At 36.6% G+C, this 246,493-nt stretch overlaps 4 protein-coding genes across 5 annotated transcripts; 2 read left to right on the plus strand and 2 right to left on the minus strand.

Annotated features, from left to right (window-relative positions):
* Positions 1 to 5,885: 5,885 nt before the first annotated feature.
* Positions 5,886 to 192,699, minus strand: LOC117415557 (staphylococcal nuclease domain-containing protein 1). The gene is made up of 24 exons (XM_034026068.3): positions 192,407 to 192,699; positions 188,978 to 189,127; positions 187,602 to 187,722; positions 186,903 to 186,984; positions 186,073 to 186,233; positions 183,000 to 183,091; positions 182,687 to 182,845; positions 181,542 to 181,648; positions 179,987 to 180,077; positions 176,313 to 176,426; positions 154,113 to 154,214; positions 150,770 to 150,876; positions 149,665 to 149,775; positions 144,748 to 144,820; positions 137,154 to 137,295; positions 127,317 to 127,426; positions 58,907 to 59,095; positions 34,942 to 35,083; positions 25,768 to 25,891; positions 24,745 to 24,814; positions 23,674 to 23,787; positions 22,892 to 23,095; positions 8,938 to 8,982; positions 5,886 to 6,501 (listed from the first exon to the last, which is right to left on the minus strand). Exons 1-24 carry the CDS (start codon positions 192,482 to 192,484, stop codon positions 6,436 to 6,438), a joined length of 2,754 nt encoding a protein of 917 aa, XP_033881959.1. The 5' UTR covers positions 192,485 to 192,699; the 3' UTR covers positions 5,886 to 6,435.
* On the plus strand, positions 97,261 to 100,964 carry LOC117415559 (leucine-rich repeat-containing protein 4-like). Its single transcript, XM_034026069.3, has one exon. It carries the CDS (start codon positions 98,568 to 98,570, stop codon positions 100,500 to 100,502), a length of 1,935 nt encoding a protein of 644 aa, XP_033881960.1. The 5' UTR covers positions 97,261 to 98,567; the 3' UTR covers positions 100,503 to 100,964.
* Positions 192,700 to 201,725: 9,026 nt separating the features above from the next.
* On the plus strand, positions 201,726 to 208,092 carry LOC117414615 (paired box protein Pax-4). Of its 2 annotated transcripts, none has more exons than XM_059027340.1 (11): positions 201,726 to 201,801; positions 202,341 to 202,384; positions 202,936 to 203,066; positions 203,643 to 203,858; positions 204,057 to 204,147; positions 204,692 to 204,844; positions 205,016 to 205,098; positions 205,540 to 205,612; positions 205,737 to 205,834; positions 206,475 to 206,616; positions 206,977 to 208,092. In XM_059027340.1, exons 2-11 carry the CDS (start codon positions 202,372 to 202,374, stop codon positions 207,273 to 207,275), a joined length of 1,299 nt encoding a protein of 432 aa, XP_058883323.1. In that variant the 5' UTR covers positions 201,726 to 201,801; positions 202,341 to 202,371; the 3' UTR covers positions 207,276 to 208,092. The 2 variants fall into 2 exon arrangements, with proteins under 2 accessions (XP_058883323.1, XP_058883324.1); XM_059027341.1 differs by having other exon boundaries at positions 204,695 to 204,844.
* Positions 208,093 to 211,714: 3,622 nt separating this feature from the next.
* On the minus strand, positions 211,715 to 238,600 carry LOC117415028 (hepatocyte growth factor-like). Its single transcript, XM_034024937.3, has 18 exons — positions 238,351 to 238,600; positions 235,830 to 235,992; positions 233,885 to 233,997; positions 233,459 to 233,573; positions 229,345 to 229,487; positions 227,692 to 227,812; positions 226,833 to 226,951; positions 224,881 to 225,046; positions 224,485 to 224,618; positions 220,558 to 220,660; positions 218,624 to 218,757; positions 217,634 to 217,666; positions 217,144 to 217,246; positions 216,887 to 216,961; positions 216,353 to 216,502; positions 215,996 to 216,102; positions 215,693 to 215,835; positions 211,715 to 213,722 (listed from the first exon to the last, which is right to left on the minus strand). The coding sequence occupies exons 1-18, from the start codon at positions 238,397 to 238,399 to the stop codon at positions 213,561 to 213,563; spliced, it is 2,133 nt and encodes a 710-aa protein (XP_033880828.1). The 5' UTR covers positions 238,400 to 238,600; the 3' UTR covers positions 211,715 to 213,560.
* Between the last annotated feature and the right edge of the window lie 7,893 nt (positions 238,601 to 246,493).

Here is a 246,493-nt window from a genome sequence, read left to right on the forward strand (position 1 = left end):
ATATTTAAATAATGAAAACCTTTTTGCTGCACCAAAGGATGCTATGACTATTAAATATATATTTGGGGACATTTTCTCAATGGGCATTGTGATATTGTGGCTCTACAATCTGACCCTGAAAGCTTAATAAAAAAGAAATTGCTTTTAAAATGATTATAACCAGTTGATCAGTTGAAAATAGATTTTACAAATATGAAGTAGCCCAAAGCTATCAGTGTACTTAGTGTGATCCTAGTGGCAAAATGTGTGCTGTAATCAATCAAAGTTTGTTTTTTGCACGGGTTGATTACTGAGTGGAGTTATCTGTAAAATAATCAATTCCAGCAAATTCCAGCAGTTTTCTGCACAAGTTCAAATTAATAGTATTAGTCTGAGATTGATATTGGTTATTTAAATTAATCCCTTCAAATTGATGTTTCGGTCACTTCCTTCCATCCTATACTGCCTGACAGCAGGTCACAGGTATTTTCATAAAGCAAATCTGTGTGGTGACAATAGTTCCAAAATTGCCACATCACTGCCAGTTTTGAAGAGCCAGTCTCGTACCCATATACATTATGACAATACCTGTAAGCCATATTGGAGCTTGCTCTGCTTTTTTCTACCTTCCCAGATCACTTGAAATAACGTAGTTGTTTTTCTTGAACTGATCTACGAAGCATGGTGGCATGTTTACTTTTTTGCCTAAACTCCCAGAATATGCGTCACCATTCTTTCTGACATGGTGCAGCACAACACAAGTCTCTAACTCAAGAGTTCCTCCGATCCAGCTTTTAAAGATGCCGTTCAGATTGCTGGGATATGGTTTGCTTGGCATCCCATGCAGCAGTGTCATCAGGAAGCTGTGTGGTCCAGTGGTTAAAGAAAAGGGCTTGTAACCAGGAGGTCCCCGGATCAAATACCACCTCAGCCACTGACTCTTTGTGTGACCCTGAGCAAGTCACTTAACCTCCTTGTGCTCTGTCTTTCGGGTGACACGTAGTTGTAAGTGACTCTGCAGCTGATGCATAGTTCACACACCCTAGTCTCTGTAAGTAGCTTTGGATAAAGGCGTCTGCTAAATAAACTAATTATAATAATAATAGGATGAATTAATTCAATGGCCTATCAGTTATAGACAGGCAGGATTAATATATTTAAAAGGACAAAGCTGCAGTATCAATATAACTAATTCCTGTATCATTAATACTATATTTGAAACTGTATTTTCATGTTATACTAACCTTAAATGTAAGCCTAATTGTATTGTATACATTTAAAAAAAAAAAAAAAAGTAAAAACATATCAATACTTTAGATAAGTATTTTGTAAAACACACTAGAATCACTAGTGACAATCACATTGAAAAAAACCAAAAAAAAAAACACACACACGAAGAAACAGGATACCGGTCTCCCAAAGAAGTGATGTAGACAAACGGTTTGCAATCTGTTACAGTAACATTTGATTATATATTTTTTTTTTAATCAATCAACCGCCCTCCTGTCTGTCACCAACTCACTTAAGTGTGCCCGAGCTGCCTCTCTCTCCTCTGTCCTAATTCTCCTCGACCTCTCTGCTGCCTTTGACACTGTTGATCACTCTATTCTACTATCATCTCTTGCTGACCTGGGGATCTCTGGCACTGCTCTGGCCTGGTTCTCCTCCTACCTCTCCAACCGCACTTACCAGGTAATCTGGCGTGGAGCAACCTCCACACCTCACCCTCTCTTAACTGGAGTCCCCCAAGGGTCAGTCTTGGGTCCTCTCCTGTTCTCTCTCTACACCCGCTCCCTGGGCCCCCTCATCGCATCCTATGGTTTCTCATACCATTTCTATGCTGATGATGCTCAGATTTTCCTCTCCTTCCCCACCTCTGACTCCAACATCTCCTCCCGTATCTCTACCTGTCTGTCTGCTATTTCCTCCTGGATGCACTCGCATCACCTCAAACTCAACCTCTCTAAATCTGACCTCCTTTTCTTTCCCTCCTCCTCCCCCTCCTCTGATCTCTCTATCTCTGTTCCTCTGGAATCTACCACACTCTCTCCCTCTTCCTCAGCTAAGAACCTTGGAGTCACCCTGGACCCCTTCCTTTCTTATTCCCAGCACATCTCCACTCTGGCACGCACTTGCCGATTCTTCCTGAGCAACATCTGAAGAATCTGACCCTTCCTCACCAACTATGCTACCCAGCTCCTGGTCCTCTCCCGCCTAGACTACTGCAACTCCCTCCTGGCTGGCCTCCCTGCGTCCGCCACCCGTCCGCTCCAGCTCATCCAGAACTCTGCTGCCCGTCTGGTGTTCTCTCTGCCTCGCTTCGCCCACGCTACTCCACTGGCTCCCGATCACCGCTCGCATCCAGTTCAAGACTCTTGTACTAGCCTACAGATGCCTTGACCAGACTGCACCCAGCTATCTCCAGACCCTCATCTCTCCCTACACCCCCACTCGACCTCTCCGCTCCGCCTGCACTAGAAGACTAGCTCTACCTCCGCTACGCTCCCCTGCCTCCAGAGCCCGCTCCTTCTCCACCCTTGCTCTGCAGTGGTGGAATGACCTTCCTACAGATGTCAGGACTGCCCAGTCCCTGACCACATTCCGGCGCCAAACAGCACCTGTAGAACTCCTCTGTTTGTATCCTGGGACACTATCACCCTTCATTTAAATGTGCTTTATTTTGCTCTTATCTGCCCCCTATTTTACTGCATTTAATCCTGTACTTCAGAATACTGTAATCTGCCAAGTGTTTAACCTGTAGTACTTTGTATTTAATCACATCCTGATGTAACTATCACTATTTAATCATATCCTGATGTAACTATCACTATTATCTGATGTATTATTGAATTTTGGTTTGTCACACTTGTACTTTGCTTGAACAAAAGTTATTGCATTTCTTGCTCTTATTGTATTACTTGTATTGTAACACTTGAAATGTATTTGCTTACGATTGTAAGTCGCCCTGGATAAGGGCGTCTGCTAAGAAATAAATAATAATAATAATAAACATGAAAAACTGCACCGCCAAAGCAAAAATAATTGGGAACAATATCAGTATGGAGGATATACAAGTGTACGGACGTATTCTTACAGACCAACACATAGACTTGATTAATGCTGACTATCATATGTTTAGCCATATGAAGTAGTCGCTAGAGGATATCAATTTGGAATTCCGTGGTGGAACAGACAGTCTGGAAAATACTGCAACATATGTCTATAAACTTGTATTTTGCTGTAATACAGACAATGGTTGCAAGATAGTACTCACAGACATAACAATCTTGGAAGGAATCACAGATGGATGATGTTTTCAAAGATGTGAGATTCTATTAGCAAGGAACCTACTGAGACAAATCCATACACTTTAGCATACACCTTCTAATGGCAAGTGTTTTGCCACTTCATATTATGCCGTTTTCACATGTTTACTTTGAAAAGTGAATTTGCATTATAAATAAAAAGACTGAGTATATATGGGTAGTGGGGGGTGGGATGACAAAAAACACTAACTTGAAAGCAAAAGCCAAATTTAAAAAAAATTAAGACTATTTAAGGTTCAGGCTACTCGTTGAATACTTTTGTGTATACATGGTTGTCGTATATGAACGCCATGGCAGTTGGAACAGAACTTCTTGCTTGAAAGAGATGGGTGCAGCCAGGATTACATTGCCACTATCCATTGATCCACAGGCATGAAGAGTACAGCATGCACAAGTCAGTTGCCAAACCGAGATCCAAGCAGATCTCTAGCTCATTGTCCTTTTCTCCATCAATTAGACCAGACTGCTTCTTAATTTTTGCTTGATTTTTAATGATTTTGTGATTTCAGTAATTAAACTAAATTATTAAAGTAATGATTAATGTGGAAAGTCACTGGTTATAAAAAGTGGTAATCTGTACAGTCCTAATTATTAAATAAAAAGTATCTTAACTAATTGTTTTCTGGTACGACTTAGACATTGCTCTGTCATAAGCCTGTGTGAGTCAGAGCCTGTATCCCAGTTGGCTATTGGGTAAAAAGATGAAGTAAAATATGGAAATGCATCTCTGAATAATTTTGATATACTGAAGACCTTCTGCAAAGCCTTTCACAAAAAATCAAGATAAAAATAAATGCATAAAATAAATCATACTTTATAAATTGTCTGAATCATCTTTCTATTCAATTTAAAGCTATTAGGTCCCCATTCTGAAACACTGGCATCACTGAAGAAACAAAACAATCAGCCAGCTTTGGGTCGCTGTTTTGCCCGTCGGCTGTATTTATTATGAGGTGGACTGTTTTCTGTCAAAACTGTCTGGTTTGTACCCTCTTGGAAGACACCGCTGGCGCCAAAGGATTTATTCAGCGATGGTGAAGATAAACCCCTTGTCCAGTATTTAGTTTACGACTCTTTAAAAGCATTCTTTGTCAGTGGGGGAGGTTTGTGACAAGAAACCAATCAGACACAGAGAATGGCTTAGGACCCACCTTCCCTGTATATTCCATTTGTGTTAATATCATAAACAGAATGATATTATGACCCAACCTCACGCTACACACACAATTTATTTTTTATTTTATTTTTTAAAATATGGAGTGGAGAGGAGGGCTATAGTGCAAAATTATTGACCCGAGGGAAGACTATTGTTACCGATAGGGGGCTATAGTGCCCGAAGCTGGAGGTAACAATAGTCTTCCCCAGGGGCATTTAATTATACACCAATTGCTGAGTCCGCAGTACATAATTAATATATGACTCAGTGAAAATAATGAGTGGCAATGTTGGATAGTAATTATGACTTTATATACTGTAAAGCTATAAATATTTGCGAGCATGAGTTTTTCACATATGAATAAAAGAAACGTAAACATTGTTGGCGCGAATATCTTAGTATTGTACATATAATGAAGTAATATACCACTACCAGTGTAACAGGTCGCCAACATTTCTGGAGCAAAATAGGGTTTATGGTGTGATTCGCCAAATATTGATGTCGCAAATAATTATGGCTTTATAGTATTTTATTTAAATATAACTGATACAACAAGTAAATAACTAAATAAATAACAGAAAAAGCTGTTCTCTCGTAGTACTTTCATCATCTTCAAGAGTGGAGGTGGAGGGCATTCCTTTGAAAAGGGACAGGACTGACAGTGATATGAACCAATCACATGACAAAACTTAGGATGTCTGCACCGGTTGTGTAAGGTCAGTATGAGGTAAATGCTCAGGGAAAGTGGAGAAGCGTGTATTGTGTGTAGACTATACAGGTTAGAAAGCTGCCAGGTATGTAGGCTAAATAAATATGTTTTATATATAGTTTATTGTTATAGTAATTTATGTTTTGAAGTAGTGCACTATATACTATTTTTGAAAAAAAGACCCTTTGGTATTTTTACAAACAAATAAAATGTTGATACAATTTTGTATGTACAGAGACCTGTTACAAAATAGTTACTAGTGAAATGTTTATTTTATTTGTTTTATTTAAGTTTCTTGTTTTGTACTGCTCCTTTTTTTTAAAAAAAGAATAAATAAATAAATAAAAATTGAGTTTTATACGATCATTTGTCTTTCATTATATTACAGCTGTTTAAAAAGCTACCGGTAAAAATGACTGGTTTGGCGCTTCTAGGTAGTTCGAAATTCCAGCGCTTCTAATGTTAACCAAATCACAGGCCAGAATTTCCAAGCACTGACTCATTCACATTCATGAGAGAGAGAGAGAGAGAGAGAGAGAGAGAGAGAGAGCGAGAGAGCGAGAGAGCGAGAGAGCGAGAGAGCGAGAGAGAGAAGGTTTATCCCATTGGGAGGGGGATACTTACATCTCTTACAAACAGATGAAGACTATGCTGTACTAGTATTTTCTGCTGAATAGGTGTAGAATTTGGCTTTAAAATGAAAGGGACACCAGTCTTTCAGTTTTTGCTACATTTTATTGAGCTGTGAAAGACTTAAATACATGACAACGTTACAATCTTGGAAAACAAAACCAAATACTGTTTGCTACAGCATACAGGATTTACTGTTAACTGTGAGACACGAGCAAGAACAAAAATATTAAAAATGTAATTTCAAGGCTTCTGCAGATTCCTACCACACAGAAAACAAAACCCTGCATACACACTGTACCCTTAATTATTTCAGTTAAAGTTAATGTAATCCTTTAAAAAACAGATTAAATTCCTGCTTGTTTGTGTTTAATGACATAGTTAATTTCTTTCATAGGAAGCATTCTCTCACAGGAAAGCAAGCTGATAAATGTCCAGTTCTCTCCCTCCTTCATCTCATTATAATCACAATCATCTCATAATCACAAATACAGAGCTGTCCAAGTAAAGGAGGGGAGTGCAGGGGGCCATTAAGTCACTGGACATGTGAGAGAGAAATAAAATAATAATAAAAAAAAAAGATAATTTTGTTTTAGGATGTCTTCAGGACGTTCTCTTTGGAATGTTTTGCGTGTTTAGCGTTTGTAGCCAAATTCATCAGCATCGTCGGCACGGAAGTCTCCATAGCGCCACAGGTTCAGCTAAAGAAAATTAAAATATACAAATAAATTAACATCCTATGCTTTTTGTGAGTGGTTATTTTCAGCAATAAAAAAATGAGCTTTGTGAATCACTGTATTGAAAGTAAATATTAGCAAATATTGCCTTTAAACCCCTTTCTTATTAAGTTTGCCTCACAAGCTGAAATAGCTAACGCCGCCCAATAATTGGCTGCGTTATTCTGTTTATAAATCCAAGCTTTGTCAGAAATCTTTCTTAACAAATACACACCATGCCCATTGGTCTTTAACACAAAGTGTACCAGGATAAAAAAAAAAAAAAAAGTTTAGACTTGACTATAATCAAACTAATTACTTTAGGGCATTTTCACACCTAGTTCATTTGACCGTTTGATGTGGATTGAAGTGCGGTTCGGGTTGCTTGGAGTGATCACTTAATGGTGGTCTCAGTTCTCTTGGAAGTGGACTCGTACGTTTGCCAGTTTGGTCCATTTCAACATTTTGTAATGTGAAACCAAACTTATTCCAGTTCACTTGATAACAAACCGCTCCAAACAGTAAAGCAAATCGTGGAAGCGACTTACTACTTCAGCAAGCACCAAGGAAAGTCAGGAAAAATATGAAATGACAATTGAATTTAGTACAGGTATTGCATCTGGCTTTATTATAATTGTGTCATATACACTCGCAGGGAAAACAAAGCGGTACTGTCTGTACAGACAGTGGTAACTGTTGCATTTGTGATACTCCGCCTAAGTTTAGTAAACCAGCTCCTGTTGCATCTGTACCTCACCACACATACAACATTCACAACAAGCTATTGCTATTATTATTATTATTATTATTATTATTATTATTATTATTATTCATAAACAGTTAAATTGCAATTGGTCGAATGTGCAATATGTAAATCTTTTTCATAATCATGATCAGTGGTCCAGATAAGCTGCGTACCTGATGTTTTTACACATTAAAAAATACAAAATACACACTAAATTTTAGTTTAAATGCGTAAAAATACGCATAGCAATTGTTGCACAGCTTGTCTGCCTCCCCTAAAATTTCCACCAACAACTACATAACCCAGAATACAATGTCTTCAGTTACTAGGAAACTGTACACAAGAAAAACCAGCCCAACAAACATTATCCAATCACTGGCTAGCCCTGTTGTTTCTGCAGCCAATCAAAGTAAGAAGAAACTCGAAGCTACACAGGTTGAAGCGTAAACACCCCAGTCCAGCTACGAATCCAAAACGGAACCATTGCCGGAGGCAACCGCTAAAAAAAGGTGCCTATAAAATAAACAAACTGTTTTAGAACTTAATGTATTTCCTTATTATATTTATCTAAAGTTTTAACATGTTCACAGAGTTTAAAATAACATTAAATTTGCAGTGTGTACAGTATTTAAGTCAAGATTACTCATGACTCAAGGTAATATTGCATTTTACCCCCTGAAAATACATTTTATTCTCTCAGTGTTAAATTAGAGGGTAAGTTACTCCCAGACCCCAAAGTATATCTGGAGCGCTGATCATAATTGTCTCTGACATTTCCTCTAAAAGAACAGTGTTTTTCTGACAAATACTCTCTTTTGGAATGTTACGTTTCTTTGGCAATGATTTGATGTTGTGAGCATCAAATAAGCTAAAAGAACACGGACAACAGCACAGCCACATGATGTAAAGTATTCCCATGTTGGGCATGACGGAAAGTTTTTCCAGAGAGCATATCCGCACTGGTAAATCGGCAAAAGAGCCGAATGCGTTTGGAAAAGTGAAATGTGAAACCAACAGAACTCTAGTCTGGATGAAGCTGCAAGTGAACCAAACAAACATTTTAATACACTTTAAAATAACTCAAATTTGCTTGAATTTTTCTGATGTGAAACGAACCGAAGCAAACCTGAAAAAAATGAGTTTGTTGGCTAGTGAACCACAATTCAAATCACTTGCAAGTGAACTAGGTGTGAAAATCTCCTTACTGTTGCTGTAAAAAGACTACTGTACACGACAGCAACAGTAAGTAAAGAGTTTGTTTTAGGCATGAGACAGTGTTCTGTACTACTTGAATACTGACACTCATCTACCAGAGTCTCACAAGGGCTTGGGAACTAGGATTAGTGGAAACAGCAGGTTACACATTATGGAAACTGGTCAGTTCAAGACTAGTGTAGATAGTGCCTAAAGCTCTTGCATATTAAGTGACCTGACTCAAAAGGGCCAATTATAAATACATTATAAAATTATAGACATTACAGATTTTCAGGATTACATAATTTTCACTCTTAACCTAGAACTGGAAAAAAATAGCAACATTTAAAATGAACAGAGACAAAAGCCTCATAATCAACTTTGTTCTCACGCATTTAATAGTTTCAGACCAGTAATATTCTCTCATCCAGACCTTTTGAATGGTCTTATACTACTGAGAAACAGATCTGTAGAGAACTTACCCTGGCAGCCTTTGCAGATTCCTGTGCAATCAGGTACTCTTTGACCTGTGGGAGAGAGACAGCAGAATAGATGGTTTACAGCCAGAAGCAACAACACATGACCATGAGCTTTAGCATCTTAAGTTACAGCAAGAACAAAACAACTTTTATTAAAACGATTTAAATAAATAAGCACTTGATTAAAAACAGTTGCTGGTTTATTCTCAGTCAGCAAATTGCTGCACTTGCAGAGTAGGTTTTATGTGCCTGTAGAGCAATTATATTCCTCTGCTCTCTTATCAAAACTTGAAATTTCCACATTTATAAATTGTTAATTCATCAACACCAGAAATAAATGGACTAAAACTTCATGCAGGCCAATAGCCAGACTGAGTCAGTTATCACAACTACTGTACTCTGCATTGTATTCTACATACTGTCTTAGCCAAAAACAGAACAGTATCACACTAAACTACCTACAAAAACTAAACAAAGTTGATGTCTGTGTTCATAGAGCAATGAATCTCGACAGGTAGCAATAGTATATCGTGGATACAGATGGCACAGCATGTTTTTAGGTGCTCAATGTGACCACAATTTTTTCCACAATGGCAAGCATCCTTGGGATGATGACACCCCATCATTCTACATAACTTTCTGTAGAGACTCACCCATAAATATCAAAGCACACAATGATGCTACATTTATAAATACTAAAAGTCTGCCTCAACTGAAATCGAAAATGTTTGTAATTTAATGTATTTATTACGTTTCTTTTAGTATGTCTAAATTTCTGTAGAAACTGTCAAGTGCAACAACAAAGAAAAGCATATATTCAGCCAGAGGCCACTGGCATTTCATTGGGAAGACTGTCTCTATTTACAAATATTTACAAGGGATATCTTGGTAGCAGAGAGAAGTTACAGTGCATATATACCAATGCAAATGCAATAAACCAACCACATTTACAGAAATGTCAACAAACCCTTACAAAGGTTCATACGGCCTGTAAAATTTGGAAATACACGGCTAAAGCATGTAGATCTCAGACAGCATGCATTAGTATACACGTCCACTGTTTTCAAAAGACATCCATTTTAACACCATACTTTCGGTATATTCACACAACAGGTTTCAAAGCTCTTTTCAAGTGCTCTGGCTTTTCTGTTCCGTACTACATCATGGATCGTTATAGCTGTGTTACCTGTTTGACAATGTGGGCAATAATCCTTACACTATCAGTGCACTAGAGCAGACATTTTGAAAAGAGCTTTGAAACAGATTTTAAAGTTAAGTGTAAAAAGTTGTCAGGATGTTCACAATGAAAAGAAAAATTGCAGGTATGTTATTTAAATAGTTAATTCTTGTAAGCTTGCAGAGACATACTTTGAAATACAAACACAGTATGAATCATGTTTATTTTAAATTAAGATACAATAAACCCTATACATAACAATCATTGTCAGTCTCATAGGCAAAGAAACACCACACACACAAGTTATTTAACCATTTTATTCTATTGATTGGCATTTAGGTACCAAACGCTATTTGTATGCCGCATTAAGTTTGCCACTATTGGTCGTCCGTAAAGTAAATATATGCCAGGTGCTCAATTGTCTGTTATATTGTCATGGCTTAAATTCAAGGAAATCAAACAGCCGCTGGTACAACATTTGGATTATACCCCATTACATTTTTTAATGAATAAATTGCTCACATATTTGTGTGTTTTCCCTAGTACAAAGAAAGCCTATAACATCACTATATATTCAGGTAAGATTATAATTGCTAGCAACCACTAATGCTGAAAATGTTTGTAAACATTGCCAAAGGGTACCTTCTTTCCAATCTCAAAGCTACAGCAGTTTAACTACAAAAATAACTGGGAGTATAGACCTCTGCCCTGCGCCCCCCGCCCCCGCCCTGCCCCCGCCTGCCAAAAAAGACACTCAAATATCATTTAACATTCAAGACCCCACCCCCACAAAAAAGTGAATTCAGCTACCTTCAAATGACAAGTTTTGATTTAATCAGAGATTCTCTCCATTAGGTATGCATTGAAATGGAGCACAATCAGTTTAATCTTTTCGACTTTCAGTAGGAAAGATAGGTTGACAATATGATAAATGGATTTTAGGAGGCAGAATCCATATTAAAAGCAGTACATGTCTCATAACTCCTATTGAGAACAAATGACAGCACAGACAAGAAATTAACACTTATTTATTAAGAGAGCGCTGTTTTTCTAAAATGCAACTGCTGAAATAAGAGTTTGCAAGATGTGGTACATATACTAAATCTTACAAGAAAAAAATAGTAATAAGCTGAAGAACCTGTGAATTATAATTCACATTCAAGCACATTAACATGGCATAATCAAACCCAATTCAGAACAAAAGCCTTGCAGCAGTACCTACCGTATATATATATTATATATATATATATATATATATATATATATATATATATTATATATATATATACATACATACATATACATACATACATACATACATACATACATACAGTACTGTGCAGAAGTTTTAGGCAGGTGTGAAAAAATGCTGTAAAGTAAGAATGCTTTCAAAAATAGACATGTTAATAGTTTATATTTATCAATTAACAAAATGCAAAGTGAGTGAACAGGAGGAAAATCTACATCAAATCAATATTTGGTGTGACCACCCTTTGCCTTCAACAGCATCAATTCTTCTAGGTACACTTGCACACAGTTTTTGAAGGAACTCGGCAGGTAGGTTGGCCCAAACATCTTGGAGAACTAGCCACAGTTCTTCTGTGGATTTAGGCAGCCTCAGTTGCTTCTCTCTCTTCATGTAATCCCAGACAGAATCGATGATGTTGAGATCAGGGCTCTGTGGGGGCCATACCATCACTTCCAGGACTCCTTGTTCTTCTTTACGCTGAAGATAGTTCTTAATGACTTTCGCTGTATGTTTGGGGTCGTTGTCATGCTGCAGAATAAATTTGGGGCCAATCAGATGCCTCCCTGATGGTATTGCATGATGGATAAGTATCTGCCTATACTTCTCAGCATTGAGGAGACCATTAATTCTGACCAAATCTCCAACTCCATTTGCAGAAATGCAGCCCCAAACTTGCAAGGAACCTCCACCATGCTTCACTGTTGCCTGCAGACACTCATTTGTGTACCGCTCTCCAGCCCTTCAGCGAACAAACTGCCTTCTGATACAGCCAAATATTTCAAATTTTGACTCATCAGTCCAGAGCACCTGCTGCCATTTTTCTGCACCCCAGTTCCTGTGTTTTCGTGCATAGTTGAGTCGCTTGGCCTTGTTTCCACATCGGAGGTATGGCTTTTTGGCCGCAAGTCTTCCATGAAGGCCACTTCTGACCAGACTTCTCCGGACAGTAGATGGGTGTACCAGGGTCCCACTGTTTTCTGCCAATTCTGAGCTGATGGCACTGCTGGACATCTTCCGATTGCGAAGGGAAGTAAGCATGATGTGTCTTTCATCTGCTACAGTAAGTTTCCTTGGCCGACCACTGCGTCTACGGTCCTCAACGTCCCCAACAATGATAATAAAACTGTGATAGCTAACCCAGGTTAAATACCTGTGAAATCGAAAAGGCATTACTGGAAAAGAAAGAATATATCACTGCACTAGAGCAAAGGCTTTAATACCATCTATAATAATAATAATAATAATAATAATAATAATAATTTCCCCATTGCGCTAAAAAAGTTTAACTCTTCAGGATATCAACACTGCGAGTACACTGTGCATGTTAATTTTATACAATACATGCTCTTTTTATGAAACCTCACATTTACAGTACACAACACAGAATAAAAGGTGGAGGGCAAATTACCTCTCACACACCAGTCTCATCCGAATTCAAGTGAATTGTACTTTAAACCCTTTAATGTTGTGAAACCATCTTCACAAGAATAATCCATTGCGATAGAACCTTTTCAAAGCATTCCTGCAGAAGTCAGCATTGCTCATTTGCTCCATTAGCAAATGAAGCCAGCAGCTTATAACTGGATGCCTATTTAATTTATAGTGTGTTAAAAATTCTTTCATACTCACCCAACAGGACTGCATGCTGCCGACCAGCAATAGGTTTGTTTTATGTACCATATACTACGGATATGATCTAAAAAAGGACTGTGACCTGATGCACTACCAGTGTACTGGCACGTCAAGGCTAAAGCAAGCGGTTTTCTGACAGTGTAAATATTTTTGTCTTAAGCTCATTATAAAAATCAATGAATGAACAGTATTTCCTAAAATGGAACTTAATCTGCCAAACAAAATGTATATTTGGCTACAAGGATGGCATTAGGTCTGAAGCGGTGTTCTTGGTGGGGATTAATCATTGTTTGATGTGTACTCTGATGATTCAATATTCATATGACTGCTTCAGCTTTTGTTAGAAGGATTAATGGACCACCTTTTACTTGCATTTGTGAATTCACACTATTCAGTATTTAAAAGGACTGGGATATACATTTGATTCACTTCCTTTATATCAGCACCCACAAGCTGCTTGACAGCACCCATGTTTGCTTCACTTCAGTCCAGTAAGTCCTTCACTGCAGTACCCATTTGCTACATCCCTACATACTTAATCCTATGCCTCAGCCCATCAAATTCCTTTATTGTACTGCAATGCTTTACTGCAAACATTATCTATCACAGCAGGGCCCAGCTACTTAATTACTTATCGTCGCTCAGATCAGAAATGACTACATCTGTACCCCTGAAAGCATCCCCAAAACGAAAAGAAAAACACATTGTCAATGAAAATGCTGCTTTTACCTATTTAACATGTACTGAAGGTCAATATCTTCATATACCAAAACAAAAATAGCATTCTGAATGACTAATTACATGAATTTATATAACTGAAGAATACAGTTTGAACATAGTGCAATAGGACTGTTTTTACATGCTGTGTGGATTTATCCAAGTTAACATTTTTTTGCATCCTGACTAATGAGAGCAAACGTGATCAGTTTTCCGTTTATATTAAAGAAGGTCAGAGCTCTAAAATCATAGCAAGAAGAGAGTAGGAAAGTATATTGGACAATCAAAAGCAAGAGGCTGAATTATACAGGCTGACCTGGATGTTAAATTAAACCTCGTCACAGCTGATAATGTTCAGAACTACTTGCACAAAATGGTACAAACAGCAGTTCTTAACAGTTGTCGGTATATAATTTAAATAGATTGTTCAAAATGAGCTCTGCAAGAACCCCCTGAGGCCCATCTTACCAAATACCTTTTAAATATAAGTTCTAAGAAATAGGAAATGCATAAAAGCTTGTTTGATTAGACCAGTTTGCTTGAATAAGGGCATCATTCTGTCACTAAAAGCTTAATGCATATGCTTTTAGACTGCTTTTTAGTCTCTTATTGGCTTAGAAAATGTTTTGGATTAGGTAACAATCTAGGAAAAACAAGTAGAGTGGCTTTTTTTTCTTCCATGGGTAAACTTGACTTACAGAAGTAATGTTAGCCCTGTATCTACCGACAGATGGAATTTGTTTACACAGATATTTATACCAATGCCAGGTCTGTTGTGAACAGGAACACCCAGTATGAGTCACAATATAAGATACTGCCCCACTTACAACTCACACAGACACATATGCTCAAGAGAATACTCTCATTTGGAATAACCTCATCAATAATGTATATTCCATTTGCCCTTAGAGATCCAGAGTAATAATCTGAATTTCCATAACAGAGAGGGGGTCAAACAACAAACGACTGAATTGTCTGCCTGATTTTTACCCAATGGACCTCAGAGGACCTAGATGACTTGTCAACAAACTGAACGTTGGAATGACACGTGCCAGTCAGAACATTTTACTGGCCTAAATAGCCTTCCTACGGTTAATACTAAGAATCGGAACCTGGCTTGTTAATTAGGTTTTGAGCCATCACCAAAGAGAAACGGTAACATTTTAGAGAGCTGTGGGCAGCATGATTGGACTTGACAGGAGCCATTGAAAAGTAGTGATAAGGACCAAAGGCACACAGACTGTTTGTGTGAATGGTGCAAAGCCACAGCCATCCATCCATCCATCCATCTATCCACACACACACACACAAATGCCCTTTAGCTGTGTAGAAAGAAAAGTAAGCACAGTGAAGAAAATTCTGTGGATGATTGTCAAAAAATAAATGTTTATTACAAGATTACGGGATCACAGCAAAGTAGCCAAGATGGAAAATGTATGGTGCCGATTGAAGCAAGGCGAACATTTTTAGCAGTTTATATTTTAACAGTAGTTGCACGTAGCTTATACACTACAAATACAAAGCAAATATGCGTGTACAACCTACAGAAACAAACGCACTGTGCACAACAATTGCACAAACCGCTTCATTTTACAAAACAAAGTGCAAACAGAAACTAAAAAAAAACCTAAGTCACCGTGCATAAGGGCGTCTGTCAAGCAAATACAAACAAAACAAGCTATGATCCTGCTGCCTTCAAAACAAAACTTAAAGCTTATTACTGTCCTGAGAATACCTTGTTTCCAGCTAAATATGGCTACTCGTTTTCACTGCATTCTCTCAGGTACAGCTAACCAAATTTTGAAAACCAGATACCTTCAAATTATTAGTAAATTGTAACATCATGTATGCCACTGACCTGCTAGGTCAATGTACATACTAGTACAAGTATAACTCTGACATCAATCATGAAGTCGGTATTTGTTTGATCCCATTGCCATAGTAACCAAATGCACGGCTCTGATAAAAGTATGACTTTACAGTGTAAAATGCTATAAGGAAAATAAAATGCATATTTTTCATGGTAAATTGCAAGCTGAAAAGAACTTTTTTTTTGCTTACAAAACCAGCTCTCAGCTCACCAACAACCGCCATTGCTACAGTACCCATTCCAAACATTGATTTTTCACAGTTCCCAAAATATTTAAGATGGAAAACCATCTATAGACGGAACACTCCCACACTTGCAGACAGTTAATTTATTTGTTAATGTAGATAAACCAAAAAAAGAATTTTACTCATCATTTTACATGTATGACTGTTCAGATACAAGATGCTTGAAAGCTAAATTAAGATTTAGCCTATTTTGCAGAACACGTGTTACTGTTGACTACTGTAAGCACCCACATCACTACAATATCCATAAACAAAATAAACGTGTTTTTTTAAATTCAGTCGTCGCCAACGGTTTTCTCCCCAATTTGGAATGACCAATTATCATTGACCAGACCTATAGTGCCGGAGGACAACACAGATCTGAATGGCTCCACTGCAGACCCGCAGGCGCCCTATCAGCCACAGGGGTCGCTGGAGCACGGTGAACCGTGGATTGCCCTGCCGATCTAAGCCCTCCCTCGGCCAATTGTGCACCGCTCCCTAGGAACTCCCGGTCACGGTCAGCAGTGACATAGCCTGGATTCCAACCTGCGATCTCCAGGCTGTAGGGCGCATCCTGCACTCCACGCAGAGCGCCTTTACTGGATGTGCCACTCGGGAGCCCGAGTGTGTCTTTTAAATACACATTTTAACAGCGGCAAGTTCTGGTACATAATGTACTTTATTTAATAACTAGGGCTTGTGTTTGTACTTTTCAAGGCAATGAAAATCAAGTAAACTTAAGGCAAAAATCCTAAAATGCTCGTGTTCGGCAGTTGTGTGAGTCTGTTCTCTGAAATACTGTAGGTCAGCGACAGATTCCTACAGTGTTTGCTGACCCAAGCAAGAAAAGCAGAAAGAACAAAGCTGTTTGTCAACTACTGTACAAAAGACCACAATTGCTCCTTATGGGGGAAAAACAGGCCGAAGCAAAATCTGTTTGAGGGTTATCATCTGGAAGGGATATAGTATATTTCATAATTATACCATACATACAGATAACCGACTTGCAAAAGCACCGCCTGGAGACTTAAACTCTGGGATGATGCACTTAACCAGCGTTATCAAGAAACACTTAAAACAAAATAAAAAAAAAAATACAGGTCTACTTCAAGGTAGCAGCTTCCATCAAATATCTGAAACCATCTGGAGAAATGCTGTTTCAACATTTTCTCATTTTCCCCACTTAAAAATGTTTCTCCCAGGGCTGGAGACATTCACCGTTTATTCACAACAAAAAACACTTAACTGTTTTTGGATACAACATTTTGAAGCTATGGCACACATGTCCACAAATGTACAGTTTTCCATTCATACAGAAGCTTAACTGAAAAATAATTAAAATGTCTCTGAAACTCAAAGGACCTGGATAAAACCGGGTCCCCATCACCAGAAACTAGAAAGAATATCCAACACAACTTCAGTTCTAGTTTGTTATTGACTAACCTAAATCTCTCGTAATTTTAACTTATCACGTATTACTTAAAATAAGGCAGTTGAGACCCGACCACCCCCACCCAGTGTAACAGTGTTACATTATATCGATTATATTCTAAATGGGAAATAGTAAAATGGTTTTCATATATTCATAGGAAGTTACTTATTTATTTTGACATTGCATCCCCACTTATGTGGAGTAGAAATGCATTGCAAAAAGGACAAAGGCTGAGAAACTAATTTCTGTTCAAAGAGTCAACAATTGTTTGCAGTGTAATGTCTTTAGACATCAGTAGCCAACATCTTGCAGATGAATCGATCCTGTGCTGGCCTTGGTTTTCTAGGGCTTCATTCTATCTGTCACAGGGCCTTTATCAAAATAAACAAGACAACACCTATAAAACCACAAGTACTTAAATAGAAAGCGCTACATTTTGAAATGGATCATTTCATGAATAGCAGTAAATAATCTGTGGCTAGAAAAATGAGAATGTTTACACACATTTTATAAAAATGAATATATATATATATATATATTATATATATACATATATACACACACACTTAAAAAAAAAATCCTTAATATAAAAACTCTTTGCCAAATAAAAATGTCATCTTGGCATCACGGGATTCTTGCAAGAGCAAATAATGGTTTAAAGAATGTCACAGTTTAATGGGAGTAATTATTGTACAAATAGCCCATCTTTCCTTATCTCTAGAATTTATAACATTGCTTTTGAGTTCCCAGTTAAATTTGCATAATGTGAAAGCAAGCAAGCTGCTTTGTAATATTATACATTTCAGGCCTCCCAAAACACTAAACTGAGTTTTATATGCACAATACCACTGGGACTGACAAGTAGTATTAATATATTTTCTGTATGCATAACTAGTATGGTTAACATCGTAATTAAAAAAAAAAAAAAAAAAAAAAAAAAGAAAAAAACACAACATTAGGCAGATACAAACCATGTTTCCCATTTAAGTACTAATAATATGATGTCATGCTGGACTGACCAACATATGTTCATATTAATTTAAATGGAAGTATTAATGCTCTACTTTCAATTACACAGTTACAAGCCAGCATTATCATTTTTGGGAGACACTGTCTTTTGGGAGTTCTAAGCTTTTAAAAATCCCAGAATCCTCAGTATGGTGGATCCGGCATTGGATGTCCCTATTTGTGCACAGGCTAGCAGAAACCAAATGCCCTTCTATAAACAGCAACAAGCCACATTCTGTTAAAACATTTACTATATTAAGGTGTCACGTAAGGCATTTTCTGAATACATATGTTGATGCATTTTCCACAGCACATTCCCAAGAATTGAGAAAATACTTCAGACAGGTGTTTTTTTTCACTTCAACAGAACCCAACAATGTCAGCATTAACATAATTTACCAAAAAGGGATACAGTACTGTGGTGCTTAACAGTATAGGTCTTTGGTAAACGATTAAATTACTGTTCTGTTTCTGTGTAATTGCCCTTGAGGGGACCTCAATAGCCAATGCCTGACTTGTGGTGACCCCACACTTTCTGAACTTACAGAACAACATTTCCTAGTGTCAGATATCAATGAATACCCAACAGCATCATATATTACCCCATCTTCATGGCAGCACATGGAAAGGCCATCCATCTTCCATTAGGAAAAATACTTTTCACCTATTCATTAAATCAAGCTTGGAACATACCTGGGTGTTCCCAATATGTCTTTGCTTTTGAAATAGTAACAATTGTGACCAATTAGAGAAGCTCTTCTCTCTCTCTCTCTCTCTCTCTCTCTCTCTGTGTTAGATTAGAAGTAGAAGTACATGCTTCAGCAATGATGCATTGCTTTTTTGAATGACACTTATTTTTGGGAGCTGATATAATCAGTTTTACTCCAAGGAAACATTTAGGACTGGTATATCAAACATTTTTTTTAATGTGTTTATTTAATAAAAACTACAGACACACCTGAGGGCATTTTTTTCACATCTGACTGATACTGAAGAGAAATGGAATTCACTTGGCTCCAATTCAACCAGTCCAGTTATGCTGCTGATAAATCAGTCCATTTTCATATGGCCAGAATACTTGTTACTACTACATGTACTGCCACTTTAAACTATACAATTAGTGAAATGCCAGTAAAGTGAAAGCAAGGTAACCAGTTAAATGTACAATTGTGTTTTTCTGCATTGACTTGCAACCTCCATATACAACAAGGGTGAAACTATTCATTGTGTAAAAATAAGTACAGTGAAACTGATACAATAACTGATGTAATAACCGAGGTATGCAATAACCAGATACATGCACATACCTGCCAAATCAGCACAAAAATCAAAACCTAGTACAGTACTAATTGATTAATGTACATATAATGTACATGTATGTAGTATAAAGGTTTATTACAGAAGAAATAGAAAACAATGCAACATTACTATATAATATGTAACATTCTATATTTGAATTATTTAATACAGTAATTCTATGTTGTCTTGGATAAAGATGGTCAGCTAAATTAATTATAAAAACACAACATGTAATTAATGTATTGAATAATACTGTACTGTAATTAGTAAAAAACAAATTAATAAAAAAAAAACAGTACAGTAATAATAAATTATAGAATAAATAAAACTGATAATAAAAATAATATAAAAGTCAATAAACTCAGTTCAGGTACAGCAGAGTAATCATTGCCTGTACGCTATTTTATGAAGTCTTTTAGGCCCTGGCCACATTAGCGTTTTATAACCGAGTTAAGGGTTCAAAACCTGTTTAACAGTGCTTAAATCGATTTGCATCCACACTAAACATGGTTCATAATGGAGTTCAACAACCGAGTTTGAAACCTACTCAGGAGGTAGTCTCGAACTCTGTTGTTGGCATAAATGGGTTAGATAAACTGGTTTAACTGTAATCTGGAAGTGAACTGTTTTTGAGTCTGGTTACACAGTATCCTCCGATATCTCCTAGTGCTTTGCGGTAGTATGTTGCCATAATCTCCCTGTTTACATGAGATGAGAATAAAGAAAAGACAAGCCCGAATTAAAATACAGGAGGATTTATTCTTGTCATATTCCATGTACTGTAGTACACAAAACCTAGTGTCCAAAACGCGTTTTAAATTATCTTAGATCACATCACATATTAGCAAGTTAAAAGGTCTTTCTTTTGACTTTTAAATTGAAGAACGTCTTATACGCCCAGAATTTCCGTTGTGCGAAATGCCCATCTAATTTATTTACTATGGCATGAGCATTCCCCCCCCCCCATACGAATTATTCCACTTTTGATTACTTAAGCACTTTCTCGTAGCTCCTCCGTTCTGCTCCCGTATTCAATGAAAATAAACAACAACATTTACTGGGGGGGAGAAAGAACGTGTATAAATTACAGTGGTTTCTGGGATACAGTCATCCAGGGAAGTGTTTTTTCAACAATAGCTGGGTTAAACTAATCCTGTTTTATTATGGCAATCTGGACGCTCTAACACTGATGGGCTAGGGTTCAGGTAAATTGGTTTTGAACTTGGTTGTCGATTTTTTTTGTTCCAATGTGGACAGGGCCTTAGGAGATGACTGCTGCTTTTTAAACTTGAGCTCTTTGACAACATAATTCTGACTGCTTTCGTCCCTTTAAGATTTCGCCAATAATGTACAGTTTGTCCTTAAGTGAAATTGACGATCGTTTAGCATTGGCCATGATAATACTGCATAAATTACAGTAAGAGAACAAGGTCAAATTCAAAACAGTAAGAAGTTGGCCTATGAATACACAATATGCGCAGCACAGACCACTGCGTGCCATTGCGGTGCGTGCGTAATAACAGGAAGTATGCACCATCAGAGTATGTACTAAAAGGAGAATTCAAACAGGATTTAATACGATTTTATTCGGTTCCATGATAATGGTTCTTTATATCAGTGTGTACGTTAAATCCCAGATACGTTGCAAATGGGTTGGACTTATATAATCAACTGAATATGTGTGATTTATACTTAATATATGCTGCTCCATTTCATATAGGTTTTTCCTTATCAAAACAGCCATCACAATATATTATATAAATATACGGCATATCATCATATTTTGACTTGCATAGAAGTATTGTCTAGAGCAGTGGTGCACAACTCAGGTCATGGAGGGCTGGTGTCCCTCCTGGTTTTTGTTCTAACCATACCCTAAAATAGTTAATTGGACCAATTAAGCTTCTAATAAGATCCAATAAAGTACTTTAGGGTGCAGCTGGAATAAAAACCTCCAGGGACACCGACCCTCCAGGACTGAGCTGTGCACCACTGGTCCAGAGGCTTGTGAATCTATAGACCACACATGCTTCATATTAGAAGTTCTTTCTGCCATTTTGGTGCAATTGTGTCCATAAAATAATATTACACAAGACAGAATATTTTACGTTACTATAGTCATTTGGTTGTAATCCATTTTTTCCTTTGTGACTTTGACCTTTACTATGGATCCAATGTGGCAATCCAAGAGGTTATGGTGATCCACATTTTCACAGTTGACACAAAAGTTTGAGAGTGTTCAGCATGTCAATTGCTTTCCCTTGCTCACCTACTGGCTTTGAATTACTTTATTTATTGCATGCCCATAGTATATATTTTAAGAAGTTATATACAGTGTAGTCTGATATTCATGCAAGCATTATTACAAAAGATTTGACAGAAAGACAACAGTTAGGTTAGGGCTTTTCTCTTAACCTTCTTAATAGATGCAGGGTATGTTCTAGCTGTTGGGCTGGGGGAGGGGAGTGACTGTACATATACATGGTTCATTACATAAGCCAGCAGGATTGCAGATTTAAAACTATTACAAATAAAACATTTCAGGAAGACTAAGATTGACGCTTTGTTTTACTTTGTACTATACCAAGGATAATGCAGTTATTCTGGGGGTGGGGGAAAGCTTCAGTCATATAAACTGTTTATAAACAACACTTCCGGAGTGTTGCTGCAGTTGATTTTCTTGCCTCCAGCAAGGCTAAAATTGTGCTTTTATCTTTAGTGTGTGTGGGGATGGTACTTGCTTCTTATATTGATGCATACAACTTCTGTTACTAATGTTCTTTGTAATGTTTTGCTTGGTAGAAGAAGATATTGTTTAATTGTAGTAGAATGTGATTTCACATTATAATTGGTATTGATTCCTTCCAATAACCTTAACATTCTGTTTATACAACTTCCTTTTAATGCTATTCTTTGTATTCCTAGTAAATGATCTGGAGGTTAGTGCAGAATCTGTATTTGCTATTTATAGGATTAAAAACTGAAATACATAGTCATCATTTTATTACCTGTAGTACATTATATTTACTACTACAGTAGTTCTAAAACACAGCTTGGTAAAGTCAACTTTATATTATAAATAAACACAATCCATTAAATCTACAGCCTATCAGCAGTTCCCACTTTATTTTCCAGCAGTTCAGTTAAATCAATACTTTGCTCTACCTGTGCAGTACCCAGGGACACATTTTGTTTAATTACTGGCTCTGAAATTTCGATTAAAACCCACACAAATCTGAGACATGCAGACCAGCTTGGGTAAGAATTTGGCACATACTGTAGAATGGAAGTGTGGAATACAGAGCACTCTTGAATCCAAGCAAATCACCAAAGCAAAGTCACCTACCACTTTTTGGAGATGTTTCTCCTTCCGCACATCTACCATGACCATTCCCTGCTTGACAAGTCCAAGTCCAACATCGTCCTTGGAGTCAGTGAACTGCAAAGTGACATGCGGGCAGCTTCCCCCCATATACTCCACATTCAGCAGACACTGAGTGTTTTGGATATCTCTCACAATACTGTCAACTACATCTGCACGGGCATCCTCCTGAGGAAGCAGAGCAGGTATGGTTATCAGAAAGACTGCATTTCTTTTATTTTGCTTTCAATCTGATTAGACATTCAAAAGTTAAGCATTTTTGGTTTTGGCACTTCATTCTGATTTGTGTAGGAAAACACACAAACATTTAGAAACCATTTGAAACTTCAGCACATTGTGAAACATGGTAAGTCACAGCCATTTTGACTGCAAGGCGAGTTAACCAGTCATGTTTGGAGTTTATCATGCTAGAGACTTGTGTGCACATCAGAGGCAGTCTCTATGACAATTTAATGAGCAGGCATCCATGGGAAGATGGGGAAACCTAATGCTTGCAGGATCCTTCTTTGAAAAACTGTTTCATGTTCAGCAAAAAGTGATGACCGCAAGGCACCCTGAGGCTAGACCAATCAAGCATTTTCCATTAACTGGGGAAACATGGTTCATATAAAAGATCAATAAAAAACAAATTAAACACTTTGTAGCTTATTTCAATTTTGACACAATATCTAGTTCTAAAAAGTCCTGAAATACTAAGACAGAAGACACTTTTTAATCTTGATAACTTTTTAAATCAAATCACTTACATCTTGAGGGACCTGGATGTAGGCAAACCCATACTCCGTTGCTTGTGCAGAAAGGGTTCGTATGTTGAAGGCTGGAGGGAGTGCTCCAAGGCGGGTGGAAGGTACCAGCTCTCTCTGAAGAAACACAAAGGGGCTGATGTAAAGATAGACGCAGTGTAGAGCCCAGTGAAAACCTTTTTTTTTTTTTTTTTACAATTTTTCGTTTTAATTTTTTCACAAATTACATTTTAATTTTGTTTTATCCGCTAAAAATGTTGTTATTTGTTATTAGATATGCATTAATAAAATAACATTTGAGTAAGTGCTGACTGAGCTTCTGTTTCCCTTCAGACCACATCTATGGTAATGGCTGATCCTTGTATTTATTGAATGTATGTATTGTATAAACCTCCCAATTTAAAAATGTCATTTTATGTTGGCTTTATAATGACTTTTTGCTTTTTAATGTTGCATTTAGTTTTATTTTGTGTTATTTCGTATTTACGAAAAACAAGGGGCTCTAGTGCAGTGCAAACAATTGCACCAAATCCAAATTACCTAGCAGCCAGGCAATTATTTTGCACTGCGGCCTATGTAAGCTTAAGAGCAATGCAAATTACTCAACACGCACAAATAATGAGCCGCAATCATGATAGCCGCAATCATGACCCAATGTAAAAATGTGCTTTCAGCTGCCAGTTGAGATGCAAGTTTAACTAACTCAACATGCTACATGCCTGAGGGAAAGTAGTTGGTCTACTTCTGCAATGTTTTTTCAAAAATATCACTGCTGTGGATGCAGAATAAAGGGCACTACGTGCTGCACAAAAGTTCATTAACACTCACTGTTGACAGATCTGTATAAGATGCTTAGTTGTGCACAACCCTCACCACCTACTGTGTATAATGCTTGTGTTTTCTTTTTTTTTTTTTTGACCTGGTGCGTACCTTCTCTTTAATCTGTTTTGGAAATCTGATACATAATCTCAAAATACTAATAAATGTCAAACAGAATGTCTGAAATCCAGAATCCGATAGTGTTATGGATACTTCCTTTACAAGTGAGAGAAAAAAAAAATATTAACTACTTACGTTGCCATAGTCGATGTAAAAGACATGCACTTTAGCAGGTGATTCTATCTTCTCTACTCGTGCTCTGTACCTTTATTGGGGGTAGACACAAAAAGAACAGCTGTAAATCATTACATGCTTATTTCCCAGCAGGCTGGGTGTCTCAATAGATTGGAAATGGAATTTGGAGTCTGTCACCTTTGAGTTTTCAAATCGATTTCAAACCATATATATATATATATATATATATATATATATATATATATATATATATATATATATATTATAATGGGGATTGATTTTATTCTTATTACAAGGGCGGTAAAACGCGACTGACGTGTATCTGGGTAACGGATATCCGAGTGCTGACTGTATTGCATTAATATTTTTTAGCCATGAATTTGGTGGTCTTTACCAGGAAGTTTAAATGATGTTATCAATATATACATGAAAATGCATCTGTCAATACAAAGTATCCCTTTAAAACAGTGATTTTATAACAGACTGAAAAAAATAATAATAAAGTTGAAGCTGTTCAGGAGTAGTACCTGCTGCCTTCACTTTTCAGTTTAAATGATTCATGGGGTGAGGTAACTAATAATTTGTTTTATATAATTGAATGTTCCTATCTGAAATTTAAGATACTTCTGTAATAGAAATGAGGTAAAAAAAATAAAAGCACAACACTGGTATTCGGTCTAAGTGTTCTCAATCAGGTTCTAAAACAGATTTTTATTATTAACTATGACGTACTTTAACCTATTTTTTGTATGGCTTTGGGAAGGAGGGGGTCCCAATAATGCTCTCCTTCCCTTTTCCTTTACCCTATTTACAATATGTGCACACTTTTTTAAAACCTCTAAAATGCACATGAGAATTTTTAGGAAATAGAGATACCTTCAGTTGCTTGTGAACATTTTGAAGGGTGAATTGCACCATGTATGTCATTTTAATGGTTGGCAGTTTCATCAATTCAAATACACTCCAACATTTTAAAAGGGACTTAATTTTCATTCTCTGGTCCCTCATAGGCTAGCTCCTTACCATTCCCCATCCGCAAATTTAGAGATGCAATAGTCCCCACGGCGCGGCAAGTAGGAACCCTCAACAGGCGGATGAGCAGCAATCTCACTCCTCATGGTTTCCATCAGTGTCTCCAGCTGGGTGCCTATGAAAGACACAAGGCCAAAAGTATAATGGGGTCTGCATTGTCACACTGCTATCTTAATTAGTATCCTGTCGACACATATGGCAACAATACAACAGCAAGGAGAGGATAACGAAAGCAGATAACCTTCAAACAGACTTCACACTATTTGAGTTCATTATACAGGTTTATCATAGGTCCATTATTACACAAAATGCACATCCATTTTTATATCTACATATTTAAAGCTTGTTTGACACCTGGGAAATGACAAAATTATGTATAATTACATACTGTAATTTGAGTGCCCTGTATTTTTATTTCGCTTGGAGAATAAATTCCTTAGATATGTCAATGTAAATGAACAAACCAACCAAGGTGGTTTGCTTTTTGTAAATATGCTTTTCTGTTTGTAAAGGTCACAACAGTGTATAACAGCAGTATAAATCTTTCCTGTCAATCCACAGGAGATAACATTCTGTAGCTTTTCCAAAACAAACAAAAAAAAGCTTGTAGGTGATTTGAGTTGAATTACATTTCACCTTAAAAAGCTGGTGTGCTTTGGACATGCTCATATGTAAAAAGAGAACACTATTAGAAATGTATATGATGTGAACAATGTAAGCCAATGGCATTTTATTTAAGTTGCTACCTTAATTAGCATCATGTCAACGCTAAATAAAATGTTCTATGGAAAGGCCTGTAGGGAAACTAAATCTGGAACACTTTTTGGGACAACTGCAGGATACAGAATAACAGATTAAATATTAAGAGGCAAGTACCCACAGGACTGTGGAGTGATTTAAGCCTTATGCTCTTATTTCAAAAGGTCACATGCCAAGATCATGAAGGCAGATAACCGTTATTAACACACTTGGGAGACAGCGGTTACCTTAAGTTTAAAGCCATCATATAAAAGTTCACAGTATTTTTACGTACACTTGAAATGAAAATGTGAAAAACAATTTGATTAGACCATCACTGTTAACTTGATATTAATCTAAATATATATATATATATATAAAGTTTTGAGACAGCTATGCATGACAAGTGCCGTGTACTGATCTACTTTTACTCCTCAGAGATCTTATTAAATGAAAGTGGTAAATGAGTCCTCTGAATGCTCTGATTTTACGAGCTGAATAGAAACACTTCATTTAACCCAATTAATATCCAAACTCCTCATTATACACTACGAAAGAACAAAACACAGACATACAATTAAATTCCAACTTTCTGGATTTCACCTATTTCTAGAAAAAAAAACAAAAAAAAAAAAACACACACTTAAAACAATTAAAAGTTCCCAAGTAGATTTGAAATGCAGAACCATGATTTAAAATTGGGGTAACTGGAGGATTGTCTTGCAAATCAAACTTAAATATAAAAAAAGGTTTTAGTAAGATACTAAACTTACAACAGGAGTTTCTATCTGGATAGCTGATGCAAATAAATATGATAAACCCTTGTTCTATTCATTACCATAGCCTGAAAACTTTCAGGTAAAAATTCAGTTTTGAATATTATTGAGGATATTTTAAGGCTGGATGTTTGCTTGTTCAGGAAAATGTTTATCAGGCTTAAGAAGTCAGCATCTACCAATGAAGTGAACTGTGAGCATTTTAAAAGAATGAAATGAATGTATTGTACTGGCGTCGACTGCCAGCCCTTCATAAAAATTCCCCTTCAAGTCAACTACTGAGGTACTGTACCAACCTGTTTAATGGTTGATGGGCATTTTTTCCAACTCCTGTCTAAAATAATACTATCATGGTCATTACCCTATGCTGCAACTCCCAAGCACATTAGATTTATTTGCTTGTTTCTCTCTCTAGACAGGAGCCATCAGTAGGGGTGTCTCTACTAGAGGCACTAATGGGACGCCCATTATATAAATACAGTCTCCTCATTCCAAGCATAGGGCAGTCAAATCAGCGGAGCTAAAGATTTATAAATCCGCTACAGTCATCCAGGCTAGGTTTTATTTATTTATTTATTTATTTATTTGTAAGTTCGATATTGAGCATTGAACTATACAGGTTAATCCGCATTTCAATAATTTGTGTTTCGATATACAGTACATTACCAAAATGTATTGATGCAAAAATCATGTGATCTATGCGTAAGCAGCTATTCGTGTGCTTTATTAGTACCAAAATGACCATATCTGTGGAAGCGCATGGTCAGAATTAAATTAAAATGAGTACAGTATAGTGCAAGCCAACGGACAGCACTGTATTGGTTACTGAAACCAGTGACAAGCGAGCACAAAGCACACAAGACTCTTAGCCTGGCAGTATGAATATGAACAGCATTTATGACAATTAAAGACTTGGAGCAAGATCAGTGACTTTTTTAAACCAGCTCTGCCTCTGAACAACGCTGATTATGTACAGTATATATTTTGACCATTGTTGGGACATATTTTATTTTTATTACTGTATTGAATTTTTCGAATTCTCGAATAGCACAGGGATTTCCCAAACAGTAACTCAATTTCAGCTAAACCGTGTTTTTCACTAATTCGGGTCCCAATCTGCACAGATTAGCTGGGGTCTACTGTATCTTCAACTGTCAGGAACTACAGTTAACAATTACAGTTAGCAATGAAACAGTTAGCAAATTCTGACAGTTCTAGATTCTTGTGAGTGTGCAGTCCTACAGACAACATTGAGATTCACTTTTGCCAAAACCCTTTAGGCTACAAATGTTTTTTTGGCATACATACTGTGTAAAGACTGTTTGATGCACTTGTTTTTGTTGTAGGCTTCCTCAACGATTTAAATGTTTGATCATTTTAAAAGAACAAACAATACTGATGTTAAAACAGAACATAAATACAAACAATTAAACCACTTCACATGTAGAATACAGCTAAAGCTACTTGAGATTACTACATTTAGTGTTGAACAGTGGTGACTAATATGTTGATACTCAAATCTATTACAGCTGTTTAACCTCTCCGCTATGTCTGATTCCCCTCCTGGTCTTTGGGTACCCGCCATGGGCCATGTTCGATTTCACGCTATGCATCCCTTCTTAGCTGTGTAACTATGGAATTCTGTCATTAAACTACACCAAACTTAGTATAGAGACTGTCAAGCCCTTTGCGAACTTGCCAGAATTGTCCGTTTACTTAGCTTGATTGACAGGCTGTTCATTTTGAAGATAGCTTGGCTTTGATTGTTGTTGAAGTGGTCTGTCTCACACACCCACATTCCAAGATCGTCTGCACAGAGGTTTTTATTCAGCCCAACAAAAAAACGTTGTATTTCTATTTAGCAAACTTTCCTGTTTACCACAGCAGCAGCGCAGCTGAAGCAGAGACAGGGTACTCCCTGTCACAAAGCGGCATTAGCTTCCTGAGGAATTTGAAGAGAACCTTTTATAATTTCAGCATTTCATTATTAGGCTCAGTTCTAGTCAGACCCCCGTATTTTTCTACTTGCCAAGCAATACCATAGTTCACAAAATGGGAGAAAAACATGTGCGAGTATTCACAACTGGAAATGAGAAGCAGTAATGCTCTGTGTGACAGCAGACGGCTGCAAACTACCTCCATATGTCATTCTTATATGAGTAAATGCATCTTTTTGATTTTTGATTTTTTCCTCAATTTGAGGGTGATGCAAAGTGATATCTGGCAAGTGATATTTTCAGAATCACATCGTTCTGAATTAACACTTCTGTTGAAAATATAGTATTGTACCGACAAAACCAATACAGTACATCTAAATGGAAGACTACTTATTTTAAAAATACAGTCCTTCCAGATATGTATTTTTGATATTGTATCTTTTTGTGTTCCCTGAAAAACAGACAAGGATTGGAACGGGCCAAAATGAAATCATATATACATCACATGCGCTTAACCACCACTGAAGTCAAACATTTTATAGGGTGGGATATGCGAGTGCTGACTGTATTTCTACTGGAGATGACCTAATGTATATTGGCTCTTTGAAAGAATTATACAATACAGCTTGTAAAAGACACTGTCTGAAAGCGAAGTGTCTATCATTAATATGGTCAGAGATTAAAATGTGTGGCACTGATATTGATGTTTATTGAACACCATCTGTAATGGAACTTTATTGACAATCATGGAATACAATGTGTACCAACTATCAAGACTGTCTGTCAAAGCATATGGTCTGTGTCACTGATATGGCAGCGGTGAAAACAACGTGGCAGTGGAAGGGTTACGGTGCAATGGAAAACACAGGTACTGGAAGAAAATCAAAGCTCGTACAGTATGTGAACATCATCAAATATGCTCTCGTCAGATTCTCAAAATGCCACTATAGTTTTTACTTCCCGATGGCACTTTAGTATTATGAGAGATGCAGGCAAACAATCAAATCCCTCTGGTCCATTGAGAGATACAAGGCAAAACAGAGTGTTTTCAACCACACAGGAACTGCACACTCTGGAGTGGCTCACTATATTTCAAATGTGACAATTCCAGCAACTGCCGGTGACTAGCATCTATTAGGAACATATATTTACTGGTTTCTTTTCCTAGCAGATATATAAAAAGGGATATGAATTGTGGAATATAAATACAATACTGGCTTAAATGTAAAAGAATACATTACAAAACAGCCAAAATGTGCAGAAGTAACAACCATTCTGTAGTTTAAACTCCAAAATGGGCATGTATTTATTCTTTCCAAGGTCATTTTACAAGAATCAGGCTTTCACTTGCCACTCACCAACAATCTATCACCTTCCACTTCCAAGCACAGCCTTCAGAACACTGCTTTGAGAGTTGAAATAGGATGTGTTATTTTGAAGGTCCAACACTTAATCATAATTATCCAAAACATGAGACAACTCATTCTTAACTGACATCACTCACACCCAGCTTCCCCATAAAAGTGACTGTAGCAAACCAACAAAAAGCATCCCACATAGCATAATCTAAGTGGCATGGCATATCAGATCGAATGGTTTGTAAACATGAAATAAAAAGGAAATGTGAACAAGATTGTATTTGTATCACGAGGTGGCAGCCTCGTGTGGAGTAGTGGTTAGGGCTCTGGACTCTTGACCGGAGGGTTGTAGGTTCAATCCCAGATGGGGGACACTGCTGCTGTACCCTTGAGCAAGGTACTTTACCTAGATTGCTCCAGTAAAAACCCAACTGTATAAATGGGTAATTGTATGTAAAAAATAATGTGATATCTTGTAACAATTGTAAGTCGCCCTGGATAAGGGCGTCTGCTAAGAAATAAATAACAAAAGAAATAAATAATAAATAAATAATAATGTGGCACTGAAATGGTTGTTTACTTGGCACCGCCTGTAATGGAACTGTATTGATAAAATCATTGAATACAACAAACTCTAATGACCCTATATCAAAGCACATGGTCTGTATAATTGATATGGCCACATTTTAAAGCAATGCAACAGTGAAAGGCTTAATTTACTGGACATCGCTGGTCATGGAACTTAACCCTTCGTCAGTGGCGATAATATGGCTCACGATGAAAGCAGAATATGCACCCCTCATACAAACTACAAAAATAATATTATATTGTACATGGAAACTCAACATGAAATAAATCGAATATATAACCAAACAATTTGTCAACACACACCCGTGCTTCAATAGGACATCACATAAAGCATAAAAAAGCAGCTTTGGTCTTTGAGAAAAAAAAAAAGTGCACAAAAGGTAACTTTCATACATATGCATCAGATGTGTACCCCCTGACAGCAAAGGGGTTGAGTAAGAATATAGCATTGTACTCAATATGGCAATTTCGTAGTCACATTTAGCAGGAAGGGTTCCTACGACCCTGCAAATATGAAGTCTACCATAAATAATTTGAGATACAAGGTTTTTACACTTTGGTGGTGGCAGCATTGCAAAAAAAAAAAAATGCTGGGAAAGGGTTCATTTTTCATGTACGATACCAATTGAACTTTACCTAGTACATAAAAAAATACCTATATACTGAGTATGAAAGCAATATCTTGAAGTGTTGAAGTCACTTTACCCCAATATGGCAGCCATCACAGGTCAAAATGAATGGTGCCATTAGATTAGGGTGTCCAGATAGCAAGAGTGAAAATTCAGGACACATTCAGTTTGGGGGTGGGGGGGTGGGGTTATAATATAAGTGCGTATATATAAAAAAAATAAATAAATAAATAAAATAATAATAGAGCGTGCACATGCCACGTACTGTAGATTGCATGCCCTCTAATTGTCAGGAACAGCGGACTCGTACTTCTTGGATGACTTGGCCATGCGCATAACATTCTTTCTGCCGATTACATAACTGTAGAACTCCTTGCAGCTCATGTTAAAATTAATTTGTACTTGCATTTCGCACCTCACCAGCTCAATACTGCTTCGATTCCTCAGTTCAATTCATAGTCACAAGACAGACAGGAGTGTTGGTGCACTGCTGTGTGATACACATGGGTAAGCTCTATAGCAACAACTTGGGTATCCAACGTTTCATTGGGCTTTCAAACAAGGGTATTTTGTTTTGCACATGTTGCTCTGTTTCTGACCACCTTCCGGCACCTCATCAAGACACACCTGTTCAGACAGCATCTGTAAACCCTCGACTATGGCACTATGGCACTAAAGGCACCCAATTGTATCAATACTTGCATCACCTTGTACCTGCACTTAACTGCTCCACACTTTGCTGTATTCTACTACTGCGCTCAATTATAACTATTTTCTGTATCTTGTACTTGATTTTACTCTTAAAGGTAACCGTATTCACTTTTTTTTTTAATTGCTCTTATTTGAAATCGTTGTTATCCATGTATTGTATTCACCACTTGCTCTTAAATGGAACTTACTCTTATAAGCACATGTTACTATAAGTGCAACTGCTCTTAGTCGGAATCACTCTCAAACATAATTTACTGTATTCATTTTCTCTTATTTGAATCTGCTCATATGTATTAGTGACTATTGTATTTTATAACTGCTCTCATCTGTAATGTGATATTTTGTAGCAACTGTAAGTCACCCTGGAGAAGGGCGTCTGCTAAGAAATAAATAAATAAATAAATAAATAAATAAATAAATAAATAAATAATAATAATAATAATAATAATAATGTTGTTGTATCCCACTGGTGTGATGCTTGACATCGCCGCAGTGCCTTTGTAACAGTCATATGATTTCTCCCCCATCCTGTTCGGTCTTTTTTGTTTTTTAGTGAGGTTCTCTCTCTCTCTCTATATCTATCTATATATATATAAAATATTGCACTGGCATAAAATTCCCTTATGTTGATTTTTATTTATTTATTTATTTATTTATTTACTCATTTCCTTAAAATGAATGTCCATATTTTTTTTCTTAAACCAGTCTTTAAGTACATTAACAGCTCATGCTGTATTTTTATTTTTTTGTTTTTTAAATCTTTTTTTCTTCTATTTCATTTAGCTGTTCACCATCTACTGTTGCATATATATATATATATATATATATATATATATATATATACATATACATATATACACACACACCGGATTCTGTCAAGTTATGTAAAATGTTAAGGTAAATGTGCGCAAATTAAACTAATAAGAAATCTGATCCTGCGGTAGCACACCACTTTGGGAATTCAAGCACCTCATTCATACAAAGAGGCTCTGCTACATTAGTCTTTAAAAAAGGAGTACTTTCCTTCATCATTATCAAAGTGCAGTCATGCAGCAGAACCAGCATGCACAATGAAAGAGAAGAAAACTACTACATTGCAGTAATACCCACCCAGCTGATGAAGATCTGATCAAAACCAATTGCTTTCAGAAAGACAGAAAGAACTTTAAAAAGTAGTCAGATAACCAATTTCTTTCCTGAGCAACAAGGGCCCATTTTATAATTGGGATAATTTAAGCTTTTTCTACACAGTTATTTAAATATGTTCAACATCGAATATTACAGACAATGCCCCATACAGAAATGCCCCAACTTCACAAAGTGTATATTTTAAGTAATGGGGGCTTCTGTACAATAAGCTTTTAAGGCTAGTATTAAGCTCTATTAAAAAGGAAGAGTGTTTCATGATTTTCATGACACTAAGAGCACTTCACAGCTCAGATGCTTTTGGGCAAAGTATCTCATTACACGTTACTGAACCATCCACTTTAAATAGGAAAAAAAAAAAAAAAAACACTTCTGCCGATTTTCAGTATATCCACACTTACAGACTGTCAAGTACGGCAACAGTGAAATGAAAGAATATTAGGAGCTTTGCAGGTTTAGGTTTGACAATGAAACTCATGAGATTTAATCATTTAATAAAATCACTATTAAACCATTTTTAAAGCTATATTCTTTATATTATTTAAATACTTTTACTGTGGAGCTACAGTGGCTAAATGTTAGAGGTGCTTCAGCATTATGGTTCCATATAATACGATAGATCACACTAGGTAGTCAATACAGTCTTGCTACATATGTTCTGATCTCCAAAAAGAAATCATGGGAGCAGTGTCAAGGGAATTCTGGGTCACTGTCGTTTAGGAAACAAAAGGTCACAAACTGAGAAACTGACAGAAATGCAATCGTCTGAGGCAATGGGAATCCTTACATAATTTGGCTCTATAGGCTGTAATTTCAGTCTTCAAAAACTGCAAGCAAAGCCTTCATTTGATTGGCCTTAAAGGCCAAAATTGGAAGATAAAAAAATAAAAAATCTGTTAAAACAAAAACCACCCAAGAAGAATATATTGCTTATTCTGATTCAAGCAGAATTTCTCTGTTTAACAAATATTCTTGATCTTGTTCTATTTTTAAATTCCCTTCTAAATCACAGGGGTTTTCAGCATCAAGATTTGATCCCTTATTTTGATGAAAATGGAAACATAAAACATCTTTTGGATAACTAAACTACTATACTATGCAATGTGGGGGATCAAAGGAGGAGTCCCCACATGCAGTGGATGTCTTCAGGTTGCTCTATACTACAGCACCACTTTCCTGTGAATTACAGGAAGAGTCTACCTGTCAGGTGTAGTTTGTAAGAGGGTAAAGGGCTCCTGTCTGTTTGAATTTCCAACCTGCAAAAAAAAAAAAGGGAACTCACCAGTCTCAACATCCTGCACGTAGAAGTGGAGCTCATCTGTAATTTCTGTCACAAACACAGGTTTGTAGTTGGCAATCCTCTCCTTCTCCTCTGTCACCTGGACTACCTCTTCAGTGGGCTGTTCCTCATAATTGGACCAGATCTGTCATGTAATTATACAACAAAGAAAACAACCATTAAAGTTCCTTGTTGGTCAGGTGGTGGGTGTTAACTGAAGCTTTTCCAACTACCAAGTTAGCCCAGATAAACCAAAACACAGTTTAACAACAAGTATAGTTAAGTAGGAATTGTGTACAATATTGTACATATTTATGTTCAGGCTAGAATACACTCCTGCTGGAAGTACTGGAAGTACTGTATTCCTTTAGAATACTTGTTTTAGAATTGATGTTGTGTTAAGTCTGATGTGATTCATTTCTGGACATTAGCCAAGACAAACCTGCCATGATGTTGGCTAATGGCAAAATTAATTCTATACATCACACATTCCATTATTCAGCCATTCCAAAGCTTTGCTCTGCAAATTATTTGTCAAGCCGTGAAACTTACATTGCATTTTTAATTTGAGGCAAATTACCGGCTTAATTGTTTTTTACAATCATGTTTTTAAAATTAATAGAGATTTTTTTGAAGAAAACAAATGAGCAGGAGTTAAATGAATCCTTTTGAAGCAAAATGACGAGAGTGCAACCATGAATGTCTCTATGGAAACTTTTTTCGTAAGCCATCTAAACAGAGTTTGGCTGAAAGAATTTAGAACTTTTGCATTGCCGTAGAGACTCTACCTTCATTACATTTAATTACTTTATACTGGTCAGCACCTTGTTAATATCAAGCATTCTAGTGCACAAATGACTTTTTTGTTTATATATATACAGACGTGCTCAAATTTGTTGGTACCCTTACAACTCATTGAAATAATGCTTCAATCCTCCTGAAAAGTGATGAAATTAAAAGCTATTTTATCATGTATACTTGCATGCCTTTGGTATGTCATAGAATAAAGCAAAGAAGCTGTGAAAAGAGATGAATTATTGCTTATTCTACAAAGATATTCTAAAATGGCCTGGACACATTTGTTGGTACCCCTTAGAAAAGATAATAAATAATTGGATTATAGTGATATTTCAAACTAATTAGTTTCTTTAATTAGTATCACACATGTCTCCAATCTTGTAATCAGTCATTCAGCCTATTTAAATGGAGAAAAGTAGTCACTGTGCTGGTATCATTGTGTGCACCACACTGAACATAGACCAGAGAAAGCAAAGGAGAGAGTTGTCTGAGGAGATCAGAAAGAAAATAATAGACAAGCATGGTAAAGGTAAAGGCTACAAGACCATCTCCAAGCAGCTTGATGTTCCTGTGACAACAGTTGCAAATATTATTAAGAAGTTTAAGGTCCATGGAACTGTAGCCAACCTCCCTGGGCGCGGCCGCAAGAGGAAAATCGACCCCAGATTGAACAGAAGGATAGTGCGAATTGTAGAAAAAGAACCAAGGATAACTGCCAAAGAGATACAAGCTAAACTCCAAGGTGAAGGTACGTCAGTTTCTGATCGCACCATCCGTCGCTATTTGAGCAAAAGTGAGCTCCACGGAAGAAGACCCAGGAGGACTCCACTTTTGACAGAAAAACATAAAAAAGCCAGAGTGGAATTTGCTAAAATGCATATTGACAAGCCACAATCCTTTTGGAGAATGTCCTTTGGACAGATGAGTCAAAACTGGAGCTTTTTGGCAAGTCACATCAGCTCTATGTTCACAGACGAAAAAATGAAGCTTTCAAAGAAAAGAACACCATACCTACAGTGAAACATGGAGGAGGCTCGGTTATGTTTTGGGGCTGCTTTGCTGCGCCTGGCACAGGGTGCCTTGAATCTGTGCAGGGCACAATGAAATCTCAAGACTATCAAGGCATTCCGGAGCGAAACATACTGCCCAGTGTCAGAAAGCTCTGTCTCAGTCGCAGGTCATGGGTCCTCCAACAGGATAATGACCTAAAACACACAGCTAAAAGCACCCAAGAATGGATAAGAACAAAACATTGGACTATTCTGAAGTGGTCTTCTATGAGTCCTGATCTGAATCCTATCGAACATCTATGGAAAGAGCTGAAACTTGCAGTCTGGAGAAGGTACCCATCAAACCTGAGACAGCTGGAGCAGTTTGCTCAGGAAGAGTGGGCCAAACTACCTGTTAACAGGTGCAGAAGTCTCATTGAGAGCTACAGAAAACATTTGATTGCAGTGATTGCCTCTAAAGGTTGTGCAACAAAATATTAGGTTAGCGGTCCCATCATTTTTGTCCATGCAATTTTCATTTGTTTTATTATTTACAATATGTTGAATAAAAAATCAAAAGCAAAGTCTGATTTCTATTAAATATGGAATAAAATGGTGGATGCCAATTACTTTTGTCAGTTTCAAGTTATTTTAGAGAAAATTGTGCATTCTTTGTTTTTTGTGGAGGGGTACCAACAAATTTGAGCACGTCTGTAAAAGTTTTAGGCAGGTGTGAAAAAATGCTGTAAAGTAAGAATGCTTTCAAAAATAGACATGTTAATAGATTATATTTATCAATTAACTAAATGCAAAGTGAGTGAACAGAAGAAAAATCTAAATCAAATCCATATTTGGTGTGACCACCCTTTGCCTTCAAAACAACATCAATTCTTCTAGGTACACTTGCACAAAGTCAGGGATTTTGTAGGCTTATAGTCAGGTGTATGATTAAACAATTATACCAAACAGGTGCTAATGATCATCAATTCAATATGTAGGTTGAAACAATCATTAACTGAAACAGAAACAGCTGTGTAGGAGGAATAAAACTGGGTGAGGAACAGCCAAAGCTAACAAGGTGAGGCTGCTGAAGACAGTTTACTGTCAAAAGTCATACACCATGGCAAGACTGAGCACAGCAACAAGACACAAGGTAGTTATACTGCATCAGCAAGGTCTCTCCCAGGCAGAAATTTCAAGGCAGACAGGGGTTTCCAGATGTGCTGTCCAAGCTCTTTTGAAGAAGCACAAAGAAACGGGCAACGTTGAGGAACGTAGACGCAGTGGTCGGCCAAGGAAACTTACTGCAGCAGATGAAAGACACATCATGCTTACTTCCCTTCGCAATCGGAAGATGTCCAGCAGTGCCATCAGCTCAGAATTGGCAGAAAACAGTGGGACCCTGCTACACCCATCTACTGTCCGGAGAAGTCTGGTCAGAAGTGGCCTTCATGGAAGACTTGCAGCCAAAAAGCCATACCTCCGATGTGGAAACAAGGCCAAGCGACTCAACTATGCACGAAAACACAGGAACTGGGGTGCAGAAAAATGGCAGCAGGTGCTCTGGACTGATGAGTCAAAATGTGAAATATTTGGCTGTAGCAGAAGGCAGTTTGTTCGCCGAAGGGCTGGAGAGCGGTACACGAATGAGTGTCTGCAGGCAACAGTGAAGCATGGTGGAGGTTCCTTGCAAGTTTGGGGCTGCATTTCTGCAAATGGAGTTGGGGATTTGGTCAGAATTAATGGTCTCCTCAAAGCTGAGAAGTACAGGCAGATACTTATCCATCATGCAATACCATCAGGGAGGCATCTGATTGGCCCCAAATTTATTCTGCAGCATGACAACGACCCCAAAAATACAGCGAAAGTCATTAAGAACTATCTTCAGCGTAAAGAAGAACAAGGAGTCCTGGAAGTGATGGTATGGCCCCCACAGAGCCCTGATCTCAACATCATCGAAGAACTGTGGTTAGTTCTCTAAGATGTTTGGGCCAACCTACCTGCCGAGTTCCTTCAAAAACTGTGTGCAAGTGTACCGAAGAATTGATGCTGTTTTGAAGGCAAAGGGTGGTCACACCAAATATTGATTTGATGTAGATTTTTCTTCTGTTCACTCACTTTGCATTTTGTTAATTGATAAATATAAACTATTAACATGTCTATTTTTGAAAGCATTCTTACTTTACAGCATTTTTTTACACCTGCCTAAACCTTTTGCACAGTACTGTGTATATATATATATATATATATATATATATATATATATATATATATATATATATATATATATATATAGACACACACACACACAGATACATACAGATTTTTTTTTTTCAGGACAGCTGTTGATGCAAGAAATTCATAAAACAATCTAAAACATTATGTGCAGTAAATATTATGCAATCTATAGTGTGAATTAATTTATATGCTGCTGCATCCAGCTGATGGAATAAGTTTCCTGGGATCTGCTAACTTAAAGGCAAAAGTCCTTTGCAGTCAACAGAAGCCATTTTCTTTTTTTTTTTTTGTTTAACAGCTTGATTTTGTTTGATGGACAGCCTCCATTGATATAGCTCCTGGGACAAACCCCATCTGTTGTTATAGCAGTGAAATGGTCAAAATAGAAAATTATTCTGCAACTGTGCTATGCAGATCACAGCGCCTAAATGCTGTGGTTCAGTGTGCTTCTTACTAAGTTCATTTTGCAGTTACAGTGGTTTAGTGCCTGACGAGCTCCAAAAACTGCATTAATTCATTACAAAACACACACAAACCACATTTCTGATACCAAAAAAACCCCCAAAAACAGGATCAATTAAAAATAAAATACGGCAGCTGTACACTACTGTTAATTTAAAATTAGCATTTCATTCAGCACAAAATGTAGGTCCATTAGGCTCCAATGTACACTAATGTATGTGTGTGTGTATATACAGAAAAATGCCAAACCCTATTATAGTGAACACCCTGATAAAACAAACATTTCTCCAGGTCCCATGGGGGTTCGTTATAGTGAAGGTAGCCTGTAAAATCATTTATTTATATATATATATATATATATATATATATATTATATACACAGAGAGAGAGAGAGAGAGAGAGAGAGAGAGAGAGAGAGAGAGAGAGAGAGAGAGAGAGAGAGAGACCAACACAATTACATACACAAAGTGTGACACTAAAACTTAGATCTGGCAAGTGTAATACACACATGTTCTGCCATCCAATTGATTCAGTTCAGTTATGTACAATCAGCTTGTCTAGTAATTTTGGAAGTTAGAAGATGTTATATTCAAGCCCTGACCTTCACTTGAAAGACTGCTGCTGCTGCACTACATTCATAAAATCTCCAGAGCTACTTCGTCACCAACACACAATGCCCCTGCGCAAAAGATGTCAGACACACTCCTAAACATTGATTAAACGTGACAGCGTGTCAATTCCAATACAAACCCCAGGAAGCTTAACAAGTAGAGACCGCTGGTCGGCACCCAGAACACAATACCGCTTTTCCGTGGAGTTAGGGAAAGGGAAAACATGTATAAACAAATGCAATAAAATAAATATATATTAAAAAAAAGACAGAAAAACTAAAAATCACCTTTCTAGAGCAGGCCGCTTGTCACGTTAATTTGAATCGAATACTTTTTGGGGTCAGAGAGGGTACTGTAATAGATGAATTGCAATTATACCTTCGAGCAAGTACACCTATGATGTTTATCGATGGAAACATTTGCGGTATGACTTTTAGATTGCTGGTGGAACACCAAGTTCTGAGGCTTCTGATCTACTGTCAAATCTGCTTAATATCACTCCTGTTAATGTCACTTTCTGCTTATTATCACAATATTATAATATCCTGGTCAGAATATATTGGGAGGGAACTGGGACAAGCTCCTGATAATATAACTTTGGTTACTGTCACACTCCACTTAATATCAACCATATTTGACTGAGTGTCATACAACTGACTGCTATCCCACTTAATATCACTTTGGGAAACAAAAGCATAATAAGGTTTACATGCAAATAATTTGCTTAACAGTATTGACATTTTCCGAATCTAAAAGTATGATCGCACAATAGATAGAAATATGTCTATAGCTTTGTTTTAACTGTTGCACTGTGCAGTACATCAACTTAGCACTACAGTAACATTTTGAATCATAGTTCAAAAGAGAGACAAAGTTACCGACAAAATCCATATACAGTTGAAGTAGGAACTGTAAATGCAATGAAACTATAGGTGATTAGATAGACAACTCCATGAATACGAATTACATGAGACTGTCAAATGCCCACACAGAATTACTATCAATGAGTTTAGTTAGGGTTGTGTTGGAACTCCAGGTCCCAGAGAAGAAAGAGAACTGTATTAATACATTAGCCCGTGGTCCAAGAGTAAACTCCAGGTAGTCCGCAATTCTACTAAGCAACGCAACAAACAGCTTTAACCACGTGATATATCATTATAAGATATGTATGTAGTCTGCATTTTCCCCTTTATTCGTTTTAAAAAATTTATATACAGTATTACAACTCCCTTTAATGCAATACCAAGCATCGCCTTCAAAGCCGCCATTAACTGAAACAGCTTTCTAATGTGAAACAAATACTAACTAAATAACTTACACATTATGAAGAAACATTTGTCTGGTCAATTACAGACTTCTTTTTTTAGTCAGCATTATTTAAAACAAACAAATCTACATCTAGCATTCACGTAAACGCACTGCTTTCAAATCTGAATTAATACAATACATTAAAAAAATAAATACATTAAAACCACAGTTTTAGTACTGTTCATTTTCAACAATGTGTGTTGCCAGGGGTATAGGAATATACCATTACTTCAATACATTTTTGGAGAGGTTAGCTGCATATAGTAACAGAAGTTAATGTGAAACAAAGAGGCTATATTTATAGCTTGACTTGTGAACTGTAACGTAGTGTGAATGATCAATTTCAGCTTCATGTTATTATCTGGGTTTATTCAGCCAGGTTTAATATCTCACAAGACTAAATACCAAAAGTAAATTCTATTAAAACTACTTCTGGAAATAATGTGTAGTCTGTTCTTGAGGCTGTCATATTTAATCAAAATACCACCAATCCCGTTTAATTTACACATCACAGCCCACCAGAAGTGGCAAGTAACATCCTGTACGCGCCAATCATTTAATTTGTCAAATTGCTTCCCATCCATCTCGTCTTCCGTTTTTTTTTTTTTTTAATATGTACATCGAGTGAAGTTGGCGACAGGGACAGCAATAAGTTGTGTTAGAAATGGGCAGCAGTGTGGAGTAGTGGTTAGGGCTCCGGACTCTTGACCGGAGGGTTGTGGGTTCAATCCCCAGTGGGGGACACTGCTGTTGTACCCTTGAGCAAGGTACTTTACCTAGATTGCTCCAGTAAAAACTCAACTGTGTAAATGGGTAATTGTATGTAAAAATAATGCGATATCATTCCATTATTATAAATAATAATAATAATAATAATAATAAATAATAGAAATGGACAGATTCATTTGCTACACAAGATAACGTTTGTGGATACCAGCACGTATTTACACTTACTGGATCCGAGGACGACCCAAGCCCCAGGCATTGTGTGTTGTGTACAAAACTGAGACACCATTTATCTACAAAGCATTCAGAATCTGAAAAAATAAAATAAAAAAAAACTTAAACAAAAAGAAACTTTGCCATCAGCAACTTCCAATGCACAAAATGACAACATTCATTGCTGACCCTGTAGTGAAGATGCCAGCCCAGGAATCTCATTAAGTTAGATAAGTTATATAAATACTTTACTTTCTGCATGTACTTCTACATATACAAATTAGTTTGAAAATGCTGTTATGAAAAAAATGAATGGCAAGTGGTCTGTGGGAAACATCCAAGCACCAAGGTGGTCGCTACATTGAAAAAGGTTGGGAACCACTGCATTAGAGTATCCAAAGATCCTTTGCAGCAGGCATATCAAAGCTATCTTGGGAACAATATTGACAAAAAGATCCTTTGATAAAGAAATTAACTTCACATACACACACATCTGGACGATTAGTCTTTTTTTCATATATCGCTCACCATACGACAGTGTGCGTGTGTATAGCTATTCTCTTTACTTATAGATTCTTCCTGCCATGGACAGCAGTAATTTCATTGCCCACTACTCATACCACTTGTGGAATACATTAATTTGCTATATGCTGTGGAACAGAAAAAACGTAAAAGTATTTCACATTTGCCATCAAGGGTAGAAATAGCAGAATATTTGAACTCCATGTCTCCCCATCTCTCACTAGCTCTAATGTAATTTGGCTGCAACAATGAGGTGATTGAAACTGCAGAGATTTCCACTGAGACAGGAGATCCTACAGTGTTTATAATGATTCTACTAATCAATAGACCAAGGGAATCATTTTGTAAGATGCAGGCACACTCACAAGCACACACACGATACATATTATACCTGCAGAGATCTGAGTGTTTGGACGGAGAACCAATACCCATGCGCTTTTAGAAAAAGAAAGGGTGGCATACCCTAGAGACAGCTTCAGATTAACTTGCTCCAACAGTGGCTGCAATAACTAGTAGGGAGCATCTTAATGTAGAAAAGGAAGAAAGCAACAACAAGAGTGTGTGAAAGCACTGGAATACTACGAATAGATTCGAAAGGGTAGCAGTTTGAGACATGTGACAATTCTATACGAACGATGGAGGAATAGCTGATCAGTCAGTTCACTTAAACAGGACTTGAACTAGAATGTTATTAACTTAGTGCAGTCTGTATTTTATTAACAGCTAGAATAGGGCATATTGTAAAGATGACCTGAACACTTTGAGCAGCTACAAATGTGGAACCTAAACAAAAAACACAATGGTGACAGAATAAATGGCAGGGGGTGTTCAGGTCAGGATTAAGGTACTGTACCTGGAGGAGACTGGAAAATCAATTATTCTAGGCAAGTGTGAAAGTGTGTTTTTCTAATATGTGTCAATTTTATATGTTGCTATGCTTTGTCTGTGTATTTCCATAAACTCAATTTTAAGGTGAGTTGGTGGAAAGTTACCGATAGAGACACATTCCTTATCTGGGTATGAAGGTTTGTGCCTGGTACTCTTCTGTTGTAATCTCTATATTCTTCTTTTGTAATATACAGCATATTATTAGCAGGGTGTGTGTGTCAAATGCATGAATTGTGCTTGTTTATTAGATGGACCAAGGGGATACCACAGCTGTAATGGAGAAATGAATACTGGGTAGGTATAAAAAGGATTGTTTAGACATCTTTTGTTAGCCCAGAGGAATGACGACTCACTAAAAAGGTGATTATAAACATAGCTACTTTTTTGTATTGTGTGCTGATTTTGATATGTTTTATAAAGTATTAGTACTAAGCTGACACATTGTATTGAGCAAATCACTCTGGGTTAATCCACAAAATAAGACTCAACCCAGTGAGCCAGTAACAAGAGGCTCTATAAAAGGATGGGAATACTGTATCCTGTTCACAGGTAATCTCCAAATACAGTACCACTCACTGGGGTTCCAGCTGGATAAACACCACCCTATTGATCCCTATGTTGCTACTGCTGATCACGGTTTTAAGAAAAGGTGATGCTGCAGGCAAGCAGGGCTAAGTCTGGTTTATTGACTCCCATTAGAAATGCATTGCAGAGATTTGGCTGAATGGCTGGTGGAGTCGCAGGTCTTCATAAATGATGTCTGGTCTGTTGATGTCTGTTATAAAAAGGTTTTTCCCTCTGGGAGTGTCATGTCTTTAAAGCAAAGACGATGGTCATCGTTGGGATTTTGGCAATATTTGGATCATACATTAGTATTGCAATCCAGTGCCTTCTGCTCTTTTGTGGACACCCCATGGTTCCTGGGTGACTATTAACACATTGATCTGGGTGAGGGAAATCTGCAGAACAATAAAACTAGGATTGGTGGCAGCAACAAAATGATGGGCAACAATATTTTTAGGACCTCTATTACAGGTCAGATGCTACTGTACTGTAACAAAGTCCTTGGAGGATCGTAGCCTACAGTGCTAACATGGCCACCTTTTGTTTTGAAGATGGCGTCCACGGTCAAGACATTTCAGAAACAGTAGAATGTAGTATTTCCATAGGGACATGGTGCCCTTCAAATATGATCCAAAATATGTTTTCCTCTGTAGCGCTGCAAAATGGCTTTACAAAAAAGTGGCTTTACAAATGACCAGGTCACACAAAAGCATAGAAAAACACCTTATGCACATCTAATATAGGTTTGACAGATTAGAGAAACCCAGCAATTCTGATATTTTTCAGAATGTTAGCATTGAAGAAAGCAAGCCATTAATTCCCCACATTATAAAAACACAAGCCACAATGATCCCTTCTTTAAACACTCTAGCCTTGTTTTTAAATGCAGTCTATTATAAAACAAAATATTTATAGGAGGGAGCAAAATAGAAAGCGTAAAACAATGCAGCAATATCAAATCATGATTAATGCGATACCTATCCATGGAAATAGATGATTGATAAAATATTGAATAGACGTGATAATTGGAACGAGAATAGAAATTAATGTGTAGATATATCCACTTATCCTTTCTGCACAACAGTATTGTATGCAATATCACTATAGTCAGTCAACGAACAGGCAATTTACAGTATGTTGTAAAAAAAAATAACATTCAATGTAAATATACTGCCTTGGTACATTAACAAAATCCTTTTAACAGAAGATTAAATGGATTAAGACCAAGTAGTTATTTGTAACTGTTTTGAAAATGATTTAAAACCTAGCACTCATGATCCCCTATTTTAAAAGCAAGGAAGCAAATAAAGTGATTAAGCTGGCTACATTCAATGCTGAATGATGATAATGAATGACATGGCAAGCATGTAAAGATTCCACTGCAATGGCCATATGATCCATTTTTAAAGTGCATTCGTCCAGTTTTAAAGAAGGCTGAAATCAGAGAATCAAACAGTTCCCATACAGCAGTAACTGCAATGTCTGCATCATTTTTTTTTTTTTATCCATAACTCTTGAGGAACAAGTCTGTGTAGTGACAAATGGCAACAGCTGCAAATATAAATTACACAACCAGAATTAAATTCTCTTCATACAAAGTATTGCCCATCTAAAAAAAACAACAAAAAAAAGAGCACAAACATACGCACTGAAATTTAGGCTCTTGCATTTCTCTACAGCCAATAAGAGAATACTAGATATCTGCAGCATTTAAATATAAATAAATAAATTGTAGTAATGTTACGTAAGGTTGCATTGTAAATGAGATAGTGACAATTGTTCTAATCAAATGACACGTACACAACAAAAAATGGTAACACAGCTTTTTTCATTTTGGTATACAGTAGGCTGTTACAAAAACTAAATGCAGATGACCGAGGTCAAAAAGCCTGACCTTAAAAAGGAAAGAACCTTAGACCTAATGGGTATTATAAAAGAGCTGCTAGCCCCTAGAAATTAAAAGGTTCTTGGTCTCTGGCAAGCCAATGACCTCATTGTTGCTGTGCAATCTATAATTCTGGAAATTGGAAACACATGGCATTTAGAAATGAACAACCCCAATAAAAATACTTCAACACTAATTTTTTTTTTTTTTTTTATTTTAAATTATATTTATTCTGAATTTAAATATTAGAAATGAAGAGTAAGTGCAATCAAACCTTGACTGAAATATTCAACCTCAAAAATAACACCTCAGGAAAGATTTAACATAGTTTATTTACATTTTTACTACTCTGCAACTATCAAAACATAAAATGCTGTGTAGTATCCAAAATCCATTAATTACTTAAAGAGAGTTAAACCTCAAAACCCATTTGCACAAACACAGTAATGGGGAGTGTCAGATTTTGCTTATTGTTAGTGTTTCTTCATACCTATGTGAGTGATACAGTCATGACGCCCATCATGTTGTTTCACTGTCCGGCCAGCAAGAGATTCAGACACTTGACTTCTTTTAATGAATGGATCATTCTGTAGTACATTTCTCTCGATATTTCTGACAAGCCAACCTTGATATTTTAGATGGAGGAGAATGACATCGCTTGATTTGCGATTCCTACTCTAATAACGGATAAGTAAGGCTCGGATTTTGTTACTAAAAATCACAGAGCAGCCACTGTAAATTTGTTCAAAATCACAAAGGAAGGGGGAAATGGTGTGTGAAGTCACAGGGATGAAAATTCTTTTTTTTTATTTTTTAAATGCAATATACAGTACCTACTTCAACATAAAATTGGTCTGTAGAAGTTGGAAAAGGGGAAAATGAATCTAAATATTTATTGTTTGTTTTTCACAATATCAGGTTCAAGTTTTAATCCTGTAAAGGTAAGCTTCACAGCACACACAACTATAAACACAAATGTTCGTTTTACATAAAATTTGGTGGGGTTTCTACAGGACAGCAAACAAACTGTAGGTTTTACATACCATTAAAAAATAAACGGTTGAAGTTTGTTTGTTTTTAGTTAGTTTGAAGTATTTTACGTTTTGGTTTGTTTGTTTGCATATTATTCTGATACAACATGTCGTACATGTTTGATGTCTTTCTGGAGCACCGGTCATCCCAAAGTACATTTTTGGATGCAGAAAATGATTACAGCAAGAGTTGGGAATCTCATTTCCATGTTTTTCCAGAACTGGTAAACGTTGCATTTCATTTCACTGACGATTTCATAGTAAGCAAGGTATTCATGTTGTGCTACACAGTTGTCTTCAAATAGTAGAATGGCCTCAAAAACACTGTTTTCTCAGCTATGTTGAGATACTTCGCTTGATTTGGGTCAAAGACCCGACAGGCATTGAAAAATGCAGCTGCACGTTAACAAATCGGCCAGTAGAGTTGCACCTGCATGTATGTTTTAATCAACTGACAGCGCTGAAAAAAATCAAAAGTGTGAACGGCCGTTTGCATTTCACCTACTTGCTTAGCTGTGGTGATTGCTAATAGGAAAACCGCCTTCAAAAGACAAATTTCAGCTCTGCTGAATGCTGGGGCTCGAATGGAGGTTTTGTAAGCACGTTAAGCACCACATTCAAACCGCCAGCAAGGGACAAGGTCGTTCCTGGGTAGATGCAACCTCCGAGCTCCCTTCAAAAACTGTCCCACCAGGAAGTGAGCTCTTGGGGAGACAGTGTTGTAATATGGCAAGCTGAAATAGCTGTCGGGTAGATCTTAAGGAGTTGAGCATGGATGTCAATTCTCAAGGTTTACCCGTAAAACTCACAGTTTTTCACTATTTTGAGAGTCTCACAGCCGTGCAATGGATTCTCACGTTTGTGCATACGTTTGATATTGTTTGCGAGGCTGCAAAACCCTTTATACATGATACAGCGGTAAATCCAATACAACTGTCCAAGCATATTATTTCATTTTGGGGAGGGGGGGGGGGGGGGGGGGAGTCACCATGAAGAGGTGTATATTACCATTCTATATTCCTGTACCAGCTACGCAAACTCCCCCCTTACTCCGAAGATAAAATTGCCTCGTCTCAAACTGACTTCTATGTTTCTGTACACAACACGTTATTACTTGGGCAGAGTCAAAGTTCACTGTCTCGTTCACGCAGAAATTAACACAGAAATAAGAGAAATGCACATCAATGAGAATTTAATTATTAAAGTCGAAAAATATAATGTTCTTTATGATGCCAGTGTCAGTGGTTATAAAGACAATACAAAGAAAGACACCATATGGTAAGAAATAACAGAACAATTGGAAATTGATGGTATGTATCTCTTTATTTCACCTTAATTTTAGTCAAAGTGACGAGGAGCGCCACCCACGATTCGTATTTCTGTAAAATTACGCTTCTTTGTTTTAATAATGTTGACCAATAATAATAATAATATTAATAACAACAACAACACTACAGTAACTGAAGATTTTATTAAAACTGAATCAATAAAAAAGTACATTAAACTAATTCAGTAATTACAAAGAAATGTGTAGACGTATTTTTTGAATGATTTACATGTTAAACCAGACCACATATAAACAATCACTATTAAATAGCTACAGTTGCGTTTTTTTTTTTTTTTTTTATGTACTCTTGCTGTATTCATGTTGTTTGCTTCGCTCCTGGTGTGCATAACCCTTAAGTCTAGGTCAGTGGCATAGCTGTCAGCCATGTGTAAAAATCTTGATCCGTCACCAGCAAAACAAAATATAGTGGTCTAGGTTAAGGTTTTTCATCACTCCCATGGTTTTTCAGCAGGGGTCTCACTGGTATGAACACTTAGGGGTTGACATGTATGGTAGAGAGAGATTTCCCCTTGTTAAAAAGGTCCTGCAAAAATTGCCATGGGGCAAGTGATGGGGTCCAGCCCGTGGTGCACAAGGCTGCGGTAGAAAGTAACCAGACCGAGGGCTTAAAGTGCAGAAAACATGCAAACCAACATCTAAACTGGCCTATTGTTATTAATGAACACCATGTGTACATAGAACCACTGCTAAAAACCCACAAAAACAACCCCCCCCCCCCCCTCCCCTCCTCAACATTAAAGGGTCTAGAGGTCTAATAGTCCAAACTGATGCACACCCTGGGAATACAATTAGGGAACTATATGTATAATCTCCTAGTGCTTCTTTAGGGAAATAGTGGTTAGAATTGTACATTCCTGCCTAATAAAATGCATAGTAATCACCTTCAATCATATCATGCACAGAGTTAATGGGAACTCCAGAAGAAATACTGTTGACTGACAGGACATATATGCAGATTTTACTGTCAAAACCCTCACTGTGCTCACAAATAAATGTGCTGCAGCATTTAGCTTCTGGCAAGCAGGCATTAACTGAGCCGAGACAACTAACAGTACACATGCTGATTCTTGATTGTTTACTGCCCATATCATCAATACCTCTTAATTGAACAGAGCATTAGCACAGCATCCAGATGAACTAAGATGAAATGTTATCTGCAATTGAAATGCTAAACCTACGACATATGAACCATGCCTAAGTGCTACACTGCAGCTATTCTGCAGGTAAAATGCCTAAATCTACAGTATACATAAAAAAAAAAAAAAAAAACGGAGCTGTCCCTGTCTTGACATCCTAATCCACATCCAAGCCAACTCTTTGGATCAAAATGATTTACAATAAGGAGATAAAACTAAAATCACGTCCTCATCGGTCAGTAGCAACCAAGAGTGATGGGTTTTTAAAAATTCTAAAGCCTCACAAGATTGATGAACTGAATACCTACCTCAATAGCCTTTATAAAGCCCAAAAAGAGAATTGTGTGTATAAACAGACATTAAAACAATAAAAGGAAGTTGACAATAAATTAACACTTTATCCACAGCTAGCTGCACTTCTAGGATTAATACAGTGTCAGAGAGAGAGAGAGAGAGGGGACTGAAGAGAAGGGCTACAGTGGAATATTGACACGAGGCAAGACTATTGGTTACCGACAGGGGGCTATAATGCCCGAAGCCGCAGGAGGTAACAATAGTCTTCCCGAGGGGCATTTAATTATACAACATTAGCTGTGTCTGCAGTACATATTCATACGAGTCAGTCAAAATAATGAGGCATGGTTGGATAGTAAATACTTATCATCAAAATGTGCAGACATGAACAGTTTATAGACCGCCAAACTGCTAACCAACTCAGGGGTGTGCAATTTGTATCGCCCGACACCCGGGACAACAAGATTTGTGTGACAAGAAGCTTTGCCGTTATATTTTGCCCGTCGGACAAGTTTTTGTTTATTTCTTCTATGTTTGTTCTGTTGCTAGAAAAACACTCCGGGTATATTTCAGGGAGCCACACAAGTTTCTGAAAACTGAATTGCGGAAGTCTAGTGGTACCTACACACAAATATTTAAAAAGGTGTTTATGTCTCACCCCTATCACTTCTGATTGGCTAGCTGTGGAAGAAGCTGACCTTTTACTGGTTACAAAGAAACCTAGAAATGGGTGCTTGAGAGCCTCTGACAAGGCAGACAATTATTATTATTTTTTTTTAACTTAGGGTATTACATTGTTTATAAATTGCACTTGACATTTAAATGCTCTTATCTGTATTATGCTATTCTGTAATGTGATATTTTATAATGCAATACTTTGTACTGTGATATTTTGTAACAACTGTAAGTCACCCTGTATAAGTGTGTCTGCTAAGAAATAATAAAATTATAGAACCTGCCATTTAAATGCAGCAATTAAGTTTCCAAAAAAAAAAAATACACATTACACCAGTCGCTACGGTATTAGATTAGAAAAAATTGTTGTGTAATTTCTAACACTTCGTGGTCAAGCAACTTGTTGGGATGTTTAAAAAAAAACAAAGCAAATAAATAAATAAATATGTTTACTGTTTAGAAGCATTTCAAGACAAACTTTCCTTGGCAAAAAATGTGATTATTTTTTTTTCTTTCGATTTTAGTGTTGATTTAAAACGCTATATTAATTTTTTTAATTTATTTACTAAATTTTACAGAAGTGATATTAGTTATTGGACATGCAAAATCCATAGGTTTGTGACACTATTAAAACATGAAGACTGACACATATGTTTATACTGACAGAAATAATGCTTATATATGAGATTTGTACAATGTTTTATTATTTTAAATAAAACTGTAAATCTCATGTATTTATTTTTCAGTGAGAGTAGTGCAGGGAAAGAATGTTGCACCCCCCCCCCCCAAAAAAAAAAAAAAATTCCATCAAGGTTTGAAACCAGGAACACCCGGCTTCAGCAGTGTTCCAGTTAGCCATCATGGGACAAGATGTTGGATGAGGAAAAATAGCTCTACACTTTATATAAAAAAAAAAAAAATAAAAAATAAAAAAAATATATATATATATACACAAAACACATATTTTGTCTTTGCAGAATGTAATCAGCCTACTGTAAATATTGCGTGCATTTTGGTAGAAAGTTAAAAATGCAGAGAAACGCTGGGCTCCTGAGTGGCGCATCCAGTAAAAGCACTCAGAGTGCAGGATGCGCTCTATAGCCTGGACGTCACGAGTTCGAGTCCAGGCTATTCCACAGCTGACCGTGGACGGGAGCTTCAAGGGGGCGCGCGCAATTGGCCGAGCGTCGCCCGGGGGGAGGGAGGGTTAGGTCGGCCAGGGTGTCCTTGGCTCACCGCACACCAGCGACCCCTGTAGTCTGGCCGGGCGCCTGCGGGCTTGCCTGTAAGCTGCCCAGAGCTGCGTTGTCCTCCGACGCTGTAGCTCTGAGGCGGCTGCACGGTGAGTTCCCAGTGTGTAAAGCAGCGGGCGGCTGACGGCACACGCTTCGGAGGACAGTGTGTGTTCATCTTCGCCCCTCCCGAGTCAGCGCAGGGGTGGTAGCGGTGAGCTGAGCATAATAAAATAATTGGGCATTTCAAATTGGGGAGAAAATAATAATAATAAAAAAAAACACTAATTGGCAACGACTAAATTAAAAAAAAAAAAAAAAAAAATGCACAAGTTCTTAAAATCTGGGCTTTGTGCTAATTATGATAATACATTAATAAAATGATCCACATTTAGTGGTAATAAATGTAATCTATTACTTAATGTCCATTGATATAGATACAGTATATTACAATGACACACATTTTCATCAGGTTAGATTGTGAATGCTCACTATGCTACAAGTAAAACAAATAATAATAATAATAATAATAATAATAATAATAATAATAATAATAATAATAATAATAATAATAAAGCATTCTACAGCCATTACATTTTAAAATATGTTCCTAATTATTGATAACTGTAGCTCTGACATTTTCATTTAACAGTGCTTTGTTACTCACTATCTTAAAATAATGCTGCTGCTGCAGAGGTGCAGGGAGTGAGGGCATGATCCTATCATTTCATTATAATTATCTCTTACTGTTTGATGAAAATATGTATAAAGTGACGCGATTATATAGCCAACAACCTCCCATGTACATTATTAATTATTAAACATTATTACATTATTAAAAACCCTGTCATGTGCTACTGTACCATCAACAGACTACAACAAACCATTGTTGTAGTCTGTTGAGGGTACAGTAGCACGACACATTGTGAAACCAATATAAATATACATTTCTGATCTGTTTGATCGAATGTGAATGAAACTTTCTGGACATGTATAGAAAGTTTAGCTGCACTCAACAATGCCTTATGTCATTGCATCTCACCTTTAATGGCTCTAAGTTTTGGCACAGTGTGTGGGTGTTAAAAGCGACTAGAGACTACATGGTAGGAATTACAGATCAGACCAGCTTAAAGTGTCAAAAGATGTGGCATGCTTTTTCTGGAGAAACTCCAATTTGAACCATGTAAATGGATGTTTTAACATTCAATCATAGCTTGGGGCCATGGGGAATGGTAAATTGAGTTACAGGGCAAACAGAACCCACACATATTTAGAATGCTCATTCTAACCTAATTAACACTGTCCTTGGGACAACAAACATTTTGCATGTTCTAATGAGGTTCCCATTATAACAAGGACAATTTGAATAGGATTTAATGAAAATGGGAGCGAAGGCATAGTCAGCATCGAATCCTTTAGCGATGTGGGCAACATTTTATAGTTCATTAGCAATTCCTAAACATGTTTTTAAGGAAGATCTGTCCTATGCAGAAAAAAAAGGCAGGGAGTTCCTTGGAGAATAAAATCTACATTGAGAAATGCAAAACGTCATTGTGAAATGCCATCACTGTGTTCCTAATCAACTGAAGTGCTATAGGACTCCAATATTGATCAGAAGCTGTAAAATAGGCAATTAACCAGCCACATTTCCTGGTCTAACCTGACATCTTGGTGAACCAAAGATGTATTATCTTGGAGAAATTATTGATAAAACCAATATATCAATTTCTAGCCATTTGCTTTTACAGCACTCCTCTCTTTTGAAAAAAAGTTATCCTACAATTGCAAGACTCGCATTTAAAAGACAATTACCATAGCACTCGGCCATATTCCCAAATAACCTTAACACTGAACCTTGGAGAGGCAAAGAGAAAAAACTGAAGCATTTTTAGTTGGGATGAATTTGAGGGGTAAACCTTCAAAATGGTATGTCCATGTTTTCAAGCGAATGCTTTGTTTGTCAGTCTTCTATTCTCCGTCTAACACCTTTGGCACACAATAGGCCTAAACCAATCAGGTTGATAGCATGTAATGCCTTTTGCATATGGGTAGTTGGTTTGGTGCTCTAGATGCCCATTGGTTCTAGGGGCAAAATCCCATCTCACTGTTTAACCTATGTACTTGGATATCTATAGCAGTGCAGTTTGACATGTCATAATCCTGATATATATATATATATATATATATATATATATATATATAGCAAAACCGCAATCATTTTGGTGTAAAACTAGCTTGTCAAGATAGCCGGATATACATATTTGACTGCCAAAAACTTGTTTTATAGGGATTACAACAATAATTTGCAAATGGACACCATTTAAAAGCTAAGCCGTTGTCTTGTAAACTCTGTATAGTATATTCTACAAAACTGAAATTAGACTATTGACAATTTTTGGAAGACAGATTTGTGCTACATGTGTGGAAAGTCAAATAAAGTGAATGAATAAAGAACAAATATTATTATTATTATACTCAAGCAAATGGTGTGGAAAAATGTTTTTTAAAACCTCACCATGGGAAAGGCTGAATATAACACTGCAGAAGAAGGGAAATGCATGCAATTCCCCCTACCTGCATTAATCCAAATCCCTTGAAAGAAGAGGAAACAAATCCTAAGAGCTGGCAGCAGTCATTTGTGTTCTCGTTACAGCATGCATACTGAAGCATGCATTAATTAGCAGTAATGCAATTCACAATGCCACATCTCATTACCATCTCTGCTGCTATCGCCCCCCAGAAAAGCACCAGTGCAGTAGTGGAATCATGTATAAACATACAATACCAGCAGAATAAGGGGAATTGTAAACTCAACCTTAAGGGGTTCAAGGCAGATTCTAATGGAAACCTATAGATGATGCAGTTCTAAATGCCTGGTGGAGGGTGGCCCCAGGCAAGTTACTGACAGAGTCCTTGAGCAATACAACAGTTCAATTCCAGAGAGAATGTTGGGAACACACTTCATGGCCAAGGTCATACTGTTTATCTGACTTTTTTATTTTTCTTAAAAATATTTCCCAACATAAAACCAATGTCACCTTACAATAATTGATTTTGAGTTTCAGTGTTTTAAAATAAAATATCAAACAGAACGAAATTTCAATGTACCACTTGTAATTCAGTCATATGAGAGAATTGGTCAGGGGTCTGAATACTTTTGCAAGGCACTGTATATATATTATTTTCTTTTCTAGCTAGTTCTGATCTGTGAAAGTAAGAATGCAACACAAAATAAACAAAGTTACTTGCTAAAATTAAACAGTGTAACACTGGAACTGGTATTGTCTGTACATTATCCTTGAGTACAGTAGCAACATCCATGTGATCCTTGCGACACATGGTCACGCATCATCCTACTGGGATATAGTATTCTGGGTCTGCTGCAGGAAGGGCACTGCTACAGTCAGTAGGGCATTAATGGGCTGTCATGTTGTCTTCAACAAGGGGTATTTGGATACCACACATCATGCCAGTCGTTGGTCCAGAATAACATTGCCTGACCAAGTCTAGATTGTCTGTACTATATCCCCATCAGAGGATTAAACACGATACACAATATCTTATTGATGTAAACAGGAACCGGGATAAAAACAGTGTCACAGTGTATTGCTTAAGGAGTTAATCATCCCAGTAAGATTTCCAGGTTTATATTGGCATACTTGTTTCACACATTAATATTACTAAAAATCCTTTAAACTTTATACCTCATTAAACAAGCACTTCCTATTTGTATTTCTATACAGGACTACAAACCCATGCAGAACATTTGCAAATTTAATCTGTTTCAGCAGTAGTAACTGTCAGCATTTTATTCCAAATGCATCAATCTTCTATTAATGTTTTATTCTTTATAGGCTTTATAAAAAAAGTTAACAAAAACATATTGTGCGAAAAAACACTGGTTTTCAAGTTACACATTTACAGTTCATGCCGAATGCATTTATTATTTTTTTAATACCCCGAAAACAAAGTAAAACTGCAATGGAAAGACCCGTTTTTATATGATGGTACTATGGCAAAATGCATATGTTTTATTTTAATAAAATATTATAATAAAAAATTGCCACATTATCTAAATTGGGCAAACTACAGAGTTCCACACCATTTTTCCCCCCATTTCATTTTGTACAGTACCTTAGGATATGTCTAACAGACTCATCTATCAACACTGTCTTGGGTTCATTCTTTGCAGGATGCTAAACATACTCTACCTGGTCTACAACCAACAAAATACATTTCTTACACACTAAAACAGGAAGTTGTATTCTATTCCTAGAATAGTTTATCCACTTAACTTGATAGCATTTGCTTCAGTTACTTTCGAGTCATAAAGTAGTTAATATTAGATATGTTGAATACTTAATCAATTTCCATATAAATAAGTCAATCTGTGTTGATGAACACTGCAGCTTTTTGGATCTGAAGTCCCAATGAAAGAAGATGCTTGAAGTACGCATTGTTGTGTAGGCTCGCAAAAAACAAATAGTTCTTTTCAAATGGAGATCAGCTTGTTGATCTCCAAGTCTTGCAACATTATCGTTGCTGTTGGTAGTTTTCCAACTGGAAATAGTTCCATTGATCAAACGTAACTCAGCTCAGATAACGCTTTGCAATTGAAGAGCTATGTAGTTCGTAGAACTTTGGTTCTTCCTTGCCTTCTGTGAATTCGAGCCCTAATGCTACCATGATTCAGAAACTTTCTTCAGAGCAGTTTAGCTTCCCATTTCGTTCCTCCGAACTCCAAGCCACTTTCTAGCGGGTGGAGCTCACTTCTTTCTCTTGCCTGGAGCGCTGTTCCTTCTGTGGGGCACACTTCTAGTGTTGGGAGCTCATGGGAAGCTCTCTCATGGGGCAAACTCAAGCTCTCTCATGGGCAAACTCCAGCGTTTCTGAAAGTCGCGCGGCTGGTTTTGTTGTCCTGACTTCCACCCTGTGATTGGTTAGTTTGGTTAGCTTGGTTATTTTGGGCTGTGGGGTGTTTCTCATTGGTTGTTCTCGTTCAGAGACAGCCCATTGATCTCAATTGGTCCGTTGCATCGCCCCCTGTCGGCTGGATTTATGAGATGGACTGGTTCCTGTCTTGGGTGTCAAAGCACCCAGAACTGTCTGGCTTGCGGTGCCGAAATTGTCATTCAGTGATCGTGAAGATAAGCCATTTGTTCAGCAGTTAGTTTATGACTCTATAAAAGCATTCTTTGTCAGTGGGGGAGTTTGTGACAAGAAACCAAGAAGAGACAGAGAATGGTTTAAGATTCCCCTCTGTATATTTCAATTCTGTTTCTTTAATACACAGAATGATATTATGACCCCCTCAGAAGCTACAACCTTGTCTTCTTTAATATTAGCATCACAAGGGTATCCATGTATTACAAAAAATAGATGGGCCTCTTCAGTAAGTTACAGGAAAACAATTCCATCTTGGGTTTCTGTGACAGTTTATAAATTATTCTACCTTCGGTCTCGTAATTTATGACGTCACAGAAACCCTGGATCAAATTATTTTCCTGTAACTCACTGAAGCATATAATATAATATATATATATATATATATATTATATATATATATATATATATATATTATATATTATATATATATATATATATATATATATATATATATATATATATATATATATATATATATATATATATATATATATATTATATGCACCAATGTTGTAAAATATATATATATATATTTTATTTTTATTTTTATTTATTTCTTAGCAGACGCCCTTATCCAGGGCGACTTACAATTGTTACAAGATATCACATTATTTTTACATACAATTACCCATTTATACAGTAGGGTTTTTACTGGAGCAATCTAGGTAAAAGTACCTTGCTCAAGGGTACAGCAGCAGAGTTCCCAACCAGGGATTGAACCCACGACCCACCGGTCAAGAGTCCAGAGCCCTAACCACTACTCCACACTGCCGCCCCACCTACTCCAAACTTTATATAATATATGGCAGTCTTTAATATAGCAAATTGCTCCTCAAAAAAAAAAAAAAAAAAAAAAAAAATCCAAACTACTATATTTATCTAGATATCTGCTTTCAAAAGTCTCAGCATGAGACTGATAGCACACCAATCCGAATCTCATCAAATCGCATGGATGATTTAGTGCAATGTGATTTATGCAGCAAAACAAAAGACAAGCCAATCTTTCAGAAGAAACAAAAAATTTACATTGTGAAACAATAAAATACTTAAGGAACATTACCTAGACTTTACACTGACAACCCTCCTGGGCCAACGACCTGCTGTCTAAAAGGCCAAATTAACACAGGCCTATTATCTTTATCCCACCTCGACATCATTATTATCCAATAACATTACTGGGCAGCACTGATACAGGAGGCCCATTATCTTAAAACAACTCTCTGCAACTAATGGAGATTGTGACAATATGAATAGAAATATCAAGCATCCTTCTCCTTTAAATTGTTGAGGCTTGCCAAACTGCAGAGCTAAGCAGTTATTTTGTTTTGAACAAATGTCTACAGTAGAACCAGCTCCCTAAGTAAATTTTAATGAGTCCAGTATATTACTTTTGAACTCTGTGTAATGAAAAGCCTGACACTGCAACTTGTGTGTTTGTATACACACTGCCGAGGGGGCAATTAAAACAAAAACAAAAACACACGTGTTGAAAATGAGGGCTGATACTTCAAAAGAAAAGCAAGGCTCTCAGCTTTTAGATCCCAATGGGTTAATTATGCTTGCAACCCCACGGCTGTAAGATGTACAAAACTGCTAGCAGGCTTAGTGGGTCAACCCCCACTTTACCAGGTAATGCTGATTCGATACATCCCTATTCAGCCTTAGATTCAATGGCTTAAAATGTTTTTAACATGACTTGCTTTTCTTTTGGGGGGGGGGGGGGGGGGTAGTATTTATACAGCCAGCTGAAAAACAAAAAAGGAGGATTTGCTTGGATGGCACACAAGGGAATGGGCAGGTTTCCATGAAGTGCTTAGTGCTAATACAGGTCAGCCTAAAAAGAAAAATAACGAACGAACGAACGAACAAACAACCACCTTACCTTTTCTTTCTTCAGCCGGGCAGGCTCTTCGGCAGACAGCAGGGTTTTGTAGTAGGAGCTCCTCTCAGCAGTAAAGTGCACTTTGGAAAGGGCATGCTCCACCAGGGCCACAGACAGATTCAGCCCATCAATGTGAAGCCAGCCAATGAAGTTGCCAGCCTTGTCCATGCTTTCCACCTCAACTTCAACCTAGACAAAAAACAGATACTCTACTTAACAGATTTTTTGGGGGACAATACATTAACCTACTGTTCAAAATCTAACAAGAACAAATATAAAACAAAATATAATGCACTGTATACAAGGGTCTACAATACAAAAAAAAATGCTTACTGTCTAAACACAACGAATGATAATAAATGCACATTACCACAAGGTATATTGCAAGATACTCAACTTTCAAATTGGACAATTACTTGTAGATTTTATATATATATATATATATATATATATATATATATATATATATATATATATATATATATATATATATATATATAATTTTTTTTAAAACTCTGTCTCTCATAGATGAGCCTTTTTGATTTACCTCTAAGTCATCAGGGGAGTTTACTCCCTGTATTAGTCCCCAAGCACTCTCAAATCAATAAGCACCTATTTAAAATAAATCACTCTAAAAAGGCTCAGCTCAAGACCATTTAACTGGTTCAAATTTCTATTAGCCATGGACGTGAGGAGTCTGGAGCAGGGACATGGAGGCTGCGGGAAATGCAGAAATGCAGTGTGCAGTGATAGTTAAAAGGAATGATGCAGCTCTGCAAGGACATCACATGGACACGGTATTACAATCTAGGAACATGACTGAAAAGTACTAAAAGCATAACCGATTGTTTCATTAACCAAGAGAAAAAACAGATTCATATCTTATTCCAACCATTAGATTCATAGCCTTACTTAACTTCATTGCTGGGAGCTTGGAGGCTCTAGTCTAGGGTTTGTCAATTCTGTTCTGGGAGGATCATTCCACTCCAAATCTAATGAAAAAATGAACTACACTATCTATTGAGCATGTGAATTTGAATTTACAGTGCTGGTGGGGATATATGTTACTGATATACTGGTTTTACTTTACTGCTCTGCTGCAGGGATGGAAAATAAGACAGACATACTGCATAGCAGTTTCACTCATCACAGGTTTTAAGACAAATTTAAGGAGCCACAGTGTATAGTTAACAAGCTCAAATGTGTTGTTAATCTCTTAGTAAAACCAGGAATGAATGAAACTGATATGCAACTGGAAAGAAAAGGGTATTCACCACTAATACTATTCTATGCATTTAATAATTTTTCATAGTAAGTGCCAACGACCAATACACTGTAGCAGTAGAACAAGAATGATCCAACGATATGCAACCGTTATCCTCCAAGAAAGCCTTCTTTTAACAAATACTCTTCACATATCCTCCTATGACCTTTCCTGTGCTTTTCTATGGACTGCTAGAAGACTGCATTGCTCTGAGTTACACAAGCAAACCCTAATGCTACTGCTGGCTTTTATTGCAAGGAGTAGAATGCACTTGTAATTAATTAAATTAAATCTGCTGACATCAGAACTGTTAAAATACCCAGCTCACTTCAGGGCTTTGCAACACAGAAACTGCTAACACTAACCAATTATTTTCCCATTACAAGATTTTGTTTCGTAAACAAAAATGACAGTAAATATTGATTTTTTTTTCTATTATGATTTATTTTTAATGGCGAGGGGCTAGGCAGGTGTGTAGCAATTCTGAAAAATTCTAAATACCTACCAAATGTTTTTAAATAAAATCCTAGCTGCCATGTGCCAATATTCATCATCGTCTAGGATATGAGCAGAGAGTGGCATCTCATTTCACATTCTCTAAAGCAGCAAGTTTAAAAAAATTAAATAAATAAATAAAAAAAACTGTACATACCAGTATTAAACTTGTTAAACTGAAATAGCAATTATAAAAATCAGTCTAGCTGGTGACTGTTGGATAGCATAGCTCTATGTTTCTACTTACAACAGACAAGGTAACTGCTGCCTGCCCTGATGAGACAACTGTCACTGCATATTCCATCCGATTAAAAAGCACCACTTTAAAGCAACACAATTTTGCAAAATTATATTTAATTTCTGCCGACACGCTTAAGGGTTGATTTTTGTTTCTATGCCACAGCTTGGTGTTCCAACTTTGAAAAAGAGAATATCAGTATTTTATCAGGATTCTGACAAAGCCATAGATACCCTGTATTCTGAATGCTTCTGGCGTTTCTTCTCTCTCTCTCTCTCCAAGTGCCCCTGAAGTTATATAGCCCAGCAATCCAAGTTACTCAGAAATGTCAACCAAGGAACAGGAAAAGGAAAAAAACTTAACAGCATCAGAGCTGGATACAATGATCTCAGTACTGACTGACACTGAACTTTCTCCAGTATGTTATTCTCTCAGTGAAAACAAAGACCATGGTTGACTAATTCAAAGATGACGCGAATTCAAAAGGTGACCTACTGTAGTACGAATCATGCATGACGAATGCAATCGTTGCCTGTCCGTCATCTTCATGCAAACTGCAACCTGGCAACGGGAGTGAGGAGCAATCTATGCTGGATAGCTTTTTCAAGAGAAAGGACATGTAATTACTCTATTCAGCATGTAAGTGTATATTCTTTCCTTTTTCATTTCTTTTATATATATATATATATATATATATATATATATAAAAAATCTCACCTATGATTTGCTGACAACTTCCTCATATTTACAACAGGTCCAGAAGAATTACAAATGGCTAGCATCAAAGCAGGTTTGAAAATGAACCTGAAGAAGACTCAAGTCATGTTCAATAAATATACCACTCCACAGGCAATTGAAGTCAATGGGATCATGCTTGAACAGGTCAATAACTATGTATACTTAGGACAGTTAGTTTCGGCAACAGAGAACCAAAAGTGCAATATCAACAGAAGAGCAAAAATGGGCTTGAGTGCCTTTGGAAGATTAAGCATGGTTCTGAAAGGGAAACTACCCTTATGCCTCAAGAGGAAAGTCTTCGACCAATGCGTGCTGCCAGTGCTACCTTACGAGACCTGGACCCTCAATGCAAAAATGACTCAAAAATGAGAAATTACCAGGGTTAGAAACTCACGCTCGCCCGAGGCAAATTAAATCTTATGAGGACTAGTTGATGTCTGTGTCTCAGTAGTCCTCTGGGCGAGTACTTAAAACAAATGTACATATATACTCTCACATTTAGACTTGCGTTAAAAAATGCAGGGAAGTCAATTTTCTAACAAGGTGTAGCAGTGGTGAATAAGCATTCACAAATAATGGCTTAGAAAACAGGTCACTCGGAACTGAAACCTCCCTTTATCTCCCCTACAATGCCAACCCCACTTAATGGCGTTTTACGTTTGTGTTCTCCCTCTGTGCGGGATGCAAAGTTTATCGTTTGAATATACTGAAATGCGTTGCATCTTTTGAAGGAAGTGTAAAGTCATTATACAAAAACGTGGAGATTTCTACTGGGTTTACCACCCTGACTGACAATGTCATTAGCAAAGGGGGCCAGTTGTACCAACGAGGTCAAACAATCTGTCACGTTTTACTAAATATTTTAAAACTAACATAACAATCAATTACCATAATGAACATTACTGTAGTATGTTGCTTAACATAACACAATAGTCATAATAAAAGTTGAGTTCTTATCTATAAACAGTAATGCATTTAAAGCTTGGGTGTTGTTTACATTGTCGTCAGCATATTTTAAGTGATTGGAAGCTGAAATTACTTTAAAAACACACTTTTCTTATACCAATACAGTACTGGTGAGCGATAATCATTCGTTTGAAAAACAGGCTTTAAATCACTGATAATAGGTGGACTGGCGGTGATTCTGTGAGTGCTCCAGGGCTGAAGCACCAATGAGGGACAATAAGGTCCCGCACAATGCAAATACATCACCTGTTCTGTCAAATTATAGTGTGGATGCTTCACAAGCAGAACTGTTATTGCAGCATTTTACAAAGTCACCCAGCATTGTTGAAAAGATCTGCGTTTTCCTCGTTTTTCTTTTGTATTTGTTATGCTCTCATTAGTATCTAAGCCTAGTAGATGCAGCATCCATCAGTTCTGGCAGTTTTTACTGTACTTGCTGAAGGGGTTTTCTCCCACTGCTAAATTAAAAAATAAATAAATAAATAAATAAAAATAAATAGCCACCTAGCTAACAATTTCATCCTGAGGGCTATAGTGAAATGTACTTTAAATGGGGACTTTAGTGAAGACCGCATGTGTACACAAGTACATTAATTATTGTAGATAGTAATTCATTGCCAGCCAGTATTTTTGTAAATAGCAACACATGTAATGTACAATAAAATAAACATTTTATTTGTGTCATCGGTGTCAATTTCAGATGGAGCTTCATGGGTCAGCAAGGTAACACAGCTGAGAGAATTCTTTCCTCTGTCATCCTGTCTGGTGCGATCAGTGTCAGTTTTTCAGCACACAGTACAGTAGTCGCTCAGTAACGAGATGCAAACAGGTGATTGGTCGATCTGTATGAGCGTTTATGAAGGTGCTTTGTTAAAAAAAAAAAAAATAATTAAATTGTAAATCTAAATTTATAACAGTGTTTATTTAGCACAATAAATCTAAGCCTATGTTTAGGGACCACAACTGTTGTTGATTCCAACTTAGGCACTTCACATCAGGACTAGCAAGTTTCAAAAGGTACTAGTCCTTTGGACTAGTAGCACAATATTGTTAGTTTCTAACCCTGCAAACGACAACGGAGCACGGAAAGATGCATGCTGGGAACAAAGAGACAGGAAAGGGAAGGAATGGATAAGAGCGCAAACAAAATATGCTATGTTATTATAAGAGCGGAAAAACTGAAACGGCAGTGGGCCGGACATGTAGCAAGAACAGGCCATCGCTGGACCAAGGAGATACTAGTCTGGATCCCAGGAGATTAAACCACCAAGAAGAAAATCTCCAGGAAGATGGCAAGATGAAATTAGGAAACACACTGGAGCAATGTGATGGGGGGACACAGCAGACAGGCTTTTGTGGAAGAATTTTGGGGAGGCCTTCATCCAGCAGGGGATTGAAAAAGGCTTAAAATGATGAGGTGATGATAGATAGATTATATATTTTATATTACATATTTTATATTTATATATATATATATTTATATATATATATATATATATATATATATATATATATATATATATATTATATACACACACACACACACACATATATACAAGTCCAGGTTTTTTTTTTTTTAATTTTGCATTATTAAATTTGCTACTGGGATACTATCAACTAACTATTACTGGTACTTACAAGCCTGCTGTGTCCACCAACCCCATCCCCACAGAAAAAAAAAAAAAAATTATATTTATATATATATTTATATATATATATATATTATATATATATATATATATATATATATATATATATATATATATATATATATATATATATATATATATATATAATGGTTGACTGTTTCTCACTGACTTAAGCTCCAGTGAGAGGGGTAAAGACAGAACAGCAGCAGTGAAAGCACACTGCCCGTATATGAAAAGCATTAGCCACATGATCATTGACTTTACCTCCCCCACAAACACCTACACTCTCTTAGGAATAAACCTTAGGAATAAACCGATTTCTAATGTGCTTCATCAGCCTCCCTCTGTCCCTACAAAAGATCAAGAATTGACTTATTCATGCTGTTTTAACTTATTTGCTTATACATATGTTGGCATAAAAAAGCCTCTCCACAACAGAAAAGCATCTCATAAAATTGATTAGGAAATAGAAAACACCAAGCATTTTGTTGCAATTATAGCTGTGTTTTAACGTTGTAATTTATGTAGTCTGTGGCAGGATTTATCAGACTGTTGAAAGCATCTGAACACATTTTATGCCTGTTAGAATTTACTATCCTTTTGTAGCAAAAGGATTTAGTACTCATTTCAAGTTCCCTTAGAACAAAACAAATGTGTGTTCAATTACAGCATTCTGATTAGTCAAAAAAAAAAAAAAAAACACCTTTGACAACTTCAATTGGTGGTAAATACTTTTGACTTCGTTAAGCCGCCTCCAGGTAAAAAAAAATAATAATAATAATAAAAAAAAAGCCAGTGTAAGAAATCAACCAAAACATAGCACAAGCAGCTTCTGTATGTAAGGCCAACGCAAGAGGAGGAGGACACCAACATTTTAAAAGAGAAGGGACTAACACTTAGAAAACACAAGCTAGGGTGACAGAAAAACTAAAGCTAAAACGGGGAACGCATACAACATCGATGTTATCCCACTGACGGACAGTTTTTCATTGCTTTGGCCTTGGTGGAACAAATAAATGCCCTGCAGCTTCAGAAGAAGGGTTGTAAAAGGTATCCATCTTGGTTTGTGAGGAAAGATAAAACTGTCGCCCCAGGGTTTATCTGGTTTAATATTGCTCTCTAGTAACACTGCTGTTATTTTTCAATCAAAGAATGAATGCTTCAGGGAGGAAAAGCAAGTTACAGGATTCCAAGCTTTTCTTTTAGTAATCATGTGTCGGGGGTTTACAAATGCATGCATTCACCTTCTGCAGATGAAGTTTAGAAAAAAAAAGAAACACACACACACACACACACACACACTTTTCACTATGGTATGATATGGCATTCAACACCATTTTTGTTCTTCTCTGAAGATATAATTAAATCAATAAAACAATCCATTTGTCAAAAATAAACACCATTTTTCTATACGGTTTACTCCTACACCCCAAACCCTGAAACAGAGGTTTATATGGAATTACTAAACTATGTGCTGCCGATTAGTGTACTTAGAAAGTAAAGCCAACATTAAATTAGGTTCTGTGAAGAATGATGAAGATATACTATCTATAGTATGTGTTTATTCAATAGAAACAGTGCATTTCTCCCTGAAGAGATACTTATTGACTGTTTATCTATCCTGAAAGATCTCAGGTAAACCAGAAATGCTCGAACAGCACATTACAATTAAATTAACTTCTAATTTGATTTAGATTTCACTAAATAAATAAATAAATAAATAAATAAATACATACATCTACTTGTTATCCAGCATTAAGTCTAATAGCCACAGAGGTGTCTATTACCATCCCTATAACAGGATTTTATACACAATCCGAGGATTTGTGATCCTTGCACACAATGAACACTTGCATTTGTCATATTTTGAGTTTAAACCACATTTAGAATTACATGTAATGGCAAGATCAAATATCAAATCTAAATTTTGGCTGTAGTTTCAGGTAGTTTTGCAAACCTTAAAAATGGGAAAAAAAAAATCACACAGCTCTCCATTTTGAAACAAGTAAATAACATCATAGGTGCGCACTGTAAGCTCTTGAATACGAATTGCAATTGTTAAAACAGACATTTTTCTAAACACCAACAGAAGACCATTTATATTTTCTCCCCTAAAAACAAATTAAGAAGCACTTAATGAAGTTGTTACGGCTTCTTTCCAAAATTAATACCAATATAACAGTTTGTTAATTTTTTTTCTTCCAATTACCGAGGACGAATTATTGCAAGCCTGTGAAGTGAAACCACAAGATTGTCTTAATCATGTCCCCCCGACAACCTGCCCTTGGGATTGAAGCAATACTGAAAGACAGCACTTAGCAAAACAGTTCGATTTTAGTGAAATATTTTAAAAAAGGGAGGGGGTTCTATTACAGTAACTCACTAAAGGAACCCTGAGAGGCAAATGCAACTCATATTTCATAACTAAACAAAAGGCCGTTATATAAAACCTGTACACTAATGATATTTTGTCAGAATTAATCAATTTTAGCAAGGTTTACATGAATTTGAACAGCAAATAACCAATGGCTTGTAATACATTATTTTCAAGTAAACCATGTGCAGTATTGTATATATACTGTTTGGCAATATGTATTTGTATGTGTGTCTTGAGGAGACTGGTCTGGCATTTTATTACAAATATAATAAAATAATCACGTGCTAGCAATGTGAGCAATCACCTGTTAAATCTGCTCTTAACTGTTCAGTCTTATGATAGTTATCCAAATTAAGGGAAAGTAGTTTACCTTAAGCAGTTTGCAGTATATATATATTATTCCATCAATTAGTTTCTGTCAAGAAGCATACAAAACCTTGCTAAACTGATTCATACTATCAAAAAACCAATGTACATAAACTACCATTAAGTTGAAGGACACGTTTTCCCAAGAGCTGAGTTATGGTGTGCAGAGGGGATGCCATTTTTGGTCTGACGTCCACTTTGGATGCTCATAACTAAATAATTGTGTTACAGTAATACTTACCCTGTGGCACTGACATAGCATATAGAGACTATTTGTTGTTCAAAAACCAGGAGAAACTGTAGAGAAGGTAACTACAGTGGTTCGGGAGTTCTTGCAAGTACAACATGGCACTTTTTTCTACATTTGGCTCCATCATATTAACATTCATGGTCACCAATAGGCAATATGTTGATACATTATTAACTAGAAGATACCCAATACTTTGAACAATCCCAGTTCTCAAACATGGTCGCTTTTTAGAGTTCATTTTAATCCCTCATGAGCACCCACCCATTACAGGCACATTCTTCTTTTTTTTTTTTTTTCTAAAAATTTAGTCGTCGCCAATTATTTTTACCCCGGTTTTCACCCCAATTTAGCATGCCCAATTATTATCTGTATCCCCGGCTCACCGCTCGCAACCCCCCCGCTGACTCAGGAAACGGAGGCTGAAACACGCGTCCTCCGAAACGTACTCCTTCCAAGCCGTCATTTTTCGCACTGCAGATCCACAGCAATGCTACCAGACCTATAGTGCCGGAGGACAACACAGATCTGGCGGCTCTGCTGCAGAGCCACAGGCGCCCTATCGGCCACAGGGGTCGCTGATGCGCGGTGAGCCGTGGATTCCCCTGCCGACCTAAGCCCTCCCTACCCGGGCAGCGCTCAGCCAATTGTGCGCCGCCCCCTAGGAACTCTCGGTCACGGTCAGCTGTGACATAGCCTGGATTCGAACCAGCGATCTCCAGGCTATAGGGCACATCCTGCGAGGAGCGCCTTTACTGGATGCGCCACTCGGGAGCCCCCAGGCACATACATTTTAAAAGTAATGACAGCTTAAATTTAATGATGAGGGCCACTGGTCCATTTGATGTGGAATGCCCCTAAAGTATTGGAAAACAACATATGGCTAACATAAAGACAACATTCTTGCCCAACTTTTGCAGGAGTTAAAGCACAGTCGGAAGTATTGGGGAAGAATTGTTGAGCCACCAACATACACAAGCATTTTGACAGTTTCAAAAGGGAGCATAAGATGACAGTTACTTAATCATTCCTTCATTCGAACAGTTATGTTGAAATTTAACAGATATTGCTCTGACAAGGTGCTGATACCATTTCTGTTCTGTTTTTAAAACCTCTATGTTCAAATAACTTCTCAAAATAACTTAAGGCTATAATGTCTTGTAGGGTGTATTTTATAATAACAGATTAATATAGAAAATACGGAGGCTGTTTTGTCATCTACGTCCTTCCTGCTCATGGTTTTACTTTCGCATAGCAATCATACATGCCTGAATGTTACTGTTCCTTTTAAGAACAATGTGCTGAACATAATAAAATACCTCATTTTAGTATGGAACAACCAAAGTTTTTGTTGGAATTTTGTTCCCTCAAAAGAAGATTGCTGGATTATATTGTTGTATACAATGAAATGTTTCATACTGGCATGTCTAAGTTACATTAAGCTAGTTGAAATATTTCAACAGTTACATTTCAGTACATAATTTAAAAAAAAAAGCAAATACACTAAAAGCAAATGTTGTTTTATTAATTGTTCGTGATACGTATTGTAAACCATGTACTGTATCGTTGTGAACCCAGATACACAGCCCTACCCCCTTTTTTGCAGTTTCTTTATTTTATAGCTTTTTTATATTTTATGTGTAAAATAAGGTCATTTGTTTATCAAATGTAAAATAAGGATGAAAAAGTCAAAACAAGGTCAATGAATTATTCAACACAAATCAGTCACTAACTAAATAATAAGCAGGCCCATGGAGTCAAAACCAGAAGGCGGCCACAAGTCCTTATCAATTTTTTATGAGAAAGTAGACATATGTATTACTTAAAGAAAGTCTGCCTTCCACTGAGGAAGAAAAGTAATGTATGTGTTTCCTAACTGTTCAGCAAACAGAATGCAAGAATCTTGCATTCTCAGAGAAAAGCAGTCCCTTGAGTCCTGAAAAAGGCTGATTCTCTTTTTGTGGCTGTGGGGACTATGCGCGCACACACACACACACAAATTCCATAGGTATAGACAGGGTACTGCTATGTAACATCACCATTAGTAGCAACTACCCTTTAAAATCTGCCAGCAGTGTTGTTGCATGCACAAAGATGTTGATTCAGTTATAAACACACTACAATTCTACACCTTATTGGTAAGAAACCAACAGGACATTGTAAACATATTTTAAAAGACTCATATTGTGCCTCCAGCAATGTAGGCCTTTCACACCAAGAACAAATGACAGTACTCTTACAAGGATAAGAGGTAGCCCTGTGATATACAAAATCATAACCAATATGAATGTAAAATCCCTTTCAGTTATTTGGCTGAATTAAAAAATCAAACCAAAAAAAAAAAATCACCGAAATCCAATTCAGAAACTAAGCACATGGTTTCATCTGTCAAGAGATGACAAATTGTTCGACCAAGAAAGAGGTAACTACCAGGATTCACCAGTGGTTCTTGCTGACAATCTGTCTGAAGAGCAGGCATGTCCAAATGAAGTCTTGCCCTAAGCTCATCTTGTGGAATTGGCCATTTATCAAGCTAATAGATTGAGATCAAAAGGGGCAAAAACTACCTGGAAACTGAGGCATGGCAACCCATGCTCTGAGGCTCCTAGCCATGATTGATCTCAATTGACCCAATTAAGCACGGACAGTGTAATGCTTTGCTGTCTAGCTTACCCAACGTGATGAATGGAAGGCATGGTTGATTTTGCTGTTGGTAGCAAAGATAAACCTCTTGCTGTAAAACACATTTATGATAACTTAACACTATCTAAGGCAATGCTATGGGTAAAGCCTAAAATCAGACATTTGAACAACAACATTTTTAACACCCTCCAGTCACTTCATTAACTTTGAGGTTCAGTACACGAAGAGACACATTATAGATAACCTTTTACATTTATCTGTACACAGTACTGTATGTTGTGAGTATTAAAAGCAGGCCTTAGGAAATAGAACCAAAATAAAATCATTATCTCCGCCCTTACTTTTAAATAATGTGTTGCAGTTATGAGTTACAACTCAACTAGTTCCACCCATTTGTCTTCTTGAGCTGCATGGTTGGAGACACAGGCTGTTTTATTAAATTTCCCAATTTCTTCCCTCCACTCCGAGGGCAGTCACTGACCCAATAAATGACAAAAAAGTGAGCCTTGAAATTGACAACAGCTTAAGTATCAATTGAAACTTATAGAAATGTAGTAAATCACATGGAATAAATTTCACAGCTGACATGACACTGCCAACACAGTAGTCCATCGCTAATACAGACACTGCTATGCAGGCACATTCGTATGTGCCAAACAACACGTATGTCCCACAATAATAACCAATTAGGTGTGACGCTAGGTCACTGAATTGCAGGATCCAAAGAGACACTTTTTTTGGGGGGTGGGGGGGGGGGGGCGACTGTTATACCGACACCAACAAAAATAAACAGAATAGATACAAAGTGTCCTACTAAAATCACTAAAATGAACTACATGATTAAAAGAGGGCAAATAAAAAAATACACAATCTACAGTGTTTAAAGTAACTAGGAAAAGGGCAAGTATCTTTCAGAAATACTCCTGTAGTTCAAAACAGAAGATGGACTACAATGATTAAAATTCTGAATTTGAAGTCTACAATTGCTTTTTGCGAGGAAAAGAAAGTCTAACACCAACAGAAAATGATATGTATTGTAGCATTAAGCAGCATAGGTAGTGGTCGTTCTGCACATACTTTGTTTGCCCAAGTTAAATGCTGCAGGTCAAGGAACATTCAATAGGAAATCAACATGTGTAAAATTGAAACTAGGATATTGCACAAGTCAACATTTTACTCTTTGTAAGCAATGCAGTGTAACTGGAGTTGAAGGTGAATTCATTTTTTTCTTTGCTGTGTCTGATCAATTTAAGTTAATATAATTTAGTAGGGTTTTTTTTTTGCTTTTTTGTTTTTTGTTTTGTTTAAGAGAAAGTGTGCCTCAATACATTTGGAGCCTGCATCTAGCCAAGCCAAACAGCTGCCACTTCTGACCACCCTCACCACACCTGCTGGGAAATGGAGCAGCACTGACCCTTGTCAGATACAGGCAGATAGAGCTCGCCAGCCTCGCGGCCGGGAAGCCTGTGTCACTCGCACTCGAACAGCTCCCTCTTCTATGCCTTCATGCAAGAAACTCGACCAGCCTCAACATCCCCAGCCCACACGCACTTTGTCCATTCACTAATACACAAGCAGTACAACCTTCTGCACAATAAGCTGCAAGAACTTGTCGAGTCGGCCCAGATTGTTTACCCTCACTATTGATTTATAGTCTTGTATGCAGATGTGTTCTTACATGGGTGTCACTGGCCACATGATCACCAACGACGCCCTAAAGACAGTGGTGTTTGCCTGCAAATGTGTCAAGGGGAAAACACACACCGGACAACACTCCAGTACTACGAGCAACAACGCTTCTAACATGGGTCGCCGCCATTGGTCTGCCAGGGTTCCAGCCACAAGCCCAAGCTTCTCAGGACTCCACAGTGAAAATGACAGTGTGTCCGATAACAATCCCATGGAAGATCTGCATTATTTCTGACAACCTGTCTGCCTCCAGACATGTTTGGTTGAGCAAGGGACTACTGTACAGGTCTGTTTCAGTGAAATAGCAATGTTGCAGTTATTGCTTGCAGTTCAAATTGCCCTTCCTGCTGGACATAACTTTTTTAGGCATAACTGTCATATATAAAAAATGTAATATTGTTTAATGGCACATGTACCAGTCTCCGCTTGGTTCTTTATCGTTGCTTCGGTCAATTATTTGATACAGTAGTGAGTATCAGTGTTTATTTTTATCACAACAAATGCAGCTAAAAACCTTTGACCCTTCGAGCCAAAATTGCACATTTGTTTATCTCTAATACATATGAGAAAGAACCAGCAGTTTCACTCAGAGGGTCGATACACTAGTTTAAAAAACAGACTTCTGCCCTAACATTCCAAAAAAGTTACTGTTGAGTAAAAATAAATTAGGTTTTAAAGAAATTGACAAATAGTTCCTGAGAATACACATGTGCTGGTTTAGCCTGCAGTTCAGTGTTTCAGTGTGCATTTTCTACCTATAGACAGTTTTGAAAAAGAAAATTATGTAGCAAGCTAAAGCATAATAAATATGCACACACAAAATGTGCTGGGCTACCACGGATGAAGGTACTACTGCATTTAACCTATTAAATAAACAAAACAAGTAAGAATTAAACTGTGTGCTTCAGGACATACAATGGACTGTCAGACACCATCCTAGGTTCAGGTAGCCCAAATGATTGTAAAATGTTTGGCGCCTTATTACTCCCCCTTTCATGGCCTACAGCCACGATTTGATCTTGCCGTTTAGCTGCAGCATCTGTTTTCCCTTATTCCTGCCTTCTCTCAGTGAGCCGGAAAAACAGCGCGCTCTTAGACAAGTTGGTGCACGTTCAGGCAGATCAGCAACGGCTGCTGGGACTTCAAATCGTGCCGATGATGCGGTTTACAGTGGTAATGGAGTTTACAAACTGAAACAATCTGTTCTTCGAAAGAGAAAAAAGGAAACCTGACAGATGACTGACTGTATTCTTTTTACAGAGGTTTTTTTTTTTTTTTTGCTGAAAATCAAACACACACATATCTGTGTGCCTGTATGCATACCTGTGCACACAGCAAAACATAAATCAGAATATATTGATTCTTAAATATGCAGAACACATTATCTGTAAATCATGCAAAAGTGAATGTTATATATATATATATATATATATATATATATAAAGCCAAATGTATAGATTTTCTACCGATGTTACCTAAAGTAAAATAATGACTTTCATTTCCATTTGGACTCTTGGCATTTGAATAAAAATGCTTACTCCTATCTACTGTGAACTGTATTGAGGTACTTAAATAAACAAACAAACAAATAAACAAATAAATAAATAAATAAATAAATAAATAAATAAATAAATAAAAATAAATGAACTACACTGCATTAACTACTCCGTTTTCTAATCTCAAATAACCCAAAATGATAAAAATCACTGAAAGGTTTGGAACTAGTACTACACATTACAAAAAAGAAGATATGTAATAAGGATATTAAAATGTGCACTGCTAATCTGTACAAAGTTCTGAAGGATTTGCACTTAAGTTAATAGCAATGCACCAGTTAACTTTAAAAGAAATGCAGCATTTTACAAACTCTTTTGCCCAGTGGGTAAAGTAGGTAACAGCTAAAAATGTACAAGGTGCAATGGGAAAGAAAATGCCATTGGAGAAGCTGAAAATAGTGCAATATAGGTCTTTTGTCAGTAAAATCCTCGAGATGGCTGGAAACAGAGGGCATGCGGTCACCTACTAAATCCATATTATAGATTACTCAGGAAAAATATGCAATCCTCTGGCCCTGCTTAATGCACTTAATATCTACCATCATAGAAACTACAAGACCACAAAGAGACATCACACAACATTTGTAAATTAGGTTTCAAATTTGAAGCAAGGGTGGTAAGAGGAGATAATGGTGTTGCAACACCCACATAAAAAGGTTGGTAGGTCAGTAACAACTATAAAATTCCATTAGCCTCTTAATTATTATAGTAAATTGATTGTGGATCTGTTCTGTACCACAAGTCTTTTAAAATAAAACTTTTCTTTAAAAAGAAGCATTTCTAAAAGAATTGAAAAAAAATCTCCTTTTACGTACTATTTTATTAATTAATTTATTGTTAACAAAACAGAGAATATTGGTGGCACTCAAAAACTACACACTACACAAAAAAGTACACACACTATTCAGGTTTAGCCTACTAAACTGTTAATGTCTCCCACTAGCTCTGTCGAGCACAACTCGCACGAGAATACACTTGAGTGACAAGGCAGTGAGCCAATCAAAGCACAAAAAATGCAAAATTTTTATAGTAACTTCGTGGAACATTGTTCTGTAAAATGCACTTCATTCTGAGAAAAAACTTCATTGTACACAATTTCGAAATTTGTAAACTAAATCACCATCAATTATAATCTTTACAGTCCGGATCGCTCTTTTGCATACAGCACTGCCGGGTGATGTATGGTGTGTCACTAAATATTAACCATTTGGCTGGTATTTGTTCATTTTCTCAATTATCCGCCTCAGTACCAACACTTCTAGAGCATCTTTTGCCCACCTTTTCTTAATTACTCTACAGTAATTGAAATGCCTTCTGCCATGTTTTGATAAATGTTAATGTATGATGTATTAAAAAGGTAGTGTAAACAAAAGGGATAACCAATTGTTTTGAGTAATCATCTGCATTTTAACAAGTTATTGTTGACTGCTGTAAATAATGCCCTTTTTAAATAAGCTTGTCTAAATCTTGCCCTTTTAATACTTAAATTGTACGCAAGACATGGTCTTTTACAGAATGCCTTTTGCTATGAAATTGTACAGTATATAAATCATGTCAAAAAAGCTTATTGAACAGTGTGCTATGTTCATTACAAATAACTACTTAAGGGGGATACTAACGTAGGTTAAATGGGAAACACTGCCAAAGGTTACAACCATGACAGAAATATCCCAATTCCAACGGTTAAAAAGAGCCATCACCGCACATCCCACAAATGTAAGCCTGTGTGTACTTGTGTGCTGCTTCCCACAGTTCATCTAAATTAATATTTAATACCAACAAATGCTTACAAAGTTGCTGACATTCATCACAAAGGCATACCACGTTTCTCCTTACTGACGTGTGCAAACCAGGCTCCAATTAATTAATGTCAAACTAGCAAAATATTTATCTGTGTACCAAACACATCTCATGTCCTATACTTAAAGTTAAGCTTTTCGGTTCCTATAAAAGGTTGTAACAGCGTGCAACCTACAAAATAATAAATGCCTCTAGGCCTTTAGATACAGGCTTGTATATATACAAGCCTTGGATTTGGATTTCATAGCACTGTTTCTGAAACTGACAACACACGGACGTGCTACAGATCTCATGTCCGAATCTATAAGTTGTCATTGCAACAGAGTGCTCAAATATTTTATGCATACAGTAGCTGATATGTACATTTTTACACTGGATGTACTGTAGGAAACAATAACTTCCCCTGTGATGGTTTTAGAGATGCTGCATCAAATATTGCAGGTTTTCTGTGTCCAGGGCATTTGATTTCTTTCTGGAGCAGCAACTAGAAACACATCCTCATCAAAATGCTGCATATTTACATTTTTTACATTAATATATATATATATATATATATATATATATATATATATATATATATATATATGAATGAAAAGTTAGTGTGCTTGTTGGCCACAGCATCTACAGTATAGGTCAGCTCTAGAAGTCTTTCCAGGGATCAAATCGAGGTTGCTGTCTTTGACAGCAGTATTTTAATACCCAGTCACCTTTAATGGGGCTAATAAAACGTTCACTCATAATATGCTCTTCAGTGGGCTTCTCCATTATATGTTTGTAAGATATTTAGCTTCAACCTAAATTATCTTGTTAAAAACATTTCAACTGCATTCAGATTTATGAAAAATATGTACAAAAACTTGTGGTGTAAATCATATTTGGGTTCCAAGGGGGGGGAAAGAAAAAAAAAAAAAAAAAATAAATAAATAAATAAATAAATAAATAAATAAATAAAAATCTCAAGGACAAAACAATTATTCATACAGGTCAGACAAGGGGATATTGCCAATGTGCAGGGTGTAACATTAACCCTTTGCTGCCCAGTGTCCAATATATTTGGCTTTGAGAAAATGAGCATTAAAATAGGAATGGGACATATCCAGGGCAGTACTGGGTTAACAGGAGTGACATTCGGCAGGTTTCACTGTAGACTTATACAATCACTCTATACATTTGGAATTGAGTTGTTCAACACATGCATCAGTAGGGTTAAGCCATAACTTGATTTAAGGAAGATTGTCATATACTGTAGACCAGGGGTCTCCAACCCTGGTCCTGGAGAGCCCCAAACCTGCAGGTTTTATAGGTGTCTTTACATCAATGGCTAAAGATCTGGAACACCTGTAAATCTTGCAATTAAATAACTGAGAGCTCAGTTGAAAGAAAACCAGAAGACCTTGTAGCTCTCCAGGACCAGGGTTGGAGCCCCTGCTGTAAACACACTGTTTTCACAGCAAGCCTTTATTTTGGGTGCAATAGTCCACTGAGGATAGACTTGTCACTCTGTTTTCACAGCAGAAAAAAATAAATAAAATAAAATCAGGGAGAGAATTTGCCCACCTCCCAAATTAAAACTATTCTTAACTCCAGAAATAAAGTTAAAGTTAATGCACTGTCAAATACAGTCTGTGTGTAAGAAAATGAAAACCGAGGGAGCAAAATGATGACATTAGACTTGTGTAACCTTACCCCCTCCAAAATCAAATTAAAAAACAGTTATTAAGCATGAAAGGCCTTTTATTCTTACTATGGAGTGAAGCTCTTCATTGATTCCACATCGTCTAAATGAAAATTTCACTGACCATTCAGCTGTCGAACAACTGACAATTCATCGCAGTCATTTATTGCATTTCTGCAGCAAGATATTGGGGCATGAATTAGTTGCATGCCCCCTTGATAGAACACAAAAAAGGGGCTTCACATCCACTCTCAATTTTGCCACTTTTGCTTTACAAGATCAGCTTAGTGAGTAAAGCAAAAAAATATTGTCATCTGTAAGGGAGCTCATCTGGTTAAATGCCAGTGGTTTCCGAGAAGATTAGCTTACGCACTGTATGTTTTGAATTGAACTGTCAAAATCGAAACAGGTCAACATCTGCTCCACTGACTAGTGTATGATGTGCTTGTCGGGAGCTGGCCATTCATTTATGGAAAGTAAATTTTGCTTTTGTAACGTCTACTCAGTACATTTCAAATATTTTTATTTTTTTCTCAGGAGTCCACTTACTAATTACAGCCCCAAATATTTATATGCGTTCTGCTGTCACCATTCTTAAAAAGGTCAATGAGAAACTGCAGCTGACCCCGCTTTAGTTCAAAACCCATTATAGCAACGTCTTAAATTACCGTGCCTGCTTCTTTGGCTGAAGTCAAGAGATATTATCAACTCGTCGTGTAACTAAGTAAACTGCTGCACAATTAAACCATCCTTACTCGAATAAAACTTGGGATAGATGCGGCTGTTAAAAGAATATGCAACAAATGATAAAGCTATTCACATTCAAAACTTTGACACACACTACGATTTCAGTGGCGAGAGACAACATTGGTTTCCTGGAGTTCAAATAAAAAATTAGCCGATGTTTGTTTTTTAAATAATTATTTAAAATTATTAACATTATTGTTCTAAAATTTCTTGAATGCAGGGTTTCATTTTAAGCAACATTTTTACAAAACAGTACTCACACACGTTTGGTCATCACAGCTGCTGCATGAACCTGGGTTACTGTATTCTGCTGGTGTTAATAGAGCACCTCTGGACTCCCAGGCATTTGTATTCGATCAGATTGTTATTGTCCCTCTTGCGCTTCAGTTAAAAACATACGATATGCCATCTTTTTTTTCCCCCCTTTATATATTGACGTCATAGTGCATTCATAAATATAGATAAGTGTATGGAATTGGTGCGACTTAACCACGCAAATCAACTTCCTAATACAGGCACCACTCTAGTTGCTGAAACTAAAAGGGCACTTCGGCCATAATGGCCGTGAATAGACATACATTTTCAGGGGTATTGTGGCAACTGAGAAGGGCAGCTACGGTTAATTGGGCCCTGTATATATAGTTATCAAAACAGTAAACTGACCAAGCAAAATTTTTAAAGACAAACACAAATGCTGCCTACATAACTCAATATCATTGCACAGCCATCAAGTTCATCAACAAACAGTAACCAGGTGTTTTTCGATTTATAGAAATTAATTCCTAACAGAGCAATTCTCACCACTAAAGATTAGACCTGGAAGCTGTTAAACAGATGTGAACATTGTATCTAAATATTTCAAGACAAAGGGTCCCAGCAGTATTGCTCACTTTTGCTCTGCTCCTCAGCATGAACTAGCACAGTGCAGAACTAACTTGACCTTGACCAGGCACATCATAAAAATAAATACACAAATAAATAAATAAATACAGTATAATACAAATAACCTCATCTCAGAAAGAGCAAGTGTTGACAGAGAATTAGGGAAGGATAGCGGGGAAGCGAGGCTATTTGATGTTAAAAGGAGGCTGTGTGGTCCAGTGGTTAAAGAAAAGGGCTTGTAACCAGGAGGTCCCCGGTTCAAATCCCACCTCAGCCACTGACTCATCGTGTGACCCTGAGCAAGTCACTTCACCTCCTTGTGCTCTGTCTTTCGGGTGAAATGTAATTGTAAGTGACTCTGCAGCTGATGCATAGTTCACACACCCTAGTCTCTGAAGTCGCCTTGGATAAAGGCGTCTGCTAAATAAACAAATAATAATAATAATAATAATAATAATTGTATTGAATAAGGTTTACATAGAAGCTAAGGGGGAAGCTGTATAACAAGATAATATGTGAAACCCATGCAAAACAATAACTAAAATGTATGCTGTTTCACCAATGCATTATGCAGTACTGTATAGCCAAAGCCATATGCATCCATAACTTCAAAAAACAATCCAAATTCTAAGGTAGAACTTAAATAAGTAAAACACTTATATGTGTCTACTTGATTTAATTTATTATTGATTAACTATAAACAGGAGCCTTGCAAAGAACATAAATTAATACATAGATGTTCTTATATATTATTATTATTATTATTTATTTCTTAGCAGACGCCCTTATCCAGGGCGACTTACAATTGTTACAAGATATCACATTATTTTTACATGCAATTACCCATTTATACAGTTGGGTTTTTTACTGGAGCAATTTAAGTAAAGTACCTTGCTCAAGGGTACAGCAGCAGTGTCCCCCACAAGGGATTGAACCCACGACCCTCCGGTCAAGAGTCCGGAGCCCTAACCACTACTCCACACTGCTGCCCTATATTTCGACTTAACATTTAACGCAAATAATTAATTCACCTTTCAAGAGTTGACTGCCATCCTGTGGCATGGGGACGGCGTATGTACCGTAAAAACACATTTCAGAATCCCTGGAATTTGCCACTTGAGAATATAAAGTGCTCACATTTTGCATTTATTGGTAGCAAAGTAATGATGTATTGAAATGTTCATTTCTGTGTACTTTAGAGTCGAGTGTGCAGTGAATGAGCTGTAACAGCCTAGTTATTAAAATCAATAGAAAAAACTAAAATTCCTTTTTTTCAGCAATAAATAAATAAATAAATAAATAAATAAATAAAAAATAATAAGTGGACATCAAATTACAAATATTTCACATACTCTTGTCCAGGTTGGAGATGTGACTTTCAAAAGAAATACAAACCACCTACAAAAAACTCACCTTTTGAAAAATTTGATTTTACACACATGCACACAGTATACTGTAGAAGTAAAACCAAAATTTAACAATACATATCAAACGGTAGTTAATGTTTTAGTTATAGCAACCTAATGAAGGCTTTATCTGAATACTCCTGAACAAATAATAGATCCTGATTTTACTTTCAATTCTGAAACTGGTTTACCAACTTAATTCAACAGTGGAAAAACAGATTTTAAAGCAGTGTTTGACGATCAAGTGGGCTCTGGAAAGCTTAAACTGTTCACCACATCCAACGGATTTGTCACTATATATATAATTTATTTTATTTATTTTAAGATGTTCTATCCAGAGGTAAGCTTAACCTAATCAGTTTAATTAGAAATGCCAGGTCCCTCCGGCTGCCAGTGGTGGCTGCAATTACATTGAAAAGTCTCTCAAGATTTGGGGTTGGGGTTGTTCAGATGACACTGGCAAAATGTGATTAATGTGGAAGAAAAGAAATAGAAGTCTCTGAAGAAGCTGCCTGCTGAATATACTGAACATTTACAAACTCATAAGTGTGTATGAATTTGAAGCAATACTAGCCTCTAAATACACCAAATGATGAACCGAATTACATTTGTAAACTCCTTGAATATGTAGGTCACTGTGAATCCATCAACAGTATGTGGAAGATCATCTCTTAGCATACATGTTCGTGCAAAGTTGAATTCAATTTGTATGATTTATTTTGAAGACACTGCTTTAAACTTGCCTTGCCAATCAGAGGCTAACATTTATACACAAGTACTGGTAGTTCACCTGACCTAGTTTGATATCGACAACAGATTTGACACCTTGACTAGCCCAGTCATTGATTAATATGCATCCCCAGTGGGGAGAATTGCAGATTATTAATGCATCTGATTATGCATACATATTTGCATCTCCAAAATAAATGCATGTATTTTTTTTTTAAAGAAAAAAAAAAGTTACATCCCCCAAATCCAGTGTACATTGCAAATTCCACACGGCTGCATCTGCTCAATGGGATTAAGAAAAATGCAACTGGAAGCTTTTTACATTAAACATTTTAAAACATCAGCAAGCTTTTACATGCTGGCTTGTAAGGCAAACCTATCTGGAATACATTTCATGACTTGTTTTATATTTCTGCAGCATCATCAAAAAAAGATTTTAAAAAAATTGAGGTCAGGCTATGAAAGCAACAAACAGGGGGAATGGAAAAAGATATTGGGATGAGGGGTGGGGTTTGAGGCTGTGAGATTCACAGATGCTGCTAATCGTCCAAAGAAACGCAGGATGGGTGTATAATAATGCACAGTGCAACTTGAGAAAAAAAATAAAGAAAGGAAGGCATACAGAAACTACCAAGCTGCAATCTCAGCAAAGGCAAGATGATGGGTGCAACGATGGATGATGCAGAAAATGGAAACCAACTTCAGCAGTCTTACTGAAAAATGTTCACTGGTGACAATACACCGAGCACCATATCTGCAGAAATGCATACTCATTTTTACCCTAGTAAAAGGTTATAGCTGGACACTAGACAATATAAGAATGCAGCTACTTATAGGCCAGTGGGACATGTTTATAACATATATTCTTTCATGAAGGATCAACATTAAATAACTAGTTCAAGACCTATTGTTAATGTACACCAGTTTCACTTTATCTACAGTACTACAATTAACCCAAAAATCTTAACCATATACACAGTACAAATACAACACCTACTGTACTACTTTCTTTTTCTATATTGGCTACAGGCTGGGAATTATGCAGATAACACTGATCAGGTCAACTTTCATATCAAACAGTTCCCTCACTGACATACCAATTAATTTTAAGTAAGATGGCTTTATTAACATTGCCTTTTAATGGGAAACTGAAATTAAACAGTGAAGTGTGCCAGTGAGGAATGTCAGTGGTACTTAGAAAACGTGGCATTTATAGATAAGATGGCTTTTTATATTGGGTTCTCTATTGAATCCAAAATTTGAACTAGAAAATGAATAATATTTTATATATATATATATATATATATATATATATATATATATATATATATATATATATATATATATATATATATATATATATATATATATATATATATTACACACACACACAGTTGGGTTTTTACTGGAGCAATCTAGGTAAATCAGGTCAGCACAGCAGGATGAAAAGGAGGCAACTTAAATCAGCATTTAAATCAGTTGACATGTGTACATCCATCTAGGCTTTAAAAGGTGCATTCATTTTAAATACAATACACACATCTGACATTACCATCATGCTCATCTGTCATTCGTCCTCGTAGATAAGTCTGATATATGCTACAGATCTTAACATAATTGCTGTCACTGGCTTGCTGTCTAAATGGATCAAAGCATTACCCCTCGAAAGACAATGAGGCAGGGAACCTCTCTTCCCTACTCAATATTTTAAAATGATTTCTGCATTCGCTTTTTCTGGAAACACTAAAAAAGGACAATTGAACACGATTTGATTAAAAAAAAAAAGTTACAGAAAAAGAAAGCACTGACTATCTTTTGTGTCCTGCTACACAGAGTTTCCAGGAGGCACTGCTGCTGACCAATTTGAAAAGTCATTGGGTTGCTACCAGTCTGTACCAAAAGTTATCAAAATCAGAGGGAACTGACCGAAATGAATGCCAAAAAAAAAGTGGGAAGCTTAAAGCTTTCTCCAATAATTGTGAGAAAGGTCCTGCCTGTCAGCATTCTGTTCTTGCTTCAGGTTTCCCTCAGGAAGAGGGAAGGAGATGGAGTACATTTGAGAGCAACTGCGCTCAGAAAGTTGCAAACAAGAAACAGACCTGTGGTGCTACAACAGATTAAGGGTTGTATGATGTATCCTGAGGTTCACATGAAGAATCCCAGAGGATGTTTAAAAATGGTGATTGGGCACTTCTAGACTCTCGAACATGAAGACAAACATCCTTCTAAACACATTCTTTTGCAGACAAAAGATCAAATGTAGTTACCATGGACGACTGAGTCCAAGTAGCAGTCTTAATACCACTGAATCACTTTTTATAATAATGGTATGTAAATCATTATGCCAAACAAAATTGCTAACACACAAATGTCAATGCTTCATTATTTTAAATGAAAACATTCAGAATTACTGAATGCAGTAAAAAAGCAAAACATTCATAATAAAACAGAACACTCTAGATGGTAACTGTGAAAATGCATAATATGGATGTTAAAAGGCCTTTTTTTAATTCCAATATTAAATTCAGAGAACGCATAAATGTAAATTAATTATGTATAGGCTTTAATTTACCAGTACACCTTTATGCAAACCATTTGTTTAAAAAAAAAAAAAAAAAAAAAAAAAAAAAAAGGTCATTGAGATCTATGTAATTTGTCAACGGGGATATTAAAAAAATAAACCAACAAAAAATGGCTTTCCTGTTTGTGTATTGGAACAACAATGTATTGGAATCTTTTATTATTTATTATCATTGGTTTTGTTGTGTTCTTTGAATACAATATAATGTATAAAAAAAAAAAAAAAAAAAGTTTAGTTTATTCACTTTGTGCCCACAGGGCCAGGTACATCTCAATAGCGCAGTACAAATACAAAGAGACATTTACTAAGAAAAATAAAACAAATGCTTTTAAAAAGACCAAATTCCAATTTTTTTTTTTTTATTCTATTGATTTTTTAGTATTACATGCAGGACAGTTGCTATAAGATCGTTACCTTTATTAAAAATGTGCACGGATGAATCTACCGATTTACTCTACAGGTTATTCAACTAATACCCATAAATTAACTGATCAAAAACTTGAATCGAGTGACAGCACTAATTTCAATATATACTTTGGTGTGTACGTTTTTTTTTTTTTTACTGTAGTTCAGTCTTTGCGATGTTAAAAACTTTACTTGCTTAAATGAGGACTTCTTTGCATGGAAAACACTAACCAGGGCTGTCAGTATCCATCAGAATGCAATATAAAAAGTGTGTGTGTGTGCGCATGTAGATCTGGTTTAAACACCGACACCTGCATAACATTTAAAACATTCATAAAAATGTACCAAAAGCACATCCCTAATACAGTACTATACAAACTTGGTACAACTTGTATAGTTCAATTAAAATAAGCATTAATGACTACAGCGTTATTTTTACTAAAACAATCCAACCACAAACTGTTGACTATACTGGCCTAGCTATACATGCCTTTAAAATGGTCCACCCAAGAAATACTATTAAAAACAGGTGTGTATACATAAACAAAACTAAATTAAGAGTTGCAACACCAGCCAGTACACAAATAGGCAATAGAAAGTAGAGAAGAGAAAGATGAAAACAGCAATGACAAACGTATGTTCGTAATCAGTTGGATTTCTGTATAGATGCAGAGGTTAATGCAGCCACCTCAAGCTTGTGTATTTCCTTTGTGCAATAGAGAAATCAAACAACCCTTTGCAGTCCATTTATTAATTGCGCGTCAGGCACGCCAGGTCTAATTAATTTTCACACGCGCAGTTAATTTTATACGCGCTGTTTAAAAGTATTTTTTTTCACAGTCAAACGGGTTTAAATGGCCCTGCATATCAACAAAGCACTCACTAGGCATCTCCAGCCCCGCCCCACCCTTTCGTTTGCTATAGCGTTCACCTATGTAAGAAATAAAAATAATAATAATAATAATAATAAATAAATAATAATAATAGTCGTACATACCGGTCGATCATCTCCGGATCACTCGTTTTATCACCAAACTCCTCAATAATGCGATCCAAGTCATTATTTTATTACTATAACATCTGAAAAAAGCTCTGCAAATGTCCATGATAGTTTCTGTGCCCTGACGCACTCAGCCAGCTTGTTTACTATGACCGCCCCGTTATCTGATACCTGATACCATGTATGACTATTCATGAGATACGCTCCCCCCCCCCCCCCCCCCGACTTGTCTCGGCTCCTGTCGCTCCCACTCGGCAATTGAAGCGTTATCTCGGCTTTTTCCGGAGAAAAAACGACTAAACACCCGTTTATTGCGTTGCTATAATGATGTCGGACCCAGTCCGACAAAGGACCTGTGAGGAATAATTGCAATGTCGGACCCAGTCCGACAATGGACCGCAAAGGGTTCATATTATTGCTTAGATGAAAATGCCTATTATATGCCTATATATGCCTCTAGCAACAGCCTCTACATGACTTCTCTGCATATCATCATGTTACTTATTTAATTGGTTTCCTTCTTGGTCCATTTTAAATGCCTCACAACCCATTGCATACTGTTTGCCACTAGTTTGAAGCACTTGTTTGAAGAACAAGGAATGAATCTGTTTTGACTATTTAAAAAAAAAAAAAAAATTGCACGATCCAATTAAGATACTGTATAGGCTGGCTCAATTTTTCAGTCTCCCACCAGAAGATGGTTGTGCTAAAGGCTGTTGAGAAAAGATCAACTTGGCATAAAAAAGTTAAATACATAAACATTTTATATTGTATACTTAGTGTTCTGCGTTTCTAGTTTATTCCGAATTACCGAAAAACAACAGGAATAACTGGACATCGTTTTTTACTGATTTATACCAAATTTTTGTCCATTAGTCAATATTATCCCAGTACTGTTTTCTAGGCTTATTTTGACTCTGGCATTGTAATAAGCAGTACACTGTATCCTAGGATACAGCAGATGTTTAGACATCAGAGGATCAAATAACGTTCAACTGTGGTTCTCTATCACTATACAAACACACTAACACCTGAATAACGTTGGCCAATCAAAGTCTGATTATCGTGGCAATTGCTGGGCGTAGTAACTACTAGCTTGATCAAAAACTAAATTGAAATATACTTGCATGAAAATATAATATTTATGAGCAATGGGGAGAAAATGTAAATAAGTTTATGAATAGTCGAAAGAAAACTAATGTTTTGAAGCATACAAAAAGCAAAAATAGCAGAAGTGGGTCAGATGAGGCAGAGAATGCACAGCGCTGCATTGAGGTACACGTTCACGCTGACAATAAAAGAACATACTGAAAAATAATCGACACATTAAACTAAAACAAGAAAAATAACTGAGACAAAGCTATGTTTACTAATGCCTAATCTATTTGTGGATGTTTAGAGTTTCAAATTAAACCCTTAGAATTGTTCCTAAACTTTTTAAAATCAAATCTAGGTTTCCGCCTCAGTGTTTATGGAGTAGTATGTGTACCAGTGCAATTTGACGTTTACTCCATTATTTTTATTTTTTAAAGCAATGACCACATTCCTTGTTTCCACTCGAACTGACCAGGTCTGCCAGGCCAGCATGTTAGGGTTGCCGACATTCTAGCCTACCTCTCATTCTTCTGGCACTGCAGGCTGCAGGGGAAACCACGCTCATTAATCAATGCAAATTCGTTGTAATGAAAGTAAGGAGAGTTTTATTAGGTAGTAATTGTGTTAAGAAGTTGCTCAGTAACACTTGTGTTGGTGTAAAGGGCAATGCATGACAGGGACAGTGTCCTGTCAAATCCAATCTATTTCACTAAATAGTGCTGAAAAAGGGCAGGCCATGTGGCAACTGGACATTCATCATCCAGATGTAAGGACACACAGGTCTGTCTCACTAATTACTCAAAACGCAAAAGCATCTCAAAGCTTTAAGGCCAAAATTTCACTGTTCTTAAAATGAACAAAAGCTACACTATTCAAAACACCTCCTGCATGGGCATGGCTTGCTATCCTTTCCAACTCCCTTGCAAACTGTTAGTGCCAATTCTGATATGCTTGCATTGGACTATTTTATATATCAGTTTTGCCTTGCAGGCACAGTACAGTAGGGTCTACAATGCATATACTTAAGGCTAGGACCACAACAACCAATTTTACAAATCATAAACTTTCATTAATTCAGAATTCTGCAAAGGCATACACTGTTTGATCCATTATGTTATTTTCACCTGCTTCTGGTTACTGGATTATAGCGAGACTGCAATATTCACAGAAAAAAGAATGACTAACTGTACTCTGACACTCATGTCCAGACATTAACAGCCAAAAAGCACTGGTGATTTTGCTGTCCAACATTTGCAATTGATGTATCTCATGGTCATAATGGAATATCTGCAGTAGACTAATCAACTTGCCCATAAAATATTGCTCAGGGTATTTCAGTACAATTTTGCTTGAGCCAGCAGAATTGTGTGCAATTATCTTCCTATTTTATGCCGTTTGTCCTTCATTCTGAAAATAAGCATACAAACATACACCATTCAGACGTTAAAGAAAACATTTAAGAAAACTAAAAACATTGTAAAAAAAAAATAATAATAAAAAAACACACCCCATGTATGGATCAGACCACCCCAGCGTATATTCTCTTGCAACTTCCAATATCGCAATATTTTGCATTGTACATTACACTGTACGACATGTGGGGTGCGAGGGCTGCAGGAGGATAGTCACCATGACTAATACCACTCCAGTAACCTCACCAGATCTATTCATGGCATGGTAATTGTTATAAACCATTTCCTCTGAAATGGTGGATGGAGAACTCCGGTGAGCCTTCTTAAACCATGTATTTCACAAAACAGACATTAAATGTTGAGTGAACTCTACTGTCAGTCTCAATTATTCAGCCCTGCATGTGTCAATTCTACCTTGGGAGACAACCTCCTGTTAAAAGGGGAAGTGGCAGTCTTACTCCTCAGCAGAACAGACTTCAAGGTGGTGTCTGAATATGTGCAAGGTACACTAGCTGCATCCTGTTAAAGTACAAGCAATATTACCTTTACCTTTCTTAATTGGTCTACAATAGGACATAAAACTAACATCAATCAAGTGTAAACTTTTACAGCCACGCACAAAGCACCAAAATGCTCGGTTTACTTCAAAACACAGAAATTGGCAATTCACGGTTATTTTGCATTCAATTCCTTAGACCTGGAATAAGGATTTTGCCAGTCCAAATGATTCCATGGGTGAGAATTGTATTTTGCTTAATTCATATAAAATTTGAAAGGTGCCTTCCCTGTCTTCCTAAATACTGAATGTTAAATTTTAAATTTCAAATCTAGTATACCCAAAAATCAACCAAGGTATTTCAAAGTCTCCTAAAACAAGTGGCATAGCAAGAGATTGCTCAAAAGAGGTTCACTGCTGTGTCAACCTTCTTGTCCATGTATTCCAGAAAGGACCCATGCAGCGCATGCAATCTGTTTTAATCCTGAAATCCAAGCAAAAATAGGAAAATTGGGTTTGTAACAAATCTGTTTGTATTAGAAGGGTTTAGAAGTAGGAATTGTATCAATGCTGTTATAAACTGATTACATATACCAACCACTTTTTTTTTTTGCTAAAGCCATGCTAACTCTCACCATCACATACATGTTACAGCAATATAAATATCTACTCTTGCATGGTCCATGATTTTTCTATACAAGTTTAGCCAATACAAAAGAAAACAAATTTCAAATATATTCTTTGCTTCTGATCAGCAGCTGACCAAGTAAACACTTGAGGTTGGTTAATGTGCCTAGAACTACACAGAAACAAAAATTCAAATTGTGCAAGCATTCAATCTGAAAATTCTAATGTACTTTTACTGTATAAAACCTCCCGCCCCAATTAGCAGTTCTTTTCCCTAATAATTTACATGTTATTCTGTACCGTGACACAAGCTAAATTAGATTCCACAAGCAGCAATATAACTCTTACTGCTGTGCCCAATTAATATGTCACACACAGGGCATTTACCGGTTCTTCTACAGCTGATCAATGATTCTTACATTTTTTTTTTTTTGAAAATATATCGATGAAAGTACACACAGTAACACAATGGGTGAAAAAGGTGTATACTAAGCAACATTATATGCATTGTAATTCATCTAAAATTAAAGAAAAATAATTTACCAAATGTGATTAAGAAAGAAACCAGTCAGTCAGTAGTAGGCAGTGCTCCAGATAAGCCGAGTAATGGGTGTTTTACGCATTGAAAAAAAAAAATCATTGTAGCCTGCCTGAATCTGGAATTTCAATTTAAAAAAAGAAACTGTTTACTTGCAATGTGTGTTTTGTGACTGGTGAATAAGCGACTGGATTCTTGATTTCTCTGTGCCGTCTTAGTGCCCCTCAGCATAACCTACCAATTTACTTACCTGTCAACCACATTTTTGGATGGTAAATCTATATAATATATGCAATATTCTGCGTTTGGAGAAAGTCGGGATGCTTTATATTGTTATAGCAAGGCGATCAATAAGGAATACAATATTATCGTTTCTTTATAAATATATTGTACAGTGTGTGCATGCAGGCCTTGAAGTATAATCCATCTGCAAAAAAAATGCTGTTTGTGTTTATTTGCTTTACAGTCACTGTTTGTGGTTAATAAAGCAAAGAATGCATTTTACATAGTGTCTAAATTGAACAGTAAATTGCTCAACCCATGCTAATGCACATACTAATAATAAATCAGAATTCATATGAACAACAAATATAAATAACAACAAAGTTGATCTTACATTTTCATAGGATACTTCCCTAGATTAGATTACTCTACCAAAATAGCCACCTCAAGTATGATCTTTTTGCAACCATTACAGTGAGGCCAATGTGCAATCAATCATGCACTACCATTGACAGACCTATGGAAACAAATCCCTTATAAAAGCTTTCTTCTTATTTAGCTCATTATGCTTGATTTACTTGTCATCGATTAGTGAACAGGTTGTACAAGGGTAGCAGCTTAAAAGTTCAGTGCTTTCTAAAGATTACTGTGCTTGTCTTCCAAGATAATTTAGCCATGTCCCAGACCTGGAGGTCCATGGAAGCCTGACCAATCACATTTCTACATCAGTTAAAGTCAAGGACATTCAGCGTCTCTTAGAGCCTGATTCTGCAGCCTTTTTCAAAACAAACATTCACAATGTGCCTTTATAGAGCGGTCTGTTAGCACAGCGACAGCTATAATGAAAACACACGTTTACTGAATGTTAAATCGCATTGTAATAAAGCCACTGAATAAACAAGACACAAGACACATCTGCATGGGAGGGAAACTACCACATATAAAATGTGGGGCCTGCTTGGTAGAACAGAATTGTCCTCAAATATTAACCTACCTTTGGGAATGCAATTTACAGCTCTAGCCGCAGTTAAACACTACAATAGTCCATTGAAAATCAACCGAATTACCAAAGAAAAACAGGGAGGTAGCTCACACTGCTAATGATGTGTCACATAGCTTGTCCAGTACTACATTTCTATAATTATTGGTTTACATTCATGGGGTTTCCATGCGGGGCAATTTATACGTGAAATGGCGATGCGTGTGCACGTTTGGGAGAATTACTTGTGTAAATGAGATTTGTAGCCAAAAAATAAATAAATAAAGGCCAAAGAGAGGGACAGGGTAAATCTCATTTACTCGTGTAAGTGACGAAAAACCACGGGAAAATCCACGCCCAGTTTCGCATGGAAACCCGCATTTCACATGTAAATGTGAATGAGCTTGTTTACCCTTAGTGATATCACTATAAATATTGCAAGGGAGCAGGTCAGTTGTTACTGTGGATTCCATGACAGCAGAAAGTAAGTGGCTGATGGGCGGTTAGCAGTGGTGTAGTTCACCTTAATGATAATGTAGGTGCCTTTTTTTATTATTGTTTTTTGCTGTGTATGGCCTGTCATGTTGTATATCACTTGTGGGTAACCACTTACCATGAACTGCGTTATGCCCTTGTTATAGTATTAAAGCAGATGTCTGAGAATACCCTTGCTATAAAAACTAAAGTTAAAACATGAAGAATAAGTGAGCTGCTTGAATGGCTAATTGAATTGAATCCTGTCCTTTTGATCCCAGCTATGTTCGAAGACGTGTGTCCGCCCTCCACATTAATAAATATAGTTGGTGAATTGGATGTCATTAGCCAGCACGATCGCCCAAAACAGCTGAACATATATACCAAAAAGTTGTTGATGCCCTCTCAGAACTTACCAAATAAAATTACAAATGAATGTATTGATTGTGTTATTTGTTTGCATCATTAATATTTAACACAAAAGTAAATCCAACAAAATGTAAAAGAAAGGAGAGAATCTGACAGCACGAGCCTAAGTCAGCTTTTAATAAGCGGGATTGGGCTTGTTTTTTGAGAGCCGCAGGTTGAAATTTGCATACCAATACGGTTGCGCTTGTTTCGGGCTTGTTTTAAAAGGATGTGCGTTTCTTTTTTCTCATGAGACTTGGCAACACTGGGAACCTTCCCCATCTGTCTCACAGGCAGCCACTGATTCCTGAACACCTTATTTTGCTGTTGACAAGAGTTTGTGCAGGATACAGCAGGCAGTGGCAATTTTGGGAATGAACTACTGCTGCACTTCAGTACGTTTCATCAGTATCCGCCACCTCCCTTTCAAGTGCCCACAACCCGTATTTGCGCAAGCGTGGTGTTGAATGCTTCCTCAGCAGCTGTCCGCCATCTGGATGGGTAGGGTTTCTAAGCCAGGGTAGTATACGCAGCATCACCTGATACCCTATATGCTGTATTGCCTGAATGAAAGGGAAATTTATTTATTTTATTTATATATTTATATATATATATATATATATATATATATATATATATATATATATATATATATATATATATATATATATACACACACACACACACACACACACACACACACATATATATATATATATATATTAGGGCTGGACGATAATGACATTTTCAGCTGTGTCTGTAAATTATCACGATAATCGTTATTTATTGACCAAATAATTACATAAAAAAATTGTAATTTATCAAATTTATACTTGAGCAGCATAACAACAGCCTTTCTAAGTCAGTATAAGAATACACCTATTGTAATTTGTATATTAATAAAGTATGTACTTTTCCTATAAATCTCTCTCTCTCACACACACACACACACACACACACACACACAAAGCTTATTCTTCCCAGTGCAGTGCATAGGCTGCAGTATAGTACTCCTGTCTTTACTGTGGTTTAAAATAAAGAAGCAACAGAAGCAACAAAGTTGTTTAGGTTATATTAAGCATTTGCCATATGGTTGTGTTTTTTTTTGTTTGTTTTGTCATTTTCTTTTTGCAGTTACATTCAATTTACATAAAAAAAATAAATCCTGTGTCAAAATGTTTAACAGTCAAAAGGTCCACCTTTATGAATTCATTTTAAAGTGAGCTAGCGTTTCTTCAATTTTACAAACAATATTTGTGTTATGATAGAAAACCAGTCATGCTTTGCCAGTGTACAACTTATTAATACGAAACCCTGACGTAAAGTTAAAAGTCTCAGCACATTGTTTAAACTAAAAACTAAACTTCCCAATGTACGCAGTGCTCACACAGATCATGTTGTACGCCTCATGCAGACAGTTCAGTGCCGCTTCCTGCTTCATTGGGTCACAGACGATAATTACGATTATCGATAATTTTTCAACACGATGAATTTATCGCTGCAAAAAATTATCGATATTTTCGATTGTTCCAACCCTTATATATATATATATTATATATATATATATATTATATATATATACATATATACATATATATATATATATACATATATATATATATACATATATATATATATATATATATATATATATATATATATATATATATAATATACATACATACATACATACATATATATATAAATATATAAATATATATATATATATATATATATATATATATAAAACCGTCTCCGCCGGTTTTCAGCCATGGTGATCTCCAATACCTGTTGGTCAGTTTAATTTTATACCTCAGAGTTCATTTTTAATTAATGTGTTGCAAGATAAATTAGTTGAAACAGTATTCACTAGTAACGACATGACACCCCACTAATGACATTTGAAAAACAATGTGGGCAAGAGCAGTAAAACACATTAACCAACCAGGCACAATTTATTTTGCTTTATTACAGCAGCTAAGATTCACTTGTGTACCAGTTCTCTGCGCATGGAAACCACATTCACAAAATTTCACTAGTAATCTTCAAACTTCACACATAGCTAATTTACATATCAACCCCCACCTTTCCCATTCATTTGCATGACGTTGGGTGAAAAGCCCAGTTTACTCGAGTAAAATAAACAGAGCGAATGGAAACCTAAAAAAGCATTTTACACAAGACATTTTTTGAGCAAATGTGGCATGGAAACGCCACCATTCTGTACCAATCTCATCTATTTATTTATTTATTTAGTTATTCATTGTGTGCCTTTGAGATTAAAATATGACTTCACAACTTAATGAGTAAAACACGGCATCATTAAGTGGGATTTGTAAATGTTTCAATTTCAGTCATGTAGCTTTGTTTAAATTACTAGCAGGATGTTCCCAATTATAGATTTTATTTCCTTTTAATGCAGTTTATTTTCAATACTTTGCTTTCAAACTTTTTTTCATATTGTATGGTGCCACACACAAAATCGAAACGTCAATAAGCCTGCCATTGGGAGATAAGAATGTCCTTTAGTAAGGAATAAACTTAATTTGTGGACAATATATTAAATGTAGTTAAAATATCTCTCTACTCTAGATCTTCTTGCCTCATCTGCCTAACAGTAATGTTTGTTTAATATTTGGTACATCGGTATGTACTGATGTACCATGAAATAAAACGGCTAAACAGATATCCAAAATGAATATGTAATGCATATTTTTAAATGTTGGCATTAATAATAATAATAAAAAAAAAAGTTAAAATTACAAAAGAAACTGATCCCAATGGCATAATTTTCTCAGAGACAAACCGTGTATATCAAGGGCCATCCAAATGTATCTGAGGACTTGGCGTGCATCCAGAAACTCCCCTTGGACAGCAAGACACAAATTGGATGCATTTCTGCTTTGATTGCATTGAAAATACTGAAGATTTGCCACAGATACAGATCTCTTTGCACAATGCTTTGGGGACGTGCTCTGTTTTCAATTACAATTCAGCATATGTGAGTATTTCTTCTGCAGCCAACTCTACTATCAACTGCCTCTGACATTATCTTAAAGGAAACACATTTATAGACTTCTTAACCGTACACAAAGTGAAATTTATTTGAAACCTCAGGCAATGTATTCGTTTTTGTGACTGTGAAAACAAGTTAGAACTTAACCCATTGATTCAAAAGGAGTAGCCGGTTAAAGCATTGGCTTCACCCGAGGTTATGATAGAGCCTACCTGGGCCTAACATCTTTTCAAAGAAATATAGTATTCATTAAGATACCATTGCTAGTCTCTTAATAGTTTGTGGTCTTTTCAAACAACATGTACTGGTAATTTGATAACTGTCTGTTCATCTTGAATGAATGAATGAATGAATGAATGAATGAATGAATGAATGAATGAATGAATGAATGAATGAATGAATGAATGAATGAATGAATGAATGAATGAATGAATGAATGAATGAATGAATGAATGAATGAATGAATGAATGAATGAATGAATGAATGAATGAATGAATGAATGAATGAATGAATGAATGAATGAATGAATGAATGAATGAATGAATGGTCCAGTGGTTAAAGAAAAGGGCTTGTAACCAGGAGGTCCCCGGTTCAAATCCCACCTCAGCCACTGTGTGACGCTGAGCAAATCACTTAACCTCTTTGTGCTCCGTCTTTCGGGTGAGACGTAATTGTAAGTTACTCTGCATAGTTCACACACCCTAGTCTCCAAGTCGCCTTTGATAAAGGCGTCTGCTAAATAAACAAATAATAATGAAAGAATGAATGTCTGACCTTCCCTGGATAAACACTTACATTATACAAAACTTCTAACATGTCACTTGATAGTTAAATAAATAAAGATATTATTATTATGTCATCAAATGTCAAACTGTAGTTTTTGTAGTATAACATACATCCATTTGCATATTACTGAGGTTGAGGAAGAGGGATGCGAGGAATGTGGGAATGAGTGCACATGCCGCACACATAGCCCACGTGTGTTGCAGAGCACAGCTGAGATGAAAGCAGAAGACACCACTAACATTTTTTAAATACTGAAATATACAGGCTTCCTGAAACATGTGTAAAAGCTGCTGGCAGTGGAACACAGTATTTAAATCAGTGAGACCGTATAAACTACTGCAAGCAATGACAGAATAAACAAATGTATTTTTGTGTAATATTTTATTTATGCTAATAAATGCCATATTTATAACCAATTTGGTTTGATGTGGTTTACAGTATAGGTTTATTTTTTAGCAGACCGCTTTTTTCACACTGCGCACTCACCATGCAGCTACCCAAGAGCTACAGCGTCGGAGGACAACGCAGCTCTCGGGCAGCTTACAGGCAAGCCCGCAGGCGCCCGGCCAGACTACAGGGGTCGCTGGTGCACGGTGAGCCGAGGACACCCTGGCCGACCTAACCCTACCTCCCCCTGGGAGACGCTCGGCCAATTGTGCCCTGCCGTCTGGGAGCTCCCGTCCACGGTCGGTTCTGGAATAGCCTGGACTCAAACTCAAAGTCCAGACTATAGTGCGCATCCTGATCTTTAAAAACGCAGGACATAGATATATTATATAAACCAGAAGTCACATTTAATGTTAATTTTCCCAAAGCTTGCAAGGAGAGAAAATGACAAAATGGAGGTAGCCATTACTGTTAATTTCAAACAAAATCTAAAAATCTAGTGCTCCGCAGTGTGTTGCAGGCATTTTCTTATGCTAAGGCAGAGTTAGTAGCCTGCTTGTTGCTATGTGAAGTATGCAGAGGAATGTAATGTTATGTTAAGAACCAATATCGGGGCAGCAAAAACAGTGTGCGTTATCAATAGGAACTTGTAATACAACAAACTCATTACAGGGATGACAAAGTGCATAGGATGCATCACAGCACGTTTTGCACTGCTGTGTGGCTTTCCAGAAACTACGGTACAATAAAGAGCTACATATTCTTTAGACAAGGATCTAAAGAAATCTTCCATGTGAAACAAGCAAAAAATATTAATGGAAAAATCACATGAAAGGGACTTTAATTGCCAAGACTTTAAAATAGTCTTTTGGGGCACTCCCTATAGTGATGCTACTCATAGCTGTACTACTGAAACCCTGCTTTTACAATCTAAATATGTGAAGGTTCCAAGTACAAGTCCAACCTGAGGGAAATGTCACCACTCACTAGTGCTTGGAACACGGATACAAAACCAGCACCCCAACATCACACATCATTCAAAGGTAGAGAAAGGTTACAGTTGCTATTTTATATTGGTGTTCTTTGTCCCTGTGCACAATGTCATATTCATAAACTTCCTTAGGTAGAGTTCCTTATGCAGTGGTACTTCAATGAAACATTACATCGGTGGTTTGAATTCAAATTTAATAAATAAACTAATTAAAACAAGAGACCCCCAAACACACACAGATCTTACACTAGGGGCTTGTTCAACATTTGGGATCGTTTAATAGAAGTCTTATCTACAGAACATGAAGGGATTGGAAATGTATGCCAGATCTTAATCATTCAGACCCAACTGCCACTGTTTCAAAAGACTCAAACTGTAGCAGGTGCATTTAACTACTTAAGACAAAGACAGGGAATATCTTGCCATTAATAAATAAAGTGTTCAAATAAACTTTCACACACTTAATTTAAATTTAGCTAAGTGGATATTGCAGAAACAGAACAGTACTCTTCCTCAAAGAAATAGAACAGACATTAAGATTAACTGTATTTAAAAAAAAAAAGCAGTAAAAGTTTAAATATAATTAATAGAATGTAGAAAGCCAATTGCAATTAGTTTGAGAATAATAAAAGGATATCTGCATCCTGACAGAAAACTGAGGAAGTCTGGGCTAACCACTGCACTATTCATTCCCAAGGTACAAGGGATCCATTTTACAAAGCTAGAAAGTAAAATGACCTTCTAACAGTGCTAAATGGATATATAAGGGCATACAGCCCATACTCCACTGAAATGAACAGCTCTTCACACTACCCCATGACAAGTAGCACATTTTAATCCTGCGGAAGTAACTGAAAAGGTAGCTGTTAACAAAATGCAAAAATATGAAAGGAACTCCGGCTTTTGCATTTTAATGATGCTTAATCTGTTAAAATGAGCACCACATTTTTACCCCCTCTATTTTTCTTTTACAAGGTGCATTTCTGTGCATGGGCCTTTTCATCCCAGTCTCCCAAAAGACTGCCCAGTTGTCAAAGAGAAGCCAAGTCAGCACTCAAAAGTTAATGACGTCACACTGGCAGCCATCTGACCAATCCCTGCTCTTCTGCCTCTGGCAGCTGAAACATCAATTTGTGCTTATCCCAATTGTGGAGAAAAAAAAAAAATTATATATATTATATATATATATATATATATATATATATATGAATCTATCAGTGAGACAGTACACATCACTTAAATCACCGCAACCCACTCCCAGAGTGGCCTATCTACTGCCACCTTGCATCTTCTTCAACAGGGGACCAAAATAGTTTTAAACGCTCCAAGGTTTTGGACTTGACAGACTGCTCTGAGCCTGCCTCCTCCTTCAGGAAAAAGCAAAAAAAAAAAAATCTTGAGTAAATCAACGCAACCTACCCTAGCTGGAAGCATTCTGCATTAACCCCTAGAGGGGATAGAGGGGAGGAGGAGGGGGGGTGGATGTGTTAATACACAAGAACACTGCATCAAACCAATGTACTGCTCAGCACGGCATGCGTCAGCAGTACATTCACGTTTCAACTGAAGGACAAAAGGAGGAGAGAGAGCAGCCTGTCTTGGCTGCCTGCAACACCAACACAAAGAAAAAGGAGACAGAAGGATAACAAAACAAGGGGGGGGGGGTTAAAAAAAAAAAAAAAAAATGTTGCCGTAGACGGGTTTTTCCCATGCCTCTCCCATTCTTGCTTCTGTTGCTGTTCAGGCTACTACTGCAGTCCAAGAGCCAGAAAGACATTAACCGCAACAAAAGGCTAACGCTTCAACTCACTACGTCAAAACAAAAGGGGATGCAGCAGGAGCTACAGGGGGTAAAGCAAAGGAGCTCTGTGTGTGTTGTCTTTAGCGGATTGTCAAACCGGGGCTCGTCACTGAAGATCTTTTTTTCTCTTCTTTTTATTCCAAGGGAACAAGAGAGCACACTAGAAAACCTCCTCAACATTGCTGCGCTCCCCCCGCCCCCCCCCCTTCCCACCAACCTTTAAAGAAATTGACGGATTATTGCTAACTGTGCAGGAGGCAGGCTGCAGCTGCTGCATCTACTGGATGGAGAGCTAGTTAAAAAGAAATCTAATGACTGCAATGTGCAGCTTTACGATTCAGTACGGCAAACAAACTGGAAGACAGTGGGACTGCCCAACAGCAAATTTAAGTTAAAAAGAAAATTAAGGACTGTACAATTTTCTTTTTTTTCCTGGTTTAAAATTTAGAGTTGAGCAATGGAATATTGCAAAAGGAATTCTACAGCATCCCACGTCAGCTTCCAAGGGCAATCACTGGGAGTACTGCTGGCACTGCTCTTTGGAGCAGAGAGGATCCTTGCACCTGCGTAGCCCACTGGGCCTTACCTCTATACCAAGATTGTTTAATGCTGCTGTTTCTGGATTTACTAGGAGCCATTTTGCCAGATTGTTTGAATATTCATTTTTTACTGCACAGTAAAATGAGGCTACATAATGCTTGGGGGGAAATATAATTAACACTAGAGCTGTTTAACTGTAAAGGACTTCACAGAACTACAGAGGTAGGTGTCTAAAAAAAGTGTTCCCACCGCCACCCACCCCCCATTCCTTTTCATCAATTCAATCCTTTCTTTCGCTCACTCTGTTGCTCAGATCAGCACCTCCCTGTACTGTAGATGGAAAAAAGAATCAGAGTCTTGCTTAAACCGGGATAGGGCCAGATCTCCATTCCGTGCCAAATCCCAGACGATGTTGAATTATGAACGTGCCACATCATGAGTCTCTTGTGGCAGGTAACTGTGCACCGTACCTGGAATGCCTCCCTGCTTTTTGTAGTCTACCTCATGGTACGAACGTGGAGTCTGTGTGCAGCTTCTGCCGGACCCCAGAGTTGCCCCTCAGTCTGTTCGTGCAGTAACCAGTTTAGTAAAGTGGTCTGCACACGCCGCAGTCTCAGGGAGGTCCCTCAAGGGATCCCCTCAAATACTCGGTACCTCAACCTGATGGAGAACAACATTCAAATGATCCAGGCAGACACTTTCCGGAATCTCCACCACCTGGAAGTGCTGCAGTTGGGGAGGAACTCCATTCGCCAGATAGAGGTTGGTGCTTTTAATGGTTTGACCAGTTTGAACACGTTGGAGCTGTTTGATAACCGCTTAACAGTTATTCCAAGTGGAGCATTTGAGTATTTGTCCAAACTGCGGGAATTATGGCTCAGGAATAACCCCATTGAGAGCATACCCTCTTACGCTTTCAATAGGGTGCCATCTTTGATGCGTTTGGATTTGGGAGAGTTAAGAAAACTGGAGTATATATCAGAAGGTGCTTTTGAGGGATTATACAACTTGAAATACCTTAATCTTGGAATGTGTAACATTAGAGAAATGCCAAACCTCAACCCATTAGTTGGGCTGGAGGAACTAGAGATGTCTGAAAATCATTTTCCTGAAATAAAACCTGGATCCTTTCAGGGTCTTAAATCTCTGAAAAAACTCTGGATTATGAACTCACAAATCAACCTGATTGAACGGAATGCTTTTGATGACCTCACAGCACTGGTGGAATTGAACCTTGCCCATAACAACCTGACCTCTTTGCCCCATGACCTTTTTTCACCCCTGAGATACCTTGTAGAATTACATCTGCACCACAATCCGTGGAACTGTGACTGTGACATTGTTTGGCTTTCGTGGTGGCTGCGTGAATACATCCCCACAAACTCGACATGCTGCGGCCGCTGCCACTCTCCACCCTACATGAGGGGCAAATACTTAGTGGAGGTTGAACGGAGCACTTTCCAGTGTTCAGCCCCCTTTATTGTGGACGCTCCTCGGGATGTAAACATCTCAGAAGAACGAGTGGCCGAGCTCAAGTGTCGCACGGCCTCCATGTCTTCTGTTAGGTGGTTGCTGCCAAATGGCACAATATTAAGTCATGGGTCAAATCACCCACGAATATCAGTTCTAAATGATGGAACACTAAACTTCTCGCGTGTTTTATTAACGGATACTGGGATCTACACATGCATGGTCACCAATGTGGCGGGAAATTCAAATGCCTCAGCCTATCTCAACGTCAGCACGGCTGAGCTGAATACGTCCAATTTGAGCTACTTCACGACTGTCACGGTGGAAATTGTAGATCCAACATCAGAGGACATTCCGCCGAAGATAAAGGCAGTTACAACGCCTTCTACGGAATACAAACCAGCATTTATATCCACTCCTACTGTCCTGCTCCACAACACCAAGACGCCAAAACAGGTGTCAGTCCTCACTTCGAACGGCACAGAAAGACCGCCTGCTAGCTTGGATGAGGTCATGAAGACCACCAAAATCATAATTGGCTGCTTTGTGGCGGTCACACTTCTGGCCGCTGTTATGTTAATAGTATTTTACAAACTGCGCAAGCGACACCAGCTGAGGAGCACAGTCACCGCTGCCAGGACTATAGAGATTATCCAAGTGGACGAGGATGTTCCCACAGCAGCATCGGCCACCGGTATACCGGGAGAAGGGGCGGTTGTATTACCCACCATCCAGGACCACATGAACTACAACACCTACAAACCAGCACATGGGGTTCACTGGACAGAGAACAGCATTGGCAACTCTCTTCACACCACGGCCAGCACCATCACCACTATTCATGAGCCCTATATAATACAAACTCACACCAAGGAGAAGGTACAGGAGACACAGATTTAACATTCCCCCCACCCTTTCCTCATTATAAAATGCAATAGAGTGCACAAAAAAGACAGCAACTTTTTTTGTACAGAGTGCAAAATTAAGACTGTTTTTCTTGTATATGCTTATATATATATATATATAAAAAAAAAAAAAAATCTACTATGAGCTGGTAAGAGAAGCAGATTATATAATAAATTTCAACTATTTTCTAACTTGTAACTTCTATTTAAAAACAAACAAAGAACAAGCTGTTAAGATACTGTTATGACAGAAATGTGGGTGGACCTGTTTAAAAGGGCATTCTGTAATTTTTAGTTGAAGCTATATAGGATGCAGTAAATACCCATTTATACCGAGAAGTCTTTCTAAAAAGCCCAGAATCAATATTTACAGGTTTATCTTGTAAAAGCACCAAGAATTTGTACTGTGCCAAATGTTATAAATGCAATAAAAGGATTTTTTTTTTTGTTGAAAAAACAACAATTTAAAAAATGCATTTTTAGATCCATTTTTGTAGTGTAAAAAATAAGCAATCAAAGTCCAGACAGATTGGCGTAGCTATCAGCCAAATAGTTTCAGACTGCACCATATTTCTGCAGCTATGACTTAACTCTCCAATTGCTGGGTATGTTTGTTTTTTTAACACTAAAGAGGCAAGGTCAGTTTTACTTTGGTCCAAAAGCTAAACAAAACTATCATTTTCTAATTAAATTAAGCACTGCAGTAAAAGTGTTGTTTCTAAAGCAAATTAATTGTGGTTTAGCTTCATGATTTGGGATTGACAGTAACAAGAAAAGAAAAAAAAGTCTCTACTATGGCATGCTGGTATTCATTGAATTAGGACCATACAGAACCTTTTTAAAACTAAAATAAAATAAACTGGAGCTATTTAATTATTGGGTGAAAATAACTGCATTGGAAATGTGATGTCAAACAAAGGAAAGTACAGTATATCATTCTAGCAGCTTGTTTCATAAAAATAATAATTGTTCTGCAGGATAACTTGGTATTACTGATATGTCAGTTCATGAAGATGATCATGTTTCTAATTGTTTAAGGCTGTGAAAAATCCGTCGATAACATTTTAAAAGATGGCTGGCTGGTCAGCATTATTGGGATATGATCTCTGAATGATTCACTGTAAATAACTACAGTCCTTTAATTTCAGGCAAGGAAAGCAATTTAAAATGAGAACAAACTAAAGAATGATCAAATTGTACTAAATAAAATAAAATGTTCAAACTGACTGCAGTTTTACTCAAGGCAATAACATTAAATAAGAATTTTTATTTTATTATTTTCACGGCAGTATGCTCACATACAGAAAAAATGTGAAATAATAAATTAGCAGTGGCATTTTTGAGATATGAATGCAAGTGTTAAATATTACTACTGTTCTGTTTTTGGTATTTTATATTCCATTTATAAATACCTTTATACAATTATAAAATGACACTCAATACAAATAAGCATTTTCAACCAAAGCAGAATTAGATTTATATAACATAGCAATTATTAGGCTAAATTAAATCTAGCCTAATAATAGCCCGACCCCACCCTCCCACAATTATGGTAGTTATGACAAAAGACAATTAAACACAATAATTTTGTAATCCTTGTTAATTCCATGTGATCTTTTTCATATTTTTTCTATTTCTATAGTGCCTCAGACAGGGATTAAAGAATAATGGTCACTGAGTTATCTAACTTGCGGCAGATCAACATTGTTGTCTGCTAAAATCATGTTTTGATGGATTCATTTTAGCTAGGGGCGCTTAAAACATGTATTCATTAGAGGCTTTTTTTTATTGTAATACCTTCCTAAGAGGCATACATAAAAAACAGAACATGTTGTTATATTGAAAAACTGTTTCTTCACATTTGAGACAAATGTACTTGAATAGACTATGAAGCAGAACTATCGGCTCTGTTTAATTTGGAAGTTTTTCCATTGTGTGGTCATAATGCTGTTCTACGGGAATCAGTCAAAGAACAAATCCAGTCATCTATGGCACTTAGCAATTGTTTTTTTGGAGGGGGGGGGGGGGGGGAGTTCTATGCATGAAGCATCAAAAAAGCAAAGCCAAAAGACAAGTCAACCTTCCTCAAAGCTGAAAGGCATCCATTTGCAACTCCCAGTAGCCAAAGCAACTCAAAAGGGGTAACACAGTGAAGATATTCTATTGTAATCTCCTTTATGTGTTTCATTAACTGTTACATAAAACTCTTTGAACCTCAAGGTAAAGCAAGTTATGCGTTATATTCAAAGATGAGGATTCAAAACTCAGGGATTGTATAGGATTAAGAAAAAAACAATTAAAAAGGGAGGTAAGGTTAAGCAAAGGGCATTTTTAATTAAAAAAAAAAAAAATAAAAACACCCAAGGAAACCAGGAGATGGCATTTAGGATCCAGATAGATATATAGATATTTATCTGCAGCCAATATGAGAACACTACATATCTGCAGAGTATTATTTGTGTGTGTGTGTGTGTATATATATATATATATATATACATATATACACACACACACACACATACTCAAAAATAAAATCACAGCTGCAGATATACACATTTAAAAGACCCTTTAAAAAAGTATCCATGAAACATTCCTCATGCTGTGTTTATTTATGATTTATACAGGCCAATATGTCCAACATTTTACAGTATCACAAATTCCACATTTTCTTGACACAGTTGTGAGGGGTTCAAAATTTGCAGTCTTTGCCAATTGATATACACAAAGCAAATAAAAGCCTGACAGTGCCCTAGCCAGACATTCAAGATTTGTATCAATTAATGAAGTTTTCACAGTGTTTTGCAGTGCTCCTCAGTTTCTCCCTGCCGATAGCAGGCTTTGTGCTCCGACACCTATTGTAAAATATGATCCATGGGCCTCTATTCTACGCAATGGTCCGTTGCTGACGCATCTTATTTTTGCTGATATTTCCCATGCCAGGTCTCAGACACATTTATATTATACTATTATATACACCTCTCCTTTAGTGAGGCTTTCTACATTCTACTTTCAGACTAAGGGCCCATCAACAAAAAAATAGTTTGGCAATGTTCATCCTCCTAATTCTAATACCATAAAGAAAAAGACAAGTACAAAAGGGCTTTATGAACAGCCATATTCTATAAACAGCTGGTTTGTAGGTGATCTAGCAAATTGTATAGGCTAATAATTTAATTAGACGAATGTTTCGGCTAGTGCCTTCTTCAGAGTACTGGATTTGGATAATGCACACATTATTTACAGATCCAAAGCAGGTTTCCTAAAACCCATTTGTATTTCATTGTTTTTCTTTTAAATTAAATCTGCAATGGTACAGGGCAAAATGAATGCCACTGTAAAAAGAGACTAACCAGATCATCCTCTAGATGGTGCATTCATTTTATTAATCATCCTTAAAACAAGTGCAAGAATGTAGGTCTAATATTTTTATAAAAAATATATTGCATGTTGTGAAAGTTATTAAAAGCAAAAAACACATTACTTTGCCACATTTCTGCAATTGATCTAAACTGTTTATCAAATCGTGGGTCTTCATTTTAAGATATATCTGAAAAACATAAATAAGCTTTAGTTCTAGACCTATGGTAAGCCTTGACTAATCAATATGAATCCACGAATGTGGAAGTAGGAATTAATATTGCAATACTTTTTCATTTTTAGCCTTAATTGTAAAATAGATATGGATGTCACCATATATCTACTGTGCACAGGAGAGAAGCTACTAGGACCTTTTGAACATTAAATTTATCTTTTGTTCACTGTCTAATTATGAAAGATTTCTAAGACGATTTTATTTACTCTGATCCTTTGCATTAATATTTCATGATGGGAATTTGCTATTTTTTTAAAAGCACTATGTTAAGTACATAAAAATATGACAATGCAAGACTGACAGGGATGCAGCAAGCTATAATGTGGAATAGCAGGGGCCCCAGGCTAGTTACCCCCTTGTGCCTCAGTTTTATCAACTGAACCTGTATACAAAAGACACACTAACAATTGTTAAGTTGTATTAAACAATATACACAAAAAAAAAAAAGATGAGTTTGAACATCTTGGTGACAAATCTTTGCTTTAAATTTACTAACTTAGTTTAAATTCACAATCAAATAGCTCAGATATGCATGCATGAATAATGCAGCTTTCAGCAGGCCTGATGAACACAAAGTTCTAATAGAAACAATTTGCTCTCCATTTTAATAATGAAAATTACTAGAATTTAGAAGTGTGCCGAACGACAGCCACGGTGGAATGTAGCACTGCTCATGGTGAAGAACGTTAAAACCGAATGAAGAGTCTGATTAATATTAAATCTGTAACAGTTCACCAATACTCAAGCACTAAAAGGGTATCCTTGAATGAGATTGTCCAATGAAAACAAAAGATTACAATATATATTAGTTGCAAATGACTAAAATTAACACAATTACATTGCTACATTTAAAGTAAAATCTTAGTATTTCACATGAAATGCTCATGTTTGTCAAAACAGTCATTGATTTTAAAAGATGTATACAAACTATGATCAAGATATGCTTGGAAAGAAATCAAAAAAAAAAAATTGGGGGATTTAGGGGAGATTACATTTAAAGTTTATTTTTATTTTTTTATTTTTTTATTTAAGGAGAATGTTTATGGAAGGAAAATGGTCAAGGTTTACAAATAAGTGTAGTTCTTCCCAGCCACCCTATTACAATAAAATGTCCCTTGGGATCCTGCCCTGCATTGCTTCAAATCGTATCAACATTTACTGCACGTTTAATTAGAACAGGCCTCCTTTAGTCCCAAAAGGCACATTTTTGTGAATGTGCATCTGCAAAGCAAGTTAATTTAGCAGAAATCTGCAGTTTTGGATGGGTGGCCAAACAATTTATTTCGCTAAACTTAAAATGGGTGGGTGGGGGGGGGAGAGTAAATTAGGCAATTTCTTAAGGCGCCAAATGCAATATGTCTCAATAATGTACTACAAGCACATTGCTTCATATTATAGAATTGCAGAGTAATTTCCGTTGGTGTGTAATAAATGTGTTTTAGTGTTGCAATTATTAGGAGGCCCATCTTAGAATTTCGTAATTAAGGAATGACATTCTAAGAAAAACTTAAGTATTAAGCTTATAAATGTAACCTAGAACTATATAGTAAGCATAAAGGTCCTTTCACACTAAGTGCGTCACGTCAAAGCATCAGGGTAACATTCTCTTTTTAGAATACTGTACATCTTATGGAATGTTTCAGGTACTATGCGATTATGAGGATCCTCTGTGTATGTGCTCTGGTTTAACCTGAAATGACGCTTTTTTTAATTTATTCTTCAGTCTGAAATTCTACAAGCTCTAAACACTCCATAATAAATATGACTTTACGGAAACTTGTTTTCACAAAAAACATTCTGGATTTTTGAAAACATTTATTGAACAAAAGCAGATATAATAATGGTAGGTGTCATGCAGTGAAAATTGCTATCCTGCAGGTTTTCCTTAGTGAGCTTCAATTCAACACACAACACATAAAATTTGCCAAGTATACAAATATTCCTACAACAGGTTCTCTCATTTTACAACTGGTTCTCTCATTTAACTATATTAGTAATTAACCCATTTCCTCTACATAAACAATAATAAATAAATAAATAAATAAATAAATAAATAAATAAATAAATAAATAAATATACATAAATAAATCTAACAGCATAAAAAAATTAATCTAACAGAGAAAGGAATAACTACTGCGGACTCAGTTATACAACGGTACTTAACTAGGGACTGTAATATAGCTCAACAGAATCCCAATTTGGTTATACATCTAAATACTGCATATGGTAGACTGATCAAATTTGGTTTCCTCCTTCAAACCAAGAACAGATATTTCCTAAGATAATGGATTACATTCCAATTCTAATGATTCTAAATAGTTAAGGAGACATACATCCATTTAACCTCCAAATTAAACTGTAAATTAGTTTAATGGCTTACGTTGACTTAGACCCAATTAAAATGAAGATTAATTTAATGTGTTTGTGGTTCAGTGAAGACACCGGACCCTAAGCCAGATGGCCAATTTTTTTTTTTTTTTTTTTTAATTCACACACGGATAACCTAGAAATAAATGTTACACCAAATCACCTTGCATTATGTGTGAGGTGCTGTCCTATTGAAGGCATGCTCTTTCAAATAAGAAATAGACATTGGTCAATTAAAATGGTTTTCCATGGTTTATCTACAGACATGTTTAATAATACTCCATCTATAGCAATTACAATAAAAAATAAATAAAATAAAATTACAAAAAAACACTAACACAGCAGATGACAAACAAAATATGCTTCATGGTTTAGGATTTCTTTTACTTGTTTTTAAGAACTTGCTTATCAACCAGTCTCCGACAAAGTCGCATAAAGAATGTATGCTACACAGAAGCTTGTTATGTTTAAAAATTAAATAAAAGCACATAAGTCAGTGCTGGGAATCAATGTACTTCATATCTCAATCTCTCCGGCTTAGTGGTAAAAACCGAGGGGGGTCATTCCATACACAAATAAAGCTGTAACGGACGACTTTTTCACCTTGGGACAGGAGTAGCTTATCCCTCAAGGACAACACTTTGCTAAAAAAAGCATGTGACTGCTATTGCTATATTACCTTACGAGAAACACTATTCTGATCCTCTGGGGTACAACAGAGACATTTTCAGGAGCTCAAGTCTGCTAACACTGCTAAAAGAAAACTGCCAGGCACCACAAGGAGTGCCAGGTAAGCACTGCTAGCTGTTACCCTAGAGGACTCAAGACAGGTACAAATTCCAAGTCTGTTCACACATGTGCAATTCCAAGACCATGCTTGAAAGGATGCTACAGGAGGTGCAACAGAAAATCGCCAGTTAATGTAGAAATGTCAGCTGCATGGTTTTACACCAGAAAATTTATTATAGGACGTATAGTTCAAATGCATATCAAATGCACTGCTAGAATCTCAAAGTAAATGTTGCAGCTGAGCCCCTTAACATTTTCATCAGTGTTGCGAGAAAAGGAAAATTCAAAAACACACCCACTCCTAGGTTTTTCATTCTGTCCTTATTAACATATTTTCTGCACAGTAACAAGCAATGCTCTGAACAGAGCAGGATTTCAAAGGGATAGCAAGGCATCCAGGCAAGGTCTCATTACTGAACTCGGATGTTGAACTGAATTGATCCAAAGTGTAATGCATAAAATGTTTGGAGCTCATAGGAGTACTGGTGAAACAAGGGAACACAACAAGGTTAACAGATTATTAAAATAGCAATGTCAACTGACATTTCTTCTGCAATACTACATTTTTGATGCATCTATTTTATTTATAAATGTGTTTTTAATTTTTCTTTGTAACTATGTAACAAAGTAAATCTTGGGTAGAACTAGTTATACAAGATAAATTATGTGGATCATTCTTAGTAACAGGGTGGACAATATGCATTAATACAGCTCTACAGAATTACAGAAATGCAATGATGTTGGAATCCGTTTTTGGAGAAGGGGGTGTCACTCAAAACACTCACACTTAAGGGTGTGCCGATTCATCGATTTCACATGGTGAACTGTGATTTTTCTTGACGATGTGATTAAATCGAAAGTGACCCATGTAATCGATACTTTTTTTTTTTTTTAATTAAAATTTGGTCGGTTAACATGAGTATGCACTATTTCGCGTCTGCATCGATAATTCGAGAATAGTATTTCTTGGCATGTACTCTAGCAGCCTTAACTACCACTCACTGTGTTCAGGGTGTTTTTTTCAAGTCCGCCGGCAGCTGAGCGAAACGGAAGCAGGTTATTAATGTTGATAATCTTATCAGGGTGGCGGCGAAATTCGAAACAGCTCCAAACAGTTTAAAATCCAGTGGATTTTTATGAACCAGAATATGAACATCACTTAGTGTTCCTCGACAAAAAACTATAAATATTAAATTCTATTTGTTTTAAAAATAAATCTGCAGAGAACATTTCTTTGTCAGATTCAGAACTTTTGTTTCCAAGAACTGTGCACATTTATTTTAGTAATTATTATTTTTTCTTCTTCTTCTTATTATTATTATTATTATTATTATTATTATTATTATTATTATTATTATTATTATTATTATTATTATTATTATTATTATTATTAACAATAACAACAATAATATTATTGCTCCAGACTGCAAATGGTTGCAAATGCGACAAAACATTTGTAAACCGTTTTTTCGGGGTTAGGCGCATGTAACTCAGAAAATGCTGCCTCTCCCTTTAAAAAGCATGCGTCAATATTTAAGAATGCGCTATGACGTCTGTCTGTAAAAGGGAAAAAAACGCATATCACATATTTTAATAAACTGAAGCGTGAGAAGGACGGTAATAAAACAACAATTTCGTCAAATACAAATGCTTGTAAGTGCAGATAGGTGCTGTATTAACACCAGTAGAATACGGTAACCCCAGTTTCATGCCACAGTTGTGACGGTGACCAAAACGTGACCGAGTGTTGTGTAAAAATGTAGTAATTAATATCGTAAATAGCAGAACCAACTCGCAGCAATCTAAACTTGTTTACTGAAAAATAAAATGGTAACATGTAATCTTAAGAGCTGTCTGTGTTACATTCTGTCAGACTCCACTAACACTGAGCATGGGAGCTGCAGCATGCTATTTCCCATGTTACAGCTGTACACAAAATCAGGAGGTGCTGTCACCAATTCCAGGCATAACACTTGCAAAATATTAAATATAAAGCATGCTGACTTCACTGCAGTCATCACCTGCATAGATTAACCACTTCAGCAGAATGTGGCAACAAACAAGTGAGTACAGACATTAAGTTACTGTTTTAGTATCTTAACAAGTTGTTGTATTTTAAGCAGTTGAATATAGCAACCAACTTGCTCCTGAAGTGGCACCCACCCAGAAATTGGATTTGGTGACTTTTTTTTGTCCTATGAGCCATTGGCTCCTAAGTCAAAAACTTTGTTTGGGAGCCCTGATTTGTAATTTTGTTTTAAATAAATGTATTTTAAAGAATAAAAAGTACTTTCCCTTTTAGTTTAAAATAGAATATTCTTCATTTACTTTTTACACAACTGTAGAATAATTATCAGGAGCAGAAGTGAACGGACCACGGCTGAAAGCGTTCAAGCGTGACGAGCATCGATATAACCCACACACAGATGTTCACCATCCTATAAGTCTAATACAGTTTACTGCTTTATTATTGAGACAAGAGACTACTGTTAAGTGGCTGAAGAATACACCCGTTTGTGATGTCACTGTTTTCAACAGACTTTGCATTTGAATGGAATTCCTCAGGTTTTTTTTTTTTTTTTTTTTTTAAGGAGGTGACATCAGCCGTGCTGATATGGAGAATACAGCACGGTGAAAAAGAAAGTGGCACGAATGATATGAATATGTTTTTTCTGTCATATAATACAGAAGATGAAACATGTGCTCCGATTGACTGAAAGGGCAGTCTAATGTAACTTATCTTGCATCGATAGTGTTTAGAAAAAGGTCAGAATCCTCTAACACCACAAAATTAGACAACACGGAACAAAAAGAAAGGCAAGAACTGTATATACGTCAAACCAGCAGCAACAACACATGGAATAAGACTGCAATCTCTAAGAGTAACAACTTATCATTCACATACATATAATGAAACCACCTTCCTTAATGATGAAGCAATTAGCATTCTACTGAAAAACTGTTGATCTAAAAATCTTCACAGCTACAAAATGTGTTAAAGTGCTTAAGAACGAAAAACGTCACACCCACCAACCAAACAACAAATATTTCAATTGATAACATTAACTAATTAATTTACTATTTGTTTTTATTTCTTAAAATACAGTGAAGAGATGGGTATACAAGACAATTTGTATCCTTAGACCAAGTATAATTGTGGAACATATGTCCTCAAACCACAGTTTAGTGAAGCACCCTACAGTAGCTGGTACCCAGTGAAGGCTTCAATTATTAGATATTTAAGTTTGCGGAAAAAACAAACAAACAAATAAATAAATAAATAAAACAAGGTGGGCTAAAAAGTATTTCAGTCCAATTACAAGTCTCTATTTTTAAATCAGGTCTATGCTTGAACTGTGGATGAGAGGTCTGTGAAATAATGAAGGAAAGGAAGATTTTGGATAAAAAAAAAAAAACCATGACCCATATGTATTGATTTTAGACGAGTAAACTATTTTCCAATAATTAAGCCTCTTGAAGAAAACAGAATCTCTGCATTCAATGACCACCACTCCCCCTCCCAAAGCCAACAGGAAACTCACTCAACATCCAACCACCTGGATCACTTACACCAACACAACTGCTGCTCACTGCCTCAGCCGGGGAAACAAACAATCCCCATACCACAAACGCTAAACCATTGCCAGAAGCTGTCAAACTCAAACCCCAGTTCCAGAATGAGAAACTGACTCGGAGAACAAAGTAAACTTCACTACTGTAGAGCAATTCCTTATTTGTTTTCACAATTTAACAAAATCAAGTCAAATCATAGGAGGAGCTAATGTCCTCAACTTCACCGCTTGATACTTAACATTGGGAACTGCTTTGCTTTACTTGGGTTTGTTTTAAATCATCAGGCTACTCAGTTGTCAGTACTGGATTTGGTTTTCCACGTAAGAACGTGCCAGCTGACCTGAAGGAAAACAAGGTTAGAAAGCCGGTGGCATTATCCCATAGGTCAAAGAAAAAAAAAAAAGCAGCAAATATTTTAGTATTATTAATAAAACCACAGACCGACGCACCCTTTCTAATTCACACTCTGAGTTTGATGTAGGGTAGGTTCCTGTAGCTGTAACACAAGATCTTTAATAAACCTGCCTAATGCCTTTGTACCCAGCTACAAGCTATTTGAACACAGCAGGGAGCAGAAACCTTCTGAAAGAACACCACAGCAAATCCATGGAATGAGAATTTTATTTTGTCATCTTATTAAGATAAAATATAATCCGGTCACAGCTCGGGGCACTCAGGTAGGTCCTCATACAGTCCTCCATTTTTAATTTTAAACCATCAAGGGCACCTTTCTACCTTTTGTCTTCGCTGAATCTGCATAATCTCTTTCTTTTTTTTTTTTAACCAGAGAAATAATCCATCCCTTGACACCCCCTTGCTTAAAGGCAAAACTCTATTTTCAATTATTATGCTCAGGGCTATAGAATCTAGATGAAGGAAATTAATCCTACACTGCTTTCTCATCAATTAAGAGATTTTGTCGGTATATTATAAAAAGTAATTAATTAGTCACAACACAGCATGAAGGTGCATTATAAAAATTACCATCTAATTTATGCTGGCATAAAAAGCATTACCAAAAAAAAAATAAAAAAAAAAAATAAAAAATCAGGGGCTTGCACTGGTGCAAATCATTTCTAAACAAGTTCTAGAATGTCAGTGAAGAGGTTTTCACTTACAAGGTGATTTTCTTTCTGCAGAAGACCACATAATCCCTACAGAAATCTATGGTTGCTAGAGGCATAACACAGGAGAAAAATGGTTTAGCACAACAAATCTTTAAATGGACAGAGAACAGTAGCTATGCATGGGGTGTGCAGGGCACCGGAAACACGTTCCTGTAGTTACTGAGCATTCTGAAACTGTGGTCATTTATAAAAAGGTGACTGCATCACTCCGAGATTCATATCCTAGACCTGACATCCTAGACCTGAAGAGTTGAGAATGAGGGAGTCAGTACAGAAACCAGCAGTAATAGGTTCTAGAATTGCAACAAATACTGTATTTTATGATAAATGGCAATCCCTGGCTTATTTTTCTCCCAGTCACTTCAAATCAATAAAAGGGAAAAGGTGGATTGCTATTGATCTTGCTAACACCTCACTCTACAACACTAGACAAATTACACAGCTCAGAACAACCAGAACAATGAGTGTGTCTGAAGAGGGAAAAACAGGTTAGCAAACTTGAACCTTGAAGAAACTGGCAATTCCTTAAGATATGCGTGCTCTTAATTTTGCTGCTCCTTGTAAATTCCAGATAGTGTTAAATTACTTCAGAAATGTAACAAGTTACTGACCTTGCATAAGCTGTAACACTTAGATTACAAAACGTTCAACATATATTAAAAAGGCAGCTCACTTTAAAAAGTGCTATAAGATACCAAAAGGATTATGCACGACATGCTTAAATTGAGCTAATCTAAAACTGCCTGAATTACAAAATGTATATGATGGGGCTGCAACGAAAGGTACATTTTGACCTTCGAAGGTTCGAAACACATTACCAAAGGAAGGTTCAAACCTTCGATGGTACTCATTTGCATAATTTACTGGTGACGTCCCCATAGCTACTTGTTTATATTTGATTCAAAATCCTACTTTACAGGTAAGCCATATACATGGAATAAAACATGTATATGTAGAACAGTAATCATGTTTTTATAATTTCAATAAAAATACATGTTTAATTTACACGTAATTAATGCTGCTGGCGCATAAGCTTGCATTACAGCTGCACTAACTGCACCGGACTTAGGCAAATCAAACTTAATTTAACAGTCACCATTCCAAGCAGGTTATCAGTCACATTATACTACTAAAAATATTATTATTTTTATTATTATTAATTATTATTTTTATTATTTTTATTATTTTTATTATTTTTATTATTATTAATAATAATAATAATAATAATAATAATACGAACTCACGATTGTAAAGTGACCCCGGTGAATGGTTGTGCATCCATGATACATCAACAGTCGCTTGCACAGTTTGCATTCAACTTTTTTTTTTTTTTGGTCATCTGGGCATTTAACAAAAAAACACAAAACAGCTTACGCTACCGCTTTGCTGTCGAGATGGTGAATGAAGAAATTTGCCTCAGGTTAACACGGGCTGGAGAGGGGAGGGGGGGCAGTGCTCAGTTTATTAGTGTTTGTGTATATTGAGTATGTTTCAAACATTCTACCATAGCACTTCTCTTGCACTCTGTCTTGTACACTAGGTATTCAGTCCATATTTTACTGAAGCACTGCAACGGCTATAGGTACCCCCCCAGCGCTTTGGATAATATGCCCTGCTCCATACACGGCAGCGGCACAGAATTGCTACGTATAAAGATTTGGTTGGATTTTAATACAATAACTTTTGTTTAAGTAATATGCATTATACAAATAAAAAGATCGAATTTTGCATGCGAGTGACATTTAATTTGCGATTTATAGTATTCACACATTGTCAAATGTGTGAATACGGGGGGGGGGGGGGGGGGGGACGACAACACAGTGCGTGAATGGCGTCTAACGAACCTTCGAAGGTTTAAAACAATCTTCGAATTCCTGGCTAGCAAATGAACCTTCCAATACAGCCCTAATACACACACAGGCTAACTTCACTATAAGAAACCCTTCTTATAATGAACACCCAATTAACAACAGCAAGAACCAATTTTTTCAGTGCAAATTAGCCCTATTAGAACGATCGCGTACAGGATCGATCCGGATACAACGATCTCAGTACTGACTGACACTGAACTTTCTCCAGTGTGTTATTGTCTCAGTGAAAACAAAGACCATGGTTGACTAATTCAAAGATAACGCTAATTCAAAGATTACCTATTGTAGTACGAATCATGCATGACGAATGCAATCGTTGCCTGTCAGTCATCTTCACACAAACTGCTACCAGGCAACAGTGTGAGGAGCAATCTATGCTGGATAGCTTTTTTGAAGAGAAAGGACATGTAATTACTGTACATGCTTTCCTTTTTCATTTTTTACTGTTTTCTTTCAAACATACCACGGGGGGGGGGGGGGGGGGGTTGGGACGACTAGTGTTGCGGCAATTTATATGTGGAAACGGGTTTTTTTGTGTGCTTTCTGGAGTCATGTTTGATCAAATGATTGTTTACAGACAGGCACTCAAATGAGACTTGCTGCCTGCCTGTCTTGTATGTGTCCTCTGTGTGTTACCATCGTTGGTAGCATCACATGACCCGTTTTACTTTCTGTTTTGTGTTTAATAAATTCTGCGCACCTGTGCCGGCGTTTCAACTCCAACTCCTGTCTTGCAATACGGTTACCCACACATGTGACACGAGTCCTTGTCACAATACCGTTTAAATGTTCACAAAAATACTATATATTGATGTTCAATTTAAATTTGCCGTTTTGTCATTATTCTGATACAGAAAGCCAAACCCTACTATAGTGAACACCCTGATATAAAGAACATTTCTCCAGGTTCCAGGGGGGTTCATTATAAAAGGTGGGGACTTTCATATTGAAGTCCAAAGTATACACCTCAAAACTGAGTGTGTTTTAATCCTTTATCCATCTCAACCTTACCCCAGTCTACAACATCTAAAAATCCACATTCTTGGAATTCTTTTGAATTAAACAAATACAAATCTGACAGTAAAATTCTAATGCAATTCACAATTTATTTTGGAACTTTAGGGAACTAAAATTAAACATCTATACTGTATTTAAATTTCAGTTAGCATATACAAATTATGCTTTGGCTACTGGGAATGCATTACTTCTGTAATCTTATTTAAAAGGCTATAAGAATGCATCAACATGAAGAGGCTTGAATAGATGCCTATTTGGCAAGAAAGTGCCTTCCTTCCAGACCAAACCTCCTCTGCACTATTGGGTGGTCTAACACTCACAAAGCAGTGTATTGGAATGCCTGCAATAATCCTCACACAAAGCCGGTTTTCAAATCAGACCGTTATAGGGGATAGGGTGTATGTTTCTGCAGAAAGCCAATAATGGGGCAACCATAAACGTATCTTTCCAGAGGACAGGAGAGAAAACCAAAAAGGGGAAGAGTGCTTTGAAAAATCTGTTAACGAAGCAGGAGCATCTGGAGACAAGCAACACCAGGAGCAATCACACGACAGCAACGAATATCCATCATCCTTGTGCACAGGGAGGACCTACTGATCGCCTAAATGTACAGCTGGTTAAGGAGTTTCAAATAACAGTGCAGTGCATTTACAGCTTTCTATTTGAGTCCCAGTTTACAGCATGTGTGTACAAACATCATCCAATTTCAACACTGTTCCCATACAGTGCTATTACTTTGATGAATCACAAGTTTATGATTACATGTGTATGGATTTAAAAGGGAACACTACTGCAAGTCAAACAGAGGCCATCATTTATATAATCTGATAATGTTTTAATACTTGCCGAAAATGTAACTCCCATCTTTTAATACCCCTATAAAGAATTGGCTGAAACATACAGTATAGACAAAAAAAAAAAGACTAGCATTCAAAATAACAAATACAATAATAAAATATCATAAATTGTTTGGTTAATTCAATTCCGGTCATGCCGACAGTAAATTGTACACAATAAGCTCCCAACCTACATCACCCCCTTGTCTGTCCCTTGCACAAAACCATATCTGAATGAACCAAGTGGTCCAGCAGGCTAGGAAAAGGATGTACGCCTCAGGAGCATTAGCATCACGTTTTACCACCACTGAAGCAACCTCCAAACAACCTTTCAATCTCACATGCCTACCGGTGACATGTCCTTTCACATACTTTTGTTTAACAAATAAGAACACATGTCAAAACAGCAGTGTATGATTTGGTTGTACAAATGCAAAATTAGAATGCTGATTCAGCAGTGAAGATGTTTAATACAGCAGGCATGATCCTTCCAGCAATACCAGTGAATGACCTCCAGGCAGTAAGAGATATAGATTAGTTACAGTTGCCTTAATTAAGTTGAGATTCCTTCAATATTGTGGTCTCCATCTCCTCGTGGGAACTCATTCAGGAGAGGAATGTGGCTGATACAGTAGACCCAAAGTTAAATGCAATTATTGAATAAAATCGTTCCCACAGTTATCTCCAGTAAATTACTACATGACCCACGTAATACACCCTGGAACTAAATATTTGCTCATTTTGAGACCTCATCTGAAGTCTTAACAGGTGTTGGTCCAAGCCCACAGTCAACAAGTACACCTTGGAAGGGATGCCTCTGAGCACCTTTCCTGAGACAATAGGAGCAATTATATAGAAAATAGAAAAAGGACTGGGAAGCTATAGTACATGGCCTGACAAAGTACTACTGTACATCTTAAGAGGATAATTACACATGCAAAGTTAGTCAGAAACCAGAATCATTCTGCAGCATTTCACCTTGTGTGTTTTCACTCTAAACCACTTGATGTACTTGTTGAGAGGGGTGATTCAATAGGATATTGTCTTAACCTTATTTACATGCATTCATTCTACCAGTTCTAGAGCGCGGGTGGCTCACGTCAGTTAAAACAGCAGAGGCTCAAGAAGTTGCACCTGTGCTTCAGTGTTTCCTTCCTCACCCAGTTACTGAATGACCCAAAACTGTAACTAATTCATATTTGGTGAATGACAAATTCAGTATAAAAACAGAAGACTTTTTTTTTTTTTGAAGACTAAAAAGTCACATCTCCCAGACCGTTGACTTGACTACTGTAATTCTCGACACTAGATACAGTTCATAGTTTAAAGTCTAAGCCTACAGCTGAAGGCTACTAATAAAGCAAAACCTGGTAAATTGATCCACAGCAACCCTCCTCACTTTTCTGAAAAAGTTAACCATGGACAGTATGAAAATAATTAAGGGAGCTAGGTTTCTAGTATCAAGAAAGGTATTTATCCATTTTTTTTTTACACAACTTATCTGATGCAGGGGGGTCTCAGTGGATCATAATGTACTATAGTTCATTGGGAAAATCAAAAGGCCTTTATTTGCAAACATTCACATTTAAAATTCATGATGCAAGCATATGGCCTTATCAACTAAAGAGCAAAAATCTATAATTATTGATTTTGATGACAGAAGATATAATTAAGAACATAAGAAAGTTTACAAACGAGAGGAGGCCATTCAGCCCATCTTGCTCGTTTTGTTGTTAGTAGCTTATTGATCCCAGAATCTCATTAAGCAGCTTATTGAAGGATTCCAGGGTGGCAGTTTCAACAACATTACTGGGGAGTTGGTTCCATACCCTCACAATTCTCTGTGTAAAAAAGTGCCTCCTATTTTCTGTTCTGAATGTGCCCCTTTATTTAATCTCCATTTGTGACCACTGGTCCTTGTAAGTTACTTTGCTACACAAACTCGGCTGAGTTTTGATCACTTGCAACTGCCGAGTAAAGAAAGACACACAAGGTGTTAATGGTCAGTTATAAACGTAATTTATTTTGAGTGAAAAAAAAATTCTACGGGTGTGTGAGGTAATTGAGCCTGTCCAGAAAAGCAGTTTAGATCACTATCTAAAATGATTGTGAATTTTGAAAGACTACAGAATACAAGCTCCTGTCACCTGCTCTCACCAGTTAGGAAACCATATGAAGTTCGATGTTACTGTATTAATGAGTTCAATAACACAATGGTGGCATACCCCAGAAAAACTTTCCATGGTTTATTGCATTTCCTTATCACTGTTATAGAGATTGAGCTGCATCCAATTATATAGGGCATACAAACCATCCAGCAGCATTGTGCCTGTAGCAAACAGGATATTTTTCAATATGGAGGTCAATTACTCAGTCATGTGCAGAGAGGTCACAATTCTCTACCTATGCTTAATGTGGTTTACATGTGATATCATCACTGATAAATGTTGGACAAGAAAAGAAAGGGATCACTGGGAGTTGTAATCTGGCCTCTTTCGACATCAAATTCCCAGCTTCTTATTTCAAATTAAATATTTCTACACCATTCAAGCACAGAGATCAATTCATTTAAAATATTGCATTCTAGCACTGGGATGTCACGAGCAAAAAGGACAGTGGGTCAAAACGCAACGCATGATTTTTAGATTAGGATGCTTCAGGCAAAAAGCCGAATATGTACTGGAGCTCAGCAGACTGCACTTCTATGTGGTGCTTCATCTCATCTTTCAGCAACACAACATACAAGAAACACACTTTACAGTATATTGCTGCTCACGTAGCCTTCATTAAATTTTAAAACATAATAAAAACTAAATAAAAAAAGAAAGAAAACTGACCAGGAGATGCAGGAGAATCCAATTTCCTATCTGTGAATATCTGAGATGCTTTTACAAGCAATTCATCACCAGAGAATCAGGATGGATTCTCCTAGGGACAGTTAGAGAATTAACTTGTAGATGCAAGTTCAAACTATGCAAGTAGGTGTTATACATGGTAATGCTTAAACAGAACGGTAACTACTTGTACAAATTGTACCGCTTCAATTGTCACTTATTTTTTTTTATTTTTTTGGATATTTTTTTACAAATTTTGGATTTAATTATAAAATAGATAGTGGTCTCAGAATGTGCCATTAAAACCATACCTCTCTGAACCGAGTCACAGGGAATGTTCAGAAGGGAAGAACAATCAATAATGGTTTCAAAACACTTAATGTTTTCAATTAAAGCTAATGAAAAGGTATGCCAACAGCCAGTAATACACAGCCAGTAAAACACGAGAACAGGACACTTGAAAAAAGGGCAAGATTGTCAAGCTATATACAGTTTTTTGCTCAAAACAGCAAATAATAATAATAATAATAATACAAATCTACAACAGTATGACAGCAGGTGTAAGAGTAGCAATCTAAGCAACAGCAGTGGAGAAGGCACTCATGGAAGTGATGATCAGACGGCTAGTCCAATGCAATAGTCTTGCAAGTCAGTACATCCAATGTTCTTGCCGAGGTAGCAGTGTGGAGTAGTGGTTAGGGCTCTGGACTCTTGACCAGAGGGTTATGGGTTCAATCCCAGGTGGAGGACACTGCTGCTGTACCCTTGAGCAGGTACTTTACCTAGATTGCTCCAGTAAAACTCAACTGTATAAATGGATAATTGTATATAAAAATAATGTGATATCTTGTAACAATTGTAAGTCGCCATGGTTAAGGGCGTCTGCTAAGAAATTAATAATAATACAAAGACGGAAGGGGATCTCCTGGGTAAAACACCACCACAGATGAAAAATAAAACTTTGCACACAGAGCCTCACTGAACCGCCATTTATTAAACAATGCAAATGCTTTTGCTTACGCTGGGTTCAAGGTATGATTAGATACAGGTTCATTTTTTTTTTTTTTTTTTTCAGGCACTAAGCCATTAGCTGTCTGATACACTAATAACCAAACAAGGTTGGTTTCCACCTGCTGACTTCAGCACAGTATCGCTATTTAACAGTACTAGTCTTTGTTTAGACAGATTTATTTGATTCATTTACCAAAATATTTTTACAGATATATTTACAAAAAAAAAAAAATCATTTGTCAATGTATGGGGGATTTCATAAATTCAGAAATAGATTTTTTACGCTCCCCACTTATCCTGGTTTCTTGTTGCACTTCATTTGAGGATGCCTTTTAATAAAAAGGGGTCCCCTGGGGACTGAAAAAAGAATGCACTAAAATTGTGTTTGGTTTGTTGCACCAAAAGGTCTCCTGCTGGAAGACATATCTTTAAAATTACAGCAAATCGTTTCAACATAAAGGTCATTTGTAGTCTATAATCTATCAGAAGTGCAGCATCTGTAATCGGGAATGTGTGTGATTCATGGCTCAGCTGATTATACTGAGCAACACAGCACAAAGGATGTGACAGAGAGCTAGCACAATACAACTGCCCCCCAAACATTTTACAGCATGGCTTGCGTGTTCCAGGTTTTAAGATTCACCATTACTGGTACTCCAGAGAGCACAGACTGATTTCTAAAACAAACAAAAAAAAAAAAATTGTTTTAGAAATTCCCTCAACAGAATAAAGCTTGTGGTTGCATACAAGTAATATATTATGCAGCACAGTATATTTAGGTTTTGTAGTTACTGTAGTAGCCAATAGACATTGAAACATGAAATTTAACAAATGCTTCCCCACAAAAAAATGACTACAGTAGTATTCATTTTGCTGGATATAATGTTATAGAAAGTGAGCAACAAATTTATATATATATATATTATATATATATATATATATATATATATATATATATATATATACACACACAAACACACACACACATGCTCAAATTTGTTGGTACCCTTACAGCTCATTGAAATAATGCTTCATTCCTCCTGAAAAGTGATGAAATTAAAAGCTATTTTATCATGTATACTTGCATGCCTTTGGTATGTCATAGAATAAAGCAAAGAAGCTGTGTAAAGAGATGAATTATTGCTTATTCTACAAAGATATTCTAAAATGGCCTGGACACATTTGTTGGTACCCCTTAGAAAAGATAATAAATAATTGGATTATAGTGATATTTCAAACTAATTAGTTTCTTTAATTAGTATCACACATGTCTCCAATCTTGTAATCAGTCATTCAGCCTATTTAAATGGAGAAAAGTAGTCACTGTGCTGTTTGGTATCATTGTGTGCACCACACTGAACATGGACCAGAGAAAGCAAAGGAGAGAGTTGTCTGAGGAGATCAGAAAGAAAATAATAGACAAGCATGGTAAAGGTAAAGGCTACAAGACCATCTCCAAGCAGCTTGATGTTCCTGTGACAACAGTTGCAAATATTATTAAGAAGTTTAAGGTCCATGGAACTGTAGCCAACCTCCCTGGGTGCGGCCGCAAGAGGAAATTCGACCCCAGAGTGAACAGAAGGATAGTGCGAATGGTAGAAAAAGAACCAAGGATAACTGACAAAGAGATACAAGCTGAACTCCAAGGTGAAGGTACGTCAGTTTCTGATCGCACCATCCGTCGCTTTTTGAGCGAAAGTGGGCTCCATGGAAGAAGACCCAGGAGGACTCCACTTTTGAAAGAAACATAAAAAAGCCAGACTGGAATTTGCTAAAATGCATATTGACAAGCCACAATGCTTCTGGGAGAATGTCCTTTGGACAGATGAGTCAAAACTGGAGCTTTTTGGCAAGTCACATCAGCTCTATGTTCACAGATGAAAAAATGAAGCTTTCAAAGAAAAGAACACCATACCTACAGTGAAACATGGAGGAGGCTCGGTTATGTTTTGGGGCTGCTTTGCTGCGCCTGGCACAGGGTGCCTTGAATCTGTGCAGGGCACAATGAAATCTCAAGACTATCAAGGCATTCTGGAGCGAAACGTACTGCCCAGTGTCAGAAAGCTCTGTCTCAGTCGCAGGTCATGGGTCCTCCAACAGGATAATGACCCAAAACACACAGCTAAAAGCACCCAAGAATGGATAAGAACAAAACATTGGACTATTCTGAAGTGGCCTTCTAGGAGTCCTGATCTGAATCCTATCGAACATCTATGGAAAGAGCTGAAACTTGCAGTCTGGAGAAGGCACCCATCAAACCTGAGACAGCTGGAGCAATTTGCTCAGGAAGAGTGGGCCAAACTACCTGTTAACAGGTGCAGAAGTCTCATTGAGAGCTACAGAAAACGTTTGATTGCAGCGATTGCCTCTAAAGGTTGTGCAACAAAATATTAGGTTAGCGGTCCCATCATTTTTGTCCATGCCATTTTCATTTGTTTTATTATTTACAATATTATTATGTTGAATAAAAAATCAAAAGCGAAGTCTGATTTCTATTAAATATGGAATAAACAATGGTGGATGCCAATTACTTTTGTCAGTTTCAAGTTATTTCAGAGAAAATTGTGCATTCTTCGTTTTTTGTGGAGGGGTACCAACAAATTTGAGCACATCTGTATACACACACACACACACACACACACAGTGCCTTGCAAAAGTATTCAGACCCCTGACCAATTCTCTCATATTACTGAATTACAAATGGTACATTGAAATTTCGTTCTGTTTGATATTTTATTTTAAAACGTTGAAACTCAAAATCAATTATTGTAAGGTGACATTGGTTTTATGTTGGGAAACATTAAGAAAAATAAAAAAATACTGAAATATCTTGCTTGCATAAGTATTCAACCCCCACACATTAATATTTGGTAGAGCCACCTTTCGCAGCAATAACAGCTTTAAGTCTTTTGGGGTAAGTATGTACCAGCTTTGCACACAGTGTCAGAGTGATTTTGGCCCATTCTTCTTGGCAGATTATCCAGAAAATGTGACAGCAACTTTAATGGTTCACAGGTGGAGGCCAATGGTAAGGTAATTGTGTCCTCGTTAGGGCAATTTCTTTCATTGGTGTGAACTGGGAGCTTCCACAGCACAGGGGTTGAATACTTATGCAAGCAAGATATTTCCGTTTTTTATTTTTCTTAAAAATATTTCCCAACATAAAACCAATGTAACCTTACAATAATTGATTTTGAGTTTCAGTGTTTTAAAATAAAATATCAAACAGAACGAAATTTCAATGTACCATTTGTAATTCAGTAATATGAGAGAATTGGTCAGGGGTCTAAATACTTTTGCAAGGCACTGTATATATATATATAGATATAGATATATATAGATATAGATATATCACACATAAATCAATAAAAAAAAATAAGATACAAAAAATGAACACCTCACTAAAGTCAACCACACATGTGCCTTTAACCCTGTTTTAAAAAAATAAAAAAATAAATAAATAAATAAATAAATAAATAAAACCTTCAACAAACCAAACTATTTTTAGTAGCTTATCCATCAGTTCAGCTGCCTCATATTTTTACACAACTAGCTGCAAGAGGTCTACGGTTGATTGAAGGAGACCTCTGGCCCTCTTCTGTTATTGCAATTCATAGCACCGCTCCTGCAGTCATCATACGCTCCCTCAGACGACTACTCTACCTCCTACAGCGCTGGGAAACCCTACATCTTACACAATAATTACACAAGGTGCAGTGAAAGAATTCTGCATACATACAAGTTTCTTATGCCATTAAAATTCTGGGGCAGTAGTCGACACACCCAAGGGAAAATGTGTGGATTTAATTCAACTGCTATTTATGGATTTGCCAGTTTTACTATTACTATTAACACAAACAAGCTTTAGTAACCAAAAACTGCACTGACATAAGCCAAAATTTGCATTTTAATTATTTGTATTTATCTAGTGTACAGTGATAGTTGAAAGGAACATGGGACCGTTTCCATGGCATCACATATTCAGGCAGGCTCTGTCTCTAGTGCTCTCCAGCTACCATAGCTTTTCATTTAAATTCTACTGCAGAGCTACATGGAACAGGTTATATATATAAAAAAAAAAAAAAAACATCCCACCCACCCACCCACACACACACACCACCTCAATTGCTCATTCTTCTACAGCAGCAGAGCACCCTTGGGTTACTGTAAAAGTATTATGAACCAGTGTCTGCATTGCACATGCTTGTTCCTTACTGCTGACAATCACCCACTCCAATCTAATTGGGATTCTTTCATAGTGTACTGAATGACGACTGCAAGTTGTGACACGATCTCAAGTATGAAGTGTGTACTGAAAACTGCACAGGACTTTAGCATTTAACATGTTTTACTACTTCCAGTATACCCATCCTGCCCATGCTTTTGGTTTTTGGCATTTGTACTCACTGATCACATAAAAGGTGCTGCTAAATAAAATAGGTCAGTTTGGAAGGACATTTTTGGACTAGTTTCTTATGAGGCATAAAGGAGCAATTGCACATTAACTAAATCAAGATCTAAAATACAAAATTCAATTTTAGGAGTTTAAAGGTATTGTGCATGAACATTGTATGAGGCATTAATACCCAGAGACCAGACTGAATGCCAAAAAATGCTCATGAATTGAATCTTCTATATTGGTCCTGTGTATTTTAGTGTCACGATCACTAAAAGCGAAAATGTTCATTGTATTACTTCTTTTCTTCTGGGGAGTAAACCACTAACTACTTTCATTTTGCTGATGTATCACTCAATAAATTAAGATTACATCTAGCAGTTGGCAAAAGACACTACTTTGACACTTACATTTATTATATTCCCTTATAGTAAATGTGCTCTGTGACATTTGACCAGGGTTATTCATTTTGTGCAGACAATTAGAGCTTAGGCACTCATCTACATACTGAGTTCTATATTCAAGAATTTTTGTATATCATTTGAAAACGAAGGGCCATGATAAGAATAGGTGAAACATAATACATGGCTATGCATTAGAATTTAGGGTTTAGGGATAGAGATACATAATCAATAAAAAAATACTAACCTATGGTGCATTTGTATGACGATACAAAGGAAAACTGACATTTCTTAAAGCCACCCCTGCAACCACCTGCTGTGATTCTCAAAACTGTTCACCGATATTGATGCCAGCTACATTCTAAAAGGGCAGCTAAATGGAGAAAAGAAAAGCCGTAGGGCTGTCATTCACTGCAGATAACGTTAGCGCCTGCCTCTCAAGAGGGGGGAACAGCTGGAGTTAGCTGCATTTGAAATGATAGATTTGCACTGTCCCAGGAGTAGACAATGCCATTGGGAAACAAGGCCAGGTATTCTAAAACTAATCACTCCCAGCAGGGATCCCTCCAGATGAGCAGGCTAAATGGTTTTAAAATAAAATCGAACAGAAAGGTAAATTCCAGTCTACTGCAAAATTACAACAAAAATAAATACATAAGAGTAGAACATCACTTTTCAAACCTAACTACTCCAGCAGTAATGACCGTTGTAGATGAAAACAACGCTGTGAAAACCAAATTGTACAGAAAAGAAATAACCGATTTAATAATCATCCATCTATTCATTCATTGCAGCCTTTATACATTCATTCTAATTTCTCAAAAGCCATTCTAAACGTATGTGTTGTATTACTGTGCTCGCCACCAACCTCCCTCCCTGAGCCTGTCTGAGAGGAGGTCTGACATTATGCAGGGACAGCAGGGGCTCTGGTTTTCACTTCTAATGTGTAATTGTGTGTGCTTGATCAAGAATGGCAGTGGAATAATTCTTCCTTTTTTCTGCACAACTCAAATAGCAGATTCACTGCTATACCCAATTTTGCCTTGTAGAACTTTAGGCCATTGCATTGGACTTGACACTTCATGCATTCATACATCACTGCCAAGCTACTGTATACACCTCCATTGCACGCTATTCGATAAATGCATATAATTTTAAATATACAATATATTTCTGTATTTTATGTTTTATTATTGCCTACTTTCATTAGATAGTGAGAAGCTTTATAGTGTTTCTGAAGAAGGTTGTACCATTTGCAAAAATATAACATTTGGGAGAGTTTGCAAAACATATCCAATTCTAGCATATTCATTAAACATATATATGACAGCTGTTCTAAATACAAGTTATTACAAATGGGGGGGGGGGGGATGGATGAATAGAATAGTTCATAAAAAAAAAAAACATTAAAAATGTTCCCAGAGAAATCAGCCCCCATGAAAGGTTAAAGTGTGGTTGATAACATTGTTCTCAGTGTGTGGCTAAACAGCTCATTAAGCAGACAGAGGCATCACAACCCCCCCCCCCCCCCTCCCTCCCTCCCTACTCCCTCCCTCCCTCCCTACTCCATCCCTTCAAGTAGTTGAAGCCAATTTTCATCTTCCAAAGAAGAACACTGTAGCACTGCAGTGCTGCCTAAGGGGCTTTATTTTCTCTAACTGAATCATACTAAACCCCATCTCATGAGCCTGAGTTTTAGTACATGCTTTTTCAGAACAGCACCTGCCTTGACTGTTACATTGCAGTATCTGTCATGCTAAAATATGAGTACAGATCATGTGAAATTAATGCAAAAAAAAAAAAATTGCCACATCACAGAAACGAATGTAGCACACAGAACCGAGATCATGCATCCTTAGTTCTTACAGGATTAAAATTTACAGTAGTGTAGCCACAATGAACCCCTTACCCTCCTACCCTCTCACAACTTCATGCTGTATATTAGCATGAGTGGTGCGAAACACTGGTTACTGCTAGGGTTTATAGAACATTGTGGGGGAAGCTAGCACTGACATGCCAAGAGTTTGAATGTATGCCCTGTAATTAAATCCTGTTAGTCCAGGACTGGAGCATGTTCTAATCTTTCAATGCAAAGTGAAGCACTAAACATCTGTACAATATCAGCAAGTTAAAGGATTAGGGAGGCGGTCTAATATTCCAAAGCAAAGATGTGATGCTTTAGAAACTTGCCAATATAAAAAATAGACACTATAAAATGTTATATTGGACAGGGTATTTTTCCACATAATCTAGAACTAGGCCTACCTAGAAGTCATTTTTTAAATGCCTCCTCACTACTGAGTGGTTCTTCAAAATAAGCATTACCCTGTACTTCTACTTTACAATAAATGTCTGGACAAATAAGACCTATACATTTTCATCCCCCTAAAATCGGTATGTACAGTGTATTAAATTGGACAGTATGAAGCATTAAGTTCACTGTCCATGTAAATGGAAAATTCACACAAAATATGTTTGAAGCAGCAATATGTTAGTTCATATATACAATATTTTCAATAGAGGAGAGAGATTCTTTTATTTAAAAAGCAACACTGTCAAGGTCAGTTCAAGTTGAAAAGTTCTGCTTTAAAAGCAGTTATTTTATTAAATCTATATTGAAAGCAAATAACTCAGGAAGGCAAATACAGAATTGCTGACATTGACTTTGTATAAGAGCAAATGCATAGACGGGTCTTACAACATCCTAACGGAATGGACTGGCAGCTGCTAATGCTTTTCACTACTGCAATATCATTTCAAGTGCTTTTCAGACAACCTGCCACAAGCTTCCCCTATAGCTAGCTTTTAGCTGACATTCACCTGAACCCCTGACTGAACCCATCATTTAAATGAATATTAGGTCAAAGAGCAACACAAATATTCTGCAAGAGAGACTGCCCTTGAATCCATGAATTTGTTATGCTTTTCCATGAGGGAATTGTGAAAACTACTCCAAATTTCTCAACTTACACAAATGGCTGGAAGTTTGTCTTACCTCACGCTGAAGCACCAGTTCCTTAGTAAAAAGACAAGCCTCATCACTGAATGGCTCGGCATCCTGAATTCCACCTGCAGTATTCCTAGACCCACGAGGACAGTCAATACCTAAAAACAAAAAAACAGAATAGTTTTTTTTTTCAGGATCTGGGGGTGGGGATAGGTTGTCCTTCGAGGAAGTTCATCATCAACATGCTCTTTTTAAAAAACGTCTGAAACAAAACACCCCAAAGCAATTCCAATTGAAAACATAATGCAGCCAATTCTTTAAGATAGTTAGATTTTTTTTTCTTGGAGTTTATTGGGTGCCTACACCATATTAAATCAACATTACTTGTTCATAATTATGATATATATATTTTTAAAACATTTCAGAAGAGAAGCAGAAACTTTCTACATCCTAATTTCAAATACTGTTAAATAATTAACAGATTTAAAAAGATAGAGTTATAAAATCAGTCTACTTTAAACATTTATTAATTCAATTTTAATAATGCAAAGGCAGTATACTTGGCTTACCTGGTTACAATAATGTGATATGATATCTACTAAGAAAAGGCGTAACACTGTTTTAAACCAATTGGATGTCACCACTGTGTCAACACATTAACTGTAAAAGCTGAAACTTAGTTTGTCTTGATATAGATGTTTATTTTTTTATTTGATTATATGTTTATTTTTAAGAAGTTTATAATGTTGAAGAATGAGCAAAGATCATGTTGTAAACTGCTTAAAAGAAGCATGAAGTACAGTACTTTGCTTTACCTTTAGGTTTTCATCTATCACTAATGCTTTAACTGATGCTAATATTTAGCCCTCTGGTCAAAGATAGACAGAATAAAAAGGCTGATTCTAGGGTTCTGGTTTCAATGGTGGCGACACTTTGCCATACGTATGTTTAAACTAGCAAATCTCAGACCAAAGGTGGGCAACTTGAGGTACGGACACCACTAGTCTACATTTTGACAGAACATGTAGAATTAAACCTGTTGCTTCTACAATGTTTGCCAGTATCATTATTCTGGCAGACATGTTTTACTCAGTAAGGTACCTGAAATTAGTATATTGCACTACAGGTACAGTATTTGTTAAAAAAAAAAAAAAAGGGGAGCCAACATACCAAATGCTTCTGTTGACATTTGTTATTGTGCACCTTTAACCCCTGACCATGCAGTAAGAAACAGTCAAACTACCACTACTGCCCAACTACACTTTTTGGTTCTTCAAGTAAAATTGCTGATGTGTGTCAGAAATATATATAATTTAACTACACTGCCAGAAACCCTCTTAAAATCACTAAAACCACTATTTAAAATAATAAATATACCAACATTGCATGTAAATAGTATCTACATTTACCCACACACACCCCTAATATAGGATACACAAAATACATGCACCAAATCTGAACACATTTCTAGCAGGTTAATTTAATCTTTAGTAACACATTTAAATGTTTCTAAAGGGTGAGAGCTCATTAGCAAAACATGTAATCCTTAGGTTGACAAATAAACCCAGGATACTGCCAAGCGTCACACTATTCAATTGTGGGTCTCATTGCCGACAGTGGGGCAAGCCTCAAAACCCATACCCAATAAATGCAAGGCATCTTTTGAGGAATACTTCCTACTGCTCAGTTAATACCTGGTTTAGCGGGGTTTTACAATGTGCTTTCACATACAAACAGGGACTTCACAGAAAACAGCTCCAAGTCATTCCAGCTGAGACCTGCACAGCTGCAAGTAGACAATTATTTCTGGCCATCAATCTCTGGCAGACAAAGTAAATGTAATGCTCCATAAAAGGATTCATGCACACCCCTGAAGCAATTTAACGACTATTAAATAAATATTGGTAGGAATTTGTGTATAAAATATAAAAAAAAAATATTCAAGAAATAGTAAATACTAATAGTAATACTAAATTAGGGCTACCGATGCTCAAGGACTAAATTCACAGCAGTTCTCTCTAGAGACAGAATACAGATAAAAAAAGACCAAGTGCCAATATTGCCCCTGTATATTGTGCCAATTTGTCTAAATCTCAATCTTGCTGAACTTGAAGACAGGAGGGCAAGTTAGTCATTGTACGTTCTAAAAGAACAAATCTTTAGCCAACACAGATCCCCATGAACAAAAGACAGCTAAGGACAAGTGCGTTACTACACAGTATTCATTTGAAGGATAAGTAAAAAATATATTACAGATGAAGCCGTTTTATATCACCTCGCTTAATATTATGCCCGGTTTATTATCACCCGGCATGCACGATAGGTTCTTTGATAAATTATCTCTCTTAATATCATCTTACACAACCGCTTATCGTCACATTTTGTGCAGCCTGTCAAATGCTGCGTGGCTGTGCTTTACTAAGGCCTTGTACACACACACACACACACACACTGTGGTTAGCGTGACAACCGTATAAACTGCACACCGTATTAAAGACTGCATTCGTTTTCTTTCTTTTTATTCCTCGCACTCGTAATGTGCTGTCATAGGCAAACGTGAAACCAGTTTTATATCGTGAGCCACTTTATCAAGTATTATGCCTGCACGGCAATCATGATATAAAAGTGGATTCATCTACAATTTGATTTAACAGGGTATGTTTATTCAAAACTCAGATAGAGAGGAGAAATGGAAATTCAGCACATTAAACCACAAAGCCAACAATCTTGGACAAGTCATTTTAAGGACACTAGTGAGGAACAACCCAAAAGTACAATTTCCTGCGAACCTAAAAAGGACCAAGCAACTAAAAATGGCTAAAATCACTACTTACAGTACTATTATTCCCCCCCACCTCAAAGATAACGGTATTAAGTCCATAACTTAACAGTTTGTTGGGGTTTACTTTTTGTTCAGTCAGATTTGGTGTAAAAATTCAAGTAACTAACTATTTTGGGCAGTTAGAATCACTCCCTCTGTTTCATTCCTGTTCTGAGTGACTGGCAGACTTTCGGAGATTGCCAGCGGCTCAACCTGCCCCGCACCGGAGCACGGGGAGGGAGCAGCGCAGCCATTTGCCGAGACGCCTCACATTCTCAATGAGAGCGTTGCAGGATCTCCTCTACTTCTGGCCCAAAAGTAGGGGATATCGGCGGATCCAACAGCACTGTTATCGGCATTGGGGACCCTCGCCTGTGACAGCCATAGCTTGCCCTTGAAGGCCGGAGATCTGGAGCAGCATGCCTGAAAAGAGGCGTAACTCAGAAGCCACCAGCTCAGGGAGCGGGGCTTCCCGTAATATGCCATCCATATTGTCCGTGCCTTCTAAAGAAGCGAGCGGGGCTGCTTGCTTCAGCACACTGGGCGTTGAGGCCGGACAATCCCTGGAGGAGCATACCTCCTCCAGAAAATTTGGGAACGCTGGGAAGGGCTGAGGGTGAGGAGCCACAGCCTGGGTCCTGAACACAGACCGGCGTGGCTCAGCTGCTGTCACCCACAGGAACTGCAAAAAGTGTAGCTCGAAAACTGAGGCGCGCTAGTGAGTCGGTAGAGAGTGTAGGCTCCTCGCCATCTCACTGGGGAAGGAGTCCTTGTTCCAGGAGGCCACTATAGAGAGCGCGTCCTCTGCCATCCGTGCCAACGATTCCAGCTCACTCTGAACTCCCTTGGGGGAGACAGGGGCTGGTACTGGGACAGGCACTGGCGGAACTGCCAAGCCTTCTGTGAAGCACCTGGGGCTGGAAAGCCACATATATGGTCGCAGAACATCTCGTCCCCTAGGGCTGAAGTGGTGTGCTGGACACCCAAGCATGGGTGGACAGAACGCTTTGCATTTAGGCCAAATAGTTCAATTTTTGTTTCACCGGACCACAGAATCTTTTGCCACATCTTTTCAGAGTCTCCCATATGCCTTTTTGCAAATTCCATGCAGGATTTTACATGGGCTTTTTTCAGAAATGGCTTCCTTCTTGCCATTCTTCCATACAGGCCAGATTTGTGGAGTACCCGAGCTATTGTTGACACATAGACAGTTTCTTCCATCTCAGCCATGGAACGCTGTAGGTCTGTAGTTGTCATTGGCCTCTTGCTGGCTTCTCTGACCAATGCCCTTCTTACCTGGCTGCTCAGTTTGGAAGGACGACCTGCTCTAAGCAGATTCTGAGTGGTGCCGTACCCCTTCCACTTCTTAATGATCAACTTGACTGTGGTCCAAGCGATATTCAATGCCTTTGAAATCTTTTTATACCCCTCCCCTGATCTGTGCCTTTCCACAACTTTATCCCGGAGTTGTTTTGAAAGCTCCTTGGTCTTCATGGTAGTATCTTTGCTTTGAATGGCACTACCCAACTGTGGGACCTTACCAAGACAGGTGTATTTAATCTGAAATCATGTGAACCACTTTTATTGCACACAGATGGACTCCATTTAACTTACTGTGTGAATTCTGAAGGCAATTGGTTGTACCTGAGCTTATTTAGGAGTGTTGTAGCAAAGGGGGGTGAATATTTATTTAATGAAGGCTTCAGGTTTTTATTTAATTGATTTGTTTTTTAGGCACTGTACATATTAAACACTGTTCACAATATTCACGTTACGCACAGCAATAATCCCCACACAGTTAGTCCCCAATATTACTAGAGTAAAGATTAGTTGACACTAAATTAAAGCTAAAGCATACCATTGCAATGAATTGCAGGACATTGCATTTAAGGATTAATATATAAAAACACCAACTCAACGCATTGCAACAACAAATTCAGTTAATATGAATAGCCATTAGGTGATTTAACACGTACAGCTGTGCACACAGCACATTCCAAAAACAGCTGGCACAAGGATAAGAAAAGGAGAACTGTTGGTATGCAGTAAATCATTTTATCTGGCAAGTGACACACTAAAGTTGATAACTACAGCCTCTAGCCAAGATCCATCCCAATGAAAGTTTAGTCTGCACTGTATGGCCAAATAGCTCAGTTTATATTGTAATATTGAAACAGACATTGAGGTCCCCACTTGTTTTATAAATAGTAAGAACTGCATCATTTATAATAATTGTATGAACAATTGTTCTCTTCGAAAGCTTTTCATCATTTCTTAGAATTTCATAACCTGAAGCCTTACCATCAACTAAGGTGATTTAAAACTGCCACATCAGAAAACAGGGTTATTTCCCTTATTAAAGAAATTGAAATGATATTAGTTATCACAGTAATAGGGATATTAATATTGCTTCTGGGTTTGTATTGAACACAATGGTAGAAACAATAATAATAATAATAATAATAATAATAATAATAATAATAATAATAATAATAATAATAATAAATAAATTGCAAACTTTTAACTGCAGGAAATTCACCTGAATAAAACAGGAAGCAAAATCCTTAAAAAATAAATAAATAAATTCCCACACATTTTAGTTTTAGTATTCTGTTTAAAGCTCTTAGTGCTTCTGCATACCTCAAGGCTAACATAAGTTACTTACCTGAAATAAAATCTGGCTTCTTCATTACAATGCATGATAACAAATCACCTCAAGGACAAAATGCTTTCAAAATAGTGGAAACCATAATGTATGTTAGAAGTCAGTATTTTAAAACCATTTGTTAGTAACAATTAAAAATATTTTGGCGTGCAGTCAAAAGGTACCCAAATGTCAAATATAATATTGCTGCAGCTTTAAAACAGAAGCCTTTGTGTCAATGGAATACAAGTACCTTTTTCTGTCAACCATTATTATTTGGGATTCTGTTTTTTGGTTTTTATTAATTAAATTTTTCGGCGCTTATTTTTAGCTATTTGAGTTGTATGTATGTAGTTGTACGAAAGTAACCGAAAACAATAATTTCGTACAGTATATAAAAAGCGAAAGCCCTATATACTGTACGAAATTATTGTTTTCGGTTACTTTCGTTTTTTTCTGTCACAATATGTATAGTAACGTGACAGTACTTGCACACTTCAATTTTACTTTCTTCCCTTATGGTCACAGGCATATTCTTCTGGGGTTTCATGCGTTTAGATATTTTTTTACATTTTGTCAATTTGAACTTCTGTTTTAAGTTCCACGAGCGTGTAAATACTATGTACTGTAATATATTATTATTATTATTATTATTATTATTATTTATTTCTTAGCAGACGCCCTTATCCAGGGCGACTTACAATCGCAAGCAAATACAAATACATTCAAGTGTTACAATATAAGTCATACAATAAGAACAAGAAATACAATAATTCTCAAGTGTGACAAACCACAATTCAATAATACAGCAGATAATAGTGAAAGTTACATCAGGATATGATTAAGTAGTGATAGTTACATCAGGATATGATTAAGTACAAAATACTACAGATTAAACACTTGGCAGATTACAATATTCTGAGGTACAGGATTAAATGCAGTAAAATAGGGGGCAGATAAGAGCAAAATAAAGCATATTTAAATGAAGGGTGATAGTGTCCCAGGATACAACAGAGGAGTTCTACAGGTGCTGTTTGAAGAGGTGAGTCTTAAGGAGGCGCCGGAATGTGGTCAGGGACTTGCCAGTCCTGACATCTGTAGGAAGGTCGTTCCACCACTGCGGAGCAAGGGTGGAGAAGGAGCGGGCTCGGGAGGCAGGGGAGCGTAGCGGAGGTAGAGCCAGTCTTCTAGTGCAGGCGGAGCGGAGAGGTCGAGTGGGGGTGTAGGGAGAGATGAGGGTCTGGAGGTAGCTGGGTGCAGTCTGATCAAGGCATCTGTAGGCTAGTACAAGAGTCTTGAACTGGATGCGAGCGGTGATCGGGAGCCAGTGGAGCGAGCGGAGTAGTGGAGTAGCGTGGGCGAAGCGAGGTAGAGAGAACACCAGGCGAGCAGCAGAGTTCTGGATGAGCTGGAGCGGACGGGTGGCGGACGCAGGGAGGCCAGCCAGGAGGGAGTTGCAGTAGTCTAGGCGGGAGAGTACCAGGGCCTGGACCAGGAATATAGCTTTAAATCTCGCAAGCAAGAACATTTCGTTTTAAATCTCGCAAGTGTGTTACAATCCTCCAGTAGAAAAGTAGGAATTTGCTGCCTCTCAGTAGTTGGGGTGGGTTTAAAGTATTCAGAACGAATCAATGCAAGACACAAGTCAGGAAGGAGGGACATTGCCCAACTGCACTGGTAAAAATTATACATATTTAAAAAGGTATTAAAAAGTCAACGTGAATTGCGTAACCATTTCCAGTGTTTTTGGACATACACCAAATTATATTTATTTGTAATCAGGGTGTTTTTTCGGATAAAACCAAAAATCAAAAGCCCCAATTATTATATATTATGATCACACCATGGTGCAATGTTTGGTATGGACAGCTGGTGAAAGGATAGAAAAGACACCTGTTGTATAATATGTGCTAAGCCAGTCTTCAATGGACAATTGATATTGGTTATTTTATTATTTTTACAGTATTTAACCACTCCTGTTAAAAGTACAACTGATTAAGGCTTTCAGACTTGTCAAATCTTAAATGCACATCAAAATGCTAAATTATCTAAACAGCTAAATCAATTTGGCACCCAAGCACAAGAACAGAACAAATTATTTGTCTAAAATATATTGCAGACAAGCACAGTACTCATTTCAACCTGAATTGTTATTTGGAAACACTTGTCACATCAACTGCCAAAAGTGGCACTATAAAATTAATAAGTGATAAAAACCATTTTAAAGAAATGTTCATAATAAATCTAAGAATCACATAAAGAAACAATGCTCTTTCTTTCAAAGAAAACATCCTGTCAGACTCAAATCTTGTTAAATCTACAAAGCCATCTTGTTCAGAACTAGGTTCAGGCAGTAGCATGCTCATCCCCCAAAGATTTGTTATTTGAATACAATACTTCAATAGCTTCAGATTCAAGTTCACTAAATTTCATTTATTTTATTATTTTCTCTTCCCCTCACATTTTACTCCAAGTTGCATCCATTTTAAAAAAATGTTGTAATTCCACTGCACCAGAATGAAACAGATTGTTTCCATTCCGAAAAAATAAATCAACCACCACCTCCACCAGCAAACCTTTCAAATCTGCTGGTGGAGCCAGAGTTGAAAGATCAGTGTTGCATTTATCAAATTGGGTGAATTTATAAAACTCAATATTGTAGCATTATAGGCTCCATGGTTAAAGCTACTTATTCCAAGTGCAGCATATTTTAATTAAATATGACATACATTCCACAGTTTCTCTGAATTTGTCATTCTAATGCCCAAGTCGTGGTACAGAATATTAAAAAACGACTCACCCCCACTCACCATAAAGTATGCAACAGAAACGTCACCATCTGACAGCAGTCAGCAATCTACTCCAGCCAACTACCCTCTTCTGTTTAAGCTCACCGATTGAAACGGGACAAGCCAAATGTGATTTAAATATATACTAACAAAGTTTTTGCTCAAAAAGAGCCAATTTCCCCAATATTCCGGTATGTTTAACACACCTGTGTCAAGGGAAAGTGGAGGTACTTACAGGCTGTTCATGCCATGGCACTGACATTTAAATTTAAACCTATTAAATGTGTTTGTGATGCAATTTACTACAATCTAATATTCCTTTCTATTTAAACCTTCAGGCATAATGGTATTGAGTACATTTATTTTCCTTTGTTCTTCTACAGCTATGGCCAAAAGTTTTATATCACCTAGGCTTGAGACTACATTTTAAAAAGTAAATAAACTATATATGAACACAATTTAGAAATTTTATTTCACATCATGCAAGTCAAAAGAGAACTACACAATTATATTGCACAAAGTCTACCGGAAGCCATAATAGTAATACAATATTTCATATTAGATTCTGAAAATGTCAGTTTTCAGTTTGCCAGTTTTTCATTTATATGGAAAACTACAAAGCAGTATGTCGTTTAATATGTTAATATAACATTATTCAGCCGGTTTAATTTGACTTTACGAAGCAAAATGTGTTAATTACATAGGATGATGCAAAACTTTTGGCCATAGCTATATATTGTAAATTAGCTTTACACATATACGCAGGAGTTAAACACAGGTGAACTTCTCACATTTAAAATATACAGTCCCATGTACACAAATACGGTGCCTAGAATTTACCAATGTGTAATTTGCATATATATATATTTTTTTTTTAACTACAGAGAAACATAATAAAAAGGTCTATAATCTTTACATTAGATATAAAATTGCATTTCAACTAGTGACTTTTCACCCCCAATAAACTCCTTGATTGAAATCCAAAAGACAAAATGCAAAAGGAAATCAATTTGGAATAAACAACAATAAAAAATAACAGCAGCAGATAACATCTTAATTCACATGCTGTTCAGTCATTTCCTATTAAAGTATAATCAAACATCTAGTTATCTACAGTGCTGTAGTTTAATTTGACTAGTGAGAAGTTACTTCTAATGGAATGAGACTGTTTGCATACAGGGACGGGGCAGCGGCCTGAAAACCCTCTATGTATGTAATAAACCGCTCGATTCTAGTAATTTGTTAATTTAATTTAGTGGGGCACTAAACCATGGATATTCTTCTAAAGCTAGATATTACAATGCTACCCATGCACTGCAACCCTATGCATTAAACAATGTAACATGTTCTTTAACAATTTAGCATACCATTAGGAACATTTGGAACAACTGTATAGAAGCAAAATTCACAGAAAAAAAACATTAAGCAAACAAACATACATAGCAACTTGTAGAATGGTAAAATTCCAAAAGGCATGTAAAAAAGCAGTACATACACAGCAAGGACAAAGCAAGGACAAAATGACCAGCAAGAGGTTGACGGTAAAAAAAAAATAAGACAGAACCGAAGTTTCTTCCAGGGATTTTTCTTACACAATAATTACAGCATACAACTACCAGCATATAACTTACCAGCTAACAAAAAAGTGATCAAACAGGTCTCCTTTGGCATGTAAAGTTTTAGACGGGAGCCACTGAACACATATTCAACCACTGCTTCTGACCGTCCAGCACGCTGCAAGAATGGAAGGAACTGTTTTGCTTTCTGAGTGTCCTTTAAAAACAAACAAAAACAAAAATTTAGCTTGTCATCAGTACCTCAGAACACTAAACTGAATTGTGACACGCAAGTGAGAGAGTGGTTTAGTGCATATTTACATAGAGCTCAGAATGATGTGGCCATAACTACAGACATTTACTATTTGAAATTGACAACGGTACTAAACTGTGTATAGATTTATATTTTGAAAAATGCAAATCAGAAAACGGGGGCAGGGGTGTTAAATGACATCATTGATGAAAACAAGCTGTGTCACCTCAACCTTACCTGCAGTCACATGAACTGTCCCAAAGGGAGTCTGCTGTGCAGTCAAACAAAGCAGATAGCAGAGCAAACATGGGCTGCAGGCCGCATGTTAGTTTTACCTTTTTTTTTCATTTAGCATTACTTTGTCAGTACATTGTGCTGCAGTGCTAGACTAAAATCACAGTAAATACAAATATAGGGTACATTTAATTATATAGTGAACATTAAATGGAAAGGGGTTGGTTACAGATTTTGCCTTAATTCTTTAATAGTTATAAATGCTGCACTGCAAAAAAAAACTAATAAATAAAAAAGAATCAAGTCAAATACATCCTTGGTCAGCAGTATTAAAATTACAACAACTGAAATCAATCATGCACACTCAAAATACAAAATTAAAAAAGAAAGGCAATAAATGTATGCCACCCCAATAAAGATTATGGAAAGATTATAGAAAAAACGATATGTAGCTCTCCTTTCAGACTAAACTAAGTGTTTAAGACTTGAACGTAAATCTACAGCATCAGATGTTCATTTTAGAAACTGTTCCATAGAATTTATGTAAAACACTTGCATTTCAGACATTGGTCTGTTCTTGAACCACATTGAAAGACCATAAAAAACTTACTCAATACTTTATATTTAACTTGTGTAATGGCATCTTCTATTCTAAATTTAAAACAAAACTAGCTTAATGCAGTACACACCAAAAAGAAAATAAATGTACAATTGGTTCTCCCCCCTTGTGTTGAATTTGACCCTGGATAAGGGCATCATTCAGAACCCCCTTGTGTGAAGGACATGAGTATTCATTGTTTACATGTACAATGGAGTTTGAGCACAAACATGATTATCGTGGGAGCAAGTGTCACCACACAGATCAGGAACCAAGGACATATAGATTTTTCAGCTACAAATAGGGATAAGAGCGAGCATCGCCAAAACACAGTTAATCCATACATAATCACATTCTGTAGACCCTGTCAAAAGGCCTTTTCATCTGTTCTTCCATCACCAAGCAATTAGAGTCACCACACAACTGGGGTAAACAAACACACTACACAGGACACAGATGATTAATAGCAATATAATGTTAGGTTATACGTCAGAACCCTGGTTCTCTGAAATAGAAATGTTATCCATTACCAATTGGAATATACCTTTGTGTTGCTTGAATTACCCGAGCCATGTGTCAAAGCTGCTTGTATGAGCCCCCTCTGCATAAGGCATGAAGACCCCACTCCCGAGGGGATAAGGTGCCACACAAAGGAGGAATCTGTGCCAAATTTTCTATTGAAGCCCGCTGTGTTGGAGTAACACCGCGACCTTGAACGTGCTAAAAAGGCAATAACCTCATCCGAGAAACCGAGCTAGCTTAGTTGCAGCCAGTCAGGAGGCCAAAATGGCAGCTGCAGGCAAACTGGGTATGGATGCCACAGGGTCCCCTGTGCCTGACTGAGCAGGTCGCGACGTGCAGACAGCTCTCAAGGTTGGCTACCAGGAACACCTGAGCCTGTTCTTGTCAGATTTTCTCCAGGCACAGCAGTAGAAACGGCAGTGGTGGGAAGACATAAAGCAGAGCCATGGGCCAGGCATCTATGCACAGCAGGGGCTGTCCTCCAGCAAGGAGAACCAGAGTGGGCAGTGAGTGGATTCCTGTGTTGCAAATAGGTCTACTTCTACGGAGACCATCTTAGTGATTTATATAGGCCACCACTGCCCTTTTGACTGTGCAAACTAGCATGTGTCGTTTGTAGGTCCCTGGAGAAATTATGCAGGGCCAGCTGAACTGCTGGCAATTCTAAAAGACTGATGTGGAGATCCTCCCATGGAAGTTTCCACACTCCCCGCCTGTTACATACAGCGCCTCAGCCCAGGTTGGATGGGGCTGTAGTAATGACCTTGTGGTGCTGCCCATAGCTGCGCCCAAGCGCAGGTGAGCTGGATGTTTGTCATAGTGATGAGACTGATCAGGCTGTACTGTTCCACAGCAGGCTGAAAAACCTGCGATTGAACCAGGCCTGGAGAGGGTGCATGTGGAGGAGCCCCAAGGGAAGGAATTTGGAAGCTGCTGCCATCAGGCCCAGTTTTTTGAAGATGACAACATTCATTGCCACGTTGGCCTGGAAAAGTTCCCAGCAGACAATCATAGACCTGGAATCCAAATTCACTATCTTAAATTAAAATGTCAGCATCTTAATTTGTCGCCCCAGGACCAGGTAGAGCACTCTAAAGTAGAGGATCGGCCTGAAGCTGCCATTCCGTTTGGGCACCAGGGAAGACCTGGGGTACCTGTACTTGGACAGCTGGTTCGGGAGACAGCAGGGACGGTTGTCAGGTGGCCCCAGTAAGACTGCACCTCCTGCAAAAAGTCTGCCAGTAACGGGGGAAGCGAGCACTGTCGCGTGGCAGTCGTGACCCTATCGAGGCAACGTCTGGACTCCATTTCCAGCTGCCCTCTTAACCACAGCATTGAGCTCCTCTGACATGGAGGGGGTCATCGCAACAGACATGGCATCAGATTCCACAACCTCAGAAGGGGGGCAAGCACTAGATTTCCAAGCCCACAGAAGCTGCAAGGGACAAGAAGTCCTCATGAGCCAACTCAAATCCATGCGCAGCTACCTGCACCCTTGGAGGTGGGGCAGTACAGCAGTGGTGCCCCACAGGGCCACCGGCAAGAGGGTCTGCTGGTGATGCAAGCAAATTTCTACTTGGTTTGATTGAATGAGCAGAACACAACAAGCTTCAATATGAAAGCTGAATATGTATTTCAATAAAAAACTACATGTTTTTAAATGAACAAAATAAAACATTCTAGACTACTTAACTAAAGTAAAACTGGGTTTGTGATTTAAAACTACCACTGCTTCAAATTAATACTAGTGCTTAATAACAGTAACAACATTTTATTTAAAAGTTGGTGTTGAACCGTTCATGGCCCTGCAGCAACATGAAACTAGCACTAACTTCCTTATTTAAAAAAAATTATAATAACCGTCTGGTTTTCTCCTGCCTTTATTTCAATGCATATCATTTAATTAAGAGAATAAAAACTAAACTAAACTACCTACCTAGCCAATACTTTATTAATCATTTTTGTAGTCTCCACAAACTGCCAAGCATCTTTAACACACCGCTGCCAACGCTGGCTGTAAATAGTACAGTGCAGACGATGGGTCAAACAATTGTTTGTGTAGGGTGTGGTTTTATTGTGTGGTTTTTTTTTTTGTTTGTTTTTTAAATCAATTGTCAGACTTCTGCCGTCTTCAGTATGACTTTCTTTTTTTTTTGTATTGCATTTAAAAACCATTAAAAACATAGAATAGTGTGTTTACACAGAGCAAAAAAAGTACAGGGGCAAAATATATAGTTTGCTCTTAAGGAGAGGAAGAGAAGTAGAAAAATGTGACTTCTCACGAAAACAACCGTGATGGTCAGACGCAGTTGCTCCTTCTCAGGTAAGACTGAAGAGAAAACGGCACAGATCCTTTCGGTTCACAGAACTTTATTCCCTCAGGGGCAGGGTATTCATGCCTTACGCAGAGGGGGCTCATACAAGGAGATTTAACATATGACTCGGGTAATTTGCTACACAGAGGTATATCCCAATCGGTAATGCTTTTCTTCAGTTCAGATACTGTATCAAAAGGGAGAGCTTTAGACTGATAAGTTGTTTACAGTTTGAACACTGGTACTGTATTTACTGTAGAAATATTGCATGAATCACTAGTATAGGGTATTGGGTGAGGAGCGTTATATCCGAGGCGCGTCATAAAAATCGAGAGCCTTATTGCAAGGAAGCACTGTAGAATGTAAAACAACAATTAAAAATAAAAATGGCTATTGGAAATAGGATAACTTGAGTTTAACATGCCTTTTGATATGCTTGTTTTATAAGGGTTATTTTGTTCAAAGCCTTGTGCAAAATTGATGTTGTAATAGCAGTATATTTTGGTGACTTGTACAGATTTATTCCATAATTATTCATTGTAAAAATAATCTCCTACTTACCACACAAATTACAGCGGTTCTCTAGATACAAGTAAAAAAAGGGAAGCTAAAGCCCCACTCGGACTGGATTTAAAACTCACCACATACTCCAACCCTCAGGAGGGCCAAAACAGCAAAGGAAACCTGGTGGAACCCCAAATATGGATTTATCTTTTTAATCTGCATTGGATTTAATTTCTCAGGTGGTTGCATGTGATGCAAGGGACATTTTCATATGTGGAGTTTTATAAATTTGTGCGTGTCTTTCCAAATAGTATACCTACATGTACTGTAGCTCCTTATTTTTCCTAGTCTAATATATTACCAGTTTTTTTGGTAATTTTTCTATCGTATCAATCCTCCTTTGCCCCTTCACAATACCAATCAGAAGGATGGAATAGAGGCAGAAGTATGGTATGCTGATTAATCGTATACACTAAATTACAGGCTTATGTGATTACTCAATTGAGTGGTCTGCATAATAAATCTATTCTTCCTGCATAGTAGCACTTCATGGTGCAGAAAAGGCCGGATTCTATTTTAAGCCTTATAATGGTTATTACATTAAGCTATCCTTGACCAGATTTAGAACAGACTTGATCCTCTGTAAGAAAAAGTAATCTTCCAATAGAACTGTATAGAAAACAATAGGTTACAAATACTGTAGATGCCCCCCCTCTCCATCACAATCCACTGGCTTGATCTGCTCTAAGAGGGATATGAAAAAGCATAATGTATCAAAAGAAGTGGCGCCTCCCCTCCCAGAGACCTGATATGCCTGTAGTGGGTGGATATATCTTATTAAAATGTTAATTCAATACTCTGAATAAAACTGCTTTTCAGATTGGACTACTGCCATCCCAACAAGGTTTATAGACTGGAGTAAAATTTAACCACCATTTGGTAACAGCCTGTGGCGGAGTGTCCCGCCCCTAATTAATATTAATATATTATATATATATATATATATATATATATATATATATATATATATATATATATATATATATATATATATATATATATATATATATATATTATATATTATATATATATATATATATATATATATATACACACACACATATACATACATATATATATATACACATATACATACACACACACACACACAGTGTCTTGCAAAAGTATTCAGACCCCTGACCAAATCTCTTATATTACTGAATTACAAATGCTACATTGAAATTTCGTTCTCTTTGATATTTTATTTTAAAACACTGAAACTCAAAATCAATTATTGTAAGGCGACATTGGTTTTATGTTGAGAAATATTTAAGAAAAATAAAAAACTGAAATATCTTGCTTGCATAAGTATTCAACCCCCACACATTAATATTTGGTAGAGCCACCTTTCGCTGCAATAACAGCTTTAAGTCTTTTGGGGTAAGTATGTACCAGCTTTGCACACAGTGTCAGAGTGATTTTGGCCCATTCTTCTTGCCAGATTTGCTCCAGGTTGTTCAGGTTGGTTGGACGACGCTTGTGGACCGCAACTTTCAAATAGTGCCACAGATTCTTCACCTTTTTGTTCTTGAGCCACTCCAATGTTGCTTTGGCCTTGTGCTTGGGATCATTGTCCTGCTGAAAGGTGAATTTCCTCCCAAGCTTGTTTTTTAGCGGACTGAAGCAGGTTCTCTTGCAGTATTTCCCTGTATATTGCTCCATCCATTCTTCCTTCAATTTTAACAAGATGCCCAGTCCCTGCTGATGAGAAGCATCCCCACAGCATGATGCTGCCACCACCATACTTCACTGTAGGGATGGTGTGTCTTGAGGCATGGGCAGTGTTAGGTTTGTACCACACGTAGCGCTTGGAGTTTTGGCCAAAAAGCTCTATCTTGGTCTCATCTGACCACAAAAGCATTTCCCACATCGCAGCTGGGTCACTCTCATGCTTTCTGGCAAACTCCAGGACGTGCTTTCAGATGGTACTTTTTGAGTAACGGCTTCTTTCTTGCCACCCTCCCATACAGGCCAGTGTTATGCAGAGCTCTTGATATGGTTGACTGGTGCACCATTACTCCACTCCCAGCCACTGAACTCTGTAGCTTCTTCAACGTGATTGTTGGCCTCTCTGTGGCTTCTCTCACAAGTCTCCTTCTTGTTTGAGCGCTGAGTTTTGAGGGACGGCCTTTTCTTGGCAGTGCCTGGGTGGTGCGATGAAGCTTCCACTTCCTGATTATTGATCCAACTGTGCTCACTGGGCTATCCAAACACTTGGATATTATTTTGTACCCTTTCCCTAATCTATGCATTTGTATTAATTTATCTCTTAACTTCTGTAAAATGCTCCTTGGTCTTCATTTTCCTTCAGATTCACAGCCTGACCAATGATCCTTCAACAGTGGGGTTTTTATCCAGAAAATGTGACAGCAACTTTAATGGTTCACAGATGGAGGCCAATAGTAAGGTAATTGTGTCCTCGTTAAGGCAATTTCTTTCATCGGTGTAAACTGGGAGCTTCCACAGCACAGGGGTTGAATACTTATGCAAGCAAGGTATTTCAGTTTTTTATTTTTCTTAAATATTTCCCAACATAAAACCAATATCACCTTACAATAATTGATTTTGAGTTTCAGTGTTTTAAAATAAAATATCAAACAGAACAAAATTTCAATGTACCATTTGTAATTCAGTAATATGAGAGAATTGGTCAGGGGTCTGAATACTTTTGCAAGGCACTGTATATAATTTATATATATATATATATATATATATATATATATATATATATATATATATATATATATATATATATATATATATATATATATACACACACACACACACACACACACACACACACACACACATATATATACACTGCTCAATCAAATTGATTATTTTAGACATTGTGTTTTCCTTTGTAATTGCACCAGGTTAAAATACACACACACTGAACACACTGAATGCTGAACAGACCATATGATACTACAGTAACTGTTTTTCTATGCTGTAGCTTAGAAAAGTTCTATGTGCTCTAATCCAGGGGATGGATAGTTTTGTAAAGCCATGCCAATCTCTGCTGTAGATCAAAGCTTCCACAGGGGCATGATCAAAAGAAGAATGGCACCCAATTTAATTATTTGTAAACAAAATAAAATGGATATGTGAAACTTAGAAACAAAATGGCCCAACTATTCATTTTCAATGAACTATAGGGTGGATTATTACAGTATTACTTACCCCAGATATATCAGCAACACGGTGAATGGGTACCTCTTTCTTACTGTGAAGACCTTTTCCATTCTTTATAGCTCTGTTGAGAAAAATATTACTGTATTATTTTATATATATATATATATATATATATATATATATAAACACACACTAAAAACCAGGCCTAAATCATTAAAACATTCTATTTTTTTTTTAATGATTAAAAAAGGAAATGTTGAAGGACGCATCGAGTCATCAGTATTTCAATTTAGTAGAATCAGGTATGACCTTTTAACAGGTGACCACTCCCAACTTCTACTTCTATAATGCAGTTCTCAAACAATCAATACAATGCCATTCCACAGAATGTAGTTAAACCCTATGTCTGACTTGCATGGTTGTCCTACATTTTTGCCAATTAATGAAGCAATATGCAATTTGCCCTGTTCAATGACTGTGAAATTTAGATTGCCCAGGGGTCTTAAAGTGATATGACATCTGAAGGGTATGTGGCAACACTCTTGAGAGCGAGCTTACTCAGAACAATCATATACAGTATTTTTAAAGCCATTAGCAAGATGTGTGGGCAAACAATATTTATTATTAATAAAGTGGCTTGCATGCAGTATCCCATTTTCCTACAATTGCAGATAGAGAATACTGCCATTTACTGGCCACTGTAGAGTACTGACTGAATGTAAGCCCCACTAAATGTCCCTCAGCAAGAGGAGCTGTGTTTATGGCATTTCATTATTACATTTTATTTTGGCGGTGAGTTTAGCACTTCTGTTCCAATCCGATTTACAGTAGCATTTTAAACTCAGAATTAAATCTTAAATCAAACTTTGTAATTTAGCCGACTAAAAGCTATCTTTAGTTGGAGATATGACTTGTTTCAAGTCTGTCGCTGCTTAAATTATAAATAGAAGATGCATTTAAAAGTAAATTGAGTACCTATGCAAGTGTCAATTGCAAATATTGTTATTCATTCAAACCAGTAAAAAGGATCTCTCGAGATGGGAAGCTGGGATTGAGGGGAGGAAGAGTTTGATTTCAATATTATTCATGGTTGTTAATATCTCTCTATCACCCCCTTGTTTCTAATTTAAATTTTCAGTTCAGTGTAAGAGTTGGCACAAGAGATTTTAATGGAACACAATTAGCAGATGGCAGTTTGAACAGCACAATTTAAACCATGTACTTCTAATCTGTTCAAGACCTCAAAAAGGGAACAAGAACAGTAGCCCCTGACAAAGATACCCCCAGGCAAGGGTCCAGAAGTGATAAAGGGCAATAAAACTGTGGGTGGATACATACCTTTGAAAAGAGTAATCAATACAATATAAAGTAATCTTATTCAATGTAATTTTAGACAATCTTGAATCCACAATTTCCATTGAAAAAAGGAACACAAAAAATGGGACTAACTATTATTTGAGAAAAATAAAAAAAAGGAACATACAATTAGCGGAAATGAAATGCATACAAACTGTCGGAATGTTTGTTCCCACTACCCCTGATTAATTGTGTACGATTGACTTGACTTGTCTGGGATGAGGCCACTTTGGACCTTTAATATATTGGGGGTTCTGAAAACAAAGCATCCAAGAATGGAAAATGAGGAGCCCTAATTCAGATTCAGTATGATTCTTTGCTTAGTATTGTTCATTTTTGATATTTACATATCGGGCTAGCCTTAGAACCTTGGTACCAATTTCCTGGAAGGCTATTGTCTCAAATCTATGGCATCCTTTCATACTGTTAAATATTGTTTGCACATTTATTCCATAGTAGCAGAATAAATAGCCAACTGATGTGTGCTGTGGTAATTCAGACCTATACAACCATAAAACACTGTTTAACTGTGTTCTCAAAATAAACCCAAATAAAAAAAGAAGGTGGTTTCTGCTCACTTCCTCTTTGACAATTGGGCTTCTCATTGGTACTGACAAGTGTTACATCAGTTTATGATGAAAACAAAATTAGACGAATAACTAAAATGGCCATTTTAGGTCATGGTATACATAAGCTCTGGCTAAAAAAAAAAAAAAAAAAAAAAAAAAAAATAGGATTAGATTTAAAGTTGGTATGCAATAAGTCAGAGTTTCTAAAGGACATTAAAGTAGTCTTCAACTGAACTGTTATGTTAAAATATGTTACTGCCTATTAAATGTTAAGTGGAATTAACTATATTTGGAGTAATATACTACTTGTGCACCAACATTTATCCACCAGACTATTTAGCAACAATAACACGCAACTGGAAATAACACTGAAAACAGCAATTGTTCACTAAAGTACTTTCAGGGTTATGTAATGATCATTGTAGTCTATATACATTAACAGTAGTGGGATAATCTGCCAAAAATAGTTAATTATACATCTATATGTACTGTTTTGGGAATGTACTGACAGGGACGGAAATAAGGCTCAGTTTTGCCCATTCCAGGTTTTACTACGAGCTTGATTAGCCCCAGTGGGTGTCTTGGCCAACTCACAGTAGTGCTATGCAATGGGTCTTATTTCCATTGCAGACTAAAACCAATAGTAGTTTGCAGCAAAAAATGTATAAAATGCATTGGATTTAAATTACACACACACGTGCTCACACAAGTGAAGTTGTCAGTATCATGAAAACTACATTTAAAAAGACTCAATTAACTAGTGTTACTACTAGGGCTGCTCCGACTAACAAATTAAATCGAACCGATTAATCAACTAAAAGAGTTGATCGTAGATTTTTTTTTTTTTGTACAGAATTTCGTTTTTGTATATAAAATAAAACCAACCAATAGAAGATCTGCATTTTCTCCACGGCAGTCCAACCATAAGTGAGCACAGGCGGGACATACCGTTGAAGGTATTCTCTGCCTCAGCTGACGGTCTTGAGCAAGTTTAACCAATGGGATTGTGGTGGGCAGTTAGATTCTTTTTACTGACTCGATTCATTTGATTCAGTTCAGTTTAGTGAGTCGATTCAAAAGATTTGTTCATTTGATTCACTGATTCAATGAAAAGAAACTAATCAATCAATGTAGACCGAATCACTTGGTTACTAAGGTTTATTTGAACAGAACAAAATCGTTTACAAACTGCACATCACTTACAGGAAATAGCTAGCTAGAATCTACAGTTGGTTGTCTGCGTTCTTAAAACATTAAAATGAAATACAGTTTGACAACAATATTACATTTTAGTAAGAATCCTGGAGAAAAAAACATGAGTATGAACTGTTTAACATTGTTTAGCCAACAGTATAACTGCAGTCAATTTAATAGCCTGCAACCTTAGAAAAACTGATCTGCTGTATTTTATTATAAATAAACTAAATAAATAATAAAAAGTCAATTGAATTACGTATGTCTTCTTTATACAGGGTTGTAAGTGAGAGGCTCTATTTGATTTAACAGATCCATCCCTCCCTACCATACAACACTGCTATGAGAAGTTAAATGTTGCCAAAGCACAACGCTGCCATCGATTATCCTGATTTGCAACAAACCCATTATAGGCACTCAAATTTAATTTCAGTCACCACCAGAATGGAAAAACGTGACAAATCACAATAGTCACACGACATATCAGATTTTGAATTTATTTTTTATAAATACAACACAAAACAATTCCCATGATTCACCGTAATGCGTCGTTCAAAAAAGAACAAATCGTACAAACTGCACATCACTGCAATGGGAGAGTCAAAGATCTGTCCTGGGTTTGGTGAGCAGAGGTAGGACAAATATGCTAGGTCCTAAGCGGTGTAACAATAGCTGAATTTTGCACGATACTGCTTATTAGTGAGAAAGTCCAAGTAATATTTCAATTTTTTTTTTTTTTTTTTTTTTTGTAAAAAGTAAGGTCAGACAACGGAGGCATCGTAGTCGATTTGGTTCCGAATCAAATTTTCATGAAGAACATTTTTTTTTTTTTTTTTAAACTAAAAGGGAGGTATATACCACAAATACCTGAACCAACACAGGAAGGGAAGGGATATACTAGCCACTTCCAAAATTTAAATTAAAAAGGTATCCGTGGCTTACCGGTAGCTATCAATTAAACATAATACTGCGGAACTGTCTTTTGTTCGTACAGAGAAGGCGATATGGTACAGCAATCTAAGGATATCTAAACAAGTTAGCACAAAAACATGAGCGTTCCCAAAGTCACTTGCGAGCCACTGTTACACTCAAAACTTTGACAACCCCGGATTTGTTAAAATGGATAAGCAGAACCGTAGGTATACATCACAATGAGCAAGCAAGAACTGGCTTTCAGAGGGCACGATGAATAGAGGTAACTGTGGAATTACTTTCTCTGATTTCCGACTACAACAGCATGTTAAGCAAATCACTTGTCAATAGCCACAGTATTCTCGGATACAAGATTCAGAACGATAATCTCTTTCGGTGTCTCAGGTTTTGCTAGATGCAATAAAAAAGGGGAAGTACGTAGCTATAATGGTATGCTGTAATGGCCCAAATGAATGGTTGTTCTTTGAATTTAATAATAAAGGCTTTTAAAAAGACTAAATTCCCATTGGGCTTTTTTTATTTATTTTATTTATTTTTTAGAGATTCTATTCTTAATCTATTGATTTAGAAATATTACTATGCAGGGCAGCCACTATAAGATCGTTACCTTTATTAAAAATGTGGATGGCTTAATCTACCGATTAATCAACTAATGCCCATAATTTAACCAATCAAAAATTTGAATCGCGTGACAGCCCTAGTTATTACATATACTATTGTGTTCCCCTCACACAACAGCTTGATAAATAAGGACCAACATGTTTAAGTTAAAAAGTGATGTCTACTTCCAGCTGAAAATGTAACTAAGACCTTTGATGCAATATAACATCTGTTCACTAACTGTGCAGAAATTCATGGATCCCATTATTTTCCAGCCCAGCATGTCAGTGAAAATGTAGTTTAAGATTCTTACCTGGCTTCAGCAGCAAGCAGTTCATCATAGTGGGATGACCTCTGATCATCATCCTGCCTGTACCGTATCACTGTGGCCAGCCCTTTACTGACGAGTGCTTCTGCGATGTTACTGTAATTAAATAAATAGATAAGGAAATGCACAAACTGTACTTCTTTAATCTTTATAATACAGGTACATGTTTTTAACTGAATGGATTACATAGTCAGAGCATGAAGTACATTTGTAAGTGTGTGTGTGGGGTGGGGGCGAGACTGTTAATTTTAAACATCCACAGGAGAGCTAAGCCACTCAAGTCTGACATTATTTATGGCTGACAAACATATAGATTTCAATAGACACCTGGATGAACCTTAGGATGGGAAAAAAATGTGTCTGGAAGTGTAAAAAAGTGTATTCAACTATTGAAGGTCCAAACTGTTTAATTATAGGGTTGCATGAGCAAAAACAGATAGTGACTGACTGTGTTTAAGGTAATATTCCACAAACACTGACTGGAGTTTTCAGATAGTACGGAGAAAAAAATAAATAAATAATAATCCTCTTGGGTTGAAAAACTTCCCTGTGGCTCTGGACATAAAGGTAACGTCACTTTCCACTACAAGCTATAACCGTGTTTTGGATATAAATGTACATCAGTACTACCAAGTCCACACAAAGTGTTGTTAACCTGTACCACCTTATTTGCCAAAAGCGCTGTTTTAGTTAAAATGGATTAGTTTCAGACAACAGTAACCTGAAACAGAACCCATTTAATATTTAAAATGAAATATCCCAAAGGACCCTTTCTTCAAACTAAAAGTATGACCTTTTCCACAGTTTCTAGAAGAAAATTAATTTGGAAAGGAATATTTAAAAAGGCCAGAAGACATTAACATTTTATTATTCTTGTAAGATGCAGAAGAATTAATCCGAGTGGGTTCAGTAATATGCAAAATCTGAAACATCCCTCAAGGTCATAACAGAATACTCAAGGTGCTGGAACACTCTTTTGTTCATCTTTTACACAATTTAGTCGTCCCCCCCACCTTTTTTTGTGGAATACAGTACAACCAACTGATTAGTTAGTTTAGTTAAATACATAAACAAATAAATAAAAACTTACATTCCACCAATGGTGACTGTCGAACAGGTGCGCTCTGGAAATGAAGGGTTGGTACCTGTATCAGTGACAGTGGTTGCTGCTCTGATGTAATCCACTGTGACATTGACCTAGAACAAAAAAGCAAAAAAAAAAGAAAACACGACAGGAGATTGTGAAAAAAAATGCATCACTAAAAAAGTCAACATATTTTTGGTAATATTTTCTGCCACATAGTTTTTAAACAAACAGAGTTGATTACTGTAAACTGCTTTTATTTAAACATTTCAGTGACGCACTGCAATTATGCCTATTCAATTTTGTGAAAGGAAATTGAGTGAAATAGTGTATGAAGACTATCCCAAGTGATGCGAAAGGGTTTGGTTGCAAGCATACAAGGAAAAAACACATCTTGCAAAAGTATTGATGTGGCTTATTTCATATTTCTTCATTTTAACTTCATTTCAATTTATAGTCCATCTGTATCTGTCCTCATAGCCAATACACAATGTTCGTATATCCTAAAATGTGTTTTGTTCATGAAGTTGGTATAGTAGGTGATAATAAAGTAGAAACAGAATGGCATGCTATAATAAAAGAGTTTAAGACCACTGTGTAATGATTAAGTGGATCTACATTTATAATAAGCTGCATCACCACATTTTATGTATGTCTTTAAATGATCAGCAGTAACCCAATTCAAATGCTGGAAAGTCCTTTTACATATTTACAAAAAAAAAAAAAGAAAAACGACACAGAAGATCAATTTAAAAATGAAGATTTTCAGCATTTTAATCCACAGACCCACATTATTCTTAATCTGGGAAAGCAAGTTTTTCTATAGGCGAGTTTCCAAGGTCAGCGGCAGTCGGTGTGAATCAAATCAGTCTAACAGTAGATCTCCCTAGAGGAGACATGTCCACAAGAAGAATGCCACAACACAGAGATTGTTTATGACTTTGTACCGCAAACACACTCAATGTCACCCTCGACTCACAATTTCAGCTAGCACTTTAAAAGGAAAACGATCCTCCTTATTTAATTCTAAACAAGAAGCCACGACATTACTGATGACGTTGACTTTTTAACCTGTATAATACCCAGACATCTCCCCGCTCCCCAGCACTCTTGAGAAACAGAAAGCTTATTTGATGAAGTTGCACCATAGAGAAGATCCCTGTGAAGACTAGCTACCCCTCCCCAACCCACCCACCACATTGTGATCTTGTGGGAAGTCAAGATTCAAAACTTTACTTGCTACCCCAGCCTTTCTTGCCAAATGTTCTATTTTATTAAATTTTCCAGAGCCCTATATGATTGGAAGTGAATTTAGATTTGCAAATTTGGGCAAACTGATCCACTGATCACACATAGTTGCCAAAGAGCTTCAGATTTGATTCACAGGATTCAAATTGCGTTTTTTGTATTTAAATTGCCGTATTTTTTGTATTTAATTGCCATTTAGATATCAAATTATAAACCTACACAATGCATAATATTGGAACCTACATAATGCATTATATATAAACCCTAGAGTTACCAGACATTTAACCCTTTGCAGTCCATGTATTAAGTGCGTGTCAGGCACGTCAGGTCCATTTTATTTTCACATGCGCAGTTAATTTTAGATGCGCTGTTTTTTTTCCACAGTCAAACGGGTTTAAAAGGCCCTGCATAACAACAAAGCACTCACTAGGCATCTCCAGCCCCGCCCCACCCTTTCGTTCGCTATAGCTTTCACCTATGTAAGTAAATAAATAATAATAAAAATAATAATCGTACATACCGATCAATCATCTCCTGATCACTCATTTTATCACCAAACTCCTCAATAATGCGATCCAAGTCATTATTTTATTACTAGAACATCTCAAAAAAGCTCTGCAAATGTCTGTGTTCTCTGTGCGCTGACGCATCAGCCAGCTTGTTTACTTATGACCGCCCCATTGTCTGATACCAGGGCCATGTATGACTATTCATGAGATACGCCTTTGTTTTTTTTTTTTCGACTCGTCTCTGCTCCTGTCGCTCCCACTCGGCCATTGAATGGTTTTCTCGGCTTTTTCCGTAGAAAAAACGACTAGAAACCCGTTTTTTGCGTTTCTATAATGATGTCGGACAGGGTCTGACAATGGACCTGATAGGAATAATTGCAATGTCGGACCAGGTCCGACAATGGACCGCAAAGGGTTAAAATGCTGAATAAATTCTAGTCATGTTCCACAAAAGGTGGACTACTACAGTTTCTGTAGAGGGTGTTCTCTCGAATGAGCTATGCTGTCAATGTCAGCTTACACCATGACTAAAATCAACTTCCCTGTAAATTAAGTTTGATAAATGGATCCATTGTTATTGAGTTTGCAGTTTCATACAAGACAAACATATGGCAAGCGTCGGTAACTTAGCAGTTGGTTTAATTTCTGCCTGAAGACGTCGCTGATCTGTGTGGAAGTGACTAATAACTATCTAAATATTTTGTGGACATCTACCACAAAACCAACGCTGGAACATAAAACTTGTCTCCGCCCCTTTTTTAAAAAAAAATGAACTTGTCTGAGCGAGACTGTCTGCTTCAAGCGGATTCTGATCTACTGTGCAATGGACAATTTAAAACTTGGGACTAATTTAATTTAGCTAATCAAATCCAGCAGGAGCAGACAATATAGTCATCAGAAATGATGGATCTCAATAGGTTTATGAATTGAGAAATAAAAATAAAAAGACATGAATTTTAATTGAAGTCAAATTGTTTGTATTTAATTTGCATTAGGTGGCTGCATTTGACAGATGCTGCACATATGGATCTGGAAGCTCCTTATATTGTGACAGGGTGTATAAGATAGGCCTTCAATAAAAAAGGGCTGAACAGAACTTTTAAAATTCCAATGCAGTGTGCGTCACTCAAAGCTGTTGTTCAAAGACATTCCTAGTCTCACTGTTGGGGTTCTAAATTTCCGTAATACTAAAAAAAGTAGATTGCCACCTTTTTTCATATTGAGGTGAGAGTTTATATTGTACCAAGGGTAAATTTAACTTAATTTAAACAACGTCTTTTTTACATGCAGTGTTGTTTTTGATTGCATACAAGAATGACTGGATATTCTGACAAACCGATAGGGGCGGCTAAAAATTCAGTCAAACTGATAAATAATTTACATGCAATGATATCTGGGCTTGTTCCACTTTAGCATAGGGAACACAAGTCTCAAGTATTTCCCTATTGCTGTATTTTTCACTGCCTTAAATATGAACTTACCAGTATATTATAATGATAATTACCAAGTATAAATTAGAAAGTATAGAGGAAGTTTGCCTGTCTGTCAACTGCAGATACTAAATATGTTAATTAAATACATAAAACTCTTACCTTTTTACCAGTCAGTTTCTTTCTCAAGAACTCTCTGGCCTCAAACATGTATGGGATGTCATACAGAGGACGGAATCTCTTGTCTTTGTCCTTGTTCTTTTCCTAAAAGAATTGAAAAAGAGGGTCAGGAAACAAAGATGTTCTGACATTCATTACTTGGACATAGTTAAAGATCAGTGTTATTATCCCTCGTGTGTAATAAAGAAAGAACCGATTCAACTGAAAGTGTATTACCATACTGCCTTTACCCAGTTAACAGATAGATAAATCTCCATACAAGAAACTGCCTTTGTCAAGGACATTAGATCATTGATTCTATAAACCTCACAACGGTTAATTTGATCATTCCTAAATAAAATATATATTCTATTGTGTTATTGTCTTCTCAGGAATAGCAGGGCTTAATAATTTGGCACCAAAAAAAAAAGCCATATGGAGATTTATTTCTTTTTTCTTTAAAACTGCAATTACTTTTATAAATCAGCGATTTATTTTATTATTTTGGGGGGGGGGGAATTGAATGTGCAGCAATAACGTTTGCTTATTGATTTGATCCATCCATCTTCCTGCGACCGGGAGGCAATTGTCCGACCCTCACTAAAACGGACATGAGCGTCATTGGGCAAAAATGAAAAAGGACAGATCCTGTCATTTGAACATTTTTGGGTAGGAGCAGAGAACGACCAAAACAGAAAGAGAACTGAACTTCAAAATCAACAAAGCTAATGCCCGAAATTAAAGTAAAGAATAAATGCATGAGTTTATGGGCAAAGTTAGCCACATCGTCTAATCAGGCTTGCAGCAGATCATTCTGGAAGAGAGTACCAGTACAGTGCTTTAACAGTGGCAGTCATTTCCTGCACCTGATCTTGCATTTGCATTCCAGGTACATCACTAATTTAGTAATCAAGTGTCATATTTAAAAAAATAAATACATAACTATCCTTTTAACTGACAGGAAAACATGCAAGGTGTTCTACCTTCTGTTTCTCTCCCATCACGAGCAGCAGCTGCCAGCAAAACACTGGACTATGTATATATTTTACATATGCCGATATAAAGATTTACATCTATACATTATTGTCATTAGCTTATAGCTACCGTATAATAAAACACACTGATAGGAAGTATAATGAAAAATTTCAAGTATTATACTAAATGAAATTACATAGGCTACACACTGTACCATCCATTCTATTTTTTTGATTATATCCGAAGCGTTAACATGTTAGACATTTACCAGTAAATCTTGAATTGCCAATATTCAAAGTTTTACCGTAACATATAGATGTTCAACATAACTTGGTAATGTAGTATTTATTTTTTAAATGTGCACTGAAATTTTAGTGTGTGCCTAAGAAAAAAAGGTTAGTGTAGAGCAGTGACGTTGGCCGCAACCAAAACAGCAGAGGCAATTCCTCTTTACAGCGAGAGCGAAGCAGAAGAACCTGTGTCCAAAACTAGAAGTAGGAGTACAGGAGTTAAGAAAAAAACAATTTTAAAAAAACATACAAAAATATAAGGCAGAGTGTAAAAGGGAATGCAGCTTCATTCAATGGAACACTACAAAAAAGAAGACTGTCTAACAGTCCTGCAAGCAGGTAATTTATGCAGTGGTAGCTTTTGTTTATTCCATCTAGAAAAAATATAGCCTATATATAGTTAGGCTGCCAACTATTTGCTATGAGTGTATGCTCTGTTTGAAATGAAGAATGTTATTGAAACACTTAAGTGCTGCAATAAAATAGGTTCTGTGTGATTCTTGCACATATGATGCCTTTTGATTATGTCTGATACGGGAGAGTAAATCATTGTAATAACCTGGCTCTTGAAATCATAATTTGGCTGATACTTTTAGAATTTGTCAATTTGTAAGTGGAAGGGGAAAAAAAAAAAAAAAAGCTATGTGGAGGCTAACATGAGCCCGAGATCGGTACCTTGAAGTACAGTTCTGCATAATAGTTAAACAAAAAGGCAAAACTTGCATTCAAATTAGAACACTTCCGATAATATAAAAAATAGAAATACAAAAGGATTTCAGTTTAACAGCTGAAAAGAATATGCGTGCGTCCACATCAGATGTCCCTTTAATAACACTAATAAAAAATACTATATTTTAACAGAAGTCATTTCTATCTGAACTACGGTTGTTCATTACTGTTAACATGTTATGTCCAAAAGCATTTGAATTAATCTCAAATTATGACTAATTTAACCTTCTTATTCAGCTTCTGTTTATAGAATATTGCCATATAATCCAAACACAACATGCTTTGAAACAAAGGTAAAAAGAAAAAAAAAAAAAAAAAAAAGTATAAAAGATTTATTAAAAAAAAAAAAAAAAAAAACACAACCAACACCACCACACACAACACATGTTGCCTTACATTTTTAAATAGGCCTACTTCTGATTTGGCTTGTCCAACGCGAATGTAGGAGGTCTAAAGTGTGTATCCTAGCAATGAGCTAAATTTACCGTACTAGCACTAAAAGAAGTGCACCCACACACCAAAGGTTTTAATGCAAACCGACAACAGAAGACTTCAAACTGGGTTGTAATTTGATGCATCTATTCACAAACATGTAAATTGAGACTCAGGAAATTTAAGGGCAGATGATCAGTAAAAATTGATGCATCGATTAATTGTTGCACCCCTACCCAACTTCCAACTTCAACTTCCAGTCAAATCACAAGTCGGTTTTGTTTTGTATGTCTTGGACTGTAACATCAATTCAAAAGATTAAGCTTTTTAATCATTACAGGATTAAAAAGCTACAAAATAAATAAATAAAAAAATCACAAAATACTGCAATATGAGTCACTCCATAAATCACCCACATATTGACAGACTTTCTCTTCCATCTACTGTACTGCTGAACGGTCCCACTATCAGGAATACACATAAATCTCAATATTTCTATAAAAAAAGTAGGAAAAACAAAGTCAGAACTTCAAACAACTCATTTCAATTCCAACTACAAATTTTCAAAGACTTTTCAGATGTGATCTGCACGACTACCAAAAAAGTATAATCTTTCTACTGCCTCCAAGCAGAAGATTCACCCCATGAACAGGCTTGTGAAAGGGATATATTGTACATTGCCTTTTTATTCTTTAAAAAACAAAATGTACTGCAAAAAAATTAACAGTACCACTATAAACCAACTCCAATAATTTAATAACTGCAGATACTGAATATAAAAACACTGCTCTTCTGGTCAGCTATTCGTGAGAAATGCAGTGCATTAGGTAGCGGTTGGCCAATGACCGTATGCAGCAATTTCCAAATCTAGGCAATTTGTTCAATGCAGTCAAGAGAAATTTTCTTGAATTTTACAAATAACTAAATAATAATAATAAAAAATGACACGTACAGTAGCATGAATCAATGCTACCAATCAGAAAATAATTAGCAAGTAGTAATCTTCAGGGATCCTAGGAATCTGTTTGCTGTGGAACATGGAAAAATGTGGATTTTCTATGACCACACGGAAAAACACGGATTTTGTATGTTTCTGGAGATTTTTTTTTTGTTTTACACTTGAATTTGTTTGATAATAACCGAATCAATACACTTTTAATATAAACCTTAACACAGGCAAATTTACTTTAAAATTTATGTAAATATACCTGTCTAATAAAACTGCTTCCGGTATTCAAGTTCAGTTTACTTCAGTATTTCAGAGCTGTTCAAATATGTCAAACAATAAAAATCAATAAAAAGCAAGGCTGTATATTACACTCGCAGGCAGACCATTGTAGAATGGGAAGCGCTAAACATACATTGAATGAAAGGAAACGTAAACAAGACTAGGCCGAAACAGCAGTTGAACTAACGTGAAATTATATACAATTTATTTATTTATTTTTTATTTTACACAACACAGGGAACTTTATAATATTTGAAGTAAAAAAATAAATATGTTTGTTTTATTGATTAATGGCGCTGGTAAGCTTGTAACCTGCTTAGAATTTGAAAGTGTAGCCATTTTTATTTTAATTTAGCAGTCGCATTTATCCAAAGCGACTTACACTGCAATACATGGCTACAGTTAAAGAATAATTAAAGTTACAAACTAAAATACAACAGAGAGACACAAGTATAACAAGAACAATAAATATTTCAGGTGTTAATTGTTACCCAACAGTACTGTTTGTGTGTCTTATAATGGGGCAGGGAAAACTCATTTTAGCCCTTTTATTTTACTCACAGAATAAAGTGGATTTTTCTATATCTGAGAATTTCATTTTTTTTATTGCAGAAAACTAGGATCCCTGGCAATCATTTAAAGCCTGTACAACTAAGCACAAGTTTGCAAACAGTGCCTTAAGTCATTTTTTTCCCCCAAAAGTAAGACTTCTCTTAAATGAAGAGAAGTTTGAGATCATAGCTTGGCCCCTGCTTCTTCAGCTACTGCAGAAAGGTCTCTCGTTAACTAGGCGATTAATAGCATAAGGCTGAATGCGACATTGAGAGACAGGTGGGGAACCCTTTCTTCCAAAAAACAAACTGCAATCAAAACCAGCAAATGGAATCTAGCAGCTATAGCTGGTGTTGCCATTCCATTCTAGGTTTAATTAAAATATCTATTACTGTAGGAACTGTTCAGGGGTTTAATTTAATAATTAAGGACAAAGGTTGAACAGAGATGGGGCATGCCATTTTGGAGCTACAGAACAAGAAACAAAATGACAAATACTGGAGATGCTATATATATATATATATATATATATATATATATATATAAAATTCAGGATTACTACAGCAACACTTCAAAATGTCCATTACAAGCACAAATTAAAAAAATATGACTTAAGAGCTATTCACACTGTAGCGTTTATTCGCTGCATCTTCTATGGTAAAAAAAAAAAAAAACTGAACATATGGAATTGAACACTACCTTTCACACTTGAGCATAAAATCACTGCGAAAAATGCAAAATTCGCTGCAGAAAAAAAAATAATAAATCAACAGGTTCAACCTTTGGACAAAAAACGCCACAAATCACCACCCTGTCCTGCTAAATTTGGATATAAGCTGCTGCATGGTTATTGCGCTGAAGAAGAGAAAGAAAGAAGAATGTGGATTGATTCACCCTATAAAACGAGCATCAGGAAACCCTAGGGGAGTACAAGCGTTTTGTGCAAGATCTGAAATATACTGTGTATACTCTCAAATTGTGTTATTGGTAACAAATAATCTCAACAATGTTTGTTTAAATTAAATTAGAAGTACAAAAAAACCCAGTGAATAAAATGCTATAATGTGAATAGCCCTTTACTGTATGACACTGGTGCACTTCATACTGCAATTAGGAAAAAATTAAATATGGCACACTCAAATTGTAATATTAAACCCAGCTGAAAATAAGAGATTTAGGAATGGTTTGTTCTAAATGCAGAGCAATGGTCAGTAATCCAATTGTCTACCCTTAAGACTACGTCAGTAATGAGCTAGGAACATTACGCCAACATTTAAAGCAATCATGAGTAAGTCTAGGAAGCCTGACAGAAACACAGTTGCATAGTTACTGATATTTTAATGGTTATTTGAAGCATTTTCAAATCTGTGACTCATAATCCAAAGGCTTACACACAGTGGTGGGGCAGAGACTACTTACAGCCATTCATTTTGGTTAGTAATGCCAGAGGCTTAATTCAAGTAACTAAAATGACACAAGGACTGGCTTGGAATTAGAAACCCATTAAAATACTGTAGCATGCAGTAGATTATTATTTTCTTCACATTCTTTCCACTATTTCAGAGAAAATCTTTGAAACGGACTAACCATGTAGCTACGGAATGTTCAAAGTGTGTAGGCGACAACATGTATGACGACATTTGTTGTCCACCTTTAGTCTGCATTAATTACGGTACATTTAACCTATATGACCTGTATGGAAGGAAATAGGCTATATGTGAGATGCACCTATTCAATGATGCTGTCCTTACAAGGGTAACCTGAAATTCTCCTGTCCGGACACTGCACTCTGATTGGCTACCATATTATTGTTAATAAAACAATGAATAATCCTCTCCCTACACAGAAACCCTAACCTTAAAAAGGTCAGTATCCTACACATCTAAAGTAGTTCATGTTTGGCAGTGAATAAGCGTTTGTTACTTTTATATAAAAAAATAAATAAATAAATAAATAAATAAAAAGTGACCGGAGGTGCTGACTTCCTCAGTTGTCCTGATAGGAACATTTCATGGTACCTTTGTAAGCACTGCTTCAGTGCCATAGGTTGCAAATCCATCACCAATCTTGCTAGCATTTCCTGCTTGATTCTTGGTCATAAAAAGACCAATAGCTTCCAGTTTTCTGTACACAAACCTAAATCACAACCATTTGATTTGTTAAGCATAACATAAGGAGGACAAAACCACTACTTGAATTAAACAATCATGAATGTGACATTTCTGAATACAAATTTAGATTATTCATGCTGAACCAAAGCAAATGTCTGTAGTTTTAATTAGCGATAAAGTTGTAATTGAGTCATGTAGTCTCACGTTCCAGTGGGAGTGCTTGTGGTGCTTTTAGTTCAGCAAGAAGCCACCATGAAGTTAATCAGCACGGGGAAAAAAAAACACACCCAAAACAAACAAAAAAAAATCCACTTCCCACAAAAAGAACGAGAATAAGAAGTTTCAATAATTTGTTTAAAAATAAATTGCTGTATTTGCATTACAAACTTGTCTCCATTCCTGCAAGTCATGACTCATAAAACAATGATGAGCCTGTGACAGTGGCGGCGTTTATCCAACGGTGGTCCCATGGACCCACACAAAGCTGCATTCCAGGGCCCTTATTCTTACCAGTAATACTACGCTATGATACCGTGACTTTCAAACAGGGCAACAATGACATTAAAATGTATTGCATTTTACAACAGCAAATCGCATAACACACACATCACTCAGACTGTTAGAAATTAACCTTTCGTGCTTTTGCAGCGACAAAGTCTGCAATTATAGCTGAATAATCCTGTTTTCGTCAAATCTGGTGCACGGTCAGTATCTGCCCTAATCCAGTCAAATGTTCCTCAGACATTATGAAATTAATAAACAATTTACTTTCTACATTCAGGCAATTTCATATTCAGGCTTCTCTCCCCTGACAAACACAGTCAAAAGCAGATGCAGTTCCAGCAAATTTCCCTTGCAGATATAGTCGCGCACGCAAGAGGTGAGGACGATATATTGGCTGGAAAGGCATTTGAATTTGTTTCCAGGTTCATTCAAAACACATAGACCTATATATGTATTCAAGTTTACAGCACTGACAGCATACATTGTAGTGTGTCAATTCATTTTTAAAATGTCCATGTTTTTTGCTTAAATCGTGGGTTCTGTGATTATGCGGCACATACTGACAAACTTGCACATGGCTTTAAATCACAACACATTGTGTTTTTTTCTGTTTATGGTGCACAGATAAAAAGAATGGTAAAATGGCTAATAAGGCATTCATTCTGGTGCAGACTTGGAGGTCAATATGAGTTACAATATAGTAACCGAGTCACCACAACAGGGGCCTCCTTGTTGCCGGTGCCCCATGCAATTGCATGGGCTGTGTGTGCCTAAAATTGCTGCTGTCCTGTGACTGGGTTTGGTACACAGAGGCAGGGTTACACTTGAATCATACGCCAGAAGGGGAAGAAATGAATCTTAAGAAAGTGATACAGTTTAACAAGAGCCAAGTAAAATCACGGATTATATAACCCAGGATTCAAATTTATCCCTTACACATGTGTGTTAAACTTTCCAATGTATTTATTTTTTATTTATTTTTTTGAAATACAAAAAGGGAAGTTATGATTCATGAACGCAGTAATAAAATCGGATTCCTGAAGGTAATGAAAACAGGTCAGGTAGGAAAACATTTTGAGAAACCACTTTTCAAAACAGAAGAAATCAAACCTCTGAAACAGTGTCATTTGAAGAAAATGTTTTAAATAAAACAGCTCAGACACAAAATCACCCAAGTGTGCTTTGCCCATTAAAAAAAAGTAACTTAGAAAACCTGAAATATATTTATTTATGATGTCACATTCTGCAGCAACTACACACACACAGAATTGTATCTAAAGAAATTAATTGTAAACATGAGGAAGCAACGGAGGATGTGTGCCTAACCCAGAACAAAACTCGAACTACTGTAGATCAATGCATTGCTGGCAGTAAAACTTTATATCACATAAAAAGAAAATTGGTCAATCTTTGCACCATGTAGCTGCTCAAAAAGGCAATTTAGACTACAGTAGGTAGTCCGGTAGGGTTAAGATGCTCAGAGAAGCTGAGACTTCACTCTTGCCATTTAATCTGTGGTTCACGTCACATTCAAATTAAAAATATATGAAGATTCAGCATCAAACATTGTCTTTATGAACTATTTATTGAATATACATGTACATGCAAGTATCATCAATGTACCCATAAATACATCTTACCATTATGAATACAAAAGTAACTCATACCAAAACTTAGTTTAATTGTGTGTGTAATTGTGACAGAAATACAATGATTCTTGGTAGTAAATCTCCCTCCTGACCTGTGAGGGCGCTAAGCAGCGAGAACAGAGTTCCCTGGACGGGCTGACCTGACAGTTCTTTCCCAGGGTTCAAGGGAAGTCGGACAGCTAGAAAGGGGGCAGCCTGTGATTGGTTAAAACCTCATCGGAGCAAATAGATTGACATCTTTAGACCACCGGGCTAGTGTCTCGGTCTCATGTGATTGGTTCACATCACTGTCAGTCCCACCACTTTTCAAAGGAATACCCTTCTACCCTGCAGCACTCGCAACAAGAGAAAATGTCTGAACATCGATTCTGTGGTTTAACAGAAAATGAATTACAAAAAACATCTAAAAAAGATGCTCCAAATCACTAGAATTGTGATTAAAACATCACTGGTTTTCTGAAATTCAACTCGATGAAAACAAATGACAGGTGGGATATAAACTGGATTATGCAGCAGTCAGCAAACCAGATGGAGAAAATCTTTGATAACTATCTGGTATGAACTTCAAAAACATTCTGTTATTCATTTACTTATGCTTAGGGCTTCTGTTTTTGGGGTTTTATTAATTGCATTTTGCGGTGCTTATTTTGAGCTATTTTTTAGTTTTATGTAAATCGTTCTTTTTTTCGGGGCTTTTTTTTGTTTTGTTTTTGTTCTGTCAAAACATGTATAGTAACTCGACAGTACATGCACACTTAAGTTGTACCTTCTTTCCATTGCTGTCTTCCACAACGAATGGTCACGGGCACATTCTTCTGGGGTTTTTGTGTGTAGGCATTTTTGTACATTTCGCCACAATTCTGTTTTAAATCCTCCATATCTTAACTGTTATACAGCTTGAAATCCCGCTAACAAGCCTCCATCCTGATTGTAATCTCTTTAAATCTTGCAAGCGGAGTTGCCAATAGAAACGTAGGAATGAGGGGCTGGACGTCGCGAGTTCGAGTCCAGGATATTCCACAGCCGACCGTGGACGGGAGCTCCCAGGGCGCGGCGCACAATTGACCAAGTGCCGCCCAGGGGGAGGGAGGGCTAGGTCGGCCAGGGTGTCCTCGGCTCACCGCGACCCCTGTAGTCTGGCCGGGCGCCTGCAGGTTTGCCTGTAAGCTGCGTTGTCCTCCGACGCTGTAGCTCTTGGGTGGCTGCATGGCAAGTCTGCAGTGTGAAAAAAAGCAGTTGGCTGACAGCACACGCTCGGAGGTGTGTTTGTCTTCGCCCTCCCGAGTCAGCGCAGGTAGCGGTGAGCTGAGCTTAAAAAAAATAAATTGGCCATTCTAAATTGGGAGAAAATAATAAAAATAATTGGCAAACGAAAAAAAAAAAAAAGAAATGTAGGAATGTGTTGTCCTTCAGTAGTTGGGGCGGGTTTAAAGTATTGAGAACGAATCAATGATAGATGCAAGTCAGGAAGGCGGGACATTGCCCAGGAGCACTGGGAAATGTATTTATTATTATTTTTGTAGTAGGTTTTATTTAAGGGGAATAGGGTAAAGTCAACGTGAATTGATTAACCATTTCCACAGTTTTTCGGTGCTTTCCGGTGTTTATTGGCTATCCACCGATTTCATTTTTTTTTTGTATGAGGGATGTTTTATCGGGTTTTATTGGTTTAAACCGAAAATCAGAAGCCCTACTTATGCTGTATGAGCTATATTTAAACAAAATATGTTGTATTATCATCAGTCAGAGAATAAGATGAGATTTCAACACATAAGCTTGTTCTAAAGCCATTGTAGCAAATTACTCAAATCCTCAGGATTTATTTAAGGCACTAAACAATCCTTATTAAAAACATAAGGGAGAAATAGCTTTAGGACATACTGTAATAAGTTAAAATCATAACCATCCAATGATCAATGTGGTATGGAAAATGGATACCCACTTCCAGCACACTTCTCTCCATCATGGGTCTTAAAGTAGATCAATTAGCTTCAAGAAATTTCAAGGGTGTTTTATTGAATATTGTATTGCAAAACTAAAACAGGGTTTCCTGTGTACTGACAAATTGGGTAAGACGAAGGTTTCTTCAGTTATGATGTTATCCCAATTGTGCTGGATCATGTTGTGTGTTTTCACAATTTACTGCAAATGTTTGTCTTTACATTAAAATGTCAACTCAGGGACATGTCTAATTACAATGAAATAGAACAAGTGAATGACACAGCCAAAAGGGAAGAAATGTACAACTAGCATACTAATGAGCCTCTTAGATGGCAAGGCTTCCTGAACTGGTTACATAACCACTTATGTACACACACTGATTCACCTCGCTGCCTTTTTTTTTCAGCTCCTGCTGAATAAGAGACAAAGCTTAGCTTGAACAGCAAAATACATCATATTCTACTGGCAGCAGCAAGGTTCCCGCTGGGCAAAGAAACACTGATTAATTTGTTGGGGACTGGGATGTGGGGACAGTTGGATGAAATAGATACGTAGAAGTAGTAGGTAAAAACAGGTTTACGTCAACTTTCAAGAACAAGGTCAACTGCTAATTAAGCGTTAAACTGTGTAATCTTTGCACCTGTCTTGATCCACCATCAGGCTAGCAATAGAAAATGTATAGTTACTGCACAAAGAAATGCAGAACAAATTCAGCTCTGGACAGTCAGCATCAGCCGATGTGGAAAGGAGAATATAATGTTCTAACCCACTACTGGATGAATTAACAGATTTCGTATCTCTGTGGCTCCAGACCAAAGAATAACAGATTATACTTTATCGGTTTCTTTTTAATGGGTGACTAACAAGAGAACTATAGTACATGGAAGTTGTGTTTAAAAATAAAGCTGCCCTCCCCTCTCTCCTCCCCTTTCTTCTCTCTACTTGCATGTGAGCTGAATTGACAAGCCTCATTTTATTCAGTCCAAACACCCTGGGAACAAACCACCAAGGTCTGCAAAGACAGTGCTTTTATGCAGTTAAACTGACTTCCGTCACTTGCTTCTGTAGGGTTTTAAATGGATCTCAAGCCTGTATTTTCAGATAATACAAAAATATTAACTATTTATCGAAAGCCCAACTGAAATATTGTCAAGAACTATTTTGGGTTTGGCTTTTAATGGAGGAATTTGGAACACACACATACTACAAATTCAATTGGTAGTCTAATGCAAGTAAAAAAAATCTTGTGGGTTAGTGATTTTCTATCATGCTGGCATGAACACTGCATAAAACTAAATCAAAATATGTACCAAAAGGTATGCAATAAAACAAAGCAAATGGAATACTGATTGACATTCTAAACACTTTTTTCATGATTTCTGCCTCTTCCTTTGGTAGTGTACAAGACCCTTTGAGGACAGTGCTGCTTACCCATGGTATGAATGCACATTTAAAATTCCTTTGGGGGGGTGGGGGTTGCGGTAGCTATTTGGGGGGGTGGGGGTTGCGGTAGCTATTTGGGGGGGTGGGGGTTGCGGTAGCTATTTGTAACTAAAACCAACATGCAACTAGGAGATGCAAATTTTATATAATGTGAAACACAATTATCAAATTACCTGTTAAAAGGGTCTGCAAAGAATCATTTCTGGTTTACACTGGCTGGCAAGAGCAGGGGACTGTTTAGTTCAGGTGACCGTGAAGACAGTTACACAATACATGTCAGGGAGGCCATTTGCATTAATCAGTCATGCGAAGGAAAGCAGCCACAAGAAGAAACCTGTGCCGCATCTATAACATAAGACAGTTTCATCTTGAATCACAAGTGTTCCTCTTGACTAGTCGACCAAAAGCCACAAGTCAGACCAACTTAGTTTTACATCCAACACTGTTCTTTGAATGCCTCAAATACAGCTTTCTCATAATACAATCTTCAGCTAGAGGAGATTTAAAGAAATACAATGGAAATCAAGCAAGGAACATACGTCTACAGCATAGGCGCCGACTACAGGGGTGGGGGGAGGGGTCCCCAGCCCCCGCCGGAATTTTAAAAAGAGGGCTCGTCCCCCCCTCCCCGGGATTTTGATGGGATGTTTATGAACTTGTAGAATGTGGGACACTATGACCACGCAGAATGCAGGTTGTAGCTCCCTTTTTGCAATCACTGATTAAGAAGCTATACAAATGGAAATGCTACCCCTTTCATATGAACAGCTGGGGAACATAGCAATGGTTTCTATGAATTAGCGTTCAGATGTTTACAAAAACAGCAATACATGTACATGCACTGGACTCTAAAGGTTTTTTAAAATAATTGTATTATTTTTTTTTTTGATAGCCCCTATAACGTCACTCTTCAAAGCACATATGACAGCGGTACTGAAGCGTTATTTACAAGTATAATAAATGTAAAACTGAGTCAAACAAGTGAAGCAGTCCTGTTTTATTTGTATGCACATGCATATCAATTCATTGCTTTCACTTTTTTTTTTTTTTTTAAACGTTAAAAAAAGGAAAAACTATAAACTGAATTCAGTACTGAAAACACATTTCAATACAATTCTCAAAACAGCAGGCTGTATTCCAGAGTGCTGTTGGTCCTAGTTTTGCGCTTACATTTATGTGGATATTTCCCCCAAAACAACAACGAAGATTGACAGCTTATGACGTTCAAAATTAAAATCAGCGATAAAACAGCATCACGTCTTTCTGAAAAGCTTCTGTACAAGTTTAAATTCCAAATGAAGTTAACTCAGGTTCCACCTGTAATTTGTAACTTTCTTGTCAATAAATTAATTTACTATTTTAACTGTCTTATCTCTTCATACAACATAAAACGTTTTTAGTGAATTAAAAAAATAAATAAATAAATAAATAAACACTGGTATTGTTCAAAACTGAAGATGATATAACATGCCTAGGCAAAGATCTGCATGCAGCTTCCAACAATTAGACACAAAACCCCGGACCAGACACATGCAGATAAGAACTTGAAGCATATGTGGAAGCAACCAAGTGTGGAAGCGACTTCCTTCTCTCTAATTCTAACTTTCTTCTGATACATTAGGGTCCTGTGGTGCTCTTTTTATACTTTATCATTTAATAAAACTGCTTTGAAATGCAATTTTAAACTGCACTTGTGCACTTGGGGTGTATTTGACTATATTTGAAAGGGTATTCAACTTTAAATTTCCCCTGCCCTAACCAGGGCAGACGCTACAAATTAAGTTTTATTGGAGGGAAACTGTGCTGCAGTAATTGAAATACTGGCTTAGTTGTAAAATGGAAAAAAAAAAATAGTTGGACAAAAAAAAAAAACTAAAATTTGCCATATTGGTGTTTTAAGTGCTTATTTCAACTGACATCGATTGCTAGTCTAAAAGGAAACTACTAGTGCCCAGTATTTTTGCTGTCTGTACTGAAGTAGTTTCAGTGTGTTCATAGCTATTTATTTATTATCAATGTAGAGTTCAAGTTGTAAATCCGCTGCATTAGACATGTCTGATTTATTTTTACTTGTTAGTAGATAAATCAATTGCAGAATTAAAAAAAAAAGTAAAACAGCAACACCATTTTAGTATTTTAAACATTTTGTACACTTTTTTTTTTTTTTAATAAGTATATAATAATAAATTAGCAGCATGGCGAGGGGGGATGGGGGAGGAGACAACTAACTTGCCGCCACCCCCCCGGGAATTTAAAAACTCTGCGCCTATGGTCTACAGTAAATATGTAGTTTTCAATTATGCCATTATGTATTATAAATGTTGCTTAAAATGTGCTAGAAAAGCCAGATTACTGTTCTTGAATCCATGCTATGCTAATTGCGATATGAACTGCAGGCAAATTGCCTAACTGCAGGGCTCTAGGTTTGTAGAGGATACAATCAAATAAACCTGTCTTAAATGCAGGGTTAGAAACTCACGCTTGCCTGCAGCGAATTAATATAATGAGGACTAGTTGATGTCTGTGCGAGTCCTCTGTGCAAGTACTTAAAACAAATTTTAGTCTTTCATTAAAATACAGGGAAGTCAATTTTCTAACAGGGTGTAGCAGTGGTGAATAAGCATTCACAAAATGCTTAGAAAAAAGTCACTCAGAACTGAAACCTCCCTTCACCTCCCCTGCAATCCCAACCCCACTTAATGACGTTTTACGTTTGTGTTCTCCCGCTGTGCGGGATGCAAAGTTTATCGTTTGAATATACTGAAATGCGTTGCATCTTTTGAAGGAAGTGTAAAGTCATTTTACAAAAATGGATGGGTTACGACCCTGACTGAAGATGTCATTAGCAAAGGGGGCCGGTTGTACTAACGAGGTCAAACAATAGGTCACATTTTACTAAACATTTTAAGACTAATAAACAAACAATTACCATAATGAACATTATTGCAGTATGTTGCTTAAAAACATAACACAATATTCATAATAAAGTTGAGTTCTTCTCTAAACAGTATTGGTGTTGTTTATATTGTCTTCGGCATATTTTAAGTGATTGGAAGCTGAAATTGCTTTTAAAACACACTTTTCTTACACCAATACAGTATTGGTGAGCAATAATTAGTTTGTTTGAAAACCAGGCTTTAAATCACTGATAACAGGTGCACAGGCGGTGATTCTGCGAGTGCTCCAGGGCTCAAGCACCAATGAGGGACAATAAGGTCCCGCACAATGCAAATAAATCACCTGTTTTGTCAAATTATAGTCTGGATGCTTCACAAGCAGAACTGTTATTGCAGTTTTATATTTAAACATATAAAATCCATTTATACAAAGACTCCCACCTTTCTTGAAAAGATCTGCGTTTCCCTCGATTTTCTTTTGTATTTGTTATGCTCTCATTACTATACTTGCTGAAGCGGTTCTCTCCCACTGCTAATTAAAAAAAGTATAAAAAAAAAAAAAAAAAAAAAAAAAAAAGCCACCTAGCTAAGAATTTCATCCCAAGGGCTACAGTGAAAAGTACCATCTTTAAATGGGGACTTTAGTGAAGACTGCATGTGTACGCGAGTACATTAATTATTGTAGATAGTAATTCATAGCCAACCAGCATTTTTGTAAACAGCAACACATGTAACGTTCAATAAAATAAACATTTTTTGTGTCATCAGTGTCAGTTTCAGGCAGTGCTTCATGGTCAGCAAGGTAAGCAGAGATATTTTTTTCCTCTGTCATCCCATCTGGTGCGGTCAGTCAGTACGTTTACGTGACAAAACGTTTTAACATTAGTTTTCAGAAAACTGAAATCAGAAAACTGATTCTTAAAAACGTCACTTCTGTGTTTACATGATTAACGTTTGAAAATCTAATTAGAATTAAACTGTATACATGGATTGAAGTTTTCGGAAAACACAGGATATTTTCGCATGCAAAAGTACTGTAGTAGCTTAAGTACGATTTGAACAGACCGGACATTTCTGCAATAGAACAGAGACCAATCCAATAACTCAAGTGCTTTATCAAAGTGTCAGGTCTTAAATTCAAAGATTACTATCCTATACCTCTATTCAGATTCCCAAAAATGTGCAATCAGCCTTTCCAACAGCTCATCCTGTTCTATATTACCAGTTTCTTTTACAGACATTATTTTAATTTCTCACGTAATTTTAAAGCTGGAAAACATTTGCTGCTTCAGTAATGACGATTAACAAATACATACGGACTTTAACAAATGTATTACTTTATCCCTAACTAGACAAAATGGATGCATGCAGACTGTCTACAGATTATTATTATTTTCTCTGTTTTCTAAAACCACATGCAGGAATGAAGGTCAAAGTTTGTACATGTGCAGTACGCTATCGGAATAGATTTTGAGAAAAGTGTGTTTACATGATACATTGTTAGTTTTTGGAATTTAATAGGAAATATCTAGGTGCTGTTTTCCGAAAACTGACTTTCGGAATATTCCAATACATTTTCCAAAAACTGTTTTCCGAAAAATATCGGAATTCTTACGCTCATGTAAACGCACTGAGGTGTCAGTTTCTCAGCACGCAGTACAGTTAGTTGCTCAGTAACGAGGTGCAAACAGATGATTGATTGGTCGATCTGTATGAGCGTTTACGAAGACTCTGTTTAAAAATAAATAAATAACTGTTTTTTTTAGCAAATTAAAATCGAAGCCTATTTTTAGGGACCAACTGTTGTTGTTGATCCCAACTTAGGCACTTCACATCATAGCAAGTTTCAAAAGGTACCAGTCCTTTGGACTAGTAGCACAATATTGTTAGTTTCTAACCCTGTGAATGTAACACCCTAGGGAAATTAAGAAACAGATGAGTAATAATTGCTTGCAAACAAACAAACAAAGTCTCAAATTCTTAATAAAAAAGGATGATATTGTAGTAAATAACCTAGAAATGAATAGTGGCAACCTAGTACATCCCAAACAAATGCTACTTAAAATAGGTTCTAAAAAGCCAAACACACATGTGTTGTGCACATGGTCATTTTTCTTTATAAAAAGCATGAAAATTAAGTCAATCACAGCCAAGCTTTTTCCTTGCCGATATATTAAAAGAATAAATTATCAAGATCACAAGACTGATCGCTCTGGTGACAATTATTGCAAAATCAATCGAAGTCCTGCAGAAACTGAAGCTCTGAAATTCTGCATTACGACACAGTCAACCTCAGTGACTTAATGCACTTGGATACAAGAACACGGTTACATGTAGGTTACGGGCCAAAGATGTCATATGCGGAATGTTGCTCATATTAGGATTCAAAACTATATAAAAATTGCATGAAATTAACAATTGGATGAGTTCCATGCAAAGCAAAATCTACTGCACATAAGAGAAACTGCAATGCAGAACTGAATTTTTATTTTAAATCTGGGTTTGAAATTGCAACAGCTTGGTCATTAGTTTTTGGACATGCTGTATATCACAGGTAACCTGCTATTACAGGTTCAATGAGGATGAAATGTTTACACGTCACACATTGATGCTTATTGATCACTGACTGACAATGACACAAGACAATCCAGTAATGTACTGTACAACCATTTAGAGCAAGTAATGCTAGGGAAACACTCAGAATTCCTGGTTGTCTTGTCAGAATATATAACTGGGGGGGGGTATAAAATAGAATGAAAAGGTTGCTCAACCTTTCATGGTTTTTCACACACTAGAACACTTTGTCCATGTGCAGTTTAATTTAACATCCCCATTGTTTAAATTAACATGGTAAATTTCACACATTAAAATTTCCAGATTTAAAAAAAAAAAAAACAAAAAAAAAAAACACCCCACACACCCTATCCCATCTTCTAGACTGCAGATTTAATTGTCATTTAATTCTGTCCTCCTAGTGGCCCTTTGAATACAACCGTTCCTTTTTATTATTATTATTTTGGAATACCTAACAAGTTTTATATAAATCTAAGCAAGTTAGTTAATTTCAGAACCCTAGTTATTAATCTTATTAGCAAAGTCCATTACAAAAGTCAATTACAAAACATGAAAATCAAGCCGCTCTAACCCAGCACTCTTCATACAAAAACCCTTCTTAATCACTTTCATTATCAAATCTGATTCCTTGTTGAAACCACATAATTGGAAGTCTACCATTTTAGAAGGATTTGCATTTCATCAGTTGGTATTGGCAAGAAAATCTGTTTTGCTCTCTCTGGGCTTCCCTGCTTCATGAAAGCAAACTACCCTTCTAATGCATTTGAAAAACAAAAAGCAAGCAAGACAATGCATGAAGTCTTCTTTTAATTAAATGGTGGACAAGGCTCAGCTTTATAGCAACCGTTTCATCTGACAAGACAGTTTAACAAGCAGAACATAACCTACAGTAAAGCCTTTCCAAAGTATACAAATGGACCAGAGGGACATATCAGAATCAAATACAGCTTAACTGTGCAGACAATACCTACACAGTGCTCGAGTCCCTGTCCCCACCACCCCAAAAAAAAAAAAAAAAAAAAAAAAAAGAAGTACCGGAACACATTATATCATGAACAGTTAAACATGAAATAAAGCCTGTGTCACATAGGACTAAAAATTATCACAAACTGGTGGTTTCGGAATTCTTGCCAACATCTGTGAAATTTAGTCCCATGCGAACTTATCCATTTCTTCTTATCCCAGATAATTCCCAGAGGTGCTCCGACTTTTTACAGGACACCGCGAGCTTCTGTAAAATTTCAAAAACTCAAACTTCCTGTGTCTTTACTCCTGTGCAAATCGACCATGTCCGTGTTATGTTAGAATTGATACAGCATTCCCAGGGAATTTGCCTCAAAGCAACACCAGACTTTACAAATATTAAAATTGATACAATCTGTCCTACGGTTCACTAAACACGCAACGATTGGGTATAACCAAATTGGGGATCAGGGGGAAAATACAAAACATTACTGGCAATTATTAAATGCATGCTTTGAACTGTGCATTTGAAGATATGTACCACTGAAAGGACAAAATGGTTATTCTAGCCTTTGGAAAAGATGGTACAATGAAAATTAGTTATTTCCACCCGGTTCACAGTTTACAAATCATGCACAAAAGCTCCTTCCCTGGGCACAACATCGCCCAGAGAAGGATTTTATTTTTAATTTGCCGACTTTTCTTAAAGTCTGTGAGTTTGCTGTCGCAACATCAGGAACGTAGTGACGACGATATTCATTGATACATACACGTGTAGTCAAATTCGAACAGTTTGCAGGAAAAGATGTTTATATTGTCAAAAAGGTTCCAAATAGCACCAAAACCCACTGTTACAAAATGCCAATTTGAGAGGACATTTGCCATGAAGGGAGAAAAAATGCACAGGGTTGGTGCACCACCACCTAGGGAGGGAGAAAGGAAATGTACTAGATGTCACAAAACTGTTGAGCACCTGTGCTATTTTATCATGCTGTACTTGGAGTAATGGAAAAGTAGGGAGCAGTTTATTGCTTTTTAGCTTGGGGAAGACAGGAGTCTACAGTTATGCGCTTGATCTTCAGGTCAACTGCAATCCCTTCAGTAAGTATACTGACCCCTTACTGTGCACCACTGAATCTTGAAATCACTAGGCTGCAAATCACAGCCAAAATGATTTGCTGCAAAGAAATGCCAGTTCAGCTTATTCAACTGCTGGGTATAAAAAAATTAATTGTGGATCAGTCTTATTTCATAGAAACAAAGTATTTTGTGTTTTAAAAAAAAAAAAAAAAAAAATGCTGCTGAAGTGTTAGGGTTTTTCAATTGTTTCAATCCATTTTTTTCTTCTTTGAAAACACACCTTATATTGTACACTTTGTATTACATGCCTTCATCTCCTCATCCAGCCATTCTAGTTCTCCTAAAAGCCGAAATAGGAATCCATGCTTTCCATTTTAAAACAGTACGGTTTGACTTGTGCACAACTGGATAAAATACAATGATAAAGTCAAGGTTCTTGGGATAGTTTAGAATGAAGAACCATTACATAATGCAAGAGACACCTACAAGGGGCTTTAGACCTAATTTCTTGTTATGTTGGAGTGGCATATACTGTACACTTTAAAATGTATCACTAATGAGCATGAGTACATTCAGTAGTCAATGTGGCAAAAACACTCTTCCTTTTTCTTCCTCTGAAATTCTGTCAAAGTTATTTTATATAGCATGCCTAGAGTTGGTACACTTTGCTTGTCCGTGATGAATTCTGTACAAGTGAATGCCAATGGATCGTCAACACAGTCAACTACTATGCACATATCAGGTACAGGACAGCAGCCGGACAGGCTTAACATTAGCACCAAAAGCCTGGGAGAGTCCAGCTGGGGGAAAATACTGCATTAAAATCAATCAAATGTGTTCTTTAGGCATGTAAACCAACAGCATCCAAAGGCCAAGGCGGGACGACGGACAAACTTGAATTGAACAGATCACGCGGTCTTGTCATCAGGATCTAGGATGCATTTATAATATTTGGTTGACATGTGAATGTCAACACTTCAGGACACAATAAAAATTAGGCGTTTCAAAAAGCTATTTTATTCAGTTGTTGGCGACAGTATTGACAGACTAATACCACGTGAAGTGGGCAGGAGTTACAAAGAGAGCTACAGTACAAGCATCCTTTGACATTACTCAGATTCATAACACCTCTCTTATGCATTGCAGCACTTGCATTAAGAACCATGGTTTCTGTTCAGGTTACATACTAAACTCGTTTACATACATTGAAACATTGGTTTTGACAGCTATAGGATTTGTATGCGACAGTCTGCTACACTATACAACACTCACATTTCCAGAGTTTAAAAAAAAAAGCTTAAATAATCTTCAGTAACTAAGCAAATATGGTGCAAGAAAATGGAATATTGCATGGTAATCATGGGACTGCATTTTCATCTCAGTTTCAGCAGCTTACATGTTTTATGGTATAAAAAAAAAAAAAAGTTGAAATGTATATGGGACTTAAGATGTCTGTAAATACTGTTGTCCAATATATAAAGGGAAAACGTTTTTATAGTTGTGTATTTTAATCTTCATTCTCTCATCAAATTGATACAGTATTAAAGCTTCAGTTATACAGCTATGTTTTAAACAGCTGACTCTATTCTTATTTAGCCTGCAGGGTTACTATTTTGCTAAACAAGGAATTCTTAGAATCACTGCAGTAAATCCAGCATTTTTTATTTTTTTTAAATCAATGCAACAGCACTAGGGAAAGGAAACTGCACTTTTATTCATGCGCCAGACCGACAACCAATAGTGGGTTTTGTTACCACAAAATAATGTCATATTATATACATTGTGTTGGCTTTAACCCTAAAACTGTCAAATATCTTTTTCAAGATGTGGTCTGGTCACCAGCAACAGTTGCTAATAATTAGCCATTCAAAACCAAAAACTGTAGCATACGCAAACAATGATTGGCGTGTGGTTTTAGTTCTGTTGTCAACACTTCAATCCCCACTTGGCTTGTTTACAGTATAGTCGGATTTAGATTTAGTTTTTAAAACATATTTCAGGAGGTACCTTTTCAAGAAATCACTGGTACTGACTTGATTGCAACATACTGTAGGTTGGCATTGTGTTTTGAATGTTCAGTTAAATCTAGCTTTATTTAAAAAACACACACCACAATACACACATCTAAAAGTACACCATTTGAATTGACAAAATATGTATTTCACTTTTCACACTTCTGGCTTTAAATGTTATACTTTTTTGTGGGTGCAATCTTAACATTTCTCTTTAACCAGACCCTGTTCCACATACAGTAGACCAAAACAACCTGCATCTGTGCCTTAATAGAAGCCTGCCGTCTTTTCATCTGTCAACATTTTATGCATAATCACCGAATCTGGATCCCCAATTACAAAGCTCAGCAGATCTCTAATCAATTGAAATCATATTCTGTCATGTGCATCACAACACATATGGTCTAGATTGCCATAAATGACAAATCTTAGAACCCCTGGTCTTGCCATCGTCAATAAAAATAAACTCCTTGCATTGATTTATAGTGCTAATTTAGCTCCGGATCAGGAGTGGATTTACATTTTAAAATGCTATTGGTATGGTGTAATCTTATCCATAGAAATAACTGAACATCTAGCTAGCAGTAACAGGGAAAAAAACAAGACTGGAGAAAAAAATTAAATAAAACATGCAGCAGGGGAGCTATGTGGTGAATGTGCAATTATATCATTCAGTGCAACACTCCAGCTCCCCAACCAAGCTGCTTGTTACTGCAACAGCACCACTGTGTGGCAATTCACATTACTGCAGATAACAAAATTGATGGCCCAAACGCAATTTAATATCCTTCATAGTAAATACATACCAAAAAACTGTACTTACCTGGTTTGCCTCTCCCTCTATTCTGGGAGGTCTGATACTTGACAGATGGATGGTCTTGTTTTCCCCAGAATTGAGTTTCACTACAATTGCATCTGCATTCACTATCTGCATTACCTAGATCAAGAAAAAGGCCAAAAAAAAGAAAGCGATTATTTTTTGTATGAACAAAAAACCCATGAGCCAAATTGTGGAACATGGGCACGGCACGTAAAAGTATATTTCACCTTTCCAGTCAGACAACCTAATGTAACATGAGATTGAAAGGTTATAAATGGCTATTCAACTCTAATGTTACAACATTCTTTCGAAATAATTGAAATATCAACCCATGTACCGAAAATACTGAAGGGCAGTAAGAAGTTTATCCAGATAGTCATGGTAGTTACAACCAAGTTTGATTGAAATCTGTACTTGTAACCTGTTGAACCGCAAGAAAACTACAAAAACCAAAAAGGGGCCAAATTATGGCCAATTCCAACCCCATATTTGTTTGGTATATTTGTCATTTAATATTGTGCAGATTATCTAACTTTTTTTTTCTTGTACAAATACATATTTTCACATTTACTGTATATGTAGGGCTCTTTGTTTTTGGTCAGGTGATTTCCCACTTGTTTTTTCTCCCATAACTGGAATGAGACCATGATTTTTTTTAAATAAATGTGTTATAATAGTGATAAGTTTCTTTTGATGCTCGGTATATAGAAATCAGTCTTTCCTCAAATTACTTTAATGCCTACAGTACAAGAACAGTGAAGTATAGCGTAACTGAATACTGCACTGTTCTCCTATAATAGGCATTCTACAAATGTATTAATTAAAATAATCAAAGTGCTCCCATAGTTCCCATGCTTTTCTTCCACAGCAATATGCAATAACCTATTAAAAACCAGAGCAGCACATCAATAGCTGTCTTCTTTCAAGATACCAAGATGTCTTGCAGGGTATTTTAAACATCCGGTTCACACACCATATAAAAATGAACGGAGTGCACTTAAACTGCATTGTGAACAAACTAACTCAGTCCTGAAAAAAAAAAAAAAAAAAAAAACACCCTTTAGCTTTTATCCAAACAAACTGTCCCTTTGCTCGCAGATAAGTATGAACAGCAAGCACACGGATACATTGTGGTTTCAAACAAAACAAACCAGACCGAGTCCGTTTGAAACTGATCCAGTGTGAATGCAGCCTAAAACAGCCAAGTTATTGAATGCAATATACTATAGTTATATGCTGCACAAAATGACATGGACTCTGCTAGCAAGTAAATAAGTTTTAGATAACAGCCAATTAAACTTGCAACAAATAGATCCAACATACATTTTGGTGGTAATTAAAATGAACAGATGCTGGTGTGCCACACAATCTGCTACAAAACCAAAAGACGAGGAATAATTAAAATCTTTTCAGGTCAGCGATTTTAAAATCTCCAAATTTAGCCAAGAACAAGCACCTCCAAAATCGCAAAAGTATTTAGCCAAGGTGGACTTGCATTAGCTTTCAGCACACCTCCAGGGACAGCATTAGCAGTTTTACCATCCATCTATCTATGCTGACGTACTGCCTTTTGACAGCAGAAATTAAACCACGGGGGCAAAAATCCATTTCAGCTTCCAGAGTCAGGCCTCCTCTGTAAAAGCCTATCCTAGCAGGACCAGTATATTACCCTTGGTCTCTAATGAGCTTCTCTCACATTCATTAAAAACATAAAGGTTTACTCAAGCTGCAGCCAACTGTCCAACACCGTCCCCCGCTCCTCTCCTAATAATCCAGCATTAAGGAGCTTTTAAGATAAGTCAAAACTCTAATAAGGTCAGCTCAGCAATCATACCCAATCTCATTTTACATTCCACTGTATTAATAAAACAGTACCTCACAGAAAAAAATGATGCAATTAAAAATACTTTATGATCTAAATATAAACCTACTACACTACAATAAGCTACATGAATTCCAATTAAATATCAGCACTTGCTGGTCTGCATTGCTGCAGGTTAAAACAATGGTTCAGCTACAATCCAAGTTTTACAATGCACCACGATGAAGTACAGTAGTCTCCCATGTATATGAACACCTCCTAAGAGAACACTTCACCTAAGAGTACACCAGTGTGGTGAAACAGATTTCTCATTGTAGATGCTCCGCCTAAAGGAACAGGAACTTTGCTTAAAATAACAAACACACACACCCCTTTTTGGCACCGCTAGCAAGTCTTTCACAATGGATACAGTACTGTTTTATAATGTTTTCTTCTTTTCTTTTTAAAAGGCACCCTTAGATCAAGTTCTGAATGTCGTGATCCATGACAGGGCAGCAGTGTGGAGTAGTGGTTAGGGCTCTGGACTCTTGACCGGAGGGTTGTGGGTTCAATCCCTGGTGAGGGGACACTGCTGTTGTACCCTTGAGCAAGGTACTTTACCTAGATTGCTCCAGTAAAAACCCAACTGTATAAATGGGTAATTGTATGTGAAATAATGTATAATGTGATATCTTGTAACAATTGTAAGTCGCCCTGGATAAGGGCGTCTGCTAAGAAATAAATAATAATAATAATAATAATAATAATAATAATAATAATAATAATGTCATACTTCACACATTCATGTTGCCCCAAAGCCCTTTAAAAGACACCGTGTGTGAAGCCGGCATAATCATGAATTGAAAGCAGGATTTCCTGTCCGGAAGTATTATCCCCAAGTTGGACAAATCACATTCCTACAGTATTGTGATTAATAGCCTGTCAAGTCTTTCCAGATAGATACTGCAGAAAGGACATTCCAATCTGTTTTTCTTTTTAAAACTAGGGACATCATAATCTTAAAATTAAACACTTTAGACAAGAACAATTGGTCTTCATGTATTCATTTTGTAGAGACCCCACCTCCTCCCATTTTAAGAACAGAAGTCGCTGGAGGATTCAATTTTGTCTAAATTATTACATTGTTCAATGACTTCATTGAACTAATCCAGCTGCCACTTTCTCCAGCAATAATTTTATGGAAGAAAATCTTTTAATAGCACAGTCTACAGATGAAAAGCTGTTCAACATCAATAGGTAAAATAATCAATTGTGGGATACAGTTTGATTTAAAAACAATGCCATTGTATTTTGACATTCGGCATTAAAATTAAAAGGGTTTACAAAATTCAAATTCTTCACAAAAAAAAACAACTTGTTACTTTCCTCAGCTATGTATAAAATGCCATTACAACTTGTCTTATTTTGATTCACGTATCCCCTCAAACAACAAAATAAAATCAATAACATGCAAGTCAATGAGCAGCTGCATATGTAGGATGTTTAGGTTAGCTCTGCAAAAATGGCGTGTCTTCATAATTTTACTGTGAATTTTATATTACAACTGCACCATCTAGTGGTTATTTTGTAATTGGTCAAAATCAAACTAGACATTAGAGTTCAGTCAGCAATAATGCACACCATTTTGACAAGTTTTAGCTAGCAGCAAGGAATTTTTCAAGTGCTGTTCACGACTTCAAAAAGCTTTAATTTACAGTCAGTTTATACTCTCTAGTGGGAGTGACTATTTCCAAACAAGAACCCAAATTTAATAAAATGTATGCCTCCCTTCATTACCACAAGGATGTCTGCAAACTAAAAACATACTGTACACAAATTCTGCATCAACCTTCAGTGCATTTAACACAAGCCTTACCTTTGCAACAAATTGTTTATCTTTCTGATCAAGGTTAGCAGTGGGAGCCACATAATCCTTCCAGATTCTCACTTTACGTTCTTTGGCAGATCTGTCAATAAAATTAAAATGCAATGTCAAGAAAAGACTTCATATCAACTTCTTCGATCACTGAAGTATTAAAGCTGCCCACTGATGTCTGAAATGAATACCCTGCAACAGACAATGCAAAATAGTAAATCAGCAATTTGCATAGATGCATTTATATTTGCAGCAGCTACTTTTACTTGGGAGACGAGTCACCCCAGTTTGTCTGCAAAATATTACAGTACCTGTCCAGTGAATTTCAGGAGAGCATGTCTAACTAAACATGTATGACCTAAATGCAGAGTTCAACCTAAACATTTGCAATAATTAACAAAAGCTTTTAAAATCTGACAACAATTACTGTAGGTCACTGAAACTACAGACTAAGCGGTTGACATAGAAGTCTTAGTGGCAAAGAACATATTGAATTGGCAACCACCATCAACAGTTTGGTTACAAAAGCAGTTGGGAGCAATCTTATTGAAATGCATGACAGGTGCAACACAGAATTCTAAGCATAACAGATGCAATTATGTGTCATCAATGTTGAGAGTGTCCTTTTCCATTTCAGTTCTGTAAACCTGGGACTGTAGTAGACAGTCTAAACCCTATGTGGCACCTGACTGTTCAAGATGAAGCAATCCAACACTTTATGATGAAGGATTAGTAACATTTGAGGGACAAAGCAGTAGCTAAATCCAAGCCCTTATCCAGATTTGATTCGTAGAGATCTTTGATAATAACTGGGGTCTCTTTTTTTTTTTTTAGCAACTTTCAGCTGTTTCTGACGTCCAAACAGGTTTTTTTGTAAAAACAAAATTAAAGTTTAAAACCGAAACACTGGGACATACTATTATTATACATGCCTTTGTTAATAATAATACAACTGTGAAAAATAAGCTGAACACAGTTATTGTATCATTCAATGTACTATTTAATAAATTAAGACAGTAAACTTGTTTGATTTTCCTGGTATCCTCATTGTCACTGCCATCTGTTGTGGCCAGTCATGACCGAGTAGAAGTGCAGCTCATGGTTGCACACTGTATTGTAGCCCGGATACCTAATTTGATTGAGATAGATAGATTATATATATAAAAAAAAGGAGACCATTGGTTGTAGCAGGTTTAATATCAGTGACCATGCCTGATTAACCTCTGCAAGAAGCACAAGGGAGCATCTCCGTATGAAGCCTCAGTTATTCCTACTGAGGGCTGCCGGAATCAATCACGCAAGCCTTGTTATAACTTTTGATTTATATTACTATATTTAAATTATGGGATGTTAATATGAACTGTCTTTAGGCAGCACAGTGTGTGATGAGCTCCTGAAAATGCCGCCAGCACAGCGCTATGACCAACAGGTTTTCATTGTATGAAATTGTTCGCATCAGGATTGGTTCTCTTTGTCAGTAATGCTCAGTTTAGAATTATGAAAATGTCGGTTTTAGTTGAGGAAAGTCATAACCATTGCCTCCCTAGTTTCTTACCTTTCAGCAGCTCGCAACTTGTCAGCTCCCTGAGTATACACTGCTATGGACCAGTCCACACACCGAGCAAATCCATCTTTCAAGAGCAGCTCCGTAATGTTGCCATTCTAAGGAAGAAAATATTATGTATAAATTAAAAGAACACAAGAAAACCACATTCAAATTATTATTTATCCACCCAATACCATCATTCCCCCCCAATCCCCACAATAATTCACGCACTACAATTGCAAATAAGTCATTTTCTCATTTATGTGCACGGGATGGTTCGTCTATGAAACACAGCTGTACTGCATCCAAACAGAATGACAGACGAGAACACTCTAAACAATAAACCGCTTTTCCTACAGTACACCTTATAGTTGACATTAACCCTTTGCTGTCCTATGTCGGACCAGGTCTGACATTACAATTATTCCTTTCTAGTCCGCCAAGCACAGGTCTCGTTTTTTCTCCGTAAAAAGCTGAAAAAACCTTTCAATGGCCGAGTGAGACCGGTAGAAGAAGAAAAGAAAAAAAAAAAAAAAAAGCGGATCTGAGCAATACACAGTCCCTTCACCACAGACATAACACTGACAAACAAACAAGGTAGCTGCTTCCGCATCCAGCGCTCAAAGAATATCACAGACATTTGCCAAGCTTTTGGAGATGTTATAGTAAAAAAATTGTGAAAAAATACAGCGAACAAGGAGTGGGACAGGTCTGGATATGCAGTGCCTTTTAATCCTGTTTTACTACGAATAAAATTACTTTTAAATAGTGTGTGTAAAATAAAAACAGTGCATGTGAAAATAAATTGGACCCGACGCGCCTGAGAGGTACTGAATAAATGGACCGCAAAGGGTTAAAAGTAGTGTGAACTTAACACTTCATCCTTCCAGAAAACAAACTACCACCCAACAGGTGGAAAACACATTCACTTGTGTGGTACATTTTAAGTAGTAGTTTCGGACACTATGGAGGGGCACTGTAGCTCTGGGGTTGTAATATATTAAAAAAATAAATAAATAAATAAATAAATAAATAAATAAATAAATAAACTGCACCATTTTAGTGTTTAAAAGTCTTCTGTAAGATTAGTGGGTTGGATTTCAAAAGCAGATGACAGATGTTTGTGGTTGAGCTTTTTTTTTTGCTATCCTTACCGGATGAAGGATGGTACCAAGGATGACTTGGTTGGGACAACTCTCCAGAATAATCTGCACATCTCTCTGCAACAAGCGGGACTCCGTGAAGAATTTAGCTTCTGCGGCAAAAGGCTCCGGAATTTCCTGGCCATCTGGTTCCCTCTTAAATGATGGACACTACAAAAAAAAAAAAAAAAAAAAGTTCTAAACACTGTCTAAACAGAGACAGCCCTCTGCAAAACAAATACATCCAATGCAATACCTGCTCTTTGTGGGATTTAAGTCTGTTAAAAAATAATGATTTGTGTCAGTACTATCGAGAAAATCTTACCTTAATACCAGACAGCATGACTGTTACCAGGTAATAGTCAGGAAGGAGCAAAGCTCTAACCACCGCACCATCACGCACATGCTCAATGACAGCTAAGGAGAAGGGAACAATAAAAACAATGTCATTGAATTATGCAGGTTGCTAAAATCTAGTTTTTAGCATTGGCTATACCAAAAATGGAAGATAAAGCAAAAAAAAGCTAAGTATATTTCAGCTGAGGATCGAGTCAAGAAATTTCCCAAAGAAACTTTGCATGCAGATGGAGGTAAATTTTTTGCACATAAATGCGATCGATCGCTATTTCGCTTCAGAATCACACATTAAAACGAAAGGCTACTACAGAGGCTGCTAAACAGAACGTAAAACAAATAACAGCTTTCAGAAAACAAACTTGAAAGTCAGTGCAGACAAAAAGCACTCCTGGCAGTTGTAGCCAAGTTAAATGAGTACTAGCACAGCCACCTCATTTCAAACAAACTGCTGTTTACTTTAAAAGTCCATATCTCACATAGAAAATAATGTTTTGGCTTTGGAGTCATACTTGGTTTACTTTCACAATGAGCAAGAAATTAAATCCCCATGATCAATTTTAGAGACATAAAACTATCAATAATTCCGGAATATACCGACAACGCACCTATGATGCACGAAGTTGGCGTGACATCACTAGGGAAACACATACCAGGAACAGATGAGAGATATACATGGCTTCAGACTGTGAAAGCGATGATTACGAATTTCTCCGACGTTTTGAGTAGTCTGTATTACAGCAAGGACAGTGGGGGTGTGGTGTGTAATGAAAGAAATTGTGGGGAGGAAGAATAAGTAGTTTGAGGCCCGAATCCGAACTGTTCTGAACCTCCAGCAGGAGAAAATAACCACGCTGGCAGCAGGAATGCGAGCGACACGCCCCCTTGTATGCAGGTCGGCAATCCTGAATGTTGTTCTTGTATACAGTTAACCACGGCTAGCAGTTAATTTGTGGCAAAAAAATAAAAAGTGCATTTCTATACCATTTATATCTTGCAAATACCGTTTACAGTTTCCCGTCCACTTCAAAAACAAAGCATTGTTTATATTACAGGCGGAGATGACTTGCATGGTCACGTATAGCTCTTCAACTTCATTCATGAAATAAACACTTATGCTTTCCCCGATTTAGTGAAATTAAATAGGCCTAACCTCCTGATAAACACATAATTATTATTATTTCTTGGCAGACACCCTTACCCAGTAATGTTTAGATGAAGATTACAAAAGATAAAACTGAAAATCGAAAGCTTACCTAAAAAAGCTGGATGAGTGGATTCATTCTTTTGACTTCTGCATCAGAAATCTTGAACACGCAATGTGTTTGTAATGGTTTATAGTACTCTGAAATTATTGTTTCTATTAAGTCAGCAATATGAAAGCCGTGCTCATGTTTATTTTCTTAGGGTAGTTTTGGGCCAGAGAGTTTATATGATAACGGTATATTCTATAATAATTATGATAATATCTGACATAAAAAAAAAGCAGCACTTGCAGAGAACTGATTATGCACAATGGAGAGCCTAGTAGTATTGAGCACAGGGTAAGAAAAAAATCTATGGTAATAATTTTTATATCTGTGTGAAGTGTCTTATAGATGCAGCTATTTAAAAAATGTATTTTTGATATAAAAGTAAAATGGTACGAAATTGTTTAAGGCTGGTTAAAAAAAATAAAAGTATTTAGGTTTCTAAATGGTTCCCCTGTTGTCAGGGGAAAATGAACCAATGGTCACTTACTGATTGTCTTCGTGAACAGCTGTCTTTGTAAAGGTCTGCGTGTGTTTGTGAACTTGTGTACCAGTGTCTTACAAAAGACAAAAAATACAATTTCTACCTGCCAGAAACCAACAAACAAAATCTTTAATCTCCATGTTCCGTGTTGTATGAAGTGATCATTGCATTGTGCACTGACAAACTCGTTGATTTTACTTCCACAGAATACAGTACAATTTTCATGCAATGCATTCCCTTGCATCTATCTGAGGTGAAATGTATTTGATACTGTTTAACCATCGCAAAATAGGCCAGTATGTATGATAGTTTTATTTATGCCATAGACATATGCATGCATGTTCATGGTTCGTGTTTTCCCCTAGTGACGTCACAGATGTCAAGATTTGAAATCAGGGCTTTTTGGTGGAAGCACTCAAAACAAGCTTTATGATTGTAAATCTTACAGTTACAGCGCAAAAGTATAAATATATTTTTTAGAACACTGTTAGTGTAGTTTTAAAAAATTAATCAGATTGTAATGTGAAATAGGTGACATATAGACTTTAAAAAACAGTTAGAATTTTAGACCCGAATAGGCACGCTTTCTTTCTTTTGACTCTGTACTAATAAAATAAATACCTGGATAAGACAAACATGACAATGAACGTGCTGCATATGGCCTTTATTAATGAATGCCAGATGCCCTTGAGGGTAACCAAGTTTTGGGACTGTTTCTATTCAATTTCCACATCTGTATAACTTGGTAAAGCATTGCCTTAGACTTCCAAAAAATTCAGTGGATGCAGCTCAATGAATGGGCAAGTCTTCACAACAGAGAATGTCGGCAACAGCTGCTTGGGGATGTTGCATGCTTGTCTTTAACAAATGACAGCACTCCGTTTTAGTATTTTGGGGCTTTTATAGTGCTCTGAAATATTATCTACTTTGGTTTATTTAATGTTTAAAGAGGTCCGCAAAATCTTAATTTCATCCCATAACCTACCAGGGAAAAAATACATAAATTCTCTGATTTAAGTAGACCCCTAGTCATACATATTCATGAACCCCTTTATACCCCAGTGTACACACAGAATCCAAATGGCAAGCAAAAATTGCAAGACTCCTAGCAAAGATGACAAGCAGATGAACCAAATCAAAACACAGAACTACTTGAGAAATTATGTTTCTAATTGAATACAAACAACGAATGGTGTGACAAATACATTTACATGGCAAGACCAATATATACAGCTCCCAGATGCGAAACAATCAAGGACATGAAAAAATTGCTTAAATATGTAAATTACCTGGTCATTAAATACACTCACCATTAACAGGCTTTTGATGCAGAGAATCAATAAAGTGTCTAGGATTTTCTATGGTGTACTTCAGATCACGGATAGTGTGAATGCCTGCTCCGTCACCCCACATTCCCTTCTTTGCAGATTTTGACTGGTCCTCGAGATCACAAAGTCTTACCTGATCCGGACTGAAATCAAAACAATTTGAGTGAAAGATACTTAAATCGTACATGGTTATGCCTGGACAAACATTACAGATTTGTGTTCTTGCTTGTACAAAGAGTAATACTAGGTTGTCCAATATTAGCAAAACAACTCTGGGTCGTACTTGAAGTCCCACATTATATAGTTCAAGTTTTGAAAAAAATTCCTGTGGGACATAACTTTCCCCAATTTTTTTTTTTTTGCTACAGCTGTGTGGAATAGTGGTTAGGGCTCTGGACTCTTGACCAGAGGGTCATGGGTTCAATCCCAGGTGGGGGACACTGCTGTTGTACCCTTGAGCAAGGTACTTTACCTAGATTGCTCCAGTAAAAACCCAACTGTATAAATGGGTAATTGTATGTAAAAATAATGTGATGTCTTGTAACAATTGTAAGTCGCCCTGGATAAGGGCATCTGCTAAGAAATAAATAAATAATAATAATATTCTGGCTGTTACAGATTGCAGATACGTACTAAAGATGGCATTAAAACAAAGAAATAGCAAAGAATTTTAGTTAAAGAATATAGAAGATATGCAAACAATTGTGTTGCCCTTTGCATAGATTCCTTTTAAAATACAAGTGTATTGAGATTTCACTTCTATGCTGCATACAAGGCAATTTCAGGACAAGAAAGTGCACTTAGTTTCTTACTTGTTTCCTCTGATTCCTTCCCTACGGACTGATGCAAGTCCTTCTGCTACGAGAGACTCTGCAATGTTTTCTCCAGTTGTATCTGTGGGCAGAGTAGATAATGACTTTGTTACTCAATAATTGGGTTCAATATCTCTGCTAAATTAACCACATCATAAACAATGCAGAGTAAGTAACACTGTATATACAGTAGTCAAAACATGTTTTGCATGGTGGCTTACTGAAATCACACAACTGCAAACTACCCAAGCATAAACTAGATAGTCCAAACACATATGTAAACAACCGCACCATGAGAGCTTGAAGTCCTTATTAAGAGGGCTTGAAGTCCAAAGGGGACCTAACCTAGAGGGCTTTACTCGCTCCTACTGCAAGTAAAAGTAAATCAGAGCCACAGCTGTATGATCTTTTCAAATTATGTGTTGGATTTAATAGGACCCATTACATTTTTGGCCTTACTACAGAACTAGTATTAAATTATTAGCTGCAAAAACCTACATCCACATTGTATAGAACCATCTTAAGGCTGAATTTAACAGAGTGATTTGAATTAAAATTAAAATTTAATACAGTCATCTCTTTAGATTCCAGTGCCAGGGCAACTCCATGGTACGTTTTGTGAACTATGTAGAGAACAAAGATGCCCCACCATGCCTTTTACATTTCCTTTTGTACCATACCAAGGTTACAATCCATTACCTTTGCCAAGGTAAACCATTCCATACTCTCTTCCTTGGGGAGTCTTGTTTTCCACAGTAAAGCATATTTCCTTCCCAATCATCTTCTTCCGGAGGTACTCACGGGCTTGAAAGGCCCAAGGCTACAAGACAAGTATTGACATAATATTTACAATAGCACATCACATTTATACGCAATATTGACTACTCTCATCGTGTATGACAACACATGTAGACCAAAAATAGGTACTGAAAAGGTTTAACTGTATGCCATGCAGATTCCACAGAACACATCAGAACAGGAAACCTGGGTGCCTTACAAATTCCAAAGCGGCAGACTGCAAAAAAAGTATTTCCCCTGCCTCTACACAGGGGTAGGGAGTCAAAGCTACAGCATACATTAGGGGTTCTCAAACTTTTCACACTAAAAACACATTTGGGCCACGCTGTCATGACGGCACGTTTTGGAGAAAGCAAAATTACTCAAACTGCAGTTGTATAACAGGTTGTCAGCGAGATAATAAATCCGTAGGAGCTGCACATGGAGCGGGCGGAGAACCACTGCACTCAAATATAATTAGGGCTTTTGATTTTCGTTTTTAACTGATAAAAATTGATAAAACACCCTGATACAAAACAAATTAAATCTGTTTATAGCCAATAAAACACCAGAAAAACACTGGAAATTACTCAATTCACAATGACAAAAAAATGACCTAGGAAAAAAAAAAACCCAGTGCAGTTGTGCAATGTCTCTCCTTCCTGACTTGTATCTCGCATTGATTTGTTCTGAATACTTTAAACCCACCCGAGTTACGGAGTGGCAGCAAATTCCTACATTTCTATTGAAGGATTGTACATACGAGATTTAAAATGAGATTTCAATTTAATACGGAGCATTGTTCTTGCTTGCGAGACTTAAAAGCTATATTGCAGTTCAATAGGGTTGATTCACATGCTTGTGGAATTGAAACCAGAATTGCAAAGTGGTCAAATGTAAAAAAAAAAAAATAAATGCCTAAACACACAAAAACCCCAGAAGAATGTGCCTGTGACCATAACGACTTCGTTGTGGAAGACGGCAAAGGAAAAGAAGATACAACTGAAGTGTGCAAGTACTGTCGAGTTACTACAGATACACTGTTTTGTGACAGAAAAAAAAAACAAGAATTCTGGAAAGTAACCAAAAACAATTTCATACAGTATAAAGTGAAGCTAAAAATAAGCACCGAAAAATCAAATTAATAAAAACCGAACAGAATCTCTAAATATAATGAACACCATATTTTCAAGGCAGTTTGAATATACTGTGGCAAGATCTTCAGTGCGTAAGAAAACAAAAAGTTCACGTTCATAAACTAAAAATACAGGCATGCACAGAAATGTATTTCCTCTTACCTCATCAGGTGTGTCTTTAGCATCAGGTTGACTTTGGGCTGCTCTTCGGGCAAGGGCTCCTGCACGTACATTGCTCAGGTTGATCTGTCTTTCTGGGGGAGGTCCACCGCGCGGCTGGCCTCTGACAATGATGGCACAGCCGGATAAAACCTGAAGTGGCAACAGTAATCATTTTGACACTGCACTTAGTGGGTCATAAAAGGGGTAAGTTTAAAAAATCTAAATGCATCAACATCTACCCATGATGTAAAGAAAATTAGGACATTGTTACCAACCATGTGGGCCAGCCTCATTTCAACAAATTGTACTGCTTAGCCACATTTTGTATTCAAACTGTCAGACAGCAAAGAACTTACCCAAAAAGGTACATTTGCTGAAGGGGCCTCCACATTTTGCTGCCTACTTTGAACCTCAAGATGCCACCAGAACATAATAGGATCCAACATTAAATAGCAAAAGGCTGGCAAAAACAAAAACTGCAAGATCGACCCGATACAAATCTTGATAACTTCAGAATTAAATCAGACTATTTTCTAATCTATTCCGAGAAGTCTGAAATAGCAGCAATCATCTCAGTGGAGTATAATTTGCTTTGAGATATAGTAGGTTACCTTCGATAACTATGTAATTGTGCCCTTAACCACCTCAATTTCTGTGCCTCATATTCAACACCATTGGTGCATATGAAGTACTGTAGCTCTACAGCAATTACTGTTGCATTCTACAACATTGTCAGCAGATATTTATTTCTTAGCAGACGTCCTTAACCAGGGAGACTTGCAATTGTTACAAGATATCACATCATTTTTTACATACAATTACCCATATATAAAGTTGGGTTTTTACTGAAGCAATCTAGGTAAAGTACCTTGCTCAAGGGTACAGCAGCAGTGTCCCCCACCTGGGATTGAACCCACAACCCTCCGGTCAAGAGTCCAGAGCCCTAACCACTACTCCACACTGCTGCCCCAAATAAATTACTTAAAATCCTGTACTACATTGCAACCACAACAATCCATAGGTCAGCAACTTTTTATTAATACCTTTTACGTTAATATGTTTTCTGATCAAAGTCATTTTCCACATACTGTAGTTTGTAAGAACTACAGCTTGAGAAAACCACACTAAATTGAGGGCCTCTCATGTACATTACAAGATATAAAGTCTTATTATGGCCAAAAATATATTGTTGAGGCCTATAATACTGTATCTCGCTAAATGTAACATGCATTGACTTACTGTAAGGCTATATTAGTTACTGGAGTTTGCAATTAATGTTAATATGAAGTTCTGAAAACTTTGAGAACCTTCCTGGGTGATACAAGAATAAATCTAATGCTAAAGTAAAAAAATCTAAAATCAGGTTTTCTTGGCAAATCAAGGTCAAAGGCTCATCTCATGGTCTGGGAGGGATTATATATATTTGGAAAGTCTCTCAAAATGACAAATACTGTGGCCATCTGAAACGTAATTGTTTCTAAATTATAATACAATAAAAATATGTAACCAAGTGGTCTTCTGCCAAAGTTCAGTCATTCATGACTAACTAACTATGAAAGCTAGAGCTGATGAAATCACCAAATCAACAGTAAATAGTATCAATTTGAGAGCCTTGCATAACCAGAGTGTACAATTATTTTCAATTACACGTGTGGGTTAAAAGCTGAATGCTTCATTAAAACAGCAGGAAGGGTATCCCCTCCTTTCCAGTATAAATAGAACATTTTGTGGGTTTGAGAAAGCAAACTACCCATGCAGTAAACAGTTAGTGAAGCCAAAGTAAGCTGCTGTTTAATTTGAATGTTGCAAGGTTTCCAGATTCCCAGTTCCCAAAAGTGTACATTGAGTCATGCAGGTTGAAATACAGCAACTCTTAAACGTACAAAAACATGTTTGTTAAGAACAAGTTTTTTTACATTTGAGACGTGCAAGCTTTATTTTCTTTGGATAAGACGAAAAACCGAGGTCCTATTGTAAGTGACTCTGCAGCAGTTGTTGATGCACGGTTCACCCCCTAGCCTCTGTAAATTGCTTTAGACAAGTGTCTGCTAAATGGCGAATTCATAATGAATTAATGTAAAAGACAGCTTCTTGAAGTTACCAGGACCTCAAGGTACAGTACATCCACCTACTCCAAATTAAAACTTAACATTAAAATTCATAGTTGTTGTAGTTGATTGGACAAGCCCTTTACCCACACACTATATACAGTTCTGGACATGATTGCTGGGAAGTGTTAAAGTCGTTCCCTTTTTTTAAGGTAGTGTTTGCGCCAACTGATTTATTTGTAGAATGTTTAAATTCATAACCAATTATCTTAAACAGAGATTACATTAAAGATTCAACTAATGTTATGTAGGCTACTTATCCATTTTAAAGTTGAGTTCATATTTCATACAAAGAAAGAAAATGAGAGAACACAGGAGGAGTGTAGTTCTCAATTACAGAAAATGAGCACGCTACACAGCTGTAAAGTGTTAAAACTCTCAAATTGGATTTTTGGTGAAATTGCTATAAACTTATCAGGTCTACGTTTGGCACTTCTACTTTAAATGTGTGTAGTGCAGATTCCAGTACTGCCATATGGGGTCACTTTTCTTCTGGAGCTGTTTTACTTAGTCGGAGCCATTGATCCTTGCACTGGTTGTGTTAGTTACTACGTGTCCAATTGTGGTACAGTAGACTTGCAATGGTCTAAACGAGTGCGGGTTTTGTTTTCGGTAGTGCATTTTATAATTAAAAACTACTACAACGACACATCCAACCTTACCCCGCCACAGTGCTTCTGTCTCGCATAAAGACACATCATCAAAACGTGTTCACAGGTATGAATACCTGCATTTCCCCAAGTTGCTGAAGGGGCCAGGACGCGTGGTTATACTATTTGACTAGTTCTTTCCGGCTGCATGTCAGATATTTAAGACTGGAGTGAAGTGATTTTTTTTTTTGGTTGTTGTTCTTGTCTAGCTAAACTAAACTCAGGTAACTTACTCCATGCTTCCACAGACTAACAATATAAAAGAAATGCGCTTCATTTCTCACCATTCAGTTATATTCTCAAAAACCTTTTGCTTAGGTATTCAGTCACCAGTACAGCAATTATATTGTAATTATTCCGACACTTCTACAAATGGTTCTCCTTGTGCTTTAAAAGGCCATACACGATATTTATACAAACTAATCGTATTTGTTTTTGGCAAATGATTCTTAGTAATATTCTCTACTAGTAGTAACAGTATCTGAACAAAAGTAAGAACACTTAGTTGTAGTAAGTGCATAGCGTGTTACAACCACGTTGCTTTTCACTATAAATTGTTGTGTTTATAAAAATCACTTAATATTACATTATTTTACAATTTGACATACAGTAGCATTTCAATATCTCTGTATTGTGTCTAATTTAACTTTCACTATTTCTTCCTTGCTTACCATTTTAACGATTCCTCTCTGGAGCGACAGCGTCTGAGAGGGGTTGGTTTGAGCCTGTCCTGCTGCTGAAGAAGCCATGGTCGCAAAACGCACCGTTTTGGGATTCAAGTGGAGAAAAGTTGAGAGTCTGACTAACTGCTCTACTAAGCTCTGGAGACCAAGGGGAAAAAGACTGAGTGCTACTCACACATTCTCTATACCGGAAACACACCGACTTACAACCCCAGCATGCACGGGATATACACGTCAAAAAGCGACCCTTTCCGGGACAACAGTGAAGGCGACACAGGAGAGGAATAGAGAGCTTTCGATGAAACGTCAGCATAGAGGAATGAAAACTTCCAGGTTACGGCAAGAAACGACACGTCAGCAGCAACCAGATTTTAATACAGAACATAACTGTTGTATGGATTGGTCGTTCCCTTGCCGTTATGTTTGTATACTGACAGAATGTGAAACTGAGGATCACATAGCTAGACCCGTGTTAGATTCACACGTATACATTAGTGGGCATGCTCTACACACTATCTATTTCCGGAACGCCACACAACAGATTACAAATACAAACTGACTGACACGTTTTATTTATTTGTATGTATTTATTTATTTGTTTATTTATTTTGGTGTAGGAAATTATTAACTATGAGCCCCCTACACACGACACACTAAAACCATCCGCTTGTCTCGTATACAATTATAAACGATCTTTTGATCTGGTATGAGAATTTCTTAGGTTGCAGCAGTTGTGCTCTTTTCTAAAGGGCACATCCCTAAATGTTCGTCCAGAGGTTGTTGGTGCAGTAGAAAAAGGTGTTATGCCTGACCATGTTATTTTGGGCCTTTTGCAGTTACATAAGTTTTTTCCCTAGTACTAAATTATAATTATAAAGTCTAATTAATATTACATATAGCTGTTAACATTGGGTTTTCAAAATAAGGGAACTTTTGTAAACTGAAATCTTTGAATTGAAGTGAATAAAACAAATGCATACAACTATTCCACTACTGTACTCGGTAGACTGATATATACTATACAGTGCTCCTTCTCATAGCTTTTAAAAAGGAAAAATATCAAACAGGAAAAAAACCACGAGGTGCTTCACAATCAGATTCTCTCTTGGCCCCTGTGGTTCTTATGTGCTGTAGTTTTAGGTGGCTGATTTGGCAGTAGCCAGTAAACACGTCAGCTGTAATTGATTGTGCACGACAACAAAGCATACACAGTTGGCGTTGTTACTTTCATCACATCACAAACCTAAAGCCGGCTTTAGGCTGCATGAACTACGGCATCTACTCATAACAAAAACAAAAATAAATAAATAAAACGTTAAATGCAATAAGTACATCATAAAAACAAAATACACAACAACGTAGTATTGCAACGTTATTCATTACACTGCACATGTGGAGGATCAGTAATACCACTGTCAGTAACATTTATTTATCAACTATGTTCTAATTTAAATCAAAACATTATTTATGTTTATTATAAACACATGTTATCAATCAATCTGGATTTCTAAAGCAATGTTGACGCTGAAATTGTAATAGAAAAGCTATTTGTGTGACTTTTAAACTTTCCTGCAGAATACTTTGCAATTTTGTAGTTTACAGAACGTATCCCGTTTTCCAAACGTTGTTTAGGATTATGTGGGAATATGTTGTTTTGTTTTTACGGGGGTTATCGCACGCGAAGCCATTGTAGATGGTCAAGTATGTAGCTTGCCTCGCGGACTTAATGCATGCCTGCCACAGGGCTCCACTAGGTCCTAGAAACCCTGATATTTACAGAGGGAATTGCAGTAACTACAGACAGTACACGACTTTTGCAGAAATTAAATGTTTGTTGACATAGAGTGGTTTAACAGTAGAGTTTTGAGCAAAATACGGGAGAAAATCTGTTATGGGAATTGTCTGTGAGAGGTGTCCAAAAAACCCGGGAAATAAGGGAGAGTTGACAGCTTTGAAAGTATGTGGACACTTCTTTATTCCACATTCCACATGCCCAATTTTAATATTTTGCTAGACTGCTTTTATTTTTCTCTAACTTTTATTTTAAGTTTGTTTGTCTCAGTGTATTTTGTTTTATTTGTATAATGCAGTAAATGTGTTTCAATTCACTGCAGTGAGTTGAAACACATTTATACAAATAAAAACATGTTGTTCTTTGTTTAACCCTTATTTTCAGTGACTGCCACATCTGATCTATTGTGTGTTCTATGGGGTTATTGGTCTGTTATCCAGTCTACTAACCTGCTTCTTCTGAAGGCAATCCTTTACAACCTTAAGTCTACTTGAAATATCCCTCCATAACCACTTTTTATGCCTTTCCATGGGTATGAAGGACAACCACTACCTGTTTGGGTATACAATAGTTTTAGTGCAGGGGCTCAGTGCAGCTAGGTAGTTTATTTGTGAGTTGTCTTGAAGAGCTATGTGTTTAATCCTGTTTTAGTTAGTACAGGTAAACAAATAAATATGTAACACTTGACCAAATACGTATGCTTGTTTGTAACATGAATAAAAAAAAAGAAACTGCTAATTTTACAGCTCATTTTTTTGCTAATTCCATACTTTTACAATAGTTTTACTCCGCTCAGAAGGTTTCTCTTTGCACCTGTTTCAAACCCCCCAATGTGTTTGGTTAAGGGTTAAATGTAACACACACACACACACACACACACACACACACACACACACACACACACACACATATATATATATATATATATATACAGACATGCTCAAATTTGTTGGTACCCTTACAGCTCATTGAAATAATGCTTCATTCCTCCTGAAAAGTGATGAAATTAAAAGCTATTTTATCATGTATACTTGCATGCCTTTGGTATGTCATAGAATAAAGCAAAGAAGCTGTGAAAAGAGATGAATTATTGCTTATTCTACAAAGATATTCTAAAATGGCCTGGACACATTTGTTGGTACCCCTTAGAAAAGATAATCAATAATTGGATTATAGTGATATTTCAAACTAATTAGTTTCTTTAATTAGTATCACACATGTCTCCAATCTTGTAATCAGTCATTCAGCCTATTTAAATGGAGAAAAGTAGTCACTGTGCTGTTTGGTATCATTGTGTGCACCACACTGAACATGGACCAGAGAAAGCAAAGGAGAGAGTTGTCTGAGGAGATCAGAAAGAAAATAATAGACAAGCATGGTAAAGGTAAAGGCTACAAGACCATCTCCAAGCAGCTTGATGTTCCTGTGACAACAGTTGCAAATATTATTAAGAAGTTTAAGGTCCATGGAACTGTAGCCAACCTCCCTGGGCGTGGCAGCAAGAGGAAAATCGACCCCAGATTGAACAGAAGGATAGTGCGAATGGTAGAAAAAGAACCAAGGATAACTGCCAAAGAGACACAAGCTGAACTCCAAGGTGAAGGTACGTCAGTTTCTGATCGCACCATCCGTCGCTTTTTGAGCGAAAGTGGGCTCCATGGAAGAAGACCCAGGAGGACTTTTGAAAGAAAAACATAAAAAAGCCAGACTGGAATTTGCTAAAATGCATATTGACAAGCCACAATCCTTCTGGGAGAATGTCCTTTGGACAGATGAGTCAAAACTGGAGCTTTTTGGCAAGTCACATCAGCTCTATGTTCACAGACGAAAAAATGAAGCTTTCAAAGAAAAGAACACCATACCTACAGTGAAACATGGAGGAGGCTCGGTTATGTTTTGGGGCTGCTTTGCTGCGCCTGGCACAGGGTGCCTTGAATCTGTGCAGGGCACAATGAAATCTCAAGACTATCAAGGCATTCTGGAGCGAAACGTACTGCCCAGTGTCAGAAAGGTCTGTCTCAGTTGCAGGTCATGGGTCCTCCAACAGGATAATGACCTAAAACACACAGCTAAAAGCATCCAAGAATGGATAAGAACAAAACATTGGACTATTCTGAAGTGGCCTTCTATGAGTCCTGATCTGAATCCTATCGAACATCTACGGAAAGAGCTGAAACTTGCAGTCTGGAGAAGGCACCCATCAAACCTGAGACAGCTGGAGCAGTTTGCTCAGGAAGAGTGGGCCAAACTACCTGTTAACAGGTGCAGAAGTCTCATTGAAAGCTACAGAAAACGTTTGATTGCAGTGATTAATGTCTCTAAAGGTTGTGCAACAAAATATTAGGTTAGCGGTCCCATCATTTTTGTCCATGCCATTTTCATTTGTTTTATTATTTACAATATTATGTTGAATAAAAAATCAAAAGCAAAGTCTGATTTCTATTAAATATGGAATAAACAATGGTGGATGCCAATTACTTTTGTCAGTTTCAAGTTATTTCAGAGAAAATTGTGCATTCTTAATTTTTTGTGGAGGGGTACCAACAAATTTGAGTACGTCTGTATATATATATATATATATATATATATATATATATATATATATATATATATATATATACGTTTTATTAAACACATTCTGTGTATTCAGTTAATTATTCTTTTTTCTATTTTAGCTTTTTAATTTTACACATTTGGTTTAGAAATCGGTTTGCAAACAATCTAATAGAAAAGTAGATTAATACAGCAGTTCTATATACACTGTGCCCCTTAAAAAAAATGTCCCTAGTAAATGCATAGCAAGGTGTAATGAAGCAATATTATTAGTTTATTTAGCAGATGCCCTTATCCAAGGCGACTTACAGAGACTAGGGTGTGTGAACTCTGCATCGGCTGCAGAGTCACTTACAATTACATCTCACCCGAAAGACGGAGCACAAGGAGGTTAAGTGACTTGCTCAGGGTCACACAATGAGCCAGTAGCTGAGGTGGGATTTGAACCGGGGACCTCCTGGTTACAAGGCCTTTTCTTTAAAAGCATGGCAAATCATAGTAAACTAATAGCCATCAGAAAAGCATGGGAAACATGACGAATTACAGTGCAGCTTTACTATGGTAGACTGTTAAAAGGGTGGCTCCATTAAGTTCAAATGATTGTTTGAATTGCATCAAGATCAGTATTAAAATCCACTGTAATCCATCTAAATATGAAGGGTGGATTTGCAGACTGGATGATTGCAATTATGGAGGGGCCTTATGGCCTTATCATCACATACATGCACATACTATGGTGTACTATGACATTCAATTTGATGTAGGCATATCTAAATGGAAAACACCAGTAACTTAACATACAATAGGCCTTTAGCATTATTTAGTCATTTGTGTGCTTACAAAGTTTCACAATCAGACACATGTCTGATTTGCATGGGATTGAGTTAAGAAACCATGGACCAAAACAATGACATTGTTCCAATACTGTTTTGATATGCAAAAGTTGGATCAACAGAGCATCTCCCCATACACCTATGTTTTCTGATTGTTTATAAGAAAAGCCCAATTGTTTAATACAAGACAAATGTCATGCGTTACTTTTTTGTTGTTCATTGTTTTGTAAAAAAAAAAAAAAAAAAAAAAAAAAAATGTTTATAAGGAAGAGGAAACAAATAAATCACTGGGGAAATTCCCTGGCTTCTGAAAAGATTAACTAATTATCAGCAATGGTCTATTTACTGCTGACCTACTAAAATAAGTTCCACAGACACAGACATTGCCTTTACAAAGCGCGCATTACATTTTCCAAATCCACACACTATTATTACCTGAACTTTTTTTTTGATCGATAACAAAAATACAAATGGCAACGCGTACCTTGGGTCGACTCCTACTCTGACGAGACCGTACAGTGGTAAGACCATTTTATTTTCGTTTGTTAACAAGTCTCAGTTTACCGCTCAAGGCTTGTATGACGGTGTGTAGGTTTTGAAATGCGCTAGAAATGCGTGCACCCACGGTCCGCGTTCTGATATATATTTTTTAAATACTCATTATACCAGAACTGTTAGATTCCAGAAATTGCGAACATGCTTTGTTTGCAGTGTTTTTGCTTACATTTATTCTGTCAAGCTGGATGCTGACACTTCCATTTCCAATACTAGTCTATATGACTAGTGTTGGTGCTGTCACGGAGTGCGCTAATAACAGAATTGGGTGTTTTACGCTTCTGCGGTGCGTGGTAATTGCGCATTGCCGTCAGATTGCCATGTCCACTATACTGCACGTTTGGGGCTGCTGAGATTTCTATCACAGAGTGGAATAAACCTGTCAGTCACTGTATGTTTTCATTCTCTATAGAAAGTATAATAATAGGGGTCGTGTACTCAGCCTTTTAAAACAATCGGGATATTATAATATAGGCCCTACACAGCTTAGATGGTTATAAAGTGAGCCTGCTTTAGGAAACCTGCCATCCCACCACAAATTGCTTAATTGACATGCGCAATATAATTAAAGCGTGGCACCAAATACTTGGTAAAGTGCATATATATATATATATATATATATATATATATATATATATATATATATATATATATATATATATATATATATATATATATATATATTACAGACAGTATTATTATTAAACAGTCTGCAAAACATACCAGTATATATTTTAAAGAAGGGTCTTGAATGCTTATAGCAATCATAGCATCAATATTCCCACAAATTGTATAGTAGAATAAAACGTGCATAATAAGAATGTGCTTTATTTAATATTGCATGCTAATTTCCAAGCAAGTTATTTTGACCAAACAATCTACGTTTTCATTTGGCTGTGCACAAATGCCCGGTTAAGCAGTCTTTATTGTAAACATAAATATTAAACTGTATGCTGTGTATTACATGTACTTAATTCACTTGGTTTACATATTCTAGTATGATAATGTACTTACAGCAAGTACAATATAGGCTAATTTTATAAATCGCACAATCATTTCCAAGATTTTTTTTTTATTATTATAGTACTATCTTACAATCACATCTCAAAATATAACTCCAATATCGCCCACTAGGAAACTAAGTGTTTGTTTTATTTACTCCTTTATTATCAAGAAACAGTTTTACGTTATATAACAATTCACAGAATAATACAAACGAAACGGACGTTTTCCATCTTAACACCAACATACCCAAGAGTTATCCAAAGGTTATCCAAGGCACCCTGGGCAAGCACGCAACAATGTTAACATACCTGATTTCTTCATATGACAAAGGTTGTGATAGGCTTTCGCTGTTAAACAACACACTATCACACATAATTAGTTGTCCCATTTTAGACATGTTCCTTTGTTGTCCTACATTGAATATAATTACAGCTCCATCTGTGCGCTTTGGAAAGCTCCTGGTAACCTGATACAGGGAGTAAGATTGTGGAGCATATCGAGTCTTTTTTTTTTTTTCTCTTCACTCCACAAAAGAAAAATAAATAAATACAGGCATCTAGATAATTCAAGTACAAGTTAGAATCGTTTTTGTTAAGTATAATAGATTCAAATACGTTTGTTGAAACGATATTTAACAGATTGTCCTCCAGATGTTTTGTTCAAATGACAATATATGTACGCGTTTCACAATTACGCATTGAACATATTGCTTATTATATACTCACTGTGCCGTTCTACCATGTGCTTATATTTGTCTTTTGGAAAACAAATGACAGGTGGAGTAACCCGAATCAATCAAAATTAGATTTCTGCTCATTAAAATTAAATCATGTGTTTGTATCTTTTCAGTCTGTTGACAAGGTGATGGTGGTTTGCAAATAGCTTTTATTTTTTAGCAGGTGATGCACCCAGTCCTGAAAATATTATTGAAAGGCATGCTGTGGTTAATGTATAATTTGGAACATATGGTATTTTAAAATGCTACCCATTCTTTCTGGAGTGTCCAGACCTGTGTGGGTTTTGCTAATGATGCCCAATTAGTCATTAAACAGGGCAAACGAGCAGGGTTGTATAGATTTTCATTTGCTAATATTTGCTGTTCAAATATTTCCTTTGAAATGTTTACAACATTTTTTATCTGTAGGCCAGGCGAGGGACATCTGTGAAAGTTTTTCTGCCTTTATTTTATGAATACAAACCTCAATTGGCCATCCACATTTTCCATCTCTACCTCTATTTGTTCATGGAAAAAATGTAATAAAAACGTATATAGGTTGGATTTATGATTTATTAAATGCACTTTACCATATGGCAGGCGTGTTGGAAACAGTTTTTCGTGTTTGTTTAAAATACTCAGACAAGCAGGTAACACTTGTGTCAAAAAGAAGGATGCTCAAGTCACGTGACAACAAATCTACAGTGAGTTTTGCCATTTCTAAAACAATGTTTATGAAACACATGAAAACAAAACACTAAGGTGACATTTGATTTTAACCCTTTTAATAGAATGCTTATAGGCAAATTACTTGGCAAGCGTTGGAACAATCTACGAAACAAATGTATTTGATGACTGTGATTTTTAAGCCGAACAATGCTCTGGGATGCTGTCCACTGGTGTTGGTGCTGAAACCTAGTCAACGTTTGTTCCCTGCAAGCTACACGACTTATCTGTTTTCCAGCTATAAACCTCTACCTGTAACACTAGGCTAATCTGCAAATTCAAAAACTATACTCATAGACCAATAGAAGAAATCATATCGCACATGCACAGAAGTTAACCAATACAAATGGTATGTTTTTTCAATATCAAGCATCAATAAATACCATATGAAGAGAAACAGCAATAATTACAGGATCACGTGTATATTATGCTTGTATTTTTTCACCAAAGGTAAATCGACTTAATGTATCTATTAAAAACGAAGAGGTTACTTTTGCAGCGATTTTAAACTGAGGGTTTAATACGTTGAGCCTGTGCACCAGTATTAACTACAGCTGGATCTTTTAGATCGTCTTATAATACTAGGGAACTCACCTGGATTACATCAACCACTTGTTGAATTATAACCACAGCTAGTAGATGCAATTCAAGTTGTTTCTCGTAAATTGTACTTGCAAATGTTGAACAAATCGACCACAAAGTCACATTTTACATATATGATGTAACGATACACATTTTCAGAAATGCAAATGATTACTTGCTTGCAGGTGGATTGCGAGCAAACGCACGTGCTATTCATTGATATGACTGGTAAAATGAGATGAGATAATTGTGTTTGTCAGAGAATTAAGATAAAGTTTTACATACCACCTTTTCTGCTGTAACTGGATATATGTTGTTTTTTTTTTTTTTAATTTGGCATAGCCAAACTGGTGCAGTTTAAGCAATAATATATGTATCAGAAAACTTTTTTAAAACAATAGTTTTCTTGAAAGTTGGGACGTGGTATGCGCAGATTACACTGTAAACCATGCCTCCAAAACAGAACAATCTACATTCCTCCTCCTCTTAGATGACATCATCTTGAAACCCTATAAATCTGTCCCATCTCACTTGTAACAAGCTAATGGATTGAGCTGATGAAGTTGGACTAGCACCTGAGGCACATCGGGTTATGTTCTAATAGGGAAACTACGTTTTTAAGGTAGGATAATTCTTATTTTTTTGGCCAGACATCATTACAGCTTTTGATTCGATAACGTGTAGCCTACAGTTATATTATACCAATATTTTAATGTTTTGTTAAGTTTTTAGTTAGGCCTAGACTGTAAAATAAATAAATAAATAAATAAATAAATAAATAAATAAATAAATAAATGGAACAATTAAAATGAAACGCTGTTCACAAGCACAATACATTTATACTCTTTGTAACAAACGCAACACGTGTACAACTTTTTATATATATATATATATATATATATATATATATATATATATATATATATATATATATATATAATAAGTTTTATTTTAAGTAAACAAAAATATTGTGATATACTGTATTTTTAGTTTATTTATTTTTAACATTATAAACTATATTCATTTGATTCATAGAACGAATCAAACATACACACACTCAATTTCATTTCTAAAAACGTTTGTATAAACCATATATTATGTTTGGAACATTTAACATCCACTACTGTTTATATCTTTTTTTGTTTGTTTTCTTTTTTCCAGAATAAGAAAAACTTGAAGCATTTGTGCAAAAATGTCACATGAAGGTTACTATTCACATTTTTAAGTTCAAATATTTAAAATATTAGCTAACAAGTATATGCAGAGCAGCTTACTAAGTTTTTTCATATGATTTAAATGAATTGTTTGTATCAAACAATGAACTTTTCTCTTTTTTTGTGATATAATAAGCTACTTATTTGTATATATTTTTTTATAGCTTTTGAGACCAAGGGACTATCATTGTTGGACTGTGCTAGACATATCTAGTATATGGATAACATCTGAAGATCCATCTTCAATGTTGTTCTTTGTTAGTGGTATACACTATTGTTGATGATTAAATTGGCCAGTATGTTTGTAAGAATTTGCAAGTCCCACCCATAAGGTATCATTTTGAAACTGTGCTTTGTAGTGTGTGTTTCTGTGCTGTTCAACTGAACTCATGCTCACTATACTGTAGATATTGCCTCATATGTCACTAAACCCCACTTACCCAAACCATGACCAACTTTGTGTCTAAGTTGCATTAAGTCTACACATGAAGCTTACACAAGAACAAAGTTTTTCTTTAAATTGTATTTTATTCTCTTTTTAGGGATTGGCAGTGTAAATCAGCTTGGCGGGGTGTTTGTAAATGGTCGGCCTCTTCCCACTTGTAAAAGAAAAAAAATCATCCAGTTGGCAGCAGGAGGAATGAGACCCTGTGAAATCTCTAGGATTTTACAGGTATTCAAATTCTTATTTTTCGGATTGGTTATAACATTATGAATTACTGTGGCTGCTTTCACAGACCCCAATTAGCTTTATTTTGGACTACCTTGTATAAGGTAACATTAGGTTGTTTAAGATTTTTGTGTGACCTTGGGGTTTTTCCACTCGATCTAAACAGTGACAGCTCTAAACATTCAATATTAAAATTAGACCAAAACTGGAATATACTTCAGAGATTTACACACAGAGAATTGTTTTCATGAAGTTTCCTTTAGAGCAATTGAATATACCCCATTTGTGTTTAAAAAAAAAAAAAGAAAAGAAGCACTTGTGGTCATTAACAGACACAAGCTGGGCCATCTATTCAGTTATATGTTGTACATTTAAATATATTGTACAAAGAGAACAGATCCAAAGTCAGGGGTCTAGTTTCGAGGTACCAGTAGGAGATTTCTTTGCCTCATTTTTAGCATGATATTATAAGACATCAATATTTTGAAAGACATTGCAAAAAAATATATGGGTAACAAAGAATAATCTGGAAGGTTTAATACAGTGCCTTGTCATACATACTTTTATTTTATTTTACAGGTGTCCAATGGCTGTGTCAGTAAGATATTGTGCAGGTACCATCAAACTGGTCTTTTATGCCCAAAGACAATTGGTGGCAGTAAACCCCGCCTCCTAACTCCTGAGGTCATTGCTAAAATTGGCCAGTATAAGAGGAAAAACCCTTCGATATTTGCCTGGGAAATCCAGGGGAAGCTTTTGTCTGAGAGGATCTGTACTCATGATAAAGTACCAAGTGTAGGTGAATTATTTTTATTGTAAATAATATTATATGTATATTCAGCATTTAGAAAAAAAAAATTGTATTGTCAAGTGATATTTCTATAAAATGGTTATTTTGCTTTAGTTCGCTATTTTTGTATAATGAAAAAAAAAATCAGTGTAGTTAATGGACTGGGCTGTTTCTAACCTGTGTTTCTTGTCAACACAATCTAGGTTTCTTCTGTAAATCGAGTATTAAGGAACATACAGCTGGAACTGGGCCCTCAACTACTGGAGAATTCTCTTTCATATCAATGTAATCCAGGTAAGACTCTACACATCACAGTGCAGTTAAAGAAGGATGGAGAATCTGATTTGTAAAATTCTACTCTGAAATCTATATTAAAATCAAAGCCAGATGCATCAAAGCTGGCCGAGGCCTGAGTTAAATCAAAGTGTATGGCACTCCCATAGCTATAATTTGTAACGGCTATGGCGCTACCATAATTTTGATTTAATACAGACCTAAGTCTCTGTTTTGATGGAATACAAAGAAGGTCCAATAGCCAATGGGAGAGTTGAGACAAATTCTGATAACCTTTTTTTTAAAATAGTGGCATACCAAGGTATATTTGTTGTTTACAAAGCTGATCTTAAATTGTAAGTTGCCCTGGATAAGGGCGTCTGCTAAGAAATAAAATAATATTTAAGTCATAGATCTGGTATCTTTACATATACTGTGTATCTGGACTGTGGGCCAACCATTTTATTTAGTCCCTCATTGTAAGCGCAAAACATCCTTACATTCCAGATTAACTGTACAATGTTTTAGAACAACACTGGTTTTCCATTTGATTTTGTGTCACCAGCAGGATTCATTGAACAGAGAGCACCCATCACTTTGAATGTATTGCAGCCAGATGTCAGAAAGGATTCTGGGCCACAGAAGATCCAATTGGCAATTAGCCAGAACCGAAACAGAACTGTTTTTAGTCAGGGACAGTCAGAGGCCTTAGAAGAAGGTACCATTCCCCCTCTCTTTCAAATACTGTTAATACTCTCTTTCAAATACACTTAATGAAACTTTGAACCCTTGCTTATGTGAATGTATAACATGCATTATCAACTATCAGGGACACATTTTTTTTTTATAACAGTCACATATATGTTACCTTTTTGTATCACGGTTTTAGTATTTGGAAGGACTCACTATCCAGATATATTTGCAAGAGAGAAACTGGCTGCAGAGATCATGCTTTCTGAAGCCACAATACGGGTAAATCTTCCACAGCATTTCCTATAGATAATATGGTTGTCAAGATCATTATGAAATACTATGTCAGATAGTTATGTAAAATAAGGGAATTGTATTATTATTATTATTATTATTATTGTTATTATTATTATTATTATTATTATTATTATTATTACTGTATTTATATTGCTTGTGAATCTAATGCCTATGGAAGTATGTGTGGTGGTTTTGTGATTAAGACATGTGACCTCAAACTCATTTGAACTGTCACTTGATGTCTCCAGAAGAGAAATGCTCGAACAGCTATTTGATTGCCTGGTGAGTTACAGAAATTGGGTTAACATTACCAAATGTTCTTAAACATTACTTGCACCACAAAAGCTATATGGTGGTCAATGTTGTAATTAAAGACTAAAGCATGTGAGTTGGCTGGCTGTTTTATCGATTTCTTTTTCTTCAAAGATATGGTTTTCCAACAGAAGAGCTAAGTGGAGACGGGAGGATAAGCTTAAAACTGGAGTTTCTTATAATGATAGTATGTGTTCTTTTTAACTATTGTTATTATAGACTGTTTGGCTACAAATCTTTTAATATATATTTTTTCTTGTGGAAGTACAAGCTAAAGCAAAAATTATCAGTCTGGTTTCCTCTTTACTCAGGTTCCTTGTGCACAATGAGTCCAAATTCAGTTGCACCTACTCCTCATGCCTTTGCAGCTTATCATCCATCAACATTAACTGGCAGTCTTTCTGTACAGGTGCTGTATGCTGCAATATTACTAAAATTAAAATTAACTTTTTAAAATGTATTACTAAAAATGTTCTTTCTGTGATGCACAATTTTGATGATAAAAAGTGGCCTTTTTAATTGTAACTATTTAATTTTACCTGCTTCAATGAGGCTACCTGCATGACATAGACACGTTTGTTGTATGACAAAGGTACAACAACTCAACAGTTCATTTTTTCATTGTAAACATGTTCTATATGAAGACAACAACATACAACACTAACATGAAGTGGTTGGGATAAGTGTGAATGTGGGGAGTTTGTGGCTAAGTTGACTGATAGAGCTTCATAATGGTTAGTTGAAATGTTTACATGTAATGCAAATCACTCATAGATACTACTGAGTCATGGTGACAATGTAAAGTGATACTAATTTGGATAAACACTTGTTTAGGGATCGAATTGTTAGAGGTTAAAAATCTGGGAAACATGTTGAAAGATCTACAGTGTGAATATATATTCTTTACCTGATCTCATAAGGGTGACCGTAAACATGGAACACTAAGACAATGATGTGAAGGCTTTAACACTGATGGAGTGAAATACACTGTAGAAAATTATGCTTACTGTAAACCAGTGAAGTGAAACCTTTCATATTCTATGATTTAGGAACAATGGGAACCAGTATCTACACCAAGCCCTTTGAACACAGACAGCCTGAAAAAACACAGTTATGATTTTAGTAAGAATAAAACAGCAAACATCGCTCATAATATAACATCTACTTTAACATCAGATAAATCATCGCAAGGTAAGAATAATATGCATTAACAAAATAGTTCCATAAAATCTCTCCGCCATTCAGGTCTTATTTTATATGTCTTAAATGTGCAGTGGTAAAAGAAACACGTGCATTTTCATTTCAAAACTTGATCTGGTGCTACACTAGGTTAAAGAAAACTTTAGACTACCTGTGTCCCCACCCCTTAACTGGCTTCTTTCCTTTCAATAACCAATCAACTGCTTCCCCTATTGACTGGTATGCTTTTAGCCAGTAACATGCTTTGACCCACTACTGGGGTGCAAAAATAATATATAATTAATGTTTCTGATATTTTATGTTATAAGTGTATCTTTTCATTTATGTATTTTCATTTTTCTCTTTTCACAGCTACCAGCTGTTGTAGAATGCCTCCTCGTGTGGGAAACTGTGCTTCAGTTACTGCTTCTCTTGCCTCTTCTTACTTACATCCTACTGTGGACAGGATACCATTTCCTGTTTTTGCTAGGCCTTATCCATCACTTCCTGTAGCCCTTTGTTCTCAAACACAACACCTTTATCTTGAAGGAGACAAAGCTTCACTTCATCCCTTCCAGACCTGCAACAATGGACAGTGGTTAGAAAATGCAACACAGCCTATCAACATCCTTAACTCAGGTCTGCTTTTGACTTACAATACACACACATGAACAATAGTTCAAGTAAATCACATCTACATTACTGAGACATAGTAATGGGATAAAGACTCGATACCCTTTTGCCAAAATTGATCTTTTTGTACAAAATAAAACAATAACACTGGTTGCAAATGTATCACAGTTAGTAGACCATACCATTATGGTGAAAAGGTTCATCATGTCAAGGCATGTCCACTGTAATTGGTCAGATGGAACTGAATCATTACTCATAATAAATGATACAGTAATTGGTTTTAATGTACTGTATGCTGTATACAGTAGAGCCAGAGCTACCTGTACACACAAATAAAAACCAAGTCCTTTTTGAACTATAAGAGTGGCTAATTGAACCTCTGGCATGTCAACTCTGGTACTTTGTCAAGTGAGTCATTTTACAGACATTGAAGCCCAGTGTAGTTTATTCACTTCACATGGTTTCATTTTATCTCTATCACTGGTTTTCAAAATATGGGAAATTCAGTAGAATCTTTCAAATGTATTGTAATTAAATGCCTCTACAACTGAATTGGGGTGTGTTCAATAGCCAGAGCGCGACAGAATGTTTAACGTTTTCTAGTTAACGCCCTGTTACAACAAAGCCCTCTGTAACGTTACCTAACACTCAGGAGTTGACTCTGTCGTGTCAAAATGGCGGAGGCGAACTACCAGTGTGCAAAGAGCGGTCACATTTGACAAAAATGACTGTGCTAAGTACATTATTTTCTATGCTTGTAGTCATTGTTAATGTGTAAATCATGTTTGCTTTAAAAAAGTGACGTTTCTTCGTACGTTTCCACACGTACAAGAAGTAAATAGTTTTATGTTTTGTAATGGCTGAACACATTTATAAATGTTATTGTAAATAAATATAAACTTATGGTCACATACTGTTGTATTTTTATTACGTTACTAAAGATAGGAATGTTAAACGCTATTATTCTCATAGTTTTGCTACCCCTGCACTGTTGTAACGTTTCTTTTTAAAAAAAAAAAAGGGGGGGGGGGGGGGGGGGAGAGAGAGTGACATTAACTTAATTATTATTATTATTATAAATATTACTATTAGTATTATTAAAATAAACGTGACATAGGCTACCTCGGATGTTGCTCGCTCCATCCGAAAATGAGGTCTGAATACAGCATCGATGTAGTAGGCTATATCACAACATTCAACGTAATTGTTTACCCTCACTGGACTGTTTGAGATCACTGCTGTCACAGCCGCTAACGCTGCAATATTCGTTGCTGAGTATACTGTCATTTAGGCATGATGCTGTCTAACCCCATTGCAACTTTGCCCGCCATTTTTTAAAACGTTCGCTAACACATACCGTTCAATAAGACCTAACTTCTGCCTCGTAGCGCCACAAAAAAGCGCTCTGCTTACTGAACGCAGCCCTGAATTTGATGACCTGATACCACTTTATGTTGCCATTCCAGATCAGTGCCAGCAGAGGGCATTGTTACAAGTATAAATACAGGAGATCACATGGATAGCAACTGCATAATGCTAACAGTAACAGATAGAATGCTGAATTGATTGTCTATATAGCAAACAGCTTAAAATCATCTACAAAATAAGAGATAAATAAAATAAATATTTCAGTTATAATTTATTTTTTTTATTTTTTTTTTTTTTTTTACATTATTTAGTAAATAGTGGAATTCAGTCCCTCTGTTCAATTCGCAATTACAGCTATGGCCAAAAGTTAAGCATCACCTAGAATTTTAGGATGAGACATAATTAAAAAACAAAACAAAAAAAACATATGAACATAATTTAGATATTTTATTTAACCATGTAACCAAATAAACTACAACATGAAGTCGTAAGTCTCCAGGAAGCCATAATAGTGGTACAGTATTTTATGTTAGATTTTGAAACATCAAATTCTTAAATGTTTGTCCGTTTTCTGTGAAGTATGTGGAAAACTACAAAGCGGTATGTAATTTGATATGTTAACGTAACACTATTCAGCAGGTTTCATTCGACTTTATAAAGCTAAATGAGTTAATTCTGTAGGGTGATGCAAAACCTTTGGCCATAGCTGTAACCCAAGCTTTTTTTTAATATGAAGTTGTACTATTCTAGATTAGAGGAAAAACAATTTACTGTACCACAGTGTCATTAGCGACATTTTTTTCTTCTTAATAAAGACAGCAACGTATTGAAGTAACAATACTGAATAATTGAACACATTCAATATTTAATCATGATATGCAAGGGTTTCATCATTTTAACTGGATGAACTTATTGACCCACTGTGAGAAACAGAACCCTTTTAATGTCTTTTAGTGCCACAGATATAATGAAAAGTACATCAGTGTAGTCCTACTCTTTAAAAAGACCCCATGCCAGTGAATAGAAACCAAGTCGAAACAAAAGTCTTGTCAAAGCCATCGGGAGTCCAGTGATAGAAGGGCAGTACTAATATTGCAGTTGTCATCTGTTAACACAATAAAATGGACTGTGTGTCATTAATTGACTGGGCCAATAGGAAATCCACATTCCCTAATGGAGAAAAAGCAATGAAGGCTCATATATTACAGGGAGCTACGTCTTGGTTGTTCCACAGTCCCCACCACTACGATCTCATTTTATCTTGGTGAAAGCTGAGTCCAGTATTAGCATGAAGTAGATATAACAGCTACTCTCTTGTAATCAAAATCATGACTTGTGAACAAGTTTTCGATTGGCAATCGAGTTGCTAGAATAGACCACTGCTCTGTTTTCAGCAATTCAGCTGACAATTTTTTTCGACATGCCTGTGTGTTCAGCAAATTATATAGCATTTTCTAATCACCTGATTTCACTCTCAATAGGAAGTATGGCTACATAAGTGGACACGAGGAAACTTTGCAATTGTTAATTTTTTTTAAAGACTGCAGCTATTTAATTAATTCCCCCTTTAATTAATTGTAAAGCCCTTTTTTCACACTGGCACTGGCTACCCGGGTCACAATCCTGTGTAGTGTGAAACGACGTACCTGGGTCGTACCCGGGTTGACTCGGGTCCCAGCGACCCACCTCAGGATGTGTGCCAACACGCTTTGACTCAGGTTGTATGAGACAAAATGCATGACGACCATTCATAAGCCGACGAAATAACAAACAGCCACACTGCGTGAAGGTCTCTCTTCTGCAAGGAACGTTTCTGTTTATTCTGTTTAGCCATATTTTTGTTGCTTGAGACACACCATGAGCCAGATTGCAGCAGGGATGAAGAAACATTTGCTCTAATCAACATTTGGGCCGACCGTTCAGTCCAGAGAAGCTTGGATGGAAACGTCTGTAATAAGCTGCTTCCGGGCATTGATACACGCATTGTGTACTTGCGTCTGTCACCCAGGTCAACCTTGCTTTATCAGCAGTGTGAAATCGCGTAGCCGACCCACATGACACCCGGTCCTGACCCAGGTAGGTTCCGAACCGGCTAGAGCATGCCTGTGTGAAAGGGGCTTCTGATTACAGTGTTTTTTTTGTTTGTTTTGTTTATGTTTTCTTGTTGGCAGCAATACAGATTTCTTCCCATAACAATAAAAGTAATACAGCAACTAATACAGCAAACGTGAACAAGAAGCAAAACATTTTGGTTTAATGAATACATTCTGGGGAATGGACAGTATATATGGGAGGTTTGCATGGTAGTTCTGTGACAAGTGTGTGATGGACTGACTACAGAATCTGTCCAGTGGGTGAGGTGAGGTTAAAATGAGGATAACTGTATATGTGTGTAAGTAAGCAATAAGACCTGACAGAGGCTATTACCAGGAATTAGGGACCTTTTGTCTATTACAATCAAACGGTCCATAACGCCTAGTAATGCACAATGTGGAGGGTCTTATTGCTTTTATACTTCAATGTTACAGCAATTAATTATCATGATCTATTTTAACTATATTTATTTGGTTTTCTTTTTTTTATGTATCCTTCCACATAAGCATTTTAAAATTAACATTCTAGTCCTCCATTATAACAATGTTGCCTATGAGCTTCTCTATAAAATGTGTACAAAACAGCATTTTTAAAACACATTTTTGCCATTATGATACCGATTTTATTTTTTCCTGCATTACATAAAACTTAAATTTAAAGTTTAAAATGACATTGTTTTTTGTTTTCTTTTTATAAAATAAAACAGAGCCATTTTATAAGCACAATAACCCACACCCGGATGTGCTTTAAGACATATCGTATGCCTGCCTGGGTATGTTGCGAGGCATGAGGGCATAGGCTGTCGTGGGTTACTGCTTACTTAAGATGCTCGCTTGCAGTATGCACGGTTGCCGATTCACTCCCAGCAAATCCTTTATATTAATTAATTTATGAGCAGGAACTAAGAGAGACAGACAAAAACAGAAACAAACACTTCTGTTTTTTTTTTTCTGCCAAGTCAGTTACAGTAGTTTACCCACTCCCATTATTAAATCAGAACAAAATACAACACAGATGTAGATAAAATATTTTAATACACTTTCATAATAACAGATACAACAAAGTTACAAAAGTGCACACAAGTTTAAAGCTTAATTAGGTTATGAATGATCCTTTGGCAAACCAAAAAAAAAAAAAAAAAAAAAAACAGCACCTATATAAATGTCTATTACATACATTGCTATCAGTGGTAGAATCTTACTTTATGTGCAATTTAAGTATTTGGCACAGTAGATTATACATCTGGTTCTCAAAGCCTTTTTGCCATATTACCTTCTTTTTTTGGCATTGATAAATGATAAAATAACAAGGGAGAACTGTATATACATTCTTAGGTAAAGCAAATACATACAGCATGTGATTATAAAGTCAGTTTGCTGTGTGTTCAGACAAATTCATGAGCAACAAGAAGCTACGACTACCACCATACATTTAATGCAGTAACTGTAATATGGGCTCAACAAAGCAACTCTGACATTGATTAGTTTCAACTTTACTTCGGCATTGCCTCTTTTTAGAAATACCTTTTAACACATATGCTTTACATTCACCTACCATTTTCTGTCCAGCAGATAAACTAGTGGAACCATGCATTATTTTTTATTTCAGTGTTCAATAGAAAGATACAAAACACACAACATCATTTGCTGACAACTTTAACACACACTACAGGGATGATTTCCTAGGCAATATGCTTGCAAAAAAAAAAAAAATCACTTTACTTTATTACAAATATATATTACATGACATAGAACATTAAAATTGATATGTAACACACCAGTACCAAACTAAAATAAGTTCATTAAATATGATAACTGAAATTACCATTGAATCCGTCCTCTGTACAGTACAGCCTCCATTGGGAATAATGTTCATAAAGCAGAGCATTGCACACACTGTGACTGGGCAAAAGCCATTATATGCAAGAGCATATCTTTGTAAATCTACCCCTACATAGGTGGAAGTTATATGCCTATTTACATAACATTTCAAAGTAAAAATGTGAGATCTATAAGACCTGCTGTACAATATGAAGTCTACGATCGACTCAACTGCATCCATACAATTCATTCCAAAGCACCAGCTGAAACACAGCTTACAACATTGTCATTTCTAAAAACCTTATATGGTTTGATTATGAGCAATTGGGTCCACATAGCAATACTGAAAATAACTTGCTTTCTAAGGGTGTCCTACATCTTTCTTTGTGATACTGTATCCATTCAAGTAATTTCAGGAGATATTACAAACAAACATATGATCTGGATTTGTCCGTGATGCACATGTCACTCATGTACTCTAGAAAGGTCAACTTAAAAAAAATAAGTCACATTGGCTGATTTCAGATTTGTGTTGATTCTGAAAATGTTTTTTTTTTTTTTTTAACGTAACTGTAATCTGTGTTGAGTGATATAGGTCATGGTTTTCAGGAGTGCTAGTAATTGGACACAAATTGTGTGTAAACCATGCAGAGAATATGAACTGAAACTTGAAATAAAACTAAAATTAAAAAAGAGACAAATGTGCTTTGCAGTACAACACTGATGTGGCGCACACACTTCCTTTTACAAATCACAAAATTCTATAAAAACCCTTTCACAAAGCCATGCTTATCACTTTGTTTCTGTCTTTCTTGCTTCTTGGTTGTGATGCTACATTAACAGCTCTTGGAATTGTCAATATTGAGCCACATCTTAAACTATGATTTTCTTAAACGGTAACATACATTAAAAAATGCAACTGAAACATCACAGATGTCATGAATGTAAAAAGAAAAATATCAACAAACAAAATGTTCTTATAAAAGATTGAACATACTTGATAATAAATTACTTTCATAATACAGCAATGTTTTAAGGGCTCTATAGTATTTTGAAGACTTTGTGAATCCAGTCTGTGTAATATGGTATACTGACAAAGATCCCAGGGCGGTTAGGACGACCACAACCTCGGCCATGAACGCTAACACCTTGTACTACTTTAACATCATGTTCCTCACACACAAGTGGGCCTCCATAGTCTTTCTGTAAAAAGAGAAAGAGAGTTTGTTCATTCTCGAAAAGACAGATAATTATTGCTAAACATGTCCTTACATTCTTCTTCTTACAACTGTACTTTAGAAAACATACTGTGGCAGGGCTGAGACCCTGCACATGAGAAATGTTTGTTTTGTGTTTTGTTTATTTTCAGTGGGGTTGTGTTTGTTTTCTGTAAATACTGTTGTGTAAATAAGTATGAGAGAGCCAGACGCTTCATCTGGGACATCCTACTTGCTGTGTTTGGTTATGGGAAAAAGCAGCTGGTGATTGACAAGCTGTGATTCCTAACCAGCAGGAGGGTGTGTCCCGGCGGAGCGCCTCTTTATAAAAAGGGTCAGCTACACACTTCTGGGCTGCTGCGAGAGCTTAAGCTCTGCCACAGGTAGATCGTCCACGCTACCCAGATAACAAAATCTGCAAACTGAAATCCTTAACTGGGATCAGAGATTTGTAAAGAAGATACCAAAACCGCAGACGACTGTGTGTATAGCTGGGGTTGGGGTTTTAAATTGTTAAATGAGAGACCAACACTTCCGATGACCGTGTGTGTAACCAGGGTCGGGATTTGTATAATTGTTATAGGGAATATGGATTAGTTTAGGGATTTTAGATCCCATGTCAAAGTATAGGAGTAAGGTGTGTAAGCAGGACTTCCACTGCTACCGGAGTAGTACTGTTTGTAGTTTGTTTCAAGTGTTTTTTTTTTTTTTTTAATTTACTAAAAAAAAAAAAAAAAAAAAAAAATCAGCAATTATTTTATTATTTTCTCCCAATTTGGCATATCCAATTATTTTTAGGCTCAGCTCACCGTTACCACCCCCACGCTGACTCGGGAGTGGTGAATACAAACACGCTGTTCTCCTGTCAGTTGACACTGCAGACTCACCGTGCAGCCACCTCAGAGCTACAGCGTCGGAGGACAACGCAGCTCTGGGCAACTTACAGACAAGCCCGCAGGCGCCTGGCCAGACTACAGGGGTCGCTGGTGCGCGGTGAGCTGAGGACACCCTGACCGACCTAAGCCCTCCCCCTCCCCCCGCGCGGCGCTCGGCGCTCGGCCAATTGTGCGCTGCCCCCTGGGAGCTCCCGTCTACGGTCGGAAATAGAATAGCCTGGACTCGAACCGGTGACCTCCAGGCTATAGGGCGCATCCTTTACCAGATGCGCCACTCGGAAGCCCCTGTTTCCATTGTTTTATTTTGCCTTTTGTACATTGTGTTGTATGTCCGTCGTGAGCTACCATTGTTGGCAGCATCAATGGTTTTGTTACTGTAAATAAATCCTGCGTGCCTGAGCGTCATTGTCAATGCACCTCAGTGCGTCTCCCTGTCTGTCAGCAGATAACCCACACCCCCTGTTACACTTGCTTATTTGTATTCAACACAACTCTCCTGGATATGATCACTGGATATGACCTTCATGTGCGCTTGTTACGCTACATTCTGCATTAACAAAATGTATTAAATATGCTTTAGGTCTCTGTTAACCATCCTTCAGTAGAACAGTTTTCCAGTCTTTAATCTATTCCCATGAATCAAGTGTTACTTTAAAGCAGTAACCTGGGCCTTGTTGCTAATTGCTCGGTCTGTGATGGATGTTGCATGAAGTACAAGCAAGGACACACTATACTGTTAATAACCTGACCTATCTCTAGGGTAAACTTGACTTGGATGAATCAGGTAAAGTAATTTGGAAGCCTAAGAAAACTTTCTTAAGATGGCAGTGTTCTGCTTCATTTTAAATCTTTGTGTCTATTTATTATTATTCTTTTTTTTTTTTTTAAGAGGTACTTTGTTAATTTACTAACTGACTATAATAGCAAATGAAACACAAACCAGTGTATAAATAGTTTAATATATAATAACTAAATAAACAAACTTCTTATAAATGTGCCCCTTAAAAAAGCACAACCAATTCTTTACCCTAATTTGTGCTTTTAAAATGAAACAACCTACCTCACATACTCCTTCATCCTTCTTTCCCCCAGCACAGACCTCCGATTCTGTCACTGTAATCCTTCCTTTATGATATTCATTACATATTTTATTCCCAACAATTGGTAACTTTACTGCTTTCAGCATGCCATCATATCCAGTTCCTAAAAATAAACAGAACAAACCATTTTAGTACTGAAAGACTATTGCATATTTGAACACAGAGGTAACCAGAGTGTTTTCTATTAGATTATACTTAGCAATGTGATGTTGTGCATTCGTAAAGATATTTAAAAGCATTGTGGAAAAGTGGCACAACCTTACCTTTTGTTTCTCCCCATCCATAAACTGTACAGTAGGTATTTTCTTTAATGACACATCCTGCAACAGGGAGTTGAATTATGCGAACATGTTCCGTCTGCCAAGCAGGCCTAAGTTAAAAGAAAAGTCATTATTATTCAAATTGCATTTAAATATAATATTTTCAATAACAGAGGGGTATATTTTACCTATGTATATATTCTATTACATGTATATATTCAACATATCAGGATTGATTTCAAAACATCAATGCACAAACACACACACATAGTTCCACAGTCTCACTTAAGCAATGCTTTTTTACACTTTATATGAGTTAAGGTTAGTTAAAAATAGTTTTCAGCATTTCAAAATACATACCCTGATAATTTCAACAACACTAGATCGGAGCCCTGTGGTCCACAGACAAGATGGGATATCCTTAGAACCTGTTTACTTGAAACCTCTCTTCCTGCTTCATTGAGATGAAGAAAACCCAACCAGACACTGTATTCTGTTAAATCAGGTATGCTGAAACAAAAAGTGGGGAATATATATTAATATATACACACACACACACACACACACACACACACACACACACACACTCTCATATAAATAAAAGATCATAAAATACATAATTTGTTCACATAATAGAATAACATGGTTAGGAATGACAGGTAGAAAGGTATGAGAAACACACATTGGATTTTAACATTAAAAATCACTGTTACCGAGCATTGTGTTTTTAAGCAGTGCTTGTTTGAGCAAGAATCACACATCACTGCCCATAACTACAATACTGTTATTGCTTTTAACATCCTATAGAGGGCACCATTTTGCAGAAATCATAAAATAAATTCACAGATAACTTGCATGCTGGCTGTATATTGTAAATTATTTAATTGTAGTTACCAGGAGGAGAAGCACTGTTTAGCCGCAAGAACCCATTCCTCTCTTACTAATGATCCACCACACCAATGGTTGTTGCTGTGCACAGAAATAAAGAGAGAACAGATTAAAAAGAAGTGCACATATTTTTGTATGCTTTATAGGAAAATGATCAGTCTACATTCTGTGAAAACCTTGTATGAATCAGTTTTAAGTTAGTATTTTTTCTGCAAGATCACAAGAAGTTATTTTATATATTAAAAAGTGATAAAAAAAATTACCCTTTTTGTATGCTAACCATCCAGCTGGCTTCCTTAATTTTCACTGGAGCACCTCCAACAATTCGGGTTCTCTTATGAACAAAACAGGACTGTTGTGAAGGAACTTAAAATAAATAAATAAATAAATAAAACAATTGGATACACATACAGTTCATAGAATAGCAATCCCCCGTGCCTCACAATTACAACAGGTGGGGCCATTGCAATGAAATCCCTGATCATTACGTGGGGTAATCTTAATGATTTCACCATTATTTACTTCCAGTTTCAAACAACAATTAACCCAGGCTTATTATGATATGCTAACTACTCTTGAGGACAAACACTCAAGAGTTCAGTTTGGTCCAATGTGGGTAATAAAAGAACAATCCTGTAGGGTTTGTTTAGACAATGTGACAATCAGACAATGTGCCCAAAAAAGTTCCTTAGGATTTTTCAAATAGCAGGTTTGTTTTAAGAAAGCCACACTCCATGTAATGTTTCTACTTACGTGTTTCTGTAATGTTGGACCCAGACGTTTCACCTTAAAATACAAAAAATTAAAACATTTGAACATATTGACATATGTATTTCCATAAACCACCAATTCATTTCAAATAGCCCCTCCGCTCTATGAATTAAATCAAGCATCCTGTGCGTTAACATAAACGCATAGCTTTTCTAAAGTCTTACAGCTATATGAGTGGAATGATTTCTTGTCACAAAATGTCCATGCAATGTTTTTTATTTATTTATTTATTTATTTATTTATTTATTTTATCAAATTCAGGCCCGCAGTTCCTAAGGTAGAACCTTCAAGAGCTCAAACAATTTATTTTCAGTAGCAATATAAATACAAGTGTACTACATTTGTCTACCAGCAACAACTTGACTTATTTCCCCTGAACACCCAATAGACATATATTGCGTTTATACTAAGCCATTCAAATGCTGGTTGAAAAAAAAAAGAATGCAATGAAAACCACCTGGTTACTTGTTTCATCCAAGAAGTACAATTATTATCCACTGGATACATACAGTATGGTGATTAGCAGAAACAGAGCAAAGAATACAAAGACTGGCATACAAGATTAAAATCAGTCCCTGGAAATGTCCACAGTATTATGTCACGAAACCACAACATTGTTTCATTGAATGAACACAATTAAGAATACAGTCCACAGAGATAAATCTTTACCACCATGTGGAAAAGCTTTGAAGAACATGTTCTTTAAATCTCTTTTTTATATGTTTGGCCAGTATCCTTCTACTTTACTTCTACTTTACTTAAGCCAATGCTGTTTTATTTCTGTAGCTTGGGAAATGAGGACAATACATCCAGATGATATTATCTATAAAACAAATCTATTTAGAACGGGGTACCAGGATATTAAGCAACACAACTAAAACAAAAATCTTTCATATAAGGCAATCCAATTAGCAGCTATTTTACCTGGTACGCTGTCGATAAGCAATGGTAATCTAATAGACTAGTACTTACAGCGCTTTAAATCACAGTAGTCCCAAGGAATTGAGGGGTTGTTTGTGAAGCACCAGAGGCCATGTTTATCTTTATCAGGGTTCCGACAGTAGTTCTTCTGCAGACCAGCCATTGACGGTTCACTTAAAGTCCAACTGTAGTTAAAAACCAATGTATTTTATCTTACACTATAAAGGACATATAAAACACATCTGGCACTTCATAGGGAGGCAAATTGTCAATTCAAATAGCCTGTCCTTCCAGTTTGGTGTTTTCTATCAAAGAAATGAAACTATAATTTGTTCCAAAATGCATTTGGCAAGTATCATAAATAGCAAGATAGTGTTTGCACCATTTTCTAACCAGTCACTCCTTGCATTCTACTCAAGGGTATATACGAGTCAAATATTTTGTTAACATTCCGATAGTAATTTTTATTGAAGGCATTACAACCGGGGACTATTATTAGACATAATAGATGGTTTGGCTCTGAAGAACAGTTTAGAGACAAAACAGCTGTCTTGTGAATGCAGCTTAACTGTCAAAAGCGTTTCAGCACGAAACCAAGAGTTTCTGACTTCTCTGTGCTGAGGTGCTGGACTTGAGCCAAATCAAGAAGCTGGTTGGCTTTGATCCTAGTTGACAGAGGAGACTGGGCCAGACTTTCAGAACTCCCAATAGGTCAAAAGCTATTCCTTTAATATACTCATCCAGCTGTGCAAGCTGCCTTTTTCATATATATATATATATGAAGCAATGTTTAAAAACAACATTTAGACACCTATTAACACTCTGTAATGTCAATTAATTTTTTTTGAGCTGAAGTGTGCAAGGGTTTTATTTTTGCAAGACAGAAAAATATGACCCAACAAGATATGAACACCAGGATGCCTGGTCTCTATCCAGTAGTTCTGCAAGCTGAAATATGAGCTCTACTGACTTTCAGTGGCCCCCTGTTTCCTTCATGCTCCGACTGTGCTAAACACAGTTGTTTTAGACATGTCTGTTTGTATGATGTACAGCAAGGCATTTCAACTGAAGTGAAACCAAGGACTAAGTGTTTAGCTTAGTCGCGTTCATTGTACATCTTTAATATTAATGTTAATGGTGGGGGTATAGCACACGGACAGTTACATATCTGTAAGTGTTATTTCAAAAGCTCTGCAGGCTGATATGGTTCCATTAAAAAAGTGTCAAATAAGGACTTGAGTTTGAAAAAATCTGCTACACTATATGGTCTATCAGCCCAAAGCATTTTTTTAATTGTATTAACTAATACTGACTGAAGATATACTGTACAAAAACCAAGATATCCAACATCTAAAGATAAATGTGAACCTACAATTGTGGTCAGATGTATACAGTGATCCTAATGACAGAAGAATACAAATAACATTTGCTTATGCATGCTTACATCATACAAAAAGCTATTAATAAATAGAATACTGCTATCTTGTTCTTGAAAATCCTAAAAGAGATGATTTTATGTCATGTTAAAGGGCACATTAGGACCTTTTTATTTTATTGTGTTACATGTTCCCATGTGTATTGTTTTAATTTTATTTTTTTTACATTTTGACCACTTTTTTAAACTTTTAAATTGCATTCCTTGCCTCACGATGGCTTCCCATGTACCCGCATGGACCTCTCAGGACTACATTTCCAATCATCCTCCTGCTCACTGGTAAATCCATCTCACTTACATATGTGAGAGAGAGGATGATGGGAAATGTAGTTCTGAAGGCAGGGAATGCAATTTAAAAGTTTAAAAAAAGTGGTCAAAATGTAAAAAAATAAATAAATAAATAAAACAATACACACACCTTATGTAAACAGTTGTAGCAACACATGGGAACATGTAACACAATAAAATAAAAAGGTCCTTATGTGCCCTTTAAGATACCTAGATCTATTACATTTCACAAAATCTCATGACCCAAAAGGCAACACAGTACCTTTTGCTTTTGAGGCTCTCGTCCCACATTGCACATGGAAAACCAGATCTTGTTTTTGACAAGTTTCCTCTGTAGTCCTCACCATTGCCATTGTAACAGTATACTAGGAAAACATACGTTACAAATCAGTGCCGTTGTTAATTAGCCCAAATATAAATACTTCCATCAACCAAGTTTATTACTGTAAAAGCCAAATACATATTCTACCCAGAATTTCTTTCTTATATATATATATATATATATATATATATATATATATATATATATATATATATATATACACAGATGTGCTCAGATTTGTTGGTACCCTTACAGCTCAATGAAATAATGCTTCATTCCTCCTGAAAAGTGATGAAATTAAAAGCTATTTTATCATGTATACTTGCATGCCTTTGGTATGTCATAGAATAAAGCAAAGAAGCTGTGAAAAGAGATGAATTATTGCTTATTCTACAAATATATTCTAAAATGGCCTGGACACATTTGTTGGTACCCCTTAGAAAAGATAATAAATAATTGGACTATAGTGATATTTCAAACTAATTAGTTTCTTTAATTAGTATCACACATGTCTCCAATCCTGTAATCAGTCATTCAGCCTATTTAAATGGAGAAAAGTAGTCACTGTGCTGTTTGGTATCATTGTGTGCACCACACTGAACATGGACCAGAGAAAGCAAAGGAGAGAGTTGTCTGAGGAGATCAGAAAGAAAATAATAGACAAGCATGGTAAAGGTAAAGGCTACAAGACCATCTCCAAGCAGCTTGATGTTCCTGTGACAACAGTTGCAAATATTATTAAGAAGTTTAAGGTCCATGGAACTGTAGCCAACCTCCCTGGGCGCGGCCGCAAGAGGAAAATCGACCCCAGAGTGAACAGAAGGATAGTGCGAATGGTAGAAAAAGAACCAAGGATAACTGCCAAAGAGATACAAGCTGAACTCCAAGGTGAAGGTACGTCAGTTTCTGATCGCACCATCCGTCGCTTTTTGAGCGAAAGTGGGCTCCATGGAAGAAGACCCAGGAGGACTCCACTTTTGAAAGAAAAACATAAAAAAGCCAGACTGGAATTTGCTAAAATGCATATTGACAAGCCACAATGCTTCTGGGAGAATGTCCTTTGGACAGATGAGTCAAAACTGGAGCTTTTTGGCAAGTCACATCAGCTCTATGTTCACAGACAAAAAAATGAACCTTTCAAAGAAAAGAACACCATACCTACAGTGAAACATGGAGGAGGCTCCGTTATGTTTTGGGGCTGCTTTGCTGCGCCTGGCACAGGGTGCCTTGAATCTGTGCAGGGCACAATGAAATCTCAAGACTATCAAGGCATTCTGGAGCGAAACGTACTGCCCAGTGTCAGAAAGCTCTGTCTCAGTCGCAGGTCATGGGTCCTCCACCAGGATAATGACCCAAAACAGACAGCTAAAAGCACCCAAGAATGGATAAGAACAAAACATTGGACTATTCTGAAGTGGCCTTCTATGAGTCCTGATCTGAATCCTATCGAACATCTATGGAAAGAGCTGAAACTTGCAGTCGGGAGAAGGCACCCATCAAACCTGAGACAGCTGGAGCAGTTTGCTCAGGAAGAGTGGGCCAAACTACCTGTTAACAGGTGCAGAAGTCTCATTGAGAGCTACAGAAAACGTTTGATTGCAGTGATTGCCTCTAAAGGTTGTGCAACAAAATATTAGGTTAGCGGTCCCATCATTTTTGTCCATGCCATTTTCATTTGTTTTCTTATTTACAATATTATGTTGAATAAAAAATCAAAAGCAAAGTCTGATTTCTATTAAATATGGAATAAACAATGGTGGATGCCAATTACTTTTGTCAGTTTCAAGTTATTTCAGAGAAAATTGTGCATTCTTCGTTTTTTGTGGAGGGGTAACAACAAATTTGAGCACATCTGTGTGTGTATATATATATATATATATATATGTATATACAGTACTGTGCAAAAGTTTTAGGCAGGTGTGAAAAAATGCTGTAAAGTAAGAATGCTTTCAAAAATAGACATGTTAATAGTTTATATTTATCAATTAACAAAATGCAAAGTGAGTGAACAGAAGGAAAATCTACATCAAATCAATATTTGGTGTGACCACCCTTTGCCTTCAAAACAGCATCAATTCTTCTAGGTACACTTGCACACAGTTTTTGAAGGAACTCGGCAGGTAGGTTGGCCCAAACATCTTAGAGAACTAACCACAGTTCTTCTGTGGATTTAGGCAGCCTCAGTTGCTTCTCTCTCTTCATGTAATCCCAGACAGACTCGATGATGTTGAGATCAGGGCTCTGTGGGGGCCATACCATCACTTCCAGGACTCCTTGTTCTTCTTTATGCTGAAGATAGTTCTTAATGACTTTCGCTGAATGTTTGGGGTCGTTGTCATGCTGCAGAATAAATTTGGGGCCAATCAGATGCCTCCCTGATGGTATTGCATGATGGATAAGTATCTGCCTGTACTTCTCAGCATTGAGGAGACCATTAATTCTGACCAAATCCCCAACTCCATTTGCAGAAATGCAGCCCCAAACTTGCAAGGAACCTCCACCATGCTTCACTGTTGCCTGCAGACACTCATTCGTGTACTGCTCTCCAGCCCTTCAGCGAACAAACTGCCTTCTGCTACAGCCAAATATTTCAAATTTTGACTCATCAGTCCAGAGCACCTGCTGCCATTTTTCTGCACCCCAGTTCCTGTGTTTTCGTGCATAGTTGAGTCGCTTGGCCTTGTTTCCATGTCGGAGGTATGGCTTTTTGGCCGCAAGTCTTCCATGAAGGCCACTTCTGACCAGACTTCTCCGGACAGTAGATGGGTGTACCAGGGTCCCACTGTTTTCTGCCAATTCTGAGCTGATGGCACTGCTGGACATCTTCCGATTGCGAAGGGAAGTAAGCATGATGTGTCTTTCATCTGCTGCAGTAAGTTTCCTTGGCCGACCACTGCGTCTACAGTCCTCAACGTTGCCCGTTTCTTTGTGCTTCTTCAAAAGAGCTTGGACAGCAGATCTGGAAACCCCTGTCTGCCTTGAAATTTCCGCCTGGGAGAGACCTTGCTGATGCAGTATAACTACCTTGTGTCTTGTTGCTGTGCTCAGTCTTGCCATGGTGTATGACTTTTGACAGTAAACTGTCTTCAGCAACCTCACCTTGTTAGCTGAGTTTGGCTGTTCCTCACCCAGTTTTATTCCTCCTACACAGCTGTTTCTGTTTCAGTTAATGATTGTGTTTCAACTTACATATTGAATTGATGATCATTAGCACCTGTTTGGTATAATTGTTTAATCACACACCTGACTATATGCCTACAAAATCCCTGACTTTGTGCAAGTGTACCTAGAAGAATTGATGCTGTTTTGAAGGCAAAGGGTGGTCACACCAAATATGGATTTGATTTAGATTTTTCTTCTGTTCACTCACTTTGCATTTAGTTAATTGATAAATATAATCTATTAACATGTCTATTTTTGAAAGCATTCTTACTTTACAGCATTTTTTTCACACCTGCCTAAAACTTTTGCACAGTACTGTATATATATATATATATATATATATATATATATATATAAAGAAATTTAATATTTGCTCTGCAAGGCTGTGAGTTTAATTCCCATGCCTTCGTAAATCTAAAATAAGAACATGCCTACCCAGGAGACCAGAATCATCTGGTGATTCCCAAAGATATTATCGGGCAATGCCAGCATTCCAAGCATATTGAGGTTAAAACTCTGCACCTTTTAAAACAGGCCAAAAATGTTCAAAAAACATTCCACAGTTTTTCAATTATTATTTAAATAATGAGTGTAGCATACAGCAGAATATTCCACGCTTCTATCTAGTAGTATCCCATGTTATTCTAAAGCCAGACCTGTAATTACATCAACTTTTCTATGGTTAACCTTGTTTAACTTTCTTACCTTCGGGATCAGAAGTTTCTGTACCACACCGTGGGATGTGGGTGCAGAAGGCGACCCGCACTTTGGGATCTGTTGTGAAGCACCATGGTAGTTCAGCACCATCAGGATTTCTACAGTAATTCTCCCTTAGATCTCTAAGAAACAGTTTTAAAAATGGTCAGTCAATAACAGAAAAACACAGTTCTACTTTACTTGCACATTTAGAAGATTATAATTCCCCTCTTGATTATGTGTCTTTTCTTGCTTGAGTTTCAACACACAGGTATTGAGTAAGAAGTCACTACTGGGACCAGAAGGATTTCTAAACAGAAGATCATTAAGTATAAGCTGCAGTTATATAAAGCAAGAATGAGCCCACGCTGTAAAGCTGGTGGGGAGTCATGTCGACATACTTACTGGCATTTGTAATTCTGGGGTGTATAGGAGTGGTTGTGTGGGTATTGCGAGTCCCACCGCTGGCACCTAATTCCATTGGGTGCCGTGTTAACTGTGCCTCTGTATTTTTCCCCTTGATCTTGGAAGCACTTTGTGGTCGTGTCTGGATCAGATTTTATGCTTTCAGCTGGTAAGAAAACAAGACATTTAAATGTCTCCATCACTGAGAATTGTATAATGTCACACAATCATCAGGGTATGCATGTTTTAGCTTTTCAAAGAAAATAAAAATCAAAGGCAGATGTACAAAATATATTTCTCTTTCTATAAGAGGCTATTTACCTCATTGCCTAGGTAGTGTTTTTCCTTAGTTATATAGAAGTGCCATAGCTTTGAGAGTTTAAATCCCAGACCTGCTTGTAATTCTGGTAAAGCTATGATACTTCAACTAAACCTCTAGCTCAAAAGAAAATTGTGTATGTCTAGGGCTTAGTCATTCTTCAGAGATGGAAAGTTGGTATGTTCTTGTCCCCTGCAGCTAACTATGCAATCCATCTTGTAATACGGATGTGAAAAACCACTGGCAGCACACAATACATGATCAGAGCTGTAAACTTTGTAAAATTGTTTACACATGTACAGTGGATGTTTGTGTTTTCCTCTTGTGATACCAGAATGGTGATCTATATGGTAATTGTACTATACATATGTCAGCCAAGTTACCTTGTTTGATAGCAAACATTACGATAAAATAAAAACAAACAGCATATTTTGTATAGGGCAGCTTGTTTTAAAATACCAAAATATATACATCTGGCTATTATTTAATTAATAAGACTTTCCTGGTAGCTAAGAGTTTGCATAATATGTAATCAGCCAGAAAATCGGTTTAATGCGTTGCATAATGGAGGAATGCCAACCTGGCCGTATGTCAAAAAGAAATGGAAGAAACTCTGGGACATCAAATCTAAATCATAATGCTGCAAAGGTGTTAAATAATGCAAGCAAGGCAGGGAGCACCTTTTCATGGTGCTCACAGTCATTAGTGGTTTATAAAGAGTTCAGGAGCTGTTCCTCACATCTAGTTACCTGCCATAGACAAATGTACTGTAATATAGGCTAGATCAACCAGTGTCTTTAGATTAGTAAGCACCTACTGTAGTGTTTAATGAATCTCCTCCTAGTGGCTAATGAGTTAAAATACTGACATCAGCAGAAGACACATATTTACTTCTTCACTACACAGCTTACTCTTCAGTTGAGTGGTAAGACATACATTTTTGTATGGATTGTGGTTCACGTCCAGCCCTTGCCTTTCCATTCAATTCAATGGGCGGAGATGCCAATTCATTAAAAGTGCACAGCAGTGTATTGCCAGTTATTATTAGTACTTATTTCTTGGCAGGCACCCTTATCCAGGGTGACTTACAATTGTTACAAGATATCACATTATTTTTACATACAATTACATTATTTTTTACACATATTTTTACATACAATTACCCTTTTTTTTTTTTTTTTTACTGGAGCAATCTAGGTAAAGTACCTTGCTCAAGGGTACAGCAGCTTCCCCCACCTGGGATTGAACCCACGACCCTCCGGTCAAGAGTCCAGAGACAGATCACTAGATCTTCTATAACGATACTTTGACTTATCTAGTTTCCATTTATCTATGTCAGCTAACTGGAACCGAAGAGAAGCTCCTGTACTCAAGTAAAAGCACATTTACACAGTATTACAAAAAGGGAACAGCAAAAACAAAGAAAAGAAACTGAAATTTGATGCTACTTTGATTTTACTTATGGTATTTATTTGTTTTTCTAAATAAACCTCTGATCTTCTGTAAAAGTGAGGCTCTTACTACCACATTCCATCTGTATAATAAACAATCCTCCCACTAACAACATTATTTAGCTGTTCCCAGTGAGGAGTGAAGGCAGGAAAAGGAAGCAGTAAATTGAACGGTGACTCACCACAGACTTTAATACTGCAGTATTCCCAAGTAGTGTTGGGGTCCAGAGTGAAGCACCACGGCCGAAGTCTTTTGTCAGGATTACGACAATAATTATCATCCAGTCCTTTATCTGGGTATCTGCAAAAGGATGGCATGTTTAATACAGTATAGTTTTTATGTACTAAACACGTCACTACATTTAAAATCATAAAGGATGTGTAGTTTTCTCCCCCATATGTCTATAAATCTCAATTATTGGGTTTATTTATCTAAAAATTTCAGAGAGGTACTGCCTGGAATTTGTTAGACTAGGGTTAACACTGAGAACAATAACAGAAAAGCATCAAAGTACTGATGCTTGATGAGTTTAATCAAATTTATAAAAGGCTAAACCGTTCTGTGCTCTGGACTCATTCAGTCAGAATTGTATGACTTTCAGAAAAGCTCTAAAGCTCTAAAACAAAACAATTACATATGCTATATAAACATGTATAAACACCATCACATTCTCTCAGAAAGCCCAACAGCTGGAAATGTGAATTTAAGCATGGGTTAAGTGGGTTTTGTGACTGTTCACCCTTATATGAACAAATAAATATTCCCCACTATTTGCTCTCTGTCTCAGAGGTTAATTCTGAGGGAAGGCAGGTAAAGAGAAAGCCTGGACAGTTAAATGATAATATTTCAAAAATGTGTCCCAATATATGTGTGTGTGTGTTTTTGATTTGGTTTAACCACATTAGATGGGCATACAAATCAACTAAGAAATGCATAATTATCTACATAATTATCTAGTACAAAAACATTATCTCCCCTAACAAGAATGCTTAACTAACTGACATGGTCCTTCCTGTCTGACTTCAGGTAAGCTCAATCACCGTTTGGGGTGGAACGAGTGTTTGTGGGGCCGGTTCAGGTCCCAGCGTTGGCACTCCTTCCCTGTTTCTGTGTGGTCCATTGACCCTCTATAATTCTCCCCATTGCAAGTCAGACAATCAACTAGAAAAAAAAGACAAACAACTTGTTTTCATTATGTGTGTGTTATAAAGTACAAACAGTTTAATTAATTATTGTGTTAATTATGTGCTGTATAGCACTTTAAAAAACCCCAAAAGATAATCTTTCCCATTTTACCCAAGTCACTTTGATATAAAGGTCATAAAACTAGCAGCACTCGAAATCCCTCTCTTAAATTATTTTAGAATTTCAGCACAGCCATCTTGTGGTTTTCATGATGATGTCACAACACCCACATCTAGAGGGATATGCGTAATTCCAAGAGAGAAAAAGGTCATGGTTTGATTTCAAAATGAAAAACTGTTTGTTTTAGAATTCTATGATAAACAATCACAAACCATAATATGAAATTAAACAAACCACTTGTATTTTGTAACCTTCTAAATATGTAACAGGTTCAGATTCATTCTCTAATAAAGTCAGGAGAAGATATATACCCATCACCCCGATTCATGAATATATCAACACAACCTTAGCCATTTCTTTGGTTTGCTTCAGGTAATTGAATATACATGTATTTACACAAGTTATTCGGCTGAACATGTATGTACTGTCAAAGAGACTCGGCATCTTACTATTTACAGGCTTGGATATAATCAATTTCCACAGGAGTATTGCAAAAGAAGCAGTGGAAAAACAATTAGCAACACATGTTTTCATTTTCAGATAAGACATTTTTTTCCATGAAGACTTTTCCTTCAGATGTTTTTGATTAGGAGAAAAATGTTTACCTTCATTCATTGTCCTAAAAGGAAATTCACCAAAATTCCTTGCAATGAAACTTGCCTATTCCCCAACACTTACACAGGTCTTCTGCTCTTACTGTATATTTAGCACAATGGTTTCTTGCTAGGATTCAATTTAAAGAGACTGTGTCCCTTTAAGTGACCACCTGCTCCATCATGCACATCCAAATCTACTATGACAATAATATTGAAAAATAAAACAGTTTTTCTAAAAGTATGCACAGGACAGATATGTTCTACTGTATGGTAACATTCTTAATCCAGAGTTGCAACCACTTAGGGGACTCATGATTTTGTTTTTCTTTCCTGTTTATCTCAAGAAAAATAACAAAACAGCAATTCAGACACAAGCCACATAATGTAAAATGTGTTCTAACTTCGTTGTCTCTCCTACGGTGGTTCTTACACATGCACTACTAACTCAGCTTAAACAGCATAATACAATGCTTAATAATTCTGGATGAGAGAAACATTTATTTTACCATTATAACACTGAGGCAGGTGCTGCCTGCTCAACGCACTACCAAACACCAACAGAACCCTTTGGGTTCAGAGCCTCCAATGCCTATAAAAATTCTACTCATTTGTTTTAATTTTATCAATTGCTTACCTCTATTCTCAAATTACATTACAGTACCCATGAAGAGCAACTGCCCAAGGACAGAGGCCCTCCCATACTCCCAGCAACATGCTTGTAATACATTCACCTTTAAAAACAACATATTGCATTTCATTGGCCTATTCACTGGGAGTAAATAAAAAAGTCACCTTCTGAACACTGAGGGAGGTCACATGATTGGTAGCGGATGTCAGGATCTGTAGTGAAACACCAGGGTCCTGAAGCCTCGTTGTCTGGATTTCTACAGTAATTATCCTCCAGGTCTTTGCTCCGGTATTTTGAAGGCAAAAAGCTGGTTTCAAAAGGACAGTAAAGGATAAGAGCATGCAGGCCATCAATAATACAGTGTAATATAGAACAGACAGGACTTCAATTGGCAACTGGGATGAGTCTCTCGGAAGAACATTTCTTACAAATAATACTGAAGCAGTCAGTATTCAATAAAAATGTGTTCTGATGCAGTAAATACATCAAGAGTACATTCTATGGGGGAAACAGAACAAAAAAACAGAGTTTAGTCAGAAATGTAAAAGTCCTGGCTTCCCATAAGAAATATGGAAGAGAAGGCTCTCTCAGCCCACACACTAATAAACCTCAAACAACCCTCTGTTTACTTTCCACCTCCCCCCCCCCCCCCCCTTCATTTTCTTACATTTAATATACTGCCCATAGCATCACCACCTGCCAACATTTACAAAAAACATTTACATGTAACCTTTTCATTTGGAAACTGGCCTCTGTCAGAATCTTTACCTCTCCCAAATAAAACGATGTATATAAAGCATGTGGAAGACATAAATACTAGACATTAACAGTCTTATAATGGACCATTAGAAACCATCCACATTCATTTAAATGCATGCACATGTCATGTACTGTAGTTTATGCTGCCAACATAACCAAATAGGATATCCAGACAAGCCTAACAACTTAGAGTGAGGTATAGAGTTATATTCCTAACTGAAACAAATGTTTCAAGAGATGGCTGCAAATTATATATATATATATATATATATATATATATATATATATATATATATACACACACACACACACACACACACACACACACACATACACATACAGTATATATATATATATATACAGTGCCTTGCGAAAGTATTCGGCCCCCTTGAACTTTGCGACCTTTTGCCACATTTCAGGCTTCAAACATAAAGATATGAAACTGTAATTTTTTGTGAAGAATCAACAACAAGTGGGACACAATCATGAAGTGGAACGAAATTTATTGGATATTTCAAACTTTTTTAACAAATAAAAAACTGAAAAATTGGGCGTGCAAAATTATTCAGCCCCCTTAAGTTAATACTTTGTAGCGCCACCTTTTGCTGCGATTACAGCTGTAAGTCGCTTGGGGTATGTCTCTATCAGTTTTGCACATCGAGAGACTGACATTTTTGCCCATTCCTCCTTGCAAAACAGCTCGAGCTCAGTGAGGTTGGATGGAGAGCATTTGTGAACAGCAGTTTTCAGTTCTTTCCACAGATTCTCGATTGGATTCAGGTCTGGACTTTGACTTGGCCATTCTAACACCTGGATATGTTTATTTGTGAACCATTCCATTGTAGATTTTGCTTTATGTTTTGGATCATTGTCTTGTTGGAAGACAAATCTCCGTCCCAGTCTCAGGTCTTTTGCAGACTCCATCAAGTTTTCTTCCAGAATGGTCCTGTATTTGGCTCCATCCATCTTCCCATCAATTTTAACCATCTTCCCTGTCCCTGCTGAAGAAAGGCAGGCCCAAACCATGATGCTGCCACCACCATGTTTGACAGTGGGGATGGTGTGTTCAGGGTGATGAGCTGTGTTGCTTTTAAGCCAAACATAACGTTTTGCATTGTTGCCAAAAAGTTCGATTTTGGTTTCATCTGACCAGAGCACCTTCTTCCACATGTTTGGTGTGTCTCCCAGGTGGCTTGTGGCAAACTGTAAACAACACTTTTTATGGATATCTTTAAGAAATGGCTTTCTTCTTGCCACTCTTCCATAAAGGCCAGATTTGTGCAGTATACGACTGATTGTTGTCCTATGGACAGAGTCTCCCACCTCAGCTGTAGATCTCTGCAGTTCATCCAGAGTGATCATGGGCCTCTTGGCTGCATCTCTGATCAGTCTTCTCCTTGTATGAGCTGAAAGTTTAGAGGGACGACCAGGTCTTGGTAGATTTGCAGTGGTCTGATACTCCTTCCATTTCAATATTATCGCTTGCAGTGCTCCTTGGGATGTTTAAAGCTTGGGAAATCTTTTTGTATCCAAATCCAGCTTTAAACTTCTCCACAACAGTATCTCGGACCTGCCTGGTGTGTTCCTTGTTCTTCATGATGCTCTCTGCGCTTTAAACGGACCTCTGAGACTATCACAGTGCAGGTGCATTTATACAGAGACTTGATTACACACAGGTGGATTCTATTTATCATCATTAGTCATTTAGGTCAACATTGGATCATTCAGAGATCCTCACTGAACTTCTGGAGAGAGTTTGCTGCACTGAAAGTAAAGGGGCTGAATAATTTTGCACGCCCAATTTTTCAGTTTTTTATTTGTTAAAAAAGTTTGAAATATCCAATAAATTTCGTTCCACTTCATGATTGTGTCCCACTTGTTGTTGATTCTTCACAAAAAATTACAGTTTCATATCTTTATGTTTGAAGCCTGAAATGTGGCAAAAGGTCGCAAAGTTCAAGGGGGCCGAATACTTTCGCAAGGCACTGTATATATATATATATATATATATATATATATATATATATATATATATATATATATAGTATATATTATGTAGATGAACACTTTATGTTTTATCGACTTCATAATACATGCAGTGTATAGTTAACTAAATGTATAGTAGATAAGTTAAGTGTAGATAATATAGCTTTAAGTGTATCCAATAACTTTAATAGCCACAGATTCATAATGAATTTCAAAAGGATGTACAAGGAAACATATATTCCATTAAATTATATATATATATATATATATACAGTATATATATATATATATATATATATATATATATATATATATATATATATATATATATATATATATATATTTATAGCACCACCATTTTGTGTTACATAGTAGTCCACATCCACCCTCCAAAAAAACATTCAATTTATTTATTGTTGTGGTGTACAATAATGTCTATTATAGTAAGTCAGTGCCATCACCTTCAGTGCAATAAAAATGGGAGCATTGTAGACATAAATCAGACTCAAATTAACAATACATCAAAGCTGGTTAAAATTATTCTTGAAATTGTTCAAATAAAAATGGTGCCATATGTGCACAATATTGTGGTATGGCATGATAGCCACTGCCAGTAACTCAGACTAATTAAAAGTGTAAAAGTGTAATGAGCTCATATTGCACCCTTAGTCTGGCCAGGTGCCTGCGGGCTTGCCTGTAAGCTGCCCAGCGCTGTGTTGTCCTCCGACACTGTAGCTCTGAGGTGGCTGCATGGTGAGTCTGCAGTGTCACAAAATCGGTTGGCTGACAACACACACTTTGGAGGACAGCATGTGTTCGTCTTCGCCGCTCCCAAGTCAGCGCAAAAATTATTGGATGTGCCAAATTGGGAGAAAATAATAAAATAATTGGCGATTACAACTTTTTTTTTTTTTAAAAAAAGGTCTTATAAAGGTTGTGTACATGGCAGAGTGAACATAACAAAGGTTGAAAGTACATGCGGTGATAGAGTTGGAGCTGTAGCATATAAATACGCTGGACCTAGATACATTTATTGGGCTATTCAGGAGATTCAAGATGCCTCCACTCCTGTTCCTGAAAGAATGACCCCCAGTTCAGGTAGATACTGCACACCTATGCTGTAACTGTTTCAGCTAGATGACCATTATATCATGTATAATTGCAATAACTGTATATTTCTGATAATACATTTCTGATTACTAATAATCTTTGAATGCTAATCCTTGAATAATGTAAAATTAATATACTTTTGATTAATTAAACGTAAAATGAATATAATTGCTTCCACAATCCTTACAATACCATGTACTTTAATTCTGCCTTTTAATTGAGTAACTATGTTAAAAAGTCACATGACTGGAATGTAATGAGGAAGGCTGTTCATTCCTGGCAGGACACCGAAGACAAGCTCTGGGAAAGGTAGATTTATAGATCAAAACAGCTTCATATGGTAGCAGTAGAACCCAGAACCAACCAGAATGATTGCAAAAGCCAACCATAATTCCATTTGATAAACAAAAGAACTCTTCTTACCTGTGCTCATGTGGCACCATAGAACTCCAGGCCTGGCAAGTCAGGCCAGTTTTTGTAACAGTCTTCATCCCTTTATAGTTTGATCCATTTCCGATGATGCACTCCCTTATATAATCTATACAAAAGTTGTATTTAGTTGATTCTGTGACATCCATACTGGGTTATAACAGTTTTCAATAAACAATTGATTTCAAGCAAACAGCTGAGTCATAAAAATATCCCAATTATCAAAGTTAAAAGGAGCGGGGACAAAATAAAATTGGGATTGCTTTACAGTGTTCTCTGGAAAGCGGTCTGATTTGTTATTTATACAGAAGTTTCTAATAATTAACAATATTTGCATCATGTCTTAAGGCAGGGACAGAGGAAATGCTTAGAGATGTAATGAGTAATAGGCAGAGATTTAAAGTAAATAACAACAATTACCTTTCTTTTCATAAAGATCATATCGAAAGTCCATTTCTTTTCTAACACCTGGGGCTTTGCTGGTAAATGACAGCCAGTGGCATTTATTTTCTTTCTTGTCATAATAGAAAGCCCTGTAAAGACATACAAATAGTTAACATGTACACCATATAACTCTCAAGTCTAATGCAATACATTCCACAGTGGTGTTATTGCTATGTTGTATCCCCTAGAAGCATAAGAAAATGTAACTGGTCCTACTTTACTTCTCCCAGAAGGATAGACTTCAGTGTAAACATTCAGGACTTCCTTAATAGAGGAATAAAAGCCTCAACCTGACTTCAGGGGCCGGTTGTACTAAAGGGATCCGATCCTGGATCCAGGCTCCGATCTTGATCCTATGACGTATTGGTTGCACTAAAAGGATCAGAGCTGACCTTGAGCTCAGTTTCGTCTCAAAATGTGATCCTATTTCAGTCTTGCTTCAGACCAAGATCAGAGTGGGACCAGAGCTTCATTGAACATTTTATAAATGGAGAAATTAAATGTTTTTAGTTTTGAACAAAGGAATAAACAAAATAATGTAATTCCTCTATTTAAAACTCTGATCCCAATCTGATCCTGCTCTACGACTGATGGTTGCGAATTAAACGAATGAAACTGTAATATATATTAAACAACGGAGATGTTTGACATACACCATCATAATACGTAAAGGAAACTCTTTTTACAATTGCTAAATTAATCTTTAAATAAGCACACTGTATTTAGATAATTGATCGACATAACGGTAACTTAATAAACTTTCAAATATTTGCAGGATTTCACAAAAATATTTCCCTCAGATTATTATATGAAAATGGAGATACTTTAACGTTTTAGAAAACATTAACGTTATCTAAGTAACGGTGCATTTAAAAGTAGCCATAAACACTATATTAAGAATATATCGCTGTATAGAAAACACTTAGTCAGGTCTATAATATATCATGGCCAAAGACAGTAGACCCACGTTTTATGTGTTGACAAAGTCATACTGCCATTACCATTTTAATCGATTACAATTAAATCATTGGTTTAATCAGATTGAACAATGTCTTTTTTAAATGTTTTGGTCAAGTCCCTACTCAATCTGTTTACAGAAGCATTAGATTTTTTATAATTATAAATGTAGTAGATGCTTCTAATAGGTTCCAGTATGGACGGGATTAAAAAAAAAAAAGGATGGACAGGATTTATGTTGTTTTAAATTAAATGTACTTGATATTCTGACATTCAGAATCTTTAAACGCTGTGCCACGAATATTTGCTTCTCATTGGTCAGTTTCCCTAGTTACGGCATGCACAGCGCCAGAATCGGATCAGTGGAGCCTGCTTATGATTCGTTTAGTACAATGCCTTCTCAAGATCCAGCTCCAGTGAGCCCAGATCCGATCCTGTTTTTTTTATCACATTAGTACAACTGGCCCCTGAATCTTGCAGCCAGCCTTCCAACTAAGGGAAGAATATGAAGACAAATGTGCCAAAACAGCACAGGAGGAAAATAAACAAATACCATGACTGTATGCTAAATATTTGTGACCTGGTTTTGAATGTAAATAATGTCTATGCAAAGACATTATAAGTCTCCAATATTTTAAACCACCACCAGATTTGAATCAGTAAATATCAAAAAACATAACCTCACCATTCCTGTAGATAGAGACTACATGAACGTTCATAGAATTCTGTAGTTATTCCACAAATGACTATGGCCAGCAAGTAAACAGCAAGTAAACACAGCACCCAATGACCATTTTTGAGTATTTGTTTTAGATAACAAGTACAATGTATGGAAAAGAAAGTATGTTTAAAACAACTGATTTCTGTGAGCAACCCAGCATAATTTGCAACAGTATGATTTGTTCATACAAACAGCATTAATCCCTGTAGTTTTCCAAGCATTATAAAAATTGAGAATACCTACTTGCATACAAAAGATAAGTCCTTGTTCCTGCTGCACCGCCTCGCACACTTTACTTCACTAAGGGATTTCCTTTTGGTCAGGAGGAGCCTATTGGTTCTGTTCAAGTAGACTCCTTCACTCGTCTCATAATCATGAAGAGCATTCCTCTTTGCACCCCTACTTTCTGCAAAATTAAGTTTGAGTTAAGACTTACCAGTTGGGATATAAACCCAAAACAGACAGAATGAAGTGTTTAAATCTATTCCTATAGCAGATATGTCTGTCTTATGTCTTTAATGAATGATGAAGTCCAAGATGACATTTTTTCTGGCATGTATGGTTGGGTGACTTAAGAGGACTCCTACAAAAACAATATCTGAAAAGACATCAATCAGAAACTCCTACCCAATATAGTGGCAACACCCTCTAATTAAATATACTGGTAATAATGCAATCAGGTATACTGTATTTTGTTGAACATACAGTATTGTATTGGCATGCTGTCAGTGATCTTCAATACTATTTATTAGGAAACAGGGAACAGATACATGCAAGTCCAGCAGGATCAGGGAGACACAAGACGGCTGAGCAACTGGTTATCCAACAACACACAGTGAGTCATCAGCCGCTTTGGGATTATCCAGTACTGCATCTACTGACTCACAGTACTGAACTTTGCTCTTAGGCAAAATCATGGCACTCAACATTTGATTGAAACAAAATGTATAAAGTAATTCTTAAATACAGAACTAACATTGATCCCTATTTGGGTATTATCTTTGACTTAAACACTTCATGTAAATTCATGTAAAGAAGGGTTTCTATTGAGGCTATACACACTGGGTCATATTTGACCAACGTTGCCATCTTGAATGCACTGAGATTTGCCCACATGCATTTTAAAGTGGTGTGTATATATATATATATATATATATATATATATATATATATATATATATATATGCTTATTAAAAAACAATAACACAATGTAAGCAGTTAACCAATTATATGGAAATCATGCAAATGAGAGAATACAGAGAATTATGCAACAATGAGATAGAAGTAAAAGTAATGGTTCATTTTAATGATGATAGTATAGTTCTACTTATTTAGAAATTGTATTTATTCTAAACTTCGGTTTTACCCAGATGATTTGGCACATGGTCAGAAGCATCATTACTGCAATGCGTTTACTTCATTATTATAAACAGAAAGCTTTCAAACGACACACCGGCATACATGCAAACTGGTGGGGTTAGGTTGAGCATAAACAACAAACACACACGCGCGCATACTAGTACAGCCGAGGAATGCACTAGTCAATATTGTTTTGTACAGCCAAAACTGCCTTGTATACACACTGCACAATCATAAAACAATGGGACTGTCGGTGTGCACCGAAGGCACAGCAATAGGAGGGTGCAGTTAATAGAAATATATTTAAAGATTAAGGTACAGTTCGTCTGTTTTCCATAGAACACGTTACTTGAAGGACTATGTATCAATACGAAATTATTGTTAGAATAAAAGAAAAAAGGAAACGCACTACAACAAAGCATGGTTTCTCATGTAGTTTGTGGATGCTTGAATCAACATTTGCTACATTAACGGTTTTCCAAGAATACGCTTGTTTCCAGGAAAACGTCACCCCATTCTCTACGTTACCAGCTGTGCACCACGAATTCCAGCAGGTCTACAATCCTGGGGGGGGGGGGGGTTATTTCTCTTGCAATTGTAATTATAGAAACTGTAACGTATGTTTTGATCTTAACGTCAAACCATACATTCAAGTATTATTGAAATAACTTGTTAACATTGTGTAACACAGACCTGACCGCAATTCATGCATGTGTATAGTAATTTTCCTAAGACGTGACATTGGTGCCAAATTCATTATTTGTGGCCCGGCGGGTACGTGTTGTTAATAATTTAAGAAAATGCATATCAAATAAAAAAATTAAAAATCCTTATTAAAATTAGTCTAAACATACTAAGATCATGTCTTCAGAATAGTGCATCGACTAGAAATCAGACACATTTAACAACTTTACTTATTTTCAAACTGCATCAGCCTGTCCTGGATACATTTCACTTAATAAAAGTAGCATGTGTATTGTCAATAGATTTGTTTACTGTAGATAATGTATTTTCACAATAAGAATTTTTTGTTCTCTATTCAAGCCAAAATGTGATGAAGACATGACTGTATCCAATGCCAAACATTCTGTAACTTGTAAAAGCAACCTTATCAACCATCGCGTAGCAAAACTGTCACATTTTTAAGTAATGTATTCAAAAGCAAACAGAAAGATCAATACTGCATGCTAAGAAAAGTTTTTATTAGAGCAATTAAAAATATATAAAACAGCGTTGCCGCATTACTGTTTTACAACAAACAAAACTAAAAGTTCAAAATGATTCTTATTAAGTATTGCGATTGATAGGATACATGTTGTTTTTTTCACGGAATCTTTATATTAAAATGATTTTTTAAAAACTGAATTTAAAGCAATACTTTACAAGAAAACACTGCCAAACGTACCTGTGCAAACCAACAGCGCCAAGCAGAGGAGAATCTGGAGTGCCCCCATTAGTGTCCTGCTTTTTCTGTGGAACTGGAGTAAATCCGTGGTTCAGTAATGACTGCGATTTAAGACGTCTTTTACTTGCTTTTATTGCCTGATTTTACCACCAGCTTGTATGATTAACTGGAAAATTCTTACTACAGCAAGATTTCCTTTTACTGGAAGGAGCTGTCCTTTGCTCAACTCCCCCCCAATCACGACCAGATCACAGTCTCCCCTCCCCCTTAAAGAACATTTAAAGGCAACCCAACAATAAAATACTTAATTTAACTACTTAGATCCAGATGTTCTTATATATTCCTGTATAATTTAATGACACCATGAACAAGACAAGATGCTACTACGACGACTACTACTACTACTAATAATAGTAATAACAACGGTGTGCTTATATTTATATTCCTGTCTTTACAAAAGTTACATTTATTCCAACGTGTTTAGACTTTATAGCGATATAATGCAACTGTTGCTACAGATGTTTAAAGAAACTGTGATTGATTATATTCATATTTGGTACAGAGGGCTATGCACAAGCTTAGAGATTGGACTTCTGTCCCTCCCATCTATGTGGCAAAGAATTGTATAGATTTTGTAAAATATTTTTGTCACTTATTCTTTTAAAACATTTACAATTCAATTGAATGATATCATTAAAGAATGGATGATGTCATAGAATGTTTTACTGTATGCATGGTTTTAAACCAGTACACACATTCAGAAAACGTTTCAAAGCTGTAAGTAGGATTCTTGTTTCTATAATAAAAGCCTTTATTTTTGTTTTTAACGATATAATTTAGTACATATTTCTTTGTTTTACTATAATTAGAACAAAGTGCACGTTCATTTTCAAAGAGTATATATTTAAGTATCCAACAGTGACTCAGATCAGTGTTGGAAAAGTTATTTGTTGTGCTGTCACTTGTTTTGGCACCTTTATATATCAACTGAAGGCTTAACACACCTTACACATCCCAAAGCACATCTTACTGTGCATTAGCCCAGACCAGGCATTAATTCAAAATAGATCACATGGAACTACTGTGTGCCAAGAGACCACCCTGGCAACATACAGGATTTAAAGGATGTTCTCCTGGAAATTTGGCCAAACATGGATTATCCATCTACAGCCTTGATTTCAGGAGTCCTCAGGTCTAAAGGAAAGTCATGGACAACTTGGGTGGCACATGTTCTTGTTTTCTTATTCTGAGTGCAGGGATGCCTTGCTTTTTAGATTTTAAAAAATGATAAATTGGGAGCAGATGTCATTTGGTCAGTTTTCTTGTCCACTTTGACCACAGTTGAACTCATGGTTGCGATATTATTGACACATTAATCTGTGTCAAGGTGATGCCACCAGGGGAGGTATCAGTTGGGTATAGAAGGTGATTGATAGTTGTAAACAGATGCCTCAAGTTTCCATTTTCATCCCTGATGGCACTGTAATAACAGTTAATCTAGGCTATGGGTAGAGATCACATGACATATGGTACTAAAAGGCTAGAAAAATCAGTGATGTAGTAAATTGTATAATTTATTAACCTATGGTTTCCTTATTTAAAAGTGAGTCAGATTATATGACAGTGTATGGTCACTTTATGAAGAAGGGGCAATCACAGTCTCAGTACCCTCAGTACTTGATAAAAACCTTGTATACAATATAAGCTTCAGGAAAAAAGTATAGTTGTGATGTCAAGACAGACCTACAGAATTATGTTAAAGCTATTCATGGCATAAACTGTGAGTACAATAAAGCCACTACACTAGCTTTAGTGTCAAGGCTGTAGACAAGCTTGTCACCCCTATGGTTAACTCATAACATCTGTGACAAAATAAAACTAGTAAATTACAAATCACTCCCTAGTTTCACAGCAGGGTAACTCTGTAATTCACTTTTGTAGTGCTATTAAGCCTGGTGTCAAGAAAGAAAAGCCCTCAGGGTATGAATAGATTTCCTGGTGCTTTGAAGGGATTTGTCATGGAAGTCCTCAAAGTGGTGTTTGGTTTCATGTGTAGCAAATTATCTAGGCCTCAGTCTGATTTTATCTCCCATGAGTGTTTTTAGGGGAGGCCTGGTAAACACGCCATGAGCAAGCTGATGAGAGAAGAAAGGGGCGCAAACCTGAGGTCAAGATGAGTCAGTAACATGAAACATGGGTAATGTTTAATGGTAAACCAAAACGCTCTTTCTAGTAGTTGTTTGTTTGGCTAAGATTAAAGACAAATGGATAGCATGTCATTCTTTTAAAGTATTTCCAATCTTTTTGCAGTAAATTACTGTGCATCAGATCATTATTTATGAATACACAATTGTTTTGTTGAATACTGTCTAAATAGGTCCATGAAGTGCTTATTACATTCTAGAAAGTTATTTTCCAGTCTTTAAGTATGTGTGGTCGTGTCAGGGTTGATAACTTTGTAAAAGTGCGACATGTTTGCTACACACAACATAAACCTTCTTTCCTGTGTATGCGGATGACTGTGGGTGGGTCATGTGAGTATGTGAGTAGTCCAGACCCAATGAGAAACTATCATCATCTATGGTTGCTAAGGAATAATATATATATATATATATATATATATATATATATATATATATATATATATATATATATATATACAGTGCCTTGCATAAGTATTCGCCCCCCTTGGACTTTTCCTCATTTTGTAGTGTTACAACCTGGAATTAAAATGGATTTAAAATGGATGGGATTTTTTGTCACTGATCTACACAAAATAGTCCATAATGTCGAAGTGGGGAAAAAAATCTACATATTTTTCAAAATTATTTACAAATAAAAAACTGAAAAGTCTTCATTGCATAAGTATTCACCCCTTTTGCTGTGACACCCCTAAATAAGCTCTGGTGCAACCAATTGCCTTCAGAAGTCACATAATTAGTTGAAAAGAGTCCACCTGTGTGCAATTAAAGTGTCACATGATTTCAGATTAAATACACCTGTTTCTGGAAGGCCCCAGAGTTTGTTAGAGAGCATATCTAAACAAACAGCATCATGAAGACCAAGGAGCTATCAAAACAAGTCCGGGATAAAATTCTGGAGAATCACCAATCAGGGTTGGGTTATAAAAAAATATCCCAAACTTTGAACATCCCCCGGAGCACCGTTAAATCCATTATTAAAAAATGGAAAGTATATGGCACAACCGCGACTCTGCCTAGAGAAGACCGTCCACTAAAACACAGTGACCAGGTAAGGAGGGCATTAGTCAGAGAAGCAACCAAGAGGCCAATGGTAACTCTGAAGGAGCTGGAGAGATCCACAGCTGAGATGGGAGAAACCGTCCATGGGGCAACTATAACCCGGACGGTCCACAAAGCTGGGCTTTATGGAAGAGTGGCGAGAAGAAAGCCATTGCTGAAAAAAACCCATATCAAATCCTGTTTGGATTTTGCCAAAAGGCATGTGGGAGACACAGCAAACATGTGGAAAAAGGTTTTCTGGTCTGATGAGACCAAAATTGAACTTTTTGGCCTTAGCGCAAAACGCTATGTGTGGCGCAAAGCCAATACTGCTCATCACCCTGAGAACACCATCCCCACGGTGAAGCATGGTGGTGGCAGCATCATGTTATAGGGATGCTTTTCATCGGCAGGGACTGGGAAACTGGTCAGGATTGAGGGCAAGATGGATGGAGCCAAATACAGGGAAATTCTAGAGGAAAACCTGTTTCAGTCTGCAAGAGACCTGAGACTGGGGCAGAGGTTCACCTTCCAGCAGGACAATGACCCTAAACACACAGCTAAAGCTACACTGGAGTGGTTTGAAAACAAGAACCTGAATGTCTTAGAATGGCCCAGTCAAAGCCCAGTCCTCAATCCGATTGAGAATCTGTGGCAAGACTTGAAAATTGCTGTTCACCAACGGTCCCCATCCAACTTGACAGAGCTTGAGCAATTTGGGCAAAAATTGCAGGATCCAGATGTGCAAAACTTGTAGAGATTTACCCAAAAAGACTCACAGCTGTAATTGCTGCCAAAGGTGCTTCTACCAAGTATTATTATTATTATTATTATTATTATTATTATTATTTATTTCTTAGCAGACGCCCTTATCCAGGGCGACTTACAATTCTTATAAGATATCACATTATACATTATTTCACATTATACAGATATCACATTATTTTACATACAATTACCCATTTATACAGTTGGGTTTTTACTGGAGCAATCTAGGTAAAGTACCTTGCTCAAGGGTACAACACTGGGGATTGAACCCACAACCCTCTGGTCAAGAGTCCAGAGCCCTAACCACTTTAATATTTGAATATTTATGCAACCAACAAACGTCTTTTTTTGTTTCATTAACTTTTGTGTCACAATAAAAAATATTTTGCACCTTCAAAGTGTTAAGTATGTTGTGTAAATCAAATGGTAAAAATCCCAATTAAATCCATTTTAATTTCAGGTTGTAACACTACAAATGTGGAAAAGTCCAAGGGGGGTGAATACTTATGCAAGGCACTGTATATAATATATATATATATATATATATATATATATATATATATATATATATATATATATATATATTTAATTAAACATGTCTGCTGGTGCCAGAATTTAATGTTGCTGGCACTATATATGAGGTACCCTGCCACTAGAATCTAGCACCATAGCGCCAAATTTGCACTCCTTGGTCGTGTGCATGTGGCGTGGAATGGCCATGGAATGATTGAGCACTTCAATAAATAACTTCAATTTATCTTTTTTGGTCTTAAAGATTCTAACTTGCTACAGCCATAACCTAGCATTGGGAATATAACACTGATCACAAATTCCTTTCCCAAACTATTTACTGAACGTTAAAAAGCATTTGGAAGTTTTTGGACTAAGATATACAGGAAAATATATTTTTGTTTTCACAGTTGGAAACACAACAAAACGTAGATGGCAAACTGTTGTTTCACCTTTTTATTGATACTTTGCTCCTCTGTTTTTTTGTTATTGCTTCAAAAGAAATTGAAGTGTTGAAGACTTTGGAAGAGTTTGTTAATTCTGTGGATTTTTATAGAATGCCACATGCACATCTGGAAACGATCCTGATCAAAACAATTAGTTTCCACAATGAAAATGCAATGTATATATTTTTAGATTTGAGTCACAAGTGATTTCCCATGCCTTGTATTGTTTTATTTTCAAAAACTACACAATTAAGTAATATTTGTACTGTGAGTCTAGGACATGAAATGTGAGCTAATTGTAATTTTCGTACTTTCTTATGATTAACCAGTTGTCATCAGTTTCGTGTTTATCACTTGACATTTGTTTATAAGCCCCAGATGTAGCAGGATGTTTGCTTACGTCCAAATGTGAACAAAAATGACTGACTATAGTTTCCCTGGTTATCTCGCAATCTATCAACAACTCTGTGACATTGGCTTTAAAAGCTGTAATGGAATTTTTTGATGTACTACAGTCAATATTCATTTACAAAAACGTGACAGCTCACAGAAAATGTATAACCAGAAATCTGCAACATGTAAACTAAATTCGTGGATTCAATCAAGAAATAAAGAGCTTTCACCAATTTCATGTCCTATAGTGACATTCAAACTTTCCAGGAACACATTATATATTATTTGTATAATGACCTATTGAATGTTAACACTTAAGCCCCATGCAAAAAGTCCAATGCAAAGGGCTTGTCTGGGCATGTTCCACCTCAAATCTTTTTGAGTTCATAAGCATCTGTTGTATTTGATAAAATGTAACAAACTGGAGACCTTTACTTAAAGGTGTTGACATTTTTGTTAACTAAGTGGCATATTGTGTTTTTCCTCTTGTGACTGAAAGTTTGACTAAATAGCGGCACATACAGATAAATAAAACTAAGAACTGTAGGTTTTGATTGAATCCACCCCTTGTGGTTTAATATGAGGAAAAAGCAGCTGTATGTATAAGGTACTGAGAATGTACTGTACTGACTATTCAGCAACATCAAGTGACTGCCCCATTGCTCACTTGCATTATTGTGTGCAAACAACAGCCATTGACATTCTTTTTTTTTTAATAGAAACCACTTGTGTTATTTTTCACATTATCATAACTTCTAGACATAAGAACTAGACATCTGTGAACATTATCTTTTAAATTTACTGAGTGATTCACCATTGTAACTTCTAGGTACAGTAGACTTTATAGAAATACCTACATGTCTGCTACTGGATAGAGTTGATGATTTATTGATTGCATTAAATGAGCAATTGATTTTTTTTTTATAACTAAGCATGATGAAGCAGTCCAGTATGAAAAGCCAAATTATAATTTTGAGAAATTTCGAAATGCATTTCAAGATATCTTAAATTTAATTGCAGATATCTCAAACTAACTCGATTTCAAGATATCTCAAACTCATTTTGAGATATCTCAAACTCAATTTGAGATATCTCAAATTGAATTTGAGATCTCAAATTGCCTTCCTGTCCTGTTTGAAATATCTCAAATTGACTTCCTGTCCTGTTTGAGATATCTCAATTTGACTTCCTGTGAAAATGCTCTATATTTTGAATGGACTTCCGGCCCATTTCAAGATATCTCACACAAGACAGGAAGTCAATTTGAGATATCTCAAATTCAATTTGAGATATTCCAAACTGGACAGGAAGTCATTTTGAGATATCTCGAATAGAATTTGAGATATCTCGAATTGACTTCCTGTCTAGTTTGAGATATCTTGAATTGGGCCTGAAGTCCATTCAAAACATAGAGCATTTTCACAGGAAGTCAATTTGAGATATCTCTAACTAGACAGGACCCTTATGCTAAAGTGCTTGTTTATGTTGTCCTTGGTTTCCAGATCCTGATGATATCTGAATACATGATTTTGTGCCAACTGATGCCTGTGTGTGTGTGTGTGTGTGTGTGTGTGTGTGTGTGTGTGTGTGTTCCATAACAACCAGATTTGTTTTTCTTCAGACTGCCAGCGAAGAACCAAGGCTGGATTCAAACAATGGGTCAAAAGGCATCAGCTCTTTTGTTTTATTTTACAGAACCTTCTTATTTTTCTGTTAAATTAAATGAACGCCAGCTTTGTGCTGAGCCTTATCACAGCTGAAACAACAACTCCTAAAATATTTTCCATCTGTTAATCATTATGTGTAACAAAAGTTAAATATAGTTCCGTGCATTAAATGATGGGTATAGAATTGCACATTCAGGCCGTGATTCTGTCATACTTAATAAGACAAAGGCTTTGGTTCCAGATTACACAAGGCACTTATTAATGTCAACCAAATAACCAGGTCATTCAATTGCCAATCCTGCCTAAGGCTGCAGTCCAAACTCATACATACCATATACTGTAAATACAGTACATACATACATACAGTATGTATGTATTTACAGTATATGGTATGTATAAATTGCATTGAAACTTAAAACCTTTTCTAAATTGTAGTTGTACTTGCTGCCACTACTGTAAAGGTTACCATTATTATTACTTTTGGGAATTTTTGGGAAAGAACTTCATGAATGATAACTATTTGTAATAGATTATTGGTCCAGATATTATATTCTTGCATGTTTTGTTTGAACATATTTTTTAGTAATTGCATTACTTTACAAGAACAGTGTTAAGTGAAGACTCTATAGGTCATTCTGGAAAACAGATTTCCACCCCCAGATCTGAAGAAATAAGAAAAATTACAATCATTGAGAAATGATCAGGTAACAATGTTTATCAACATTGCATACCTGTATAATGGTCTAGGAAACACTGCAGACCAATCTTGTGAAATAGGAATGATAACTCTGGTCAAAAGAGCAGAGTAGTAACCATTCTTATATACGGTAAATCTGTGCTCATTTGTATCTCTTTTTCATATAAGAAAAACAATGTATTAGGTATGCTGGTGTAGTCTTTCTTCATTAATTTTAAAACAGTTAAACACATTACAGATTCATTAAGTGTTGTTTTTCTTTTGTCCAACTTTTTTGCACATATTGCATATTATTATTATTCTTATTAGTAGTAGTAGTAGTAGTATTAGATGGTACTATCCTTCAGCAAGTACAGGGCACCCTATGAACAATATATACATGAAATAAATACAAAACATTTTACATTTTAAACTTCAGAT

Source organism: Acipenser ruthenus, chromosome 7, assembly GCF_902713425.1.
Source record: "Acipenser ruthenus chromosome 7, fAciRut3.2 maternal haplotype, whole genome shotgun sequence".
Classification (NCBI taxonomy): Eukaryota; Metazoa; Chordata; class Actinopteri; order Acipenseriformes; family Acipenseridae; genus Acipenser; species Acipenser ruthenus.

Excerpts from the sequence above, each read along its gene's own strand:
- LOC117415559 (XM_034026069.3), top strand. The coding sequence starts at position 98,568 with ATGAGTCTCTTGTGGCAGGTAACTGTGCACCGTACCTGGAATGCCTCC.
- LOC117415557 (XM_034026068.3), bottom strand. The coding sequence starts at position 192,484 with ATGGCTTCTTCAGCAGCAGGACAGGCTCAAACCAACCCCTCTCAGACG. Across the intron at positions 127,427-137,153 it reads GATCACTTTTTTGTTAGCTG|GTATTGACTGTCCTCGTGGG; the intron begins GTAAGTTATATG and ends TTTTGTTTTTAG. Across the intron at positions 6,502-8,937 it reads AATCTGCAAAGGCTGCCAGG|CTGAACCTGTGGCGCTATGG; the intron begins GTAAGTTCTCTA and ends AATTTTCTTTAG.
- LOC117414615 (XM_059027340.1), top strand. Across the intron at positions 203,859-204,056 it reads CTCATGATAAAGTACCAAGT|GTTTCTTCTGTAAATCGAGT; the intron begins GTAGGTGAATTA and ends AACACAATCTAG. Across the intron at positions 205,613-205,736 it reads TGGAGTTTCTTATAATGATA|GTTCCTTGTGCACAATGAGT; the intron begins GTATGTGTTCTT and ends CTCTTTACTCAG.
- LOC117415028 (XM_034024937.3), bottom strand. The coding sequence starts at position 238,399 with ATGGGGGCACTCCAGATTCTCCTCTGCTTGGCGCTGTTGGTTTGCACA. Across the intron at positions 217,247-217,633 it reads GTCCAACATTACAGAAACAC|TTCCTTCACAACAGTCCTGT; the intron begins GTAAGTAGAAAC and ends ATTTATTTTAAG. Across the intron at positions 216,962-217,143 it reads ATGGTTAGCATACAAAAAGG|CAACAACCATTGGTGTGGTG; the intron begins GTAATTTTTTTT and ends TTCTGTGCACAG.